At 29.1% G+C, this 253697-nt stretch overlaps 13 protein-coding genes, 1 long non-coding RNA gene and 6 pseudogenes across 14 annotated transcripts; 7 read left to right on the forward strand and 13 right to left on the reverse strand.

The window, feature by feature from the left end:
* Positions 1 to 3811: 3811 nt before the first annotated feature.
* LOC149061326 (uncharacterized) lies at positions 3812 to 4984 on the reverse strand. The gene is made up of 3 exons (XR_016189758.1): positions 4838 to 4984; positions 4455 to 4527; positions 3812 to 3889 (listed from the first exon to the last, which is right to left on the reverse strand). It is a non-coding gene; the product is annotated as an uncharacterized LOC149061326 (long non-coding RNA).
* A 2859-nt stretch (positions 4985 to 7843) lies between these two features.
* On the reverse strand, positions 7844 to 12636 carry LOC149061327 (uncharacterized). The gene is made up of 2 exons (XM_089214941.1): positions 12379 to 12636; positions 7844 to 12322 (listed from the first exon to the last, which is right to left on the reverse strand). Exons 1-2 carry the CDS (start codon positions 12634 to 12636, stop codon positions 7844 to 7846), a joined length of 4737 nt encoding a protein of 1578 aa, XP_089071067.1.
* A 26747-nt stretch (positions 12637 to 39383) lies between these two features.
* Positions 39384 to 50553, forward strand: LOC107169276 (S-adenosylmethionine synthase-like). The gene is made up of 9 exons (XM_089215890.1): positions 39384 to 39615; positions 41115 to 41192; positions 42098 to 42220; positions 42393 to 42505; positions 45352 to 45495; positions 46178 to 46396; positions 46486 to 46668; positions 46732 to 46865; positions 50443 to 50553. Exons 1-9 carry the CDS (start codon positions 39480 to 39482, stop codon positions 50543 to 50545), a joined length of 1233 nt encoding a protein of 410 aa, XP_089072016.1. The 5' UTR covers positions 39384 to 39479; the 3' UTR covers positions 50546 to 50553.
* A 3586-nt stretch (positions 50554 to 54139) lies between these two features.
* LOC149061328 (uncharacterized) lies at positions 54140 to 54709 on the reverse strand (annotated as a pseudogene).
* A 5450-nt stretch (positions 54710 to 60159) lies between these two features.
* On the reverse strand, positions 60160 to 60729 carry LOC149061329 (uncharacterized; annotated as a pseudogene).
* A 7033-nt stretch (positions 60730 to 67762) lies between these two features.
* LOC149061330 (uncharacterized) lies at positions 67763 to 69869 on the forward strand. Its single transcript, XM_089217582.1, has one exon. It carries the CDS (start codon positions 68333 to 68335, stop codon positions 69803 to 69805), a length of 1473 nt encoding a protein of 490 aa, XP_089073708.1. The 5' UTR covers positions 67763 to 68332; the 3' UTR covers positions 69806 to 69869.
* Positions 69870 to 74233: 4364 nt separating this feature from the next.
* On the reverse strand, positions 74234 to 75601 carry LOC149061331 (uncharacterized). The gene has a single exon (XM_089214942.1). The coding sequence runs from the start codon at positions 75599 to 75601 to the stop codon at positions 74234 to 74236; it is 1368 nt and encodes a 455-aa protein (XP_089071068.1).
* Positions 75602 to 77646: 2045 nt separating this feature from the next.
* Positions 77647 to 79161, reverse strand: LOC149061332 (uncharacterized). Its single transcript, XM_089214944.1, has one exon. The coding sequence runs from the start codon at positions 79159 to 79161 to the stop codon at positions 77647 to 77649; it is 1515 nt and encodes a 504-aa protein (XP_089071070.1).
* A 2103-nt stretch (positions 79162 to 81264) lies between these two features.
* LOC107169271 (uncharacterized) lies at positions 81265 to 84651 on the reverse strand (annotated as a pseudogene).
* A 16782-nt stretch (positions 84652 to 101433) lies between these two features.
* LOC149061333 (zinc finger BED domain-containing protein 4-like) lies at positions 101434 to 102942 on the forward strand. The gene is made up of 2 exons (XM_089214945.1): positions 101434 to 102429; positions 102703 to 102942. The coding sequence occupies exons 1-2, from the start codon at positions 101434 to 101436 to the stop codon at positions 102940 to 102942; spliced, it is 1236 nt and encodes a 411-aa protein (XP_089071071.1).
* A 5606-nt stretch (positions 102943 to 108548) lies between these two features.
* On the forward strand, positions 108549 to 114084 carry LOC149061334 (zinc finger MYM-type protein 1-like). Its single transcript, XM_089214946.1, has 2 exons — positions 108549 to 108647; positions 113083 to 114084. The coding sequence occupies exons 1-2, from the start codon at positions 108549 to 108551 to the stop codon at positions 114082 to 114084; spliced, it is 1101 nt and encodes a 366-aa protein (XP_089071072.1).
* Positions 114085 to 120890: 6806 nt separating this feature from the next.
* Positions 120891 to 165676, reverse strand: Spt-I (serine palmitoyltransferase subunit I). Its single transcript, XM_015518966.2, has 10 exons — positions 165135 to 165676; positions 151204 to 151317; positions 139340 to 139441; positions 138829 to 138991; positions 135993 to 136125; positions 135773 to 135893; positions 129872 to 130063; positions 128627 to 128738; positions 127876 to 128138; positions 120891 to 121301 (listed from the first exon to the last, which is right to left on the reverse strand). The coding sequence occupies exons 1-10, from the start codon at positions 165165 to 165167 to the stop codon at positions 121134 to 121136; spliced, it is 1401 nt and encodes a 466-aa protein (XP_015374452.1). The 5' UTR covers positions 165168 to 165676; the 3' UTR covers positions 120891 to 121133.
* LOC149061335 (uncharacterized) lies at positions 131807 to 134661 on the reverse strand. The gene is made up of 2 exons (XM_089216499.1): positions 134310 to 134661; positions 131807 to 134024 (listed from the first exon to the last, which is right to left on the reverse strand). Exons 1-2 carry the CDS (start codon positions 134644 to 134646, stop codon positions 133885 to 133887), a joined length of 477 nt encoding a protein of 158 aa, XP_089072625.1. The 5' UTR covers positions 134647 to 134661; the 3' UTR covers positions 131807 to 133884.
* On the reverse strand, positions 131809 to 133206 carry LOC149061336 (uncharacterized; annotated as a pseudogene).
* A 9759-nt stretch (positions 165677 to 175435) lies between the features above and the next one.
* LOC149061337 (uncharacterized) lies at positions 175436 to 178763 on the reverse strand. The gene is made up of 2 exons (XM_089214947.1): positions 178709 to 178763; positions 175436 to 175902 (listed from the first exon to the last, which is right to left on the reverse strand). Exons 1-2 carry the CDS (start codon positions 178761 to 178763, stop codon positions 175436 to 175438), a joined length of 522 nt encoding a protein of 173 aa, XP_089071073.1.
* Positions 178764 to 179112: 349 nt separating this feature from the next.
* LOC149061338 (uncharacterized) lies at positions 179113 to 180084 on the forward strand. The gene is made up of 2 exons (XM_089216498.1): positions 179113 to 179215; positions 179305 to 180084. Exons 1-2 carry the CDS (start codon positions 179128 to 179130, stop codon positions 179979 to 179981), a joined length of 765 nt encoding a protein of 254 aa, XP_089072624.1. The 5' UTR covers positions 179113 to 179127; the 3' UTR covers positions 179982 to 180084.
* An 8416-nt stretch (positions 180085 to 188500) lies between these two features.
* Positions 188501 to 191741, reverse strand: LOC149061339 (uncharacterized; annotated as a pseudogene).
* Positions 191742 to 193517: 1776 nt separating this feature from the next.
* On the forward strand, positions 193518 to 194534 carry LOC107170527 (uncharacterized). The gene has a single exon (XM_015520663.2). It carries the CDS (start codon positions 193518 to 193520, stop codon positions 194532 to 194534), a length of 1017 nt encoding a protein of 338 aa, XP_015376149.1.
* Positions 194535 to 200143: 5609 nt separating this feature from the next.
* LOC107170526 (52 kDa repressor of the inhibitor of the protein kinase-like) lies at positions 200144 to 203114 on the reverse strand (annotated as a pseudogene).
* A 13884-nt stretch (positions 203115 to 216998) lies between these two features.
* On the forward strand, positions 216999 to 238974 carry LOC107170528 (solute carrier family 25 member 3-like). The gene is made up of 7 exons (XM_015520664.2): positions 216999 to 217265; positions 223278 to 223438; positions 223515 to 223589; positions 223659 to 223820; positions 235740 to 235918; positions 236291 to 236478; positions 238725 to 238974. Exons 1-7 carry the CDS (start codon positions 217169 to 217171, stop codon positions 238880 to 238882), a joined length of 1020 nt encoding a protein of 339 aa, XP_015376150.1. The 5' UTR covers positions 216999 to 217168; the 3' UTR covers positions 238883 to 238974.
* The last annotated feature ends 14723 nt before the right edge of the window (positions 238975 to 253697 follow it).

A 253697-nucleotide genomic window follows, 5' to 3' on the forward strand; every position in this document is an offset into this window, starting at 1 on the left:
ATCAAAACGTTTCCAGGTTCTATTAAAATAACTAAATAACATGTAACAACCAAACCGTTTTGAAATTAATTATTTATTTGTATTATGTATTAATTATAAATCAGACTATGCCACTGAAATCACAAACTAATAAACTATAATACCTATCTATTCTATGAACATTTCACTTTTTTACCAAAAAAAGTAACACTATAAGTTAGAACTGCACTTTTTCACATCATTCCATATTTTCATACGATAATCAATAAAATCAATCTATAAAAGCTTCTTAGTTCTGATGACATTCATATTTATACATTTTGTCATTTTATATTACATAATGGTTATGATAATTGACCCCGAAAAAAATTCAGGGGCTCTTGCCCCTAATCCCCGTTGTGTAAGCCCTGGAATATATATAATATATATGTATAATTGAATTATAGAATAAAGAGTGTAATACAGTGGTTATAAAATCCGTTCCGTTAAGTGTGAACAGTTGACGCCAACGGATAAAATTCCGACCCGGGTCCGTCCCGTCACCGTTCCGTCGTAGTGTGAATAGACCTTAAATATTATTTCTTGATTTCCCATTAATGTTTGTGATTTACGGTGTATGCTTATAGCCTATTCCTATTTCCTATAATCCTATTCCCTATTGGCTATAGCTATTAGCTGTAATACCTACTTACTCTACGTCTCTTCTACAGTACCACTACTACTACTATTTAGAACGACTATAGAATGTAAACACATTGTGCCTGTCGTCTGTGTTGTAGTTTAATGTTTATAACCACAACATTGTAATTTGTACTCGATGATATTCACTTCACATGCTAAAACATGTTGTGATGTTTCCTAACTTAAGGACACCCCACCCTAAATATACCTGGTTCAATTGAACCACCTTGACCCCCCCTTGGGCGCCACTGGTCAAACATTAGATTGTGATGTACTATACTTTGTAGATTTTACTGGTGTTATTAATCGAATTCTATTAGTTGACTCACAAAATGAGGTTGTTGATGTAGACTGTATTCTTTCAATTTCAAAAACTTGATGAAAATTTTGATGGTGCAGAATATGTTTTTATAGGTATATTAACAGGTATTTTGCATTTGTTATGCATTTTGTTATACCTAGTAAAGCTTTCGTCAAGAAAATGATGACCACAAATGTGCCGTTTGTATAATTCATCTTGGGTGAGATCTGCCAAATCACTATTACCTAAATATAATATTAAAAAAATAAATATTGTATTATTACAATATACCTAATATGAAATTGAGTCATTTTCATCTATTATTATCAGTTTTAAAAACTTTAAAGACATCTTTAATGAGAACATACTTAACATTGCAATGGGCAGGCTGGATTAACATATTACTCATTATTACATATTTAATGTTACTTTTAAAGTAACTTTCTAACTTAATTATTTGGTTTTAATTAATGATAACTGTCTAACTTAACGGGGCGAATTGAATGTGTAATATTTTGTTTTTATCTAGGGCTGCTAATTGGTACATTATACATTCAATGATATTTATTAATTATGTACTTACCACAATTTAAAATCCATTGCCTTGATAAATTTATATCTTTTGGAGAACGGTATAATTTAAGATCTGGTTCTAAACGAGCACTTTTTCCACATCGTATATAAGCACACTTATTTCCACTTCGTGACATATAGAAAAGTGATTTTATTTCAAACTTATAACTTTTAACGTTTAAGTTTTAAATGCGATGAGCGAAGTATCAACATTGATTAATTTGATATAATGATATCAATGATATTAGTAATAAGATAACAATAAATTTGAGGTTACAAATGTTTATATGACACTTCAGCGCATCCTGTTGTCAGGAATCCATTACTACTACAATTCTGGCCCCATTTAAGACATTACATGCGTTTCCAATATTTATCATTGCGTGGGCTATCTATGTATATTTAATCAATGGTATAAGTGACTATATTAATTAATTTTATTATTATTGAATACAATTTAGTGAATGATTGTAAAAAAAGGTGGAGAAATATAAGAGACTGTTTTGAATGCTAAGAACCCCTGGCTACTTATTATATGTAGAATAAATGTTATTAGTATTAGTGATATTGTACACCACCTCCGGCAAAAACGGAATGTGCTGAGCAAACCCTTTCGGCCGGACGGAGCAACGACTCGCTGTGTATAACACAAGCGAGTCAGTCTTGATTTAGAATCAGAGCCTTATGATTGTCAGAACCTCACATAACATTCGGAACATTTTATATTAATCATACTTAACCCCCTCAAGATAATCCACCAAATCCAATTCCGAAGCCAACTTTATTTACTCCATATAATTATGCTCTATATACTAAGTTCCAGAACCTCAAGAATTTACAAATTTTGCTCAATATGATGGTTCAATTTATAAATGATAATTAAAAAGTATAAAATTGTATTTCTTTTTATACATTGATTTTTTTTTTATATTTTAACAATTAGGTACATATTATAACATTATAAGTTATAACCATATGGTTCTGATTTTATATGGAATATTTTTATTTTAAATCAACTTTATTATTAGAAGTGTTTATTTAGAAGTGTTTTGTACCAGGGTGTAAAACTGGTTATGCTCTAGATGTGAAACAACAAAAATAAAATGGTTTAAAAAATCAGTTTATTTAATGCACCCAAAGAAAAAAAAAACAAAATATTTTTGAACCTTATTTATAAATAATCATTTTCCTATTTAATTATCTGTTATAATAATATAATATGCTTATATGTGTTATTTAGAATACAGAACTTTTAGCAAGATGGCATAGAGCCATAAAAGGCTAGAAAGGACAAAATGCTTACAGAAAAGTGTTATGTGTGCGAATTACATTTCGAGACAATGATATTTTGCTTTTTAACGAGACTATATTAAACGATGTTTATTATTGTGAAACCTTCAAACTTTAATGAAACTTCAAAAGAAAAAAACCAACCAAGTGTAATAGAAAATTATCAAAGCTTTAATAAATATTTATATACCAATACCTCCATACAGTGATGGAATATTAATAATTATAATTATATTGTATAGGTATTTAATAATATGTCTTAATCTCACTCTGTTCACTTTTCTTCTCTTTCTAATTGTTCATTTTTTTTTCTTTTATGTTTTGATTTAAAACTGTTACTGGGCTTTGACCGTTTGAATTAATTAAATAAATAAATTAAATTATAGTATATTATTTTGAACTTAAAACTTTTTTTTAGCCGTGCGACTTTTAGCGGGCCATATTATTTTGTATACGGAGTTTGGTCTCCTTATCTCTAGCCTTCGTGGAAAATATCATAGATTTATAAGTTATAATATTATAAGTCTATGAAAAATATATACCTAGAAGGCGAACTTCACCTATTTTTTGATACCAGTAGTTTTTCATTTATTTTTGTTCCGCTATTTTAAATTTAAATACTACCTATTTAAATTACGTAAACACAACCCTACCCTGAAGTCTGAACGCGATCCCAACTGGTTTTATTATTTTTTTCCTTAAATGTTACTGTTTATGTACCATTTTGAACATTATTATCATTATATTTACTCATATTTTGAAATTACAAAACACCTACGAATTGGTAACCTCAACTAATACACAAACACAATTATAGATACAATTATGACAAGGGAATAAAAATACATAATTCATAAAGACAATCTATTCGTTTATTTTTGTAAACTAATTTTTCTATATTGTTGTTGTTGCTGCTGTTGTTGTTACTGCTGTTGTTGCTGCTGTTGTTGTTGCTGCTGCTTTCGATGCTTTGTTGTATTTTTTAGCCAACGCAGCCGCATCTTCAGCTGGTGCTGGTGTTGGTGCTGGAAGTAGCATGCTCTCTTTTTTTGCAGTATGGGCATTCTAAAAATTCAAAAGAATTGAAATTAAAACATATCCATGATAAAATGTTGATTGTTTTTTTTTTAAATTAAAACAATTTCGGCAAGTCTAGATTTCAACTCATTTAACAGATGTCAGATTTTGAGTCATAAAATGCATTTTAAAACAAGATGTGATGTAAAGAGCAATGTAACTAGATAATAAAATAACATCACTAACTGTTATATTTTTGATAACAAGTGAAATACAAAAAAAAGCAATACTTTTTATGGAAGTATTTATTTCACAGCGAACACACCACCATCCAATCAACCTCTGAAAATCGTCACCAATTCCTTAACAATCTTAAATTAATTCTAAACCCCCTCCTAGCTACTATTACATTCCTAACAAACAAAAGCCCACTCCCCGTCACTTCCACTCCCTAATGTATACATACGCATCACATATTATCTTCAGGTCATACATAACACATATGCCATATTTAATAAATAACATTTATAACCTATACATGATATACCTGAACTCCTGAATATTATATTAATTCAACTATAAAAACAAATTAGTAAATATTTAATATACTTACTGTTTCTATTTGGAGTTGGTCCGCGGCCACGGCCACCGCCATCACCCCCATAAAATTGGTATATTACAGACATCTAGACATAAATTAAATATTATAGGCATTAAGTTTAAAAACATGTTGAACATCAGCATAGGCGTGAGCACAGGGGCAGAAAGGTGTGCTCTTGCTGTCCCTGGACGGTTAGGTTATTGGGATATATTTACATGTATGCGTATATATCATAATAGGATCGGTTCTGTTCGGTTCGGTAGAAAATATGAAAGTTAGTTCAGTTTGAGTTCGAAAAAACAAAATTTAAAGTTCGGTTCAAATTCAGTTTGATAAAAAAATCAAGGTTCGACCCATCACTAATATTAAAAGGTTGTCATCAATATAGTACTTACATCTTTTGTGGACACAACGTCTATAATTTTTGGACTAAGACTGAGACGAGTGACCGGCCGGTCGCGGTTGCTTCAAAAAGCTACGCGGTATAATCATATAAATATAAAGAAATGTACTGATAGCAGAGAGAGATGTCCAGGGTAAACGTTGTTAGAAAGAGATAGCATACAACTTAAATACAATTCAAATACATTATTAGCACGAGAGAGAGAGAGAGAGAAAATAGTACAAATTCTCCTAGCGGCGAACGATCGAACTTAATGTTGACGAATTCCGCATTCATGACATGTATCAACATATTTAATTGGATACCTACGAGTATTCTTTGATTATGTTCCTCGATTTCCGATTTTAGTTCATAGTTGTATATATCATAATTCATAATAATTAATATTAATAAGTAGATATATAATATAACAACAGCAAGACACGATCCTGAAGATCTATTATTATTATTATTATTCCGATAGAATCCGTTTTAAATAAAAAATAATAATATTATTTACTAAAATACAAAAGTTATTGGTTATTATTTATTAGTTATGAGTCATAACTAAACCTAACCTAACCTATGTTGTCATAACTTATGACCATAGATGTGCGCAGCCAATGCTTTCAGGTGGTGAATATTTTACTATTTATTTTTAAAATTCTCAGTAGTTTTCAAAAGCTCCGAGGAAAAAAAATACGATATCGATTTTAGATATTGATAATTGGTATAACTCTAAAACAACTTATCGTGGAGTACATTAAAATTGTAGTAGTAATAGTTGTATAATTATGTTTATTGTTTATGGACGAAAAAATTATAAAATATGCTTAAAAAATGTAAAATATGCAAAAAAAATTGTATTCGTTTATTAAAAGTTAATAACCTACTTATTTATTGATATAGACGAAAACAAATCTAAAAACCTATATTTAAAAAAACTGTATTATTGAAAACTTAAATATGGCGCGTAATCGTTTGACATTTGCAATTTATTGAACTGAAGAAATAAACTGTTTTCGCCACAACCGCTCCTGCCATGAGGTTGGCGTCTGCGACTTGCACCTAAATTGGAAAGCTGCTAAGGGATAGTGAACATAATATATGGTATACGATTGAAAAATAGAACAATATCTTTTTATAAGACCTCTGAATATATATATATATTAATTATGCTAATATGAAACATTTACCCACCAGTGATGGCCAATCTACTGGGAGATAATACATAAAAATATAGCAAATGCTGAGTTAATACAAATAATATAATAAAAAGGGGAAGACAACTGATCGTACAATAAATAATACATAAAAGGGGAAGGATAATCTCCGGACCGAACTGGACTGGATGCCGAGCTGCCACACACGCTGCGAGCTGCACTTGATGTAGTAAGAGGAAGATTACCACGTACCGAACTGGATTAAATAACGAACTGCCAAACAAGAAGCGAGCGGCCTTTGTCGTAATAAGAATAGAATCTTCTGATGGATAACAATATCACACGATATAAAAGGTGAATATAATATAATATTATATAATAAAAATGCTGAACTGCCATGCGCTTTTTACGAACGGTAAAAAAACCAGAATAATACAAAACTCGACGCCATGTGTCCACACACACACACACCAATACAGCGGGACCCGGCCGCTGTCCGAACTTGAACGGGGGAGAGTGGAAGTAGCGTTCTCACCCAGTATGACCAACTTCACATATGCTGAGCTAGCAGGGCGGTCTTACTTCGTGCACAAACATACTCCCCCTTGAGATACATAGGGGTGTATCTCAACATGATCTTCGAGCTGACTGGCATGAAGACGCAACGGCGATCTGCCGGAACTGGAGTTGTCTGCAGAGCTCGCGCAGAGCAACGTTGCAACGACTTCGAGGACAGAGCTGGCCTGGTTGTCTTTGACCGAACTGGAGCATCAATGACGACGATTGAGATTATCTAGTCTTCGGGACGAATACATTTTTTTTTTTTTTTTTTAAATAATAATAATAATGACCAGTTGCCAAAAAAAATAAAAATAAAAAATACAATTGATAAAGATATAACAAATAAAATAGTTATATGATTAAATTTCATACAACAACACAGAACAAAAATTAAATAATGTATCATAATAATAAAAATAATATACTAACCTTTGCAAGCCACCCCGTTAGACGAAGTCACAGAGCCACACCCAACAGCAGCAGCGGCTAGGCGGTAGCACTTCGCAGATAACGCAATGGTCATACGAGCAAGCAAGGAATATGGAATATGGATGTTAGTTAAGGCGGATCTTGCCGTGGAGATAAAATTAATGAACAGTTAATATGTCAAGCATGAAAAAAAAATAATTATAATACTAACAAATAACTAACATAATATAAAATATATAATCTTATTAGTATATTATTGCGTAGGAAGAGGAACGATCTTCACAACTGGTCTTGTGATAAGACCTTGGTTGGTGAGCAGCCTAACTACTCGCACGACCCCATCTGGGCCTGGGAGGAGCTCCTGAATCCTGCCTAACTTCCACACTAGTGGAGAGGATAAATTATCTTTAATAACAACTAAGTCACCTAGCTTAACATTTTCTTGGTCCTTTACCCAACGAGCCTTAATTTGTAGGGTATTTAAATATTCATTGGACCACCTGCGCCAAAAAGACTGAGACAACTGCTGGAGGAGCTTCCAACGATTTTTGAAGCTTAACGAACTGTCAAAGACTTTTGCCTCAGGTACCGCACATAAAGGTCTACCAATAAGAAAATGACCCGGGGTGAGACACTCCAAATCATTTGGGTCATTAGACGAAGCGGTAAGGGGTCTGGAATTTAGGACAGACTCTATCCTACAAAGAACAGACATAACCAACTTTGTGACGGGGAGAAACGAGGCTCTGACCCCGGTGGCTGTGTTTCAAGCCCTTATCCGTCTTGCACGGGCGAACTCTCTCCTCGCCTTCGTGACACGGTCTCATCCCTCCGGCGAGTTTTATGCGCGGGCGCCCGGACGCCAGTCACGCCATCCTACAAAGAACAGTGGAAAACTCCTCTAATGATAACACCTGATTGCCTAACACACGAACTAACAACGACTTGGTCGATCGGACCGCAGCCTCCCAGAGTCCGCCAAAGTGGGGTACACTCGGAGGATTGAAATGCCATTTACAAACAAACTTGGAGCTGTGCTGCTCTTGAGTTTTAGGATTGTTAACCAGATCAAACAATTTCTTGGAAGCTCCCACGAAATTGGTGCCACAATCCGAATACACAGATGAGGGCATCCCTCTCCGAGCAACAAAACGATTAAAAGCCGCTAAAAAGGCTTCAGATGTCAAATCGGAGACAAGCTCAAGGTGAACGGCCTTTACACTCATGCAAACAAATACAGATATATAGACTTTATACTGTCTTGCCTTACGCAAACTTGTTTCTCTCATAAATAATGGTCCAGCATAATCGATCCCTACCCGAGAGAAAGGGGGACATGGCTGGACTCGACAATCGGGCAAATGCGACATGATCGGCTGTGGATTGTGAGCGGACAATCTCACACACCTAGTACATTCACTAATAGCCTTACGAATAACTTGGCGCTCACCTATAATCCAGAACTGCCTACAAATCAAGGCGGAAATAAGGCGAGGACCGGCGTGGCATGCATAAGAATGCCAATGCCTAGCTATCAGTAGCGGCAAAAACGACAATTTCGACAGTAATATTGGGAACTTGCGTCGATCTGACAGCAATGAATGACGCAACCGTCCTCCGACTCGTATAATACCCGAACTGTCAATAAATGGCGACAAACGAGCTAACAGTCTAGAAGAGACAGTCTTACCAGAAGATAATTCAGACATCAATGTTTTTAGAAATAAACCCTGAGAACACTTAACTACCACAATAAGAGCATCATTATATTCCTGGTAAGACAGGAATTTAAGATTTAGTGGTCTCTTAAGGCATGCTCTAACGAAGCGACGAAGACGTATTATAATTCTTAACATACGGTTGAATGAGGAAAACCTGGAAAACCATTCCGGATGCTCCCCCGTGGTTTCCACCACGCATGCAGTGAAAGCTTTCACTTCGGGCAATTGATCCGCGGGAATTAGACTGCTTTCCTGAGACCAACCTTCATCGAGCTGACGAAGGAAGGTAGGGCCCTGCCAATAGAGCTCAAACTGAGCTAGCTCGGATGGACGAAGACCCCTGGATGCACAGTCTGCAGGATTCAAGTTTGACCTAACATGAAACCAACGGCAGGAAGGTAATAGCTGATGAATATTATGAAGTCGATTAGACACAAACACCTTATATTCCACTTGTGGGTTATTCAGCCAAGATAACACTACAGAGGAATCAGACCAAGCATAGATATTCCAAATCCTAACTTGAGAAGACAGAATATCCGACATTCGATGGAGCCAACGGGCGAGCAGCCCCGCTGCGCACAACTCAAGTCTAGGGATTGACATCGACTTGGTTGGAGCTAACTTAGTTTTACAACCTAATAATCGCACTGAGACAACATCAGAGCTGTCTGTCACTCGAAGATATACAACAGCGGCATAACCCTTGACAGAAGCATCACAAAATCCACATAATTCATAACAACAATCCGGTGTTACGCCAATAAATCTTGGAACATGGATAGACGATAACTGAGGAAGTTCAGAGACGAAAGATGACCAATTTGTCTCAATGTCTAGGGGAAGACGCTCATCCCACGAAATACCCGCCTGCCAAGCACATTGTAACTGATGCTTTGCATAAAAAATCACCGGAGACAAGAGGCCGAGCGGATCAAAAATCTGAGCGATCATTGACAACATCGCACGTTTGGAAGATATGAACTTGGTCGAACTAACATTGTAATTAAAGGTGTCTTCAGCTGGATTCCACTTCAAACCCAGAACTTGAATTTGAAGTGTCTTGTCATCATTGAAGGGAAGGGGTCCATTTGCCTGGTCTTCGAGCGGAATATTATCCAAAAGCTGAGGTATATTACTCGCCCACTTCTTCAATTCTAGTCCGAACTGACTGAGAACGTAAATAAGATCATACTGGAGGTCTTGTGCTTCCTCTGTTGTGTTCGCACCAGTACAAATATCGTCCATGTAAGTCTGGGTCAAAAGAGCTGCTTGGACTCGAGGGTACTTTTTAGCATAGACCGTAGCTATCTCCCGAAGAACCCTTAACGCCAAGAAAGGTGCAGTGCTAACACCGTAGGTAACGGTATTCAACTCGTACTCTCGTATTTTCTCTTGCGACGAGTCTCTCCACAAGATGTGCTGGAACTGGCAGTACTTGGGATCTACAAGGATTTGCCTATACATCTTGCAAATATCAGCGGTGAACACAACTCGATGACATCGAAAACGAAGTAGTATATCTACAATATCTTGTTGGAGCTTGGGACCCACAAATAACGCTTCATTGAGAGAAGTTCCACACGAAGGTCGAGCTGACGCATCGAAAACTACTCTCAACTTTATTTCATCACCCACCATCTTATGTACTGCATGATGCGGAATGAAGTAAGCACCTGGAGACTGAGCTAAAGACATATGACCGAGAGTCTCATATTCCACCATGAATTGCTTATATGCTAGGTACAACGGTTGATCCTGAGCTAGCTTGCGCTCCAGACGCTCAAAGCGTGAGACTGCCATCTGACGACAACCTTGGAACGTGGGTGGCGGCGATACGCGAAACGGTAGGGGAACAACGAACCTACCGAATTCGTCGCGATAGCTCTCCCTAGCAAAGATATCCTCACACTTCCCCTCGTCAGTGAATGATGATGGAGCTTCATCAGGTTCCTCGACTTGCCAAAACCTTTCCATCATCGACTCGATGGAAGTGGTAAGTGATGAGATAACAAAGGACTGAGGAGGTACAGCAAATAATTGTTGATCAAGTGGTCCGAGAATAATCCAACCGAAAATCGTGTCGAAAGCCGTGGGTAACCCTGGACCCAGACTTTGACGTTTATGACGTAGGACTTGCGGAAACACATCAGCACCTAATAACAACTCAATCGGAGCTGGAGAGTCGAAATTAGGGTCGGCCAACGACAGGTGGGAACATCTGTCCCGAACAGTACTAGGTAATGGGATTGACGGCATAGAACTGGTGATGGTGGGTAAGGTCCAAGCGGATAACTCCAACGACCTCTGATCTGTCGCTGAATGGATAGAGAGTTGAACCCTCCCATCTACAGATTGGACCAACTGTCCTGCCAGACCTGCCACCGGAACTGTCCATCTTTCACGATGCAAGCCTAACCGTTTAACACAATCAGACGTAATAATACTAATCTGAGAACCTGGATCAATTAACGCCCTTACTGGTTGAAGGCAACCAGCTAAGTCACGAACATTAACGGATGCTGTACCCAATAGAACCGATCTGGAACGTTGTGAGCTAACTAAGGATACAGCAGACTGCTTGACTGGATTAACCTTGGCATGCGAATTTTCTCGATGTAGCAATTGATTGTGACGACCATGACAGAGGGAGCACGAAGACTTGCATTTGTTAGCCCAGTGATTATTGGCAAAACATATCATACATAAGCGATGAGTGCTTACTAAAGCATACCTGTCATCAATGGACAGTTCTTTGAACTTGGAACATGCCGACAATTTATGACTACTACCACATTGCTCACACCTGTGAGGTTCTGTAGAGGGTTTCTGGGACACTAGCGCAACTGGAAGAACAGAAGAACTACGAGAAGATTTCGTGCTAGCAGCGACTATTTTGTTATTCCCGAACTTGGGTCTACTAATTTGGTTTTTATGCTGGGGCTTATTAACTGTGGGAGTCATGGATGTACCAGCATTCTCCAACACCTCGACCCGATCCTTGACGAAGTCTAGCAGACTATCGATCGTAGGAAAATCCAAAGTGTTGTCCTGTTCTAACAAACGGCGACTAGTGGCAGGCAAACATCGAACAGCGATTGCGAATAACAAAAAGGAACCCAGATCGGAGATGTTCAGAGATCTTAGCAAGGCTACATTTTCACCGAACTTGTTGTGAAAAGCAATTAGCGCAGTTGGAGATTCCTGTTGGTGACTATCAGCATTGAGCATCTCCGACACCAACGTAGTTGCTAATTGGCGAGGTTTGTCATAACGGTTAACCAGAGCTGACCAAGCTAGGCCATATGTAGCATCGGAAACCGTGATGCCTTTCACAACATCAGTGGGTCCTGCCTGCAAGCAGCCCAACAAATAATAGAACTTTTCAATATTAGTCAGATGGGCCTTTTGATCTACTAATGTAACAAAGCGATCTCTAAAATCGGGCCAATTCTGAAGACGCCCATCGAACGTGGGCAACGGAATTTCCGGTAATCGAATATTAGACCCAGATGGAGCGAGATTGGTAATAAGTGGACCCACCTGAGCTGACGAGTTCAACACCGACTCCACTTCGGGAGCAACCTGATCAATCGTGGACTTTTCGGGTTGGCTAACTTCACACTACCGGAACGATATTGCTGTGCTAACGACTTCGCGCTGATGACAGTACTACGTACTTCTAATTCGACGTTGTTAGAAAATTCGTTATCGGTGCCTAACTCGATCATAGCCTCTAACATCGTATCATTTTCTAAAGTGAACTTCGACCAATATTCTTCCAAGTCATTTGCAGCTATTAGAAATTTAGAAATGGATGAACTATCCGTGGAAGCGTTAAGACCCAGAGTATAAATTGCCTCGATCTGACTGGCGGCAGCGTCGCGACGAACGGAAGCTCGCTGCTTATTACGTGTGAGTCGTTCGCGATCGGCCATTTTGATGAGATAAAGGAAAACTCGACAAGGGAACGAATAGAACCACTATAAATAATAGAACCGTAATAGACGATGATAAACGAACAACAATCCTCAACTATGAGCAAAGAGAAAATTTAAATTTAGAAATATTTAAAAAAAAACTCTGTTAAAAAGGAGTGCTGAGCTGAACTCTAATTTTAAACACTACTAATTTTGCTCTTATTAAAATACAACAAGAAGAAAAATAAATAAATAAATAAAAATAAAAACTTATAAATTACCAAACAAGAACAAACTAGTTACAATATTGTAGAACAGAAATATTGAATTTGACACCAATTAATTATAATAAAGTAATAGTAAGATAAATCAAACTGATTAGAGTTAAATAAAAATAACTTACCATATACAAAACAAGATATAAAATAATTAAAATAGTATAGAAAAGGAGTATCGAGCCTAACCCCAACCTAAGCTTTAACAATAAACCATGAACTCACTGAGGTTCAAAATATGAGCTTATAAATTAATAAAGTAAAATATAAAATAATAACCAAGATATAGGATAATATGAAAAGGTAACTCTGAACTAAGGAACCAACTATTAACTAATTATAGTGAATAAAACCAAAATAAAATTATATGATTTCAATAAAGTTAATAAATATCAATTATAATAGCTTCAATAAGTAATGATCAAAATACAATTAATTAATTTAATTAACTTGAGAAAGAAAACTATCTTAATACCGTTATAACATTTATTGATCACCTAATGGCATGATAAAATATAAACTTACAATACCTAATACCATAAAAAGAACCAGTTAACAAAATAAAAATGATAAATGAATAATGAATTATCATTCATTAACATATAACCGTGGTATACTAAAGGGAACACCCAAAGGCAACACACTAGTTAAACATAGACTAAATATCATGTAAAACAAAACCCTTAAATAAGGAAACTGAACGTTAACAATGGTAATAATTAAATACACAATAAGTATAACAAAAATAATAATAGCAATAAAATATCTTATGTACTCACCACCTCATATTATTTAAATACAAAATACTTATAATGTAATAATATGTAAAATATAAACTCAGCACTTAGGAAGGTACCATAAAAGGCACGAGCTGTGCTTAAATACAATTTAAAAAATGATACCAATACTAATAATACTAACAACCCAGGCAATTAACTAATTTATATTAATAATAAAATTATAGGTGTACTACTAATATGAACTGACAGGGCACCTGACTACCTGACTTATGTTAGCTATTCCTATGGAGGGAACTAAGACTATAACAATATCATATATATAGGAATAAATCTAAAGGAAGTAGCTAAACTCGTATGACAAAATAATAATATTCACTGTACCTTCAATCCAAAGAAGATGCTGCACGTTAACTAAAAACCACGCTCTGCTACCAATGTTTTCGCCACAACCGCTCCTGCCATGAGGTTGGCGTCTGCGACTTGCACCTAAATTGGAAAGCTGCTAAGGGATAGTGAACATAATATATGGTATACGATTGAAAAATAGAACAATATCTTTTTATAAGACCTCTGAATATATATATATTAATTATGCTAATATGAAACATTTACCCACCAGTGATGGCCAATCTACTGGGAGATAATACATAAAAATATAGCAAATGCTGAGTTAATACAAATAATATAATAAAAAGGGGAAGACAACTGATCGTACAATAAATAATACATAAAAGGGGAAGGATAATCTCCGGACCGAACTGGACTGGATGCCGAGCTGCCACACACGCTGCGAGCTGCACTTGATGTAGTAAGAGGAAGATTACCACGTACCGAACTGGATTAAATAACGAACTGCCAAACAAGAAGCGAGCGGCCTTTGTCGTAATAAGAATAGAATCTTCTGATGGATAACAATATCACACGATATAAAAGGTGAATATAATATAATATTATATAATAAAAATGCTGAACTGCCATGCGCTTTTTACGAACGGTAAAAAAACCAGAATAATACAAAACTCGACGCCATGTGTCCACACACACACACACCAATACAGCGGGACCCGGCCGCTGTCCGAACTGGAACGGGGGAGAGTGGAAGTAGCGTTCTCACCCAGTATGACCAACTTCACATATGCTGAGCTAGTAGGGCGGTCTTACTTCGTGCACAAACATAAACAAAATATATATTTGTTCCCTTTTTGATCATCATTTGTCTCGACAAACATTTAACGGGACGCTTTTAATCCCGTTTTCTTAATATTAGGTATTATGTGCAAAATGAAATATATTAAGCTTATTCAACATTATTTAAATTGCAAAATAAAAAATTCATCAAAAAATGATTGCGTTTTTTATAGAGTATCTACCTAAAACTGTTTGTCCCGTTTATTTTTTTTATAAAAATGACCACCCTAACCTAACCTATTAATTATAAAGCTATTATATAATATTTAAAAAAAATGTAGTTTTCTATAAAATTAATTCCAAAATTAATCGAATCAGATTCATTATGTACACGACTCTCTCTTTTGCAACCATACTGGGTGCCACAGCAATAGATAATAAATAATATTTATATCGCTATAAAATTAAATAATGTTAAATTGGCTTTTTGAAAAAAAAAAAACAATACTTTTTTAAACTCTATGGACGTACTGATATAAAAACAACAATAAATAAATTTTGTTCGCGCAAGTTGATAAATGATAACGGGTACCCCCCTTGGTCGAGAAATCAAGCGCCGCCGTTCAGGCGTTCAGCTGGAACGTGCGACGTTCAGCAAGCCTGTGACGTTTACGACAGTCCGTGACCGTCTCTCGTGTGTCCTAGTATATTTATAGCAATGTTATCTTAGTGCTTAGTCGCGCGATTCTTTTCAGACATAAGTAGCCGGCTACAAAGTGTCTCGTCTGAAAGCGCTCTTATAGTCTTATGATCGAGCCCACGTTGCTGTCAACAACTGCGTGTTGTTACTAATGAAAACACGTGTATTTTTCATCGTTGGCTTTTTATACAACTATACAAGTTGTGTTTTATTCGCTCGAAGAAGCCTTTTACCGTGTTGTCGGCAATCATTTGTTGTTGTATCGTCAGTTCCGGTACGATCAGTCAATCCAGATTTGGACACGACCAGCCTCGGTTCGTTTGACGCTTCATATTGCCAGTTCCGCTCAGTCGAGTAAGAAGAGGTCCAGAGAGTTCCTTATCCCTTTCCTTAAGATACCTTTCTATTATAATTAATATAATTATTTCATTACTATCATTTTTGGTGTCAAAGGACAGATGGTCCGTGTTATTATAATATAATAAAATTATATTATAACGATCTATTTAATAAGTATTACCTATTTGTTATTAGAAGACCGACGGTCTGCTTATTATATTATTACTCACATGAGTTCTCATTATTTGGTTTTGTATTTATATAAATATGAACCCTTGTATATTATAATCTATATGGTGTAATTTATGTATTTATTTATATATATATATATATATATATATATATATTATTTTGTATACCCTATCCATCCCTTCAGAGCACGAGTCATCGCCGTCCACGAGCCAAGCAAGGTAAGTTCGGCGTTGGCGAAACAACATTCATCGCACCGCTCAGAATCAAAAATAATACGGTCGAAGGGTGGCGGGGGGGCATCACCTAAAACACATTTTATACTTACGGAGCAACGTTTTGAAACATTAGCAAAAAAGATGTGTTTGCATCAAAATCCCAGCCCTATTAATTATTATTATGAAAATAAAAATCTAAAAATTAAGTAGGTACATATAAGTCTGTAGGAGTATTTAAGGATTCATTATAGGTTTTACCACAACTATACAATTGTCGACATTGTCGATCAAAAGGTTGATTATTAAGCGATAAAAATACTATTATCGTAAACAGACGTACGTGCAGTTAGATACGACAGACTACGACCATCCAATTATGATTTTCCCGACAATTTTACGTTTATAAAAATATAAAATGCGAAATATGCCCAAATATGCTAAAAATTGCTCAAACATGAGCTTTTCTTTTTCTTATTAATAGAAGCCTCCGCACCTAGGGCCAATGGCTACTACAAATGTATGGGGTTACATTGGAATGTAATTGCTTAATATTGATATACAAATTATTTTACAGAAGGTTTATTAAATTAGAATTGATTATAAATCATATTGTGTTTTGAACGTTGGCTGGCTGAAGGGCTTCGGCGAGAATGGATGGTACTCCTGCTTCCCGTTTTTCTCTCTCAAATTGGCGGCATTCTGTTATGGTATGCTTGATTGCGAGCTGTGTGAGCTTTTCTTGAAATTTGATGAAATATGAAAATTTAAAGTTTGTATTTAATTAATTCGTAATTTCATAAAACATAGGCATTATTAATAAATACACTGACATAAGTTTTGGATAGTTTTGTATTATTATACATGTATTAAACAGACGTGTATGGCCATGCGTTCGACATCAAGGTATTCGCGTTCGACATCGAGGTAGTCGCGACGAGGCGCGGTAGTCGCGATAACGCACAAGTACCTAATAAGTTATAACTCACCTAACATAATCTACGACCGCTACAAATATTGCAAAAAGTCCAGAACATGCTCTTTTTAGATACCTGAATAATAATATGTACATATCACATTTCATTTAATAAAAGCATATTATTCGTTAGTTATCCAATATTCATTGTCTATTCATTTGAGTTCTCAATAGTCAATAATAACAAGCGGGTATTAAAAAATATAAAAAACGGATATCGCTCTGCTTTTATACAATGTGACATTGGTAACTAAAACAAAACAATTATAGTCACAATTTTTTTTAATAAGCATTGAAAGTTTAAATTTTGATATAAGTAATACGTAATAAGCACGAAAATTTGCAATTTATTTTGAGTTAGAAATTCATAAAAATTTATCTTTTTAAATCTAAGATTTGAAAATTCAATACAAGATTTTTCATGAGTGTCTACTTTTATCAAATAAAAAATGTCTAGCAGAAAGTTAAAATATATTTTTATGAGCATTTGAATTTGAAATTTTTACAACATTGGATATTCACTCAATTTTTCATGTACTCATATTCTTATTATGTTGTTTTTCAAAAACGAATTACTGTAGAAAATTTGTATTTAAATCATATTGTATACCTCTCACCACAGATATGTATTTAAGTATTCCATACTAATATGTATATCGGAGATTAATATCGTACGATAAGTATTTCAAGTCACTCATAAATTAATATGTACAAAGAGAAGCTTTAATTAATAGATGGGTCGCAGCTCGTGATCTAGCAACCACGTTTCGCACGTACGTCACACCAGCCCACCCCATAACGAATATTGGTATTTTCTGGTATGTCACCTTTAGTATGACATTTGTATGCATTTGTATGACCATTCCCTCCATTTGTATGCCACTTAAAATCGAGATATAAATGAAATTGAAGGGGTGGGTTGCCGAGATGTCACACCAGCCCGCCCACCACACAAATTTAAAATTTCGCAATGCCGTTCATTTGTACGTCATTTGTATGGATTTGTACGATACACTTCATCCCTTAATTTCAAAAACTACCCTTGGGCGGGCTGGCGGGATGTAACCCCAGCCCGCCCACCACTCAAATTTAAAATTTCGCAATGCCGTTCATTTGTACACGATTTGTATGGATTTGTACGATACACTTCATCCCTTAATTTCAAAAACTACCCTTGGGCGGGCTGGTGGGATGTAACCCCAGCCTGCCCACCACTCAAATTTAAAATTTCGCTATGCCATTATTCATTTGTACACGATTTGTATAGGTTTGTACTACCCTTGGGGTTTTCCGGTGTTGCACAAAGTTTATTACCTAAGGATTTTATAAATCATATTGCACTAAGTAATACGTATAATAAGTGTCAAACAATTATTTTTTAAACCAACTGTACTTACTTGTTTTTTAATCTATAATCTAAATTATATAATTGTTTCTAATCTTTTTCGTACGAATTATTTTTAATATAAAACTTACTATCCCTTCTATACTCTAGTAATATATTATCTATTAGAAATAGAAAGCTCTATTTATATTTGGATTTATCATTCGTAATTGTTCCTCATTCTACAATCCCGTCTTTTTTAAATATATATTACTGCACTGCTCTATAATTAATATATTATAGAGGTATGTCTGCAACTACATAAATATTAAATACATTTTATATATATATATTTATAACTAGCTTAATTTTATTATGTTTAGTATATTAAAAGAATAAAAATAACAAAATTACTAACAACTCCTCGTGTGTAAATAAATGATGGATCCATGATGGATCAAATACAAATTACATGTTGAATTCTTATATAATATTAATGTATATATTTTAAATTGTGTATACAATCATCTCACATGACACAATTGTATTTTCTTTGACTGATATTGATTTGCTCTTTAAATCATCATACAGTTCCCAGCATTTTGCCCCTCTTTTGCAATAAGCTGTATAATGTCCCACGGAGGTCCTTAGTCTATTATGACCCTTATGATAATTACACACTCCCCGTAGCTCATAAGTTAAATTTTTGTATTTTAAGATTTCTGGAATATCACTTAGTCGAGTCTGTACGTGCGGAGCAGCTTCTGTTGATTGATTTACATCTCCTAAGTGTTAAAAACAATTATGAGTTAGGTAGGGTTTTTTTAAATCTAAAACATATAACATTTTACTCTTACCTTCCCATTTTAATACCTCGATCATCAAATGAATTGGCGATACAGTGGTTGTAATTGTTTTTTTTCCATTGCATGGTAGCGTTGCACTTCTATTTCTTCGACCACAGATTAAATATTCTGGGTTTAATCTTTCATTCAAAAAGTCTTGCAAATCATCTATACTATTATTTGATGTATGAAAAGTTATATTTGTGATTGGAGTTTGAAACAATAAGGCATATTCACATTGACTGTTTGAACATATTATATTATCTATTGCAGTCGGTATATTTTCATATAATTTTTTTATCATTGTTGCCATTGTCATGTTACAAGAAACTAGCGTCACGTCGTAATCTACCGAGTTAATTTCTGGATTGAGATTATTTAGAAGAATTTCTGCTCTTTCTTTATATGTTACAGATGTGACTCCTTTTTTTACAATTGTTGAGACAAATGATAGAAATTTGTTTTCATTTTTCATGTTACTGACTTCTGCTGAGTATCGTCTGCTGTCGCAGTATGACACAATAAATATAGAAGCAATGGTATCGAAAGCACATGTATTACTTAAAACTACTCTACCCATACCAAATATACTTCAACTTTTTATTTCACATGCCCGCAATCACTATTACAAGAAATGGCTAGGTAAAAATTAATTTATACTTTAACAGGATTTTAGCTGATATTCATCGTTCAGTTAACCTAAAATTTAAGTTGGTTAAAAGTTACATTTATTTTTCTAAACTTTTAAAAGTGTATTGTAATTAATTATAAAATAAATGTAAATTTAGTTTTTATGAGTTATTTTTTTATATACAATTAATAACTACCTACACTTTTTATTACATTTTCAAATTTTAGTTTGGACATTTTTCACTTTTGATTTCCAAAAGTACTAACTAGATACAATTTCTTTTCAGTCTTTTTCTTTTTTTTAAAAAGTGTTATAAATTTAGGTAAATAACATAAGTAACTAATTAATAACTAATAACTAATAGGTATAATAAACATTATCTAAGCTTATATAACAATACATGTGAGATGATTGTATACACAATTTAAAATATATACATTAATATTATATAAGAATTCAACATGTAATTTGTATTTGATCCATCATGGATCCATCATTTATTTACACACGAGGAGTTGTTAGTAATTTTGTTATTTTTATTCTTTTAATATACTAAACATAATAAAATTAAGCTAGTTATAAATATATATATATATAATGTATTTAATATTTATGTAGTTGCAGACATACCTCCATAATATATTAATTATAGAGCAGTGCAGTAATATATATTTAAAAGAGACGGGATTGTAGAATGAGGAACAATTACGAATGATAAATCCAAACATAAATAGAGCTTTCTATTTCTAATAGATAATATATTACTAGAGTATAGAAGGGATAGTAAGTTTTATATTAAAAATAATTGATACCGTAAAGTGATACCGTATACCATAATTTCCCAGAACATTAAATTCCATAAGGTTTAAAGCCAAGAATTATAATCACAGAACGTAGTTTTACAGAAAGTGATACGGTAGACCATAATTTTTCAAAAAATTAAATCCCAGAATTTAAAATTCTGAAGAGGCTTTTGTGCCTACTGCTTATGCACTGGCGGATTAACCTTCTCGGCGCCTATAGGCACGCTCAGTGTTTACCACCCCCCCCCCCTTTTTTTTAATACTATCCAAAAACCGTAATTTGAATACTCTAACACGAATAGTGATATAGCCGTCCCGTGAGTGAGAAATGGTTCAAAGGTACTATGGTTGAATGGGCATAGCCGTTTTCGACCAAAAACGTACCCTTCCCTTTTCGGCCTATTCACTTTTCGACCAAATTTAAAAAAAAAACTGATTCCCTTTTCGACCAAAAACAAAATGTTTGTAAAATTATGGCAATTATATAATTATGTAATTTTGACAAATTATTAAAAGTATAAGCTGGTACTGAATAGTATCAAGAAATTTAAATTCGATTTGAAAAACCTTCAAAATTTAAATAAATGAAATAATAGGGATAAATTTTAGTGTTTGTGTAAAATTAATATCGTTTTGTAAATTATTTTGTCGCGAATTGTATTTTTATGAGTATTGTTATTTTACAACATTTTATGCAACTTTTATGTTCATATCATTTTATGATATACCAGCAATCATTTTATTTTTTTTACATATATTATATAAATTTTTGTTTTGGTCGAAAACGGTCTCGCCCGGTTGAATAATTATTAATTTACACTTTATTTCAAATATTGTATTGCATAATATAAATCTTACAAGTTGCAATCGATAATTTCGTCAAACGTAGAACATTCAAACATTTCCGTCGATAAATTAATTTATATTTACTCGTGGAATCACCAACGTCGATCAGTTTATATTAAATCGATATTAATTTTGCCTTATTCTTATTTAGCGGCTGCGTATTTCTCATGCGTATTGTGTAATAATGCAAGTTATAACAAGAAACAAGTAGCCATTAATTTCTTCAAATACCAAAAATTATGAGTACCCCATTTGAATGCCAGTATCTTTTTCTTTTTTTTTTTGTTCATAAAAATAAAATAACATGAAACAATTTACCGCCCCCTACAAATTGCCGCCTTAGGCTCGAGCCTCACGAGCCTTATGGGTAATCTGCCACTGTGCCTATGCCTTTATGGCTACCAATATAAAACTCATAAATAATGCCTGTCGTCATCCTTTTTATTTATTCCCTCCAGTTTCACAATATTTGTTTTTTACGTAATAAAATGTGGTATTTTAAGTTATTAATTCGAAATAATCGTATTGTAATTTGTAGGAAAGACCGACACTGATTAATTTATATTTTATACACATACGCCATACGGGTTGCATTTTTCATTGGTAATAATAATATAACGAGAACGGTCGATAACAATGATGTATTTTTCTACGAATGTTTACACATTTTATAAAATACCAACGAAATAATATTTATATAGTTATTTATAACTCTGTCACAGTTTCAACTCAGTCACACACTCACACATTGACACATACGAGTAATTTACGATTTATTTATCACGTGGTCATACTGTAATTAAATGTTTTGCTTATTAGGCATCGACCGAATCGACCTTATTCACAAGCAAAGTATGTTGAGACTTTGAGAGCCTCTATTCTATTTTCGATATCTCGTTTATTATTATTACTTATTACAAAATACAAATAATATACAATCTTCTTAGACCTCTATAGGAACCTAAACTTAGTACACTTGTTAATCAATTAAAATCATTTTTTAAAATTGAATACACCTCTTAAATTAATAATTTCTTATCTAGTAAAATGATTAAATCAATTTCTGATTCTATGAATAACTGTTTAATTACTTTAATTCTTTAATAACTTGGGACTTTCCTACCTAATAATAAAGGACTTCAAAACTATTTTATAACAAGTTTTATTAATTTTCATTTTTTTAGTATAAATTTAAGAAGGAGGTTCAAAAAGTTCTAATAATATCTAGATGAATATTACATTACAAATAACGTTAGTCGTTACTAACATTACACTATTTTAAATTAGAAATTATAAAATTAATTTTGCAAACTGACTTATATTAACTAAAAAGTAATAAGTATTTGTAAAAAGTATTTAAAAATTTAAATACATGCGTAGTATTTGTATTTGTTCTTAAAAGTATTTGAAATATTTTTTGAATAGATATATTTGTATCTGTATTTAAATTTTAAATACAATACAAAAGTACCTATATTTTACAAAACGTGGCCAAGTTATGATTATATGAGTAAAAAATCTATCTAATAAGCTAAAAGTATTGTTTGAAAAAACTCATTTTTAAGAACCGGATTAACCGGAACCGGAACCGGAACCCTTATTTTGTAATTTTAAGAACAGGAATTGGTACCAGAATCAATTTTTTTTTTAAGAACCGAACCGGAACCAGAACCATAAAAATCCTTAAGGTTCCAGTCCCTGATACTAATAGATTATTGTTCACTAAATATACTGTAAAAATACATGATGGGCCGCAGATGCGTGTTTAACGGGGGGCATAAGGTGCATTTGCCCCCGGCGGCAAAATTTTAAAATATTTTATAGGCGGAATTTTCAAATTCCTAGATTATACAAGTAGATTTTTTTATTTTATCATAATAAATTAATTTTTCCATCAGTGACTTGAAATATTATAAATATACTTACATATTAGGTATACATACGTACTACGTAATCTTACTACGTTAACTACGTTATCTTCAGATAACTGAGTAAAGAATTTACTCATAAATTTTTTTATATTTTCACCAGTTTTAGATTCTTCAGATGGATATTGACCGGTGTACAAAAGACGATTATTTAAAACCCAATTTTCATCTATATAATGTAGTGTTATAGACATATAATTATGCTTTTTATAGTTGTCTTTCCACATATCACAAGTTGAACTACAATAATTATTTTTAATCAAACTGTATATTTCGGAAAATAATTTTTTTCTTACATCAATTGTTGTTGTGATTATATGCCTAGAGACAGTAGTCGGATGTGGTATAATATCATTTGTATCCGAAACTCCATACTTAGCACCTATGTCCAAAAAAAATTGGCCAATTTCAAGAAAACCTTTACCTTTGATTGCCATCATAGGTCGTAAATCTAGACTACAATACTTAACACATTTCTCAATCGCTTCATCTTTTACTCGTGTTGGCAGAATTTCGGGTTTTTTGTTAGTCAATTTTCCACACACTTCAATGGTATTCTGAAATGTATTTTTTGTACATTTATGTCGTTTGAGAGTAGCTGTGCTAGATTTCTTACCATAAAGTTCTTTGCATAAAGGGCAAGCAACAAAATCAGTGGTAGTATGATTAGGAGAATTTTGATCTTCAGAGTTCGGTATATTATGTATAACTACTTTAAATTTTGTCCAAACTTCACTTTTTCCATTATGTGGAACAAGAATGAATTCATCACTGCCACTCAACAACTTACGTTTAATTGCAATTTTTGAATATTGCAAACCTGAATGATGATCTTCTATTGAATGTGAATCAATAGATGATACAGCAGAAGATGCAAATGAAATAGTTTCCGATGAATTTTCAACTAAATCATCAAATATTTGTGTACTTGTACTAGGCAGTAAAAAGTCCATTGAATGCTCAGAATTTGATATTGGTGAAACTGATCTACTGTTTGAATCAAGCATATTTCTAATGAATTGAGATTCATTCATGATCTAAAAAAAATGTATTAATTAAAAGAGTGAATTTGTGTACAATGTTAAAATACTAAGTGTACATCTGATATTATAGATGTACTTTTAAGAAAAAAAAACATAATATTATAGTACCTTTCATTTATAGCAGGGATGGGCAACTCAAAGTAACTAGCGGGCCACTTTTAAATACTTTAAAATCTAGCGGGCCGCAGGAGAAAGCAAAAAAAAATTAAAATTTTATTTTTTATTTTTATTTATTTATATTTACAATTATTATTTAATGTGATACTTGAGGATGAGGTTTTTCAATAGACAATTTAGTAAAATCCACTTCTATTTCTGTAGCGCGGGCCAGATAAAAAAGGTACGCGGGCCGCATGCGGCCCGCGGGCCGCCAGTTGCCCATCCCTGATTTATAGGATTGAAAAATTGTATAATAATTTAAACCACAAAATATACTCAGATGGGTGCTTATATATTTACATATTTGATGTGAGAATTATAAACACAATGTTTTAGAATTATTGGTGGAATGATAAGAATATAAAAAGTTTGTGTAAGACTTGTCACAATTAAAAAACAAATAGGTACATTCTACATATTACATATTATAAATTATATTTAATAAATTATTTAAATATCTATAATTCAGTTACCTTTTTCTAATATGAGTATATTACAAAATAATGAAATAAAAAATAAAGGTTCAGAAATTGGGTATCTTTGATTTAAATATAACTAAAATGAAAAAAAATGAATAATCCATGTTTGATGAGAAAGCAGGTAGTAAAATATTTTTTTCTTAATAATGTTTAAGGTAATACACTAATATTTTGCATAAATAGTTACTAAAAAATCTATTTTTTTCCTTATGAGAGCTATTGCCTGACAATATAGGTTTTAAAATGGTTTACCAAAGTGCAAATTATAATAATATAACTTAAACAATTTAGGCAAATTTATATTAAGCATACTCAGTTCTTAAAATCATTAAAGGAGTATGATAATTTATTACTATCAGTTAAGTAAAGAGAATTTTTAGGTTTTTACATATATTTACTGGCTTTATGCAGGGCAACAAAGATAAAAATATGCGGACAATTTATCTATTATAGAGTTCATAGAAAAACATTTATTTTGTATATTAAACCATATTTTAGAGATTGGAGAATATTCAGCCCATTTTCAAAATTTTGGAAAGTTATATTGTATTATTGTTCATAAAAAAGTCATATATAGGTAGGTAGTATTAATTAATTTCTCGAGTTGTGATTTTCTCATTGCAGGAAAATAATTTTATTTGATTTAGGTTATAAAATCTTTCAGTTTCTTTTTTGTAATCAAATGAGTACCTTATATATTATGTTTTAAAAACTGTTTTTCATTTAATTTTATGAAGTATGTATTAATTGTTTTATATATAGCAGAGTTCAGGGGCGTATTTATGGGGGGGGGGGGGGCTGAATGGGCTGCAGCCCCCCCCCCCCCCCCCCCCCCCGAAATTTTAAGAAAATCTAAAAAATATTTTCATGGTCTATTAAAGTCAATGCAAAATTATTAAATTCCATTTTATAGATTTTAAATTCGTATTATTTTGTTAGCATATCTTATCACTCATGGACAAAAATACCACGGGTGATAATACTGGAAATCATAGATACTAATAAGTAATTATAAACCTTTCGATAATGATCGCCGATCACTATAATAGAGCTGCACAATATAAGTTTGCCAATAGTGGACGAGCTAGACGATTAAAACTTGTTAAATAGTACCTACCTAATACCTACATTGTATTATTTGTATTTGTATACATTATGTTTTAAATCATTAAATATTATTTTTTTGTTTTACTGTATTACTATGTTTATAAATGTTCATCAGCCCCTCCCGAAATAAAATTCTGGATACGCGCCCGGCAGAGTTTAAATATTTTACTAAAGAAATTATGCATATAAATGCATATTTTAAGGTTTATGATTGATTTTTAAGTATAAGTAAATTATAAGTTTTATTTTTTATATTTTTATAACATGAGGTGCAAAGGTAACAAATAACAAATTTTAGACGTTCAAAAAATATTTAGAGAATATTTTTATGTTTTTTTCCAGAGTACCTATATTTTAAGCTTTTAAGAACCTAAAAATCCACTTTAGTTATAAGTAATATTGGAAGTTAATTGTTATCACTTAACCATGCACTTTTCTTTTTTAATACAACTTTATTATAATTTTTTTCTATCTTAATTTAAATTATAGTTAGTAAAAATATCAAAAGCATTCGTCATATGACAAGATAGTTATAGCATAGGTATAGTGATACAAATATAATTTACAATTTTAAAAATGTAATTAAAATAATATAATGCAATCATGTGTGGTCTCAATCTTAAAAACATATAACAGAAAATTTGAATTCGGTTAATCCAAATATGTGTTAGTATTAAAGATTAATATTAGAGTGAATTAATCTATTATCGCAATTAAATGTAATATTATTTAGAACATCTCAGAGGTAATCAAATGGTTGAAACTATGTGTTATTTTTATATTTTAATTTTCAAGCAAGTTATAATATAAGAATATAAAATATGAAAACTTTAAAAATATCACAAAATAAATTAAAATATCAATAATAATCTACAAAATGTACTAGATAATGTTCTTACCATTAAATTTGGTATAAAGTATAGGTATATAATACCTATTTATAGTAAGTTAATTCACTTAAAACACAAAATTGGTTCTGTTTAGGTACCTACTACCTAGTCCAAATTTGCCAAGCTGTATGCTTTCAAGACGGAACCCTTGTGATCTTATAATAATTTAATTGAAAAGTGTTCAGGTGCACTGATATCAGATGACAGACATATTTTAAACCCTATATTTTATGTATTATAGGTTATTTATTTAGTTTAAATTATGTGACCAATTAAAACAATACTAATTAAATATCACAAAATACCTAAGTAGTTAACAGACATTTTTTTAATACAAGATAAAATCATATTATTTGGTTAAATATACATAATATAATAGCCACCTAACGGCTATCAATAAACACAATATTTTAAATAATTTATTAAAATGTACCTACCTAATAGAGTAGGTAATTAGTAATTACTATTAAGTACTTACCAAAAATTTCAAAATCTTGAATAAAATTAAAAGCACTGTATCAGAATAACAGATGACAAAATAATATAACCGTAGATATCTGATATGATGTATATTCGTTTAACGTTTTAAAATAAAATGTCTGTGGTAGTCAGGGGCGGATCCAGGAATGTTTTACGGAGGGGGCGCAAAATTTTATTTATACCTACGACTAAGCTGCCTGCGTTGTAACATAATACGTAAAAGCAACAACAATTATGTTGGCCCTTAGCCTTCAGGAATATACAAAAGAATATATAAAATAAAAAAATTGAATCTAAAAAACATTTTCAAGTAATTATTTTTAAGTACTTGAAATATAAGGTATACTAAGAAAAATAAACAACAATAGTTTACAAAACAATCTTTTTTTTATTAATAATTAAGTATTTTTATAACACAAAATCGATTTTTCTTTTTTTTTCTTTAGAAAATCTATTTACTATATTTTCTATGTTATTATTATTGTCAATATTAATGTCTTTATGGATATACATAAGTGCTAATCCAGTTAATCGTTCCTCTGTCATTCTAGCCCTTAACCAAGTTTTAAGTAACCGTAAAGAGGAAAAGCTTCTTTCTGCTGTCGCAACAGAAATGGGCAGTGTAACTAATATCTTAATAAATTATGTAAATATTGGATAGTAATCTGAATCAATATTGTTCAATGTTTCATGAGCAGAATTTATATTTTTAAACTCAGGATTTAACAATAAAGAACTTTCTATGAGCTTAAGTTCTCCTTCAAGCTTTGTTGCTATTATATAAGAGGAACTGTTTAATAAGCTGCTGTATTGATTCGAAACTTTCTCAATTGCATTATTAAACAGATTGCTGTTATTTATTATCTGAGTCAGATTAGAAGGAACTAAAAAGTTCAGATTAAAACCTTGCATAGATATTGTTACCATAGAACCTTATATCAAAATCATGAATGATTTCGTCTAGTAATGGTATATAAATTGATAGACGCCAGTATGTATAAATATCATCACCAGACACATCAAAGTTGTCACGATATCTTTGTCTTTTTGTGATTCTCGGTACTTTTACTTCTATATCTAATTTTTCCATAACTTTAACGGCTTTCTCAAAAATCTGTTTAAACACATTTTGTGCATCATCACGTTTTTTACCAAGAGTAGCCCTTAATTCCTTTACTTTACTTGTTGCTACGCTAAGATCAAGTGTTTTTGTCTGTAGCATTATAGTGGTCGGGTAAGACACATTATGTCGTTTAAACAAAAAATGCTAAAAATAAATTCACAATCTGTAGTCACTTTATATAGACCTTGCGCTTTAGATGCAGTAGCCGAATCATGCCATGTTGAAATTTCTAATAAACTTTGAACTATTAGAGGTAAGTCATTAATGAACTCTAACAATGAATCGTGTCTTTCTATCCAACGTGTAGTACAATGACTACTTAGTTGGTAGCCTAAATTTTTTTTAAAAATAAAATTGCGTTTTGAAGAAGCATTAAAAAATTGTACAATTTCTTGTATTGTTCCAATTGAATTTCTCACACTTTTAACTTTAATCGATCTCGACAGAGTATTATTTAATGCATGGTTTAAGCACGGGCAAATTAAGCATTTTTCGCTACAGTTTTAATTTCGGCTGCAGCACCACACAGCACAGACAAATTCACACTACATCCGTCACAGCCTATCCCTATACAAAATAATAAATCTAATCCTAAATTTTTTAATTGTTTAACCACTGTAGAACCAAGAATTTTACCTGTAATTATTGGCTCGACTATATTTGTGTTTAATGCATTTTCACTAAAATCTAATTTAGAATCTAAGAATTCATCACTTTGTGAATAATTACTTTTATGTAAATCCACAAATCCCACAAAATCTTCTCTTACAATATTTTCAAAAATATACCTTATTGATAGGCTAAGTTGTGATGTATGTGAAACATCTGTTGTTTCATCAAAAATTACACAATAAAATTTAGCAAGTTTAATTCTTTTTAATATTATATCAAGTACTTCTTTACCACAACACTGAATTAGTTCATTAGCAGAAGTTTTACTTATATAAGTAGCATTTTTACCCGACATTTTTAAATGATTTTCTAAAATTGTATCTCCACTTTCTATACGAAATCGTAATAATGCCCGAAAATTTCCATCATTTGCTACAAGGCTATCAGATTCATTTATTTTATACAAATCCCCGTCGTCTCTATGTCCCCTTAATGCAAAGTAGTTTTGTCTACCATGAAAAATTATAGTTTTAATAATTGGAACGAGTCTTTCCCTATTATCCAATATTTGTTGTTTACGATTATTTTGCATTATATTTATAATGTCAAGAGAATGATTCTTATACGCATTAAGGAAATCTTTACATTTTTGAAATGCTAATTTATGGTAGTCCGTACGGGCATGATATTCGAGAATTCCATCTTTACCTGACAACTTGGAAAACTTAGTTAAGGGCTCTTTTACTAACTTTTTAACATGCACTGTATTATTGAAACCTACTAAATGGTTTGATATGAAAATAACACAATATTTACAAAATAAGCCTTTTTTTACATCAGAAACAATTAACCACGGATATTCAGAAAGATGATTGAAATTTGGGCGTCGCTTCTCCTCTCTTTTACACTTTACATGAACAGAAAAAGGAAATATGTAATTTTTACCGGGTTTCCAATGATTTTCAAGAATTGCATGTTTTGTAAAATCGTCGATTTCTTCAATTTGGTCAATGTAATTACCAATATCATAACCTCCAGCAAGAACAGTTTCATCAGTATTAATGCTACTTATGTGATTGCATCCGATTGAGATGAAATCGGTATAGAAGTAGTTGAGCTACTAGAACTTGAACCACTTTGGACATAACTAGAGTTTTCATTTTCTTGCAAGATTGAATTGTGTCTGATTACGAACTTATCCATAACAGCTAATTTAAACTAAAAATTAATATGTATTGTATACAGTTAAATAAAAATAAATTATTATGAATAATTACCAAAATCGTATCCTCCAGTAAAAACAGTTCTATTATATGACAGAGACACAGAGTACGTCTATTATAGTATAATATTATACAAGATATTACGCTATTACGCAGCGTACACACAATATATTCCACACATCCACACTAATGCAATACCGAATGCACAAAAATAACACTATTTACAAATCAAATGACGTGTGATGGCCGACGATTGACGATCGACGGTCGGTTTTCAATAATTATTATCTTTATCTTTATAATGTTTTTGAAGTTTTTTTTCTCCCAGAGGCGACATTAATGGTCGACGATGGCAAGTCATACCGATAATTATATTAATTTATAAATAGTTATCGACGACAACAATCTACTCGGCAACAGATAAAGATCAAGCTATACAATAACAATATACGTATGTCCTATATACACGTTGTTATTGATTTATTAATCATATTTTATTTTCATGATATTATTATAAGAAATAACCATTATAATATGTATTGGTACTTCGGAAATTGTTTATCGTTTATTATTGACGGCGATCGATGATGGAACGCAATTTAGCTATACCTAACATAGTAACACACACACTGACACACTAGTCACTACACTATAAAATGTATAAAATGATATTATTTTATTTTTCGTAATTTTATAATACTCTAGTTAGTAATTGTTATGAACCACGCAAAAAATTGAAAACCAAATATATTATTTACGAGTACATAATTCAAACCTATTTTAGGGATTTGGGGGGGGGGGGCGTGCGCCCACTTCGCCCCCCCCCATGGATCCGCGCCTGGTGGTAGTGTTCCGTGTGTTTGTCTTCAGGACACAAATTACATTATGGCACATTGGCACAACCGGCTCGCTGTCGTCACTTGTAAGTTGTCGGGAGTTGATCGTTGATCGGTCGGAAAATAAAGATAACAATAATAATTCGATAGGTAATAATTAATATTCCATACGTAAAATATTTATTTATATATTTTACTTGGAATTTCGAATAACATACTTTATCATTTATAAGTGTAGTCTGTAAGATTCTATAGATAATCGTTCGTGGGAATCGACAATATTGTACATAAGAGGTAAGTAGGTACATATTACATAACGTTATAACACGATGTTTTATTTATAGTTACTATTTATACTTTATAGCTAACAATTTCAATTATTTATTGTTGTTATAAAAGTTTAGCTCTAGCCCCTAATTATTCTGTTTTCTTGGAAAACCCGAAAAAATTATAAAATACTTGAAATACAATTCTTGCTAAATATAAAAATGTACATCTAATGTGGATCATAACGGGACCGAAGACCGGACCAATATCGGAATCGGTCTTAAACCTAGACCGGACCAAGTTGAAATTAAATAACATTATTTTTTATTCTACCGAACCGAACTGTAACACTAAATATGTTGATTGGGACTAGACCGAATATATTTTTAAATGTATTGAACTGGACTGAACCAAACCGTTACTTAATTTTATATCATAAGCCTGGACCAAATCAGACCATGGTCCGGTTCGGTCCGGACCGGACTGATATAAACCGGACCATGCAGAGCACTAATACGGTATACATCTATATATTTTTAATAATAATAAAACATTAATCCATAGGCTATAACATTATAATATACAGAGATCTAAATACTCTAGATTCGAATAAATACAATGCGTCAATGCAAACTTGATTGACGAGGATATCTTATAATATTGTAATATTGTATGTTATAAATTATAATATAATTGTAGTAATAATACGTATCTTCGGACTATCAGCAGTTCAACACTGTTCACTGTTAACTTTTAAAGTTCTCCTAATTAATATTATACCTAATATTTTTGCATATTTTAGGTTATACCTATTATAGTGCATATTCATTATTACTTATTAGTGCATATTAAGTGTTTTAAAATCCCAAGCTTGATTATTATTATACAAACAGGCAGTACTATCAGTACTCACTTCCTACATTGTAGTCTGTGGACAGTTTGTTAACGCACTACAAATTACAATCATCACTATTTGGAAATTGTCGAACCACTAGTCGTGTCTAGTATTTCATCGAAAAAAGTTAAATTAAATGGCAAAGAAATACAGAATATAAAAAAATGCCAAACACTTAAAATTTGAAGAATTCTAAAGTATTATCATAAACTATTTATATATTATACAAAAAAAAAAATGTAAACATAACTAGGTACACAATGCACCGATTAAAAATTGTTGAGTTGTTATTAAAATACCTACAATTTTATATTCTAAACGCAGTGAATAAGCTATGGATATTATAGTTTTATATTGATGTATTGATATGTGATTTTTTTTTTATGTAAAATATCTACATTGGTTCTATTTTCTAGTAGTAAAATGTATGTAAATTTGTCATTAATAATCTCTATACGAGTATAACTACCTCTGTCCTCTATAGATTACACATTCATCTACTCGGTACTTTATATACTGGGTAATTTTTCGAAATTATCATTTTGTTTTTTACACCTACCTGATAATAATATACTGTTCGCGTAATCATAAGCAAGTTTTACTGGCAACGCTATGCGCGATGGCTGAAAATTAAAATATATTATGAATTTTCTCTCATTTGCACAGCGAATTACACCCAAAATGAGTTAATTAATCATGATTTTTTACCCGGACAACGTCTGCAGGTTATTCAGCTAATATTGTATGTAATTTAATTATATTATAATATATAAATGCTAAAAATTTTCCCCATTTTTTATTTTATTAATGATTGATATTTTGGTGGGGGAGGGTTATGATGACTTATGAGGCGGCAAAATGTGTGCCCCGGCGACAACTATTCCTTGCCAGCGTGTGTTTTGCAGAAGATGCATAATGAGGTGGATGGATGAAGGGAATACAGGATGTCCGTTATGTAGAGCCCACATAAATCGTCTACAAAAGTATAAATATTTAACTATTTATTTTTTATAATAATGTTATTTAATTAGTTTGTGTGTTTTTAATAGTTAAACTCAAGAAAAATATCGAATGATCAAATTAATCAAAAACAATTTGTTATATATTAAATATATTTAAATGTTTGTACCTACATTTTAATGACAGTTAAATAAATAACAACAAACAACACATTATAATATTAGCGTTATATTGATATTATCTTTTTTAATTATTCATAAAAATTAAAATATTTATGCTTAATTTATTTTTATGTTTTACACAAGCCTTGGTTACTGATTAGTAGTTGTAATCTAGGTAATTATACTAAAAGAGTGAGGTAATTTGTTAATATTATGTGAGAGTAAGACATTTTTGTTTCTTATTTTGATACTTTTATTGTCAAGGAATTATTTTCAATAACTAATAACTATTAAATAAATAAATAATTATTATATTATTATTATTATTCAATAACTAAAAACTATTAAATAACTATTTACATTCCAATTGGAATTTAAGTAGTAGGTATTTGAATATTCACTGGACATATTTTACTAGTTTATAATAATATTTGTAGCCTTGTAACTACTTTTTTATCTGTAATAAAAAAAAATTCATAAAAAGCAATACTTTTGAAAAAAATTCAAAAATGTCTAAGACAACATAATGTTATTAATTATTACTTTTTACTTTTTAGTAGGTATAATTTTATATAAGTACCCCAGGGCCCAGGGACCAAGACACAATATGATAGGTACATCAAATTTATCATACCAAGACAGATGACAGACCTAACTATTTTTAAATAACTATTAAAAAAGCGGGTAAGTCGTGGATGTCGCTCTGCTGTACTGCAGGCACTTCATAACATTAGCCAGCAGGTACAACAAACACAAATACTATTTCATATACAATTTAAAATGACAACTTGTTTTATTAAAAAATAAAAAGCTAGAAATAAAATAATATTCATACTGGGAAAACTAATTAAATACAATGTATATTATATGATATTAAAATTACATTAAAATCAAATACAGACTTTTATGAAGAAAAAAAAGCGGGTAAGCGGATGTCGCTCTGCTCTACATTAGGTGGTGGGGTGGACCTCTGACTAGGGTAGGTTAGATTTGAATGTAATGATAGGTATCATTGTATACGAAAAACGATTCTGAACGGAGATGATTTGTCAGTCTAGGATATATTATAGATAATTAAAATTTTTCAAATCTTTGATTTAAAAAGGAAATTTTGTATAAATTTCTAGCTTAAAATAATTTGCGAATTTTCGTAATTATTACGTATTTAGGTAGTCAATATTTGAACTTCAAATGCTAATCAAAAAAATTGTGCCTACGTATTTTTATAATTTTTAATTACTATAAGAATAACTTATGAGGAACTTTGTATTCAATTTTCAAGTATTTTGATAGGGCCGAAAAAAATTTGATCAATCCTTCAAAAAAATTTTTCAGAAAAATTGAAAATTTCAGTTGTCTATTAATATCTCAAAAAAAGTCAAAATATTTTTAAAATTAAATCATGTAAAGGAAATGCCAATCTAAATAACTGATAAAATTTTCAAGTATCTACGACTTATAATTTTTGAAGTATAACAAATAATATTTAAATTCGATTGACTCGTTTGAGGATAAATCGTTATCATTACGCGATTTCATAAAAATTTAAAACTCAAACGCTCAAAACATTTTTCCTATAATGACGCTTCAAATTTTCTCTATAGCTATTTGAAGCAAAAGTTATGGAATATTTGCTGTTAAATTTTATAACCTTAGATATAAATACAAACAATATTATGAATTTTGAACTACAAAATAATTTGCAAATATTCATGGTTTTGACGAATTTCTGTCAATATTTGAAATTCAAATGCTAATAAAAATTTCATTTGAATTTCCGGTTGACATTTTTTTTGTGATAAAGATTGACAAATTTGTAAGGAATCTTGTATTAAATTTTCAAATCTTAGATTTAAAAAGACAATTTTTTATGAATTTCTAGCTTATAATAATTTGCGAATTTTAGTGATTTTTACGTATGTTGTCAAAATTAAAATTTAAATGCTTGTAAAAAAAAAAAAATGTGACTATACTTTTCTTTTATTTTTCAACTGCTATTGTAAAAATATTTTAGGAGCCTTGTATTAAATTTTCAAATCTTAGGTATAAAAGGAAAATTTTTTATGAATTTCTAGGATAAAATAATTTACGAATTTTCGTGATTTTTACGTATGTTGTCAAAATTAAAATTTAAATGCTTGTAAAAAAAAAAAATGTGACTATACATTTCTTGTATTTTTCAACTGCTATTGTAAAAATATTTTAGGAGCCTTGTATTAAATTTTCAAATCTTAGGTATAAAAAGAAAAACTTTTATGAATTTTGATCTAAGATAATTTAAACATTGCCGTAATTTTTATGTATTTAGTCAAAATTTGAACTGTAAATGCTTATAACAAAAATTTGTGACTATATATTTCTTTAATTTTTCAAATGCTGCTGTAAAAATATATTATGAGCCTTGTATTAAATTCTCAAATCTTAGAATTTAAAAAAAAAAAACTTTTATGAATTTCTATCTAAGATAATTTGAACATTGCCGTAATTTTTATGTATTTAGTCAAAATTTTAACTGTAAATTCTTATAAAAAGAATTTGAGACTATATATTTCTTTTATTTTTCAAATGCTATTGTAAAACTATTTTAGGAGCCTTGTATTAAATTTTCAAATCTTAGGTATAAAAGGAAAATGTTTTATGAATTTCTAGGGTAAAATAATTTACGAATTTTCGTGATTTTTACGTATGTTGTCAAAATTAAAATTTGAATACATGTAAAAAAAAAATTGTGGCTGTATATTTCTTTTATTTTTCAACTGCTATTGTAAAAATATAATAGGAGCCTTGTATTAAATTTTCAAATCTTTAAATTAAAAAGAAAAACTTTTATGAATTTCTATCTAAGATAATTTGAACATTGCCGTAATTTTAACGTGTTTAGTCAATATTTGAACTTCAAATGCTAATAAAAAAAAATTGTGCCTATGTATTTTTATAATTTTTTAATTATTATAAGAATATTTTATGAGGAACTTTGTATTCAATTTTCAAGTATTTTGATAGGGCCGAAAAGTTTTTATCGACACTTCAAAAAAAAATTTTCAGAAAAATTGAAAATTTCAGTTGTCAATAAATATCTCAAAAAAAGTCAAAATATTTTTAAAATTAAATCATGTAAAGATAATGCCAATCTAAATAACTGATAAAATTTTCACGTATCTACGACTTATACTTTTTGAATACTAAGAAATATTTAAAATCGTTTCAGGATAAATCGTTATCGGAACGCTATTTCGTAAAAATTTAAAATTCAAACGCATCTCAAATTTATCCTATAATGACGCTTCGAGATTTCTCTATAGCTACTTGAAGGAAAACTTATGGAAAACTTAGTGTTGTATTCTTAATCTTTAGTTATAAACACAAAAAATTTTATGATTTTTCAACTTCAAAATTACTTGCAAATTTTCGCGTTTTCGACATATTTCGTAAAAATTTGAACTATAAACGCTTATAAAAAAAAATTGTGACTAACGATTTTAATTTTTTTTTTAGCTACAATAAGAACAACTTATAAGGAACCTTGTATTAAATTTTTAAGTTTTTTTGGTCGTCCAACATTTTTTTACCGACACTTCAAAAAAATTTTTTTGAAAATTAAACTGTATATATATAACAATAACTAAAATTTCAAGTATTTACAGTGATTAGTTTTTGAATTGCAACCATATAAAAAAATCATTTTGGTGGTCATTTTTTTTTTGTTTGCCTCGATTTTTTTTGAAAACTGTTGGAAAATGTTTACTTTTGACCTCTATAATGCACCAAGGTTCTTCAATTTTACATCGGAAACCACCCCCAAAGTTTGAAATCGAAGCATTATTTCGACTAGTTATGCCGTACACAGACACAGACACAAAAAAAAAAAAACACACAGCATTGTAAAATCATTACATTCATCACTTCGTTCAGAATCTAAAAACAAATCTTGGATATATAATGAAAATATTAATAATAAAAAAGTGTATTGTATATACCTATTGTGTATTATATATTATAGTGTTAACAATTAATTATCTGGTGTTTTTTGTGTTTCTATGTTAACTAGTGGGTTAGAGTTGTAATGCATAAATGATTGCTGAGTATCGACTGAGGGACTTTGTTGAATACTTGGATAATTTGGCACCGGTTAAAAATATTGAGGATATTATTGAAGAGAAAACGACTGTCTGAAAGGAGGTCGAGGTTGTGCCTGATATCTAGTTGATGATTTAAGGGAAGCTGAAGTATCAAAATATGGTTGATTTGGGTGAATTGATAATGTATAATGACGATTTAAATTCCCGAGTTTGGCTTCATAGTACCAAGGAACATAGGTGTAAATAGTGTTTTAAATTTGGGGGGAGGGAGGCTCAAAATTGTTCATGCATAGTCGAATGTGATGTAAAATCATTAGGTTTTTTTAGGGGGGTTATTAGCTCTTCCGCAATTTGTTCCTACGCCTACTAAGTAGGTAGGTAGGTACTCGGTATAAGTGACTTGTACTCAACATTCAATAATATGTCTAATTTAAAGTTTTATTGTATTCCCTATTTAATTAGTACTATAATATATGTAGTACATAATATTATAAATAATATTAATTCAGTATTAGGTAAATTTAAAATTATTATTTTGTCCAAAACGCACAGTTATCCGTTTACACGTAGGTATAGGAGAAATGTGCAACTACTATGACTGCACAGTTTTTTTTCAGGCATCGCCTGAACTCACACAGTCCAAAATTTTGAACTGTACAGACGTACGATTTTCATTTACACATACATTTAGTTTGCGCAAACTTGAGTTCATGCAGTCCGTTTGCGCAGTTTAACTGAACGTGTAAAGTAAACCCGACTTTACAGAAACCCACTTGTAACCTACTGTACAACAGAGCGACATCCATGACTTACCCGCTTTTTTTTTTCATTGAAAATTATGCTAAAATATATAATTTACAACATGTAAAATAACTACTCAAATGGCGAGGTACAGTAAAGAATCCATCACTGATTCGTGTTAAAATATGTATAAAATATTAACGAATTTTTCCTTTTTTTTCTCGAATTCGTATAATATTATTTATAATTTCTTTGTACGATGTTTACTAACAAAGTATTGACAGTTGGTACTACCTATGTTGCATTCTTATAACACGACGCATTTTCTCTTCACCCTTCCATTCTCACCAAAGGGGGACAAATTATCAGCAAAACAACATAGTGGCGGGCAGTTGATAATTTCTGGTAACAAGGAATGATAATTTGTTAAAAACAAATTCGATTGGAGTGCCACAGTTTGCAACACTGATCACGCGTAATTCGTACTAATCTATGGCACCTGTTGTCTGTTGTATTCAGGCATTCAGCTCATTGTATTTCGTTCACGTCGGCTGCTGCACCTGCCGTTGTGCCCAACCATCTTACTTGCCCGTTTCTTTGTTTACTAAGGATTTGCAACTCTCTCAGAATCGAACACGTTAGAATTTTTGCTCAAGTATTATTATCTGTTTTATTTATTTATTGCCTATATTACTTACGTACTGTTTAGAATATAATTATAATTATTATCGTTTGTTATTTCAGTATATAGATAATAGTTTGCGTTTCTTTGTCAACAGAAACGCCTGAACTGTAACTGAAATTGCGTGTGTGACGAATGCACCATTGAACACGGTATTTTGTTGCTTTTTGTCGACAATCTTAACCATGACTGAAAAATATAAGTCACTGGTGATTGGTGGCGAGACCGCTAACAGACATGGAGATGTCGGACATCAGTCGGAGGTCCCTGACAACGTGATGTTTCTATTCACTTCGGAATCCGTGGGCGAAGGGCATCCGGGTAAGTTTGATTTAAAACTGTTTTTCGAATGAATAATGCAAATGTATTTTTCATGTCATATGGTTTATTTGAGGTGCATAGGTGTGTCTACAGCTTTTTATCTCATGTGTTTTAATATTTTGATAATTTTCAAAATTTTTATTTTTATGACTGATTAATAAATTTTTTTTATAAATTTCCTAATATGTGCATCAGAAATTTTTGAATGTGGATCCTCTTTTCGAATCATGATAATTTTATTATAGTGTATGCAATTAGATTACCCCACTACTAGTTCAATAAATGTGCCACGATGAGTGTTATGTCCTTATTACTATTTTATGTATTAGTTTAAATACATTTTTGTAAAATAAATTCGATGTAACTAATTTAGAATAAAAACTTTAACTCTCCCAACCTATACTTTTACAATTCTTATAAACGTGATATATTAAAACAAATATGTACTATTTATTTATTACAATCTGCTGTAATGAAATTGTTCATATGTGACTTAGTCAATTGTATCAGACCTATTGAATAGAAAAAACAATAAAAGTAAAAAAAAATTGCTTAACCTCTAGTGTTTATGCACCATAACTCATGTAGTAGGTATACAAATTTATTTTGTTTAATATATATGTATTTTTAAGTAAAGACTATTACTATTTATTACTCATTTTAATTCTCTCTATGAAATTCAGTATATTTTACCTATATAATATGTATAAATATGTAGTTTTAATATTTATAGATGAAGTATAAGCTTGATTTTACATAGTTTGTTCATAAATATATGTACCTTAAGAGGACTTCACATTTGCATGAGTTGTCTTCGTCTTACTAGTGCGTAAATAGCAAATTTTATGTTCAGCAGATCACTTTTACCTCCATTAATTTAAAATTTAGAGTGAATTGATCTCTTATGACAATTAAAGGTTATTTTATTATCTAGAAAATCTCATAGGAGTCTTGTTATATTTTAATTTTAAAACGAGTTACGAGTATTTTAAAATTGTAAATTGTTTGTATATCTTAAAATACTCATTACTTACTTTAAAATTAAAATATGATAAAAAGCCTATAAGATGCTCTAAATAATAATCTTGCCTTTAATTTTCGGAATAGTTCAGTTCACCCTAAATGTTAAACCAATGGAGCTAAATATGATCTGCTGATCGAAAAATGTATTATGTTACGTGCTTGTAAGACAGAGAAAATGCCTTGTATAGCATTTAAGATTTAATATTAAGTAAGCAATCAAGTTCACAAAAAGTTATAATTTGTAAAGCATAATTAAAATGTCTACCACGTCCAGTGTGATATGTGTCTAGACTCACCACCTATCTATAAAATAACTGGGTTTAATTCATTATTTCTTTTTTTATGTTATATATTCATATTATTATGTGCTCCTAATTTATGTGACTATTATGATAACTTGTGTACTTATAATAAAATCAATGATTTTTAACATAGCTTATCAAATTGAAATTTTGTGTACTTAATTTTCTTTTTAGACAAAATGTGTGATCAAATCAGTGATGCTATTTTGGACGCACATCTTAAACAAGATCCTGATGCTAAAGTTGCTTGTGGTGAGTTTTATTTTATATCAATGTTGGCATTCATTTGTAGTACCACTTTTTTTATGACTGTAGATTTTTCATATTTTACTATATGTATTAAATTAGTGTACTTTTTAAAAATGTAGCGTTATGCCATACTTTAACCAATTAACCCAAACTTAAAAAAAGTGGAACTTCTTTAATATGATAAAAATAATTTTAAGAACTAATTATATACTGACACAATTATGTAATATGTATCATAAAATATACAGGATACATATTTAATATTTGTATACTATTATACATATTAGAGATATGAAGTCTTAAGTGACATAATTATGATAAATAATACTTAAATCTTCTGAATTTTTTGAACTTAGATGACAATATATTGTTTTCTAAAAAAAAAACAAATGTGACCTTATGTATAAACATTAAAAAAAAAAAATTGTGAAATTATCCATTAAAAATAATAGAATACCAACAAACATTGGATAAAGTGAATTTTGCAATTAATAACTACATAATGTTATGTGATATGACAATTTTGAAAAAATTCATTGTTTCCAATTTATTTTTACTGTAAACATGATACATTTAGATGAGAATTAACTACCTATACTTTTCAATTCAGTTTGCTGTTGGTTTTTACACATAGATCAATACTTTGATTTTGTCAAAAATATAAAATTTACTTTTTGGAAAGGAACCTTTTAATTTCAGTTCAAAGTTTTGCTAGAGATTATTTATATTATAATTACTTTAATATATTAAGTGTTAGGAAACTTACATAACATATTTAACATTTATCATGACAACAGAAAAAAAGACCATAAGTATTATAATTTATTGATTTTAAAAGCATGCCGTTATGTTTTACCTAAATATATATATTTTGAGTTGTTTTATTTTATATAAATATAATGTTATAGAAACTGTAACCAAAACCGGAATGGTTATATTATGTGGAGAAATAACATCTAAAGCTAAAGTTGATTATCAAAGAGTGGTTCGTGACACAATACAGCACATAGGTTATGATGATTCATCAAAAGGTAAATGCAACTTATTATGATAAACACTTTTAATAGAATAATAATTATTGTTTTATTATGTAAGAGTTATTATTATTTATTATTTATAAAAAAAATTAAATTTTTAATTATATTTTTGAATCTAATAATATTATTACTTTGTTGTCTTATTACACAACCATTGGGTTAACAGGTTTTGATTATAAGACATGCTCTGTAATGCTTGCTATTGATCAACAATCTCCAAATATTGCTTCTGGTGTACATATCAATAAATCTGATGAAGAGGTTGGTGCTGGAGATCAGGTATATTGTTATTCAAATAGAAACTAAATCTTAAAACATTTAAAAGAAATTATTTAAGTTATGACTAGGGCTCGGATGTTTATGAAATTGCATATTTTTTCTATTTATCCAATTTAATGCTAACCGAGGTACAACTTTAATTCATGTTCAATTAAGTCAAATAATACTATTTTTATCTTGCATATTTTTGCATATTTAATGGTTTTATATTTTGTTGCATATTTTGAGATTTATAAAAATAAAAATTCATTTAAAAAAAAAAAACAATTTAAACTAACAAACTATACAATTAATTCCACGATTTGTATATCTATATAAGCTTAATAAATGTTAACTACAAATTACTGTGCATTGACGTAAAATATAAATGTTTCATTGTGTTTGTTCTCGACTACGGTACTTTATTAGGTACCTAACGTATATAGCATTGATAGAATTTTGTATACAGTAACAACTGGACAACGTATTAGTATGACTTAAATTGTCGTGTCAGTCGAAACGTGTATTATATGTTAATTTTAAAAATGTATTTTAAATTGTATTAGAACAAAATAATTAATGAAAATAAAATATTTATGTTTTATGAATAATAATATTTTTTTGTGTTTTTATTGGCTAAAAATGTATATTTTATAATTTTTGACACATATTTTGATTTCATATTTTGTAATTTCTAGTGCATGTATATTACAGTAGTTTTAAGTGCATAAACATTCAAACCTTAGTTATGAAATAATATTCTATAATCTATATACACTAAATTATACTAAACATTTTATAATTTTTTAGGCTTGCTGTTTTTAACTACCTATTGATAATTGATTAAATGTTTCAGCAAAGTTATAAGTAAACCAATTGCATATAAAGTTACAACCCTAGATTACAAACATTTATAATATTCATGAGAATCCATGCACATGGAATTTTGGAATATGTATTGAAATAATAGTTTGCTATCGATAAAGTTTATTGGCCAGCATTTATTAGGAATTAAAAAATAATCCATAATTGTTACATAAAATTAATTTTTTTATAAATGTTAGTTATACGAGCTGATTATCATTTACACCATATTTTAAAAGGTATGAATTTTGAACATACCTATATTACTGACATCATATTGTATACAGTTGGGAATTATATTTAATTTAAGTTTGCTTAATTCACAAATTCCCAACCTGGAGGTAATTAGTCCCCAAGGTGTCAAATAGGATTTTTAAGGCATGAAAACCTTTTTTTTTATTTAATATAACTTATCCCTATTGTAATGATTATTATAATCATGACATTATACCCTTTAAATAATTTATATAGAATACTTTTGATTATCCGTGGTCCTCTATAGAATAAACAGTGTATATGTTTACTAACAGAAAATTTAATGTTATTTTACATAAATACATCATTACAACTTCATGAATTAGTCTATTTGGGTTATGATAACTGATAACCCGATAACATATGTATGTTATATGTACACCTGGCACACATGCAGTTATATACACGTAACATATTTTTCTAGGATTTCTTAAAAACTATATTAACATATATAGCTAGTCAATCAATAAAAATAAAACAATTTAAAAATATTATTGGAGTATTATTAGGTAAAACTGACCTATCCGCTGTAAGAATTGTATGGCCATAAATATGAAATTGGGTGGGCAAAAAAGTTGAGATTTTTTAATAAACTGTTTATTGGCAGTAAACCTATTTAATAATCCATATATTTAAAATATTTTAGGACTAAATATTGAGTATTTAAACTGTGTAAATATCAGTATGAACAGTTTGACATTAATTCTATGCAGTTTATATCATGTTAGTAAAGTAGTAGTAGTAATCATATCTATTGCATACAATTTATTATTTAATAACTATTATTAAAATAAAGATTAAATTAATGATACATTTACCTTAAATATATATGACCATATGTCAAATTATGTGCGGTATAAAAATGTTTTGCTTGTTAATTTGTATAAAAAAAATATAAATAACTTAGTATACTACTTTTCTTAATGCTACTAAAAGAAGCTATATTTATTTATACTGATATTATGTTTATATTGCTGTATAGTGTTTATTATTATAGTTTAGGATTCTAATTTACCAATTATCAGCTTAACTATGACTTATATGAACTGAGAATATGGATATAAATTTCATATAAGTATTTACTATTTATAACACAATACATGGTCATTATTTTTTATTATTATTAAATATTATAATTTTAATACATGATTGAAACAATGACTTGAGAAACCTCTGTGCCTCATTACTTTTCTTGCCGAATCTTGAGTATCCGGGTTCATGATTAGTAGCTTTTATATTATTATTAAAAGAGATCATGGTTGTGTGGAGGGAATAGTAATGTAGTGGGCAGTGATGGTTTCCCTTTGCCTTATGCATCATAGTAGTAACTCTTATTTCTAAGAGGTGCTGTTCAAGCATAGATAAGTCTATGCTTAATACAAACAACACTGCTGCCCATTGTTTGGTCTATTTTGGTCGCTTTTTACGACTGGCATGGTCAACCATAAGTGTATTATAACCCCCAACCGCAGGGGTATGATTGAAACAACATAAGATAATTGAAATTCACACATCAAAACTGTAGGGCTTATAATACATTATTGAACCACAGAGACCCCGCAACTAATCCTATTGTCTTTCCTCTTGCACCGTCCGTCTTTGGTGCTGACATCTTAGCAATAGTTAATAATTACATATTCATATTTTAAATTTAGGTATCAATAGTTTTTTTCGAACAAAGTATAGTGAATTTAATTTTTTTTTTATAATTTGTCTTTACAAATGATAACATTGTTTTTAAACTGTAGGGTCTTATGTTTGGCTATGCTACTGACGAAACTGAAGAATGTATGCCTTTAACTGTTATACTGGCTCATAAGCTTAATGAGAAAATAGCTGAACTCCGAAGAAATGGAGCACTTTGGTGGGCACGCCCTGACACAAAAACACAGGTGAATAAATAATGATACAAAATTATTAGAAAAAATACTATTAGAAGTTAATTGAATTAATTTTTTTTGTTCAATTTAAGAAGTTTATGTGTTATATTATTATATTTCCTAACTGTGTTTACAGCAATATTTATTTTTGATGCCAATAAAAAAATAAACTTAAAATTTAGTTCTTTATATATATTTTTTTTTAACTTCATTTTAATTAAATCTAAATTTCTGACCTATACATTGGTTTTCAATCACCCTGATCTTAGGTAAGGTGTAGGTCTTATATACATAGCTCTTCAAAATTAAGGCAAATAGTTAATTTACTAACACTTAGTTTAAAATTATTTAATTAATAAAAAAAAAAATGGACCAATATTTACATTGTACAATGCACTGTACTCTACCGAAACAACTCAAAGTGGACCGAGTCTTCAACTCATCGCATGTAATTGTACACTTAAAGTTACTACATTCTCTCGGTAAATAGAGTATTACATAAAATACAAATTAATGTCAATGCATACTGTAAATATTGATTTTATACATGTTTATAATTGTTTGTCTCTGGTTTCATTTAATGATTTAAATTTAATACATTTTATATAAACATTTTTAAATTGTAAAAGTTATTCATGCACTTTTATATTTTTATGTAACTTATTCATCATTGTAACTTGTTCAATGTACTTAGGTAACTTGTGAATACTATTTAGTTGGTGGTGCTTGTGTTCCACAACGAGTTCACACAGTTGTAATATCTGTGCAACATTCTGAAGAAATTACTCTGGAAGACATTAGACAAGAAGTTATGTTGAAAGTTATCAAGACAGTAATACCAGCACAGTATCTCGATGACAAAACAGTTTATCATATCAATCCCTGTGGTCAATTTGTTATGGGCGGTCCTCAAGTATAAACATTATTTAACAATAACATATTTTTATTAGACATTTATCTGTAATAATAATGACTGTATGAATTTTATGAATTGGTTTTTAGTCTGATGCTGGCTTGACAGGTAGAAAGATTATTGTTGATACTTATGGAGGTTGGGGAGCTCATGGAGGTGGTGCGTTTTCAGGCAAAGACTTTACTAAAGTTGATCGTTCAGCTGCTTATGCAGCGCGTTGGGTTGCCAAATCTCTAGTTAAATCTGGACTTTGTAAACGTTGTCTTGTGCAAGTATGATGTTAAAATGTTACATAAAAACTATAAAAGTTTTTATTTATATTATTTTGGAAATAGGTATCTTATGCTATTGGAGTAGCAGAACCGATATCAATCACACTTTTTCATTATGGCACATCTACTAAAACTCAAAAAGAATTGTTGGACATTGTGCGTAATAATTTTGATTTAAAACCAGGAAAAATTGTAAAGTAAGTAAAAATACAAATTGAGAAATGTAAAAGTGAATTATAATTATAAATAACATATTTTGACTTGTAAAAGATTTTACTGATGATGTAGATGTTAAATTTAAAACAAATGTTAATTATTAGTATCAAATACCAATTAGTATAATCATGATATTTTGTTACTTAATTACAACTTAAAACTCAATTTTAAATGGTATTTTGGGACTTTAAAAATTTAAAGAATTTAGATAAATTGTTAATTGATCATTATTATCAATAATAACACAATCGTTACACTGTCAATATTGTTCCTACTGGTTTATTTTGTCATTTTTATTAGTATTTTACATTATATTATGCAATATTTTAACATTATTAGCACTTGCCTTATTGTTTTTTTTTTCTTTATCATTAATTACTCAGTAAATATAGAATATTGAAATCAATACCAAAATAATTATTTTTTAATAGCTTATAAAAAACATATGTTTAAATTTTTTTCAACAAAATACATTTAAATACAATAGATTCTCATCAAATCAATTTCAAGGGGAACAAAAAAAAGTTCTAAACATCAAGTTTCCTAGTTGTTTATATATTCGCTTGCTTTTTCAATTAAAATTGTTCTATTTGTTGGAATGTTTTTATTTTAGCACTAAGGAAAACATTTTTATAAACTTTTACCAATAGCAAACAAAGAGTCATCCTCATTTTAGATTCTGAGCGGAGCGATTCATTTTACCATGAAATGTGTTTTTATTTATTATTATTTTTTTTTTGTCTCATCACGTTTTCAGGCAGTAAAAGTGCTTCGATTTTTGACTTCAGTACCACATTCGATCAGAAACAAATCAGAAAGTGAATCTAATTGGTACCTTGGGGGGGGGGGGGGGGGTCAAAAGTAAAAAATTCTTAATATTTTTCTGAATAATTGGGATAAACAAACTAAAAATTAAGAGAAAAACGGTAAATTTTACGCACAATCAGTTTTCGACAAAATCGACTTTGGGTTTTGACGTAACTTTAAAACAAATGACCATAGATACATGACATTTTCACCGAATGTTTATATAAGTAAATTATATCCACAATAATTAATTTTCAAAAATTGTCGACTTCAGTTGATCTATTCATAGGTATTTGAAATTTTCGATCATTATTAGTTTTTTTTAAATTAATACCGATAAAAATTTAATTGTTTGGCAGAAATGCTTGAAAATGTATTACAAGGCTCTTCACATATTGTTACAATAGCAGTTGAAAAATAAAATAAATTCATAGTCAAGACTTTTTTTTATAAGCATTCAAAGTTTGAATTTTGACAAAATACGTAAAAATCACAAAAATTCACAAATTATTTTAAGCTAGAAATTCATAAGAAATTTTCTTTTTAAATCTAAGATTTGAAAATTTAATACAAGTTTGTCAATCTTTATCACAAATAAAAAGTCCACCGGAAATTCAAATTACATTTTTATTAGCATTTGAAATTTAAATTTTTACAACATTGGATTTTCACTTTTAGCGATTTTCTTATTTTGGTGTAACTCTAAAACAAATGACCGTAGATACTTGAAATTTTCACTGAATGTTTATATAAGTAAATTATATCCACAATAATTAATTTTCAAAAATTGTCGACTTCAGTTGATCTATTCATAGGTATTTGAAATTTTCGATCATTATTAGTTTTTTTTAAATTAATACCGATAAAAATTTAATTGTTTGGCAGAAATGCTTGAAAATGTATTACAAGGCTCTTCACATATTGTTACAATAGCAGTTGAAAAATAAAATAAATTCATAGTCAAGACTTTTTTTTATAAGCATTCAAAGTTTGAATTTTGACAAAATACGTAAAAATCACAAAAATTCACAAATTATTTTAAGCTAGAAATTCATAAGAAATTTTCTTTTTAAATCTAAGATTTGAAAATTTAATACAAGTTTGTCAATCTTTATCACAAATAAAAAGTCCACCGGAAATTCAAATTACATTTTTATTAGCATTTGAAATTTAAATTTTTACAACATTGGATTTTCACTTTTAGCGATTTTCTTATTTTGGTGTAACTCTAAAACAAATGACCGTAGATACTTGAAATTTTCACTGAATGTTTATATAGGAATTTGCTATATTTGATTCAATTTTCAAAATATTGCATTATTGCAAATATTTAGATTTGTTTTGAGCTGTTTACTGACATTTTAATTTTTCAACATTTAAATTTATTTTTTTTCTATAAACATCGTTAAAAATTTATTTGTGGGGTGGAAAAGCTTGGAAATGTAATACAAGGGTTCTAACATATTGTAACAATATAGGAGTTGAAAAATATTTAAAATACATAGGCATGATTTTTTTTTTCATAAGTATTTCAAGTTCAAATTTTGACTAAATACGGAAAAATTACGGCAATATTCAAATTATTTTAGATAGAAATTCATAAAAGTTTTTCTATTTAGATCTAAGATTTGAAAATTAAATACAAGGCTCCTAAAATATTTTTACAATAGCAGTTGAAAAATAAAAGAAATACAGTCACAATTTTTTTTACAAGCATTCAAATTTTAATTATGACAACATACATAAAAATCACGAAAATTCGCAAATTATTTTAAGCTAGAAAGTCATAAAAATGTTTCTTTTTAAATGTAAGATTAGTAAGATTTGAAAATTTTTAATAATCTATAATATATCCTAGACAGATAAACCGTCTCCACTCAGAATCGTTTTTCGTATACAATGATATAATATCATTGGATTCAAATTTAATTCCATCCATTACAGTAACCCACTTATAACTTACTGTGTAGCAGAGTGACATCCACGACTTACCTGCTTTTTTCATATAGAAATAATTAATAAATTCAAAATTATATCTTTCTGTTTCGAGAATGTATTTTGCGGAATATTGAATTCCTTGATGATTTCACATTTTCACTAACTATCTAACATTTTAACTGAACCATTTTCTGTTCTTATATATTATCTCTATAGTCAAGATTACGAAAAATAATTAATTTTATGTCATGTTATTAAGAGCTAAATGCTTTAAAGTGTAATAATAGTTTCAAGTGGCTTTAAATATAATTCAAGGTAACAAAAAGTTTTAGATGGAAACATTTTATATTATAAAATTTTACTGTATTAATAAAAATATTTTATCTATCTTAAATACAAATTATATTATTTTTTTTTTACTCTACATCAATTTCTATTATTTTACATGTTATAATTTTATATATTATGGCTTGGGTGGTCTGTCGTATTTCAATCATTGCCATATAATATGTTTATAAGTAGACATATTAATTGGCACTGTTAACTTAGGATATTAATAACTGCAGACCAGTGGGCGGTGATCTATCAAGAATTATTTATATAATCATGTTATTTAAAAAATATATATATTTGAATACATTTAAATTATTAATAGCCCCTGTTGATTGGATAATAAATAATAATGTATCATCAAATGGTTCTGAAAGTAATTATATTATTTACCGTTGTTCTAACTTCCCATATTTATAATAAACAAATAAACATCTATAATTTAATATTTTCTTAGTTGTTAAAATTGTTTTTATTTTATAGGGATTTGAATCTGCGAAACCCAATTTATCAACAAACGAGCTCTTATGGACATTTTGGTCGTGACATATTTCCATGGGAAAAACCAAAGATATTAGTTGAGTGATTAAAAACGGAGTCTTACCTTTTAATAAAAGGCTTAATTATTTTATTTTATCATTATTTTCTTTTATTAACAAGAATTTTCAGTGAAGAACAAATTTTTTTTAGTTTTAATAATTTAATCGATTTCCTTTTAAATAGTTCTTATATTTTTAAATTTTAAAAGCGTAATTTTTAAGTCTATGATATTAATCAGTAAAGAGAACAAAATATCTTTAGGGAAATCATAAAGCTTTTCTGGAACTGTGTTACATAGGCGCACATAGGGGGGTGCCTGGGGGTGCTTAGCACTCCCAGGTTTAAAATTAGCACCGCATAAACTATTTAAAATATTTATTACATAGTCATATCTTTTGAAATATTATTATATAAATCTGTTTATGTATATCAGGATATTTTGAAAATATCAACAGTTAGTTTATCAGCAGAAATGATGGTTTTAATCAGTGGCGTGCCCAGGAAATTTCAATGGGGAGGGATATATGTTATAAATTTTTTAGTAAAAGTAGGTACATTTAAATTAATCATGGTTATCCAAACACAAAAATTGCTTAACATAATATGTACATTCATGCATATTGAGTATCATTCTACAATTAGAATTAATTTAAATAGCCACACACTATACACTATTGTTTAAATAAAATGACAACATTAAACTAAAAACATTTATAACCTTTATTAAAATAATTAATATACAAAAGAAAAATAATTCTTAAAAAACAACTTAGTTATTCGTTATTCCAAACGAAAATTTATATTTATACTTTTAGTCTACGTGATAAGCATGATCCATCATTCTATCTTATATCTTACCACAAACATAATTAATTATTACTTAGAGGATTTATTACTCATGAACATGAATACATAATCACTCATCTATAATCAGCATAATCCGTATAGTGAATGTTTATAATAGCCAATGGGAAATAATTTATAAGCAATAACTTATTACTGATAATTTTAAAAGTAATATCCATATCCATATATAAATGTTTATATATGTCTATGGTAATATCTAATAAGTTGAAGTTAACAAAAAAAAGCCAATGGGGGGGATATAACACCTAACCTCCCCCCTTGGGCACGCCACTGGTTTTAATGAATAGTCTACCAGCCAGCTTTATATACAGGGTGATTCTTTTATCAAACAATACTTATATGTTTTTTGTGTGTAAATACCACCTAACATACACCTATAACACACAAACACCACCCAAAACCACCCAACTTTGGGAGGCTATATCTTGTAAACGGATTAACGAAAAATGAAAATTTAAACGTGAAAATTCATTGAAAAAATAGCCTTTTTAGTTTATGAAATTTTAAGTATAGGTTGTCATTTGAAAATCAAAAGTTGATAATGGTTAACCTGATAAATATAAGGGTGAATATATTTAAAAAAATATATAGTTCTAGAACAAGATGATTCTAAAATTTTGAAAAAAGTCAATAGTTTTTGAAATAATGAGTGTTGTTTGATAAAAGAATCACCCTGTATGAAGGCATGAAAAATCAATGTTATAAAAGTTCGTTTCCAAATGTCTGTAAGCTATTGGGAATAACAATTCCAATTTTTTTGTCAACGTGTGAACGCTCCTTCTCAGCTATGCGTAGATTGAAAAACTGGTTACGCACCAATATGGGCCAAGAAAGATAGACAGATTTAACAAGCTATCTACGCTTAGAATTGAGAGAGATCTTACCAATAAAATAGAGGGGGAAATTAAAATGCAAACATTTGCAATATCAAACAGAAAATTAAATTTTGTCTAACATTAATAATTAATGATTACATGTTATTATAACTTTTAATATAATTACAAAATATTTATTTTTATTTTTAATAAAATTTATAATTATTGCAATGTAATTATTATAGTATTAGGGTGGTGTAGTGGGGGGCTTCGCTCCCCACGGGTCTATGTACTATAAATTATTTCAGCGCCCCCTAAATTCACACCCTATGTGCGCCTATGACTGTGTTTAAGTTAAAATGTCCACACAATTTTTTTATTATCAGTAAACATAATATATTTTTAAATGTGTTTTATTATTTATCATCAGGGCTCGGAAGTTCTATCAAATGCATATTTTTATTGGTTGATCTTGGTCTTAGGACATTCAGAGTAAGATACAAAATTGTTTCAAACTTATCTAATGTCAAATACGAAATTTTATTTTGCTAATTTTGAGTTTTAAGTGCTATTTAAAAGCATATTTTATATAAAAAGAAAATAAACTAAATTGTATTGCCTAATGAATATTATGCTAACGAAAAAAAACAGTATATTTTAGTTACTATTGCCGATCGCACAGGTTATTCAGTTCGTTTCCAATAATTTAGTTATTTTTAAAATTTTATCAAATGTACTGCAGTTATCGAATTCGTTCAAAGGTTAGATAGAAAATGTTCCAGAGCCGGAAAAGTGCTTACTTCTCAAATATTTACTATATCATATTTTATATAAAACTTGTATAATTTAAAAAAGTCTAAAAATTAGTTTATAAAAAAATTTTTATTAATAATAAAATTTTAATTTGCATATTTTCCAATTTTAAGTGCTATTTATAGCGCTTATTGTGGTGTTTTTAAGTGCATATTAAAGCGCTAAAAATTACTATATTAGTGCTGTAACTTCCGAGCCTTGTTTATTATATTTATTTTATTTTCACACTATTTTACTAACCTCTGATAAAGATTATCATATATATTCATAAATAAATAAATATACCTATAATTAAAAATATTTTCCTTTTACTTTTTATTTATCTTAGTGATTTATTATTGATTTTATAATTTAGTTTTTAATGTTTTTCGATTCTAAAACAAATATGTGGATTTAATTAAAATTAAAATTATTATTAAAAACAATTCAATTATTTTTATTCATTATGTATATTTTTTTTGGGTGTAAAAAAATTATACCATACTTGAAATTATTTCTGTATTCATTTATAATTATTATTTTACAATGATAGTAAATATTTTTTTTTCAAAACTATTTTCAAAAAATGTTTTTAAGAGTATGTGATACCCAAAATGAAACGTAAAAACAGCTGAAGGTACGTTTTCTCTGTAGCGTTCAGTCGCGGCAACCAGACGCAATCAAACGCGGTTTCCAGACGCCGAGACTCGACCGTTTTTTCTATAGAGGTAGAGGGTCCTTATTTTTTAAATTTAAAAATTTTGATGCAGGACCCTCTCATTTTTTTAAGTGTTATGAGTAAATAATTTGTGGTTAATTTGGTTATGATGACTTATCGCCTTCCCGTAATGCAAGAGGAATGAAAAATGATCAAAGAAGGTTTTTCCGATTTAACTCAAAAACTATCGACCCTTTCGTAAAAACGTATACAACATTTATTATAGTATTAATTACTGTCTATAAAAAAGTATTTATTAAATTTTCTTGTAAATCTATTATTTTCGCACGAAAATAGCAAAATACAAATTATTTAATTTATTAGATTACATTTATATTATTACGGTTATTTTATTATGTTTTTTAATTATTAAGTATACAATTAAATGTCTTACATAAATATATACAATATATATATAATATTCATTAGAGTTATGGAAATTGAACCTTCATGGATTTTTTCGAGCATTTTGGATACGTTTTTCTGTATTTTTGTATAATCTAAAAAAAAAAATAATAATATTTTTTTTTTTTTTAGCAATTTCCATTTCTGTTCTTACATTTTTTCTTTTTTCTTTATTTGTTCATATCTACTTCTAACATGCAACCTGGACGACCGGGATTTCGCTGAGAAATTAAAAATGCTTTGTCATCCTCAATTTTCATTTATTGCACTAGAATGAGCAATGTCGAATAGTTTATTCAAATCTTCTTCAAATTCTTCTACTTTTGAATTGTAACTTCTATTTTCACGATTTTTACTCTTCAAGATTGCGCCATAATTCATATTTTTTTTTTCAATTCTTCACACAACCAGCTTTATCCTTTGTTGGAATACGGGCCTTTTTCCAGAAAATTAGACATTCATCGACTACTAAATTGGAGCTTTTGGATAAAGTCATATTTACGAATCTCATATTATAAAATAATACTTTCAAGCAGTTTCTTAATGAAGGAAGTTTGCTACCTAGAATTTGATTTTTCGTTGAACCGATCAGATGAATATTTTGTCGCCGTAATTTATATTATTTAATACTATATCGTCTACCAAAAACTAACACACTAATATTTATCGTTTACAAATAATTACATAAAATAAAACTAAGATAAACATTTTCGGTATATGTTGTGCGTCATGCGCACTCGATTGTCGATTGTAAACGAGTCATATAGCAGCTATATTATAGCTATTAATAGCTGTGGATTATTCGATAACAATATTCTGAATCACTGATTTTTTTTTTTACTATTTAGAGATAAAAATGTCTATTGGGTAATCATAATAATAACTGTAGAAAGGCGATAACAAATACAAGAGATCGTGACAGCGGTAATTGTTTGTTTTGTTTTAGGCTTTAGCTTACAATTACATAAATCCAAGTATAACATTGAATTAGTCGATCCAATAAAAACTTACAAATAACCTTTTTTTTTGAAAATTAAATTTTAAATACATTTATTTAAGATATTTAACTGTATATTTAAATAATTAACAAATATATTGAAATAACCGTAATAATATATATTTTATCTAATAAATTAAATAATTTGTATTTTACTATTTTAGTGCGAAAATAATAGATTTACAGGAAAATTTAAAAAATACTTTTTTATAGACAGTAATTAATGCTATAATAAATGTTTTATACATTTTTACGAAAGGGTCGATAGTTTTTGAGTTAAATCGGAAAACCCATAAAATTACCTTTCTGATAATTTTTCATACCTCTTGCGGCATGGGAAGGAGAAAAATCATCATAACCAAATAGGAGGGCCCTGCATAATAAAAAATAAAAACATTTTTGTTCTCCCATAAGTAAAGACCACCCTAGTGTGCAGTCGCCGCGACTTCTCATAGTTCATGTTAAAATATTAAATTATAATTTAGTTGCTACCCTGTAGATTATATACAATAAGTAGTATTGTCATACTGTACATATTAGCTATATAATTATACATTTATCAAGAAAGAAAATTGAAAATTCAGAGATGACATATTTTCAATATTATGTGTGTGTGTGTGTGTGGCAGTTGGTAATATCAGCTATAGTATGATTATGTACACAATTCTTATCTTTACAGCAGTCGAGATATGCGACCCGTTGCCGATATACGTTCATGAATAGGTACGTTGTGTTATAATATATATTTATTATTATTTATCCATTAAAAATAATAGAATACCAACAAACATTGGATAAAGTGAATTTTGCAATTAATAACTACATAATGTTATGTGATATGACAATTTTGAAAAAATTCATTGTTTCCAATTTATTTTTACTGTAAACATGATACATTTAGATGAGAATTAACTACCTATACTTTTCAATTCAGTTTGCTGTTGGTTTTTACACATAGATCAATACTTTGATTTTGTCAAAAATATAAAATTTACTTTTTGGAAAGGAACCTTTTAATTTCAGTTCAAAGTTTTGCTAGAGATTATTTATATTATAATTACTTTAATATATTAAGTGTTAGGAAACTTACATAACATATTTAACATTTATCATGACAACAGAAAAAAAGACCATAAGTATTATAATTTATTGATTTTAAAAGCATGCCGTTATGTTTTACCTAAATATATATATTTTGAGTTGTTTTATTTTATATAAATATAATGTTATAGAAACTGTAACCAAAACCGGAATGGTTATATTATGTGGAGAAATAACATCTAAAGCTAAAGTTGATTATCAAAGAGTGGTTCGTGACACAATACAGCACAATATTTTCTTAGTTGTTAAAATTGTTTTTATTTTATAGGGATTTGAATCTGCGAAACCCAATTTATCAACAAACGAGCTCTTATGGACATTTTGGTCGTGACATATTTCCATGGGAAAAACCAAAGATATTAGTTGAGTGATTAAAAACGGAGTCTTACCTTTTAATAAAAGGCTTAATTATTTTATTTTATCATTATTTTCTTTTATTAACAAGAATTTTCAGTGAAGAACAAATTTTTTTTAGTTTTAATAATTTAATCGATTTCCTTTTAAATAGTTCTTATATTTTTAAATTTTAAAAGCGTAATTTTTAAGTCTATGATATTAATCAGTAAAGAGAACAAAATATCTTTAGGGAAATCATAAAGCTTTTCTGGAACTGTGTTACATAGGCGCACATAGGGGGGTGCCTGGGGGTGCTTAGCACTCCCAGGTTTAAAATTAGCACCGCATAAACTATTTAAAATATTTATTACATAGTCATATCTTTTGAAATATTATTATATAAATCTGTTTATGTATATCAGGATATTTTGAAAATATCAACAGTTAGTTTATCAGCAGAAATGATGGTTTTAATCAGTGGCGTGCCCAGGAAATTTCAATGGGGAGGGATATATGTTATAAATTTTTTAGTAAAAGTAGGTACATTTAAATTAATCATGGTTATCCAAACACAAAAATTGCTTAACATAATATGTACATTCATGCATATTGAGTATCATTCTACAATTAGAATTAATTTAAATAGCCACACACTATACACTATTGTTTAAATAAAATGACAACATTAAACTAAAAACATTTATAACCTTTATTAAAATAATTAATATACAAAAGAAAAATAATTCTTAAAAAACAACTTAGTTATTCGTTATTCCAAACGAAAATTTATATTTATACTTTTAGTCTACGTGATAAGCATGATCCATCATTCTATCTTATATCTTACCACAAACATAATTAATTATTACTTAGAGGATTTATTACTCATGAACATGAATACATAATCACTCATCTATAATCAGCATAATCCGTATAGTGAATGTTTATAATAGCCAATGGGAAATAATTTATAAGCAATAACTTATTACTGATAATTTTAAAAGTAATATCCATATCCATATATAAATGTTTATATATGTCTATGGTAATATCTAATAAGTTGAAGTTAACAAAAAAAAGCCAATGGGGGGGATATAACACCTAACCTCCCCCCTTGGGCACGCCACTGGTTTTAATGAATAGTCTACCAGCCAGCTTTATATACAGGGTGATTCTTTTATCAAACAATACTTATATGTTTTTTGTGTGTAAATACCACCTAACATACACCTATAACACACAAACACCACCCAAAACCACCCAACTTTGGGAGGCTATATCTTGTAAACGGATTAACGAAAAATGAAAATTTAAACGTGAAAATTCATTGAAAAAATAGCCTTTTTAGTTTATGAAATTTTAAGTATAGGTTGTCATTTGAAAATCAAAAGTTGATAATGGTTAACCTGATAAATATAAGGGTGAATATATTTAAAAAAATATATAGTTCTAGAACAAGATGATTCTAAAATTTTGAAAAAAGTCAATAGTTTTTGAAATAATGAGTGTTGTTTGATAAAAGAATCACCCTGTATGAAGGCATGAAAAATCAATGTTATAAAAGTTCGTTTCCAAATGTCTGTAAGCTATTGGGAATAACAATTCCAATTTTTTTGTCAACGTGTGAACGCTCCTTCTCAGCTATGCGTAGATTGAAAAACTGGTTACGCACCAATATGGGCCAAGAAAGATAGACAGATTTAACAAGCTATCTACGCTTAGAATTGAGAGAGATCTTACCAATAAAATAGAGGGGGAAATTAAAATGCAAACATTTGCAATATCAAACAGAAAATTAAATTTTGTCTAACATTAATAATTAATGATTACATGTTATTATAACTTTTAATATAATTACAAAATATTTATTTTTATTTTTAATAAAATTTATAATTATTGCAATGTAATTATTATAGTATTAGGGTGGTGTAGTGGGGGGCTTCGCTCCCCACGGGTCTATGTACTATAAATTATTTCAGCGCCCCCTAAATTCACACCCTATGTGCGCCTATGACTGTGTTTAAGTTAAAATGTCCACACAATTTTTTTATTATCAGTAAACATAATATATTTTTAAATGTGTTTTATTATTTATCATCAGGGCTCGGAAGTTCTATCAAATGCATATTTTTATTGGTTGATCTTGGTCTTAGGACATTCAGAGTAAGATACAAAATTGTTTCAAACTTATCTAATGTCAAATACGAAATTTTATTTTGCTAATTTTGAGTTTTAAGTGCTATTTAAAAGCATATTTTATATAAAAAGAAAATAAACTAAATTGTATTGCCTAATGAATATTATGCTAACGAAAAAAAACAGTATATTTTAGTTACTATTGCCGATCGCACAGGTTATTCAGTTCGTTTCCAATAATTTAGTTATTTTTAAAATTTTATCAAATGTACTGCAGTTATCGAATTCGTTCAAAGGTTAGATAGAAAATGTTCCAGAGCCGGAAAAGTGCTTACTTCTCAAATATTTACTATATCATATTTTATATAAAACTTGTATAATTTAAAAAAGTCTAAAAATTAGTTTATAAAAAAATTTTTATTAATAATAAAATTTTAATTTGCATATTTTCCAATTTTAAGTGCTATTTATAGCGCTTATTGTGGTGTTTTTAAGTGCATATTAAAGCGCTAAAAATTACTATATTAGTGCTGTAACTTCCGAGCCTTGTTTATTATATTTATTTTATTTTCACACTATTTTACTAACCTCTGATAAAGATTATCATATATATTCATAAATAAATAAATATACCTATAATTAAAAATATTTTCCTTTTACTTTTTATTTATCTTAGTGATTTATTATTGATTTTATAATTTAGTTTTTAATGTTTTTCGATTCTAAAACAAATATGTGGATTTAATTAAAATTAAAATTATTATTAAAAACAATTCAATTATTTTTATTCATTATGTATATTTTTTTTGGGTGTAAAAAAATTATACCATACTTGAAATTATTTCTGTATTCATTTATAATTATTATTTTACAATGATAGTAAATATTTTTTTTTCAAAACTATTTTCAAAAAATGTTTTTAAGAGTATGTGATACCCAAAATGAAACGTAAAAACAGCTGAAGGTACGTTTTCTCTGTAGCGTTCAGTCGCGGCAACCAGACGCAATCAAACGCGGTTTCCAGACGCCGAGACTCGACCGTTTTTTCTATAGAGGTAGAGGGTCCTTATTTTTTAAATTTAAAAATTTTGATGCAGGACCCTCTCATTTTTTTAAGTGTTATGAGTAAATAATTTGTGGTTAATTTGGTTATGATGACTTATCGCCTTCCCGTAATGCAAGAGGAATGAAAAATGATCAAAGAAGGTTTTTCCGATTTAACTCAAAAACTATCGACCCTTTCGTAAAAACGTATACAACATTTATTATAGTATTAATTACTGTCTATAAAAAAGTATTTATTAAATTTTCTTGTAAATCTATTATTTTCGCACGAAAATAGCAAAATACAAATTATTTAATTTATTAGATTACATTTATATTATTACGGTTATTTTATTATGTTTTTTAATTATTAAGTATACAATTAAATGTCTTACATAAATATATACAATATATATATAATATTCATTAGAGTTATGGAAATTGAACCTTCATGGATTTTTTCGAGCATTTTGGATACGTTTTTCTGTATTTTTGTATAATCTAAAAAAAAAAATAATAATATTTTTTTTTTTTTTAGCAATTTCCATTTCTGTTCTTACATTTTTTCTTTTTTCTTTATTTGTTCATATCTACTTCTAACATGCAACCTGGACGACCGGGATTTCGCTGAGAAATTAAAAATGCTTTGTCATCCTCAATTTTCATTTATTGCACTAGAATGAGCAATGTCGAATAGTTTATTCAAATCTTCTTCAAATTCTTCTACTTTTGAATTGTAACTTCTATTTTCACGATTTTTACTCTTCAAGATTGCGCCATAATTCATATTTTTTTTTTCAATTCTTCACACAACCAGCTTTATCCTTTGTTGGAATACGGGCCTTTTTCCAGAAAATTAGACATTCATCGACTACTAAATTGGAGCTTTTGGATAAAGTCATATTTACGAATCTCATATTATAAAATAATACTTTCAAGCAGTTTCTTAATGAAGGAAGTTTGCTACCTAGAATTTGATTTTTCGTTGAACCGATCAGATGAATATTTTGTCGCCGTAATTTATATTATTTAATACTATATCGTCTACCAAAAACTAACACACTAATATTTATCGTTTACAAATAATTACATAAAATAAAACTAAGATAAACATTTTCGGTATATGTTGTGCGTCATGCGCACTCGATTGTCGATTGTAAACGAGTCATATAGCAGCTATATTATAGCTATTAATAGCTGTGGATTATTCGATAACAATATTCTGAATCACTGATTTTTTTTTTTACTATTTAGAGATAAAAATGTCTATTGGGTAATCATAATAATAACTGTAGAAAGGCGATAACAAATACAAGAGATCGTGACAGCGGTAATTGTTTGTTTTGTTTTAGGCTTTAGCTTACAATTACATAAATCCAAGTATAACATTGAATTAGTCGATCCAATAAAAACTTACAAATAACCTTTTTTTTGAAAATTAAATTTTAAATACATTTATTTAAGATATTTAACTGTATATTTAAATAATTAACAAATATATTGAAATAACCGTAATAATATATATTTTATCTAATAAATTAAATAATTTGTATTTTACTATTTTAGTGCGAAAATAATAGATTTACAGGAAAATTTAAAAAATACTTTTTTATAGACAGTAATTAATGCTATAATAAATGTTTTATACATTTTTACGAAAGGGTCGATAGTTTTTGAGTTAAATCGGAAAACCCATAAAATTACCTTTCTGATAATTTTTCATACCTCTTGCGGCATGGGAAGGAGAAAAATCATCATAACCAAATAGGAGGGCCCTGCATAATAAAAAATAAAAACATTTTTGTTCTCCCATAAGTAAAGACCACCCTAGTGTGCAGTCGCCGCGACTTCTCATAGTTCATGTTAAAATATTAAATTATAATTTAGTTGCTACCCTGTAGATTATATACAATAAGTAGTATTGTCATACTGTACATATTAGCTATATAATTATACATTTATCAAGAAAGAAAATTGAAAATTCAGAGATGACATATTTTCAATATTATGTGTGTGTGTGTGTGTGGCAGTTGGTAATATCAGCTATAGTATGATTATGTACACAATTCTTATCTTTACAGCAGTCGAGATATGCGACCCGTTGCCGATATACGTTCATGAATAGGTACGTTGTGTTATAATATATATTTATTATTATTTATTGTATTAAATTTTGTTTATTAATTTAACTTAAAACTTGTCTGGATTATTTTGTAAATCTATTCCTCTCAACAGTTTAACTATCGTCTTAAGCGAATGTCTTTCTCATTTTATTTTAATTTTTAATTTTTAATTTGAAAAAAAAAAATGTATCGTCAATGAAAATATGAAATAATGTTGAATAATAATAAAATTATGTTAGGGCTGTTAAGAGAGGAAGAAGAAGATGATCAATTGTTAATGCATACACGAAATAAAAGAAGGAAACCAAAATTTTAAGTTATATTACTAAAAAAGTTAACTAAATAATATCAAATTAAATTATTACAGTAGGTATACAACATAGAGATAAAGTAGTTTTTCTTATACGACATACAATTTATTATTTATCACATTATTCATTTTGTACTTTTGTTATTAAATTAAATTTAGATTACATTGTAAATATTTGTATCATATCATATTGACATTGTTCAACTTAGGCCCTCCGCACACGGAGATACGTAAATAAAACCGATTAGTAATTCTAGTTATTGATAAGTTTGTTATGCGTTGCTGCCGATTTAATCAAGTAGAGTTCCGCACACGACGCTACTTGTTAGGCCTTCTACACACGGAGCTTTAAAAAAAAAACTAAACTGTTTTGTGATTGAAATTACTAATCGGTTACTAACGCAGTGGTGACTCACTACTCAGACACGAGGCTTCTCATAATATACCTACTCGTGATCGAAACCTGTAGTTTGTTCTGGGTGACTATGGATGAAGGACGTTTTTCGTCATCTTTTTGCTACACCATGGATGTTGATAGTGATTCTAGTGATGAAGAATTAATAACAGCATACTACTATTACAGAAGAAATCAAAAAAATAGAAGGTTTTGGGTTCATCCAAAAATTTTCATCACCGATTATTCATTGCTGCAAGAGAATTGAACCTTTCCGATACTAAATTTTTATGTTTTTATCGGATGTCAAAAGAAAGTTACTTATATTTGGTGAATCTGATTTCCCCTGCCATAAACAAGCGAGATACAAACATGAGAGAGTGCGTGAATACCGAGGAACGGATACTAATTATATTCAGGTATGTAACTTACTTTTTTATCTACTTAATGCAAATTTAGACACTTTAGATTAATATTTACCTATATAATTAGCATATTAGTAATATTTTTATAGAAATAAACATATCATTTTTTTTGCTTATATATTAAAACATTTTAATAATTTTAAAAAGAACATAAAACAAAATTTTATAACTATTTATTCCTGTTTGTTTAATACGTATAAGGCTTCATTAACTGCTTCATAGTACTTTTCAGAACTATTTTGTTTATAGTTTGTAACTAGCTGACCCTGCAATGCTTTGCTATTGCTAGATTTCAGTACATTTATATATGTTTAGGAATATGTGAAAAGTTTGATATGAATTATATCAGATATTTAATTTGATTAATTTGTTTAGTATGATTTTATATATACGTGTGGAATATATTTGTTTCGTTATGATGTATGATGTATGATTTTTATTTTTTTTGTTAATTATATCAATTCGTCTTAAGCATTAAATATTTCTGGATACACCACGTTAAGTGTCTCACCTTCTGGGGCCATCACTAATAGATTTTGTTTGCATGTGACACGTGACAGAGCTACGTACAATTGACCATGGGAAAAACACTGGACGGTTAAGTCTAAACCGGCAACGTTTAATGTTTGACCTTGTGCCTTATTAATAGTCATTGCAAAGCTTAATTTCACGGGAAATTGGAGCCGTTTGAACTGGAATGGCAAATTGGTTGGTATCATTGGTATTCTAGGAACCAAGACCATTTCCCCAGCTCCGCAGCCAGTAAGGATTATACACTCAAGCAGACAGTTTTTTAAAGACTTTATTTGTAATCTTGTACCGTTGCATAATTTAGGCGGACTTAAGTTACGAAGTAAAATTATAGGAGACCCTATTTTAAAAATTAATTTGTGTGGTGGGGTCCTTGAAGGTGATAAAGAATTTAAAAATTCAGTTGGATAATGTATCGCCTTCTCTGCATCTAAAACAGTGTCAATGGAATAGTAAACTTTTGTTGGTGCGTTGAATTTTAACAGTATCATGTCATTTATTTTATTGACTTGATCGTTAGTTGGTGACAATATTGCTCTTTCTTGAAACCAACTTGGCGTTTTAGTCGAAATATTAGGTAAATCTGGGTAAACATTTTCAATTAGGTCCATCAAATTAGACATCAAAAAACAAAGCTCAGACAGATCAATTTTACAATTTCTAGTCAGTGACTGATCATTACCAACACGGAGTAAAGCATCAGCATCAGCAAATTTCTACAAACAAAACTAAGATAAGTTGAGTGAAAAGTGGGAAAAAAATGCAAAAAAAAGTGTCTGATACCGTGATTCGAACTCGAGTCGCTGTCTTTGAAATCTTATAAAAATGCCACTGCGCAAGAGAAATCTGTGCACGGGGCGATAATTTTATGCTATTTAAGTATATTCGGATGTATGGAACAAATAATTTTTTAATTTTATTAATTAAGTTATACGAATAAATTGTATATTAAAACCTTCCCTGAATCTAGACCTATTGATTAGTGAAAACTGTACTAAAATCCGTTGGGTACTTTTTGAGTTATGCGCGTACATACAAAAAAGGTGGTTCTATTTTATATAGTAGTATAGATGTGTTAGGTTGAGAGGTTTTATGAGCATTTTAATTCTGAGATATCAGTAGAATTTGTTGATCTGTTGAAGGTGTTGTAGATGAAGACGAGAATGAATGAATAGGTGTGAATGTCGAATTGTTTGACAAAATGTCATCAACTATCTGAAGTGATTTGCGCTTGAATAGCCGTACTTCTTCATCAGACATTTTCAAAAGATCAGGTAGCATACTAAGAAGAAATATTTTTAAAGATTCTGCTTTTGGATTCTGATTAGCATTGACTGAAGAGTTATCTGTTCTGGCTTTTTTTCGCCTGTAAATATTCTAGAAATGCTTTTTCCACTGATTCGTTTTTCAATCCACGTTTTTTGTTTGACACGTATGATGGCGAAGACTCAGATTGACTCGGAGTAATGTTATTCTTCTTTTGGGGCATGTCAGTAGTTGAAGGTGTGTATAATGATGTAGAAGGCAATGGCGAAGTTGGCGTAAGATGTGGTTGAAATGGCAAAGATTGCTGTGGGTCAAGTTCCGAGTTGTTAAAGTCAATTTCTTCAGATTGTTCGAAACTTTCCTTCTGTTCTGGGGGATTAGGAAAATTTCCTGAAGGCACACCTAACGCCTTAATATATGGAACTTTAACCTGCATAGCTTCTAATAAATAATATGCTTTCTTTGGTTTTGCTCCAGAACCGCTTGGGGCTGGTTTCATGTTGCTCACAAAAACAGCACGAAAGTTCTTCCACTTATCTTTGCATTCAGATACAAAAAAAAAAGATAACACTCATAGTATACATAATTTGTAATAACAATCTAGTGTTATACCGTTATTTTTACGCAAACCCGATTAACTACACCCCCCGCTTATAATCTACTGTACAGCAGAGTGACACCCACTTGACTACCTTTTTATGATTGTTTATTTCATTTTACAGATACTTGGGTACTGGTGGCACATTTGCGTCAATTGATGTTTATTTTGGTAGAGGAGAATCTACAGTTGGCGGAATTGTAACGGAAACAGTAAAGAGATTTGGGAAGTGTTGGAAAAAACATTCATGCCAATACCAAGTACAGAGCAGTGGAAAGGAATAACAAAACGTTTTGAAACACTCTGGAATCTTCCAAACTGTATAGGGGCCATCGATGGAAAACATGTAAGAATTGAAAAATTTCTAAATAGTAGTTCTTCTAATTTCAATTACAAGTCGTATCATTCTATGGTGTTAATGACTTGTTGCGACGCTGACGGGTTATTCACTATTATCGAAACGGGTTTTCCCGGAAGAAACAGCGATGGCGGTATATTCAGTGCCTCAGCAATGAAACAATTGGATCCAAAATGCAGGACTTAATATCCCTCCTCCCACACCATTAACATACAATGAAAATGATAGTCCGTTTCCTTATTACTTTGTGGCAGATGAGGCATTTACATTGTTGAAATATGTGTTGAGACCATACCCAAAAAGAATTTTAGATAATGTGAAAAGAATATGCAACTATAGATTTAGCAGAGGGAGAAAAACCATTGAGTGTATTTTGGGATGGCTTGTGAAAAATTTGCTGTTTTGAATGGTCCTATTCGTATCAGAGATCCAGAAAATGTGAATTCGATCATAAATCAGCTTGTATACTTCACAACTACGTACGAAAAAAAGAAGGACTTCAGTATACACCTACTAATTCCACAAGTTGTGAATCAAATAACCACATTGACGTAATACCTTTACCACAAAACTTGACTACAAACATAACCTCTTCTGCAGCTGCTCTTAGAAATTATATTGCAAACTATTTTCTTAAACCTCAAGCATCTTTGCCTTGGTAATGGAAAATATGATATTAATTAGTTTTTTAAAATAATTATTTTTTTGTCTAATATTGTTTAACTATTTAATCACTTATTATCTACAAATTATCTAACACCTATTATTATACCTATTTAATAATTTTAATCATAATTTTCTAGTTTGAAGTTTAAAATTTTAACTGTAATACAGCTATTTGTGATCAATAAGATGTCTATATTTAAATAATTAAAAACTGTAAAATCATAATAAAAAATAAGTTTCAATTGTAAAATACATTTATTTCTTTTTAAATAATTTATATCTAAAACACACAGGTGGAGATTTGATTGAATTTAAATTTAAACTTAAATTTAATTTGGAGGCTTAAATCTTTCTTTGCAAAATAAGCCAAAATAATAATTACAACAGTGAACAATGCAACACGAAAGACGAAACGGAAATCGGCACTATGCAGTCGGCACATTAATAATGTTTATCAAAGTCTGATCATCAGACATTTCTATTTTTGTCATTGCGATAATGCGATAACAATCCGTCGCGACGGTCGCCCGGTGTGCACCGATTACGAGTATAATATTAACAAAATTTCGGGAATAACTAATAATATAATATATAATTTAAAAATCCGCGTATATTTATTTTTAATTAAATGTATTTATTAAATTTATAATTATATTACTACATATTATTATTTATCTGACATGTTTACTGATCTTCCTACTTCACTCCAAGCTTTTTTTGTTTCATCTTTTCTGGAATATCCCGAAAGCGTGAAGTTATATAGAACGGGATGTTTTTCTATTTCTTCCACCAACTTTAAATTAATTTTTTGTTCGTTCACTTTTACTTAATAACAAATTTTTGCAATAGGTAAAACAAAAATAAGCTTCGTTGAGCAACAAAATATTGAAGTGAGAAAACTCAAAAGTGACTCGACTGTTGAATCACTCAGAAATTTTCCCTAGCGCGTTAGTAACTGGTTAGTAACTAGTAGCGCCGTCTGTTATGTTCCATTGAATAACATTGGTTGTGACTATATGGGGACTAGTTAGTGATTCGCGTCAGTATTTAGTTTAAACGCGACTTCCCAGTATTCTAGCTATTTGGTTTCTAGTTTCCTATTTTATAGTGTCACATTCCATTGGGTGGAATCTGTTTAATTGTAGACTATAATATAATATATTTTAATTTATTACACATTATATATAATATATGGTAGGGTGCCACTTATTTTCTTAAGTTAAATTTTTAACCTAATTTTGTTTTTATATATATTTTAAATACAAATCCGTAGTTTAAGCTTAATCGAACAAATTTAAAATGTGGCGACTAAAGCCGAAAGTTGAGTAATAATAAGTATTTCAGTTTTAATAGAACTATTATTATAATTAGGGCCCGGAAGTTCATGCATTTGCATGTTTTTAATGAGTGCATCAAAAAGTTGCTGGATGAGCTACAAATTTGAATCACAACCTGATGAGTTCAAAAATGAAATTTTAGTTTGCATATTTTCGCATATTTTGAGGTTTTTTACATAATATGCATATTTTAAAAAAAAATTGCATTTTATTGCATTTTACCTTTGATATTTTTTTTTTCATTAATATTTTATAGAAATTTCGGACTTTGAGTATAAAAACCTATTTAAAATTATACAGGTCGTACTTTAATTTAATATTATGTAATTACTAGGGCCCGGAAGTTCATGCGATAATTCATGATAGGCGATAACGATAAGCCAGTACTTAGCCTATACTTCTAGCTAAATTGAATTGAAACGATAATCGACAATTGTTATATTCTCAAATATCAAGTATTAATAAAATGGTTTAATGACTGTCGCGATTATCATGATAGCACGATACAAGAACGTATTATAGTGAGAGTCCGAGCACAAGGTTTAGTCCGTTAGTCGTGTGCGATCGTCCTATAGTGTTGTTTTTGTTTTACATCAGTTTCCATTAATTTTAAAATGCCAAAAGTCGGAACGAATCGAATTTGTAGTTATGTGGCCGAGTTTGGTGAAAATATATTTGCATCCGATGGAGGTGTTTTATTTTGTAAAATGTGCGAAATAAAGGTGAACAGTGACAAACGTTTTTGCGTAACTCAGCATATAAAAACTGAGAAACATGCTCGAGCTGTTAATCGCAAAGCTAAAAAAAATAGTTCAACGCAACCGCTTATTACGACACCATCATCACGAAAATCTGATTTTAACAAAGATTTATGCAAAGCATTGTTAAAATCAAATATTCCGTTGGAAAAACTAAGCAACACACATTTTCGATCATTTCTAGAAAAATATGTGGATAAGGACATTCCTTCCGTATCTACGCTAAGAAAAACCTACGTCGAAGATTGCTACCAAGAAACGATGGACGAGATAAGAAATGAGGTGAAAAATAAAAAGATTTGGGTGTCGATTGATGAGACGACAGATTCAGAAGGGCGATATGTTGCGAATGTTATAATTGGCACGTTACCAGTAGATGAACCTGGTAAACATTTTTTACTTGCCTCTGAAGTTCTGGAAAAAGCAAACCATACAACAATTAGTAAGCTTTTTGACAAAGCACTTTTTTCATTATGGCCGAAAGGAATACAACATGACGACGTTATTTTGTTTGTTAGCGATGCAGCACCGTATATGGTGAAAGCTGCAAAATCCATACAGGCCTTTTACTCCAAAATGATACATGTAACCTGTCTGGCCCACGGTCTTCACCGAGTATGTGAGAAAATTCGAGCAGAATTCCCTAAAGTCGATGAACTTATATCCAACATGAAAAAAGTATTTTTGAAAGCACCAGCTCGCATCGAATTATTTCGACGAGAAGCCGCTGATACGCCATTGCCACCTTCACCAATTATAACGCGCTGGGGTACCTGGTTGAAAGCGGCTATGTATTATTGTGAGCATTTTAAAACTATAAAAAAAGTTGTTAATATGCTTGATGCTGATGATGCCGTGGCAATTGAAAAAGTAAAACAAATAATATGTGATAAAAATGTTCAATCAAATTTAATTTTTATTCACACAAATTATGGTTTCTTAATATCAGCCATTAACAGTTTAGAAACTCGAGGAACACCCTTAGTTGAAGAAATTCAAATTGTAAATAATGTCATAAAAAAATTAAAAGAAATTAAAGTTCCAAAAGGCGTTATAATTTACAATAAATTGGAACAAGTTATTGAGAAAAACGAGGGGTTTAAGATACTGTCAACAATTTCAAAAGTCATGTCAGGAGAAGAAACAACAACAGATGGCCTTCCAGAGGATCTTCAAATTTCAGATTTCATACATTTCAAGTATGCTCCAATTTCTTCTGTTGATGTAGAACGGAGCTTTTCTCTTTACAAAAATATGTTGGCTGATAATCGCCGTTCATTTGTATTTGAAAACCTGTCAAAGTCACTGGTTGTAAATTGTAATTCCTAAAGTAAATATAACATAATATATACCATATTAATTAATAAATAAATTGTGCTTGTTTTTTCCCATATTTTAATTATTTTTTTTTTTACCAAAAACGAAAATAACTTGATGTTTTTTTTTTTTTTAAATGCATATTTAGCGCATATTTTATTGATCTTGAGCGCATATTTGCATGCATATTTTGATAGTTTTTTGTGCATGAACTTCCGGGCCCTAATTATAATTATTATTATTTATTATAAAATATAAATGATAGCGATATCTATCTGATTATCATTATAACGCAACATCATGTACTTATTGAATATTATTAATAATCTTTTATCGTACTTGGGAATATTCCGTTGTCCTATATCTATTTATTTACATTGCAGTTATCGAACCAAATAATAAAATAATAAAACATAGTGTCAGTGTGATTTGTTATGCAGTAACGGTACGTCGGTACCTACATATATATTAAATTATTACCTCAGTTATTCAAATATTTAAAATGTCATCGCGTGAAAAAATATTTATTATTGGGTATATGAATCATCAAATAACAGGCTCAAAATTGCCTTCTAGAGGTGACTGTCTTAAAGTCTTATTTTATAATATAAGAATAACAAAACTAAATTTAAACGATAGTGCTTCTCTAGTGATTGAGTAATGTATAGTGTTTTGGAAAAAAGCTAGGATTTTTTAAAAAGAAATAAATTTGAAAAATATTAGGTATTTTTATTTTATTTAAATTTAAGTTTAAAATTATTTTTTCTTACATAAATTTATCTTGTTAAGGTATTTAATTATTTAAATATTTAAATATTTCTTTTAGCTACGGTTGAATACAGTTCGGAATCTGAACCAGAATATATGGAAAAATCTTTTGAAATAGATGAACAGCAAGAAACAGGACCGTCCAAGTCCAAAAGGGCTCGTAAAGAACTATTGACCTCTAGATTAGCTGCTGCTTTTGACAAATGCAAAATTAGTGAAAGGGACGTCATACATTTGTTAGTTTCGTTTTTGGAAGCTGTATCATTAGATCCTTCTGACTATATTATCAATAGGACTTCCATACGAAATGCTAGAGCTGTCTATCGGGAGTCATATGACCAAAAATTAAAGCAATCCTTCACTAATTTAAATGTAAAGTCGGTCGTTGTTCACTGGGACACTAAAATAATGGAAAATATATCTGGAAAATGTGTCGATAGATTAGCAGTCATCGCTACAGGTACGAATTTTCAACAATTATTGGGAATACTGGAAGTGTCGGCGGAGACAAGGCTTGAAATTCCATCTGCAGTTTTCGATACTTTAGAAAGTTGGGCACTTCTAAATATAACTCAAGCATTTGTTTTTGATACGACCACGTCGAATACTGGTAGATATAATGGTGCCTGTACATTATTAGAAAATGAATTAAATAGACATATTATTTATTTTGGTTGTAGACACCATATATTTGAGATAATTCTAGCTGACATTTTTAAAATCAATTAACATTTGACAATGTAAAATCTCACCTATGACAGGTCCAGATATTCCTTTATTCAAACGATTTAAGGCAAAATCTCTAACATAGATATTAAAAATGCATTAGGAAACAACTACATTGACATTGTGGAATATGCAAAACTTAAACTTTCGACAAATTTAATCCAAGATGATTATAAAGAATTATTGGATTTAATAATTATTTTTTTGGAAGAAGTACCTCCTGGAGGAATTAAGTTTAAAAAACCAGGTGCAAGGTGGATGGCCAAAGGCATCTATTATCTAAAATGTATTTATTTCGGCAAGAGTTTAAGTTAACAAATAATGAGGTTAATTCTATTTTTCATATCAATTTGTTTTTAATTAAATGTTATGCACGCCTCTGGTTTTTTGCGCCAAATGCCAATGAAGCTCCATTAAATGATATCATGTTTTTAAGAACTTGCTACGAGTATCGTACAATTAATAAACTGATTTCTAATTCTGCTATTCAAAAGTTTCTTAGACATTTGTATTACTTAAACGAAGAATGTATCACTTTAGCACTGTTTGATAACAGAATAAATGAAGACACCAAAATGAAAATGGCCCAAAAAATGATAGCAATTGATGACGAAGAGGACTACGAAGAAGAAATAACAGAAAAAAAATTAATTTTGAATAAAGAAGAATTAATTTGTCTTTTAGAAAATGACGTTAATAATATTTTATTAAAACTCGTGAACTATAAATATAAACATTTTTTAGAACGATTTGATATTTCAATTGCATTTTTAAAATCACATCCAAATATATGGAGTGATTTATCCGAATTTATAGAAGGGAAAAAATAGTAAGTGATCTTAAAGTAGTAAACGATCCTGCAGAACGAAGTATAAAATTAAAGGAAGAGTTCAATCATAAAATTACAAAAAATGAAGACCAAAAGCAATTTCTATTAAAAGTAAATGATAAATATTAACTTTATGAAATATAGTATAATATATTAATAAACATTTTTATATTTTCAGACTGTTCAAGATTATCGTAAAAAATATTCAAAATCTGTTATATTGAAAAATCTTAAAAAACCTTTATAAAAATTTTGTCTTTTAAATAAGTAAATTTATTTTGTTATTATAATTAAAACATCTAAATGTATAGTGTATCAGAAATATAAAATATACATTTTTTTTCAAATTTCAAATTTCAAAGCAATTATACACCAAAACTAACATTTTACTCTTTTCCATAAAAATTTGAGCTTAAGTCGCCACCTGTTAATTAAGTTCGATCAAGCTCAAATTTTACAGGCATTAATTTTAGGTGTATTGTAACAAAATTCCAGCTCGCACTTTAAAAATTTGGCAAAAATTTTTTTCTTCAAATCAGTAACTGGCACCCTAATATATGTTTTGTCCATAGATAAGTATAATATACGTAATAGATAGGCAACTCCTATGTTATAAAAATGAACCGTATTCGAGCGCTCCCTGTGGTTGTACGACAATACTAAGATAGCGTTACCATCGATAATTGGGGCTAGGTAAATTGAGTCCGAGATAAGTTTGGTACATTTTTAAAGCGTTAAATTGAGTCCCGGGGAAAAATAGGTAGTAGGTAAGTTGAGTCCCTTAAAAAATAAGGCAGTAGGTAATTAGAGTCCCAGGGAAAAACGATTTATAACATGCATTTACAATTTAAAAATGTGCACTATAAAATTTTTATTTGTGATTTCTGGACATTCATTGACTGCATGTATATGATTTTGAAAATAGCAACATGCATTTTTATTGCATAAAAAATAATTATATAATTGATAAAAATTCAATTAAAATGCATGTTGCTATATTCAAAATCATATAGGTAAATGCAGTCAATGAATGTCTACAAATCACAAATAAAAATTGTATAGTGCATATTTTTAAATTTTAAATGCATATAAATCGTTATTCTGTGGGACTCAAATTACCTACTACCTATTTTTCCCCGGGACTCAATTTACCGAGTTAGGGTCATTTGGGACTCAATTTACCAACCCCGCGATAATTACTGTTATATCGATATCGATATTTTTACCTATCAATAGTTTTTTTTTTGTTATTATTTATTAATACATAAATAATACTTTAAATAACAATAAATAATATCATTAATTATACATATTAAATAACATAATTATAATACATCAATAATACTTTAAATAAAAATTAATAATAATATTATTGATTATACATAACATAATTATAATACATAAATAATACTTTAAATAATAATAAATAATATCATCAATTATACATATTACATAACATAATTATAATACATCAATAATACTTTTTTTTTTTTTTTTTTTTTTTTTATTAGCTTTCAGTTTAACTATTACAGCTCAACAATTATATGAAAGACATAACAAGATACAGTACTATAGAATACAATATTTAAACAAAAAAAAAAAAAAAATGAAAATTTATCGATGACTGATAACAATGAAATAAGAAGAAATTAAAAAGTAAATTAAATAAAGAAAATCATATTATGAAACCAGCCTCCAAAATAAAATTAATAATTATATTTGTTACTATTTCCGAATTGGAGTTGAGGATGGAGAAGAGGTCAATAGGAACTTTGATGGAGTTGAGAGAATTGAATAAAATAGCGCGCTTCACTTGCAGAGAAGGGCAATCAAAAAGAAGATGAGGGAGATCGCAGATACTTTCGTTGGGATGTAGAGTACAGAGTGGGGAGTTATTTAGACCTAATTTGTACGAGTGAGCAGGTAGTAAAGTATGACCAGAACGTAGGCGATTGAATTGTATGATACTAGATCTTGGTAAATTGAGGTTGTTAAACCATGTTTTGTTAAGGACATTTGGTACGATGTTTTTGTTTCTGGTAGCAAACTCAGCTGGGAGATTTGACCAGTATGTGGACCAGAGGTTAGATATATGACACCGTAAAATTGGAATAAAATCAGTACGAGCGAGTTGAGAGAGCAGGACATATTAAATTGGACGTTGATTTAGCCAGATTATCGGCGACTTCGTTCCCATGTATACCGATATGGCTTGGAACCCAAAGAAATTGTATGGTATAATTAGCTTGATGGAGTTTTAGGATGATTGATTTAATGATAAGGATTAGAGAAGACAGATGAGAGTCAAAAGGATTAGACATTAGTGCTTGTAAACAAGACATTGAATCAGAAGCAATTAAGTATTTATTGGACGCGAGGTTTGAAATAAGAGATAAAGCTTCAATGATTGCATAGCACTCAGCAGTGAAAGATGAAGAAGAAGGAGGTAGATTGTTTGAGAAGGAAATATGTAGTTCTGGGATATAAAAAGAATAGCCGGCAGAAAGAGGCGAAACAGAGCCATCAGTATACACCACGATGAAATGATCAAAGTTTAACTTAAGAAACTCAGAAAAAATTTTATTGACCATAGGGAAAGACATTTTTTTAAGTTCTAGAGAGGATAGAGATGAGAATTGGTTTTCGAGTCTAACGAGGGGAAAGAGTAGAAGAGATTCAAATGATTGTTCGTAAAGAGGTAATTTGGATGATTTACAGATATATTGGTGAAAATTAGACAGAGCATTAGCTGAGATAGATAGTATAGGCATAGACTTTGATACATAACGCCAAGAAAGAAAAAGAGAAAAAAACATGTCAAAAATAAAATGGTTTGAATAAGCTAGAGATTTAAGAAGAAATTTACCGGCTAGCCATTGACATCTAATATTAAAAGGTGCACAGTTAGCTTCGACTTCAATGACAGGACAAGGAGTGGATTTAACAAAACCCATAATGTTCCTCAAACAGGAAATTTGCAGTTTGTTTATTTTTTTCCAATTCGAGAAGGAAGCAGAGCCGAAAAAGAAACAACCATAGTCTAGTTTGGATCGAATGAGAGTGCGGTAAATTGTTAATAGGCAAGAGGGGTGAGAGCCCCACCAGGTATTCGACACTACCCTAAGGAAATTGGACCAACGAGAAATAGAAGCAGAGAGTGAGGTTATGTATGGTTTCCATCGTAATTTTGTGTCTAGTATGATGCCCAAATATGTGACATTGGGAACAAATGAGATGATTTGGTTATCGTAGTAAACATTAGGAGGATCTATATATCTACGTCGAGTGAAAATAACGGAATTACATTTCTCCGGAGCAACTTCAAACGATACCCTATCTAATATGGTTCTTAGGTCTTTAAGAGCTGAATTTAGATGTTCGACAGCAACACTAAGAGACTTATTTGAAGTGAAAATGACCATATCATCAGCATAAATTAGACATTGATGCCCGAGGGACCTTAGATTCTTATCGACAATGCTCATATGTATATTGAAAAGTAATGGACTAAGACAACTACCTTGCGGCAGACCTGTGAAAGTAGAACGAGTATTATGTGAGCCAAAGGGAGAGGAGAAGAAGAGATTTCTATGATTAAAGAGAGAGAGCAAAATGTTACAGAAATTAGGAGGAGCATGTAAAGAAAGGAGATGTGAAATAAGAGTGGAGATATTGACAGAGTCAAAAGCGCCGCGAATATCAACGAAAGTAGCTACAAAAAATTGCTTATTGTTAAAGGAGTGATAAATATGACCCACGAACGTTGCGAGGCATTCCGTGGTACCCAGACCTTTCCTGAAAGCAAAAATATTAGTAGATAAAATAGAGTTAGATTCAAGCCACCAATCAAGCCTTGATTTGAGCATATATTCGAATATTTTGCACAGAGAGGAAGAGATCGCTATTGGTCGGAAGGAAGTATTAGAGTTTTGTTTAGGTATAGGTATGATTTTATAGGAGTTCCACGACAACGGAATTTGTTGATTATTAAGTATGTTGTTCATTATAGAGAGGAGAGAATCTAAAGCGTTTTTGGGAAGGTGTTTAAGCATAATTGGAGAAATATTATCGAGACCAGAAGCGATAGACTTACGGGAAGAAATAGCTAGTTGTAATTCTGATATATTGAAATTGTTTATAAGAACATGATCGGGACGGACAGAAGGAGAATAACAAGGGAAAAATTCGGAATAGTTTGGGACATAACATGGCGCAATTTTAGAGCAGAAACTCTCGAACCAATCATCATTGTCTGGACGTACAGGAGAAATAACGCAGTTTTTGAAACGACGAGCTGTGGACCAGAGGTGTTGTATGGTATTGGATGGTTTTAGTCTAGATTAAAAACGCTTCCAACTATTTCTTTTTTCATTTTTTAAAGTTCGAGTTGTGAGGGCACATGCATTGCTATATAAGAGAAAGTCGGACATAGAACCTGTGCGACGAAAAGTTTTAAAAAGTGAGGATCGATTTTTCACAGAGTTGGTACAAGTAGAGTTCCACCAGGGAGGAGTGGGCGGGAAAGATTTTTTATTTGGTCTCATACTGGGAATTGTTGATATAGCTGCATTATCAATGATGTTTGTGAACGCTGTATAGAATATTAGAGGGTTTGGATCATTTGATAAAGATGAAATCGAGTTTTGGATATGGTGGGAGAAAGACGCCCAATCCGTTTTATTAAAATTGAAATGAATAGGAATATTTCGGATTGAGTCAGATCTGGGAATTGGGTATGTGAGATTAGAAAAGTTTGTTATAATGGTAATTGGGAAATGATCACTACCGTGAGCATCACATAAAGTATTCCATGATAACTTCCAAGCAAGGTCGGGAGAGCAAAAAGATAGATCGATGGCTGAATCAGTGGAGTTTAGGCGCCCCACGTGTGTAGGACTACCGTCGTTTAAAATACATAGGCCTAATGAGTTTATAGTGTCATAAATCTGGTTTCCTCTACGAGAAGTTTGAGTGGAACCCCAGGCGGGATGAAAGGCGTTGAAGTCGCCGCAAAATAGAGAGTTTTGAGTGACTAAATTAAAGATGGTCAACCAGAGATCATTAGGAACATTAGAACTACCGGGGATATAGCAAGACCATACCTTAAGTGGAAATGGGAGATCTGATTTCGAAAATTCAATACCAATAAGATCAATTTTAAACCTTATGAGACTATTTCTGGTTATATTGTCAATGGGTATAAGTTTAGATTTAAAAGAATTATGTACAGCTATGGCGACGCCACCATAGCCATCTGGCCGATCGCATCTAAATGTCCTGAAATGTGGTATTTTGATGGAGCGTGATGGGAGGAGCCATGTCTCGGAAAGAATGGCTATAGAATATTTTTGGCTAGCGAGTAAGTATTGCAGAGATGGAAGGCGAGCTGCAAGGCTCCTAACATTCCATTGCGAAATATTGAAATTTTGGAGGGAGTTTATTTTATTTTTGTGAGAGAATTGCATAGTTATTTAGTAAATTAATTGTGTATAAGTTTTGAGATGATCGTGTGATAGCTAGACAATTGTTATTATTGAACAGAAGAATTAGGAATAGGTATAGCTAGGAGGGAAGATAAAGAAGATTCTATTAGATTCTGAAGGGAGGAGGGAGAAAACGGAGAAAATAACGAAGGGGAATTAATGAGGGATTCGGAGAGTTTGAGGGATAGTGTATGTACCCAAGAGAAATCATTTGGGGTACTTTCTTGTAACAGAGGTTGATTAATATCTGATTTGTTAAAAAAACACCCATTAGGAGAAGAATACGATTGTACAACTGGTAAAGTAATATTTCCTTTAGATTGAGGAGGACAATGTTTATGTTTAATTTTTTTAGAATTGAAAAAATGGTGATTGTCATTAAGACTGGGGAAATGATCATAATTTAGAGAGTGGTTAATTTCAATAGATTTAGAAGTTGGAGACTGGTTGTTAACAATGTCAGAGTATTTGAAAGCAGAAGTATAACAATTATTTTTCTTAAAAGCTATCGCATCCTTGTAAGAAATATTTTCAGTTGCCATGATTTTTTTAATACTCTTTTGGGTAGACCATTCTTGACAACTTCGGTCCGTAGACAGGTGAGGTAGCTTGCAAAAAAGACAAACCGGATCAGTGGCTTGGGCAGAGGGACAGGTTTCGAGCGTGTGCTTGGCTTCACCACAGTGACTGCACCGTGCGTCACTACGACAGTATTTTTGAGTGTGTCCAAACCGTAAACAACGGTTACATTGAACGAGAGAACGAATACTAGGCTTAACTTCAAAAAGCATATTGAAAAGCGAGATGACAGGTGGAATTTTGGTTGCCACAAATTTCAATTCGACAGTGCGTGTGTGAATAGTATTACCATCTCTTTTTATTGAGATACGCTTAAAGTTTTCTATTGGAACAGGAGAGAGGAGACCCTCAAAAAATTCCTCTTCTGAGATGTTGTTATCAAGCTTGATAACACCATACGAAAAAATAAGCGAGACAGGTATGTTTACCTGGAAACCGTTATCACTCGGGATTTTAGAACTTAGGCATATATTGCCGTTGGTGATCGAATTGAAAGTAATTTTAACTTTTTTTGAGCCGACTGGTTTAATATTGGTAATGCCAGTGAAGTTGGTAGAAAAGAATTTTGCTATTTTAAACGGATGCAAATTCCCTAAATTTTTGTTTTGATCGGTGCATTCGGCGAGTATAACTATAGGACCATTATAATCCGGCGAAAAATATCTTAGACGAGTGTTAATGTTATTATTATCGATAGCTGGGTTTTGGTTTGTTAATGGCATAGTGATATCTGTAGATAACGTGGTGGCTGAGGCACTCATTAGAACGGTCGTAGCCGTTAATAGCATCATCGACCATAATTGGCTCGTGCGCGTTATCGGGAATATTATAATTGAAAGTAGTGTTTGATGTATCAAGAACCGGTGGATTATCCATAATTTGTTGTAAACCTGGAGAGACGGGACTGGTTGGGTTTGGTTTAGTTTTAGACTTACGTTGGTACGAGACGAGTGTAAATTCGGAGCCGAGCCCCGAACTTCCATTTTGAGAAGTCGATTTTAGTCTGTTCGTAGACGAATTCCGGCCGGCGCGAGAGCCGCCGCCCGAAGACGACGACATAGATAAAACGAACTAACTAGCAATATACGAAATATATTACACAGAGCAGGTCTTATCAGCAATGCACTAAAAACAACACACGACCGTTCACCACGGCGGGAGAACGCAGATTTGAAAATAATACTTTAAATAACAATAAGTAATATGATTAATTATACATAATAATATAATAATCAATGGTAAAGTTGATAAAAAATAAATTTACAATGCATATTATTCAGTAATACAACATTATGTAATTATAAATATTAAACATTAAGTAGTGTCAACTAAACACTTACTAATTGAATTGAATAATAAAAAAACTAAATACAAATTTTATTAAATAATAAAAAAAAATAATAGATTATACTTGGTTATACTTGCCATGAATAATTTTCTTTTTGGAGTGTTTAGTATACCATCCATGCGCAAGTTTCTTGATAGGATCACTTTCTTCTTTATTAATTGAATATTTTCCATGCAACCACAGTTCACATAAGTACACCGTACATAAGGTATATAAGTACACAATTTTTATTGTAAATAATTCATCGTGGTTTGAGCAATGTAATATTGTTAAATCATAATTAGCCATGATTTCTTTGAGCAATTTCATTCCTATTTCAGGAGAGTAACATTTAGATGGTAAAACGCTAAGATCTCGCGATTAGATATTCACGATCGTAAATATGTATTGGCGTGTATTCAAGCCCTTCTGTTTTCGGACATAATTATGGAGAATACACGCTGCTTTTATAAAATCATTCATTTTCTTAGGGTCATGACCAGTGCCGGATTAACCACTAGGCACGGTAGGCACGTGCCTACAGGCGCCGCTTTTGAAGGGACCCAAAATTTGATACATTTATTGAAAATTAGAACAATTCTAAAAAACATTTTTTTGTTGTATAAATTTTATATTAAAAAATATATCCACAATAATAATTAAAATGATAAATTAAATGTAATTTTAATGATTATATTTTATTATTACCGACAAATTGTTCTGGAGAGCGATCGTTTTCAGTATTGAAACGAATCAAAAATTATTTAAGGTCTACTACTAGTGCTGAACGCTTAAACTCTTTAGCATTACTAATCATAGAAAGTGAACTCTTAAATGAAATATCATTTATTAATATAATAAAAGAATTCTCTGAATTTATTGATTTGGATTTCATTAAGGTTGTGCAGTTACTAATGTAAAAATAACTATATAACTTTTTAAGATTGATCAAACATCTAGTTATGCCTCTATTATTTTACTAAATTTTAAATTATATTATAGATTTACAAGATTTTATTTTCTTAATATTTCAGATTTGTACAAAGAATAATTCTGTAGAATATGTTAAATGCTCATGTGCAGTTGGACTAACTAAATGTAGCCATATGATGGCATTATTAATACACGCCCATAAACACATCTCGGTTACTGACTCTGAATGCTCTTGTAGATAGAAAAGAAAAGTTAATGGTGATATTTTAAAATCTAACGATGATCTCTAGCCTGATAATTTCTCCATAGTTAAAAATACTAACTGCGATTTTAAAAAAAAAAACTATGTTTTGAAAAGCTTAAACTAAGTGACCATATGGCAGGATTTTCTTGGTTACTGAAACCCGAACATATTAACCATTTAAATGATATTGTAAATTTACCATCATTAGAGTCTGTACTATTTTCAAAAGAATTTGAATGTGCAATTGATAAAAGAGAATTTATTTCTAATTTATTTAAATTAGACCAGAATAAAATAGAAAAAATAGCTCAATACACAATCAGCCGATCGGGAAATATAAAATGGTCCCTTTATAGACAGTATAGAATTACTGCAAGTAATTTTCACAAAGTTCTGAAATGAATTAATCGAAACAAATTATTTAAATATTATATTATAATCTAATATATATATATATATATATATATATAATTTCTTACTTAATATACTATTGTAATTTTAATCATACTATACGATGTTATTAAATTCTTTTTGTTATACCTACATATATACCTACTTTATAAAATCACATTATAAAAGAAATTAATCTTCAGAAATACATAATTGGTCTATATCTTTTATTAAAGGATTTCTAAAATTAACCAATACTGAACATAATTTAAAAACAATTGAAGCTTTTACATACAAGCATTTAGGAATATGAGTAAAATATGGTACTCTTTTTAACCTTTGTATTGCACGTTCCACATGAATCCGAGCTCTTGCAATATTTTTGGTTTTTACAACTTCACTCGGAGTAAATTGAGATGAAACTAAAAATGGTGGAATATTTAATTTAACTCTACTAGGAAGAAGATCAGAAATAAGAAGCCTTTATCTGCAAAAATTAGATCACCTGGTTGAAATATATTTAAAACTCCACAAACAGCTACAATTTTTTATCTGAAATGGATTCTGGATAAAATTTACTAGCAAAAGTTATGACCCCATTGGGTGCTATACCAATTAATCCTTTGAGAGTATTTCTATGTTTATAATTACTGTAAGTCAACTTTTGTTGATCTAATTGCTTAGGTCAGGGGTTCCCAACCTTTTTATCATCGAGTACCACCAGACACTTTTATAATCAATACGCGTACCACCTCAATTCTAAAACTAAATTAGGAGTCAAATTTTTTTAACGTATATTTTTATTATTCATTCAATTCTTTACATTTTTATTATTTGATATTTATGAAAGTAAAAAAATCATAATTTTTAGTTAAATCTAAATATTTAAATTTTAAATTACAATTTTCAAATTAATAAAAAAAATAATAAATATAAATAATAATAAAATAAAATTAATGTGATATTTGTTGTTGTTTATTTTTTACAAGGTTATCAATATCAGGCTGAATGGAACTAATTTTCACTCTTAAGTCACTTTGAATATCGAGCCTACTTCTGTACTTATTTTTCAAATACAGCAATTCCGAAAATCCACTCTCACACAAATAAGTAGTGACAAATGGGGTTAAGCATTGTAATGCTTGCTTGAAAAGAGATGGGTATTCTATTTTTGTTGACATCCAAAATGAAACCAATGTTTTGTCTTTAAATGTGTCTTTCATAGATCATTTAATACGACATACAAGACGTATAGCGACACACTAAATTCTAAAATAACTCATTGATATTTCTTACGTATATTTTCCAATAATCGTTATCGCCAATTGAGTGGCCATAACCATATTATATAAAATATAATATAAATAACACAAACGTTAAAACTATAAGAATGCGCTTTATCGATAAGAACTATAATTAACTTAAGAGTTTATCATTATCTAAAATTCTAAATTGCTACGATTACAAACCCCATGTTATCGACATTAAATTTATTTTGATAAAATAATAATTTTATAAAATTAGCTAATATCAAATAAACTAAACTAAATAATATTGAATGCAAATAGTAATAAAAAAATTTCTTCGCGTACCACCTACGAGCCTTCCGCGTACCACGGGTTGGGAACCTCTGGCTTAGGTATATCACAAGGTACCTCAGTACAGTCAATAATCATACAATTTTTGAAACTTTGAAAACAATTAGATAAACAAAGTTGATTTTTAAGTTGAGATGGAACATTGTCTATGAGTGATTTGAATCATATATTATATAATAAAATTATAAAAGTTTAAGTAACATTAGATACAGTTGATGGTTAGGTCAATTAAATCTAAAAGCTAAGTCTTTATGACCTAAGTTTAATTTTAATTTTATTAGAGTCGTAAGTATTTGATCTTTTAATGAAAAGCATGTGACATTCCAACCTAAGTAATAATTAAATGTAACATTTGAACCTAGTGTGTGAATTATTTAAAACACATCTTCACTTAATCCAGTGTAATATTGAAACATATTATAATTTTTTGAAATTGAATGACGACTAAATGGATGTTTTTTTAAGATCTCAACTTCTTTTTTCAAGTCTTCGTTTTCCTCTTTCATAAAATAACATTCAACATTTTTCTCCAGAATTATATTTTGTTCAAACATTAAATCAGCACCTTCAGTATTAGGTTCTTCATTAATAATTGGATCACTTGCAGCAGTATTATCACATTGTTCTTCTACATCTGTTTTGGTTCTAAATTATAAATTAATTTAGATTATTAACTTTACTATATTATTATTACTAGCTGGCCCTATGCACTTCATTGCTCTTAAACAATGACATTCCTTTATAGTTACAATTGTTATTTTACTTCAAGGCTAAAATAAGTTTCACAATAACTATTTAGTGGTATAGTTGTCCACTGATTTGTGATTATGTTAAACAAAAGAGGAAGCTGAGAGAAATCCTTCAGTAGCGATGGCGTCACGTATGTGGATGTACTCGTCTGAAGGTAAAAATATTATCTAGGCAATCTCATAGGCATTTATTGATACTTTAATTTTGAAGTGAGTTACGAGCATTTTAAAGTTTAAATATTTTACATAGCTATAACTCATTTAAAAATTAAAACATCAATAAAAGCTTTTGAGATGTCCTAGATAATATTATTATGTTCAAGTTTGATAATAAGTAAATTTACTCTATAATTAAAGCAGTTAAAATAAAAATTAACTTTTACGTTTTTTGGGGGAAACAAAATGCATTATTTTGTTTTCATTCCAAGCAAATATAGACGGACTATTTTCTTTCAAACCATCTTTACAATGGCAACTACACAATCGACTATTATTTGATGGAATAGAATCTACTCTCCAAATAAAACAATTATAATCATATTATTATAGTAATAATGGTATAAATAAAATAATAATATAATAAACAATAAAGCATACCTAACTAAATTTGCCCAAGAATTAGTGTCACATCTGTCGAAAAACTAAAAAAAAAACACGATTCTCTGACAGAATAGTGTGAACACTGGAGTACCCAGCAGTTAGGTTAGGTAACCTTTTTTTTTTTTTGTACCTACCAGGAGGGAACTGCGTTTGCAATACTTCCTCCTGACACCCATCGTTTATTTATATAAACAAACTTCACAACAAGTTAACTTAACATATTGAATATAAAATATTGCCTATAACATAATGTAGAGAACTCTATCTCTCACAGTTTGACCAGGTTGGTCTACAACATTTTTGAACCTTAACTAGTTAATATTGTTTCTTCGCGTACTGCGACTTCGCGACCAGGTGCTCAGTACCAGCCGGTCTGGATTCCCGTTCTGTGGTTCAGGTTCCAACTCCTCCTCCGTGTTGAACCCTTCTTTCTTCCTCCTCACTGCGCATCATTATTCGTGTGAGAAGTTGTTCTATTCTGGACCATGCATTTTTTGACGACAGCATTATGCCCACCATTTTGTCTGGGCTTATCTTATCTACCCCCAGGTAGATGCATGCATCTTGTCGCCAGTGATACGAAGCGTCACATGAAAATACAGCGTGCTCGGCGCCATCAGGACTTACCCCATAGTGAGCACACGCGTCCGTCTCCCGCTTGCCAAACCTTTTTAGATATTAGTTGAAACACCCATGGTTGGTCAACACTTGGCACAGGTGAAAAGACACCTCACCGTGATTCCTCTGGAACCAGGACTTAATGTCCTTGATCAGCCTGGAGGTCCATCTGCCGTTCTCGGTTGGTGTTTCCCATCTATTTTACCAATTGATCATTAGGATCTCCCTGGCAACATTCCTATCAACTCCGTTGTACACGTTGGTTCTTTCCTCAGCCAGTAAAGCGAGTGGGGGCATGCTTGCCACTACCGCTGCTGCCGCGTAGGACGTGGTTTGGTAGCAACATGCCATCCTCAGCATGATCCTCCTGTATGCAGACTCCATGCTGCCGAGTGCTAGGTAACCTAACATAACCTAACCATAATTAAAAAGGCCTCGAGTTTCTTATGCAAAGAAACTTTAAGATCAGTTTAAAAAATGAAAAAACAATTTAAAAGAATTAAAAAACCAAATGAATCAAAAAAAAAATAAACGTGCAATGCATTTCTTATGGAATGAACCGTGATAACGGTTTGTTTGGAACCAGACGCGTTATCATTATAAATTGTGACATCACACTAATCTCTTCTATTTATCCATATTAAAATATCAGGAATAAAAATACTTGTAGTACGAACAACACTAACACACCACAAAAGTTGATATTTGACTAAGCATTTTGGTGTACCTACATATAAATATAATAAACTGGTTTTACTACATATTATCTGAAGTTTCAAAAGAAATTTAAAATATAACTGATGGTGATTATGATGTAACTACAATGAAAACATGTATTTCGTCAAAGTAAATAACTTATTGGAATTTACCAAAATAACTATTAGATGTAGTTTAATCCCATTGAAGAATGTATCATTACTCTTATAAGGTATACAAATAGGTGAAAATATAAGGAAACATTTTTAGGATAAGATGCATTTTTATATTTTTTTAAATTTTTAATATAATTAATGGGTACCTGTATTTTATTTATGCAATGTGAGACTTTTTTCTTAATATCATACTAAATAGTAAATACTTCAAGTTTATAATAATATCATATAATAATAGTATCCCATAAAATACGGCACGTAGGATTTTGACAATATTGATGCAGGCGCGTAGCGATGAATTTTTAAGGGGATGTGACTAGAAAAATAAACCTTGAATATAATTATAAAAAAAATACACCGTACCTATATTTGTCTATATTAATATTAATATTTCGAAGACTGAAATAAATGTATTGGGAAAAAATATATTAAAATAAAATTGTATAAAAAAAAATAGAAAGTACATTTTATTTAATAAATTATTACGTTAATCTGATTCAACGATTTGTTTTACTTAGTTCACGTATTATTCTCGCTACGCCATCTGTATTGTTGTACTTACAGTATATATTGTATTATATTACTAAAATTTGTACACTATTTTAAAAGAATAATGAGTACGTATAAGCATAGGCGTGCGTAGGGGGTATGCAGGGTATACAGCTGCATACCCTGAAGTTCTGTGAGGGGCGAACATCGACTATGGAAAATTGAAACATCCAGTTATCAGTTATCAACTACCAAATATTTGCAAAACACATACTTCTTGTATTATGTAATAGTATTTATTACAATATTTTTTTAATTAAACAGTAGGTTTTTTCAATATTTGTGAATTGTGTATACATATTATCAGAATTTTACGAGCTTAAAATAACTTTCAGGGCGCGCTATTGTCAGCCTACTGCATATCCTGAAAAAGAGGCCTGCGCACGCCTATGCGTATAAGTAATAATAACGATTAGCCAATGATTGGCTAATAGCCATAGGTGATTAAAGAAATTGGGTAAATATTATGATATCTATAATAATAAATAAACATTAATACTTATAAGTAAAATTTGAGTAGATAATATTTTATCAAAAAACGTAGGTACGTATAGTAAATGTGTAATTGAATCGGTCGTCATTTTGACAAAAAAAAAATTATTCGTATACGAATACTAAGATTCTACTAGATACACCACACGACTATTTCGTAGTAGAATCCCGTAATAGAATAAAACTCGTTCGTATACGAACGGCGTTCAAGAATACGTTTTTGTCAAAATAGTAGAAAAAGTACAATTATTCGTATACGAATTCCGTTCTACTACTTTCAAGAATAGGCTCCCTGGTGATGGACACTATGTCATACTTAGCTATCGTGGTTGTATTGCACAAATCCAGATGAAGAACTCGATGCAGCAGTATTGTATGAGTTGGTCGGTGATATCCACTGTGTCATATTGTTGCTATTTGAAGGCAGAATATAATCAGATAAAATTGTTGTGGTATAATTAGGAATTACATATTGTTCTTCCATTTCATTCACCAATGTCAGAATTTGAAGTTTAATTTCATCGATTACCTATGAAGGGAATTTTTTAACGGTCATAGCAATACTTTAAAAAAAAAGTCAACTTCGTCCTCTTGTTGTGAATCTAGTGATACCAAAAATTATTTTTTGCTTGGATTTTTGATATAATTTAATTTCGTTCTTTCGATCTCTTGGCTAATATTGCCGATAATTTATCATCTTTAGACCGTAATCGTTTCCCTCCAAATGATACTGCTGGCAAATTAGGTATATCTGTTTCACTACAGTTGCTTTCGATCTCTACGTCCACGATGTCAACTTCGTTTCTGAACGAATCGTTAAACAAAATATTTTGTTCTGTAATTTCTTGTATTTCAACGTTTTTGAAGTTCTAAAATAATTTTTTCAATTCAAATTTATTATAATATAGGTAATTTAAAATACATATATCTAGCTAGTTTCTACTTTGTAAATACGAGTACTTTCTTGCATATTAAATTGTGTCTAAAAACGATATATAGTAGACACAGTAGGCAATTTTTTTGCCTCATGTATGCGTCACGCATATTTTTCCACCTTTTCTTACAGTTATAAACTTTAATTTGATAAAATATAGAACATTTTAATATTGGAATGTTAGCGGTACCTATATATTATATATTATTATATTATAAATTATAAATAATGAATCTATAAAATATATTTTGTACCAGGGCTTTGCACCCGAACGAAACCCAAAACCCGAAACCCAAATTAACCCGAATAAAATTGCAAAACCCAAACCCGTATTATACAACACTCAATGAAAAAACAAACACCCGAATTAACCAGAAACCAGTATTAATATTTGGGTTAACCCAAAACCCGAATTATTATTAAATACAAAGAAATGAGTGACACGTCAATTCGTATGTATTTTACGTAAATAAGAAGATAAGAAAATAGTTGGCGTTATATTAATAAAACATAACATAATATTTCAATATGTTGGATCGACTATCGATATTGACTGCAACTGTATAATTCTCGACGATATTATCTTTAAACGCGCGCGTATATTAATTATTTGCTTGTGACCTGCGAGTAGTTGTGAGGTTGTGACTTGTGATCTATTATTTTGTCTGTGCTTGTGATCACAATAATTTACAGTGTCAAACGACTCAAACTATATGAAAATAGTTTTAAATTGTTATTATTAAATATAAACATTATAAACCAACTAAACAAAGAAGAACATTAAGTGAGTAAATTTAATTTCAATTAATATTGTATAAATGTATCATACACTATAATATTATATACCTAATATTATCAAAAAATTTCAAATGGTACCTATTTAAACTATAATAGTTTTAAATTTAAATACTTTAAAATTTAATTATATAAAAAATTATAATTCTATAGGAATGGGCAGAAAAAGAACATCTCCAGTTCATAAATATTTTAAATTTAATATTTTGTCTGGAAAATCAGTATGCCAAATAGATTCTTGTGGGCATGAACTGGTCGGTGAACATGCCAAAAATTTAGAACGCCATATAGAAAGTCTTCACTATGATATTTTTGCAAAATATTTGTCTGTGGAATCTAGAGAAATCGAAAGAAAGAAGAAATGTAAAGGATTGACAAGTATTCAGGTTGGTTAAACACAAATTTAGGACTTACACATGCTGACAAAATCATACAAATTTTTTATTTGGATTTTTAAATATAATAATTCATAGGTGCTTGAATATTAAATACCTAATAAGTTATTGACTATTATAATTTATATTCAATGATCATACTTCAATACATTTTTAAAATGTAATGAATTATAACTTATAAGTATAACACTATAAAATTAAAAAATAAGTATATTAATTAACTGTAAATCAAAATTGTAAAAATTAATTTGTTGCACCCATCTATGAATTTAAATTTTTAAGATTTAATATTCATTATTCCCTTTTTGATAACAATTATAAATATGGAAGTTAATATTACTCAAATTTTAATATAGCAAAAACCGATGACACAATCAAAACTTAATTTTGAAAATAAGAAACAGAGTATTTCTATTGAGCTTACAGCAAAAGAACTCATGAATGCTTGTACAGAATTAGTAACAGTCAATGGACGACCGTTTGAACTTTTAGAGGATAGTGGATTTCTTAAAATTTTAAATCCTTTATTAAAAGGTTTGGGTGATAGCTGTTATGTCATTAACAAAAGGAATGTAAGATCAAATGTTATAACTAAATCAAATGAAGTTGTAGCAAATATTAAAGACTCAATTAAAAATAAATTATTATGCCTTAAAATGGATTGTGCGTCAAGAAAAGATAAATCTATTTTAGGAATAAACGTTCAATATGCAGCTGCTGATACAGTAGTGACTACTTTACATACATTAGCTATGATAGAATTAACCCAACAACACACTGCAGTATATCTAAAAGAAAAGGTCAGTAAATACTAAATTATTTATAAAATAAATCTTTTTAATAAATAAATGAATATTGATTAGATATAATATCTAAACATTTAATATACCTACTATACTAATAAATAAACTAATTGTTCTCAGGTCAATGAAGTTCTTAAAATTTTTGAAATTAAAAAACAACAAATTCTTACAATCACAACAGATAATGCAAGAAATTTTGTGAAGATGGTAGACCTAATGCATAAAGAAAATGATGGTAATTAAAGAAAAAAATTATTTTAGCTTTACAATGTTAATTTTTTGTTTTTAGTGTTAATACTTCTAATAATTTATGGTAAATAATTTTATAACTTAAAAATTAAATTAAACAATAAACTGAATAAACAATAATGAAGGTATTATAGTTAAAAAATGTTTAACTTAATAATTAAAGTAGGTAACAATCACAGTATACTGACTACACTTTACACATATAACAATTAAAAAGTACCTAAAGTTAAGTATTACATTACATTTATTAGCACACAGTTATTTACCAGTAAATTATTGTTGAATAAAATAAAATTTATAATTTTTGAAAATTTGAAATATATATTTTTTAAGATGAAGAATTGTTAGAAGATAATACAAATGATAACCTAACTAACGAAGATTTAGAATTAAATCCTCTAGATGGCTTAGAAGATGATTTAGTGACTGCAATTTCAAATGAAGATAATTATCTTGAACAACGAAAAGAATATTTGAAGCCTCTAAATGTGTTGATTCGTTGCTCTGTGCATACTTTACAGCTTTGTGTAGAAGATGCACTTAAATCAACATCAGAACGTAAATGTATTTCTAAAATGAGAGAGGTAGGTAATTTATGAAAATAATTTTAAAACATCTATAATTATTAGTTTTAATTTTAAAATTGTATTAATAATTATTATGATTGTTTGTAGATAGTGAAAAAACTAAGAACTCCGACAGTATTTCGAATGATAAAAAGTCTTCATCCAAAATCGAAAAAGGCGATCATTGATGTGGAAACTCGATGGGGTAGTTCTTGTGACATGTTAAATCGTCTTTTAGAGTTAAAAGAAGTATGTAAAGATGTATCCGATACTTTTAATGAATTGAATGTAACTGATGACCAATGGCGAAAAACAGAAATTATAGTATGTACCTACATCTTGTATTATTTAATTTTTAACCTTATTTTTAAAATGTTACACTTAGTCATTTCAAAATTTTACTAGTTATAATATAGGTAAATATATTTTTATTTTTTTTTTGTAATTTTTAAATACTGATAATGTTGCAAGGTAAAATCTTTATTGCCTGCTAAACAAGCGACAATCCAACTGCAAAAAGAAGATCTTACAATTGGAGATTTTTATGGAATTTGGCTTAGATGTTACAGAGATACTAAAAAAGTAGATTCTGGCATTTCAAAGATTTTATCTGCTTCAATGGAAAAAAGAGAAAAATCATTATTGAATAATCCTGTTTTTTTAGCTGGTAAGTTTTATAAGATTAAATAATAAATAATAATTATAATTTATCAGATAATAATGTCATATATACATTTAAAATTTTTAAATAATTATTATAATTTATAATATTATATGCCCATTAAACTGTGATTTTGAATGTTTAAACTGTTTTAGGTATCTATTTAGACCCACGATTCCAGTGTCTCCTAGATAATGACTCCAGGTGTACAGCAATTAATTTTTTGGTTGATGTGTGGAAAATAATTTTATTTTTGGATAAAGATTCAATTCCAGTTTCAAATGATGAAATTATTGGTATATCACCAGAACAAGATGAAGTGGACAATCATGTTGAAGATGATGATTTGGAGGATTTTATTAAAACCAAAACATCTATTTCCATACAAGAAATAAATGAAAATGTTGAAGCAGTACCAATTCGCTTATTGTTACAATCATTTGACAATATTAATCGTTTGCATCACTCCATAAGTATTAGACAGTATTGGCAGGATTTGAAGTTGATCAAACCAGAGCTATTTAGATTAGCACAAGTGATCTTAAGTGTTCCTGTTACTCAAGTAAGTACTATACATTTTTAGATTCTTAATAGTTTTACACTTTTAGTTCCAACTTTTATTAATTAATTTATTCATTACTGTTTATATATAACCTTGTTTTGAAAATGATTATTGTTGCAAAACATAATTAATTATAGTTTATAATTTGTAATATTTGATTCTCTTACCTCGTTTTACAGTACTTAATTATCATTTATTAATTATAAGAAATAAAAATATTATAGGTGTCTGTTGAACGTTGTTTTTCTGGACTAAAATTTATATCCTCAGATTTACGTATGTCCCTTACAAGTGACATGTTAGAAAAAATTATGATTGTAAGATCCAATAATATATTTGATACAAAAAAATATTAAATTATAATTGTATATTAATATTTTGCATTTTTTAATTTTTAATGTAATCATACATTTATATTTTAAAATAATATTTCATTTATATAATTTATTTTAATATGTATTTTATTGTTAAAACTAAAAAGTGTTAAGTACCTATTTAAACATTTTGTAATATGAATATTTATTATGTATAATTATGTATAATTAAAAATTATTTAAAAAGATCTAGAATCTAGATCATTGTTTTATATTATTTCACAATATTAAATAATTTATATTTGTGTGGTCTAATCTTATAATTCAACAATACTAATAAAATTATGTTTGATCAAAATAAATAATAAACAAGGGCTTTTTTATGTAGAAAAATGACTAATTACTGGTAAGTATTAATTTAATATGTTTTTTAAATTATATTTGCTTTAAAAATAAAAAAAATTACAACATCAAATTTGCATTGAAAATCTCATGTTAATTGATAAAAAATGTTTTTTTTTTAACACCCGAATTAACCATAATTAACCCAAATAAATTTAAATTTAACCATAACCAGAAAAGTTCATTAACCCGAAACACCCAAATTCAATAACCAAAATTTTCCTTTAACACCCAAAAGCCGAAACCCGAAAAAATGCTGTTATTATGAATTTAATTCCGGTGCAAAGCCCTGTTTTGTACTTACTATTTCTGATAAGCTATATCCCTAATTCCTTCCATATGAAATCTAGTAATTTTTTGTGCTATGTTTATCATCTGAACTTTCAAAAATAACTCTATTTTTTTGTATTTATCTATTAAAATTTCGTCTTCTGCAGTGGAAAAAATAAACATTTTGAACATGTTGATGCTGGCGTTCGACACGGTATACTGGTCCGAGACTAGTGCTGTCGCTGGACGCCAGGGCCTGATTTAATAAAATTAGGGCCAAGTGCAAAATTTTTTGGCCCCTCCCAAGTCAAAAAAATGTTCTAGAAAATCCTGTTTAGAGAGGAGGAGGGAAAATGTTGATAATAAAAACAAAATATTAATATGTTAAAAGTGTTAAATACCTATTCCAAAACTCATGAAATATTTGTACATTATTTAATGTACCTACTATAAATACAGTTTAGGTACTTGGTGTAGTAAATTAAAGACAATGAAAAGATAATACTATTTAAATAACCTAATTAATTTTCAATATTCCATAAAATTATAAAAATGGCAAATAACTTGTTAATTTAACAATTTATTTTATATAATTAAAATAAAATAAAAAATCATAAATTTCTATATTTTCTATATTTATAAGCAGGTATAACATTTATCACAGAAAAAGTTTAAAATTTACAAAGATTTCTTTCTTGCTTTTTTTCTTAGGAAAAGTTTCAATAAAATTTCAAGTTTCAAAATCTAATGATGATGTAACATAACTTTCAATAGTTGACAAAGAGAAACCGTCTAAACGTTCTTGTATCATACAAGATCTCAAATGTGTTTTATTTAATTCATTTTAATGCAGAAAAAAATCTCTCACTGGAACAGTTGGTACACGGCTTTGTCAAGTAGATTTGCAATAATATTTCAATATTAGGAAATGTATGGCGTATATCCATGTTACGTAAATATTTCAATTGATTTTGAGGATCTACTATTTTGCTTGTGCATTCTGGAAAAACTATTTATAATAATAATAATAATAATTTATTGCATTTAAGAAAAACATTTTACATACATTAGGTATACAAATAAAAATTATTTAAATGATTGTCTTCAAAAGCCAAGGCTTGTGTAGGAGACAACAGTTCTTATTTTAAGGTGTGTTTACAATTTTTAAGACAACTACGTTTAATTCTTATCAAACTATTTAATTTAAGTTTATACAAATAAATAAGTAATAATTAAACAATACATTTTAAAACAGGCACAATATTTAAGTACAGCAAAAATGAATGGATAGTTTTATAAACAAGTTTTCATCTTATACTTAATATACTTTTTGTAATGTTCATAGTCATTATAAAATAATAATTGTTTAATAGGTATATCGTACTTCATGCAAAAAAAGTATACTTATATTAAAGGGGTCTTTTTTCCCAAATTCCGTATTATATTTATTTAATCTAAAAACATTATATCTATTTTGACGAGTAGAATAATTATGGTTGAAACTGACACTTTCAAATTTATAAAAATATAGATTTATACTTCTTTTGCATGAGATTTCTCCAAATTTTATATATCATAAGTATTATATAGTATATCAGTATTCGAATGATAGGGTTTTTTAAAGGCTATACTTAGTAATGAGTTTAAAGAAGTTCTGAGTAAACATAAATATTTATCGAAGGTACCACCCCATACACAAATTTCGTATGTAGTGCAGTCGCACAAAATCCATTTTCATATTGTTAGATGATAAAATATTATTTAATGCTTTAAATCTACCAAACATACTTCTTAATTTTTTAATCTCTGAGTCAATATGAAAATTCTATTTTAAAAACTTCTCAATTATGACCCCCAGATACTTCACTGATTCGGCACCTCTTACACTTACAGAGTTACAATTACAAGTACCTATCAACTTTATTTCTTGACATGAGTCATCAATTGGTTTTTAGAAAAAACATTAGATTTCTCAAGGAAATTATATAAACGTGTTTTAAGACATTTCTCAAGAACTTTTGATAGCGTATACGTTAAGGAAATTGGACGATAATTATTTGAACCTTGTTTAAAAAGTGGTACAACTAGAGTGTTCAAATAAATTTGGGAAATTTCCTAAAGAGAGAGATAAATTAAAAATATACTCTAATGTATCTAAAATATAGTGCAACGGGGTTGGGGAACCCGTTATATTTAGATAATTCAGTGAGGGTTTTCAGAGCCCTATGAATTTGATACGGTCCGTCGATTCTCGACGTTCCGCGATCGTGAATAATTATACGCACAGTTGTTTTGTGTACATTTGTTTGTTTATTGTGCGATATGGATTATATACAATAATAAATGTGAGGGAAGTTGGTTCCGGGCCGTGCGGTTAGCTTAAAGAAGCGGGCCGCGACGAGCGGTATCGGGCCTGCAGAGCCGCGATTGAATGTACAAATATTGGGACTTGCAATTTACTACTATTAACAATTATATAGGGATGAGTTAGAATCACTCTCCCACGGTCTCTTATAAGTCGTGTTTGATTTGATAATATCTCACAGTGATACATGAGCAGGCACACCGAGGGGGGTTATCAGATTGTTGGTTCTGAAAAGAACCGTTTTTTTATTGGTCGCGATGGTATATCGACTGTAAGCGTAGTAACATCTAGTGGTGGGAATTATCGTTCCTTTTGTGGAATCGTTCCAATCGGTACAGTTACAATAAAGTACCGATTCCAAAATACTCGTTACATCGGTACAATCGGTACATTTTTTTTAGTTACTATTGTACTCAGATTCGTATTGTTCTACGCTGAAAGATCAAGTATTCAAGTGTGTACTCGTTCTTGAAATATAATGGATAATGGATATTTATGAACGAATATGCTTCGACGCTTCGTACACCCATTATACAATACCTACTATTTTACTGTATTCGGAAATTATCACCGTTCTAATAATATTATATAATGCAGTTACAATTAAATAAATATATGATTCATAAAAAACAATGTTTTATATATTATTATAAAATATAATGACATAAAAGTGTTGAAACTTGAAATATACAATTTTAATACCTATTAGTTTATCACCTACTATTGTTAAATACAAACGCTAAATAAAAATAGATTTGTAAATAGTTATTTATTTATAAAAGAACACAATAAAATAAAGAAATAAACATTTCCTGTGTCTGATTTCGGTATAGTTGATAGTTGTGAAATGTGTAATGGTATTCGTATTCTATTAATAATATTTAATATTTACTTTATCAAGAATCAAAACTATAAATTACGTATAATATATCACAATACACATACGTATAAATAATAATATTGTTTTGAGTTGTTTTTATTTTATATTACTGTAATTGAATTTATTTTCATTTGGTTAACAGTCGCCATTGGGTAACCATCTTACTATCTTAGACCTTAGTTATTAAGTACTTAATTTTTATGAAGTTAAATAATTTGGTGTTTTCGAAATTTTTGAATCAACAATATTCTAAAAGGTAAGTGCTGGATTTATGTTAGATACAATCTAATAGATAGTACGCTCAGGGCCGGATTGGCAAGAAAAACCGGCCCGAGGACAACAATTAAAGCGGCCCTCGTCCTCCACTACTTAAAACTATAAAATTATCTTTAAATCATAGGCTTTATTAATATATTATATTTAAATCACAGCCCCCCCCCCCCCTATAAAACAGTATTGTAAATTACTTCAGTAAATTTTTTTTGGGGAGGGGGGGGGGCTGGAGCCCCCATAAACTTTTTCACTCACATAAAATTTAAATCATAAATTACTGCTAAATGTGGCAGTTTTAATGATTTCTGTTTTAAAATGTGTTAATTATTTGAATAGGTATATATAACATACAACAGTATGAGGATTAAATCAATTTTTTTATTGTATTTCACATTGTTTTTTTTTTATGACAACAGATTTTTCATAGTATTGCTTTTTTGACAAATTATGTCCATTATGGAAGTATTACTAACATTATTCAAAATGTCTCTTTCTACGGACATTAAAAGAAATGATTCCAACTTTTCTTGGGATAAACAATTTCGTAAACGATTTAAAATATATTTTAACTTAGAAAAAGTTCTTTCGCAATTTACTTGAGAACAAGACAATGTTAAAATATATGTGTATGCAATAAATACATTTTTGTAAGCAGATGTGTGCAAATTGTATTGCCTTAAAACATCAAAACAACATACAATACAATTTTTGCAAGTAGTTTTACACTTAAAATCCTCTTTTTTTTGTTTATAATTTTCTTCATTTTGTTGTTCTATATTTTCTAATTCATCTTCTTGGGAGAAATCTTTTATTTCATAATTTGCCAAAGATTTAATACTATCCCATTTTTGTGAAAAATCCTTCATCTCTACCATAAATTCATTCACTGAAAATTCACTGTCAATTTTTTTTAATTGAAATACAAAACTATTACTTTTGTTAATTAATTGATGCAAGTCATTAATATTAGAAAAATTATTTGGATCTAAGTACGACATACATAAATAAAGATCTTTATGTTTTTCAAACCTGTTTCTTAAACTACTTAGTATTTGATCATATATAACATTAAAAACGTGAACTGTAAATGAATTAATTGGTTTGTTTTCATGTTCTTGAAAACAGTCAAAATGTTTACTTTTTGTTTTTATTTTTTCTTCGATTTGCTGTAAACGTTTCTTCGATTGAATAATCTAGACCTCTAGTTTCAAATTGTGAGTTAACCCACATGACAAATGTTTTTGTTGATTCAAGTATGGTTTCAAAATCTCTTGACTCAGATTGTAAAGTCTTAATTGTAGTTTCAACCATTTTATAAGCTTGAATCATATTCATCCCTTGAGTTTGTAAGTACAATGATAAAGAGGTTGTCGAAGAAAAAATACGTAAATATATTTGGGCAGTGATAATTGTTTCAAATTTAAGTAAATTATCAAGTAAAGTTTTTGCTCTGAATCTAATATCCGATTGAAAGTTATTATTGTTGTAGATATGATCAAAGGTTTCAATTAAATCAACGAAGAGTGCACAGTCTGGTTTAGAAAATACTCCAAAAACTTTTGTAAGGCTTCTATCTTTTGCCCACCATCGTGTTTCACCTATTATTGAAATGAAATAGTTTTATACTTGCTTGTTTCTTCCCATTTGGCCATCCTTAAGTATGATTCTCTGATAAAGACAGCACACGAATTCAGTACACCAAATAAACTGATACTTTGTACACTTACTTTAGTGGTGTCAATCATAACTAAATTTAAAACGTGTGCGTAGCACCATACGTGAACTTGACCGAGTGCTTCTTTTTCCATCCATGCTTTAAACCCATTGTATTGCCCTCTCATGTTAGAGGCACCATCTGTCGAAGATCCAATACACTTTTTCATATCAATACCCAAATCAGTCATAACCTTACATACTGTATCACATAAATTTTTTCCAGTGTCCGAAGTACTATTAACTACAGCAATAAGACGTTCATTTACTTTATCAGTAACATAACGAACTACTATACTTAATTGATCGTGAATGTTGACATCTTGTGTAGAATCAATTTGTACACTAAAAAATTGAGCTTTTTGTAAATCTTTAACAATATGTGTCTTCATAAGCTTTCCTATGGATTCAATAATATAGTCAGCGGTGGTCTTTGATAGCAAAGTTACAAAGTTTCCTGGTCTACCAACTCCAGAATTTCGTTCATGATGTTTAGAACTTTTGATTACTACTTCGTCAATGTGAGTTTTTAAAACAGGATCGAATTTGGCAACTAATAAAAGTGCTTCAAGAAAATTTCCATGGTCTAAATTTTGGTCTCCTAACGTGTAAGCTGATTCTGCATTTTTTGAACCTCTATAGCTTAGTCCCCTTTTTCCTATAAACTTGATACACTCAATTATTCTTTCCAAAATGGCCCTTTTTCTAAGAACTTCTATCCGTTTTCTTTCAGTAAATCGGCCAAGTATATCTTTGGCCTGAGAATGCATTAAAAATGCTTCTGTACACTGATAATGATTAACAGATTTCTCATGTTCCTTAATTCTCTCATAAGGATTATTACTTATAGAAGAATCACACCCTAATACATATCGATTAATTTCTTTGGCAAAAACAATACAAAATGAACAATAAAACATTTTTGTTTCAACATTGTAAGTTAACCATTCTCTCTTATGACTCTCTGGCCCAATATTTCTGTGATAAGCAATCAAAGGGTTAAACAAAATGTTATTAAAAGGCTGGATAGGATGGCATTTAAAAAATGTGTTAATGTCTGTGCTCTTAGGTTTTGAAAACAAATCTATCGTGCTTGACACATCCTCTGCAGTGTTCAAATTATTTAACTCGATCTAATAATACAAAACAAATTTCTGTATTTTAAATTCAAATTTTTGAAAACTATAACATGTACACTGGTACACAGGCTAGACACATAACACATAGATTTTAGAACATATATGAAAAAAAAATTAAGGAAAAAAGAAAAAATAACTACTAATATCAACAACTTTCATATTCACTTTATACACAGTCAAGTAGGTACATTAAAGAATAACAAAAACTATAAACGTATAATAGGTTAAACAAATATATTTTTACATATAATTAATTTCATTAAAAAAAAAATTATCAAAAACAATAGAAAATATAATAAATTGCTTATTAATTAATAATAATAATATGTATATTACCAGTTTACAGTTGAACTAAGGGCTAACACACAAAGCAAATATTTATTTTAACAATGTTTGTTAGGTTACATTACCCTAATGCAATCACATAAATTAAATACACATACACAAAAAAAACATTTAAAAGTAAGTCATTTTTTGTTACTTTTAATTTTAAGATACCTACTTATATTGTTAATTTGTTAGTTGACATTACCCTAATGCATTCACATAAATTAATACACATACACAAATACAAACATTTAAAAGTAAGTATTTTTTTTGTTACTTTTAATTGTAAGATACTTACATTGTTCAAATTACAAAGCTCATTACTTGATTGTTTTACATGTATGACATTAACATTTTGATCATTTGCTTTATTTACATTGTTGAATCCAACATCAATTGTTTGATCTTCACCAGTGCCATCATCATCATATTGTTTACACTACATAAACATACAATATTAATATTAAATATTATATAAAGTTAATATTTTAAGTTGGTAAATGTTACCTATTCATATTTTTTAAACTTACATAATTTAAACTGTCAATTGAAATATTTTGATTTGTTGATTTTTTACTTGGATTATCTTCATCAACCTCATCCTTTAACAAAATAACAAAAACTATATCATACCAAACCGTATAACTAAAACGTTTACCTGCATATTAATAATACCTCTGACATAGTTTGATGATTAACTATTTCTTGTTGATCTTGATTAGATAATTTTGTAACTTCTGGCTAAAATAAAATAATCAATATAAATTAATAACTTTAAATTTTAAAGATTTTATTTTTTTATTTTTTTTTATTTTAAAAATTTAAAGATTTATTTTTTTTTAATGTATAAAACACTATAATATAATACAATAATATAAATGCATAAAACAAAATTAAAAACTTAAAAATATACAAAAAATAGAAGGTAACTAATAAACAATAAATTCTTACCATTGCTTTGGAAAACATATCACGAACGTCACCACACATTTTTGCATTTTCAAACAGCAGTTTTTTTTTTTTTATTCGCGTCTTTTCAGCCCCCCCCCCCTGGGCGTTTTTTTTGGGTTGGTTGTGACATAACAAAATGTATTATTAATATTATAAAACGCGAAATAAAACAAAACAAAATAGGTACGCACACATTTACGAAAATATTACGCCGAGTCTATTAAGTGAGCGCAACTTGTTATCACATCAAAAAGATATTTGAAACAGCTGTTACACATCTGCTGGACAGCCAATAAGGATATACCTGTCCCGGTTTAAGATTTTAAACCATGATATCAGTTCCGCGGTATCATTAGTTACCAAACTATTATCTTAAATTGTCATTGATTATAATCACCATGTATGCTTTGTAATGCTAGATTGTATATGATCTAAGTTTGTAATAATCACGAGGATTCTTATCACATATTTCAATATTTTTCATTTATCAACATTTTGAATTTTAAAATAACAATAATTTAACAAATTATTTTTTTTTTTTTTGAAATGCAATTTATAATCCACATTTTTGAGTAGTGGACACCGGCCCAAACTTTTCACATTTTCGCCGGCCCACCGAGTTTTGCTCGGTAACTCGGCGGCCCAATCCGGGCCTGAGTACGCTGAGACAGTATAATGTAACGTGATCGTCAAAGAAAAAAATAGTTTTAATTACATACTGCAAGTATTAATGAATTTATAAATAAATATTTTGTACTTTGCTGATTATCTTTGGAACATTCATTCAACTATTTTTTTTAATAATAAAAACAAATATTATTTTGTTATTTCATATAGAATAGACAATAGTACATACTTTTATTTTTTTAAGTTCTAGAAAATATTATTATTTTTAAATGGAGAAGAAAAGTAGTGACATCTGGAATCACTTTTCAGTGATAAATAATGAGAAGGCAAAGTGTTCATACTGTTCAAATCCAATTTCGTATAAAGGTGGTTCAACTACAAATTTAACCAATCATTTAAAAAGGAAACACTATGTACAATACGAAGCTAGAAAAATTCCACGTTTAGAAATGGTAGAGCAACATTTAGATGAACATGATGAACCTAACGAGAAAAGACCACAAACCTCACAACCTCAAACTTTAAGTTGTCAACCTTCCACAACGACCAACATAAATACAAAAAAAAACACGCCCATTACAAACTCGAGTAGATTCATATATTATGAAACCGATTTCTCTAAATAAACAAAAAATACTCGACGAACAGTTAGCAATTATGATTGCAAAAGAGTTTCAACCATTTAGTTTGGTGGAAAATGAAGAATTAAAAAAATTCGTTCATCTATTAAATCCTGGGTACAAATTACCATCTAGAAAAACATTATCAAAATCATTATTACCACAGCTATTCAATGAAACTAAAGAAAGAGTGAAAAATAATTTAAATAATGCTCAATTTATAGCGTTTACTACTGATGGTTGGACCTCAATAAATAATGATAGCTTTGTTGCCGCGACCGTTCATTTTATTGATACAACAGAATGTGTTTTAAAGTCTTTTTTACTTGGGTGTTTTAATTTTGAAAAATCTCATTCTAGTAATAATTTGTCGGTGTTTTTAAAGGATTGTTTTAATGAATGGAATATTAGTGAAAACATCAAGGTTGCTGTCACTGACAATGCGGCAAATATAACAGCAGCAATCAAAATGAATAAAAACTGGCGTCATATACCATGTTTAGCTCACACAATAAATTTAATTGCTCAAGCTGGACTAGAAGAAATAAACCACGTATACAAAAAAGTTAAGAAAGTTGTCGAGTTTTTTAAACGAAGTACACAATCATATAAAAAATTAAAAAATTCACAAACTCAAATGGGTTATCTAGAATTGAAACTGATTCAAGACGTTACTACGCGCTGGAATTCAACTTTTGACATGTTTCAAAGGTGTATACTAATTAAAGAACCACTCATTTCCACAATTGCTATAATAGGTAACGTAGACAATTTGACTAACGAAGATTTTGAAATAATGCAACACTATTGTGAAATATTTAAGCCCTTTAAAGAAGCCACTGTTGAACTTAGTTCTGAAAAAGGCGTTTCAATTTCTAAAGTCTTAATTATAACTCAAATGTTACACTCTCACATTAAAAATAATATACAGAACATTCAACTACCACATACAATTCATTTGATGCTTTCTAAAATGCTAACGAAAGCCGATAAAAAGTTTGAAGGTATTGAAAATCAACGAGTATTAACAGAGGCAACTTTATTAGATCCGCGTTTTAAAAAAAAAGCATTTGATAACCATATTATATACCAGCGTACGTACGATCAAATCGTAGAAAAAATTGCGGCAATAATTAAAAGAAATAAAAATAATGACGAACATAATATAAATACACCATTGAACAATAATGCAATAGAAAATGAAACATCTGAAATTTGGAAACACTTTGATGCACAGGTATATCGTATACTAAATTTATATATTTATAAGTGGTTGTAACTTAAATCATATTGTAATTGTATGTAGGTGTCAATACCAACATTAAGTACACCAACATCTGAAGCTATTGTGGAGATCGACAGATATATAAGTGAGCCGTTACTCGACAGAAAATCAGATCCACTTAAGTGGTGGAATAATAGAAGAAATATCTATCCAAATTTGTTTGAGATGATGTTATTAAGGTTGTGTGTGCCGTCGAGTTCTGTTCCGTGTGAACGAATCTTTTCAAAAGCCGGATATACTATTTCAGAAAGACGTACCTAGCAGGTTGTCGTTAAAAAACATTGAAATATTAATGTTTTTAAATAGTAATTATTAAAATAAGTAAAATTGTTCATCATTACTATTATTATTATTTTTAAACTTTAAAATCAATGCTTGTTATTAGTATTCATATTAAAATAATAAATTACTTTACACTTTTACAGTTTTTAAAATGTGTTATTGTAATCCGTGGTATAGACGGTATAGTATACAACTACAAATTAAAAAATGTACTGATGTAACGATTGGAACAATCAGTTAGATTAAATCAGATATTATCCGAGTGTTTACACTCCTAAGTTTACACTTCTAAGTTTTATTTTAAGAAAACCAATTGTAAAATCGACAAAAACAGCGATAACGGCCTCCGACGATCTGTTGACCGTAAGTCGTAACATGGTAGTGGGGTAACGTACTACGTACCGAAGTAGTGCGTGAGCGTGTGCGTAGAGTTTACGCGCAGAATTAGAAACGCAGTGGAACGAACAAAATACTTGTATTTCATGTCCTACTGTTAGTATAGACTAGTCGCCACTTGTCAGTCGGTACTCGGTATCGGTATCGCATAATGGTGACCATTTTGTAGTTAGAAACTTTGTACCAACGTAACGTTTGAGGAACGATCAGTTGTACTCGTTCCTACTCGTTCCACCAATGTAATCGTTACTTTGTACCTAATACAGCAGTAACGACCCACTTCTAGTAACAACGCTAGTATGTAATTCCTCAACCCAGAGACTGCCTTGTATACCGACCGTTCTCGCCGCTGCGTCGATGGTTTCGTCCGTGGTGTAATAATTAAGAACACACGTTGTGCTTGTCGGTTGCCACTTCGTATAACGAGTGTCTTCGTCACTACGCTAATGGCCTCGTCCGTGGTGTGACCGGGAACGCTGCGCTCGTCGTTTCATATAACGAGTGTTCCGCCGCTACGCCGATGGCTTCGTCCGTAGCATAAGGTGAAGATGTCGTGATCGTCGATTGCCGCCTCATACAACGAGTGTCTTCGCTGCAGTGCGTCGATGGTTTCGTCCATGATGATGAGCAGGAACACTGTGCTCGTCGGTTGCCGCCTTGCGTAACAAGTGTCTTCGCCGCTGTATCGATGACTTCGTCTGCGGTGTAGGCTGGAACGCTGCGCCGATGAATTCTTAAATTCTTGATGTGTCTTGATTCCTTCTGTAGTTCGGTGTGTGTAGGTTTGAACTGGTTGAAGGATTATTGAAAACTGTTTTGATTATGTTGAATCGTCTGGTATATAAGTCGTCTGCCGAACCGACTAGTAAACTATCTACTGCCGCCGTGTTTAGTTGTGTTTACCCGTGGTACGATACATTATGTAGTTAACTCTGTTTTGGAGTTATTGACGTGGTGAGGGTATCGCTGGATTCGTCTTACTCTCCACTATCTGCAACTCTTATTGTTTTTGGTGTGTTGTTATTTGGGGCTTTATTATTGTTCCCTAATAATAATTCCCTGTAGGGATGGTGCTGTGATACTGTGCGCTGATTGGTGGTCCTGAAAAGGACCGTTTTATATGGTGACGGCTACTCCGTTACAAATTATATCTTAACCGTAACTCGGGAGCTTCAGGAAAGATAGATTAAATATTAAGCTCTAGTTGATATGTTTTTTATTATGGCACCATACTTATTACATACATACACAATATTCATTAAACACTCAATAATATTCATAAAATACGCAATACTTAATAACTACAAAAATATCGAAAGGCTTACTCACAGTATGGTCTTCGGGAGTTCGTTGGCTTGCGGGCAGCTATACTTGACCCAGAACTAACGAACTTAACATTGTGTGTCTCTTATATATGTTAACAATTGTTTGTGTATTTGTGTACGGATAACTTTACTGTGTATATAAGCCTTTCTCCTTATTATTCTTATTTATACTCATATTTATAATTTAGTAACATGTAACAGCGTCACATATATGTGATATGTTACATTAGTCTACTATTTGTTTCAGTATATGGTTTGACAAATTACAACAGTAAAAGGAGGTGCTGTCTTTGCAGCTGAGAATATATTTTTTAATTTCATCCTTAGTAATATAGCTAAGGAAGATTGAATTTATGTTAATTTTAATTTTGGATTTATAATAATTTATAGCAGAGTTACGGGTTTTAATTTTCTTTGCAATATTTTCACCTACTGTTGGTAGCAAAAAATGTATTAAATTCACTAGCGATATCAGCATCATCAGTTATTATGTTATTTTTGGAATCGGTAACCGTAGAAATGTTTACATTTTTATTGTTGTTCGTTTTATTATACATATACATTTTGTTAATATACACATTTTTATATAGTTATCTATCTTAGAAAAGAAAAGTCCAACTGCAGTATCTACATTTGTCGTGTTTAACACGTTATCCCAATTTTCACTGCTCAGAAAAAACTTAAGTTTATCAGAAAGAATATAATCGATTTTTTTTTTTAGAATTGTACTTTAATGGTCAGTTATATTATTTTGACATACGTACCCAATTATATTATCAAAATCATTAACATTATTTAAAATAATATGATCAATACAAGTTGAAGAACCATTCATAATATTAACTCTAGTGTCTTTATTTATGCTAGATTTAAATCCATAAAAACAAAGAATATTTAGGTATCTAACTGAAACTGCATTTATTTTATTTAAATTAATATTTATGTCACCACATAATATACACGAAATATTATTATCAATACCATCCAGGGGGGCATGGTAAGAGCCTGCACGTTGCGCCCCCCTGCATAGTTTCTCTGTCTGCAAGATAAGAGTAACGAATCTTACCAACACCGGTGCGATAATACCAATACTCACCTTAAAACGGTCCTTCATAGGACCAAACCCTGCTTTAACTATAGTATCGCAAAACATCGAGGGCTTCTCAGCTAGTAAGGGGCAATTATTAGAGAAGCCTGTCTGTCTAGCGGGGTCTTCCCAGAGATCTTGAAAAAAGCGCGACTGGTACTAATGAAGAAAGGAGATAAACCGCTGGACGCCCCATCATCTTATAGACCCTTATGCCTGCTTGACTGCCTTGACAAACTATTTGAAAAAATTATTAAAAACTGAAAAATAGTTCTGAAATCATATTTATGGATTCAACTTCTAGCTGTGATGTGTCCATGGCATCTGTTACTGTTCTCTTAACAGCTACAAAGGGAGGTGCAGTTCCAATTGAGGTTTTAATTCATAAGCAACAAACAGCTATGGCCTATGAAAAGGGATTTAAAATGCTAATGGATAATTTTCCCTTATGTTTCAATGGATTAACGGTAATTAATTATTTATTATGTATTCCAAACAACATTATTAATTTTATAAATATTTATTCTAATATGTACCTATTTATACTAAATAATACCATTTATAGTTATTATACAGGATGATTCTTTTATCAAACAACACTCATTATTTCAAAAACTATTGACTTTTTTCAAAATTTTAGAACCATCTTGTTCTAGAACAATATTATATTTTTTAAATATTTTCACCCTCATATTTATCAGGTTAACTATTATCAACTTTTGATTTTCAAATGACAACCTATGTTTAAAATTTCATAAACTAAAAAGCCTATTTTTTCAATGAATTTTCACGTTTAAATTTTCATTTTTCGTTATCAATTTTTATTATCCGTTTACAAGATATAGCCTCCCAAAGTTGGGTGGTGTTTGTGTGTTATAGGTGTATGTTAGGTGGTATTTACATACTAACACCATATAAGTGTTGTTTGATAAAAGAATCACCCTGCACACTTATCTCAATTTTTTATATTTTCCACTTAATCATTTATTACATTAGGTATATAAGTTGTTACAGTGGCAAACAGGGAAGGTTTTGGAAACACCAAGCTTTATTAAAACAATATTATGATATAGAATTTCCAAATAGCCCAGTAACTGATTCAAATGAAAGGTATAAACTTGCCTTATTAGCTCTGGGAATCAAATATTGCCCCCCAAAATCATTTTTTAAATTACATATTTAAATTTATTTTAAATATTAATTTTCAAACACTACTTAATAGGAACTGAATGAGTTGCCAACACCACAAACTTCCATTATGGAAAAAGAAAATTTGAAGACAACTAGAGAAAAAACAAACTTACAGTTATGTTCTAATGATTTTTCAAATAATTTACAAGATAGTGATATTGAAAATGATCCAAATATTAGATTTTCAATATCTCAGAATAATAATCAGTCATTAAATGACAAATTCTCAGAGAAATGGGAAGATTTTACTAACTCGATTAATAGACTTGGTGAATTACTACAACAAGATGTATCTGAAACATTTATCAGTTTTTACAAAAAAAATTAAAAACATGGATACAACATCTCAAGCTGTAGATTTTACAATAAATAATTCTTCAAGGTAAGATTAATATTTTTTATGAAAAAATGTAATAGTATATTAGGTAATTGTTTGGTAAAATTATTAGTTCTAAACGAGGAAGGTTTACCCTCATGTTAACCAACATCTGTGGCTAGAAGAAGAAGATCATATAGAGGTAATCATCGGATTGGTGCTGGTAGACCACCTACAGAAAAGAGTACTGCAGGAAGAAATTCTCTTTTGAATAAAAATTTTAAAAAAAATAGTTAAACATAAACATAACTTAGCACAAAGTGTCGCTAATAATCAAGCAAACGCTAAATGTCATTAGACAAACAAATTTAATAAATATTCAATACTTATACCTATATTCCAGTTACATGTTCACCTACTTATAATTTTTTATTTGAAATATAAAATAAAATGCTAATAACAAGATTTGTATTTTTAATAATTTGTTAACAATTTATTGAACTTTTAAAGTGAGTATATAATATATTATGTATATTGTATTCCATTGTAATAATACGCCTCTTTTTCTTGGGGATAATGAGACTATATAAATTGACTATGATGTAAAAAAATTAAATGTTAGAAATAATCTTATAAAATAAAATTATTAATTAAACATTTACCATAATATATTATAATAGTATATATTGAAAAGCGAATTACAATGATTTTCAAGTTTATCAAACTAATTGGTTTAGATAAAAAATTTTAAATTCAATTATTATAATATAAGTTTGCATTATATTATTTAATATAAAATCGTAAATAATACTATAGGCTAATAATAATTGTCTTTGAAGCCGTATTCGTAAAACGTTCTTATCATTAATGGTGATAATAAAATAATAACAATAATAATAGCGGCAATTCAAATTGGACCAATCAGAGCAACCAGATTCTGAGCGTACCTACATACTTTGCAAAATACGCGTCCCGGGTACTCACCGGCTTCTAGAAACGGCAATTGAGTCGGTGGACACTTGTCCACGCCGCCGTCTCACACGCACACACACAACCACGCCACCACCAACAACGTTCGGCATTACGGACGGGGATATAAACGCGCATCGATTAACTTGGCGTCATCAGATATATCACCCGCCAAACAAAAACAATTTCAGTAAGTAGTAGGTCACCATCACCACACACAACGACCACTACTATGAAATTTACACGTGCACCCTCAGATTGTACACGTTGCATAGAGGTAACCGAAACGGACGCCCTCGTAATGGTCACCTGGGACTACACCACGAGCACAATACACTTGGGTTCATATATAGGAAAACAACGGCATGCTGAGAGCAGTAGCGCCCAAACAGGTTATCAAGTAAGTAATATCAGGAAAAAAAGTCCACAGTGGCCCAGTAAAAAAGTCTCACGGAAAGAAAGTCTCCAAATTGATATTAAATTTAAATTCAGTCTTTCATCATATTATATGTATTTATATAGGTACATGGGTCAAAGGTAATTCATGTTACATAATTTATCAAAAATAATTAACAAACAACTAAATTAAATAGGCACCTAGCTTTCTAGGATTAAAAATTATGCACATAATATATTCACGAAAGAACATAAAAACAAAATTACTATTCTCTACAATTCTACATAGTTATCTCATAGTAATTTTCCTTCAGTTTTATTGAAAGGTACTTACAAAAAATGCATATACATTATATATAATAGAAGATTTAAATTTAGTCTTTTATCGTATATATAAGTATTTATAAACATATTTGCATGTTAAATTTATTAAATTATATAAAAAAAAGCGGGTGAGTCGTAGATGTCATAAGGTTATAAGTGGGTTACTGTAATGGATGGAATTAAATTTGAATTCAATGATATCAGATATTATATCACTGTATACGAAAAACGATTCTGAGCGGAAACGGGTTTGTTTATCTGTCTAGGATATATTATACATTATTAAAAATTTTCAAATCTTAGATTTAAAAAGAAATTTTTTATGAATTTCTAGCATAAAATAATTTGCGAATTTTCGTTATTTTTACGTATGTTGTCAGAATTAAAATTTGAATGCTTGTAAAAAAAATTGTGACTATATATTTCTTTTATTATTCAACTGCTATTGTAAAAATAGGTTACCCAAGGTACCAATTAGATTCACTTTCTGATCGAATGTGGTACTGAAGTCAAAAATCGAAGCACTTTTACTGCCCCAAATCGTGATGAGAGACAAAAAAAAAATAATAATAAATAAAAACACACATCATGTTAAAATCAATACATTCATCGCTCCGCTCAGAATCTAAAATATAACATAAAATTTGTCTTAAAATATTATTAAAAAATATAAAAATGTATTTATTTTGATACATGCCCTTCGTAAAATAATTAAAAATTGAATAAAATATGTTTTACAATTTTATAATTTAAAAAAATAGGGAAACTCTTTTTCCGTTTACCGTTCTCGAGGGGGAGTGGTCGTTATATTACTTCAGGTTTTACAGGGAAGTTTATAAATGTATAACATAAACTATAGTTTTTACTATATAATAATTAATTTCCTTGAACTACAGTGAATAATAAGTGAATTGAGAGACTAACATATTTTAACTGCATGTGCTCTTAAAATTCCTCTGTGTGCCACTGGCTAGGAGGGCCGGACTACCAACCCCTGCTACACCAAATACCGATAATTTGGTAATACATGGTGACCCACACACACACGTACGAAAATCACAGAAGTAATTCGCAGCTATCCTGACGTTTTCACACACAATTACGTTTACCACAATGAATTATATAATCGTGTTCAATATTAAAAACAAAATTTAAATTGAAGAAAAAAAATTATTATATTATTATATCTACTGAAATATTTTCCTTAAAATACACGATACATGTGTACAAATATAATTGTATTATAAATCAATTGTTAAGTATAAAAATAACCACAGGCTAATGACCGGCGATGTCAAAGCCTTATTTCTAATAAATAAAAAATAAAAAATAACCAATAAATGCATTGGGTAAAAAAATGTGAATCAATGGTTTATTTGCAATCGGGTAACAATGAAAATGTCATGTATAGTGATCATGATCTGAATATGTGTATACATTTTTAGGTATATCACATTCGCATAAAGTAAGTTATTTGTACCATGTGCATAACAACTTTCTTTCGACGTCTGAAAGCCTACGAGTGACAATTACTTTTGTGACACTAATGTCCAATGTTTTTATAGATAAATCACCATTATATACTCCACGCCACGAGAGAAGGAACCCGTTTCGCGCATGCACTATGCAGTCTGACGACAGCTAGCGGTATTGGCCATTGGGTTCCGTTTCCCCCCACTTTGTCCTCTACAGTTGGCGTTGTGGCGTGCATACATGCGCGAATTCGATTGCGATTTGGTCGGGACACGGGTTCCTTCTCTCGTGGCACGGAGTATACCATTATAAATCACTATTATTACCATTATTATTTTTTTTTTTTTTACCATTTTTCAGTTTATTAAAAGGTAAATAATTGATTATTTCATGATATAAAAAATAGTATATATATTTTTTTAAATTAAATACTTGTTTTTTTGATTAAATTCGGATTAGAAAAATTCTTCCCATCCATTATACTTAATACGTCTAATACAACAACCACAAAAGCCATGATGATGTAAATTACCATGTCCACAATAACATCAAACATTAACTTCGCAAATGTTTTCGCCCGTGGGCTTTGAATACACATTTGCCATGTTTTGATTGGTCCACTGATAAATAGCTAACTCAATCAAATATAAAAACAGCTTATTTTAAATTATACTCGTTTATTTGAGACAATATCTTATTTTAATATAATATGTATAATAAGAATCCTCTAGAATCTCATGTTTTTACTAATTTAATATTAGGTATTTTAGAACCAAAATTAGGATTAGTATCAGTTATTAAATATTTTAGTTACTTGCAAGTCTCATATTAATACTAGTATTAATAGATTAATATTAGTATAGTTCATTATTGTCGAAACAACAAAATACATCAATAAAATGTCAAAAATTGAATTATTTTTGATTACTTCCATTGTTAGTTGTCACATTTAAAGCATAATGCATTCACTTGGAACATTTGATTTAATATAAAACTTTGTCTATTTGAACATTGGAAATACGAAATCCATTAACAAGGTTAGAAGAAAAAATATTGTTTCGTAAATGTAAGTCTTATGTCCTTATCGACCTCGATTTATTATTAGTCAATATTACTTATGTATCGTAATAAAAATATAATTTTTATTTATATATTCATATTTAAGAACTATATAAATTATCGTATTTTATTTTATTTCATTTTTTAATTAATACATTAAAATCTGATCCCTAATTAAGATTATTGACTTGAAACTCAAAGAAAATTGTATAGACAAGAGACTGAGGATAGCAAAAAAAAAAAATACTCTATTTAAACATACTGCTCATGTAAAAGTAATATAGGTCATATTACCATCCACACGACTTTGCATAACAGTACCAGAATGCCCATGCTGATGTCCAAGTTTGTTGTTTATGATTATATTAGATTTATTGCATAGAATTGAATTAATTAGTACATTAAAATTGGTACCTAGCAATTTGAATTGTGTTAAAATTGGTATTGTGACCTAGACAACATTATAGCAGTTTGTTTAATAGTATTATATACTATAGGTTGTCTGTTATACACATAGGTACCTCTTTTAGGCGGCCAGTGAATAATTAGTTACTTTAAAATGGAATGTGTTAGTCATATGATTAATTTTTTCATTGATAAGTGTAAAAGTATGATAATACCTATATTAAATAGGAACAGTATATTTAATAATTTTGATACAATTTCTCTTTTAATGATACTCACTGCATTTAGAAATATGATTTAAAAAATTTGTTTACATATAAGTTTTGTAATTCAATACAATACAGAATTTTAATGACTTTAATATATTTTTTATAATAATAACATATTATCATGCTTGTTTGTGGCAAAATTAAAATTTGATGATTACAAAGTCCAACAGGCAGCGTGCTAATGGATAGATTTAGCTAATGAATAGTTTTAAGCTCCCGGATAGTTGATATTATTATACCTAAAATTCAGTTAAAATGATTAATACGTATTTGACACACTAAAGTGAACTCAGCAAATATGAGTAGGTAATTATTCATCTTCTTTTATAGTTATAAAACTGTGGTAATCATTAGCCACAGTCAAATATTTGATTGTTTTTGAAGGAAATATGAAACTCTCAACATGTTACATAATTTCGTTATATTTTGATGAATAATACAACCAGTTAGTGTACAATTTTATTTTTATTAATATTTTTCACGTAGGTACCAATCTCTGCTGTTATATACCAGAGAGCTGAAAAACGCCTGGAAAATGCCATATTTGTAAAGGGAACACAGAGAACAAATTAACACTGAACAAATGTAAATTATCACTAATTATCACTGATGTGTATTATTAATATAAATAATAATGTAAACGTATTATATAGACATTTATTGTTAACAGTATAAATCGTAATGACGTACAATATATTTCTACTCGCTAATAACCGATGGACAGTCCCCACCGATCGTAATATGATAATTATGATTATTGTTAGTATAAACAGTATAGGTGTAATATATCATATAATATAAATGCTGGATTGCAGCTTCTTTAGCTGTCGCGATTTCCATTAGATTTCAATATGTAACTCCAATTTTTGAGCCTCAATGTTTAATTTATTTTGTAATATTTGTAACAAGTATGGATTGAATTGGAAATCAGATCTAATTGCTCAATCATATAACGGTGCAGCAGCTATGCAGGGGCAATATTCTGGTGTTCGCACATTGGTACAACAACATAATCCAAGAGCGATTTATGTATGGTGTTTTTCTCACGTATTGAATTTAGTTGTTGTTGATACGTGTGATAGTTGTAGAGAAACACGGAATTTTTTTGGAACTGTTCAGTCTTTAAAAGAATTTATGAGAGCTCGTAAGCGTACTGCCCTTTTTTTAGAGCATCAAAATAAGTTTTACCCTGATAAGAGACCTTTAAGTATAAAAACTTTTTCCACCACCCGCTGGACTTCACATCATCGGTCACTATTTGTAATTTTTGAGAAGTTCAAGGCTATTGTTGCAACTCTCGAAGATTTGTCAGAATCAATTGATCGATTGTGTAGTTCAACGGCTAGTAATTTACTTAAGAATATCACTTCTTTTAGCTTTGTTACTGTTATGTTTTTAATGAACAACATTTTTGATATTACTACTCCATTATTGACATATTTACAAACTCCGTTAAATGATTACATTCAAGCATTAACAATGGTTGATATTGCAGAGCAGAGATTATCAAAAATGAGAACACAAGAATCAGTTGATACTATTTTACAAGAATCAAAAGAGTTTTCAGTTGAAAATGAACTTCATGAAGTAGAATTTCCTGAAATTAGGCAAAGAAAAAGGAAGAGGATGAATGATGAGAATACTTCTGATGAAATTACAAATAGTGCAGTGGATTACTTTAGAACAAATGTATATTTTTTATGTGTTGATCAAATTAAGGCTTCTTTGACAATACGGTTTAAAGATGCTAGAGAAATTCTGAAAGATTTAGCATTTTTATCATACGAGAGATTGTTAAAACTAAGCAATGGAGATATAGTGCCTAATGATACCTTTGACTCCCTTAAAACCTGGATTCCAGAAATAAATAAAGATTCAATTGCAATAAAATATATAGAAATTTTGCTCTGAGTTTTAAGACATTACAATCAGGTATATGTCTGAAAAATTTACACGATGAAAATGATTTGATTAGTGAGAACACAAGCGATGAAGATGATCCAGATCACATAATAAATAGCGAAATGTATGACAAAGACATATCACATGATAATTTTAAGAAAATGGCATCTTCTTCACAAATATTTAAACTTTTAAACTCATTTAATTTAGCCTCATCATTTCCTAACCTATATATGGCTTACAAATCATTGTATGATTCGTGAATCACAAAAGCATTGATACAATTTGTTTGAAAAATTAATTAATGTAAAAAATTTCTTAGCTTCAAATAATCTATCATTTAGAGGTCATCGAGAATCAATTAAGTTAGATGATAGCAATAACTCTAGAAACTTTATTGATTTATTAAAATTATTGTCCGAATATTGCACCCTTGGAGCAAGACCGCCTCTTCTTTAGATTTTTTGTTTAGAGAAAAATCATTTTTAAGTTTCCAATTTTAATTGAGAACGTAATTTTAAGTTATTTCAAAGATTTAAACCTCATATTTAACATAGTTATCTGAACTTTGAACTAGTGTAGATTACGATATTAATATCTTATTACTATTAATAGAACTTAACTTTATAGTGGTTTTAAATTATATTTCTTCATACAATACTGCCACATTCTGATATAGTGCAGTAATACATTACGTTTTTAAATAAATATAAGCCATAAATATTAATATGGCAGTCTTATTTTGTGTCATTGATTCATAATAATGCCACATTTTGATTTCAGTCAGTCTTGCATTAGGTGAGGTTGCATATTATAATGTTGAGTTCCAATTTTATGTATAGAAATGGTACCTAGTTACACTAAATTTTTTGCCTTATTACTTTTAAAATGAATAAATAAATAAAATCAATTAGATGCTCACAAAATACAACCAACATAATATAACCTAATAAATAATAATGTTATGTTTATTATTATAATAATATAATAAAAAAGTATTTAAAATAAACATCTGGCATTTTATATTTTTAAAATAAAGTATTATATTTAAATAATAATAATAATCTTTTTACTTCAAAATTCAAATTGTACAACATAAACTAAAATAAAAAAATATCCGGTAACATTTACCTAATTTTAAAGTTTAAATTTATAAAAATTATGTTTTATAGGTAATGAAAAAATATATTTAACATAATACTTATTTTTTTACAAAAAAATTAAAATACTAAGTAACAAAAGAAACAAATTTAACGACTTAATTAAAATCTTCATCATCAGTAGTTACAGGTGATGTATTTGAAATTGTGTTGAACTGCTTAAAAAAATAATGATATGTATCTAGTATGAATTTAGCATCATATAAATTAACAAGATCTCTTTATTTTTCTTTAGATATACCAGGTGGCGTTTGATACAAATGACTTAGTTCCAATTCAATATTATTTTGTTTTGACTTTCTTGTTTTTCTTGAAACAATAATTTCCAAAAAATCATTTTGACCCTAGGATGTTTTGTATTGTATTCTATCTGGTAAATCTTTAGATACTTTTATTATTTTAATGTCATTCCAACTATTCCAAGTAACTTTTTGTCCATTTTTATTTTTATTAAAGTTGTTTCAAATACTCTTACACATATTTTTTAAATCAAAAAGTCTTTGTAAATTAACTCATTAACTTTAAATGGCTTCCCAGTTTTTTTTAGCAGATTGAATAACTGTAGTCCATTGTTGAGGACTAAATATTGAACCGCCTCTTAGTAATCTACATTTTTGTTTTTCAATAACAGAATGAATATTGTCCCCTTTGTTCTGAGTATGGACCACGATGAGGTATTTATGAGTTATAGATGGTATGGTCAAATGAGTGACTGCATATAAATAAAGACTAATCATAAATTTGTTCTTTTGCTGTCCACAACAATTATCTGAGTAAAATATGGTGTGTTTATTGGAACAAAATTCAGTTAAAAACTTATAAATACAGGTACTTATTTCATTCGCTCCCCTTTTGGCTTGATCTTCATTCCACAAGTAGCAGTTGGCCTCCACCTCCCCCATATTATAAACTGTTAAGTTATAAGTGGCAAATTTTCTTGAATAGTAAAAATTTGATACTTTGGCTGATGGTGTTGTTAAAACACTTTGAAGATCATAACATGCTACTATAGTACTATTTTTATTCTTTAATGCTAGCTCTTTATCATTACTTTTTCAACTCTGAATAATTCAATTTCTTGTTTACGCAATAAAAAATTTTGTTCTAGTTCACCCTTTTCATAGTCATTACTGTTATTAAATTTTTCACAAAATCCACACTGGTCCTTTTTAGGAATAAAAAATCCAATATTAAATTTAGTATTGAAAATATATGAATATGTAGAAAATTGACAAGATGATATTTTATTAACTTGATATTTTGTATCAAACAATCTCCACATCTCAGCAATAGTTAGTGATCCATCAATAAACTCCCTAGATGTTTGATTTCTCAAATAATGTGATTCAATGCGTGCAAATGAATTAATATGATCACAAATTTGATTTACTATTTCTGGTGCTAACTTTTTGTTGTTTCCATGTTTTCCTCTCAAATCACCCTCTACAAAATTAGTAACTCTACCTCCTATTAACAATGCTGTTCTTAAAAATCTGTCTCCAATATTTAAGGTTGCAATAAAAATTTTTTTACATACTCTTTTATTTACATCATAAATGGGCAAAAAAAACTGCTTTTGGATAAACGAGTAAATCCTTCTTTTTGATATTTGTATTTAGGCATTACAACAGTTGTATATTTTACAATATAAGCCCTTTGCTTAGAAACATCTGCCATTAGCCAAAATAATTCTAACAATTTTTCCTCGTGGTGTTTGTAAAATTTATCATTTTTATTAATGAAATAAATTATCAAGTTAAAATACTAATTTAATAAAATAAGAAACAAAACATAAATGTCCACGTACCACGTCCTAAATCACGAGTAACGAGTAAACACGTTATGCAGAAATGCAAAATACACTGCACGCATAGCACGCTAGCTGTAGCGTGTAAACAATGGCGCAGGTTAGATATTATATTAATAATAATAATAAATGTAAATGTTATCGTATAGATTATTTAATAATATAATGAACATTACTACTCGTACAATATTATATCGACGATTACTGTATTATTATCAAGATAAATGCGCCGAAACTAGAGAGAGTTACCAATAAACAATTTTATTAATATTATTTTATATTAATAGAAGCATAACATAACAAACAACAATTTCAGTGCAACCGCCAACCAGTTAGTATCTAAAATCATTATTGTAACGTTGTCATTGTTGATTACGAGAAAATAAAACCGTGATAAAACCACTTTATCAATAAAAATTTAATACTACACTGCCATGGTTTGAGTTATTGTATTTAAAATTATTATGATACAAATGAAAAACTGCCACATACCTAACTATGGCAGTCTTCAATATTACTTTTAAGGTCACTGGTAATAAAAATAAAAATTATAAACCACCATGAACATAATTATGGCGGTTTTGAATTTTAAAAACATGTTTAAATTTTTTTTTTAACTCAAAGTAATACACGTGTACCTATTAGAAATGTGGCAATATTACATTCATTAAAACAAAAAAAACAAAAAATGTTATACTGACACAAATCTGTGATACTGAATCTAATCATGATATCGTTTGTGGCGGTCTATCATTTTGTATTGAAAATTTTTGCGGTTCTGATATATCAGTCTAAAAATAGCCAAATTTTGAGTTATGGCAGTCTGGTTCCAAGGGTGCGATATGATCATTCATAAGACTACATTTGCAAATAAAAGGTTAACAATTAGAGTTTATTGTTTTAAAAAATTGTAAATCTTAATATTTATTAAATAACTATTATTATTTAAATGTTTACTAAAAAAATTTAAAAAAAGGGACTCTTTAAGTCTACTTCGCCTACATATAAATTTTACCTCGCGCTGCCACTGCTATTAATGCAAATGCGCTACACTGTGCGTAATATTCAGAAATTCAGATTAAATATATAGAATATATACATAAGATTTTTCTTAAGCTACCTGTTAGTAAACTACACATACAATTCACATAAAGAATAAAATAAACTAAATAACTCACGACACCCTAATAATAACAGGAATGATGATGGGTTGTTGACGGTAGATGGTTGTTTATGGTTACTTAATTAATGAATAAATTAATTTATTGTTTATTTAATTAACCTATGTTTTCGCAAAGGATTTTGTACCACCAGGCTCCTACGGGGGAAGCGGTTGGCCTAGGATGGCAATACGAAACCCCAGAGTACACGTAACCAAAGAACAGATGTACACGGAACGGGTGACCCTTTTTTATATAAATAATACTTCACAATATAATACTTGATGCGCCTAGCGCATAATACACAATATAATCAGTTCAATAATACAATAAGTGGTGCGCCTAGCGCATAATACACGATAAAATAATACAATTGATGTGTGGGCGCCTAACTAATAAATAATAACAATGATATGAAAATTAGATTGACCAAATACGCGTGATCATACAAATATAATGGTTAATGATCAATTCGATCAGTACGTAATACGTAAACAATAATCAATAATGATAATACGAATGACAAATTGACAGCAGTGAAATAATAAGTATAAATGATAATATAATTTGATATCACCCGGCACAGATATATATAATAAACTAGATTGCTAACTGGCCTATACAGCCTGTGTATTTAATTGAAGGCAACAATCCGTCATTTTAATCGAGGCCGGAACACCATATCACTTATTATTTATATTGATAACAAATGTTTTTTTTTCGATATTAGAAAAATAATTCTGTAAATCACAATTAGTTATAATTAATAATTATATAAATCAATTCAATTAAATATAATTTTAAATATTTTTAGTTTTACATATAAATAGGTATATGGTATAGGTAGCTGTTATAAACTATAGCAAGCTATTACTAATATAACGTTGATCAGTAAATTACATATTATAAAATAAAATAGTTTTTGTCAGTTTTTGTCTTTTGCTTGCCGTTTTTACAATTGACGATGTCAGTATTTTACTGTAGGAATGTAGTCGTATCTTGAGGTATGTTCTGGTTATTTGGTTTATTATACCTATTTTATTTTATTTTTAATATTATATAAAAATATTTGCTTGCAATTTTACCATTTTCAACCACTGAACAAATATTGACAAATACACATCCAATACAGAAACCAGAATAGATATCATTAGGTACTTCAACAAAAAATGTACATTAACAATTCACTAACTTTGCATAGCCAAAGTGACATACTGACATTGGAAATAAATTTATGTTATAAATAATAATGCTCATACAAAATATATCATATAGTTACCATTTATTTGTTAATTCTTGTTATAATTACATAAAATACATATGTTAGATTCTGAGAGGAGCAATGAATGAAAAACATAGCGATCAAACATTAATTTATTTTGTTTATAATTTATTAAGTAGTCAAAAACCAAAGTAGAAAAAGTAGAAAAACCAAAACGTTAACCGGACAACAGGTGGTCGTTAATCGTTGTTCCGGATTTAATAAAGTGATAATGATTGATAATAATTTCTGGCCTCAGATAAAATGGCGGAACTTTGATTCACGTCTTATCAATAGTTAGCAATCTAGTTTATTATATATATCTGTGTCACCCTGTATGAGATGGATACAATGTTGCCAATTGAATTACCAGTGTGTTTGCAATGTGCATAATCGACGGCAGTCTCCACCGATGGGGATTCCCAAGTTAACAGTTTGAAAAGGTACCACAGCCAAAATATGACATTGGAACTGGTACGGAGATAGGATACAACTTCACAGTATATCCAATAGATCACTCGGACGTAGGATAGTCGGACGCCACGTACTGCGGATTACTCGTGTCCACGAGTACACAAGTGGAGCAAAAGGCCGGAGTCGTACACGTGAAACCTGCGCACGAATACGCACACGCGTAGCATAAACGACTCGACGTAAACGGCCGGCACGGCGATATGTATAACAAAAAAAGGTCGACGGCAAGAAATACCAAAGATGGGCGCACACGGCCGGTATGGCGGCACCCCGGACGTAACGGCCGGATCGGCGGATACGAACAAAAAAAAACACAAACAAAAAGGCGTCACGAGAGAACAACGGACGCCGCTGCTCGTACGAGGTGGCTGTCCGAAGCTGTATCGTACAGACAGGAGGGGGGATGGCCGAGCCCGCCGAGTTATCAAGTCCAAAGTTCGACTACACGACAAGACGATAACTCGAGCGGTTCGTATATCTTGAACAGATTTTTTAAATTATTTTTTACGAAGGTGATCTAATTATAGATTACGAAGATTCAATCTAATTTTAATAACACTAGCAGGTACATTATTCACACCAATTTATTTTTTAATAAGTAGGTACCTAATATTTTGTATAGTTTGTACATTTTAGGTAAATATTCATATTTAATATGAGCATATTCAATATTAATGTTAGGACAATCCTAGTATGATATATTGACCCACTTATATCGTTTAACTCCAGGTATGTAACATATTGGTCTGTGTTACAAATTGCTTTTTTTTTTTTGTTATTAATTATAATGACAAATAACATTTTAAAAATAATTAATTTAGTGCACGAATTTTGTGTAAAATATAAAAAGACCAAAGGGTATCATTTAGTCCAATGCTCCCCTATGCCCACTTCAATATCTTCCACCAAAGGTCTATATGTATTTAATAATAATGAATCTCTTGAAAAACACATAATTACAATTTTTTATTTTTATTATCATTATTATAATAAGCAAAGAAATTATTTTTTAAACAATTTAAAATTGTCGTTTTAGGTATGTGGTACATTAAGAAAATTCACATAAATATTAAGTACAATTTAAAACGTACGTTTTGTAACTTGGTATTATTTCACAATATTCAAGTAGGCAGGAACTAGCAGCTATTATGTATGTTGAGCACCAAGCAACAAACCGTATTGTTTTGTTATACAATTTAAATGATCGAAACACTAACCGCATGCAACAGTGTAACTATAAGTAAGTCGATTTCTTCATCTGTTATTTTAATACTTATGAGAAGCCTGATGCTGGGAGTAGGAATCTTGTATTCACGATCACTCAAATACGCTGCCGTCGTTATTGCAACTCCATCTGATATACACTAAAATAAAATTTAAAATATTATAAATATTAAACTTTTAAACAGAAAAATGTTTTTATGGTTACCTACCATGGATTGGCTTAAATATTATTGGTTAATATTTTGAAATTTGTTAACAGAGGCAGACAAGTTACTTTTGGCACAGAATGCAAAATTAATTAGTGGCTCGTATATATATTTTTTTTAAACTTTCTAAAATAAGGACGGAATTCATACAGTGTCGTACGCAAGACTGATGAATATGATGGGGGGGGGGGGGGGGGTGGTGAAAATGTTTAATAAAAATTTTATTTTTATTTTGTCCAGTAGATTTATATCATTTAGTTGAGGTATTTTAAAGAGTAAGTAGAACTTCAACTTCTCAACTTTTCTAGAAAAAAAAATGCCTTATTATAATTTTTGATGGAGGTTTTTGGTAGAAAATTATGCCTAGTCGGTAACGCTTGGCGTCAAAATTGAAAATGTGTTATAATTGTATTATTATTATTTAAAAAAATGGTTGGTAACCTTGGTTAGACTTACTTTAACTAATATTATTTTTTTTTTAACTTCAATACAAAAAAAATATTCATATGGACAAAAAAAGTTTAAGCACTTAATAGAATCATGAAATAATACAAGTTAGTCCTCATAAGTTGCTAGTATTGCTATTTAAAAATATTAGCGACACATATGAACAATTAATGTTTATAAGGATTTAAACTTCCAATAATACAAAATCGCAATGTAGTTTGTAGTTAAAAATAAACAAAATATTCAATTTTAGGTAAGACAAGACTTGAATATACCAAGTCCCTCATAGATAGAGGATCTAGTTTACTGCTACCATAAAATCAAAGATCATTCCAAAAAAATAGGTATGCAAATACAATGTTTTTTGCTAAAAATAATTCAGAATCTTCATTCGAATTCGTTTTTCGTACATAACGATGTCTTAATAAATAGATTTATTAAATTCAAAACAAACAAATTTTTACAATTATCATGTACATCTACTGTACAGCAGATAGGTTCTCAGTGTCCCTATTTTTATTTTTCCACACACGCAAAAAAATAATTAAATTTAACATTGTAAAATCAATAAATTCAACGCTCAACTCAAAATCTAAGATTAAATTTTAATATTATTCAATCATTTGTTCATGCTAGAAAGAATAATTATACCACTATTTCTATCCGATTAGCCAAATAAACGACAAAATAAAATAAATTACGTTTTGAAATTTACATTTGTTTCTAAATTTGATAATAGTAATAATAGTACTTTTAGTTCCATTTTCCCGTTTTCAATGTGAAAGAAGAGTTACTACAATTACATATTATTATAATTAAATTTTACCTATCAATAATAAAGGAATATAATAAATTAAGGAAAGGCAAGAATTTTTACACAATATTGATTTTCAACTCAATCTATTTTGGTTTTTGGAGCAACTCTTAAAAAATTACCGTTGAATGAGCAATTTTTAACCAAAGTTTATATTCGAAATTTTTATGTATCCATAGAATTTCAAGACTATGTTGACTTTTATTGAGCAATATACCTATAGTTAAATGAATATTGCAAATTATATCAGTTTAAAACAAAAAATGTTATTGATAACATTTATTTACAAAAACTTAATGATTCTTCATAAGTTGTTAGTGAAAATTAAAAAAAAGTTGAAAGCAATATGTAAATCCATAATATTTTTTTTTTTTAACTGGTTTATTATAGCCCATTCATCTATATGGCAATAAATACATTGCATGAATATAAAATAATGAATTTATTTAATGATACGATAACAATTATAATTCAATGATAGATAATATATTGATATAATATTAAAAAAAGGCGGGTAAGTCGTGGATGTCGCTCTGCTGTACAGTAGGTTACAAGTTGGTTGCTGTAATGGATGGAATTAAATTTGAATCCAATGATATTATATCATTGTATAAGAAAAACGATTCTGAGCGAAGACGGTTTATCTGTATAGAATATATAATAGATTATTAAAAATTGTCAAATCTTAGATTTAAAAAGAAAATTTTTTATGGATTTCTAGTTTAAAATAATTTGCGAATTTTCGTGATATTTACACATGTTGTCAAAATTCAAACTTTGAATGCTTGTAAAAAAAAATTGTGTTAATATATTCCTTTTATTTTTCACCTGCTATTGTAAAAATATGTTAGGAACCTTATATAAAATTTTAAATTCTAAGATATAAAGGAACATTTTTAATGAATTTCTAGCATAAAATAATTTATGATATAGACCGCGAATTATATGCATATATCTGCATATGCATTTGCATATAATCGTATTTTTTTACCAAGTATGCATATTTCATTGATCACGATGTAAATGGCATAAAATCGTATTTTTAAACAAAAAACACACTGATCAAACTGTGTTAAAACGCATACTATATAGACATATAATACGTCATACCGACCGAACTAATTGACCGGACTAGTTCTACTGCTGTCGTTATTTATATATCTTATCGAAAACTCGATAAGATATCGTTTAATCGTTTGCACGTGCCTCGAACAAAATCAATTCGTATTTATTTTTATATTTATATATATTATAATTTTTATATTTTCACATTTCAGTCTCTCACGAATCACCAAATCGTACACGTTAAGATATTAATTTATTTTATAAGATGCCTCCTATTAAAAATACACATATTCGTGTTTGGATAAATGAATATCCAGGGACGTTTAAACGTAGTAATTACTACTGACGGAATAGTTGTGTACTGCCAGATATGTAAGAAAAAAGTGCCGTGTTCAAAAAAGTTTCAAATTGTCCAGCATATACGAACAGCAACTCATATAGCAGCCTCTGAAAAAAAAAGTAAGACAACCCATACTTCTGGTAGCCAGGCGCTTATATCACAGCCTCGTACTAACAGTATAACTCGCAAGGATAATTTCAACAATTATTTATGAGAGACATTAAAAGCGAGTAACATTCCTCTAGGGCCTAGAACCTTCTCCAGCATATCTCATTGCTTCTAAAGCACTTGAAAAAGTCAACCATTCAACTATAGCTCGATTTATAAACGACAGTATCACCGCATTTTTTGTCGATACTTCTATTGCTGAGAGAGTTTGCATTTTTATTTCTGATGCAGCTCCATATACGACGAAAGCTGGAGTAGCCCTCAAAATTTTCTATCCGAACTTGATCCACGTAACTTGCTTTGCTTATGCTATTCACCGCTTTGCTAAAGAAATTCGAAATGAGTTTTTGAGTGTGAACAAACTTATTTCTGCCGTGAAAAAAGTACGATGAAAGTATTTATGAAAGCACCATCGCGAATACAAACGTACACGGAACAATTGCCGACTTGACCACTTCCACCAGAACCTGTCATTACGCGATGGGGCACTTGGATCAAAAGTGCTTGCTTCTACAGTGAACATTTCATGGAAATAAAAGCGTTAATTAACCAAAAGTTCTGTAGCCTTATCAATCCGTGATGCCAAGGAAGCATTTGAAACCTCGTCAATACAACATATGATTTAAATCTGATTTTTACACATTTTTCTAAAATACCAGAACTAATTACAAGTCTAGAAGCAAGAAACTTGTTACTACACAATTCATTAAAAGTTATGGAGGGATTATTAACAACAGCATCTGAACTGCCTGACGTATTTTCAGAAAAAATCAAAACAAAGATTACTCGATTACTGAACAAAAATCCCGGCTACGATTCCCTTACATTAATGGCACAAGTACTGTACTGCCCAATACAATAACGAGCAACATGGCCTTTAAGTTTAAATACTGTCCTGTGACGTCCTGTGATGTTGAACGGTCATTTTCTGCATTTAAACTTATTTTGGATGACAAGCTCCATAGTTTTACAATGGACCACTTGGAGCAACATTTAGTAATATACTGCTACGAGAACTACAGTTCTAAATAAATTTACATAAATGTAATATAATAATTATTAATTATAAATTATAATAATTTTTTTTTGTTAGTAAATTTCATCATCATAATTTTTTCATATTGTTTTTAAATTTAATTCTTAGTGCATATTTTAACATAGTCTATGCATATTTCTGTATTTTATGCTGCATATTTGCATGCATAAAATAGAGTATTTTCTCTGCATATAATCCTTGGTCTATTTATGAATTTTCGTGATTTTTACTTATGTTGTCAAAACTCAAACTTAGAATGCTTATAAAAAACAATTGTGACTATGTATTTCTTTTATTTTGCAACTGCTGTTGTAAAAATATGTTAGAAGCCTTGTATTAAATTTTCAAATCTTAGATATAAAAGGAAAAATTTTTACGAATTTCTAGCTTAAAATAATTTACGAATTTTCGTGATTTTTACATAATATGTTGTCAAAATTCAAAATTTGAATGCTTATAAAAAAAAATTGTGGCTATATATTTCTTTTATTTTTCAACTGCTATTGTGAAAATATATTAGGAGCCTTGTATTAAATTTTCAAATCTTAGAACTAAAAAGAAAAACTTTTATGAATTTCTATCTAAGATAATTTGAACATTGCCGTAATTTTTACGTATTTAGTCAAAATTTGAACTTTAAATGCTTATAAAAAAATCGTGCATATGTATTTTAAATATTTTTTAACTGATATTGTTACAATGTGTTAGAAGCGTCGTATTCAATTTTCAAGCTTTTCTACCCAACAAATAAATTTTTATCGATATTTATAGAAAAAAAAAACCAAAAAAGTTGAAAAATTAAAATGTCAGTAAACAGCTCAAAACAAATTGTAATATTTTGAAAATTTTATCAAATTTAGAAAATGCCTATATAAACATTCAGTGAAAATTTCAAGTAACTGCGGTCATTTGTTTTAGAGTTACACCAAAATAAAGAAATCGCTAAAAGTGAAAATCCAGTGTTGTAAAAATTTAAATTTCAAATACTCATACAAATTTAATTTTAATTTCCGGTGGACTTTTCATTTGTGATAAAGATTGAAAAACTTTTAAGGAATCTTGTATTAAATTTTCAAATCTTAGATTTAAAAAGAAAATTTCTTATGAATTTCTAACTTAAAATATTTTATAAATTTTTGTGATTTTTACGTATTTTGTCAAAATTCAAACTTTGAATACTTATAAAAAAAAATTGTGACAATGAATTTATTTTATTTTTCAACTGCAATGCTATTGTAACAATATGATAAGAGCCTTGTATTAAATGTTCAAGCTTCTCTGCCTAACATATACATTTTTATCGATATTAATTTTAAAAAAACTAATAATGTTCAAAAATTTCAAATGCCTATGAATAGTTCAACTTAAGTCAAATTTTTTTGAAAATTATATGGTAGATAGTATATACTTATATAAACATTCGGTAAAAATTTCATGGTCATTTGTTTTAAAGTTACATCAAAAACCAAAATCGATTTTGTCGAAAAATGAGTGTGCGTAAAATTTCCCGTTTTTCCCTTAATTTTTAGTTTGTTTTTCTCGATTATTTAGAAAAGTGTTAAGAATTTTTCACTTTTGAACTCCCAAAGTACCAACTAGATTCACTTTCTGATCGAACGAGGTTCTGAAGTCAAAAATCGAAGCACTTTTACTGCCCAAAAACGTGATGACAGTTACAAAAATAAAATAAAATAAATACACATCATGGTAAAATCAATACATTCATCGCTCCGTTCAGAATCTAAAATATAATAATGAATATATTTGATATAAATTAATTATGCGAAGAGTGGTCACTCTGAAAAATTGTTTTTCTTGCCTAATGGTCATGTGAGAGCAGTGTTTCCTTTTTTTTTTTGTTAGTATTCAACTGGCAGCGTAAGTACGCAGAACGCTAATTCGTTAGTGTTATTTTCTTTTTGTTGTTGTTTATAATTTTACTTTGTTGTCACTGTATTTTAATAAAGTGTTTACGGACTAATTAAATTGTCGTGTTATGTCTAATATATTAAAGGCAAACAATAGTCATTAACATATGGTATATCTATAAATCAATGATAAATTAAAATATTTATAGAAATGTTTATGGTTTCTGTGATTTCGTGATTTCTAAATGCTGCTATATATTTTAAGATGATTTAAAATGGATCACTTTTGTTTAGTCTTGATTTCCCCATAAATTCTGCTATGTCAGAATGTTAAAGATTTCTATCAGTCCTCTTCGTGTTTTGTTACCCCATTCGACCGATCCCTACATTGTCTCAAAATTAGTAAAAAACAAAAAAAGTAATAACGGAATAAAATAAAATAAAAATAAAAGTGATAACGGATTAATATAAATAAATAAGATAAATAAACAATATACTATGTAACAACTATAAAATGCTATAAGCGTATTTTAAATTTTATGGACATTAATAAGTCATATTTTACATACGTTTTGCATAAAAATCCAGCCACAACTTATTTACCTATACTGTCCACTGTAGGTTTACACCTGGTGCAATTACCATTTATCACACTAAACATAAGTTTTTATTAATGTCAAAATAGTTTATCTGATCATATTATGTAGAAAGACGATAAAAATTTAATCATATGAGTATCTTCTAAATTAGGTCCAACATCCATGACTTACGTAATCAACAATTTTTTTCAATATTTTCTGTTGTTCTGCGTGCAATAGAGACTTATCTATTAGGTACAAATGTTTGAGTGGACTAAATTCATCAGAACCAAGAGTAAGATATTTGGTCAGTTGACTATTGTAAAATCTGTTATGTAGACTTGAGCTTATTTCTCGAAGTTTTAACAACATTTCGGGATGTTTTTCAATCTGATCCAAAGCATTGATGGCGGCCGCTGATAGTAGTGGTGGTAGCGATGCAGAAAAACAGTAACCTGAAAATGTAATACCTACATTAAACATCATATTCTACCTTAAAGTACCTTCAAATGTAAAATTAACTAATAAAGTATTTTATGCTTTTATAAAAATATTCAGTGGCAAATTAACGAGGAGTCCAGGTGGTCTGGACAAGTGGAGGGGCCCTTCAAACGCTGATATATGTCGTAGGCCATTTGGAAAATTGATCTTTTAGAAACATAAAGGCTTAAAGTCAAATTGATTGAACATTGCTTTGATAAAAAATTGTACATGCTTGGAGAAAGAAATATAAAAAATGATAATAAAAAAATGTACTTAGTACTAATCAAGTATCTACCTAACACAAAATGTTGTAAAAATGTCGATTTTTTAGTTCTTAAAAAGGAAATTTGTTCCATATCCCTGGCATTACAACATTTGATTTGTATTTTTAATCATCTATGACATATTTTTATTATAAAAACAAACTTATAAAAATAATTATATAAAATGTATTCATTACCAAGACCAGACAGCCTCTGATGTTCGACAACAAATGTTGAACCTACACAAAAACCACCAACTGACGACAACGCTGTTTCTAAACTTCCAATGATCAAGTCAACTTCGTCTTTCTACAAAAAAGTAAATAAAAAATAATATACTTTATCATTCACATCAATATTTTGTAAATTTATCATTTCATAGAAAACTAAGCCGTAATATATAGGTCAATAGGCACCTATTAATATTTATGAAGTGCCAAATATGAAATCTTGAAATTGTTAATGGGCCATCAAAATTGTAGACGTTGGTAAAAACAAATGAAGAAAATCGATAAATTACAAACCAGAATGTAAAAAATTATCGGTTTTTACTTTTTTTTTCTTGTCTGCGGGCCAGATAAGATTTGTCCACAATTTACCATTTGGTGACCCCTTTTCTAGGTTAGTAATTTATTATAGTATTGTGCTTGCATACACACACGGTTTTTTTAATCTTAAATAGCATCAAAAGTATAAAAAAAAATATATATATAATTCCTCAATTTTCCCTATAGAAAAATAAATCTAATATCATACAATAATTTTTTATTTATTAACTAATTAATTTATCCAAATGTTAAAATATAAAAACAAGTAACAACAGGTTATTTTATTTCATAGTTGAAAAAATCCATTTCCTTTTGAAAACTAAATAGAATTTTTAATATTCTTAGCGGCAGTTTTGTTAAATACCTAGGTACATAAATAAAATTATTCTAATACATATTTTAATCATTTTTGAAAAATGTAAGTGGAAAGTTGGACAAGGTATTTTTAATATTTGTTGAAGTATCTATCTGTATTTAAAAATACATATCCTTTTTGGTTTCCTTTTTATAATAATATAATATCCTTTTTATTTTTATTTTAAATCGGAATTGGAGAATTTATAATAATATTGTATTTTTCTACTGTAAATTATACTCAAGCGAAAATTTGGTGAGTACCAACTGCTTTAACAGTTACCTACACATAATGTAATATATTGCATAACAACCAATTCAATTTTCTTACATAAAACATGAAAATCTTTTCAGTTGATTAATAAGGTAAAACAAAATATGTATTTATAAAAAAAATTGATAGTATTTATAAATAGTTCTAAAATAATAAATTTTATATTTTATATTCTTTTTGAAATATGTATCTGTATCTGTACTTGAATACTTTTAAAATATAAGTAGCCTACTTAAAGTAGGTATATTTTACAAAATTGCAATTACCGGGATATTGAAGTGTTCAGTAATCCCTCGACCTTTTTCGCCAAGAATGCCGAATGATATGGTTTCATCAATGAATATACGGATTTTATGTTTTATTCGAATTTCAATAAATTTTGGCAAGTTGCAAATATTCCCGGTGTTCATATAAATTCCTTCAACAATTAGAAATGCTCTTCTGTTTCTTCTTCTCTTCTGTAAATTATACCAGAATTTAAAATTTATATAACACAGAATAGTTACAAAAAAATTTAAAAGAGTATTCAAGTTTAATTTGTACAACTACGTTATCAGGACATAATGATGAACGCATGCATAGGCGTAATCTAAAGTAAAATGTTGGAGAGGGGAGTGGAATCTTGTGGTAAAACTAAAAATCTATAAGGTAAGTATCAAAAATAAAAAAATAGCTTTGTCCCTTTCAATAATAAATCAGCGACTATTAAATTTATTAGTTAGTTTTAGACAATATTCAAATATAAAAACAAAAAGTATATAATTACAGTTCAAAAACTTATACGTACTAACATAGAAAACGCATATAAAACAGATAACCGTCTTATTAGAATTCATTAAAATTGTGATAGTAAACATTTTATACATTAATATTAATATTTTATTCCAATAAAATTCGTCGACTACAAATTGATGCGCCTTTGTCAAATTCATCTATTACTTGATCAAAATTAACTTCTCTATCCCTTTCAGTATAGAAAGCTGCAATACTACTCAGTTTTTTTTGGCACCTAGTAAATCATAGATATGTTTTTAGTTTCTTTAACGAAGTAAAACTTCTTTAATTTGAAGCTGTATTTGCCGGAATCGACAAAATTATAATTAAACATTTGTTATAATCTTCAAATCCACCTTTCAATTGTTTTTTTTTTAATCTGTTCTATTTTCAAATGAATCTTTTATCTCACTGTTTTTTAAAAATTTTATATTAAAGACAGCTCTTCTTTTAATTCTTTTTTATCTAAACTAAATGTTTTACAACCAATGATTTTTAATTTAAAAATGTTAATTATTTGATATTAATAGACAATTTATTATTATATTATTAAATGATAAATATGATATCACAGATTATAATATTAAACCCTTAGTATCACTGGTGCTATTATAACTATATGATATAGGATAAAGCCAGATGGTGCACAGTTCTGCATTTGGTGATAACTATGAGTGGTCATACTGATTAAAAAAAACAGTATGAAGTTAAGATTAACACAGATTAATATTTATATACTATGAAGCCAGCCTCCAGTATAAAGGTGATCATTTTAATAGCTGGTTCAGATTTGGTGTTTAAGATGGAGTAAAGATTGAGAGGAATTTTTAAGGGATTTAAGAGTGTTTAATAGAATTTGTCGTTTAAGCCGGAGGGCAGAACAGTTGAATAAAATATGAGAGAGGTCACAGATACACTTATATAAATGAAGTGTACAAAATGGCGAGTCATTTAGTCCAAGTTTGAAAGAGTGACTAGGTAATGAGGAATGTCCTATATGTAAACGATTAAAGTGGACTATATGTAATCTTTGTAACTTAAGATTATTAAACCAAGTTTTTTTAATGATGTCAGGTGTTGTATATTTATATCTCAAAGCGAACTCAGTCGATGAGTTATACCAATAAGAAGACCATAGACTAGATAGGTAGCGTTTTAAAATGGAATAAAGTCAGATTGTAGTAGATGTATAAGAGAGGGACAATTTAGATAGAAGGTGGATTTAGCTAAATTATCGGCGATCTCGTTACCACGTATTCCAATGAGACTGAGAATCCAAAGGAAGTGAATAATGTAGTTTGATTAATTTAGATTGAAAACCGAAGAACAAGAGGGGAAAGGTGAGAGTTGAAAGTGTTGGAAACTAAAGGTTGTAGGCAAGACATAGCGTCAATGGCTACTAAATATTTATTCAGGGAAAAACTTAGAATTATGTCACGACCTCAATGATGGCATAGCACTCAGCTGAGAAAGAGGAAGACAATGGTGGGAGGTTATTTGTGAAAGATATATATAATTCTGAAATGAAAAATGCATAGCCAGCAGAAATGGGTGATACTGAACCATCAGTATAAATAATAATAAAGTCAGGAAAGTTTATACTAAGATAGTTTGAAAAAGCTGCATTGACCATGGAATAAGACATTGATTTAAGTTATTAGAGGAAAGGTCAGAAAACTGATGACCCAATCGAACATGAGGGGAGCATAGTAAAGAGTCATAAGGAAGCTCATAAAGAGAAAGTTTAACTGAGTTGATGGTGAATTGGTGGAAACACGAAACTGCATTTGTGATAATAGATAAGACTGAAGTGGATTTGGAGACATAGCACCAATTCAGATACAATGAATAAAAAATGTCAACAATCGAGTGATTACTATGAGATAAAGATTTCAAAATAAATTTACCAGTAAGCCAGCGAAATCTGATGTCGAAAGGAGGGTACAACAGATTCAACTTCAATGACCGGGCATGGAGTGGAAATTAAATATCCCATAATGGTTATAAGGCAGGAGATCTGAAGTTTGTTAAGTTCTTCCAATTAGAGAAAGAAACAGATCCAAAAACGAAGCAACCATAGTCAAGTTTAGAGCGTATAATTGAGAAGTAAATGGATAATTAACATGAGGGATGAATGTCCCACCAGGTATCAGTTTATATTTATCTAAGGAGTTAGGCCAAATAGAAGCGAATGCTGTGAGTGAAATAATATGTGATCACCAACGAAGTTTGGGGTCAAGGATGATGCCTAAATAAGTAATGTTAGGAACAAAAGGTATAATATTGTTATCAAAATATATATTAAGATGGTTTAATTTTCCATAGCGAGTGAATATGACTGATTTTCATTTTTTAGGAGCAACTTCAAATGACCATTTAATTAGGATAGTCCTTAGATCCTTTAGGGCAGAATTGATGTTCTCGATGGGAATATTGTTGAACTTATTTGAAGAGAAAATGACTAGATCATCAGCATAAATAAGGCATTTATGACCGAGTGATAGAGATGCTTATCAACAATGCTCATATAAACGTTAAATAGTTTTGGGCTGAGAAAGCTACCCTGGGGGAGACCAGTAAAAGTATAACGAGAAGTCCATCGACTTCCATCCAAAAGGAGAAGAGAAAGTACGTTTTCTAAAATTAATAAATAAAATTAAATATTACAAAATATATAAGGGACATTCAATGAGAGAAGGTGGGAGATGAGGGCAGGAACATTAACAGAATCGAAGGCGCCACGAATATCGATGAAAGTGGCAACGAGAAATTCTCTATTATTAAAGGAATGGTAAATATTACCAATAAGTGTTGATAGGCATTCCATGGTACCCATACCTTTCCTAAATGCAAACAGGTTTGCCGATAAGATAAAGTTGGATTCCAACCACTAATCCAGCCTGGATTTCAGCAAATATTCAAAACCTCTACATAGAGAAGATGAGAGTGTGATTGGACGAAAAGAAGTGTTGGAGTTTGATTTAGTAATGTGCATAACACAATAAATGATCCAAGAGGTAAGTATCTACTGAATTGTCAGAATATTGCTAAGGGGATTCCACCCGGGGAGGGGAAGGTTAGCAAAAATTGTATTTGATCTGTTCCTTGGTACAGTAGATTCGGCAGACTTGCTAATGATACTGGTGAGGGTAGAATATGAAAGTGAGTGCAAGAAATCAGTAAGAGAGGATATTAAGTTCTGAATTTGTAGAGGGAAAGATGACCAGTTAGTCTTATAATAGTTGAAGGGTCTGGTATTGATTGGGATGTCATCAAAATTGATGTTTGATGACGTATGGAGGGTGGTTGGATTGAAGTTCACTGTTAAAATAATAGGAATATGATCGCTACCATGAGGCTCATTTAGAGTTTGCCATCATAGATTCCAGATAAGATCAAGGGAATAAAATGATAAATCCCTGCTAGTTGAGTCAAGACGACCGACATGTGTGGAGCTGCCATCATTCAGTATACAAAGTCCTAATGAGTTAATAGTACCATAAATCTAGTTACCACGGCGTAATACCGAACCAGAGCCCCAGGCAAGATGAAAGGCATTGAAATTATCACCGAGAAATGTGTTATGGGAGACAAGGTTGAATACGTCCAGCCACAAGTCGGTAGAAACGTTAGAACTATTGGGGACATAGCGAGACCAAACTTTTAAGGGAGAAGATGAGTTCACTGAGAAAATCTCGACGCAATGATGTCAATTTTGTGACTAATGTATTTGTTTCTAGTAGCAATGTCAATAGAGATCAGTTTAGATTTAAAGGCATTGTGTATAACTATGGCTCCGCCACCATACCCATCCGGTCGATCAGACCTATAGGTTTTGAACAGTGGAATTGTTAGGGAACGTGAAGGTAAATCTGGGTATATTTTCTTCATGAAGAAAGGTATAAGGCTTTAAGATTTCAGAAATAAGAGGCTGGCAATTTAATGAAAAAGCAGTATAACAACAATTATTTTTCTTAAAAATGATTGCGTCTTTATAAGAAATATTTTCGTGGGCCATATTTTTTTTAATTTCTTTTTTGGTTGACCATTCTTGGCAGCTGCGACCCGTGGCAAGATGAGGTTGTTTGCAGAAAAGACATACTGGATCGGTGGCTTGAGAGTAGGAACAGGATTCGATCGATTGCTTGGTTTCACCGCAATGGCTGCATCTGGGAACACTGCGACAACATTTTTGAGTACGGCCGAAACGTAGGCAGCGGTTGCGTTGGACGGGGGACCGGATGCTAGGCTTAACTTCGAAAACCATGTTGAAAACAGAGATAACCGATGGAATTTTTGGAGCAACAAATTTTAACTCAACAATGCGAGTCTATACGATATTTTCATCTTTTTTGATGTTGACACGCTTGAAAGCATCAATAGTAACATGAGACTTGACACTTTTGAATAATTTAATTCCCGAGACAGTGTTGTCTAATTTAATTATTCCGTACGAAAAAAATAAGCGTAGAATATATGCATGCATTGTAATTGTTTTCTTTTAAAATATTAGAATTTATACAGAGGTTACCATCTATGATAGTATCAAAAGTAATTTTAATTTTTTTAGAGCCCACGGGCTTAATGTTAATAAAATTGTTCGAAAAGAATTTAGCGACCCAAAAGGATGCCAGTTTCCTAAATTTGTATTTTCATCGGAGCTCTCAATTAAAACATTTACAGGCCCAATATAGTCTGATGAAAATGATTGTTGTAGAATATTGACATATTTATTATTATTAAAGGTATCATTGTATTTTTTTGTAGAGAAAAGCTAGGCGGTGTTGGAGACGAGGAACCGGTAACGATCTCATTAGAGAGGCCGTTATCGTTGTCGTTCACGTCCATGACCATTGACCCAGTCGAATTATCGGCTTGCGTTGAAATATTATTATAATTGAAAGCCGTGCTAGACACATTAGATACGTTTAGAGATGGAAGATTGTCAATTAGCTGGAGGCTTAGTGAGGCCGGGATGGACAAATTGTTTAGTGGCTTACCGTTATTACCGACTAACTGAAAACCAGGACCTGTGATAGAATATTTAACTTTATCAGCAAAACGCGAGACACATGACTGTACACAACGACTGCGTGAGAAAAACTGTGAGGTTTATTTTTAATTATACTATATTTAGCCAAGATTAATATATGAAGCATTGTGCTGTAGTATATTTTTTGTTAAAATAAAATAGATTTACAAGCGTTATAAATATTTTTCCAAACTACACTTATAATTTATATAATTAACTGTCAATTGAATGTGGTGATTAGCATTAAGTCCCACACAAATAATTTTCGATTGTATCGTTCAAAGATCAGATAGGCCTTTTCGTTTTATGAATGATGATGAATTTATCTTATCATTTTCCACAGTTTTGGAAGATTACTTACTGTTGAATTGTTCTCCATGATTAATCGTTCCAAGTCTTCTGGGCAATTGTGTTTGAAGTACACCAGTTCAGCTTTAGAAGATTGTAGACCTTTTTGTATTGCAAAGTTCACTTCTTCATCCCTAAAAACGTTCCAATCTTATTAACAATAGAAAAACAGTCACTACAGGTGATTCTAGTGTCATATTGGCTATGTCATATAGTGTCTATTTACTACATACACGTATACAATGTCCCTAGACTTAACGTATGCTTGAATAGCGCTGGTCACTGTGGAGAACCCGTACGAGTATATAACGGCTTCTTCCATTCCCATAAATTTAGCGATCTTTTCTTCCAGTTCAATGTGTATATCTAAAAAAAATTTCTAATTACTATTAAATTTTTTATAACTTTAATTTACGTATTGTATACCAAAAAATACATGTACTCGTTCCTTAGCTCTCCAATCAACATAACAATTTAAAATTATTGTACGCCACTATGCTATGTAATTAAAATCATATCAATCACAATTACCCTTTTTCAGTATATAAGAATTGAACCATCAAAGTATCTAACTAAAGAATAATTAATAATATAATTATTTATAATCAATGGTATTATATTTTTAAGATTTTGGTCCAGACATTTTTCTTGTATCAAAATTTATAGAAAACAATTGTTTCAGTAATCATAAAAATAAATAATTGATGCTAATATCAAAGTTATTTGAGTGTAGTTGTGGGCTGTACTTCGGGGTGCACTAGCAATAAATAAAAATATTATAAAATTTGTGCTCCCAAAGAGCTTGATCTTAGAAAAAAATGGTAGATGAAGATTCCGAGAAAATATTTTATTCTCACTGAAAAATCATATGTCTGCGAAAAGCATTTTAAAGAGGATAATATTTTGAAGTTTTGGGAATCTTGCACAATTAAGGTACGTAGGTACCTACTTGAAATATAATGCCTACAGAGTACAGACTATGATTTAAGATATACCTTATATCTTAAACAGTGCAACAGACTATAACTATTGATTATTTTTTCCTGTGTACCTACTTACAGAAATTAATTTTAATTTAAAAAAAAAATGTATATTCAATAATATTGGCTTATTTTAGATTCGTACAATTAGTGGCGACTAAAAGAAGGAATAGTCCAATCAGGCCCAATTTATCTAGAAAATATTAAAAAATCACGAAAGCCACCATGTGTATGTGTTAGCACGAGTAATACTTCTAATTCTAATACTATTTTAAATCTAAAAGTGGATTCATTCAATAATCCAGAAATATTGAATATAGTAGAAAACTTTATTGAGGACATTGAAGGAATTACAAATCAATTCTTAACTAAACACCATACTATTATACGTACTATATCTTATGCTAGTCTAAAATATTTTATGTTATTATGATATACCTATCTATTTTTATTAAAAAACATATATTTAATTGAAATATTAAAAATATTAATTGTTGAGTTAAAGTCTACTTAACAATTAATTATATATTAAAAGTCTTATAAGAGCATGTATAATCTCATTAATATTTATAGTTATCCTACAATCATATTTAAATTATTGCCAATACATTGATTAATTAAAATGTTACGTTTATTTTAAATATTAAGTACAAAATGTCGTCTATATTCACAAAGTAATAAAAACTAAAATTGAATTATGTGCCTTATAATTTTATGATAAACCATTAACTATTGAGTTTTGAGTATGGTAAAAGTTGAAATTTTATTTTATTTCATTTTTTATTAAGATATTCACAATTTACTATTATTTTAGGTATTACTATCGTATAAGTGAAGAGCATCAAATTATAAACATGTATTTAGGTATACAAGTTGCCAATCATATTGATCGCCCAGACATATTATGCAAAGATAATATTCGAAAAATGATTTTTATAACGGTAAAATTGTTATTTAAAAACATTAATACTTAATTAAAGAATTGTGTTTAAATTATGGGTGTAAAGAGTTTTTTCTAAAAGCATCAACAGAAATTAAAAATAGATACAACATGAAAGATCCAGTTTTATCAAAACTTTATATTTTGAAACCAGATAATGCAATATCTAACCTTTAGAAAGAGAAATTCCTTCATAGTAGCCACTAATCAAGGTTCTCACTAAAATAGTGTTCCTACCCTGTAAATATAATACTTATGCAAATTATTGATGAACTAGATCCGTTTAGTACATCACCTTCAAATTCACACATTTGCCTAAAAAGATTTTTTATTGCTCTTAAAGATAATGATAGACACAAAAATAAAAACATACATAATTATAAAATATGTATTGTTGAACAATTACTACGTTTATACTATAGCATTAATTCGGTTTGAAATTAAATTGATTTTTAATTCTTAAACTACATAATGCAAGCGTTTTAACTTTTAAAACGGTTTAAATTTTTTAAGCCGTTTAAACGACATCTTCAAAACACCCCTTCTTTTCTAAATGCTTAGCTTTGTCATTGTTAAAAAATAGATCTCTACTCCTCTCTCTCTCTAATGTCAGAGTCTTCATATGCGAATATCCGTTACATACAGCCCATTCATATAAACATAGTAAAGGTTTATCTTTTAAATCGTTTTAAACATCATAAATTTGATAAAAATTAAATAGTAGTGTACTTTATAATACTTAATAATAATTTATTATTTTTGATCTAATCTATTACATTTACAGATAATTTAAATGTAAAAATTACATTTTTCTATTTTTAGATATCCAGAGTAATAATCTAATTACTATAAATCTAATTTATAAGATATATTTTCATCGTGAAAGTACAATGAAAACGATTTTCAGGAATTTATAACAATATTTTTTTAACGGTTGCTTCTCATTACCTAACTATAAGATAATAATTATGTAAAATAATGTAATTATTAATTAACAATTCATTATTCGTTGATTCTCATTTTATTGAAAAATTAATTTAAGAGAGAGTAAACGTCATTATGTATGGTGATATTGCTAATAAAAATAAGGTGTCTATGATGAAAAAGAAAAAAATGAAAACTATAATTCGACGCAACAGTTTTACTTACCAAATGTGCCGTAAAATGCCCTGGGTCCACAAGAACCAATACCATATTTGTTCACCGCATCTACTACATTGTTTTCAATAAACTTTTCGCTAATAAAATTAAAATAGTTGTGGGTGGCGAAATTTATACACGATCTGCCATTAATTGTGATATAATGTTCAGTCTAATACCAACAATTGAAAAAAAAAAAACAAATACTCAATTACATACATTTATGCATACACATATTATAGTAATGGTTATTATTTCGAACAAGACACTAGCATATTACATATGTTGACTCCATCTTACAAATGTACAACACGGCAAATTTAATTTTATATACCTACAAAATAATACTTGCTTTAAAATCAAAATATCGTAGAAGCCATAATGTACAAATATACACATACTTGGCGTTTTTAGTTTTTTATCTTTGAATTCGATTATAGTAGATATTAAATATGCCATTTGTAAGTTTGTAAGTTGATGACAACACATGCAAGTGTAGCATCTTCTTAATTATATTTACCTTTCCATCAATGATATAATTTTCCATTGGCAATGCAGATGGGGAAGTTGTATTTACCATGGGTTTTGGAGTCCACAATTGTATCTTTTGTTCAATATCCGGCTTGAAAAGTAATCACATTTCACATTATTAGACACCAGGAAATAATGATGTTGTTAACATATTTTATTTTATTTTATTAGTGACAGCATTTATTTCATTTTTGAGAGAAAAAATATTTTCACTTCAGTCAACCACCAATTTAATATAAATAAGATTTATAATATTGATATATAAATAGGTTTTTTTTCTTTAAAAAAAAGATAATTAGAAACAAAATTTTTTCGTTGGTAGGTACCTATTTTCCGTATTAATATTATTATTACAATTATATAAGAATAGTTTGGTAGATCAACTCAGCAACGCTGTACTGGGGTCACCTTAGTTGCGTTCCGTAAAAAAGGTATACACGAATATTCACTTAGAACTAATCAAAATCAATATAGGTAGTCTAATAAATAAATAGCAATTACAATTAATATAATCACAAGTCAATCAAAAAATTGTTTATAAAATGTAATACGTAAAAAAGTAAATAAATGTTAAATCACTTAGATCTAATCAAAATTAATATAATAATAACACAATAATGATACAATTTTGGTAACAGCAGTTAAAGATTTAAAAGAGGAAAACAAAAAAATAAAAGAACCAAATCTGAAATTAGGAAACGAATTATATATAGTTAATAAACGAATCAACATATTAGAACAATAACAACTAGGGAATACGTTGAAATAATTGGAGTACCCCCATACAAGAACATGAAAACTGTAGAAAAATTGTAGAATCTATTACATCAGCACTGGGCGTTCAATTAACTACAGTAAATGCATGTCATGTAAGATCCAAAACTATGAACAATATTACAATAAGTCTGGGAAAATAGTGGCGGAAATGAAGTCAAAATAAGATGAAGCAACTTTAATCGATTTAGTAAGAAAGAAAAGACCATCTGCAAAAAATGTAAATGACAAATGGGATAATAATGGTATTTATATAAATAATTATCTAACTCAAACGAACAGAAATCTTTTTTATAAAACTCGTATGTTAGCCAAAGAACACAGTTACAAGTTTGTGTGGTTTAAAAACAATAAACTATTTATCAGAAAACTCCAATACAATCTATATAAATGATGAAAACATCCTAGATAAAATTAAAAGTTAATTGTTTAAAATAATCTAGAGGTAAAAATATAAAATAAAATAATTTTGTTACATTATGGACAGTATCAGCACAATAAATAGCTTTTTTGAATACAAAACAAATTATTTTCAGAGTTTAAAATTAAATATAATATTGTACAAGAACGATTCCCAAATATTTTGAGTTGTAATATTAGAAGTATAAATGCAAATGTAGATGAATTATTACTTTTACTTGAAAGTGAAAAAAATATTTGTAAACCAGATATTATAGTATTAACTGAAACCTGACATGATACAAATTCCTGTAATATAATTTTACCTGATTATGACATGTTTTTTTCAAAAAAAAAGAAACCAAAATTATGGTGTTATAATTTTATACAAAAATAATTTATGTTTAGATTGTATTGAGTTTGATGTAACAGAGACAAATATTGTAAAAATAACTTTAAACATTGTAAATAGTAGTATAATTTTTTTCTGTATCTATAGATCACCGGCTATGGATAGCTATGACTTTTTGACAACTTTTAAAAATATATTATTAAATGAAAAAAAGCGGGTAAGTCGTGGATGTCGCTCTGCTGTACAGTAGGTTACTGTAATGGATGGGATTAAATTTGAATTTGAATGCAATGATAGGTATCATTGTATACGAAAAACGGTTCTGAACGGAGATGATTTGTCAGTCTAGGATATATTATATTTTAATATTGCCATATTATATTATATTTTGAAATAAATATTTTATTTTTCAATTATGTCGCATTTTGCATAAGGCATGGTTAATCAATTAGTGTAGTTATCATGTAGTTATCATAATTCATAATACCTTATATAGTTATATTATCATAGATATAAGAATACCTGGTTTGAGGATAAATCGTAATCATTACGCGATTTCATAAAAATTTAAAACTCAAACAATCAAAACATTTTTCCTATAATAACACTTCAAATTTTCTCTATAGCTATTTGAAGCAAAACTTATGGAAAACTTGGTGTTAAATTTTATAACCTTAGATATAAATACAAACAATATTATGAATTTTGAACTACAAAATAATCTGCAAATATTCATGGTTTTGACGAATTTTTGTCAATATTTGAAATTCAAATGCTAATAAAAATTTAATTTGAATTTCCGGTGGACATTTTTTTTGTGATAAAGATTGACAAATTTCTAAGGAATCTTGTATTAAATTTTCAAATCTTAGATTTTAAAAGAAAATTTTTTATGAATTTCTAGCTTATAATAATTTGCGAATTTTCGTGATTTTTACGTATGTTGTCAACATAGGCGTATCTAGGGGGGGCTTAGACCCCCCCAGAATTATTTGTATTATTTTTGATTATTTCGTCGAGTTAAAATAGTTAAATATAAATTATTGTGCTTATTATATTGAACTTGTGACGAATAAATGAATGATAATACTAAAATGATCACTCTTGTAATTATTTATCGGCGATAATACTTAACATAATATTTTGTGAGTTTATTGTTATCAAGAGTTATAAAATGATATCATTTTAATCATTTTTATAATATTTATCTTCACTTGTACAACCAGCCGTTTCACTGGCAATACTAAATATTGAAAGAGATATTTCAAATAATATTGATTCTAATGAACGTACGTTTCCCCAGCCCCCCACATATCACTTTTCCAAAATTTTCTTTTGCCAACATTTAGTACGTCATTTGTTTGTATTTGTTTGACCAAATTCAGAATTTGTTTGATGTCGGTTCACCTCGGAAAATCGGTTTTCCGTGCGGGGGGCTGTGGAAACGTTTCCATAGCCCCCCACCCCGTTAATTATTGACTTTTCCCAAATTTTCTTTTGCCAACATTTAGTACGTCATTTGTTCGTATATGTTTGACCAAATTCAGAATTTGTTTGATGTCGGTTCACCTCGGAAAATCGGTTTTCCGTGCGGGGGGCTGTGGAAACGTTTCCATAGCCCCCCACCTCGTTAATTATTGACTTTTCCCAAATTTTCTTTTGCCAACATTTAGTACGTCATTTGTTTGTATTTGTTTGACCAAATTCAGAATTTGTTTGATGTCGGTTCACCTCGGAAAATCGGTTTTCCGTGCGGGGGGCTGTGGAAACGTTTCCATAGCCCCCCCACCCCGTTAATTATTGACTTTTCCCAAATTTTCTTTTGCCAACATTTAGTACGTCATTTGTTTGTATTTGTTTGTATTTGTTTGACCAAATTCAGAATTTGTTTGATGTCGGCACGCCCCGGAAAATCAATTTTTAACAACAGTATTTATTATTATATATTATCTATCTATAAGTATATAATATATTATGTTGTTGAAACCTGATAAAAATTAATACAATTCTTATTTTTATAATATACCTACTGATTTGTGTTTATTTAATGTAATATATACATTATAATTACATTGACACCAAAAAAATTACTTAACATTATATGTATCGGGAACATTTTTAGTTCGAAACGTTTGACATGTTATTATTTTTTGCTGTTCATACATTTTTTGAGTACGAACTATTTTAATTTTCGAACTTTTTTGTTCGAGTTCGGTTCGGTTCAGATTTTTTAAGACTTGGTTCGAATTTCGAACCTCGAACAGTTCGGCCCTCGTATTGATTTTACCATGATGTGTGTTTTTATTTTTATTTTTTTGTCTGTCATCACATTTTAGGGCAGTAAAAGTGCTTCGACTTTTGACTTCAGTACCTCGTTCGATGCAGAAAGTGAATCTAGTTGGTACTTTGAGGGGTTCTTAATATTATTATATAATTCATAGTCACAATTTTTATAAGCTTTCAAAGTTTGAATTAACGATTTATCCTCAAACGAATTTAAATATTTGTAATTATTCAAAAGGATATTCTATCCGCCATGCAGATTTCAAAAATTTTCGAATTAAGTTGAACTATTCATAGGTATTTGCAATTTTCGATCATTATTAGTTTTTTTTAAATTAATATCGATAAAAATTTACTTGTTAGGTATAAAAGCTTAAAAATTTAATTCAAGGCTCTTAACATATTGTTACAATGACAGTTGAAAAATAAAAGAAATTCATAGTCACAATTTTTTTTTTATAAGCATTCAAAATTTGAATTTTGACAAAATACGTAAAAATCACAAAAATTCACAAATTATTTTAAGCTATAAATTCATAAAAAATGTACTTTTTAAATCTAAGATTTAAAAATTTAATACATCATTCCTTACAAGTTTTTCAATCTCTATCACAAATAAAAATTCCACCGGAAATTCAAATTAAATTTCTATGAGCATTTAAATTTTTACAACATTGGATTTTCACTGGATTTCACATTTAGCGATTTTTTTTTTTTATTTTGGTGTAACTCTAAAAAAAATGACCGCAGATACTTGAAATTTTCACTGAATGTATATATAGGCATATTATATATTTTATAAAATTTTCAAAATATGTTGATTTGTTTTGAGCGTTTTACTGACATATTAATTTTTTTTCTATAAATATCGATAAAAATGTATTTGTTGGGTAGAAAATCTTGAAAATTTAATACAAGGCTCTTAACATATTGTTACAATAGCAGTTGAAAAATTAAAGAAATTCATAGTCACTATTTTTTTTTATAAGCTTTCAAAGTTTGAATTAACGATTTATCCTCAAACGAATTTCAATATTTGTAATTATTCAAAAAGTATAAGTCGTAGATACTTGAAAATTTTACAAATTATTTAGATTTTTTTTTGGCCCTATAAAAATACTTGAAAATTTAATACAAAGTTCCTCATAGGTTATTCTTATAGTAATTAAAAAATTATAAAAATACATAGGAACAATTTTTTTCATACAAGGCTCCTAACATATATTTATAATAGCAGTTGAAAAATAAAAGAAATTCATAGTCACAATTTTTTTTTATAAGCTTTCAAAGCTAATAAAAAAAATTGTGCTCATGTATTTTTATAATTTTTTAATTACTATAAGAATAACCTATGAGGAACTTTGTATTAAATTTTCAAGTATTTTTATAGGGCCAAAAAAAATTTATCGACAATTCAAAAGACAATTTTCAGTGGTCAAAAAATATCTCAAAAAAAGTCAAAATATTTTGAAAATTGAATCATGTAAAGAAAATGCCAATCTAAATAACTTTTTCTTTTAACTTTTAACTAAAATTGACTATGAATTATATAATAATATTAAGAACCCCTCAAAGTACCAACTAGATTCACTTTCTGCATCGAACGAGGTACTGAAGTCAAAAGTCGAAGCACTTTTACTGCCCTAAAATGTGATGACAGACAAAAAAATAAAAATAAAAACACACATCATGGTAAAATCAATACGAGGGCCGAACTGTTCGAGGTTCGAAATTCGAACCAAGTCTTAAAAAATCTGAACCGAACCGAACTCGAACAAAAAAGTTCGAAAATTAAAATAGTTCGTACTCAAAAAATGTATGAACAGCAAAAAATAATAACATGTCAAACGTTTCGAACTAAAAATGTTCCCGATACATATAATGTTAAGTAATTTTTTTGGTGTCAATGTAATTATAATGTATATATTACATTAAATAAACACAAATCAGTAGGTATATTATAAAAATAAGAATTGTATTAATTTTTATCAGGTTTCAACAACATAATATATTATATACTTATAGATAGATAATATATAATAATAAATACTGTTGTTAAAAATTGATTTTCCGGGGCGTGCCGACATCAAACAAATTCTGAATTTGGTCAAACAAATACAAACAAATACAAACAAATGACGTACTAAATGTTGGCAAAAGAAAATTTGGGAAAAGTCAATAATTAACGGGGTGGGGGGGCTATGGAAACGTTTCCACAGCCCCCCGCACGGAAAACCGATTTTCCGAGGTGAACCGACATCAAACAAATTCTGAATTTGGTCAAACAAATACAAACAAATGACGTACTAAATGTTGGCAAAAGAAAATTTTGGAAAACTAATAGACGCTTGGAATTATAGTTGAAAACAAATAAATGTCTTATTTTCATTCAGTTTAGTTTTTTTTTTCTTATTAAGTATTATTATTTTTGCAGCCCCCCCCCCCCCCCCCGATATATTTGATCACCCTACGCATATGGTTGTCAAAATTAAAATTTAAATGCTTGTAAAAAAAAAATTTGTGACTATATTATATTTCTTTAATTTTTCAAATGCTGCTGTAAAAATATATTATGAGCCTTGTATTAAATTCTCAAATCTTAGAATTTAAAAAAAAAAAACTTTTATGAATTTCTATCTAAGATAATTTGAACATTGCCGTAATTTTTATGTATTTAGTCAAAATTTTAACTGTAAATTCTTATAAAAAGAATTTGAGACTATATATTTCTTTTATTTTTCAAATGCTATTGTAAAACTATTTTAGGAGCCTTGTATTAAATTTTCAAATCTTAGGTATAAAAGGAAAATGTTTTATGAATTTCTAGGGTAAAATAATTTACGAATTTTTGTGATTTTTACGTATGTTGTCAAAATTAAAATTTGAATACATGTAAAAAAAAAATTGTGGCTGTATATTTCTTTTATTTTTCAACTGCTATTGTAAAAATATAATAGGAGCCTTGTATTAAATTTTCAAATCTTTAAATTAAAAAGAAAAACTTTTATGAATTTCTATCTAAGATAATTTGAACATTGCCGTAATTTTAACGTGTTTAGTCAATATTTGAACTTTAAATGCTAATAAAAAAAAATTGTGACTATGTATTTTTATAATTTTTTAATTATTATAAGAATATTTTATGAGGAACTTTGTATTCAATTTTCAAGTATTTTGATAGGGCCGAAAAGTTTTTATCGACACTTCAAAAAAAAATTTTCAGAAAAATTGAAAATTTCAGTTGTCAATAAATATCTCAAAAAAAGTCAAAATATTTTTAAAATTAAATCATGTAAAGATAATGCCAATCTAAATAACTGATAAAATTTTCACGTATCTACGACTTATACTTTTTGAATACTAACAAATATTTAAAATCGTTTCAGGATAAATCGTTATCGGAACGCTATTTCGTAAAAATTTAAAATTCAAACGCATCTCAAATTTATCCTATAATGACGCTTCGAGATTTCTCTATAGCTACTTGAAGGAAAACTTATGGAAAACTTAGTGTTGTATTCTTAATCTTTAGTTATAAACACAAAAAATTTTATGATTTTTCAGCTTCATAATTACTTGCAAATTTTTGCATTTTTGACAGATTTCGTAAAAATTTGAACTATAAACGCTTATAAAAAAAAATGTGCCTATGTATTCTTATAATTTTTTAATCACTATAAGAATAACTTATGGGGAACTTTGTATTAAATTTTCAAGTATTTTGATTAGGCCAAAAATTTTTTATCGACACTTAAAAAAAAAATTCTCAAAAAAATTGAAAATTTCAGTGGTCTATAAATAACTCAAAAAAGAAAATTAAACTGTGTATAGATAACACTAACATAAACATTTGGTGAAAATTTCAAGTATTTACAGTTATTAGTTATTGAATTACAACCATATAAAAAAATCGATTTGGTCGAAAACTGATTTTGCGTAAAAATTCCCGTTTTCTGTCATTTTTTTTTTTGTTTTTCTCGATTTTTTTGAAAACTGTTGGAAAATGTTTACTATTGACCTCTATAATGCCACTCTATAACCACCCCCAAAGTTTGAAATCGAAGCATTATTTCGACTAGTTATGCTGTACACAGACACAAAAAAAACAAAAAAAAAAAAAAACACACACACACATCATTGTAAAATCAATACATTCATCACTTCGTTTAGAATCTAAAAATGTAAATAGTTCATCTACAGTAGTTCTGGGTGATATGAATATAAATATGGTGGGAACACATTCAGTAGATAATAATTACTTGGATATGTTATCTATATGTGGTTTCAAATCTTATATTAATGTATACACAAGGACTCCTTTAAATTCTAGGCATTCATATTTAGATCATATTTTTGTACAAAATAACAATTTAGTAGGAAATATTGATGCTGGTGTAATTCAAACAATTATTACTGATCATTACTTTACGTTACTAGCAATTCTATTAGTAAAACAAAATAATTTTAAATCCCAATATAATCTTGATCAATTAATTTTGATAAAATAGTTAAAAATTTGAAAACTGAACTATGGATAGATCTATACAACAGCAAGAATGTAAATAAATGTTGTGATATTTTTTATAACAAATTAAATTATATAGAATATCCCTGGCAACGGAAGTTAAAAATATAAGTGCTAAGTACAAAAGAATAAAACAATGGATGACTGCAGGGCTACTGTGTTCAGCACGAAATAAACAGAAAATCGCATTGAAAGTTAAAAAACATCCAAATAATACAAATTTACTAAAGTATTATATCAATTATAAAAATAACTTTACAAACATTTTAAGACTCACCAAAATAAATTTTTTTTAAACAAAATTTAAAAATGTTGCATAAAGTCCAAAATTGACATGGAAATTAATTAAGGAAATTACAAACACTGAAGTAAACTCATTGAACGAAATAAAATCTATATTAATAGATAACAAAGTTATAAATGTCTTAGATGAGCCACACGCTGTTTCAAATTTTTTTCTGAAATAGGGAAAAATACATTAGAGAATAACACAAATTTTAAAGATAATAAAAGTGATCTCTCATTTGATGATATTTTTAGTACAAAAATTACAGAATAAGAAGTCTCAAATATAATTAAGGACGAAACAGCTGCTGGAATCGATAAAGTAACGGTAAAATTAATTAAGTACATTGAATAAATTATTATAGGACCACTAACTTATTTATATAACTTAAGTATTGAAAAATGTATTTTTGTTGATAATTTCAAAATTGCAGTAGTAACTCCTTTATACAAAGGTGGTGATCATAAATACGTAAATAATCATAGGCCGATATCAATGTTAAATCACTTTTCGAAAATTCTTGAAAAAATAATTAAAAATCGACTCATTAATTACTTAGAAAAATATAAACTAGGTACTGTCTAAAAATCAATATGGTTTTAGTCCTGGCTTAAGGACAGTAAATGAACTTTATAGCGCCACGAGTCACGTATATAATGCTCTTGATCGTGGTAAAAAAACCTTAGCTGTTTTCTTAGACCTAGCAAAGGAATTTGACATGGTTAATCACGAAGAACTAATAAAGACTCTACCTAGTTTTGGCATAAAAACAACTAGTTTAAATTGGTTTAGAAATTATCTAAAAGATAGGCAACAAATAGTTAAAATAAACAAAACATTAGGTCAAAAAAGGAAAATCATATGCGGAGTTCCACAAGGTAGTGTTCTTGGTTCTTTATTTTTCATTTTATATAATAACTGTATATGTAATATAAATATAGATGGTAAAGTTGTAACATATGCGGATGACACTTGACTACTTTTCACAGATAGCCTTCTGTGCAACTTAAAGCAATATCTGAGCTCAAAAAAGTAGTAAATCTTTTTAACTCAAAGAAATTATCTTTGAATATAAAAATTCCTATTTTATGACATTCAGTATTTACAATTCGGTTATTCCTTTTAAGGAACTAACAGTACATTGTTGTAAAAATGTCGCTGATTGTAATGATGATTTGTGTAAAAAATTTCAAGGGTCCAGTCTACCAGATATCTAGGTATAACATTTGAAAGTAATTTTAAGTGGAATTTGCATATAAATAATATAGTAATGAGGCTACAGTCTTCACTCCACAAATTTTATAAACTAAAAAATATCTTGCCTGTAAATATATTACGCAATATATATTTAGATCTATATCAATCAGTGTTCCAATATGGATGTTTAGTGTGGGGTGGACTGTCCGAAATTGATTTAAAACCATTACAACTTCAATAAAACAAAATGATAAGAATCTGTTTAGATAAAAAAACAATGGTAGGCTCAACGAATCAAAAATTATAAAGAGCTAAGGTTTTGCCTATTAGATCGGTTTACAAAAAAATTGTGATATTTTGGTTAGATACTAACAGAAAAACATGGTTCAATACAGAGTTATACAAAAATAAATGAATAACAAATAAACAAATAAATTATGTAAAAACAATGTGTGGTCAAAAATGTATAGACTTCCTTGGGCCTACTACATTCAATGCATTGGATTATGATATAAAACAGAAATTACAATGCAATACAAAAAACAAAATCAAAAAAAAAAAAAAATTAATTAATGGTTATTGTGCAATTTACCTTAAATCAAGTTCTTTTTATATTTTAAGCTATGTAAATAATTTTAATCTATATTTGTTTTATTCGTGTATGTTTGAATATAATGTTATTTTATAGTTTTGTTTTTATCATGTACAGTTTCTAAAAAAAAATATTATATTGATATTTGTTTATTTAGTTTTATATGTATTTAAAATTTTAATTTAGTATAATTTCTTTTATTAATAATTATATTACATAATTTAATAACTCTCTATCTCCAACACAAGCTTTGCTTAAAGGAGATAAAATAATAGTCAAATAAAAATAAATATATAAATCAAATTGTAATAGTTTAAAATACATAAAATATTGTTTTTGAAATAATTTTAAAATTGTTCTAAAATAATAAGTATTAATAGGTAATACAATTAATACATTAATAATTATAATTAACATAGGTACCTATTATTATGTTTTATTTTCCATATACATGGTCAAACTGTGAATCCATAATATATGGACGTAAGGAGTCCCATCTTTTTCGTTCAAGTCATCTATAATTTGTTTTTAACATTTAATGTTGGTTTATTTAACCCTTGTTCTTCCGGTAATTTTAAACGAAGTGTTTTAGTAGAAAAAAATCGCAACTGTTTTTGAACATTTTTATTTAATGGTTCTTGATTTGCATTTTCTTTTAATGAAACAGAAACAATCGATTTTTGCTCATATAACATTTTTAAATTTGAGTCTAGGGATAAATTAATTTTATGCAGCTGTTCATCATTTAATTTACCCCCTTGTGATACAAACATGCTATGGAATTGCTGAATTTTGTTTGCAATACTAACTACAGATGGAGCAATAACTTGTTGCATATCAGACATTTTCATACAAATTTCATCAGTAGGTATCTATTGGGTTAGTGTAATAATTTTTAGCTTTTAGATCATTGTCATCTGACATATTCATTTTTACCATATGAATATGTTTACACATTTTAATTTTTATTGTTAGGTATGTCAATTAAGTATTAAATACAATTAAAATATATTAAGTCAAGTCAATACGAAAAATAAATATACTTATATATATATATTGATATTCAAATCTCAAATTTCTATTTGTAATAATTGAATAATATGATATTAGGTTATTTGATAAGAAATTACGATATAATAATTAATAAGAAATTTGCTCGTGGGCTGTCTCTAGACGCTCGTGTTGTAAACATGGGCCGATTCCCAACCTGTACATTATCTTTAATCATACTTATCACAATACACAGAAATGTTTGCAATTTCCGAAGTGGGATAAAGTTACCCCGGGTTACGGTAGTACATTTGTTGAGAAAGAATTGTAAACAATTAGAATCAAAATTGGACAGATTATTTTAAAAAAAAAATTAAGATTGTTTGAGCCAATAATTCATTATAAAAAATTTTAAATTAATGTTTTGATTATGATGTGTATGTATAATTACTTACGTTTTCTGATGGTTCGGTCTTTTTTGCATTTGAAGAACTTGCCGTTTTTTTAAATAATATCCACAAAAGTACAAGGAGTATACTGCCCTCCACGTAAATGTGGTTGAATTGAACCTAAAATGTTCCATAAATATAAGTTTAATATTAGTTATTAATAGCAACGATCTGATGATTTTAATCAGTGATATTGTAATGAAAGCCACTTAAAACTAATTATGAGACCAGCAAAGGCTGTAAATATAAAAATAATAATAAATGTATGTGATAGGTACCATAATCTGTCAAATACAGAAATCTAAAATCTAAAATTTTGAAGTACCAACCGATAGATATATAAATATAACACATCCATTACAACGACTACAAGACGTGCATGAACTTGACCCACCCACTTTCTATGATACGACCCGTACCAATATTATAAGTTAGCAAATAGTTAGCAACGAATAGCAAATTTACTGTCAAAGTTAGCAAATCATTATTGAGGAAGTTATAAGTAATTTTTATTTGGGTGGGCTAAGTTCAGGTAGGTAACCCACCCACTTTGTCCGATTGTCACCAAACAAACACCGGTAGTTAGCAAATCATAGCATATCTATTTTTGAAGTTAGCAAATCAAAATTCTATTTTGGCCGATTTAAAAAAAAATTTCATCCCACCCACTTTATCCGATAGTCTTGGTATTTTTTTTATAAGTTTTTCAAGTTGATTCTTCGTATGCCTACAGGAACTCAATATGGTAATCTACTATTCTTCTAGCAAACACCTTACAAAATTTATTTTATTTTAAACTCTTTAACACATATTATCCTATGTTATGAATAATTAAATGTTTGTTTTGTGTATAAACACCTCTACGTATAATTGGTATAAAAATAACATTAAATATATTTTTTTTTGTAGTTAGAAAACACTAAAATTTATAATATTGTTTTATTTTATTCTTACATCAATACAATTAATATACTTATGAAAAATAATTTTTTAATCAATTTAAATTTACTTAAATTCTAGGTATTTTTAACTTTTTATATTTGAATTGTATATATTATAATACTAAAAACATAATAATAATATAACATACTTATAGTCAATTAACCTAACCTAACCTATTTACCTTTATCTGGTTTATCTAATAATTATATTAATACATTTATTTTTAAAACGATGATGTTTTTTCTATAAACTAGATTAATATCAATATGCATAATTTAAATTAATTAAACTCATCAAATTATTAAATTATAATTTTGACCAAATACCTACTGAAGTAACCACACATTAGTATATTACATATTCACATAGTTACAAATTAATAACCAATGCATTTAAAGTACCTTTTTGTAGTTCATACTATACCAATAAATTAGGTACCTACATAATATTAGTAAATTGCATATTTTTTTAATGGTTCTATAACACAAATGTGTCACTCCCAAATGATTTATTGACAATAAGAAGCCATGTTATTTATTTAAATTATTCTATTCAAATCATGAATATTAATCAATTATTCAATTTTAAATTAGATAATGTTTTCTATAATAACAATGTCTGTTTTTAATGATTTTACAACTATTGTACTGGGTAAGATACCTTTGTTTCGTGTATAAAAATTTCAGAACACGAATGTCACATTTCAAAATATTAATATTATTATTCATAAGGTACCCGGAATTGTGTATGTTTAAATGGGTTTTTTACATACAATTTTTTTAAATACCTTAAATAAAATAAAAATAAACACAATTGTGTATGAAATTGTATGCAACATTGTTAAATTTACTAATATCACAATTTTCACCATATGCCTAATAAATATCCATTATCTACTAAATGCATACATTTTTATAATAACAAGTACAAAAAATTAAAATTAATGATACTACTTATCTTTAATATCAATTTAATAATTTAATAGTAATTTATTTAAATTGAATTATATATTGCGTTATACCTATGTATATTCAATTTTGTCAAAGTTTAAAATTTAACTTCTATAATATATGATTGATATTTTTATGTACAGTACTGTACATTGTAGTGGTATCGATCAATGGCAGTGGCAGTTATAGCATAATAAAGAGGTCACAATTTTACCGCCACCACTGCTGTGTGTGGCGACCTTAACTGTTTAATAAGTTTGAAGTGTAAGTTATAACTCATAAATTGAATAGACCACTTAATTTTCAATCCTCTGTATTCAATAATAAAAGACTGCAAATCAATGAAAAACAATTTTCACTGTAAACAGGATGCCACCTCTATTTTTCAGGATAATGTAAAGTATTTAAAAATGTTGTACCCCAAACGAATTTTTTATTTACATTTTTCAAATCTCAGTTTCCAAGTTAATGAAAAATCAAAATTATAATTCCCAAATGCGACTTTTACCGATATTTTGTATTCATTGTGTACCTTTTTGTAGCATCAAAAAAAAAATTTTGTACTACAGATGGTTTTCATGTATCTACTCGGAAAAATAATAAAATCAAATTTTTAGTTGATACCTTTTAGATTCTGAACGAAGTGATGAATGTATTGATTTTATAATAATGTGTGTGTTTTTTTATTGTGTGTCTGTGTACAGCATAACTAGCGAAATAATGCTTCTATTTCAAACTTTGGGGGTGGTTTCCGATGTAAAAGTGAATATCCTTGGTGCATTATAAAGGTCAAAAGTAAACATTTTCCAACAGTTTTCAAAAAAATCGAGAAAAACAAAAAAAAAATGACAGAAAAACAGGAATTTTTACGCAAAACCAGTTTTCGACCAAATCGATTTTTTTATATGGTTGTAATTCAAAAACTAATCATTATAAATTCTTGAAATTTTCACCAAATGTTTATGTTAGTGGTATCTATATACAGTTTAATTTTCAAAAAATGTTGACTTTTTTTGAGTTATTTATAGACCGCTGAAATTTTCAATTTTTTTTTTGAAGTGCCGGTAAAAAAATATTAGACGACCAAAAAAACTTGAAAATTTAATGCAATATTCCTTATGAGTTGTTCTTATTGTAGCTAAAAAAAATTAAAAATCGTTAGTCACAATTTTTTTTTTATAAGCGTTTATAGTTCAAATTTTTACGAAATCTGTCGAAAACGCGAAAATTTGCAAGTAATTTTGAAGTTGAAAAATCATAAAATTTTTTTTGTTTATAACTAAGGATTAAAAATACAACGCTAAGTTTCCATAAGTTTTCCTTCAAGTAGTTATAGAGAAAACTCGAAGCATCATTATAGGAAAAATTTTATGTGTGTTTGAATTTTAAATTTTTACGAAATAGCGTAACGATAACGATTTATCCTGAAACGATTTTAAATATTTATAATTATTCAAAAAGTATAAGTTGTAGATACTTGAAATTTTCACAAGTTAGTAAGATTGGAATTTTCTTTACATGATTTAATTTTCAAAATATTTTGACATTTTTTGAGATATTTATAGACAACTGAAATTTTCAATTTTTCTGAAAATTTTCATTTGAAGTGTCGTTAAAATTTTTTTGGTCCTATCAAAATACTTGAAAATTTAATACAAAGTTCCTCATAAAATATTCTTATAGTAATTAAAAAATTATAAAAATACATAGGCACGATTTTTTTTTATTAGCATTTGAAGTTCAAATATTGACTTAATACGTAAAAATTACGACAATTTTCAAATTATCTTAGATAGAAATTCATAAAAGTTTTTCTTTTTAGATCTAAGATTTGAAAATTTAATACAAGGCTCCTAACATATTTTCACTATAGCAGTTGAAAAATAAAAGAAATATATAGCTATATAGTTAAATACCAACAAAATTACACAAATCGCACAGTAATCAATTGCACAAAAACACCGTTATTTAACTAAGGAATAAACCCAAATCTCACGGTTAAAAATAGAACAAATCTACGGACATTTAACCGACAACAGCACTGTAAATGCACTGTTTTCTATGTGCCTAGTTTGAACAGTAAAAACGGTGTTTAAACCGACCATTGCATTTACAAGGCACGGTTAAAACATCGGTATTCATTTTTCGAAAAACACGGTGCTCTGAACCAGTTTTGTCGATGGTTCAAAGTACGGTTACTTTGAACCATCGACTTAATGTACTTTAAACGCTGTCTGCACTCAAAATGCTACTCGGTATATATTTTAACACAAGTTATATAATAATTAATAATTATTATTTAACAGTATTATACATATTATATTATATTTTGACACAAGTTTAACCACGTAATTTAAACATAAGTATCAACATTTTTAACCATACCTACACAATAAATAATAGTGTAGACAGTCCTAAGTCTGTTATCTTTTCGATATAAATGGGAAGGAAAATGTTGATTAGTACATTTTTCTAAATTAAATAAATAAACGAAATATTAATTTCATATTTAATTATTATATAAACTATATAATATAATATTATTTAGTATACTTCGTTATTATTATTTGAGTGACCGCAACTAGTACACACCGATCTCTTTTATTTTTCAACTGCTATTGTAACAATATGTCAAGAGCCTTGTAATAAATTTCCAAGCATTTCTGCCTAAACTTTTATCGATATTAATTTTTAAAAAACTAATAATGATCGAAAATTTCAAATACCTATGAATAGTTCAACTTAAGTCGAAAATTTTTGAAAATTGCATGGTGGATATAATTTACTTATGTAAACATTCGGTGAAAATGTCATATATCTGTGGTCATTTGTTTTAAAGTTACATCAAAAACCAAAATCAATTTTGTCGAAAACTGATTGTGCGTAAAATTTGCCGTTTTCCCTTAATTTTTAGTTTGTTTATCTCGATTATTTAGAAAAATATTGAGAATTTTTTACTTTTGATCCCCCAAAGTACCAACTAGATGATTCACTTTCTGATCGAACGAGGTACTGAAGTCAAAAATCGAAGCACTTTTACTGCCCCAAAACGTGATGACAGACACAAAAAAATAAAAATAAAAATAAAAACACACATCATGGTAAAATCAATACACCCATCGTTCCACTCAGAATTTAAAATTTAAAAGTTATACCATTATACAATTAATTGTATTTAACAATAAAATGAATGATAAAATGTAGCAATTAAAAAAAAATAAATGTTATTTCCGTTCTTATTGAATGTTAATAAACCACCTCCGCTCAATAGAATCGTTTTTCGTATACAGTGATATATCATTGGATACAAATTTAATTCCATCCACTATGGTTATCCCTAGACCCTAACCCACTTGTTAACTACTGTACAGCAGAGCAACATCCACTTTTTTTTGTTTTTTTGTTAAAGGTAGAAACAGACTTATGAAGAATCTTGTATTCAATCTCCAAAAATATAAATTAAAACCAATCACAAATTGGCAAATTATTTAATATGAAAAAAAAAATTTAAATGTTGATTTTGTTCACTCATGATGTCCTCGTGGAAGGACATATTCAAATTCTAAGTAAAAAAAAATCATAAAATTTTGAAATTTAATTTTATGTGCTACTTAGAATTTAGATACATCTAAATAATATTCAAATAAAAAAAAAATGTTTTGAGGAAAAAAATAATTCTGAGAGTGAAAGTGTTAAATAATAAACATATTCTAATAAAATAAATGGTAAAATTAAGAAATATGATTTTCAAACCAAAAAACCACATTATTTGCAAAAAATATAAATAATATGCACTTTACAGTTTTAATTTTATTTTTTTCTAAAACTGATTTCAAGTTAGCTTTATAACAATTTATTTCATTAGTTCAATCGAAAACAAATAAGTTCATTAGCAGTTATTTTACGTTAAACCAAAAATGGAAAAATATTGCTCTGTATTACATATGGGCACCACCGCGGCGAAATAATCGTGACGTCACGCGCTATTGCGTAACTAGCGAACGGATAGTTACAAACGAATTTTAGTTGTATAATTTTTTTCGTCATGATGTGTACAATAATTTAAGCCGAAAAAAATTTTACAAGTTGGATGATTTGTAAATTTTTTTTTTACTTTGTATAAAGGTTTGAAAACTTAACAGGTTAACTTATTAACTTCTCATAAAATAATTTAATGGTAATTCAAACAAAATTCATCAAAATTCCAAAAATGTTAAAATTATTTTCAATTAGAAATTCCTACAAAATTTTCTTTTTATAACTAATATTAAAAGTTTTAATAGAAGAAACCTCACAACTTTTTCTATCTCCAATAAAAAAAAAGATTACAAAAGAGTAACATGCATTTTTTACGAGCGTTCGAATTAAACGTTTTTATGATATTTGACATTCAGCGGTAAATAACAAATGAACTAATAAAAAAAATTGTTTTCTATTTTTTTTAAATTATAAACATATGATAGGTACACCATTATATTTGACAATGGAAACATAATATTTTTATTGGCAATACAAAAGATACGTGTATTTATTTATTTGCCTAGCTATAACTAAAATCATTATTCTTGGCGTTAATATAAGTAATTATTGTAATTTCGTACAAATATGAACTTAAAATATCTGTAAAAATAACTATGTTTAAATATTTTTTTAATTTTCGGTCCTTAGCCATAAAAAAACTCGTACCAACAAATCTTTAATATTTCTAAAATACTATTATAACTAATTATGAGGAACCTTCTATTAAATGTTCAAGATTTTGACCCAACGAATAAAATGTTATAGAACAAAACAGTAAAAAAATTCAAATTTCAAATGTTAATAAATAACTTAAACAGTATTAATAAATAAATAAAGAGTTCAAAAACTAAAAACAAAAATATTGAATAAAGAAAATGACGAAATAAATATATGATAAAAATGTTAGTTAATTATGGTTAATAGTTCTTGATACACATCAAAATAAGAAAACCGTTGTATGAAAATTTGTTAATTTTCAGGTGAATATTCAATGCCCAACTTCAAACACTTAGAAAAAAAATTAATTTAATTTTAAAGTAAATTTTTTTGTTTAATGTAGGTAAACTAAAGAATAATCTTAATTTTGCAAAATTTAGATATAAATAAAAAAACTGAAAAAACTGTTATGAATTTCTATTTCGAAATAATTTTCCAATTTTCGTGATTTTCAGATACTCATAAAATTTATTGTTGATTAATTTTCAACTTTTTAATTAATTTCCATTAACAACAACTTATGACTTATGAGGTACGATGCATTATATTTTCAAGAGAATTTTTCATCAACATCGTTAAGAAAAATAAATAAATCTAAAATTTTTCTTATGCCTATATTAATAGATCAAAATGCATCACACTATTTCAAAAATGTTTTGTCGCTTAGAAATTTATTTTATTATACATTCAATGAAATTATATAGGTTGCTTTTTTAGAAGTACACTAAACAACAAAATTGTTTTTTTCAAAAACTAATTTTGTGTAAAAATCTCAGTTTTTTCTTAAATTTATGGTTGTTTCCCAGTATAAAATTATTGAAATTGTTTACTTTTGACTCCCCAAAGAACTAACTAGATTTACTTTCTTATCAGAAAATATGGTATTGAAGAAAATCAATGTATTTTATCTACCCCAAAAGGTAATAGCAGATATCAAAAAAAAATTTTATTTTATATTTTAATTTCTTAAAATATTAAAGCTTATTTGTTAGGGTATTACCATATATGTTTATGGGTATATATTACTATCAAAACATTTAAAGTCAACTGCATACATCGCTCATCAATCTAGTGTACTTAAAAACAAAATTGAATCAACTTTTTAAATTTGTTCCAATAATACAAAATTGTTATTAATTTTAAAGACACAAAATAGGAAGATTACCGAGATTTTACATTACTTATATTTGTACTTTTTTCTCAGTATAAAAATATTTAATTCAAAATATGCCTAAGTTATTTAAAATGGTAACTGTTAAGTAATTTGTTATTCTGTATAATTTGGAATAGATTATAAATAAATTGTATTGGGTTAATGATGTAACTATTATTGTACCTACATACACATCAGCCATCTGTAAATAATACAGATATATCTAAAATATAATCATTGAATTATTTATTTGATACTAATTTTTGAATTGATCCTTATGTACCAAATACTAATAATTATCAAAAAATTTAGCTACAAATTATACAGTAAGGTCAATTTAATACCATATTATTCAATACCATGCATATCATACTATACCTACTACAATATAGTCAATATAGACATTGTACATGTCTTTAATATAATCTATTCAATTATGTTCAATTACCTATTCAGAAAAAAATTGACATAAACATTATTGTACCACCATACACAGCTTGTAAGTACCTTTGAAAAAGTAATTTAATACTTATTCAAACGCATTTTAAACAAAGGACTTTTACAACATCTACGACTGTGTGTCGAAATATTGATTACTCGGATTTTCCATTTTTGCACGAAAAAATTTAATTCCATCATAGATATTTCTCAAGCAGTCAAGCAGTGTACTTATAAGTAATAAAACACATTTTCTAAGAAAAGCTGTAAAAAACCAACTGCTTTTAGGTGTGAACAGAAAACGCGTTACTATACTCGGGGAATTACGTACCTACGTTATCATTATCATTTATCATTGAAATTACATTAGGTATAATGGTATATTTAATATTTATAATAAAGTTGTAATTGGTGTTGTACGCTGGTGAGCTGATATTGAATCAAAGTTAAGAGGACGCTACACAATCTTTTGTTGTCTCAGTATTACTACACGACATTGTAAAAATACGCTCAGCAGATCTCGTCTAGCTCCGTTAGTTTAAAAATTAGAGTGAATCGAGTATCGACCTATTATAAAACTTGATGTTAAGAACATTATCTGTATTTGTATGTGGGGTTTTTAAGATAGTACAATTTCGTAGAAAGTTATGCTTACATAAAAAGCTTACATTAATACTCATAACTCACTTAAAAAATAAGTTATCGTAAAAAACCTACATATACAAACACCGATAATGTTCTTACCATCAAGTTTCATAAAAGGTCAATTTACTCTAATTTTTAAACTAACAGAATTAAACATTATTAAAGCATACATTTGCTACGTTACACACTTGTAAAACGGAGACAACAAATACAGTAGAATCCGCTTATTTGGGACACCACATAAAGGGGACAACCGCTTAATGGGGAAAAATTGGCATAGTCCCGAACGGATGTATAAACTTAATGCAATTTAACTTCGTTTATCCGGGACAAACCATCGGTTATAACTTATAAGGGACAAAAATAAAAGCGTTTAACTAGATATTCTGACCTAAATTATCTACTTTCTTATCAAAACTGTAATTATCAAATCTTTATGGCTATATTATATTTTATATACGCAAGTATATGTATAATGTATATACAGGTAATGTACGTATATCTTACGTCAATTATGTCAATCGTTTTTTTTCTACTACCATGATAACAGTCAACTATAGCCTACGTACAAAATTGGAAACAGAAAAGTGCATTGATCAGCTTAGACTATATTTTAGGCAAAATGAAAACGGAAATGCACCAACAACTTCGCAACTTCGCTAGACGTTTGTGCAGATTTTATTAATAAGCAAAGTTTTAATAAATTACAGCAAAAAACAATGGACGATTTTCTACAGCCTAAAAAAATATAAATTAAGTATGTAAATCAATTAATGTATAATAAAATAATAATCTAATTAATTTACGATATAGTAATACTAAATAGTAAATATGTATAGGTACACATTATTATTAAGTTATATTATAACTTTAAGTGACGATTATTCATACGAAATGACGAATATTATATTTTGATTGGCCGAGAGGTACCTATATTCTTATTTTTAATATAAAATAATATAACATACTTTTAATGTTGTAATGTAAAAAATGTTATTCGAATTTTTTTCTCAGTATGATTATTATTATTTTTAAATTTTGGTATATTAGTAAAGACTAAAGAGACTAACGAAATAATATTTAGTTTCATGTAAATATATATATATATATATATATATATACGAGTATATACATTTTAATGAGTAGTTGTAAAATTTGTGTATTATGTATAATATTTTTAAAGTAATTTGTGTAGTTATTTTATATTTATTTTTACTTAATTAGTAAAATTAATTCTTATATGTTAAACAACTCTTAGGTAATTTAAAAAATCTAAGGATACAACTCGTGAAACCTATTAAAAACCTGTAGACTAAATTTAATATTTCAGACACCTCGTTTCAGTGCCGTATCTAGGCATTGGCAAGGTGGGCGGTGGCCAAGGGCGCAGTTTCAAATGATCGCAATTTTTATACCATTTAAATACTAAAAATGCATTATAAATTTATAACATTGGTTGCCAAGGGCGCACATAAAGCTAGTTACGGCACTGCGCCACTGCCTCGTTTGCAACCTTATGAACAAAAATCGATGATACAGATCGGTTGTAATTAGGATCATCAGATGGCAGAGCCAAGATCGTTGATATATTTACGAACGATATCAAATAATTCTAACAGTCTAACCTTTATCATTATGGATTCAGAGATACATTAATAATATTGGTATAAATGTATAATTTACTACCTACAATTAAAATTTACTATATATAACCAATAGGTACCTACTAATAATAACAAATAATAATGATCACAAAAAAAATTGAAGAAATGTCTGTGCATGCTAATTTAAATATTTCCGTTGCATTTTTAATTAGATATTTAAATATAGGTAAGGTCATGTAGGGTTGTTTGTCTGCCAGAGTCGGTAAATTGCGCCCCCCAAATAAGGTCATAGTCATATACCTACTATGTAAATTGAGGCCCGTGTTCTTTTACAACATATGTAAATTGCGTCTCAGCTATATTTGAAATGTACGTAAATTATGGCCTAGGATATTCAAATCTCCGGTAGGCTGTGCAATTTAAGATAAGTATTAATAGTATCAATTGATGTAAATAATATGTTCACTTACCTATATAATATTACTAGTAGACAGTAGTCAGTGTGCAATTGATCGAAGGTCTTACTCACGAATTGTTACGTTATACTTTGTAGCTTACGAATGTATTTATTTTTTTCATTTTAATTAAATAACGTAATGAATACTAAAGGAACAAAACTCTGAAAGTAGTAGATGGTTTTAAATTTCGATTTCACAAATGACTAAAAAATTATACTCAATGTTGGTGTTACATACACAGTTAAAATGTATACATGTTTTTTGAAATTTAATGTTAGTAATATTTTGTATAGAGTTTTTATGATCAAAATCATTTAAATATTTCGGAACAAATAATAAATCGATAGAAACTTGAAAAAGAAAAGCCATAAACGATATAGGCCATCTAAAATATTGTTCATTCTGAATTAAAAAATGCTGATGTAGTATTCTAGGTAGTTTATTGTATCCTGCCAAAATTGCCAGTCACTTTTTTGGATTTAAACAATATTTTTTACAACATGGAATTTAAAGTAAACATAAATCAATAAATGAAAATGTTTTGTTAGTAAATAGTTAAGAAACAAATATAGTAGGTTTCTCCACATTAATTAATTTAAAAGTGGTATGCAATTCGGGTACTATATTTGTAGATGGTACATTAACATTATAACACATAACATTTTACCATAAACTATTTACCATTAATTGTACCTACAATGAAACAGTCTTATATTACACTCGTTTATATTTTACTACCTTTAAAGACTACACACAGGCATGGATCCAGTTATGGGAGGGGGGTGACCCCCCGTTGGCTGTATCTCAAAAAATATTATTTAAATTTAATATTTTATATTATCCTATCTAAATGTATTGTTATATTATTCAGTCACAAATGGTCGTATTTTATTTTAATAACACACATTTATAAATTGTTGATAACAATATTATGACCGACTCATCTATATTAATTATTGGTTATCTGTTTATTGCTACCCACATAATACCAAAACTGCTGTGGTGACTGACGAATGATAAAATAATGTGAAATTTTTAAATTTTTAAAAGAATGAAAGAAGGGAAATTTTAAATTGTAAATAATTCAATAAAGACATTCAATTCAGTTAAGGAAAAAAGTGTTCATTATAATCAATAAGCAATTATTGTATATTTATAATATATATACCTAATCGTATTTATCAGTAAGTAAATATATTTAGATATTTTTAATATGGCCCACCCGTTATAATGTAGACTAGATGATCCGAGCCTGACTATACACAATGTTATGTACAGGCATTTTAACATTTAGTTATAGAATACAAAAAAAATAACTAACAGTTCAGTTAAATTCGGTTGTTTTGCTGATTTTGAAAAGGGCTATTCAATGTTGCAAGACAATGCTACTTTATATTGAAATAAGAGGGTGGTGATTTTACGGGCGTTGACCAGTTGCCCCTCACGGCAGTTATCGAGATTTTAAAAATATACCAGTTGCCCCCAATCGAATGTAACAGTTCCCCTCACATGTTATGTTTCGTATGTATATATACGCTTACAATATAGCTCGTAAAATAGGGAATGTAAATATGCAATATTTTTATTTTGCATGTTTTTGTATATTTTTACATATTTAGTATGAACGAATTTATTGTATTTAAGTCGATAATAATTAAACTGATCAAAGAATATAACTTGGTTTTTTAGTCATGACTAAAATTTATGTTTGCAAACATAAATTTTATTTTTATAAATACAACCCTATGGAACAATAATATCATGCACGTTAGCCGATCATTTATATTTGAAAATTTAAAAAATATGTAGTCGTAGCATATAAAACACATATTTCTGCTATCGATTGAGACTTATACATTTTTATTTTTATTAATAAAATAATAATTAATCACTGATTTATTTCTTGAAATAAATATATTTTTTGTAACTATATTTTTATGTGTATCATTTAAAAATTAAAATACATATTTTTCAATTTTTTATTGCATACAAATCCTAGCCCTGGTAATAACTAGTGTTGACCTCTACGGTTAGTTGGTACAAAGAAAATACAGCAGCTGGGATTAAGTAACGATTACGAAAACAATAAACGGAAAAGAATTTTTTTTTGGATTTCCTTTTTTTCAGTTATGATATGCTTAAAGATTATTTTACGTGTAACATAATGACACCGCAACCACAAGATAATAGGATTGTACAATTTACTGATAACATATTAAAAACATATATAAGAAGCCAGAAGGCATTATAACGACACTGAGTTTTCACTACATGGACTAAATTTATATTCTTATCGATGCGCACAACAAATAATAGTGAATCATAAAAAATTAAATAGTTCTTCAAATAGTCACACCAAAAATATTTAGTTTCATAGACATTTAAAAAACGCGCAATATGATATGTATATCACTTTGAGAAGTCAGGGAACAAAAAAAAAAAAAAGATACTAACAAATAAACATTTATACATGACAACATGTTTGAATTGCAAGCAAAAAATAATCACACAGTTAGACTATGTGCGGGAATAGTCATACACATTGTTACCAGTTTAACAATTCATTTTTTTACCATACAAATTTTTACAGATAAATTATTAGTTATTACCTAATAATAATAATTTAATAGTGTAGAAGGCAGATCCAAGTGATAACGTAGCGGCGGCGTACAGATGATTTGATATGGATGGCGGTATCTATTCATGATTAAAACAAATGACGGGCCAGATAACTGATAAGTCAAGCTGGATGATCCAGTGGTGCAAATCATATTCAAAGTCGGATTATAATTTTAAACCCTATAACCTACTTCTAAAAATGTCAACAAAAATATTCTTGACACGATTAAAGGCTGATTAACGTTTTAAAAAAATAGTACAAGCATTTCCGATGTATAAGTAGGTGAAGAATACACATTCTATACATTGAAGAGTTCCCCCTCCACCAAACGCCACTGTACCGATCATTCCATGCTAGGGATTATAATATCTGAACGACACTGTCACTTACCTGACTGAATAGTGTGTTGATTTGCGAGTACATGGCTGCAAAGATCAATGCCCAAAATTGTAAAATTAGTAATGATTGTTGAAATAAAAGTAGATGTTGTAGTGGCTGTGGCAGTAACGGCGACAAGTGGATTTTACAACAGTCGCAGAGCACAATGATGTGCCGCCGACACAACAATGGACAATGACATACAGTACGACAAAAAATGAAAAAAAAAAAACGGCGGGAAGCGCACACGCAACGGAAGTGGTCAAGAGTCAAGGATGGAGTACAAATAACCCGAGGGCAACGTTCATTAATGTATCTCGATAATTATTATTTTTTTACGTACATACTCAAACGTAACACTCGATTAGACACGCGTTAAAGAAAACATTATAAATTCGAAACCGAATAATATTATTTTTTTTTTTTTAATTTTTATCCTCCAACAAGCAACAATAATAAATTAATAACATACACACACACGCTATAATATCCTTTCACTCGTTATGACGTACAAAAAAAGACGGCGAGCAATCGAACCCGACCATGCGACAGCTGTCGAATATATGTTTTCTTTTGCAAAATGCGTTCCTACGCATAGCGTTCGACGTGGCGGCGACGGCCGTTACATATTTGACGTATCGTGTACGCCCGTCTCCCTCCAGCAGCATTCGATTATAAAGGGAGGAACCCTACGGCGGGTATACGGATAACAGACGGCAATATGTACTCGTATAATGCAGCACTATGCTAGTAGACTACCACCATAATCGGTCAATTTCGTCATAATCGTGTGTGCCACTGTACTACTACTATACGTTTATACAGAATACAACCTCTCCACAACCTAAGATAGTCGAAATATATTTCGTGTGGCGCAGTACGTTATTCATATATATATATATAAAATGAGGGAAAATATTGTGACCCATTACGTGACTATACAAACATGTGTATTTATAATATAACACGTCCAAAACGTTTGCATTGTTTGTACAATTTTTTGCAGATAATGTTGAAAAATTATCTATTTTTCAAGACAGGTAAATTAAATTAAACATTTTTTACCTATTCCCATTGTAAATATATAAATTTATAAAATTACGAGTTTTAAGGCGCGTCCAGACGGAGTAGCTTTTGATGCGCGGCAAATATGCATCCACACGGTGCGACATTCTTGATAACCTTCCAGTAGACAATAATTTCACTGATTATGATTAAATCTGTTAGTGCCAAAATGTCATCGGAGGAGGATGTCGTTTGAACGCTTACGTTGTAGTATGCGTACAAAAATTATACAAAAGCGCGGAAAAAAATGGTGCGTTCGCCCAAGTTTGCAGAGCAAAAAAGTCGCAGATGGATCAAGATAATTAAATGAATTAAATTTTGAATTACGAGGTTCATTTCATATTTTTTTTAATAATGTCAAGTTCAGATTTTGAATACATATTGTGCAAAATAGAACCAATAATAAAAAATCTGATACTTTTATGACGTAAGCTATATCAGAGCAAGAAAGGCTCTCAGAAAGGCTAAGATTTTTAGCTACCGGTGACTTATATATAATAAGCTCATGCTTATCATATTTATTTAAAATGTTTAAACAGTTAATTTTTCCCGAAGTTTGTACTGCTATCATTGGTGTAGGTACTAAAAGAATTTATTAAAGTAAAGTCATATATATTATTAATTGTATTTTTATAAATAATCAGATACTAAACAAGAGCAAACTCTGCAGTGTACACGTACTATATTACCAATTACCATGAAAACATAATCCATAGGTACTTTATATTTTATTATTGTCTAAATAACAATTTTAAAAGGTAAACTTTAACCATAACTACCAGTTATATCTATTATGAGCTATGAGAGTTGAATAATATACATTTTAGATTCTGATGTATTGATTTTATAATGGTGTGTGTTTTTTTATTTATGTCTCATTACTTTTTAGGAGAGTAAAAATGCTTGGAAAAATTAAATATTTAAAAATGAATTTTTAGTTAATAATTTTTAAAATATTCAACTCCTATAGCTAAGAATTAAAAATTTAAACAAGGTTCCATATGAGTAGGTTCTATAACCAAAAAATCTAAAAAATCTAAACAATTTTGTGTTTAATTATTTTATGTTCAAATTTGGACGAAGTTATGCATTAAATTAGCAAGATTTTAGTTATTTTGTTGTAATTGTATAAAATTAATTCAAATTACCGGTTACCATATTAATAATAATTAATAAGTATTATATGATATTATATCCAGGGCCGGCGTTATCTAATATTTGTGAGGGGTCGTAGTTACGATAGTGACGACTGAAATTCATGCATAATTATAAAACCCTAAAAAAAAATTTTTGCGACACTCAAAATTTCAAGTTTTTGTTTCAACAATTCCATACTATGTTGGAACAAAAACTTAACATAAATTCTTGATAAATGCATGTTTTTATAATATTTTTCAATATTCACTATTAATGATATGATATTGTTCCAGAGTAAGAATTCGTCAAACCGTTTATAAATAAAACAATAAAACTATAATAATGTTTTTGTAACATATGATAAAGAATAAACTAATTACTTAAATCACTATTTACCAACAATATTGCCTTTTTACTTAAGAGTTTTTGATCGAAGCTGATGTTTTAGCATCTCTATCTATTTTGATTTCAAATGAGCATCATAAAACAATAACTATTTTTTATAAGAAATAAGTATTATAATATATTACATTTTACAAAATATCATTTAACATTGACAGAATGTGCATTCCAAAAAAAAAAAACAAAAATTATAAGAATTAATATATATGTATATATATTACACCGAAATTCTTTTTTCTTTTAACGATGCCCATATTTGTATCATATTTGTCATTTCAATATTATCTTAAAATGTCTTTCCAAGGCTGGGCATTAACGCGTTAATAAGTTAAAGTAAGTTAATTTAACTTTTTAACTTAATAAGTTATTTTTTTTTTATGTTTACTAACTTAATTAATAACTTTAGGAGCTTTTGAATTAACTTTTAATTAACTTGAGTTAATTTTACATTTAAACAAGTTAAGTTAATTTAATTTAATTTTGTGAACTATTGTAGGAATACAAATTGCTGGTAGGTACACATTTTATAAGGTTATAAGTATATGCTAACAAAATGTGTACTGTTAGCTTTTGCACACATAAAATAGTAATAGTTCTTTGGTCTAATAACATGAAAAATTTTAGGTACCGATTATTTTAATTTTATCTATAAGCAAACAAGAAATTTTTTTTAACTTAACTTGAGTTAAAAAGTTAATATTAAATTTTGGTTAACTCTTAACTTAATTCAATTGATGGAACATTTTGAATTAACTTTTAACAATTAACTTGATTTAGATTTTAATTTAACTTAACTTAACTGAGTTAAAAAAAATCATTAACTGCCCACCCTTGTGTCTTTCTCAGAATCGAGTATAATCAAATCATTTAATCGGGAACTGGTCATAGTAGTTCTTAAATGGTTTTTGATTAATTTTAGCTTGCTGAAACATCATTCATTTGAAGCTGTGGTAACTGGTGATGTTAATGCCAAACGACAAAGTTCATTAGCCATAGGAATTTTTGTCTTTAATTTGTTGGCTACATCCATGACGTTAGCCAATGATTTAGCATTTTCAGTTTGTAGCCTTAATATATTTATCTCACATAATGCGCTATTGAAATCTGTTACATTAAACATTAGACATGTCACAGTTTTTTGGAAACAAGGAAAATGCTTTTTCTACATATTTTACAGTTATATTTGAACTTATAGGCGCCGATAATACTTTAAAAAGTGGTTGAATACAAACCAGACAAGATTTCAAATTTTCTTCCACATGACAAACATTCGACCTTAGTGCATTTGCGTTTTCTTTTATTATTGTCACACATATTTAAAAACGTAGTACTATTGTACTAATATTTTAAAATGTAAACATATAAATGATTAAGACAAGAGCACTTTCTAACGAGACGACGTATGAAGGAGGCACTGTACGTAAGAATAGAAGATAACTATGGTCTATGATTATAAATTGTTTCATGATAATAATAATTATTACAATATGTTCAGCAAGCTGTTCATCAAAAATATCACTATGTCTATTTTTATCGTCAGTATTGCGATAACTGTGAGTGGTAAATACGTCCTGCAACTGCCAAACGGCGACCGTTTGCTATCCGGGTTCCAGGAAATACGTTTATTTAGCCCGTATACATGACGTATTTAATACAATAAATGTAAAATATCGATATTAATTTTAGCTGCGGAGACACGGAAAAAAATCATCACATTGACCCATTAAGTTTGAAATAGAACATTTTTCCACCTTGGTTTATTATCATATTTTTTATTTGTATTTTTATATTTTATACATATTTTTGTTGTATTTGACAATGTGTAATGTGCCGACTGCAATATTAGGTTAAATGAGTGAGGGGTAGTGACGACCCCTTAAACCCCCCCCCTCGCTCCGGCCCTGATTATATCATTGAATTAAAATTTAATACCATTATACAGTGACCAACTTGTAACCTACTAACTACTGTAACTTACTCGCTTTTTTATTTTATTTTACCAATATTAAAATATGAAATAAAATATTTTTATATTTATATATTTTATTTATTAAATAAATTATTTTCAAACCAAATAAGGGCACTGAAATATAATTGAAATTATGAAAAAATGTATGTACTTCAATATAACATATTTTTAAATTTTATTTCTCATTTAAAAATTATTCATAAAGACAAGTGATTGGTGTGATATTTGTATATTTTTACATTATTATTTTATGTACGGCACTGCTTATCGCTTATCGATATAATGACAAGTGCCGTGGCCGACCGAGGTAATTTTGCGTATACGATATAGTATAATATGTTAGTTAAAAAGCGGGTTATTCGTGGATGTCATTCTGCTGTACAGTAGGTTACAAATGGGTTACTGTAATGGATGGAATTAAATTTGAATCAAATTATATTATATCATTGTATACGTAAAACGCTTCTGAGCGGAGACGGTTTATCTGTCTAGAATATATTATCGATTATTAAAATTTTTCAAACCTTAGATTTAAAAATAAAATTTTTTATGAATTTCTAGCTTAAAATAATTTGCGAATTTTCGTGATTTGTACTATGTTGTTAAAATTCAAACATTGAATGCTTATAAAAAAAAAAAAACTGTGACTATAAATTATTTTTAATTTTCAACTACTATTGTAACAATATGTTTTTGGAGCTTGTATTATATTTTCAAGCTTTTCTACCCAACAAATAAATTTTTATCGATATTAATTTAAAAAAAAAAAATAATAATAATGATCGAAAAATTCAGTTCACAATAATTTTTAAGCTAACGGAGCTACACGTGTTCTGCTGAACGTATAATTTACTATATAATGCACTTGTAAGACGGAGACAACACATGCAGATATCACGTCTCCAAGTCAACATTTTTTGAAATGCAGTTTTCATATATGGATAGAATATACATATATAAACATTTGGTGAAAATGTCATGTATCTATCAACCTAACCTAACCTAATCGATTTGGTCGAAAACTGGTATTGCGTAAAAATTCCCGTTTTTCAGTCATTTTTTTGTTGTTTTTCTCAATTTTTTTGAAAACTATTGGAAAATGTTTACTTTTGACGTTTGACCTCTATAATGCACCAAGGATATTCACTTTTACATCGGAAACCACCCCCAAAGTTTGAAATTGAAGCATTATTTCGACTAGTTATACAGTACACAAACACAAAAAAAAAAAACACAAATCATTGTGAAGTCAATACATTCATCACTTCGTTCAGAATCTAAAATGACAGAAAAACGGGAATTTTTACGCAAAACCAGTTTTCGACCAAATCGATTTTTTTATATGGTTGTAATTCAAAAATTAATCATTATAAATATTTGAAATTTTCACCAAATGTTTATGTTAGTGGTATCTATATACAGTTTAATTTTCAAAAAATGTTGACTTTTTTTGAGTTATTTATAGACCACTGAAATTTTCAATTTTTTTTTTTGAAGTACCGGTAAAAAAATGATGGACGACCAAAAAACTTGAAAATTTAATACAAGGTTCCTTATAAGTTTTTCTTATTGTAGCTAGAAAAAATTGAAAATCGTTAGTCACAATTTATTTTTTTATAAGCGTTTATAGTTCAAATTTTTACGAAATATGTCGAAAACGCGAAAATTTGCAAGTAATTTTGAAGTTTAAAAATCATAAACATTTTTCTGTTTATAACTAAGGATTAAAAATATAACACTAAGTTTTCCATAAGTTTTCCTTCAAATAGCAATAGAGAAAACTCGAAGCGTCGTTATAGGAAAAATTTTAAGTGCGTTTGAATTTTAAATTTTTCGAAATAGCGTAACGATAACGATATATCCTCAAACGATTTTAAACATTTGTTATTATTCAAAAAGTATAAGTCGTAGATACCTGAAAATCTTACCAGTTATTTAGATTGGCATTTTCTTTACATGATTTAATTTTCAAAATATTTTGACTTTTTTTGAGGTATTTAGAGACAACTGAAATTTTCAATTTTTCTGAAAAATTTTTTTTGAAGTGTTGATAAAATTTTTTTGGCTTTATCAAAATACTTGAAAATTTAATACAAAGTTCCTCATAAGTTATTCTTATAGTGATTAAAAAATTATAAAAATACATAGACACGATTGTTTTTTTATTAACATTTGAAGTTCAAATTTTGACGAAATACATAAAAATTACGGAAATGTTCAAATTATCTTAGATCGAAATTCATAAAAGTTTTTCTTTTTAATTCTAAGATTTGAGAATTTAATACAAGGCTCATAATATATTTTTTCAATAGCAGTTGAAAAATAAAAGAAATATATAGCCACAATTTTTTTTTATAAGCATTCAAATTTTTAATTTTGACAACATATTATGTAAAAATCACGAAAATTCGTAAATTATTTTATGCTAGAAATTCGTAAAAATTTTTCCTTTTATATCTAAGATTTGAAAATTTAATACAAGGCTTCTAACATATTTCTACAATAGCAGTTGAAAAATAAAAGAAATGCATACATACATTTTTTTTTTATTAGCATTTGAAGTTCAAATACTGACTAAATACGTAAAAATTACGAAAATTCGCAAATTATTTTAAGCTAGAAATTTATACAAAATTTTCTTTTTAAATCAAAGATTTGAAAATTTTTAATTATCTATAATATATCCTAGACTGACAAATCATCTCCGTTCAGAATTGTTTTTCGTATACAATGATACCTATCATTGCATTCAAATCTAACCTACCCTAGTCAGAGGTCCACCCCACCACCTAATGTACAGCATAGCGGCTTCCACTTACCCCCCTTTTTTTTATTAATTAATTAGGATGGTTAGGTTCGAGGGGTAACTTTTCAAATTCAAATGGAAACCTATATTTTTAAAATATGATTCGTGTTTAGATTAATTTTTAATGAATTTTGACGGGTCGTTTACATTAATTTGTTAATAATTTAAGGAGCTATGGACATCTGAATATTGGCGTTAATTTATTAAATGTCAACAGTAAATAATATTATAAGTGCTACCGTTGTACGACCTTAATAATCTGGGTATCGAATTATCAATTTATTACAGTATACAGTAGTCAGTACGAAACGTATATCCGTTTATAACTTATAAACCAATTACAGATTATTTTTATTTATGATGTCCTATTGTCCTAATTGCATTTCTTAATCTAAGAATTTTAGATATCTGATAGTAATAATAATAATAATAATAATAATAATAATAATAATAATCTAAGACCGTGATAATAGTGTTTTCTACCATGGTATCTAATTATTTTACTCGTGATATAAGATATTATCACAGAATTATTTAAGGTTATCTAGTCTTTACCAAAATTGAAAATACCAAAAAGCAATAGCCGTTGAAAAATTAATTTTAAGAGTGACAACTGACAAGAACTGAAAAACGTCTAGTGTGACTAGTACGGATACTGGAAATTGTCTAGTAGTTTTCCAGTTTTCCTACCATTCACAAGACGTGGGAAAATTCTTATTGTATCCCGTTCAATCATATTACAATAAATTCCAAACAATCGCAACCTCAATAAGCTTTTATCCCAATTATGATGTTTACCTAAAGAAGTAGGTATGAAGATCTTTATATGTATGATTAATTAAATAAAATGTACTCATTAGATTATTTATTGTTTATTATCTACATATAGGTTCAACATTATCACTGAAGCATCTTACTAAAATACACCGAATTTGTAGTATATTATTGCATTGTATGTTCAAATCGATGCCCAGCTTATTGAATGCAGTTTTCAAAACGTTCCATTAACTTCCTTCCTGTGACATTTGATAATATTTTTTTGGAGAATTCAAAACATGCAGATTTTATTTTTCCTTCATATCATTGATGTATACAGATTCAGTTGCATCACTTTATCTATAAGATAACCCCATAAAAAAAGTCTGGACATGTCAATCAAATCTGGAAACCTAGGAGGCCAGGAAATTGATGATTGCGTTGATGCTTCAGGTGTAGTAAAGGCCTTGTCAAACAGAACGCGTTATAACGCGCGTTAAAGCGTTATTAACGTCGCGTTATAGACCGTCGCGTTGTATTCAATTACAAATCATATCGACCGTCAAACATGGCTCATCAGCGTGACTAAGGGTGGTGTCACACTACGACGGTTACGCCGCACGGCGAGAACCGTATGGCATTACCGTTCACCAAGAATGCATACTTATTAACGTGTAATGTCACACTTATACGGTTACACCGTCGATGACCGTCCGACAAGCCTGGAAACCGTTGTGAGTCACGGTTTCACGGAGCTACCGCCACGCTGTCGGTAAATGTAAACACATTGTTTCATATCAGGGTTGTCACACTACAACAGCAACGACGTCCGGTAATGGACTTAAACATATTTTATCCATAGACTAGCCCTCCGTGCTAGCTGAGGGAGACCCCCAGACCACCCTGGGTCGGCGAAACGTGGATACCAAAGGCGGAAACTGAGTCGTTGGAATTATTAAAGTCAAGGCTGTAGGTAGGTACTCGTTGGTCAAAACTCAAAAGTCGTGGGAGGTGATAAGGATTTCTGATAAGTCGTGGAGGTATCGTTTCCAAGACGGCAACGTTCGAAATTCGAGTTTCATGGTCCACAAGACCACAAATCTCTCATGTCCCTAGACAGAATAGCATCGATAATCTATATACGGCCCAGTCTTGTCCTTTCATCAAAGTATAAACGCAAAGCGTAAATATTTTTAAGTGTTTAGCAAGTCAGTCACGTCAAAGAACAAATCGATAAACGTTCCACTTGGATATATTTTTACACCATGAACAAATCGTTTTTTATTTTAAAAAAAAAATTGAATTAATAATTATTGTACATATTATACCCTCGGGGCCTCGGCAACATGGGCCATTGGGCTTAAAGTGAAATAATTACCTAATTGCATATTTAGGTATTGTACATTTATATTTGTCAGTATTATACAAATTTAAAATTTTTAAATAATCCAATGATTCACAATTTAAACAGCAAATAATATTTATTTGATAACAATTATTAGTACGTATATAGTGATAATGTGATGATAAGAAATTGGTACTACTTTAACAATGGTATATCTGCTTTCTGGAGCATAGGTATATTTTCTATAATTATATCTTCTTCAAAATACTGCATTACTGAGTAGTAATTATTAATTTAAAAAAAATAGGTTAGGTTGGGTCGTTAGGTGCTGTTTATAGTAGCAACAACGTAGCGTAGAGCCGTAGACTCGTAGTAGCTATCTAGTTTTTTCTAGTTCTTTTAATAAATATTCAAATTTATTTAACCTGTCTGTATCCTAAAATGAGCATGTTTGACACCGAAATGTTCATTAATGAAATTGAAAAACATGAATGCATTTGGAAAACGGATGCTAAAGAGTATTCCAATAGGAATGTTAAGGCTGCAGCATGGAATGAGATTAGTGAGACCATGTACGATGACTGGAAAGAGCTCAACTATGATGAACAAAGAATTAAAAGTGAGTCACTCTGTAGATTTTATGCCCACTCTCAGTTTTTCAGTTTTGCAATAGCTAAATTAATACCAATTAACTATTAAGATTTAAGATTGAATAAAAACATATAATATTACATACATTGCTATAATTTAATAATTTATACCTACCTTATGAATTATGATATTATATCTATCATACATTTTTTATTCTGTTTTATTTTGTACTCATTTTTTTTTTACAAGTAGCGTTGTTGAAAATGAATGGATCCAGCGTTGAAAAAATAATCAGCAAAATATTCACGCACTATAATTCCTTCTTGTCGAGCTCCTGCAGTTCCATTCATCTGAAATTCGTCCAAATTATTGGAAAGCGTATCTTCAAATTTATACCCGTCCCGTCTTCGAACGAAATTATGTAGTACACAACAAGCCTTAATAATATCATCAGTAAATTCTGGGTGTACTAAAATGGCTGTGTGTAGCACTCTCCACTTGTTAGCTAATATTCCGAAGGCGCACTCAACAAGTCTCCTGGCCCTGGATAGTCTATAATTAAAAGTCCTTCTTTTCTCAGTTAGTCCGCGACCTGGGAATGATCTTAGCAAATTTTTATGAAGCCCAAACGCTTCATCAGCCACAAAAACAAACGATTGAGGAGTGTCAGTTGTGTTAGGAAGGCAAACTGGTGTAGGGAGGTCTAACTCTTCAGAATATAATTAAAAAATGTTATATATAATTTATATATTATATTATGTTAAATATAAAATAATATGTATGAGTATGAAATGTGTTTTATTTACCAATATAATAATTATTAATTGAATTGTATTAATTATAATAATTATTTTATTATAAAGCTATTACAATAGTTATTACAATGTGCAGTGGCGTACGCAGGGGTAGGGTTATAGGGTTTTAACCCCCCCGAAATTTCTTTCTCATCTTAAAATTTATTTATTTGTCAAACACTTAAGGTGGTTCTAGTCAGATTGGATTTTTCATGCATTTAGACCAATAAGCTGGCGAAAAATACACATACTTTTAGTAGTCAAATTTTAATTTTGAATACTTATTTGAATTCGTTAGCCTCTTTTCTATGATCTGTAGGAAAAACTTTTTCATCTTTTTGTCTTGTTAGCACTTAAAAGTGCAAGTTAAATTTGAGAAATCAAGCAGTCATTTGAAACCGTAGTATACGTAAATTATCCAAAATATCCAAAATCGGTTTCCTACAAATCATAGAAAAGAGGCTGACGAATTCAAATAATTTTTCAAAATTGAAATTGGACCACTATAAGTATGTGTATTTTTCGCCAGCTTATTAGCATTTTTCACTGTTACGAGTGTACAAAAATATTTTTCCAGAGTGATTACGTTGACTTGTGCATGCGCGTACGTGTGCTATTGAACCGTGTACCCGCAGCTGGGCGATATAAAGTCTATTGTTATCGAGTTCGAATTTCTTCGAAATTAAAATTATATATTTTACTTATTAATACCATTGATTAAAATACTTTAGTAGTAATGCTAATAGGTACTACTAATAATAATACTATAATATTTATAATCAATGAAAATAGTAAGTTGTTACCGTCAGTTGCCATCACGTGTTTCACTACGTTTAACGTTTGTGTTCATTTTATGCATTTGCAAATAATAATACATTTATAAAAATGAGTGATTGGCGATTCAGTAATAAAACTCGTCCAAAATTATCTGCACCACGGAAAAAATCGAGGCATAATTTGAAAAATCTGCAATCCAAAATTACTAAAACCTTAGAGAACAACGATATTCAGGTATCTATGTGTTTATTTTGTATAATAAATTAAAATAATACCTTGTAATGTTATAGATATAAATAACTAGAGGCAGGTTTTTTACCGTTATATGGTATAGGCATTTATTACAATTTTCAACATATTTTAAAATACGCATACGCTGTAAAAAATAAGTGTTATAATAAATTTTCCGCCCTAGGTAGTGCCTCCCTACAATGCCTTATGGTAAATCCGTCTCTGATTATATTTTACATTACATAAGTAAATATAATAATAATTATGGTGTATTATTCATTGATGTTTGTGATAGATTTTGGATCATTCTAATAATTCAAATGAAAATAATGACAAAAACATTGATTGGTCTGATAGCAGGTAATTTGTATTTTATTGTTCTATTATTATTATTAATTTTTAATTTTCTATTATTTTTTAAAAGAAATACAAACGATGACACAATGACTCATACTATAAATAATAACATATTTCAACCCACATACAGATTAGTAGTATCAGACAGACATAAAATAAACGCAGAAGTGATTAATGTTTATTAGTATAACTACAATATTATACATTATAGGTGCAATGTGTTTAGTTTTTATAAATTGGTTTCTTTATATTTTTGTTATAATTAAAAAACAAACAACCTCAGAAAATTCAATTTTTATCAAGTGTTTATTTTATCTTTTCGGCCGATCAAATAAAATTGTATTGATTTTTATTGAAAAAAAAAACTAAAAATATAAAATGAAATTGTCCATAAACAGCTCAAAATTGGTCAAAATATTTTCAAAATTTTATCGTGTCTAGAAAATGAGAATATCAATATTCAGTGAAATTTTCATGCATTTACAGTTATTTGTTTTTGAATTAAAACAAAATAAGAAAATTGTTACCTGAGAAATTGAGTGAATATCCAATGTTGTAAAAATAAGATCTTCAAACGCTCATAAAAATTTATTTTGAATTGATTTTATACATTTTTTTTTTTTTGATAAAGGTAGACAAACTTATGGTGGTTCTAGCCAGTTGAAAAATTATCGCTTTTAGACCTTTGGCTGTGACAAGATTGTGAGATTATGGTTGGTCCGATTTGATGTATTGATTTTACAATGATGAGTGTTTTTTTATTTTTTTTTGTGTCTGTTATCACGTTTTGGGGCAGTAAAAGTGCTCAGATTTTTTCGACCAGCAACTTTTCTGATGGGAAAATGAATCTAATTGGTACTTTGGGGGGGGGTCAAAATTAAAAATTTCGAAAAGTTTTTAAACGCGGCGGGAAAAACAAACAAAAAATCGACAAAAATACGGGAATTTTTACGCAACGCAAAAATCAAGTTTTATTTTTGGTGTAAAACAAAAAACAATAATCGTAGATACATGAAATTTTCACAAAATGTTTATATTTGCAATCTCAATAAACTATCAAATTTTCAAAAAATCCACTTACCCGCTTTTTTTTAGAGTCATAAATTCTGATGACACTATGCGTGAATATTCCTGGTAATATTAGACAAACAATAAAAGACAGAATTTTGCGTCTGAGGTATGCAATCACTGAAGCTGTGAAGTATTGGAAAAATAAAAAAGACATTTCGTTTGAAGAAAAATTGATGAATTTAAAAAAAGATTTAATAAATGGCCATAGTCATATTTTTGGTGAGCATACAAACTGTAGAGTTTATTTTTGCAAAGGGACAAAAGATGGTGAAATAAATGTAGTACCAGAAATGATGTCCTTAGGGATTTGGGATGAACTAGTGGCAGCTAAAAGTCTCATTTTATTTCACGCAGAAAGTTTATTATATAAAGTAAATAACAATGCAGCTGAGTCGTATAACTCCATTTTGGCAAAATTTATCGGCGGTAAACGGGTAAATTTTTCAATGCGTGGATCATATAGTTTACGATGTAATGCCGCGGTGACATCGTACAATGAAGGCCCTAAACGTTTGTACTCATTACATAAAAAAATTTCTAAGCGTAGTCCTGGAATATTTACTAAAAAGTACATATCAAAATCTATTTTAAAAAGTGAATCCAGAAGTAAACGACGACTCTTTCAACCTCCTGTCTATAATAAAACAGTACATGTACCAGATGAACATTACGGAGCTACGGCGGATTTAACTACTTCTCCAGATATGTCTAAAGAAGAATTTGAAATTAAAAAAGATATTTTTTTATCTCGTTTGAAACTTACCGGAGAACAAATAGAGCAAATTGAAAAAGGTATATGATTCATGATTGAACCTTACATATTTTTGTAAATAAAATATTTTTAAAATAAAATTATTTCATAATATTAATTTTGATTTTAGATACACGGCGACAAAATGAATGCACAGAGTGGCATCTGCACAGGAAAAAAAGATTAACTGCTTCTTATTTCGGTAAAATATGCAAACTTAGAGTTAAAACATCACGAGCTAAAACTGTTTCGAATATTTTGTACGGTTCATTTAATGGAAATAATGCAACAAAATATGGAACACAAAACGAAGAAAACGCTAAATGTGCATTATCTGGCATTTTAAATAAAACTATTGTACCGTCGGGATTAATTATTGATAAAGATTTGCCGTTTTTAGCTGCTTCTCCAGATGGTCTGATTGATGGAGATTCACTGGTTGAAATCAAGTGTCCAATAACTTCTAAAGATCTAACTCCTGAAGAAGGTATAACAAGAAAAAAAATTACAAGTTGTGAAATTGTGAATGGGAAGCTTCGATTGAAACGTACGGATACGTTTTATTACCAAGTACAAGGTCAACTTCATATTTCAAAGAGACAATTTTGTTATTTTTGTATTTGGACACCTCGAGGTATGCTGCATGAAAAAATTAAAAGAGACGACAATTTTTGGTCCGAAAAAATGTTACAACAATTAACTAACTTCTACTATCGCTGTTTATTGCCAGAAATGGTTGATTCTCTGTTTGATAGAAATTTACCTATTAGGGATGGACTTGCATCAGAAAATGAAGATAGTTCCTAGTTGGTAAATTATTACATTTATAATTATTATTTCATTTATTTAACTATCATTTAATTTGTATTTTTAATTTTACGTGATGCAACATATTTTATTCAGTTCAAAATAAAATAATGTATATTGTATTTGTAATTTGTATATTATGAACAAAAGGCATACCTATTATATTAATTTTTAATTTTTATTTCAAATTGTAATACACCTAGCTGATATTATAGCTAATTATTGTTTTAATGTATCCAAACTAAGAGGTATAAGAACAATCAAACTGAAAATATGATTTCACGGAAAAACTAAAAAAATCGCTGACGTGAAAATAAGCCAAACGCGTAGTTAGTATGTATAATAAACTAATTAATTGGTGACTTAATAGTGTAGAATGCATAATGTATTATAAAACTACGTAATATAATATATAGACATATAGTCACAAAAAACATCAAATGATGACACAGAATTGAAAAAATAAAAATAAGTAAAAAAATGTATTTTAGGTTGAATTTTAACCATCTACGTAAATATTAACGAAACTGTATGGACTATAATATTCTAATTATTGCTTTTATAAAACTTTTTTCCAAGCCACGGCAACATAGGTAATTCGATGTATTATTAGAGATGACACGTAACTGAAAAACAGAGTGGTCTCCCATCTAAGAACTATAAACAAATCATATTTGCAAAAGCATTTTCCTTGTTATGTGTCACCCGCCAATAAATAATAATAATAAGATCATTGACCCTTCATTGTATATTATATTGATTGTAGTTTATTTTGTTAGATAAGATAAAATTAAAAATAGCAGTCCGTAATGACACGGTACGCGCCACGCGGCTTGACATATATATATAGGGGTACTGATACGGGTCGCGGGCGCGATAAAATATAACGCACACATACTAATGTAATTTTACTTTTCACACACTAACAAGTCATATCGCAAGGGTCTAATGTATTGCCTATACAACATTCCTTAGAATATGACTGACTAGAACCACCTTAAATAATATGTCTATTATCTATAGACTATGGTTTTTAATCTTTAATCATGTCTTTAATAAACAACTAGCCGAATCGAAATTATCACTGTAGTATAAAATCGAGAAAGCATAGCTGCAGTGTTTATTAAGGTTTTCATCTGAAGTGCGGGACGTTATGAAACGTTCTATTTAGAACGGTTCTAAATAGTGTTATCACTTATCACTAATTTTATCGTAGGTACTAGGTAGTAGTGGTAGCACAGAATAAAGTGGTAGTACGAATAATAATCAATTATCAAATCAACCAACGGTTTCTTGGTGTTCTTTCTCGTGTAGTTTGGTGTTCAGGATCTACCCATGACAAAATAGATAGGTATGTCAGCAACTTTTTGATACGCATCGTGTTCGCCAACCACTCCACCCCCCGTCTCTTAGCTGGTTCGCCTCTTCTCATTGGTGAATATAATATTCTAGGTCGTTTCATGTTATCACATGTTATCAATAAATATTAAATTCCGTATGGTCGGGTACTGGTAAATACTATTTAAAAAACTTACTTCAAAGGAATAGCATTTGGTTTTAATATTTTTCTACACTTTACTCCGGAAGACATGACATAACTATCATTTGCAAAATGCAAAGAACAAACAACCGCTAAATATAATTATTTAATGTTGAATAAATATGGAAGTCAAGTAGGATACTAAAGTAAATATTATTACTAAAAATTATTTGTTTTTACAAGAATTAAAATTTATGGATTTCCTATCTGCATCTGTTTGGCCATATTGGTGTATTTGTTTTTCCCAGCAATCCCTTAAAATTGGGTCTTTTGGGAATCGATGTAACATAATTTTAGGATTTTTCACCAAACTTTTTCTTTTGCTACCATTATCACATCCAAAAAACTCACAAATTGGCATTTTGTGTGTAAAAATGTAAATATTATATGTATATATATATATATATATATATATAGGAGTATTTTACTTATTCTATGTAAATCGTTTTATGCAGAATAAAATAAACACAATCAACTTATATAATCTAATATAAACAATTAACAACAAATAATTCGCAAATTGATTGTATTTGTTTATATTAAAATATCATAATACATTGATATCGACGAATAACATAAAAAGAAATTACGTCAGACGTCATACAAGAAAATGATAAAATGTAATTTGTCATAGTAAAAAGCTCGTATTATTCATAAATCATAATTATTATCTCGTCATGATTTTAATATTACAAAATTGTATTTTTGGCGGGTAATTTAACGGCCAATGAAATGAGGCGAACCACGACTATGGCTGGGAACTATATGGGACTATGGTGGGATGCGCTAACAGGACCAAAACTCGTATCGTTGCTGACATACCTATCTATTTTGTCATGGATCCACCCACAATTTATAAAAAAAATGAGTGCTAAACGAAAAAATACCTCAATATTGAGTTTTTTTTAAAAAAAAACCAAACCATCTACTAATACTTTAGAATCAAATAGTGACCCATCATCTTTACCACAAAGTGAGACTATAGAGTCACAAAACCTAATTTTGGTAAGTACCTACTGGCTACTCGAACACAAATTTTAAAATACTAATTTTCACTTAATATTTAGTAGGTACATTGTACATAGGTAAATTCAGAAATATAAGTATTACAATTACAAATATCTTTTTAAGTTATTTGTTTAGAAAATATGTGTAAAAACTTAATCAATAATCAACTGTCAAAAAGGCGTTTGTGAGTTTATGTTTTAAAAATTATCATTAACTATGACTAAGGTCCAAATCATCTATGATGGTAAGATTAGCATAGCTGCATGGGTTTTTAAAATATTTTATAAAATAAAAATTAACTAAGTAAATAAATAAGCTGCTTTGTAATGCAATTTAAGTATACCTATAGCTATTTTAATGCTTGCTTTTCAAAACTTTTGAAAATACCTAAAAAGTATTTTTAGTTTAGGTTGAATGGGTAATATAATAATTAATAAGTAATAAATAATATACTTTTTGCCAATAAATATTAAAATTCAATTCTTATTTCTTTATATCTAAACATTTTTAAATATTGGTGATAAAAATGTTAAAAATATAAGTATTAAATAATATTATTTTTTATGATTATATATAGATTATAGATATCTATAGTCTAAAGTATATTTTATGAATTTGTAGTAACTAAATATTTAAATATTTGATAACAATTAAAAATATGTTTTTTTTAATACTTATAATTTATAAACACTTATGAAGAAGTATAATAGTAGTTAAATATGTTATAATTATTGTATATGATATATGCTTGTTTTTTTGTAATATACTGTTCTAATGTTTTTCTTATTACCTTAATTTCAATTGAATCATTTGAATGATTTTATCTTAGTTATTTATTATTGCTAATTTCCTAATTGCTTATTAATCCTAATTTTTAGGAAAATGTTGAAGAAGTAAAAATTCAAAATAAAAATTCAAAAACACTGCTTAGTAAATGTGTTAGAAATGATGTATCATGTTATGTTGGAAAAACAGTAGTTGATACTTATTGACATTTAAACTCTTGTAGCTGTATATTTGGTGTATTCATATTAGTATCAAACACGAATACTTGAAATAAATTAACTTCATTGGCACTTAAGTTAAATTTAAAAAAATAAGAAGTTGAACTACCAATATTTTCGTCTTAAATTGTAATTTAAAGGTTATCATAAAATACATAAATTAGATGTGACATTTATTCTAGGTATCAATGTCAAATGATGAAAAACTTGACATTTTGGATCATTTATGGATACCTAATGTAAGCTACAACTTCCCAAAATCTGGTAAAAGAAATTTGAAATTTCAACACTGCTGGTTGTATGAATTCAAATGGTTGGCTTACTCTGACATTGAAGATGGTGCTTATTGTAAAATTTGTATTTTTTTTCCTTCTCCTAATATATGTGTAGGTAAGGGATCACACGAAGCTACTGGTCGCTTGGTTTTGGATAAATATGACCACTGGAAAAATGCTAAAGAAGATTTTAAAAAACATGAAAAAACCGACTATCACAAGTTTAATCAGTTACAAGAAAAAAATGTCCTATCTATAAAAGAAAAAAAAACCATATCTATAGATCTGCAGTTAAATGAAGCCAAAAAAAAAAGAAGTTTTGGAAAATCGTAAAAAAATACTTCCAATTATAAAAACTGTATTATTATGTGGGCGACAAGGACTGGCTTTGAGAGGGCATTTTGATCATGGTCTTAAATCTTTACAAACTAAAGTTGATTATTCAAATGAAGATGATAAAACACTAAATGAAGGTAATTTTCGTGCTCTTTTGAAGTTTAGAATTGATGCAGGTGATTGCGATTTGGAAAACCATCTAAATACTGCTTCCAAAAATGCTACTTACATTAGTCCTAGAGTACAGAATGAAATAATATCAAGTTGTAACAATATTATTCTAAAAAAATTAGTGGACCAAATTAATAATGCTGAATGTTTTGCTTTATTAGCAGACGAAACAATGGATGTATCTACAAAGGAACAACTTTCAATTTGTATAAGATATTTTGATGATGGTGAAAAAAAGATAAGAGAAGACTTTCTTCAATTTGTACAAGTTAATGATGTCAGTGGTAAAGGTCTTGCTGATACTATTTTAGAAAGTATCTCAAGTTTTGGTATAAACCCCAAATTTATGATCGGCCAAGGTTACGACGGAGCTGCTGCTATGAGCGGACAGTTTAAAGGTGTACAAACTAGAATTCGTGAAATTTATCCACTAGCTTATTACATCCATTGTAGCGCTCATTGCCTGAATTTGGTAATTTCTGATTCTTGTAATATCCCGGAAATTCGTAATACGATAGGTACCATACAATCAATTTGTAATTTTTTTGGATACCCAAAACGACTTGAGGTGCTTCAAAGATGTATTAAAGATTTGTTTCCTAGTTCTAAAGCTAGCAGGTTGAAACAAATGTGTCCAACGCGTTGGGTACAGCGCCACGATGCTGTTATTTTATATGAAGAGATGCAGCTCGCTGTAGTCAGTGTGTTAGAAATATCTAATAATTCAAGTACTGGATCTATTGAAGAATATTCTTGGATTTCTAGTAATATATCATCTCAGGCAGATCAATTATTATGTGCTATTAAAAAATTACAATTTCAAGTTTCTCTTTACGTTTTAACTAAAGTCCTATCTATTAGTGTTGGTTTGAGTCGTAGTTTGCAACTAGAAAATTCAGATTTAAAAACTACATTAGATGCTGCTTCATCTGTTGAGAATTTAATTGAACAACTTCGTATTAACAGTGAAAATGAATTTATGAAATTATTTGAAACTGTTAAGAAAACTTGTGAACAAATTGGTATTTCTGATTTTTCACTTCCAAAAAAATTAATCGCCAAAAAACTAGGAATAATGTTCCAGCTGAAAATGTTGAGCAGCATTTTTTACGGTCAATTTTTATACCATTTCTCGACACATTTTTGCTCCAGCTTCGTGAAAGACTCACATCACATAATACTATTCTAAAAAACTTTTCCTGTTTGATTCCTAAAACAAAAAACCCATCAAAAGAACAAGAAAAAAGTTTTATCGATCTTCATGAAACGTATTCATCTTTTATTAATAAAAGTAAATTAATGACTGCTGAAGAATTCAAATTATGGTATACATTTGTGGAACAAAATTAAATGAATCCAAAAAGTCCTATAGATGCTCTTATTACATGTGATAAAATATTATTTCCAACTATTTATTTATTGTTAAAAATATTAGTAACATTGCCCATTACTACATCATCTGCAGAAAGATCTTTCTCTACATTACGTCGCTTAAAAACATATCTCCGTAATACAATAAGTGAGTCGCGATTAAATGGGTTAGCGTTACTAAACATCCATACAGATATAAGTGTATTACCTGAAGAGGTTCTAAATCACTTGGTTAAATATTCTAATCGTAGATTAAATTTAAGACTGAATCTATAATTTATTATAAATAAATATAATTCATGAATATATTGTTCACTTATTTAATTATTTTGTTTATAGTATATAATATTTTAATATTTTATAAATACTAATTAATAATTATTATCTAATGTTTTATATCATTTTAAGAATTTAGATGATTAAATACATAAATAGGAATTTATTTTGAAAGAATTATTATGTGTTATATAATGTTGGTTATATTTATTAGTTTAGCAATATAGTGGGGGGTGTGGGGGGCGAAGCCCCCCACGAGTCACTGATCAACATATATTGAAAACCCTTACCGAACTAAAATCCTGCGTACGCCACTGACAATGTGCATTTTATTGGTTAAAGTAATTTACAAATTTTTCTCGAACTTCGAATGCAGCAGTTGATGATCTGCGATTTGTTGGTCTTGCTGAAGTAAGCCCGTGAATGTCATGTGGGGTTTCAATGTCGTTGACAACAGTTGTACTTTGTTTCATTTTAATAAAATTTTGCAAGCAACATGTGGCTTTCACTACATGTACGGTCGTTTGTACGTCACTTTCAATAGGTCTTAAAAAAATTCTTCATTTTTGTGTTAGTATACCAAACACATTTTCTACTACACGTCTTGCTCTACATGGCCTTGTATTAAATGTTCGTTTTCTTTCATCATGAAGGACTGCCGATCTCGGAAAAGGACGCAAGAGATAAGTTTGCAATCCAAAACCCTCATCGCCTATTAATACATGTGGAACTAATTCAGTCGTACCAGGTAGTGCCTTAGGAGGTAACAAAGATTTCCCTTTTATGTATTCATTATAAAATAATAAATTTTCAAATATACCACTATCACTGTGGCGCCCGTAACTGCCAATATCTACCATGATAAATTTATAAAATGGATCCACAATTGCGAGGAGTACAATAGAAAAAAACTGTTTGTAGCAAAAGAAATCTGATCCACTATTAGGAGGACACTTTATAGATATATGTTTGCGGTCGATGCTGCCTACACAATTTGGAAAATTCCATACTTCTATGTAACCGATCTCGGAGTTTCTCCAAGTTTCTTCCGTAGGTTTATGCATATATGTGGGTTGTAAGACATTCCAAATTTCTGTACAGACTTCCTTCACTATTATGCCTACAGTTGTACGTCCGACACGAAATGAAAATCCTATAGTCTGATAGGAGTCACCTGAGGCCAAGTACCTAAAAAAAATTACTTTATATCTAACACCGTTTTATATTAAATCATTATTTTACGCGTGCATTTTTACTATTGATTATCGTAAAATCAATTTATTCATCACTACATTCAGATTCTTAAATAATTAAAAATTATATTGTTTTATTACCAGACGAAATTATAAAAAAAAAATGGAAAAGCCAAAGAGACAACTATTTACGATACAAAAAATACATAAAAGGTACAACAGGACAAGCCTCTAGAAAGTATCAAAATTGGCCGTGGGCAAGTCAGTTACAATTTTTAGACAAAACTTTAGCTCCAAGACAAACGACATCCAATATTGCAACTGACATTCCATTAGAGATACAGACACAAGAATTAACATCTCCTTCACAGATAACTTCTCCACAGGCATCAACATCATTTTTAGATGTCGAAGAATCGGATGATCCAGAATTACACTCGCGTACTGATTCTACATTACTAGCACCGAAGAAAATCAAAACAAATAGTAAAGAACCTAACGATCAGCATGTTGGTGTAAACAAAGTCATTAGTTATCTGGAGAATAAAAAGAAACCTACACATGATAGTGTCGACCACTTATTTCTCAGTTATGCAGGAACCTTCAAAAAGTTTTCAGAGAGAAATCAAATACAGATTAAACTAGAACTTGCTAAATTATTCGGTGACATGGAATTAAAAGAACTAGATGAACGCGGCCCTTCAAGTTCACTTTCCATGCATTCTTCAATCAGCAATTATTCAACCGACTGTGATTTTCTTCAACCAAAATCAAATGCATTTAAAAACGTAATGTCATCATCAGAAAACTGTTCTAAAGGGTATACTTATGATGAGTACAACTACCAACACTTATAATTTATAGCTATTAATTTAAAGTATAATAAACAATAATTTGGTTAATTAAAAATGTAATTTGTTTATTTTTTCATTTTTTTATGTATTTTTAATTGCATACCTGAGACAAATTGCAAGTCTTTCTCTTGCGGATATTGGTTTCCTCCAGTTTGTAGTTATTTTTTCAATACTTGGTAAAATCAGTTGGTACAATTCTTCAAAACTATCCTGGGACATCCAGAAGTACAAATAAAAACGGTCTTCATGTGACTCCAGTTCACGACATAAACGGTGGTATTCGCCATAATTTTCTCTTTTTTTATTTATTTCATGAACCCAAATTCGCTTCCTCTTTTGTTGACTTCCAGCTATTGCATATGAAAGTAAAAGTTCTTCTTCGTCTGAACTACTGAACATATTTTTAATGTAAACTATACCGTCTATAACTATACGTCTATACCTTGCAAACGTACTAACAACACTGCTATAAATTATAATATCAACTACTATCAACCTATCAAACTACCTATTTTAACGCGACGCTTTGGTTTCTGTCTGACGTATGTAACGTCAGCGGTAGCGTTAATAACGCGACGTGAATAACGCGCTCTGTTTGACAAGGCCTTAAATGTATGAGTAGAAACTGTAGGTTCAACTGCCGTAATTGCGTTGTATAAAACTTCTTGCAATTTAAGTTTTGTTCTTATTTTTTGTGCTCTTGGTAGAGATTTTAAATCCGGTAGTAGGCTTTTTAAGAACATTAAGTCTTCATCGCATTTATCTTCATTTTCCAATAATTTAATTTTTTTTGCCTTTAAGTCTAACAATTCTTGTCTAAAATTTTTCATCGCTGCCTTACGGGTTTTTTGCGTATTGTTATTGGTTGGATTTGTTATGACGTTATTATCTGGTCGAATACTTGCACCAACACCCGAAACTGTTTCTCCACCACTATTTTCATCGACGTCAAATTGAGAAAAATTGTCAGTGGCATCAATTGATTCTACTTCGACAGAATCATTTTCGTAAGTCGTACTCATTGCTGAATTAAATGTTAAATTTGTAACTCTAGGGCGAGTTTGCATCGCGTCTTTCAAATAGCTTAAACATGTGAATAGTGGCCAAGAGGAAGACGTAACGTCATCAGCACCGTCACCCAAACGTCCAGGAGGATTCTTCTTAAGTTCTACTCGATAATAATCCCTCATATTTTTCCATTTATTTTTTAATAAATCAACTGAAATGTATTCATATAAATAGCATAAATTCCAGAATATCATATTTTATAGTAAGAATTATTTCTACTAATATACTACAATAAAATTACTAGGTATTATATATTACCTAAATTGTACCTTAGTAAATTTCAGTTAGTATAAATATTTTTTGAACATAAGTTGCAATCGGTTATGTTCAATTAAACTAAATTATTTAATAAGATTTCGACCAACTTAGAACTTAATTTTTATTTTAAATAATTATGTATAAAACTATTATATGACTATATATAAATTATGTATACAGCAGTATACGGCTTTATATTTTTTGCTATTAATATTAATATTTTATTATTATTATAGATATTTATCAACCGGGTGCAGCTTTAGAAGCTTGGCTTTTACTTTTCGCATGGGTAAAACAAGTGTTGCAAGAATCGTGATAGAAACGTGTAATGCAATTTGGAATATATTATCTAAAGTTTATATACCCGTACCCACTAATGAAATGTGGAAAACAAATGCAAAAGTTTTTATAATAAATGGAACTTTCCCAATTGTCTTGGCAGTATCGATGGAAAACATGTACGAATCGATCAACCTGAACATTCCGGCTCAATGTACTATAATTATAAACATTTTTTATCTATAAATTTATTTGCAATTTCTGATGCCAACTACAAATTTATATTAGTCGATATTGGAGCATATGGTAGAGAGAGTGATGGTGGAGTTTTGAAAAATTCAGTATTTTTCAATAAATTACAAAAAAAAGAACTTTCTATACCAGATTATATAGAACTGCCCAATACTAACATTATAGCGCCATATAAATTTATAGGAGTCGAAGCGTTCCCACTTTTAACTAATATACTAAGGCCGTATATCCCGGAAAGCAACTTATAAATGATAAAAAAAAAAGGCATTCAACTATAGGCTTTCACGAGCCAGGCGCACTGTTGAAAATGCATTTGGGATTTTATCCTCAAAATGGAGAATATTGAATAAGGCAATAGAAACTTATGTTGAACATGCCATCGTTGTAACAAAAGCCATATGTGTATTGCACAATATAGTTTTGACATATGATCAGCAGAGCAGCCAAGTTGATAACTTGGAAGGAAATACGTCAGGATTTTGTAATATTGGAGGAAGACAAAATAATAGATTTGGTAGGGCAGCAAGAGATTCCAGAGAAATTTTTACCGAATATTTCAGTAGTGAGGCTGGATCAGTTCCATGACAAATGGACTGTATATAAATTAGATTATTTATTTAATCATTATGTATAATATTATAAGTATTATTAAGATTTTTATTATTTTTAACCCTACTTTTTATATTAATATTGAAGTTATATTATATTAATTCTAATTTCTAAAATACAAATAAACTAGGGAAAAAATATTGATGTTTTCGTGTAAATTTTAAACTATTTATTTTAAATGTTAAAATATTATGTTCATCGATATTAAAATATACAAACAATGATGTGTAATTTTATTTGTATCTTATCGATCTATTTTATGATAATTTACTGTTACAAAATTATTAACAAACAAATCAGCACTACAAAAAAAAAAAAAAAAAAAAAAAAAAATGAAACACTAAGATAAGATGAAAAACATATTATTATTTTCTATAAAATATCTAGACACAAAACAAAATATACACGGTTAGACTACAAAAAAAAAATAAAAACACGAACGCCCACTATCGCTGTCGTTGGTATTTTACTATTTTGTTATCCCTCAACGAGACATATTAAAAATAAGTCTATAAATAGTTTACGTAATACTATTACTAGATAATATTGCTGCTACTATTACTATTACTATTTAATATGCTAGTACGATATTCCAAATGCGATAAGATAACAAAATAAATACAAATATAATATGTTGACTGCAGTGTGTAAAAAATGATTCTTTTTAAATTATATTCTATTGATTCTTGTTAGTAATAATAATTAATAATACGTCGATATTTAAAATGGTTTATTATGCATTTAAAAATGTGTGAAACTGTGAATGTATGTTAGGTAGATACTTAAGTAATCATACTCTAATAATAAATCAAATCAAAAGTATTTAGCAACTGGAGAATCATTCAGATCGTTAGTTTTTTCATTCGAAATTTCACACAGCTACAATTTTGGTTCCAGACTCTTGAGTAACAATAGCTATTATAAAATTGAATGACAATAAGTCTGTGGACAAGACGGTGCGAAAATAGCTATTGTACAGTCTATAAGTATAGGACCGATCAAATCATATCGTTTGTCTGGTGTCACCACAGAATAGATTAAATTGAATAGATATTTAATTTTCTTTTATATATTTTGTTGGACTTATTAGTAGATAACTACTATTTTAATTAACTTACTTTCAACATTTAAATCTTTTGAGATATTGGACCAACATCTTTGGATAGTAGTCCTATTTCCGTGGCCTTTGTGTTTCGGATTCCAGATAGGTTCCTGGAGAAACACAGCGGATGCAATTTGTTCTGCTAGAACCGTCACTTATGACATCTTGATCGCGATTAATCGCAGAATATCAAACTATTTTGATATTAAGCGTTTCACCCAAAACGCAAAACGCATCATGCGTTAGATGGGGCCATTCTTATCTATTTTTCATAGTTTTGATAAAATCGCTAAAACGCTTAAAATGCTATCGCAAACGCAAAAACGCAAATCGCTCCTAGTGGGTCCGCAGCTTAAGTAACCTATAAACTAATTAGTTGATAGGTCTATGTAAGTGACTATGCAATGTAGTCACATGAATTGACTGACAGTGTTAGTGCCATCTAGCGTTGACTTCTATATGTTTTACTAAATCGTGCTAAAAACAGTAATTTTTTTTTTGGGTATCTCAAATCTCAATTATTCACTGGCTTTTTCACTTTACTTCTTTGCACATTGTCAACCATTTACTATTCTATGGACTACAATGTTGTCGTTGTTTAATTTTAATACTTACTATTACACTAGGTACATATTTACAACACATTTTTATAGTAGGTAAATCGAGCAAATAAATTCCTAATATATTTAATATACACTGAAATACAAGTTATAAGTTATAAGTGCAATAGTAATTATTAAACATTTTGATAAATAATTTAAATATAATATACACTGTGAAATATATAGTCAATCTATAACCATTGACTTTATAATATAAAATATATAGTCAATCTATAACCATTGATTTTATAATATAAAATATATTATAAAATCAATGCTATAACTCAATAATACAATTTAAATTAATTAATTAAATAGGTACCAAGTAGCTAGTCATGAGAACAGTTTAAGCTAAATTATAATCAACTAATCAAGGTTTATTTTATAATATTTTGATAATTAAAAATTAAAAAATTATTTAGGCCAATAAAAAAATCTTGGTGTACATTCCGAGCAGAAAATAAGCATTATAAATAATAATAATATACTATAGTTTATAAATATAAATGACCGCTAGATCGCGTTAAGAGGTAGTCAATTGATGTAAGCAATTTCTCTTGCCACTATTTTTCGGTCGACGCGCAACCATTCTATCTAAAGCCGTGATGTGCACCATTATAATAAATTGAAAGTATATTATGTTAAATAAAATGTCGAATAGAACAATATTAAAAATATTATGGAGGTACGTGACAAAAGTTAAATAATTAAATTTGAATATTCAAATTAAAAAAGGCACGAAAATTTGAATGATTGATAAACAAAAAATGATCAGTGATAACCGTTGAAACACATTGGACCATAATACTACCACCCTGGTTTCTTGGGTGCTCTCTCGGCTCGCGAATATTTGTTTAATGGCCTATCCTCTGTATATTATATATGGATCGTTCTATCACAGAATAGATTAAATGGTTAAAATTAAATGGTTCTACCATACACACGGTCTTAGAAGATACCAGCATACATCATACCATGGTAGGTTATAGCTTTTTTTTTTATCATGCATCGTATATAAGGTTTTCTTGATACTATTAATTATTAAATACATTCAACTATTAAGTTAATACTTTAATAAGTCTATGATTAATTCAGCAAAGAAGTAGAGAACACACTATCATAAATTTAAGTTTGAGGAGCGTCGTCGACTCGTCGTGTGATGGTCCACCGCAAGGCACAAAGACAGTACCATGTGTCCGTTTATTAGTGAAGATGGAGTAATTTTGGTTGGAGGGCGGTCTTGGGAAATCCGATATTGCTGAGAGCCAAAAGCACCCAATAGTATTACCTTCAAGGCACAAAGTAACAAGACTAATATTTGAGGAGCAACATAGAGCCATGCATCACTGTGGTCCACAGGCTCTCTTGGCCGCTGTCCGGCAACGTTATTGGCCACTACGAGGTAGAGTAATGGCACGGTCGGTGACATTTCGCTGCTTCACCTGTATTCGCTCAAGGCCACAATTCGAGAACCCAGTAATGGCACCCCTGCCTAAGAATCGCGTGCAATTTTCAAGACCATTCACAATAACAGGTGTTGATTTCGCAGGACCCCTACTCATCCGAAGTGGCATACGTAGAATAACAGCAATAAAAACTTGGATAGTAGTATTTGTATGTTTTGCAACCAGAGCAATTCATCTAGAGGCGGTAGTTTGGCTCACAAGCGACGCATTCATGGCATCATTGCGACGCTTCATGTCCAGACGTGGGAAATGTAAGAAGATATTTAGTGATAACGGAACAAACTTCGTAGGAGCACAAAAAGAGTTATCCAACTACATGAAGAACACTGAAGATCTCATGGCACGGGAAGGAGTAGAATGGCATTTCAATCCACCATCCGCCCCTCATTTCGGTGGTTTATGGGAAAGCGCCGTAAAGAGCGTAAAAACTCATTTAGTTCGTGTCGTCAAGGATACCCGGCTCAATCTCGAAGAGCTACAAACTCTACTATGCCAAGTCGAAGCATGTGTCAATTCTCGACCTATGACTCCATTGAATAGTGACCCATGTGAACCAAATGCCCTGACACCAGCCCACTTCCTAATGGGTGGTCCGTTACTATTGCCAGCCGAACCCGAGATACCACAAAATGAAGTAGCGCACTTGAAGCGTTGGAAATTTGTACAAGGCCTAATGCAGATGTTTTGGAGAAGATGGTATAGCGAGTATTTGCCGCAGCTTCAAGTCAGAGGACGGTGGTTGACCTCAAAAAGGGAAATCTCCATAAATGACGTGGTAATAATAAAAGAAGATTGTACTCAACCGACCAAATGGAAGTTGGGAAGAATAATCAAGGTACATCCAGGAGGCGATTTGTGTAGTGACCCTACGTACCATGACTGGAGCTGAAATGCAAAGACCTGTCGGTAAATTGTGTCGGCTCCCACTAGAACAAGAAGTTGAAACTTTATAATTTTCAACGGGGGGAGGATGTCGCCGCCGTATCACTATATATCTCGCCACCGACCGGCACACACACACACTCACACGCACATTACTGTTTTATGTATATTGTTTTATTTTCGTTTTAATTGTTATGTGAATTATATAATAGTAAGATTACGTATGAGGAAGCGCAATCAGCCGCGCCAAACCACAACGAAAAATAACACAGCCTCCGCATTTTTATGTCTTCCCGTCCGTCCTCGTCGTCTGTATAATATTATAATAATTTTAGTCTCTTCTCCAGCATTAACAAAACAACGCCTCTTACGTGCGCTAATCGGACAATTTTTATTGTTTTAAATTGTATTTTGTGTGCGCTAATCGCCACTTATACTTCCAAATAGTGAGCGCGAATCGCCACTGTGTTTTTTAGAAGTATATCGCCACTGTATCATATTACTATATTATATCGTGTGTACAAATCTCCATTGATTTATAGTGTTTTATTATATTTTGGGGGCACTAATTGTCCCTAAGTCTGTTATTTTTTATTAATTATTGTTACTTATATATTGTGAGCGCTAATCGCTCGCCGCATCTATTGTTTTATATATATTTTGTATACTTGTCACAAATTGGCGTATTTATTTAATTTATTTTTCGTGTATTATATTTTTCAATTATTTTGTGTTTGTGTATTGCTATGTACTGACGTCCCGCTGAGACATCTAAACACGCATATACACGTAGATATGTATAAGTGACCCTGGGGCGTATGATTTCGCCAACCAATTCTATTGTGTAGGACCTCAATAGTTATATCGAAGGCCAAACTTCTAGCCTTTCCAAAATATTACCATAATTGGAATTAAATATACGAAATATTAAATATGAAATCGTAGTCTTGGCAGGCGTATCTAGAGATATGATTAATGTCGTCGGGTTATTGAGATTACGTATCGCGAATAACCAGGATGTGGCCGACCGGTCGCATGGGCGTGGGAAGCTGCGATATTAAAATAATACACGCGTACGCTTTTGCACGACTCGGCCATGGACACATACGTATCTTATCGATAGGAGAGGAAATGCAGAGAGTAGGACTATCTGGACTATATAGGAGAGCCCCGATTAGACCCAATTCAGACGTGAGCCACCAGAGTCAGAACAAGCACCTTCACGCCAGACACCAGTCCAATTTAATTATTCGGACTTAGAATATTTTGCAACCAAATCATTTTGTGCAGTAAAAGTGTTTTATTTACATAGTAATCAAATAAATATCTAATAAATTAATCACAAATTAAGTTGTTATACTTATTACACCCAATCCATCTACCTCAACACCAGTCGTTTGTCCTCATGTATGCTGGGACGCTACAGTATGTGCAATTATTTATATAGGCTTTTAGGTAGCTGCAGCTGGCCAGCCGAGCGCCAACAAATTGTGAGTAATTTTATATTATTGTTTTTATTTATTTATTAATTATTCTACTGAGCCAAAGGAGCTATAATATTTCATTTATATCATTAATAATGATTCATTATTATATTATATCCGTAGTGCCAGAAGGGCCGTAGATTTTGTATATTATTCTGTTGGGTCAGAAGGGCCATATGTTATTATATCTTTTTATACCTTTTCTGTTGCTGTGATTTTTATATTATATTGTGGATTTTAAATTATTTGTATATTACAGCAACTTAGTTACCAAAACCTGTGTTACCCTTTATTTTAGTTTTAAGTCTACTCACCACACATACGTACACACCTACACACACCACCACACACTAGCACTCTTTAGTTTTGATCGGCGATCCCGTCCACTTCTATTGAGTCGCTATACAGACATATACACACATACACAGGTCGGTCGGTGTGTGAGAGTAGCGCGCGAAGTAGTCCGGGCGCACGGCTTATTATTGTTCGTTCCCGGCCCGTACAAATGCGAAACCTAAAACTCAAAACTCTTTAAAAACGTTGATCAAGGTTGAAAAGTGGATCCGTTGGGTGACAAAGTAAAAAATGTAGATTCACTATTGTCCAGTTATGTAGCAGCTTACGATATGCCTTGTGCCGGTATGGATCATTTAACTCCAGTTTTGACCCGTTGCTTCCCGGATTCTAAAATAACGCAAACACTTTCGTTAAAGCGTACTAAAACAAAGTGTATCGTCAAGAATGTTATTGCTGTCCACAAAAAATAAAATCTTACTAAAAAACTTCAATGTACTACATTTTCTATTCTAATGGATGAATCAACAGACATTTCTAGTGTAAAAACCACTTGTATAATGGTTCGGTTTTATGACGTAAAAGCTCTGGCATTGTTAGTAATTTCTGGGAACTTTGCCAAATTTTTAGTCAACATGATGTTCAAGGAGCCGAAGCAGGAGTTATTGATGAACAATTATTTAATGTGGTAATTCGAAAATTCCAGAAAAGAAATATAAATATAGAAAATATTGTTGGTTTTGGATCTGATGGTTGCAGTACCATGATGGGTAAACATAACTCTGTAGCCTCACGATTTTTAGTTTTATGTCCAAATATTTTCATAATGAAATGTTTTTGCCACTCCTTGCTCTAATCTAACGTTATCGGAAATTCAGCATTGTTTATTCTACTGAAGAGTGAATTTGATTTTTCATTGTTAGAAATTGATTGTAAACTTTCTCTGATGCGATTTGCTAGTGTTGAAGATATATGTTGTGCACTAGCTTTAACATTTAACCTATGTGTTAGTTTTTTACTTCTTCGTCGTTGTTATATCTAAATCTACATTTTAATGCCGTATGTTTAGTTTTTTTGCAAATTTGACAAGCGCCCCTCTGAAAGCATTTATCAGCCGTGTGAAATGGTTTTTCGCATATTTGACATACTATATTCTCCCTTATGTTGATATTTTTTTCTATGTTAGTATTATCTACGGTTTACATTTTACGATAGTATATATGCAACAGCGAAAGCTACTATTACCTAATCAAATAGATATATTGTATTACTAACAACATATGTCTTTTTGTTGTATTTACACAATGGTGCTATATTCCCATTTAAAATGACCGTTGTTAAATGAGATCGCATTCGGGATCTATTTAGTATACGATAAATTTCAGGACATGTATCTGTAAATTTTGTTTGCCCTTTTTATATTTTTTTCCATATTGATCGCATTACTATCAAAGTGCATTGCTCATGTAGCCATCCTTTACTTCATTATTATTATTATTAGTATTATATTCTTCGAGTTGACAACTACGCGCAATTTTCATCGAACCGTCAATACTCATAAGATGAGTGATTTTGAAACGATCAACTGCCATTGACAAACGGAATTTGTGTTAAACAAAAACCACCTAGCGTGCCCCGTAAATACCGGCGTATCCGAATCGGAATTGGTATAGGTATTATCGCCGGACTAACGCGCGACACGTTCCGTACGCACATTCGTTTATATCGGCCACTAACGTTCAGTGAGCTTCGACGCATCGCAGGTGTTTTATACCCAATAATGGATGACAACAAACCCCAAACAAAACAGTGGACCCCGAATCCCGATTGAAAAGGCACTGACACCCCACGTACAGCCAGGTCGTCAAAAGACCAACCGCCGGGGCCATGCAAATATTGTGGGGAACATCATTGGCACAGCGAGTGCCCACACAAGCCGTCCACATCGGATAACGGCCGGTTAGTCGACGAGGACTAGTCCCCCCACATCAACTCAGCACCAACTCCCCACTCAACATTACCTACTATCGGTAGTACATACGGGAAAAATAGACGTAATCGAAAAGTGCCAATTTTTTCCATCACCTCACCTAGCAACACCCGTTCACAGTCCTTGTAGGACACGACTTTCTTGTCGACAATGAAGTTTCTTAGGATTACGCCGCATGCACAATTCGCATGAATAGGCAAATTCGTATGTCAACATGCTGGGAAGGGAAATCACAACCAACCGCCACTAGTCTCGACTTATCACAATTAGAATTTGGTAACGACACCAAAATGCGCGCGAAACTAACTGAGATATTGAATAAATACGCGGTAGTGTTCAGTGACAAAGTAGGTCCTAGAAAATTAATTGAACACGAAATTTTGCTTAAAGACCCGACTCTAATGGCACTCAAACCATACCCGTACCCACAACAAAAGCAAACCGCTATCCACGACATGGTGCGCGACATGGAATCTCAGGGCTTCATAAAACCAAGCACCTCACCGTGGGCCGCACCAGTAGTATTGGCAAAGTAAAAAGACGGAAAATTTCGTCTCTGTGTCGACTACAGGTGGCTAAACGACGTAACGGAATCCGACGCGTACCCTATTCCAGATTTCAACAAAATGATTAGGCAAATGCAGGGCGAGAACATTTTCAGCATTTTCAACCTTAGGTCAGGGTATTGGTAAGTGGCATTACACGAAAATGCGCGAAAATACACGGCTTTCCGAACACGTAGATGTCTATTTCAGTTTAGATTCCTTGATCCAAAAAAGGTTAGGGACGTACGTACATTTTTGGGCGTGTGATACTGGTACACAGAGCCGGTTGCCCGGGGCGTTACTTTTTTAGGGGTGCTTTTAATATATGAATATTTTATAAATTTTAGCGTAATATTTATTCAAATTGACAATAATATAGCTAAATGACTAAATTATCTATGACGGAATATTCTGTTATGTATTTTTTTTTTATAGATTTGACTCCACTTTCCAGTTTTTATTATAATTTTACAAATAATTAAAATATAATATACAATGATATATGTATAATCATTAACTCGGGAAAACCAAAAAAGTATGTGTTACAGCCGATACGTCTATAAATTGTATCCAGGCATATAAGTTTTGCAATCCTTTATCTATCCATAAATATAAGAATTTTAAACAAAATATGTAGGTAAGTATAAAAAGTATTAAATGTATTATGGAGAATTTGATTAAGGGTTTATTTCAAAAAATTGACCGGAGCGTCAAAATACATTGGACCAGCCCTGCTGGCACAACCAGTTCGTAGACAATTACGTGGATACCATAGCACCTCTCACTAATTTATTAAAACATGGGGTACGTTGGAAATGGACAGATGTAGAACAACGCGCGTTCAAATCAATAAAAAAACGCGATAGTCACATCATCAAAATTGTCACCACCCGATTAAAGCAAACCGTTTTGTCTAAACCGATACAAGCGAAATAGAAGCCGGTGCGGTACTTTTCCAACGGGGTGACAGACCGGAGAAAAGACGCATAGTGTCCTACGCAAGCAAAAAGTTTAGAGAAACGTAAACAAGGTACGCCACGGTTAAAAGCGAATACCTAGCAAGGGCGTATTTGAGTTGAGACCATGGGGGGGCGAAACTAATTTTTCTTCTATGCAAACTAAAAATTAATTTACAGTCGATTACCTATAGCTTTGTAATTTGTTCCTGTTAATCATTCGCGTTTCGCGTAAATAAATAAAAATAAAAGTAATAAAGTATCAAATTGAATTGAATTAAATATTTATTTAACATTATATATATAAATACAAAATATATACCAACATAAGGTTGATAGTCAAATACTTAAATAACAAAATCTATATTTCTCTTTTTCATTTTAGAAAATTTTTCGATTATATCATCAATGGATATGATAATATGCCTGTGAACATGCAGCAAAGCCAAACCCGTTAATCGATTTTGGCCTATTCTCGATCTTAACCAAGTTTTCAATCTACAAAAATATGTTTTAGGCCAATATTAGCAAGTAATAGAAAAATGGAAACAAATATGCATGCATTTATTGCATTAGTGCACAAAATAGTAAAACAATTAAAGAACTCTAATAAATATTCAAATAAGCAAAAAAAAAAAAAAAATAAGCAATAATACATACATGCATACATGCAAAATTAATTTAAAAAAATTAATTAATTAATTAAATTAAATAGGTGGTAAAAATGAAAAATGTCCCTTTCTGCTTTATTAATTGATTCTATATCCAAAATTTGTTTCCCTTGAAAAGTTTAAACATAAGTCTGCGGATGTCTATAAAGTGTAAAATGTTAAGCATTTTCTTAAATTACCTTCGTAAAGTGGAAAACGACCTTTCAGCAGAAGCAACACTAACAGGCAAGCAAGAAATAATGAAAAGCAATTCTCTAATAGTAGGATATACAACTTCACTACACGCCTAAGCACTAGTGATAACATCAGTATGAATTTCACCACCTTAAACAAAAATAAATTCAATAAATATTATTTATAAAATTAAAAGCCAACTTGTACATTTTACCTTCATTTTGGATTCTTGTCCATTTTAATTTCCACAAATCAATTTCAGTTTTTAACTCTATCTCTTCTATATTCATCCATTTTGCATCATCAAATTTAAAATGGTTTATGATATTTTGTACAATTTTTGTAATTTCTTCATTAGTTGTGTTGACTATGTTTTTTGGAATAAGTTTAGATAAAAATATAAATGCTTGATTTTTTGCACAGTAGAAACGTGCCTTCATATCACTTAATATATTTTCAACTAGTGGTATATACACAGATACTCTATAGTAATCTTCTATTGAATCAACAGCGTGATTAGCTCTTTTAGTCTGATGGCTTGTTAATCGTGGCAACTTTTCTTCAATGTCCAGGTCTAACATCATTTTTTTTATTTCAATATATAGTTCATGGAAGCCAGTCGTAGCATTTTTTCTCTTCTTTTCAAGACTTAAAATTACATTTGAGATAATTTCATTTGCTTTACAAATATCTTGCCACTTACTCTGAAGTAGCTTACTCACCATTGTTGTCACACATAGAAAACTTGATAAAGAAAATATTCCAACAACAAATTCACATTTACATAGTGATGTCAATAACATTTTTGCCTTTGAGGATGAGTTGTGTTCTTGCCAATTGGAAATTAATGTTAGAGCTTTTATAATATAGGGAAAAATGACTTAAACAGCATAACACTATCGTGACGTTCAACCCATCTTGTTTCGCACAAGCTTATTAAACGTGGATTTCCATTTAAAATTTTCTTCAAAACAAAATTTCGTTTAGATGACATATTAAAAAATAATATAACTTCCATCATTACTCCAACACAGTTTCTTATTGTTTGTATAGATGATGACTTTGATATTGCAAAATTCAATGCGTGGTTAGAACACGGACAATGAATGGCATTTGGAGCATGTGATTGTATTTTTGTGACAGCTCCTCGTACTGTAGAAACCATGACACTACATCCGTCAGTGCCTATGCCAACACAGTTAGTAAGATTAAGTGAAAAACTTTTTAACATATTAAGTACAATTTCACCTAATATATCACCAGTTAATTTAGGTTCAAATGTAATAGGGTCTTTTTCCATTAAATCCTCGTCTTCAATTTCTGTTTCATTATAAATATTATGACAATTAATGAAACAAATAAAATTTTCTTTTATCATACCGTTGTAAGTATATCTTAATACTAAACTCATTTGTGAAACATGAACTATGTCAGTTGTTTCATCGAAAATTATACTATAATATTTACTCTCTTGAACTTCTTTGAGAATTTGTTCAGTTATATAAGCTTTACAGCATTCGATAATATCATTTTGTATTATAGGGCTTATATAAGTAGCTTTGGAATGAGTCGACATTAAATGATTTTCTAGATTGGAATCCCCACATAAAATTCTAAATTTTAAAGTCTCTCGAAAATTACCTTTATTAACAGTAGATTCTGTTGTCGATACTGAATCATTTACTTTTTGAAAAAAATCACCAGAATCATGGTGACCTCTTAGTGGTATATTTTGTCTCCCAAGAAAAATTATAGTTTCAATAATCGGTTTCAATCTATTACGGTTTTCATTAATTTGGTTTATTCTTTCTGTATTCATAATATTTATTATATCTTTATCTGGATTTTGATATCTATGTTTAAAGTCTTCTGCAATTAATAGACATTCAATATGATATTGCAATTTGCAATGTACTTCTAAATCACCATCTTTCCCCCACAACTTTGCATACTTTTTTAAAGGTTCATTGACAAATTTTTTTAACGGTGTAGCCCTATCTTTTCCACCTTTATCAGAAAATAACACGCAATATTTACAAAACAATTCGTTCTTATTTTCAGAATAAGTAAGCCACTTATGTTTTTCAAAATGCAATCGTTTTAGGAATCTCTTTTCTTCTTTATTTTTTTTATGTGTACCGAAAGTGGGTAGACAAAATGATCACTAGGAATATAACTCTAACAATTTATATTTCATAGTATCAGTAATTTTATTTGAATTTTTTGGTACAAAGTAACCAATGTCGGTAGTAAATTCATTACACACATTCATTGATGTACTTACAATAGGTGGTTGACTATTCTGATCTTTAATTGCTTGCAGACACTGAGGTAGAACTGGAGAATTTGATAATTTTTCGATATCGACATTTGATTTACTCGTATTCGGAGAAATATCATTAGTAATTTCATTTTTCGGGCGTTTGTCCAGCCATTTTGATAATAAACTTTGTGTAGCATTGCGTTTACTCATATTAACATTAATAGTTAAGTTTTTATTAAAATGAAATACAATATATAAATTCAAAACAAAATGCAAAATACAATAAAGTTTTGTAATAAATAATAATACAATTTACATTAGTACATTAGTCATTAATCATTATCAATAACTACTATATCACGGTAATACCACAGAATAATTTCTGTGGTAATACGGTTCTGTAGCACGATTAAAGATAGTACTATCTTTAATCGTGTGGCGTTAGAGGAGGTATACCGTCTCAACTCTAACGACCAACGTGTCTGACAAAATCAGTAGGTTAAAGAAATCAACAGGACAAGTTTAAATAATTAAATTTTATTGCACGGCAAAAAAAAAAGTACTACATAGAAAAATGATTATCCACGTGAGTCGTAACGATAGCCGCGGGTCGGTGAGAGCACGGATTTGAGGGAACGACGGTTACGAAAAGAGTAACTCGACACGGCGAGCGATGATGGCTTCGAGCCCGTAACGGCGAAAAAGCTATCGCGCGCGGCGGGAGAAAAAGTGTACGAAAAGTCGTCGCGGGCGACGTAACAAAGAGAATAAATATACAAATACAATAAGTTAAAATAATTCACACAGTGAATAATACAAGGAACATAGCAAAAAATACAATAATAAAAACGTTTACAATGTGATACATAAATACAAAGTTAGGAACAAAATGGTAACGACAATAATAAAACGAACGCGCTAGCGTAAGTGGTGATAACACGTCGTAATCACCACAATCGTGCTCTGTTGTAATACCACAGATTATATAAAACCAGATGGTGCACTCCCTATTCGGCCCATGTAATTCTCAAAAATGCGAAAAATCAAAACCTACCTCAAATCAGTGTCACCACGGATAGGGAAAATAAGGCTTTATAAGAAATTATTGTTTATTAACTACACATCACTGACTTTTTTGACACTGTTCAGCCGTTGTACCCATAGACATATAAATATATATTTAAATATATAGTAATATAATATATTTAAATATATAGTACCGAATTACTGTTAATTGTTATTGTTTTGCTGCTCATTGCTCAACGCACGCGGTATGCCGAGTGTGAATTTTTTTATTTATTAAACTTTTTTATTTCATCTTCATAATTTATTTTTGCACCAATTATTTTATATTAATTTAATAATAAAGAAAATATTTTTCATATCTGATTCTGTAAGATACCCGATTTTTTATATCTGTAAAACTTAATATAATTTTTCATGTTAAACCGGCCCCATTTAGTTAGCTTTTCGAATTATTTTTTGGATGTAAAATTTAAAAATTAAAAATCGGGTTTCTTTTACGGAATCTGATTTTAATCTTCTCTACCTATAATTTTTTTTATTTATTTATCTTTTGTGTATTGAACTTGTGATGAACATTATAATAAATGAGCTAATACTCCTGCCACAGACCAAAATTTGTTTTTATTTTAAAAATAATGTATTTCCTCCTTGTCTTTGTGATGTACACAGTAAAATATTTTTAAATTGTGTAACAGAGTCACTATTTCTTGAAGTGTAAATAAAAATATCGAAAAAGAGAAAACAAATTTAGTATTCTGGAATAATATGCACAAGAAAATATTTTAAATATTTAAAAAACACTTCTCAAAAAATGTTGGGGAAGTATTTGTGTGCTTAACATGAATATCTGTTAAAAGTTTTAAAAAATACAAGTAGATTTGATAAACATAAGCCCCAAGATTATAACAGACTAATCCATATATTGAATTAAAGCTACGCAAAATTTTATTAGCATTGAGCCATTGACGCTCAAAGTACATATCAATTATATATGATATAATATAATATTATTATGTATTAAATATTATTTGATACAATAATTAAAAATTATGGTAAAAGTTGTTGTACATTAATTTATTTCTCTTATGTGACCCTACTGATTTGAGGTAGGTTCGTGTTATCAGTAAATCGAAGAAGTGCACCATCTGGTTTTATATAATCTGTGGTAATACGGTATAGAAGATTATAAATTATAATATTATCACCACGACTAAATCAGTGTAACCACAGTGCAGGAATAAAATTCTTATTAAGTATGATATCATTACGATTTACGATCTTTATCAAACGGACAATTTTTTTAATAAATTATTAATTAATGTATTATTTAGAAAAAAATACGAGCTATGGGGGGGCGAATGCCCCCTTCGCCCCCCCCCCCCACAAATACGCCCTTGGTGCCTAGCAATAATCTGGGCGACAAACAAATTCCGTCCATACCTAGAAACTTGACGTTTTGAACTCCTAACCGACAACACGGCACTAACATGGTTACACAGGGCTAAAGACAAAAATTCAAAATTAACACGTTGGTCACTACAACTAGCTAATTTAGATTTTAGTACGGTACACGTCCCAGGAATACAAAACGAAGCACCCGATTTGTTATCCCGTGACCTTGCACCGGGCTCACACGTAGACGAAGAGCGACTTGAGGAGAAATTGGTAGGGGCGCCAACAACGCCGAAAAACAACATTGACCTCGAGTCCGACCGTAGCTTCTGTTACGTACTTTATCAATATTCAAAACATAGTGTATGTCTCTACTATGAGTGTTGACTACTGACTATGTAGGCAATTAATATAAAATAACATGCCGAGGTCATTGTAAAAAGCGTAGTTAACACCAGATTACCTAGATAATTAAACTATAAAAGCATTGTCACACGTCTCTTAACGGAAAAAGTCTCTGTTACTAAGAAAGGATGTGAATCGACCAGAATAACCAATTACGTCAGGAGACTCAAACTCTGCTTTGTGCCAGATTTCACTACCACGTACGACTACCTACTCCTACGGACACGAGCATATATAAGGGAGACCGCGACAAGAGCTCGTTAGACGGTTTCTAAAATGTGAGCCAGACGGTTCTTAAATTTGAACTAGACGGTTAGAGACGTTTAATACACTTAGGCCGATCGCACACCAAAAGAGCAAAACTGCGTTAGACAGTGTTAGTCAGCCTAACACAGTTTTGTTAAAAATAGAACATAGGAAATTACGTTGCATACGCACATTAATAAGACATAGTCAAAACAAAACGTTTTTGCTTTAAATCACAATTAGTCATGACTGATACTGTCTGATAGTCCACATTTTTCGTTAGTCGCAACTAGACAAGAAAGAATATTATTCGTGTGTATTTTGTATTTTGTATATATTTTTAATAATATACTTATCACATAATGGCTTGTGATGGAGAAATACTAGTAAGTTTAGTGGAAATGAGACCATCAATTTATGATTTTGGAGACAAGGACCATAGCAATCGTATTGTGCAAGACAAGGTATGGAAAGAAATAAGCAAAGAAATGAATGTTGATGGTAATTTGAATATATTAGTTATAAAGTATTAAGTTAAGTTATTGAATCATTATTATTGCATACGAAATTCTAATTTGTATAGGTACTTAACAACATTACTTATTTAAAACAACATTACTGTCGTTAAAAATGTGTACTATCAACGTTTTATAACACAGCTGTATTTTTTTTTATTAAAAAAAATTTATTATTTAAAACAAACAAATTTAGCTTAGGTATTTAAACAGTACATACATTTTGCCACGGAACTGATCCTTTTTCAGAGTTGAAATATTTCATAAACTTTTCACGAATATCTATAGCTTCTCTTGGTGGTCTGCGATTTGTAGGTTTGTTGATTATGTCTTCTTGGTTTACCCGTGATGAGGTTGTTTCCATTTCATTATGAATGTCAGTTAAATTATGTTCTTTGTCCATAATTAAATTGTGAAGTACACAAGCAGCTTGAGTTATGATTGTAGCTTTCTCCGGATTAACTAACATTTTATTTTCAAATACGTTAAATCGTTTTGTTAGAATACCAAAAGCACATTCTACTATTCTTCTCGCTCGTGATTGACGATAGTTATAAATTCGCTTCGGATTTGTCAATTGTTTTCTTGTAAATGGCTTCATCAAATTTTTTTTTAAGGGATACGCTTCATCCGCAACAAATACAAATGGGAATTCATCTTCGACTTCTTCATGAATTTTTCTCGGTGGAGGTAAAAGTAGTTTATTATTATCCAATAGTTTTCCAAAATTTGATTCTTTTAAAATTCCTCCATCACTGTTACGACCGAAATCACCTACATCTATGAATATAAGGGGATATCCCGTTTTTAATTATTACCTTTTTTATAGCCCGAGTTCGTCCGCAGTCTTATCGACAAATTATATTACAGTGCCCGAGTGCGTCCGCCGTCTTATTGACAAATTATGATGAATAGCCCGAGTGCGTCTTCGGTCCATTTAAGATAAAATAATCGAACTTTTAAGATACCTACATGTTTGACGATCGATATGGTGGTTAAAAGGCACAACTATAATACTTTCATTTGTACATTTATGACTGAGTAAAGATTATCGCGACCAAACGGAAATAGGTTTATTTTTGAAAAATATATTTGGTTTACCATTATTGAATCAAGAAGATGTAGAAAACTGTATTATTGAAGATTTTATATCTATAATGCCGAAACATGAAAAACTCAACGAATTTATGGATTATATTATAGAAAATTATATAGATTCTGGAGCAAAATTTCCTATTTCCATGTGGGCCGAAATGAATAGTAGTTCTGAAAGAACAACAAATGCCTGTGAAAGCTTTCATTCCAAGTACAATTCATTATTTTATACACATAACCCAGACATATTATATACATTTTTGGAAATATTAAAAAAAATTCAAATTGATACTAAAATAGCAATCCGAACGGCCACACAAACAACAAAAAAACCAAAAGGAAGTACGTGCAAGAAAATTACATACATCGAAAACAATATAAAACAATTTAAAAATAATAAAATATCAAGATTCGATTTTGTCAAAAGAATGGCATTTAAACACCAGCCTATATAAATATATAATAATTTTTTAATAAATTATATGCTCACCTAAACTTAACGGTGTAAGCTTAAATAAATAAATAATAATAAAAATAAATAAATAATAATAATAATAAAAATAATATTTTTGGGGTGTAAGCCAGTTAACCTCCTCGTGGTGCACCCTGGGTAATTCTAAATGAACTGGGACGCATTCAGGCTATGTAAAAAATATTACCTTTTTTTCTTGGGACGCACTCGGATGATACCTTACTCTGGACGCACTTGGAACATTAAAAAGGGTCATTTCGGGACGCACTCGGGAAACCCCGGTTTTGGCAACAATTTTCTGAGGAGGCGATAAATAATTTCACCTAAGTGTCACGTGGGGGGCTTCGTCCCCCACACCCCCTGACACTATTTAAAAAGAATAAAATCAAGAGTAGGCAAATAATCGGTGATCTGTATACTATAAACTATAAAGTAATACATTTAATTGATAAAATCGTATTGATACATAGTTTTGTGTAATAATAACTAGTACTTTCTAGTAAGTATAGTTAAATATAAAACAACAAGTTAATAATAGGTAATTTAAATTTTAAAAAAAAAATGATTCAATAAATCTCATCATACAATAAAATATTTTTAATTATTAAAATCCAATAGACAAAATTTAGTAAGTATAACAAATAAATCAAGTGACTTTCTTGTTTTATGTAATAAATTAATAAATTAATACATAAATCCTATAGATAAAATATTTTATCATCAATTTCTTTACTGACTAGATAAGTTGTGAGATTTCATGATTTTCTAAGTCACAAACACCACCCACGAGGAAAGGGGAACACTTTCCTCGTGACCTGTGAGCCGCACCACGTGAGACCCGAGGGTCAAGTCGGCGGAACTCACAGGCTTTGATACACGCAGTGGCGAATGAACGCCAAAGATTTATTTAAAACGGGGAAAACAAACAAAAAAATTTATATTAATAAAATAATAAGCGTAAAGTCTTAGGATAACTATGGGGATATATTTTACACGGTTGTAATAAATAATATTATATAAGTTAAGTATGATAATAATAGTGGCTCTCGCTCACAGCAACACAAGGTAGTAGTATATTATACAATTTGACACGGTTTTGAGAACAGGGTGTGTTTTAAACAACATGAATAAAAAATATATAATATTTGGCACATGGCAAAGTGCCTAAAATACAGGGAAAAATATATAACATAATGCACATGGCAAAATGCACAAAATACAGGGAAAGATATATAATATCATGCTACGGTCCCGACAAGCGGTTACCGGCACGGAATAATCATCATACGTCGATATGACACATTATACTATTACATGTGTTAAAGGAAAATACCCACGGCTCCGCATGACGGTTACCGGGGCACCTATGAGGAAAAATGGAGCATAAATAGAAATACGTTGTAGTGATACATAATCAAAATGAAAAGGGGGGAATGTTGGGGGAAATGGTTTCGTACGTTACACAAATGATGATGATGATGATGACTTGAGTTGTGGCTGGATGACGAAAGTGTGGATGACCGACGGCTGTGATAGGCTGGCCAGTTGGCCGTCGACCCCCAAGACACGTGGTCGACATGGCCCATCGGCGTCGGTCACTGGAAAAAACGGACATTTCTCCAGCCCCCCCAACACCAATAATGTTTATCAAAACATAACTTAAGGTTTGTAAGTCGTTTGTAAAGTTTTGTAAAAACAAAATTTTCGTTTGTAAAGAAAACCGAAAAAAGTTATGACCATTTCAGGGTGGGGGGGCTGGAGAAATGGGTGAAAACCACGGGATTTGGAAAAACCAAACTTTTTTCGGCTCAGTCGTTTGTAAGTCGTTTGTAAAGTACTGTAAAAACAAAATTTTCGATTGTAAAGAAAACCGGAAAAAGATATGACCGTTTCAGGGTGGGGCAAACTTTTTTCGGCTCAAACGTTTTTTCTAGATTGGTAATTATTTATATAGGTAGTACAAATTATTTTTACCAATAAAAATATATACTTAAACATAGGCAAATTAAAATGGACAAACTCTTTTATTTTTTTGAGTCCCTTAGTTTCACCAAATGTCTATATATCGTCAACGGTTTATTATAAAAACATAAATTTAACATAAAATTATTTTTAAATAAATACAATTTTTGAAACTTCATATATAGCTTGCTATTTGAAAATCAAAAGTCGATAATGTTTTATCCAACAAGGGAGGTAGATAAAAATGTAAAAATTATAAAAATAATGTAAAATTGTAGAAACTTATGTTTTAAAATAAATTATATAAAACCAATACAGTTCCTGTTAAATTTAAAAACGTATAGAAACGTTAAGAAACTTAACACAATTAATAAATATAATAAATTATTAGACTTATGAGTTAGGTACCTATTTAATATTTTATAATATTCAATATAATATAATATTGTAATAAAAAAATTCAATCGTACCCGTGCGTTTTTTTAGGAAAATTTAGTGAGGGAGCTATAGTAAAGGAGTCCTATAAATGTATAATAATTTAAAAAAATAAACTATTTCTCTTTGCAAATATTTATTGAAATTTCTGTATTATCATGGAAAAAAATCATATACCTTGTTAACAAATAAAAATATTATAGTAAAATATTAAACTATTGTAAAACAAAATTAAGTTCTTCTTTGTAAAAATATTATTTTTAATGCTTTCAAATTAAATTATGTACATTTTTTAAAAAGTTTACTTGCTTCCAATTGTATAATTACAATTATTAAGTACCTATGAGTATTGCATGATATTTTCAGAACTTTTTCTTACAAAATATCGTCTAACAAATAAGACTAGTAAAGTAGTAAGTAGTTGCCACCTCCAAACTCAATGCTACATAATGTATGTAAACCTTTAGGTACCGGTATTCCGGGGTAAATCTAAGTATTATATATTATTAATTTTTCTGTAATTTATAAGCATTTTCAAGTTAACTAGTAATATTTTAAATGCTCGTAACTTACATAAAAATTAAAATATCGTAAAACAACCAATGTAACAACACAAGTGTTGTTCTTAACTTTAGGTTTAAAAAAAGACGAATTCAATGCCTATACTAATATTATATTGTAAAGAATTATAAGCCATGCCTATGTAGATTATCATGATTAGAGCGTGGATTTCTATGCAATTGCATATTTCTTTCCTTTTAATATATTTGGATTTTTATCAGTTATCTCCACGAATCATCATAATTTGAAGCTAATGGCGAAATTTTTTTTTGCATATTTCTGCATGTTTAAAGATTATTGCATATTATTGCATATTTTGACAAAATTTAAAATGAATTGCATATTGAAGCGAAAATTTAAAAAATATTTTATCATGTAGAAAAATTAAAACTAAATTTCGAGAACGTTCAGATCGAAGATCTTTATCAAGACCCGAAAATACTAAGTTGCTTCAAATATGCCCCAATAACTTCAGTTTTCACGTCGAACGTTCGTTCTCTGCAGTCTTTAAAAATATGTTAACCAATAAATGACACAGCTTCACAGAAGAAAAACTTGAAAAGCATAGGTACCTATGATTATTCATTTTAATCATAAATAAAATTTCAAAAAAAAATCAAGTTCAGAAAATTCCCAAAATTTTTTTTTTTGTAAATTTTAAATAAATAAAAATTTCTTGCATATATTTTACATATTTTCATAATTTTGACTGCATATTTTTTTACATATTTTCATTATTTTGACTGCATATTTGTTGCATATTTTCATGATTATTACTGCATATTATATGGCATATTTTCATGATTATTACTGCATATTATATGGCATATTTCGATACTTTTAAGCAATATTTTTATCGTAATACAATTAAAAAAAAAAGTATCAGCATAATCAGATGTATCAGACTTACATAGACGAAAAACAATAAACCACAAATAAGCCATTGAAGTTCAATAATTATTGAAGAATACATAGTAAGTATCACTTCTTTAGATTTTATGAATAAAAAAACAGATTGTAACCGACTTGGACCCAATTTCCCCAGCCCCCCACCCTGAAATGGTCATAACTTTTTTCGGTTTTCTTTACGAACGAAAATTTTGTTTTTACAAAACTTTACAAACGACTTACAAACCACTGAGCCGAAAAAAGTTTGGTTTTTCCAAATCCCGTGGTTTTCACCCATTTCTCCAGCCCCCCCACCCTGAAATGGTCATAACTTTTTTCGGTTTTCTTTACAAACGAAAATTTTGTTTTTACAAAACTTTACAAACGACTTACAAACCTTAAGTTATGTTTTGATAAACATTATTGGTGTTGGGGGGGCTGGAGAAATGTCCGTCTGGAAAAAACGGAGGCTTCGCCCGACATTGGGCCCGACGTCGTCGCTTAGCCCATCATTTCGTACATTACGAGTATGGATGACAATACAAAAATTTACATTAAATATATACATTTAATATATCAAAAAAAAAAATAATAATATATTATTATGTATTAGAAAATTGTGTTTAAAATATACTTGACTAAATATACAAATCAGAAAAATATTAAATGGATATATTATAATATAGTCATAGCGGAACAATATAAATATTATAATATTATAAAATCAATATATCATTTTAAATTTATTGTAATAAAAAAAAAACTATAAATAATTATACCATACTATATAAGTAGGTAGGTATAACAATTAAAATAATCTTACCTGCAATCTGATTATCTGAATCACAGTGAATACTTGATGATAACAATGTTAAAAGTATTATTTAAATAAAACGTATCGTCGGTATGTAGATACTAAGTATAGTGATTCATGACCGGCGACCGTGATGCATGAAAAATAAGGATTAACAAGATAAGGAATTGTTTAAAAATAATAACCAATACTTGAAACCAAAATTGCTCCAAAAATTAAAAACGAAATACCTGGTTATAGTAGGAAATAATAGGTTATTATACGCATTTATACACATATGCAGTATGTCCTTTAATTTAATAAAATAAAAATAGGTAAGAATGGTAAGATACATAAAGAAGATTTAAGTCAAGAATGACAAGAATTAAATAACATAAATTAAATAAATTATATTATACTATATATTTATATAGAATATAGATATTACACATTACATAACAGTAAATATCAATTTAAAAAATACCTACCTCCTGCATATTGTTATTTGAAGTTGAAAAAAATGATAGGTCAGTACAAGTTAATAATTATGGTATTGCACCTTTTTTTAACTGCTTCCTTTTATAACATACCTGTAAACATTTTATTTTGACAAACATTTGTTCATTTGTTTTTCAGGTATAAATAGGTATATTTGCAGATTTACTTTACATTGTTATTAATGTTCTTAGACTCTTAGTAACTTTTGAATACCTACTTACCGAATAATTATTCAAACCAGAATTCCAACAGCTTATTATGTCGCATTCATTAAAATGAGAAGCACATACACAATGGCTTTTTTTTTAATTTCATGCCTAAAGCCTCCTCCCATTTATTTTTTTCCAACTCATTCTTTGGTACTCCAAAAGTGGTGTTTGCCACAGAACGTGGTGAGCGAATACAACAAGACATTTTTAGGGTAGTACTGGTAGTAGTCATTAATATAAATAATATATCACAATTTTGTATATTAGAACGAGATATTATGCCAATAATGTGTAAAATGCTGTAGTAAATCACAGGTGGTATAAAAAACAAATTCCCGAATCCCGATCCTTATTACTTTACTATAGCTAAAGAAATATATAATAATATATTTATACACAATAACATTGTGGTCTACCGCCATGCTATCTATGATCGAAATCAAAAACATATAAACTAGTTCTTGTGAATTTATTGAGCGATAGAGAGCACTACCATGCACTCAGATTGACTGTAAGCATATTTGTGGCTGCTTCTTGCTTATACATTATCATACGTCGTCATGCAACCATACTATCTTTAATCGTGTACTAACCTATATAATATTTTAGTACAATAATATAGAAGCGAAACTCGATCAGCTGATTAGGCTTACGTTTACAATAGATATTATAAGAATAGATAGGATACGCCTATACCCACGATGTAGATAAGATAAGATGACGCCACTTGTAAATATACCGGTTGCAATTAATGTTCTCAGTAGTTTGGTAGTACAAATGTCTCGTGCAGGTAGCGCCACCGAAGGCCGGTTTTTATATTATGAATACATGGTTTTTAATGTAAAATATCAAAAATTATATACATTTTTGTCGTTTTTCATACCATTACTTCAAAATTTAAAATATTAATCACGTAAGAATTATTTTAAGTAATACATTATTCTTTTCAATTAGATAACATATAAAATAATTTCAATTAAGGAAGTTTTATTAGACAATTACTATAATTTTAACAACTTTATGTTTTATGTACATGGTTATAAAACGAGTTTAGACTGCTTCGTTAAATTGTTTGTTATTTATATACATATTATATAATCTATCATACAATTATATTTACTACATATTTTAATAAAATAAAATCAGGTTTGTAGATAATTAAGTTATATATTGATCTGAAATTATAATTAATTACAATTTTATAAATAGTTTACTTTATTAAACACATTCAAATATGTATCATTAATAACATGCTCTTTTGGAAGTACTTATAGGTGGTAAAGAAAATTGTACAAATGTTTCCATCAAATAAATCTCTATAGTAGATATTTAAAAAAGTAGGTATAGGTATTCTATTATATTTATTAAATCTTCTCTACACCATGCTTAGTATTTAATTTTTTTTATTATTATTTATCATATATCAAGTTATTTTAAGTATTATTTGGTATACAAAAATGTTAAGTTAAGGGTGAGTTATGGTTTACGCAGCAATCTCACATTGAAAAATTCGTTAAAAATCGGAGTTTGCTGTATTAACGCGCAAAGTCGGGAGGTCATAACAATTTTTTGTTGGATTAAAATGTCTTTATCAAATTTGATTTGTTATTGAATTTATATTATTTAAACAAAATCAATTTTTTATTCATGGTACAATTTTTATTAAATATTTTTTATCAAATTCGTTTTTTTACCGAACTCATTTTATTATCAATTCGATTTTTTTTTTATTCTAATTCAATTTTTTTAATCAAATTACAATTGTTTTATTGAATATTTTTTTATCAAATACGTTTTTTATCACTCATTTTTTTTTACCAAAATAGATTTTTTTTTTATAAAATTCGAGTTTGTTATATTACATTTATTTAATCAAAATAGATTTTTTATCAAATGAGATTTTTTTTATACATATTAATTTTTTTATTGAATTAATATTTTTTAATGAAAACATATTTTTTTATCAAATTTAATTTTTAATGCAACCTGAATAAAACGAAAAACCTAGCACAAACGAATGGCGTTATAAAAAGTTGAAAGTTCCCAGGTGGGGGTGCAGTCGTTTCCGCGGCACCACCACCTTGAAAATTTCGTTAAAAATCAGGGTTTGCCGCACAAACTCTCAAAGTCGGGCACAAAGCTGCACAAACCTAGCACAAAAAAAGGCTCCTAATTTGGTTCCGAAATTCCGAGGTGGGGGTGCCAGGGAAATGCACCTCAAAAAATCTATGATTATACAAAATACTATTAGGAACCCGCTTTCTAGCCACCAAGTATTTAACCAATGTCATGAATACACGGTAACACTATATTTAATATTATAATATGATCAGAAAATGCATAAATTACTTGAATCCCGAAAAAGTACATAGTTATTTTAAGCTTTTAACTTACCCTGTTGTTTGTTGTTATTTTTTTTTTTTATTTGATTCAATTGAGGATGGTCGTCTTTTGCATTTTGAAAAATGTAAAACCATTCTAGTAACGTTTTCTTTATAAATGTTTTCACAATACAAGCATTGAAAACGTTTGCCTTCAATCGGTACAAAATATCGTTTTTTTATTTCTTGAGGCTTCATCTTGTTACCTATATTTAAATATTTTTAAGGTGTTTTTGTCTTTTTGACAACTGGAAATTGGTAAAAATATTTTTGTTGATACACAATAGACTATAGAGTCTACAGACTAGAAACTCGAAAATGTGTCTTAAAATAGAAATATCAAATAGTCATAACTCATAACAACACAGGTCGACAGCTGATAACATGATAACGATTGACGATCGACCGTATACCGAACAAATAGAAAATATGATTAGTACCACGGTTTAAGATTTATCTTAAACCGTGATTAGTACTTTATTCATTATTGCATTGTTATCATTTGATAAAAAATATCTCTTTACAATAATTAAGACTAGGCGTTTTCGATTTCATTTGATTAAAGGGGTCACACAACATTTTTTTTGGTAAAAAATAATTTATCGGTAAAAAAAATTGGTAAAATTTGGGTAAATTTTTTTACCGGTTAAAATTTACCCTGTAAATTTACACCACTCACATCTCTAATTCTTTACATATAAAAAATAAAAATAATTAAAGAATTTTATAAAAATTATGTACCAACAAGTTATCACTCGTCATTCGGAAAATTACCGAGAAACTCGAAGTGTTTTGGTATCAAAAAATACTCGTTAAATACAATTTTTTGAAACGGCCAAATGGCTCATCGGGAAAGTGCCATTCTTAAAGCCAGAAGTATGCGAGTTTTTGATTTTAATCCATCACTGTGGACGAGGCTATAAAAATGCTAAGTGCCACCTACCCCACACGCATTTTCAATAGCATATTGGCAAGTGTACAAGTGTACCGAGTGGCCAACACATCAGAGGTTATGACAGACCGCCTCGCCGCCACAGAGCTAATAATAATACCTACACATCGCTAGGCGTGTTTGCGAAACAGCCGCCGCCGCCCGCTAAGTCAGTGCCAGTGATTGTCTATTACTGTACCTTACTCGTATTTAGCTAATTTTTTTTGTTTGTTGTCACAATATTGGCATTGACATTAGGATTATTTGGGTCAGCGATTTCCGCCGTATTTCGACACACGCGGCTCTACAAGATCGACGATCCGATCGTCGTCGCCGCCAGTGTGTGTGTGTGTGTCACGCAGTCCGCCCAACAACCGCCGCCGCCTCGTCCGCGAGTTTAATATTATATTATATACATTTTTTCTTATTCTAATAAATCGTCGAATCAAACTGTCATGCGGTCTTCACAGGAAATCGTCCAAGCGGGACGGCAAGCGTTCCCGTCACCTGACTTCAGTTCCAAAGGCGCCATGGCCGCCGCTGTTGTCGAAGGTATAATACATAAGCATGATATTTTGTCCGCAAAATCAGAATTTGTCGGCTTACTCTCAATTGGGAACATTTGAGATGCATTCATATTTTGCGCCATTACACGAGCATAACGTAATTTTCTAGCTAGGTGAAATTTGATACACAGTCTTGAACTTTTTTTTGAAAATATTAGGTAGGTACGTACGTACGTATTCTTTCTTAGTTTCCTTACATATCTAACCCAAGAATGATACATTTCAACACTTTAACGCCAAACAAAGATCATTTTCATGATTTATAACTGCAGAAGCTATTTTCAAAGGATGGTGGAGGGGCATTTTTATTAAAGGTGTCACCAAAAAAATTCAATTTCTTTGAACAAGTTCATAATACTATAGGTACTTCATCAAATTTTATAATACAATTATAAAAAATAATAAATATGGTAAATATTACCATAGAACAAACCCTATGATTATTTTGTGTAATTCTCTATTCGTAAGTTTTAGATTATAATGCCAAAATAGTCTTTAAATACCCCGCGATGGAAGGGGGGCGCCAAAAACGTTAAAACTTTCTTTAAAGCGAACTGTTGATGGCTCAAATAACCGCTAATCTATTTTAATAGACAATTTACTACGCGGTCACTTCTGGATAATGCCCAATAAAGGTACCTATATCGATATTTTGGTATAAACGTGTGCGCAAGCCCGGATTTCGTTTCGTTGATAATCTTGCCCGGCTTTGCATCAACGCACTTAATAAAAGTTACAAAGATAACAAATAAGTGTTTGTTTTCACTATTACCATAAACACAGTACATAATATAGATGTATATTATAAACACAATTCTAACAGCATTTTTTTCATTATTTTGTCACCATCTATCTAGATATGTTTTTATTTAAATCACAATTTCATTACTTTTTTTTATAATAATAATTTTTTTTTTCAAATTTCAAACATGAATATTAACGAAATCAGGAGAATTGCTCAATAGTATATTAATTATTGTAATTACTTGTTAATAACAGAGTCTTAGAACTTTTGATAAAGACATAAATCTGATTTCATTAATTAATACACTAGAGTAATGCAAATAATGCATATATCCATGTTAAAAATTGTACCTATAAGCATAGCTTTTTTTTTGTATGATTTTATGAGCAATAATGGTAGCCAAACGTTAAGTAAATTTCCAAAACACTTGATCAACGAATAAAGTTCCTAAGACATAAATTTTAAAACAATTTATATTTAGTCGAGTATATAAATATTAATAGGTAGGCTTTTTATGAATATTTTTAGTCATATTTTAATAGATATTTTAGTATTGCAATATTTATCAACTTGAATAATATTTTTCTTTTTGAGAAATATATGAGTTTTTTATTAAGTACCTCACCAAATATTATTAAAATATAGGTTACCTATATATACCTACTTACAACTTACCTAATCATTATATTGATAAATATTATATATCTGATTGATAAAGATTATAGCACTGTTAGAAGGCAATTAATCTCTTTTCGTATGTTTGGTGATAATATATAACTTTTTATATTAGTCCTTAATGTATAGAATTCCACCAAGTTCCTACTAAATCTTGCCCTAAATAGATCAGAGGTATAATTTATTACATAGATGATATCTGCAGAATGTCATGTAAATTATCATTAGAAATAAATTAGTACCTAAATGAATAAATGATCCGTATAATAATTGTATTATAATTATAATATAAAATAATTATTAATTCATAAAAATAAGTATATCGTAAACCAAATTATTATTGTAGATAAACTTTAGTGATGATAATCTTATAACAGTTATATCGCTTTAGATAATATTCAACACGGCCCATCTAAGCATTATTTTAATTATAATGACTTCTTGATAATAAACTTGCCTAATTTAACGTAACAAAAACAAAAGAATTTGGTTAGCTAAGGTACTTTGTGTAATATTCTACAATAATTAATTACTTTCGGAATGTGGTCCAAAGATTAATATTATAGTATCAGAGTGTGGATTTGTTTTGAAAGTTTACAACTATTTTCAAACAAAATGTTTATAAATTAGTAGATTCAACGCATTAAAAGTATATTTCTATTTCTAATTGACCTGGTATATTGTAGTGATTAACAATATGTAAGAACATAAAAGAACCATATTCATGAATAAGTATTTATTTATTTAGGTGTATGACATACTTTAATTTGGGAAATTGATCGAAAAAATTTAATAATTTATCGATATAAATAAAAATATAATATATGAATAATAAAATCAAATAAAAAACCTGATTTTATAGCAAAAGTACATTATTTTTTTATTACTTATCTATTATTTGAATTTAAAATCACTGATAAGCTCTTAAAATGATTGCCAAAGGACTTGAATTAACAATAATTGTAAATACCTATAATTATTGTTCGTTAATAAATTTAAAATTTAAATGTCATACTATACTTTATACTCTTTGAATTGAATTGCTACCCATAGATAGAATTTAAATTTAACATTATATTTGGTCTAAAATGTAAGATTACTGACGGTCAAATTTAATTTCAAACCTAATTAGAGTATAGCATTTGCCAATTTTATTTTTAAAAAACCTTGTGAAAACTCTGTAAAAACATTGCATATACATAATCAAGGCAAAATCATATTAAACTATTTCAGTTTATAATAATATTGATTAACCTTTACGTGTAAATGATGAAAGGATTATGTGTCCAATGCGTGACAAAGTAGGAAAGTAATGCAGTGGTGATATGTATATTTTGGCAGTTAATTTGTCTACTTTGTTTAGAAGTATAAAATGCAATTTATGTATTATTTGTTTTTCCAACATTCATAAATCGTTACACATATATATATATATATAATTTTGCAAGACTGAGGAAGTAAACTATTTTTTTTTTTTTTTTTTGTTAAGTGCATACAGAAAAAGCGGGTAAGTAGATGTTGAGTATAGGCATCAACTTCATAATTGAGAAGGTCATTGTAATATGTTATATTTTAATTCAATGATATGCATACAATAAATGATTGGAATTGGTAAAGGTCTGTAAGCCTATATTACAAAGTAAATTTCATTATACATTCATATTGCTATTAAAGAATTTATTTCACTATTAGTAATACTTACTATAGATTGAATACGATTTAACATATAACATCTATATGTTTTTGTATTATTTATCATTATAATAATACACAATAGAGTATAAGTTACGGGCAAAAGTCGAAATCGAGCAAACCTCAGAAATGCCCGGTCAAAACGCGAACTGCCCACAATCCTTGGACACTATGTCATATTTCGGCTTTTTACCGGGCAAACCTAGTTATGACAAACCTCATTTGGGCAAAACTGTAGTTATACTGATTTTTATCGTAACGGCAAAACCAAATAATCATAAAATAAATATTATGGTACAAAATATATAATTAAATACACTTAAATAATAATAAAAATATAATGATATTAAGTACTCGTATAAAAATTAACAAATAATAATATTAAGGTACTCTTATAATGTTAAAATAAAGAATTAAAAAAATTAATACATTTAAATATTAAACTTCATTTGAGCAAACCCGTAGCGCCTTAAATAACTTCACTAATATTAAATACAAATAAATAATTATCATAAAATTTAGTAAAAATATAATTGAATACACATAAATAATAATAAAAAATAATATTTTTGTTTATTTGTTGCTACACATGATAGACGCAATTATAATCTTAATAAAATCGTACGATAAAAATCACTATTAGCGAAGGTATATTATAAAACACTACAGTTTTGCCCTTACGATAAAAGTCAGTATATAGTTTTGCCCAAATGAGGTTGGTCATAACCAGGTTTGCCCGGTCAAAAGCCGAAATATGACATTTTGCCCAAGCATTGTGGGCAGTTCGCGTTTTGACCGGGCATTTCTGAGGTTTGCCCGATTTCGACTTTTGCCCGTAATAACATATATATTTTATGTCATGTACCTACTTTTTTAATTTTTATTAGCCATTAGCACAACACTATTACCTACGGCTCGACAATTAATGTGCATATACAAGATAAGACGATACAGATGATTGAGATAATATACATGTTCTAAATGTGTGCTGTGTAGTATGCATTAAAGTGTATATATAGTCATATAATATATAATTATATGGATAAGTTAATGATAAAGAAGACTATAAAGTAATAAAATAGATAATACTAATTAGTTAATGTATTAACGAATGAAAAATGAAATGATGTATGCGTATGAAGTAACGCTGGTGTGACTAGGATAAATTAATTTTATTTAGGACAGTAGAAAGTAAAACTTTCATGTTCCATAAAGATATTTTATTCGTTACTCTCCATTAAAATTACTTAATTTCGTCTAAATTTGAATTTCAAAGTTCAAATGCCTATAACAAAAATAAAATCAGGATTCAGTTATAATAAATTTTGATAAATTTTTATTGAGTTTTCAAACCTTAACCTTAAATAATGTTTAAAATGTTGTAATTTTTCTAAGTTTTATCGAAATTTAATATTTAGTTACTATTATTAAAAATTATGTGTTTTGTGATTTTAGATCATGTGAGATAATAATTTTTTATTGAAATTTATAAATCTATGTCAATTTATCGTTCATATTATGAAAACAAATTAACTTAGTGTATCATAATATACAGTGCTCTACTTGGCAAAATTAAATTAGAGGGACTCTGTTAACTTTAAAAAAAAAGCGTTCCCATTACTTGTAAAACGTTACTAAATCGTAGGCCCCTACATCTTCTAAATACCCCTCTTTAAATCATATACACAATATTTATCAATAACCAAATTCAAAAAAATACTGCAAATATTAGGTGTAGTTATAACTTATAAAATATAATAACAAACTCAAAAATAAGTAAGTAAACACACTATTCATTTTAACTATTTATTTAAATAGTTTCATAATTTATCATAATTCATAGGTATATTATTCATATATTACATAGTATAATATGTTCTTTCTTATTTTCCAATTTATCCTTTTTGGATAACGGTTTTCTTTTGCATCTCTTTTACCAATTAATATCCAAAATTTTGCATACAAAATATCACGTGCACTTTGATGAAACTGCAGACTGATGCAGCCACGAATCCGGATAATCGAAACATATTCATACCATTTTCAGCATATATACTTGATGAAATAATTTTTTTAGATAAGATAAAAAAAATAACAAAATTAAAAATATTTTATTAAGCATGACAACCGATAAATTTTTTACAAAATAACGAACGCAAACCAATGTGTCCCAATAAATCGAAATCCACTGTAATATTGTAAATAATAAAATTAAATATAAATTAATAAATATTATAACTTGATAACATTGTCATAGGTAAACTTAAATTTATATTAGAATCGGTCTTGACAATAGGAAAGTGAGCTATATTTTTTTTTCTGTATCAAACTTCATTATCGTTATTATGTACCTACCTAACTTAAATATTTTTGCTCAATAACTTTTTTTACTGACTATGCAAATTATACGTACCTATTTTAAATACTTATCAAAATAAGTATCTATATTTGAATACTTTTAAATATTATTTATACAATCTTTACAAGCCTGGCTGGATACAATGTACAATTTTTAATAAATTTCAACATAGTAACCAAAAGTGGTTTAAATCCATTTATTTATTATTTATCAGTTTATTTTATTACAAATTTCACTGAACATGTGGGTGTCTATAGTCTACTGTTCTCTTGCATTACTAAACATAATACTTTCTTATCACGTTAATAAAATATATTTAAGAATTTACAAACTATTTTATTATCATCTTACGTTTAGACTAAAATTTACAGGCCACGCTGGGATGTATAAAAAAATACATTCTTGAATTAGATATACTTTTTATAGAACCTGCAGGGTACCGTTCCCTATTAACATTTCAATAATTTGTTTTGTGTATTTTATATATAGGGAATCGTTATAACAAAATTAATTGTATATATTTAAAGACAGCTGTGCGTTTGGATCGACAAAATACTTTTTGCTTTGCGGGCTAGGCGGCTTTTTGTCGTGCGGAATAACTCACGCAATGGTCACACCGCTGGACTTAGTTAAATGTCGCTTGCAAGTCGACCAAGCAAAATACAAGAACGTTGTTCATGGTTTCAAAGTATGTAAAAATAAGATATTCATATAAGTTACGAAGAAAAAATATAAAAACCACTTTTTTTACAATTCATGCATAGCTAACACTGAAAGAAGACGGTTTCAAGGGGTTGGCTAAAGGATGGGCGCCGACTTTCCTAGGATATGCCGCTCAAGTAATTCAAATTTAAAATAATAGCTCGTACCTACTTATACATGTATCTATAACCGGTGATACATATTAGGGCATGTGCAAGTTTGGTTTGTATGAAGTTTTCAAAGTCCGCTATTCGGAGATGATAGGTGAAGAGAACTCATACGTGTACAGAACCGCGTTGTACTTGGCTGCGTCTGCATCTGCTGAATTTTTCGCTGACATCGCACTCAGTCCTATGGAATCTGCAAAAGTAAGTTACATAATATTACTTAGATGAAATTATCAACTAATAAATTGATCAATTTGAATCAATTTAATCAACATAAATCGAAAAAATAAATTGAAAAGTTGAAAAATTCTAAGTTGTATAATCAAAAGATAAGAATAATAGAAGGATATCCAACTACTTTTTAAAATTACCTATCATATGTGACTTCAATATTCCAGCGAATGTATAATGTAAATTTTAAAATCATTAATTAACCTATCTACGGTTAGCGAAATTCCGGACGCAATATTATAGTTCAGCGCGGTAAATGGGGCTGGGTGAATGTATGTTCCCACACGAGATAAAGCAGGTAAAAATCACACAAGAGTATGCATACGTAAGTTCCCACAAGAAAAAAATTATACCGAAAACAAACTTCCTTCCCACTTTATTTACACTTAAGACTGACAACTTAAACGTAGTTGGTGTGTTTAAAATTTGTTTGTTTTTGTGTTTTTTTATTGAAAATAAAAAAAGTTATATCAATTTTTTAATTGAATCTAGTACAAATTTATAATGAAAATTAATAATATAATGACGTGTAGGTCCACAAATTATTTTTATATAGGTATAAAATAATAAAAGTTGTAATAATAGCATTGTTTCTAAAATCAATGATAATAGTAGTATAAAAAAATTAAATGAAATTCGGCTTATTGCGAAAGCTCAAATACTTTACATAGTTAGTTCTGACACAAGTCTTACTATAAACGCTTGCGAAAGTACAAATAATATCTGTAACATATACCTTCACATTATACAATTAATTTTTTTTATATATTTGGACAATATTAAAAAAATTTATTGGACTTTACAAAAGACTTTACTTATACAAAAACAATCAAATTCTAACTACATAATACATTTATGTTGTCAGTCCTAAGTCTAAATTTATTTAATTTTCGTGTGGGAACTTACATATGTACCCGCTTACCAGCTATGTTTCGTGTGGGAACTTACTAAACCCTGTGGGACTAAACCGAAATTACAAATCTTACGCCAGTTCAGCGCTCTGCGTTGAATCATAGTAGGGTTTGTAGTAGATATAATTTGTAGTACAATAATTAAAGAATCCATAAAATTTTTTTAATTATTATTATAAAGTATTACTGACATACATGATCATCAAACTTATTGATAATATAATAGAAAATATAACATATATAATTGGTAGGTAAGCGTAAATTAATTACGATATTTACAACAAATTATAGTAATTTATATCGATAAATAAATAAATAAATAATGATACAAGAAAAAGAATAATTAATTAAACTACGTGTAGTATTTTCCTTTTTTTTATCCATCAAATAAATTATATGTTATTAATAACATATCATTTATAATTTATGTTATTTTATGTTTTTAATAATACATCATAATATATTGTATTAATTTTCTCGGAAACTGAATAATCCAATTAATAACTTATAAATATATCAATTTCAGTATTAAATGCAGTTCGTAGGATTGTATCGAAATTTTCATTATTTTGAAAATGTAATTTTTTTTTTTAAATTTTAATTGCACATACACAATCTATACATTTTGCACAATAAGCGTATAAGATAACAGTTAAAAAAAAACATGGATTGCTTGAAGAAGAAGCCACCCATTAGTGGCACTTCCTTACTTGACGTTATATTTAGGGTAATTGCGGGATATTTTATTTAAATGGTCACGACACCATTTCCTTTTGAGTCAACGTGGTGGATTTCCAGGGAGTGATAAGGTATGTAGCCTCTTTTATTAATGGGTTAGCGTGATTTTTAAGTCTGTCGAAAAAACGTTTGTAAAATAGTTTCATTTCGGTACAACAGGTAGAATACCTAGATCTTAGTGAAGAGTTAAGTTAGAGACGTAGAAGGGAGCGTTAGCGATTTTTCTAAGAATAATATTCTGAAATACTTGAATTTTGTTTAATTTAGATTTTTTGGCCGATCCCCAGAGTTGTAACCCGTATGTCCATATTGGCTTAAGGAGAGTTTTGTATACAAGTAGTTTTGTTTTTAGACTCGTAAATTAATTTTTTGATAATATTGTTTTTAGTGGTCTAGATAGAGCGTTAAGGTCTTAAGGATCAATCTTTTAGCTCTTATATGTTTGTTCCAAGTTAATTTAAAACCAAACAACCCACGTCAATTATAAAAAGATTATTAATTTCCACATTGTTTTATATTTTTTCGAATTTATATATATATATATATGTAAGTAAAAAGTAACTGTAAATACGAAATTGGAGTTTACAGTAAAAATGTTTCAATTATATATCAGAAGTTCACAATTCTGTTAAACACACTCAATAACTGGCCAAAATAACTTTAAACGGCTACCTCACGTAATACACGATTACATAGGTTAGGTAAGTACTAGTTCTACCTATAGAGGCTAAAATGATGATACTCGGAATATTGGTACGGTCCATAGAATTCATAACATAAGAAATCAAAAACGTGGAATACTGGTACTCTTCAAAATTTAATTTTCAGGGGTCCTAAGATTTTTTAAAAATTTTTGCAATTTTACAATGTTTATTTATAGTTTTGATAAATTACCATCGTCAACAAGTTAAATTTAAATAATACGTTGAAAACAAAAAAATAATGTTAGAAATAAAAATGAACAAAGAACACAATTAAGTTCATACAAAATAGTTGATAAATAAAATAATAGTTAATAGATATAAACGACTATTTCGTACACTTAGCTATATTATTTAAATATTTTCCTAAATTAATCTCTTTATTCAAATAGCTTTCACATTCATTATCTTTCAATCCGCGTTGTCGCTTCATCTTGTTAGATACATTTAACTACTAACCAAAAAGATGGATTATTTACAACCTTATTCAAATAGCTATTCCAACCTACACAAACATTATTTGTTCTGTTGCCATTATTTAAAGTAATTTCGTGCACATTCCAAACAATGGCGTTCTCAGGAATTTTCAATGGGGGGGGGGGGCTCTGAAAATTTACTAGAATACGGAAATGGGGGTCTCTTCCCCCCCACACCACCGTAGTTATAATAATTACAAATTTTACACTATTTAAAAAAATTATATATATTTTAACACATTTAGCATTATAATATAAAGTCTAATTTTCTTGGCTTTTTTGCCAGATCGTCCACTACTTCCTCAGCTGTTAGTGGCACATCCCCATGGATTGCCAACATTGTGAGTCCATTAAGTCGGGTCTAAAATATTTTAACAGATACACTATACTTATAAATTTAACCAAACATTATGTTTGTAAATAAAAGTTAATACCTCTGTCATTGCACTACGTAAATAGTTTTTAAGTCTTTTAAGACAAGAAAAAGTCCTCTCTGGCGTTGCTGTAGATACTGGTATATTACACAGAATTTTTATCAGGCGAAAGCTATTAGGAAATATTTCGTTGTTACACAGTCTTAACGCCTCTAATGCATTTTTTGTTTACCTATAGTTTTTGTTGTATAGATACAAAATGCGTAGTAGTTTTGTGCTTAGTAAAATAGTACCGAATAATATTATTATACTTACCGTTGATGGCGTTCCCACACAAACTTTTTTTTTAAGTTGTTGAAGTATGATAACAATGTACTCTTTCTTTTATCTTCCATTGTATGAATTATAGTTAGACTTAGGTAGTAACTAGTTATTTTAGTTAAATAAATATAAAACTACTAGAACTAAGAAGAAAACTAGTAAATACTAACACAGAAACGAAAGATTTTTAATTAAGCATACATGAGTACGAAATCTGTACGTTAACGTTATCATCACATATTCACATTATCACTAATCACAATACACAATAAAACCAAATTATTAATTTAAAATGTGTGTTGATAATCGTGGTAGTTACTGGTAACTAATGAGGTATTAACCACTATATTATAATCAGTAAAATCAATAATCAATTATTATTTTTATTTTATTTATTATATTAATTTAATAACTTAATCAATAACCGTGTTATTGTTGGTAAAAAAATATTGTATTGTGATACCCATATGAAATATAAAAAATACGGCTAATGGGGGGGGGGGGAGGGTCAAACCCCATTAACCCCCCCCCCCCCCCCCCGTGAGTACGCCACTGATTCCAAAAGTGGGGACAAAATATTGAACTCCTAGGCTTCACACTAACATAAGTTTCGTCAAAATAATTTAGTAATGGTAACAATTGTACAGGTGTCGATTTATATAAATAAACCATTCTATCTATTACTTCAATAAGGGGTAAAAATACTAAAGCGTTAATCATACCATAACTTATTCTAAAATCTAAGTTTGGGAAACCTTGAATATTGTGGATCGTACCAGTATTCCGCGTTTATAAATACCGTACCAGTTTTCCGTTTACCAAAATGATACGATATATTACTATTATATTACAGCATATTTATAGTGCATCTATCATTTAAAAGCCGTTCATAATATTAATACAATTTTATATTTATCATTTAAGAAGAATAAATAGGTATTATAATGTATTATATATAGGTACGATTCATGAAAACTTATTATCCATTTATACCTACTTAATTGTACCTACATTTCTTTTTAGACTACTTATATGTAAATATATTTTATATATTATATAAAATGATATACTGATGTTATTTTTAACATATAATTTATTTGATGGCGTAGGATTTGTAATTTCGGTTTAGCCCTGCCTACCTGAACTGTACTAGGGTCCAGATTTACGCCTATGATTATTCATTTTTAAAATCTATCAACGTAACTTATCGAATTTTCAATAACTGCATTGGTTTTGGATGAATATTAATCATTTTTTCTATCTGGTGACAAAAATATTAAAAATAATTATAATAAGCCATAAACCAAAAAAAAAATAAGTTTGTTTAGTATTAAAATATTTTAGTAATTACCTATAGGTAATCAATAAATTACCTTGTTATTTTTACCGACGTTCAAGTTACAAATCAAACTGATTATACCTATAATAGGTAACTATTTACTACTCATTGATTGTTTTGCATAAAAATAAACCTATAATACATTTATATAGTAATATTTACTATTGGTAGTAATAATATTCATATTACATTTGATTGCATTCTATAGAAGAAAAAAATTAATTTTGGTACTGGTCTAGTTGACCCCCGCCCAGAAGGCAATTCCCCCGCCACTCAGGTTTAGTTGACGCCCACCTCTCGTTATTCGTATTTTCGATGTTATAATCAATAATCAATAGTTTATTTAAAAATGTACGAATAACAATACATTATTCATTTATGATTATACAGAACAATTCAGGCGATCAAAATAAAAATATACAAAAAAATATTATAATATAATATTAATAAATAAATCATACGAAGAAGCACTCATTGATCTCACGACACATATGCCACTAAATAACCATTGGTGTGGTAGTATTTGACCTGCATTATTTTTACATCTGACAAATAAACTCTCATCGATCTCTAAAATGCAACCATCACCTCCTAATTTGGAATCACCTAGAGAAAGTTTCCATACACATACTTCCCTCATTAAGTTATTCAAATATAAGGTGTACATATATACATAAGGTGTACCTACACATTTCCTATACGGTAGATTTGCTCATTCCAAATTCGCGTTTACAAAAGTCCACTGATGTCATTTTATGTGCCCAGCCGTAAATGAAGTGAACAATAGTTGGTAACTTTACTTTGGCACTTTGTATCCAATTATTCGTCTTAAGACCTTTTTCTGGTCGACATGATCTGAAATGACATCGCCACCGACCCATTTGTTATCTAAAAACATTTCGTGTCTACTGTCACAAGTCCAAGTCTTATGGGTTATGGACAGTGGCGTACGCAAGGGTAGGGTTCTAGGGTTATAACCCCCCCCTCACCCCTCCTGAAATTTCTAGTTCACTTATAGTCTAGGGGGTATGGGGGGCGAAGCATCCATGAGTCTCTGATCAACCTATACTGAAAACCATAGCCTAACTAAAATCCTACGTACGCTACTGGTTATGGATAATATTTTTGTTTTGCAAAAAAATTATTGCCGATGAAACCTCATGCATATCACTATAAATTTGTCAGAAATTCATTTTAGATTCTGAGCGGAGCGATGAATGTATTGATTTTACCATGATATGTGTGTTTTTTTTTGTTTTTTTGTGTCTGTCATCACGTTTTGAGGCAGTAAAAGTGCTTCGATTTTTGACTTAAGTACCTCGTTCGATCAGAAAGTGAATCTAGTTGGTACGTTGGGGATCAAAAGTGAAAAATTCTTAATACTTTCCTAAATAATCGAGAAAAACAAACTAAAAATTAAGGGGAATACGGGAAATTTTACGCACACTAATTTTTCGACAAAATCGATTTTGGTTTTTGATATAATTTTAAAACCAATGACCATAGATACATGAAATTTTCACCGAATGTTTATATAAGTATATTCTATCCACCATGCAATTTTCAAAAATTTTCGACTTAAGTTGAACTATTCATAGGCATTTGAAATTTTCGATCATTGTTAGTTTTTTTTTAAAATTAATATCGATAAAAATGTATTTGTTCGGCAGAAAAGCTTAAAAAATTAATACAAGGCTCTTAACATATTGTTACAATAGCAGTTGAAAAATAAAAGAAATTCATAGTCACAATTCTTTTTTATAAGCATTCAAAGTTTGAATTTTGACAAAATACGTAAAAATCACGAAAATTCACAAATTATTTTAAGCTAGAAATTCATAAAAAATTTCCTTTTTAAATCTAAGATTTAAAAATTTAATACAAGATTCCTTACAAGTTTTTCAATCTTTATCAAAAATAAAAAGTACACCGGAAATTCAAATTAAATTTTTATGAGCATTTTAAATTTAAATTTTTACAACATTGGATTTTCACTTTTAGCGATTTCCTTATTTTGGTGTAACTCTAAAACAAATGACCGCAGATACTTGAAATTTTGACTGAATGTTTAGGTAGGCATTTTATATATTTGATAAAATTTTCAAAATATTTAGATTTGTTTTGAGCTGTTAACTGACATTTTAATTTTTCAACTGTATTAGTTTTTTTTTCTATAAATATTGATAAAAAATTATTTGTTCGGTAAAAAAGCTTGAAAATTTAATACAAGGCTTCTAACAACACATTGTAACAATAGCAGTAAAAAAATATTAAAAATACGTATGCACGAATTTTTTTTATAAGCATTAAAGTTCAAATTTTGACTAAATACGTAAAAATTACGGCAATGTTCAAATTATCTTAGGTAGAAATTCATAAAAGTTTTTCTTTTTAATTCTAAGATTTGAAAATTTAATACAAGGCTCCTAACATATTTTTACAATAGCAGTTGAAAAATAAAAGAAATATATAGTCATAATTTTTTTAACAAGCATTCAAGGTTTGAATTTTGACAACATATGTAAAAATCACGAAAATTCGTAAATTATTTCAAACTAGTAATTCATAAAAATTTTCTTTTTAAATCTAAGATTTGAAAATTTTTAATAATCTATAATATATCCTAGACAGATAACCGTCTTCGCTCAGAATCGTTTTTCGTATACAATGATATAATATCATTGGATTCAAATTTAATTCCATCCACTACAGTAACCGAGTAACCCACTTGTAAACTATACTGTACAGCATAGCGACATCCACGACTTACCGCCTTTTTTTCTTCAGATGACGATTGAATAACTGAGGAAGGTACTCCATAATGTTATATAAGGCACCGCTGCTATTATGCCTATCTTCTATCATTAATTTAACTGCACGGATTTTACCAAACATTATTCTTAAAATATCTAATTAGATAATTTCACACAAATACCTAACGTATATGATCTCGTACCTTTTTATCTGCACACTGCAGTTTATCAGTATACTATACATTTTTTTAATATAGAAAATACGAGAGATGTAAGTGGTGGGCGTCAACTAAACCAAATGGCGGGGGAATTGCCTTCTGGGCGGTGGTCAAATAGACCAGTACCGTTTGTTTGTTTTAGTTATTAAATTAAATTAAACTATAAAAAGCGGGTAAGTGGACGACGCATTTCTGTACAGTAGGTTACAAGTGAGTTACTGTAATGGATGGTATTAAATTTTAATTCAATGATATAATATCATTGTATGTGAAAAATGATTCTGAGTGGAGACGGTTTATCAGTCTAGGATATTATGTTATGCTATATTAATTATATTGTTATTATTTAAAAAAAAAATTTTGGTACCTTCAAAATAAATTCCAAATTAATCAAATCAGAATCATTATGCACTGCACGATTCGTGCAGCACGACTCACTCAGTCATTCATAGAAGGCATATACAGTTTATTTAAAGTATTAATATAATAATATAAGTCATTAAAGACATTAACTATTAATATTAGAATATAAAGTATAGAAATTTAAGTACTCACAAATTAAATTTTTAAATTACAACAATATAATTAAAACTGTTATTCTTAGTTATTTAATATGTAATTTTATCCAAATATTTAAATTTAAAATCACTAGGTATAAAAAAACTGTGTTTGTTCAGTTTTTAGAATTTTTGAAGCAGAATTAACTACTTACTTGAAACCTTCTTTTAAATTTTCAATCCTTAGATATACAATTTAAACGTTTTATAAATTTTTAACAACTAAAGAATTTGTAAATTTTCAATTGAATACATTTTGTCAAAATTTTAACTTAAAATGGTTATAAAAAAAAGTGGCTGTGTATTTTTAATATTTTTCTACTGCTATTATATAAAGTTATGGGAACCTTGTATTAAATTTTCAAGTCTTTTGACCCAATAAATTAAATTAAATCGATATTTATCGAATAAAAAACGAAAAAACAAACGTTTCAAAGGTTAGGTTAGGTAAGGTTACAAAATGTTTATTAACAACTTAAACATTTTTGAACATTTTATCAAGTATAAATATATCGTGTAAATTTCAAGTTTTTACAGTTATTCGTTTTTGAATAACAACAAAATCAAAATATCGGTAGGTACAAGAGAAATTGAGTGAATATCCAATGTTGTAATACAAATGCTAATAATTCATAAACATTTAATTTGACTTTCAGGTAGACATTTCTTATTTTATAAAAGTAGACAAACTCATGAAGAATCTTGTATTGAATTTTCAAATCTTAGATCTAAAAAAATATGAACTTTTATGCATTTTTAACTCAAAAGAAATTGCAAATTTTCGTGATTTTCGTGATTTTTATGAATTTTGTAAAAATTCGAAATTTCATTGCTTATTAATAAAAATTGTAACCATGTATTTTTGATATTTTTTTTACTACTGTTGTAACAATATATTAGAAGTTTTGTATTAAATTTTAAAATTTTTTTACCTAATTAATAAAATTGCATTATCATTTATAAAAAATATAACTAAAAATATTGAAAATTTCAAATGTCTATAATTAACTTTAAAAGATTTGAAATATTTTGAAAATTGTATCAAGTAGGTATAGAAAATGCCAGTATTAGCATTCAGTGAAAATGTTATGTGACTACGGTAATTTTTTTAGAGTTACACCAATATCTAAAATCGAATTTCTCAAAACTTGATTCTACGTAAAAATTCTAGTTTTTCCATAATTTTTTTTTTGTGTTTCCCGTCTACTAGGAATTTCAATATTTGTCCTCCTCGCTCAATACACCAACTACATTCACTTTTCAACCGGAAAAGCTACTGAAGTTAAAAATCGAAGCACCATTTTGACAACTTATCGTGTCCAATAAAAAAAAAACACACATCATTGTAAAATCAATGCATTCATCACTCCGCTCAGAATCTAAAATGTATGAAGTAATAAAAATAAAAATTGTTACTATTAAAGAGATTAAAAGCAGTGCATGGCTAAACCTAGTAAATCTAACCGCTGGGCATAAACCACAGAACCATATACTTAAAAAAGAAATATTCGTTTTTTTCTCACTTTGGCAATATCTATAGGTACACTACACTTCTATTTATCGTTTTATTTTGCTTAGGTGGTATTGTAAATGTTCAAAATTACTATCCTTGTTTTCATTGTACTTATACATCGGGTTCATTATAGTATAAAATTCTCTTCGCGTATGTTTTTAAAAATCTCTTTTAAAATGTGATTATTTCACTTTGTGAGAAAAAATAACATGTGTGTTGTATCAATGATATTATATGGTATTGCCACTCATTTTACTTCACAAGTATAACACTGCTTTCTGTCAAATTTCCCATCACTATTTGTGTTTCTAAACAAACTCGTCGTTACTCGTTAAAATAAATAATGGATCCTTAAGATGGTCTTTTTTATTAAATTCTTTGTTAAAGATATTTAAAACACTAATCATAAAGTCGTATTTAACAAAGAAATGTTATTAATTGAGCTTTATGGTAATAGGACAATAATAATATTATATACTTGGTACTACGAAAAAGTAATAATATAATAATCGTTTTCACCCGTAAATTGATCTAGAAAAATATTTTCTCTTTGAAATCTTAAACTGTTTTATTTTAACGTAAATTATAGAAGTTTGTATAAATATTTTTTTTTATCAAACATAAAGTACCGATACATAAAATATTTGTCTTTCTAATTACTTTTGTCATGGTTTGGGATTTTGCATGAAGAGATGTTTATTATATTATGTATTACCGGTGTTGTAAGTATTTGAGTACTTATTTCCGTATTGAATACTTTTTTTAATTCTCTTAATTCTTAATTTTTTTTTCATTAATAATCCTTGTTAAATAAAAATATCGTGCCATTGTCATCATGCTTCAACGTTCTATCAATAATCATACCTATTATATTAATCAATATTCATTTATTAACAATTTGATATCGCCATGTCGGTTTCGGGTTTCAAGTATTTATAACTTAATTAAATATGTTTTGCTAGGAAACAGTTTATCATCGACATCGGTACCAATTTATATTATACCAAAAGTTATTGACTAAATATATTATATACACTGTGTGTCTGTATATGATTACTAATTTTGCTATACAAAAATATTATTACTTATTATTAGGTACTGCCTATTTACTTAGAAAATGGTTATCGTTTATCGTGGAAGATACGGAACGAACAATCATGAATTCATGACAGATCGGAATTTTGAACAAATATTGTTTTTAAAATGCAACAACCCATTTTTAATTAATATATGTAAATACCTAAAAATAAATTGATTTTTTTGAAAATTACAATCCGGATGGCTTGCGCAGGTGTTTGGTGGAAGGGGTGGGGCGGGGGGTAGGCTGAAGAAATTAGTACAATACGGTATTGTCTGTTTCTAAATAATTGTGCTAGATTTCGAATACGTGTTGTTTGAGGCCATTGGTGTTTCAGGAAAAAATAGTACCCCCCCATTTTCCACCAATTGATATTCCCGAATAGTTCCCGAAAGTCCGAAAACTCGAAACATTATTATAATATTACTATTGCTTGTATACACGTAAATCGTTGTAATTGTTGTAATCATAAAGTTTCGTTATTCGCGTAGTATCGGTTGTCGTTGTACTTTCATTTTCTATAAAATTAGTACTTTTTATTGTAATTTATATAGTAAACTTATTTTAGTTTAATTTTACTCAACCATCATGGCATAAAATAAAATTTTGGGCAAAAACATATATTTTTTTACGTATTTTTAATTTAATTATTTTAAAATATTTAACTGTTAAAGTACAACATTTATTATGTTATTATTAATTGCATTAATTAATTTTTATTTTGATATGTATTTGGTATAATTATAATATATACTTTGATATCGATTCAGGTAAAATGTATTCGGGAAAAATACAAGTAACCACTAAATATTTCTCATGAATATTAATTATACAATTTTTTGTTAAGTTTACATTCAAGATTCAATGTACATAATATTATAATATTACAATTGTATGTTTGTGGCTGTAGGTCCGTATACAAACTCAACCAGGATTCGCTAACACGTTGAGAGAAGCATTACCAAAAATTCACCAATCTGAAGGATTAAATGGGTTTTACAAAAGTTTAGTGCCCCTATGGATGAGACAAATCCCTTACACGATGATGAAATTCGCATGTTTTGAAAAGACTATTGAATTGCTGTACAAGTATGTAGTTATTTTTTTCGAGTTGAATATATTAGTCATATATTTCACAATATAGTCTACTATGTAAATCAAAACAAACCTATGTACTATTCTCAAAAAAAAAATCTACTTCATTAAGAAGTTAGATTGGTTAAAATAAGTTATTCACCATTTGGTCTTAGCAGTTTTATAGTTTTAATTGTAACTGGACTAACAAACACTAATTATTAAGCTATTTACTTAGGATGATACTGACTTCAAGTAGTTGTTGATATTAGTTACCTATACTTATATTAAATGTTTTAATGATTTATGAGATTTTTGTAATTAGTAAATGGATTTTTATGTTAAAAATAATTTAGTATTTACAGTTATATGTGTGTCTGTTTTTAGATATGTAGTGCCTAAGCCTAGAGCAGATTGCACCAAGGGTGAACAATTAATTGTGACATTTGGAGCTGGTTACATTGCTGGTGTTTTCTGCGCTGTCGTTTCCCATCCGGCAGACACGTTGGTGTCTAAATTGAACCAAGCTAAGGGTGCCTCTGTTGGAGATATTGTTAAAAAAATTGGATTCATGGGTGAGTATAGTCAATCGAAGTGCATTACACATTACACATTAAACAAAGTTTAAAAGTATACAAAAAAAAAAACATGAACTTTAAGAAATTATGATAAATATTATATTGTATGACCGATAGTTTGAAAAACTCTGATGTTTTTTATACTTGCTTTTTTGTTTATGTTTATACAATGCACGTTTAAATAGAATTACAGTCACTCGATAATTTGAAATTCATGGAACCGACTTAAAAATTCGATTTATAGAGGTTTTTGATTTACCGAGTGTTCAAGGGAAAAAAATTAATTCGAATTAAAGAGCGGTAAAAATTGTATGTATATGTCACCACCAATATGGGCATTTCAGGTATTTGGAAAAATCCCTAGGCATTATATATAGTGTATACTGCCGACCCATTTTAGGCAATGTAAATAAAACAAATGATTTTCAATATTATTTTATTTATAACCTAGGTATTTTATAAAATTTCTAGGCATTTTGTAAAATGCCAATTTTTATTTAGGATAAGTCAATTTATCATAATATGTTATAATATTATATTAAGACTCTTATAATTATTATACATGATTACTCATATCACAAAATTTTATTTTTATCTATTATTATATTTTTATACATAGGTATTGCTATATTATTGATATTATTGTTATATTAAGTACTAAGTAGGTACTATTATTCATACATTTTACATAAACTACTAGCTACTTATTATAACATGATGTAGAAAAATGGCATTTTAAAATGCACGAAACATTATTTTTAAGGCAAATGCACTTTTTATTTTGACACTTGGTCTTACAAACACATTTTATAAATCCTTGGCCTGTTCCGGTCGACTGTTCGTAACGCCACTTCTGGGTCTGTTGGAACTTCGTCAATTCGTAGTACCTAGGTAGCTTTTTCTGACATAGTGTGAACTTAGTTCTGGCGTATAACTGCTTCAGAACTCTATCTCGAGTTCTTAATCGATAAAAAGCATCACTTGTCACCTAAAAAATATAAAATATCTTACTTATTAATATTTAACACATCATTTTTAAACTTATTTATTACCTATAAAACACTACAATGAGACACGAAAATGACGATAATGTAATAATAATATACGCACTTCAATATAGTTCCTCAGAATTATTATTATTATGGGAAAACAATATTAATCTTTATTGCGTCAAATCGTGCACACACGAACACGGTACGCGCATTTACGATAAACGACATGTAAAGTCGTTGGTAATAAGCGATACCCAATATTTTGTTTCTTTTTATCATATTTCCTACTCCACGTTGGGCATTCTACATAATACCTAGGCAAAGCTCGTATTACCTATGTATATTTCCGAGTGATTTTTGGCATTTCATATAATGCCTAGCCATACGAAATAAAAAAAAAAAATATATATATAATGCCTAGGTTTTTGCAAACCACAGGATTATCCATATTACCGGTAACATATATAATATATATATTATAAAATTTATTTTAAAATTATTAATTGCTATCGATTTATCATACATATTATTATATTGGAGTAAGCCAAGCCATAAGAAATACTTTCGGGGTACTCATATTTTTTTGTGTGATCCGCGATAAATAAGGTGTAAATGTTGTAAGATAGTCATTTTGTTTAAATATTGTTTAAAGCGTAGAAGCTGGAATATCAAAACGTAGAGCAACATCTTTTTTTTTCACCTGCTTTAACTGCCGCGACTTTTTTGTCAGCTATCGACAAAACTTGTACTTTACGGTCTTTACGGTACCCGTAATTGACTACGTTTTATCAAATTTCAATAAAGGTTTACCCATTGCAGAAGTTTATTTTGGTAAAATGATACGATTAAAGTTTAGATTAAGTAGGTAAGATACGATAACATTTATAAACTAAGATGATATTTAACATGTTTAATGTCATTAATTTCATTAAGAGCACATTAAATAGATTGTACACGACAACCTTTATACACTTGAAATTACATATAATCGCGCTTAAAGAAATTCGAATTATAGAGGTTTGTGGAAAAAAAATCAAATTTTAGAGTGTGCCTCACCGAGAGACATTTCGAATTATCGAGGGGACCTGAATACATGTATTTTTTTCTAATTATAGAGGTTTTCTCAGGGGACTTAGCGTTTAGTTCGATTTATGGAGTTTTTGGAATTATCGAGTGACTACTGTATATGAAATAACACAATTTGTTTAATTTATTTCGAAATATTATCAATGGTGCATTTTCACTACTTAGGATTATGGCAAGGATTGGGACCAAGGATTGTAATGGTGGGAACGTTGACGGCCGCTCAATGGTTTATCTATGATGCAGTTAAAGTCATATTCAGGTTACCCAGACCACCACCACCAGAAATGCCAGAGTCTTTAAAGAAGAAATTAGCATTACAATAATAATTTAATTTAGAAACAACACTGGTGGTTGTAGAAAATGTTATATTATTTAAAAAATATATTATATATAAATGTAGTTATTCTAAAGTAAATGTGTATAATTGTATTATGGTAGAGTGGTACTTAAACGTGAATGTATTATTGCAAAAGAAAACAGTTTAGTAATTTTGAAATTTTGAATTGGTTACATAAGTATATAACGAGTTGTATTCATAAATTAAACTACTCGCAATCAATCAATTTTGTAACATATGCATAGGTATTAAATTAATTTTCCGAAATTGATAAAAATACATTTTTTTATTTACTGTGCATTTCTATGTACAAAATATAAATCTACTAGACTATTCAGTAGTATAACAGGAGCTATTTAGGTACGGTGAAATTCTGTCGTTGAAAACCAATAGGTTTAAATCAAGTTGGCCGTCATTTTCGCCACGATTTTTTTTTAAATCACTTAATCTATAAAGGTACGTCAACCTCTATTGCTTTTATGATAACGATTTTACGGGTATTTTGATTTAATGAATTTTAAGTCGATTTTTATAATAACACGATATTTTAATGAGATGATATTGTAAATGGCATTGTTATAAAATTGTAAACATCGTAAACACCTTAAACTATCGTTCATTTTTACTGGGTTCAAAAAAGTATTAATTATATAAAATTGTAAAACCAAATTATTATTATTGTCTCACGTATTTTTTCATCAATATAGCTAATTTTGAAATCGAGAGACATAAGTATATGGAAATTTATTTGAAGTCGTGTATTTGGGACACTCCTAAGGTAAGAATACAAAAATAAGGATAAAAAACTTCAAGACTGGAAAGATGCAGTTGTTGCTTTGAGCGGTAATTGGGATGAACTAAGTAAAACTCAAAAAGATGACTTTGTAACGTACTTAAACACTCAAACCGTTATATTTAAAACTTAATAATTAATTTTTACACCACAGTTTACACACCTTATTTTTACCAAAGTTTAAATTTTATGTATTTTGATTTAAATATTAAGTTTATTGTAATTTATTCTATCGATATAAATGTGCTAAAATAATATGCTAGGTAATTTTCGCAAATGTAGTTTAACTTAATTTAGTAACCATAATAAATTTTAATTTGATCAACGGTTTATGACACAAGTAAAAAACTTAAACAATTTTAAAAGTTCAAACTTTTGGCTCAAATAGGCACGGGTTAACTTTGTTATATTAATTCAATATTTCGTGAAGTTAATTTTTGTATATATATTGTATATACACTGTTTTAGGGAGTGGGATAAAAAACATTTTGATTCTTTTTTAATCTATATGTTTAAGGACCACCCTAGCCGCCCCTAAAATTCCAAAAAAATTTGCCACTCTGTTCAGTCACACGGGTCGCACGTGCCTTCTGCCGGTTCTCTGGTTATGACTTTATGAGAGCATGTGCTCAACACATTACTGTGTCATATTATTATTTAAATAAACTATTGTTACTTTGCCAATCATACGTTTTTAAACTATTGTCAATAATAAATAAAAAATTTCACAAGCAAGAATAAAAGAACGTATTATAATTTGTAATGCATGTCATAATATGAGTACATTTTTCTACAAAAACTATTTATTAAATATTTCGTCTGCGTATGAAAAGTTTGACAATATAAAGATTTATGTTCGAAGTGAATTTATTGTAGAACCTTAAATTAACAGATATTATTATGCATTATAATACGTTAGTATCTAAACACCACTATACGTGTGCCTTGGTCTACATATAATGCGATGATTATACTTGTATACATAGAGAGGGTTGCTGAGGCGCTTGCATCTTGTCGTTTTGGCATGTTCGGTGTCATTAACATATTTTTCCGTGTGAAATTTTACGATTTAGAATCCCGTATCGATCGCTTACCCGCCCATACTTACTATACACAGTCTACGTAGTTTATATACATACTTCGATTGCTCTTGTCGTAAGTATATATAATATATATATATATATATATATATATATGCCTGTGTGTATTGTTGTATAATATACCATATATGTATATACAGTTATTGCCTTGTTTATGGTGTATATAGTGTACACTCACCCTCGACGAGCGACAGTGCGGAAAATAAACCTGTCAGTACTCTATACGAGTTTTTAGAGAACACGATTCCCCAGAGATGTTCCACATCAACTCCGGTCTAAATCGGACTTGTGCAGATATAGTTCATTTCTAGGTATCTTGGGGGGAGAAGGGGTATAGGAGTTTGTACAGGATTTTTTTCATCCTTGGGGTTGGATTGTGTAGCGCAAGGCGACTAGGTTGTTGGTATGGATGTGTACGGACATGGTTACAATGCATGGGATCGGAAATATATTTGGTGGTGGAAGGGATGAAAGCGGATATACAGTGAGGGATACGTAGAGAGATCGTGTATGCGTGTGAGAGATATTCCGGAGGTATAAAGAGTAAAGAAAAGTGACCTATGACCCTTTTACCGCCGTCGTGTCGTGCTACCATGGTTACCGGAAAACGACCCTAAACGTGTCACGTATTCGAAACGACGGTTCTTCTGGCACCGGACTTGTCGTTGCACACAATTGCAAATAATATACATGTATATAAATATATTTCATTTGACACGTTTATCGTTTCCCCTAGTCCGTCGTTGCTTTGCTCAGTGAGGTATGCACTATAGAGCTATTATTTTTGAAAAAAACTATCCATTCCTCCATGTTATTACTATATTATAATACAACTTTAAACTAACACCGTTAGATAATTGATTGAGTAACATAATATACATACATATTAAATATTATAATACTCAGAGCTTACATAGGTGGAGATTTATGCATGTTTTAGTGAGTTTTTTTTTAAACAAAATTTGCATTTAAATAAGAAAACAAAATATTCACATATCCATACATCTGGAATACCTAAATTTTCTTACAGAATAATGCAGCGTTATTACAGTCAATAAGTTATATGTCAAACTATAAATCGTCTCTGAAAAATTGCGGCAGCTAGAAGCAATTTCGGTTCTTTGATTTAGAGTGCAACATGAGTCAGAAATAGACTAATTTTTAAATTAAAAAATACACTAAGTGCAATTTATTAAGAAATATTCCAAAGTATTTACCGTGGTGTTTCCATAAATAATGTCATCAACGTCTCAGTTTAAATAAAAGATAGGTACTAAATATTTAACCTTAATCATAATTCATAACAAATAAGATTTTAAAGTTATAATAAAAGCAAAATGCTATTCGTGTATAATAAACAATCTATATATATATATATATTTTTAGAATCTAAACTTAACAAATGAATTATTTTATTGTATTTACAAAAAAATCGTTTTTTTATTTAAAACAATTAACCATACATAGTTATAGTTGTATTTTCCATGAAAGGTTAAATTTTCAAAATAATTTGCTTTTTGTGTTGCCCTGCTGTTTATGTACCTATATAGCCATCAGAAAATGTTCTATTTTTCTAAATTATTTTTCTGTTCAAAATTAATAAAAGTTTTTCTTTTCATAGCTTTCGTTAGACTTTTAATAGACGATTCTCAAAAAATTGTTCTACCTTAATCAATAAAAAAGCGGATAAGTCGTGGATGTCGCTTTGCTGTACTGTAGGTTACTGTAATGGATGGGATTAGATTTGAATGCAATGATAGGTATCATTGTATACGAAAAACGATTCTGAACGGAGATGATTTGTCAGTCTAGGATATATTATATTTAAATATTGTCATATATTCTATTTTGAAACAAATATTTTATTTTTCAACTAAGACGCATTTTGCATAAGGCATGGTTAATCAATTAGTGTAGTTATCATGTAGTTATCATAATTCATAATACCTTATATTATCATAGATATACATATCATATATACATATACCTGGTTTGAGGATAAATCGTTATCATTACGCGATTTCATAAAAATTTAAAACTCAAACGCTCAAAACATTTTTCCTATAATGACGCTTCAAATTTTCTCTATAGCTATTTTGAAGCAAAACTTATGGAAAACTTGGTGTTGAATTTTATAACCTTAGATAAAAATACAAACAATATTATGAATTTTGAACTACAAAATAATTCGCAAATATTCATGGTTTTAACGAATTTTTGTCAATATCTGAAATTCAAATGCTTATAAAAATTTAATTTGCATTTCCGGTGAACATTTTTTTGTCATAAAGATTGAAAAACTTGTAAGGAATCTTATATTAAATTTTTAAATCTTAGTTTAAAAAAGAAAATTTTTTATTAATTTCTAGCTTAAAATAATTTGTGAATTTTTGTGATTTTTACGTATTTTGTCAAAATTTAAACTTTGAATGCTTATAAAAAAAAATCGTAAATATGAATTTATTTTATTTTTCAACTGCTATTGTAATAATATGTTAATAGCAATTTTATTAACATTCGGTGAAAATTTCATGTATCAATGGTCATTCGTTTTAAAGTTACATCAAAAATCAAAATCGATTTTGTCGAAAACTGATTGTACGTAAAATTTCCTGTTTCTCCGTTAATTTTTAGTTTGTTTAACCCGATTATTTAGAAAAATATTAAGAATTTTTTACTTTTGATCTCCCAAAGTATCAACTAGATTCACTTTCTGATTTAACAAGGTACTGAAGTTAAAAGTCGAAGCATTTTTACTGCCCCAAAACGTAATGACAAACACAAAAAAAAATATTCATGGTTTTGACGAATTTTTGTCAATATTTGAACTTCAAATGCTAATAAAAAAAAATTGTGCCTATGTATTCTTATAATTTTTCATTCACTATAAGAATAACTTATGAGGAACTTTGTATTCAATTTTCAATTATTTTGATAGGGCCAAAAATTTTTATCGACACTTCAAAAAAAAATTTTCAGACAAATTGAAAATTTCAGTCGTCTATAAATATCTTAAAAAAAGTCAAAATATTTTGAAAATTATATCATGTAAAGAAAATGCCAATCTAAATAACTGATAAAATTTTCAAGTATCTACGACTTATACTTTTGAATAATAACAAATATTTAAAATTGTTTCAGGATAAATCGTTATCGTTACGCTATTTCGTAAAAGTTTAAAATTCAAACGCACTTAAAATTTTTCCTATAATGATGCTTCGAGTTTTCTCTATAGCTACTTGAAGGAAAACTTATCTAAAACTTAGTGTTGTATTTTTTAATCCTTAGTTATAAAAGCAAAAAATTTTATGATTTTTCAACTTCAAAATTACTTGCAAATTTTCGCATTTTCGACAGATTTCGTAAAATTTTGAACTATAAACGCTTATTAAAAAAAATTGTGACTTACGATTTTTAATTTTTTTTAGCTACAATAAGAACAACTCATAAGGAACCTTGTATTAAATTTTCAAGTTTTTTTGGTCGTCCAACATTTTTTTACCGACACTTCAAAAAAAAATTCTCAAAAATATTGAAAATTTCAGTGGCCTATAAATAACTCAAAAAAAGTCAAAAAATTTTGAAAATTAAACTGTATATAGATAATACTAGCATAAACATTTGGTGAAAATTTCAAGTATTTACAGTGATTAGTTTTTGAATGACAACCAAATAAAAAAATCGATTTGGTCGAAAACTGGTTTGCGTAAAAATTCCCGTTTTTCTGTCATTTATTTTTTGATTTTCTCTATTTTTTTGAAAACTATTGGAAAATGTTTACGTTTGACCTCTATAATGCACCAAGGATCTTCAATTTTACATCGGAAACCACTTCGTTCAGAATCTTAAACGTTCACCTGAAAGTTAAGAGGTATATCTGTTTTTTATTAATTTGTTTTAAATTATTAAATTAGATTATTTATACAAGTATGTTAGAAATCTAGTATTATAGCACAACATCTCCGCTCCGAATCGTTAATACTTTATTGTATGCAATTCTTTATAACTGAATTCAAATACAACAGTTCCATTACAATAACATGCTCAAAAATTACAGTACCTACAACAGAACTGTACAAACTTGTTGATCTTTTTTATATACTTTTTATGTTTATCTTTATTTAATCATTATTATTTATTATATTACATATCAAATTATTAACTGTTATATAGTTCCTATACTTAAATAAATTGTTTATAGCAAGGACATATAGTAATAAAATATTATACACTAAAGCATTTCAATGTTAATACTTGAATTTAAAATTTAAATAACAATTTTCGAGGTATTTTATCAGCGGGACAATGTTTTACAGTCTGATTGTTGATAATATACAGTATCAACAATCAACATAGGTAGGATTTTAATGACTAATATGAAAAAATAATTGTATAACATTTTAAAAAGTAGTAGTGACCAATATTTAAAATGTAGGTACTACATTATACATTGTTAATTATTATTATAAATTACTAAAAAATTAACTTTATTAATTAATCATTATAAACTTTTATGACAGTATAAAATACATAGTTTGTTTCCTGTTCAACTAGTACAATAATGACCATGCATATATTTTGTTTTATAATGGCCAAAGTAATGATATTTATTTATTTATTTATTTATTTATACATTATAAGCGAGTAGGTACCCTTTGGTATTAATAGTACAGGAAGTATAAAGTTTCAATAATATGACAATATAAGAGTTAACAATAATTAGGATAATAATAATAATAGAATATGAATACAATGAAATAAAATAGGTAGTAATAATAGTGAATAATAATTAATAAATAATTTATGACATGAATTAATTTATAAAATTTAATATTATAAAATTTGGTTGACAGATAATAACACATTTCAACTTTAATATTTACCTTAATCTTAATAATAATAATAAACTTGGTATTTAATTTATTGCTAGATTTACCTAAACCTAAAAATACATTTTGTTTAAATAAATCACGCGACATAAAGAAGAAATCTTCGTGGTCGGCTAAAACATTACATTCCGGGGTATCAATAATATAAACATAATATCTGCAACATTCCTTCTTAGATTATAACTTGTAAATCTGAAAACCGAGTTTTACAAACTGGTTGTAATAGGTATATTCAATTTATAACATATACGTTTTAAACATTTATACTAAATTTTATCAGTCACCTCTTTATATGAAGAATAACTTGGAACTCAAGATGAGATTTGACAAGAGAAAAAAAGAATGTTTTAAATGTATAAAGCTTTTTAACATTTTTCGATCTTCTATTAATGAACCCTATTATTTTAAAGGCTTTTTTAATTATTGTATTAATATGTATTGAAAAAGACATATTGCTTTCAATAACAATTCCTAGGTCTCTTACAAAATTGACACGCGTTATGACACAGTTATCAATTTTATAATTATAAGAAATTGCATTATCTAACTGAGAAAAAGTAATAACACTACCTACAGTTAATTATGATTAAGGGTGTGTGATTATGACGGCTCCAAATTGCAAACTTATCCATATATTAGATTGTAAATTTAAAGTATCTTCAGGAGATCTAACTATTGGGAATATCTTTGCATCATCATCAAAATAAGAAAACTTTCACTGAGCTATCAAATATGAAAGGTAGATCATTTATAAATAATATAAATAAGAGAGGGCCCAGGTGAGAACCTTAGGGCACTTCAGAAGTAACTAGAAATTCATTCGAAATATTAAAAGATATTTTTGCTGCTTGAGTACGAGAGCTAATATAAGATTTTATCCAATCTAAACAACTACCATGGATTAGTTTTTCACTAATTTATTTAGAAGTAGGCCGTGGTTAACTTTATCAAATGTGGTGGTCACTGTATCCTGTTAGTATAAAAAAATATTGGTTTCCCTTTAGAGTCAGCACTCACAAAATGAATACAAGCAATCTATATTAACGACCAACTATTCCGATTTCTGACACTAATCTAATGAGGCGTACTATTGGTACCCTTATATACCACAGATATTTTGTGCTCGGTAAAGCAAGTGCACGAGCTTACATTCCTAAAGCCCTTATGATTCCCGTAATATTTAGGATAGTAAAAACATTTCAAAATTGGGATTATGTAATGAAAATTTTAAAAATAAATTTAATACTTTAGTGTCACAAAAACAAATAGCAGATTGTTGTAATATCAGATAGTTTAAAAACAAATTTACTGTGAACAAATCATTTTTCAGTCAAATTAAATCTATTTTAAAAACCTTAAATTGTTTTAAAAATTTTATTTTTAAATAAAAATAAAAATATTTTCATTAATTATTTCAAATTTTAGGCAATTTAATATTGTTTACAACAATTTAATTTTTTTATCTCTGCAATTTTAACATAATTTAAAAACGGTTATAATCTATGGTTATTACTACCTCAAAGTAAAAGTAAAACAATTTTTCTAGCAACATCATGTGCTTAAGAAAAGTTACCAAAATATATTCAAATATATACATATAATGTATGTTATACATTTTATAATGCAGTTTAAATTGTCATGATAACATTTTCTTTTATAACTGTTTTAATTATCATATAAACCAGTTTCAATCTAGATGCATCATTTAACGAGTTAAACTTTTTAGTAGTCAAGCACCCAAAGATCCCTGTCATTGATCTTCAAGAATTTTGCTTAGACTTAAAAGTACGTAACAGTGGAATTTGTTGTCTCCGTCTTACCAGTGCGTAACATAGCAAATATACGCTCAGCAGAACACTTGTAGCTCCTTTAGTTTAAAAATTACAGTGAATCGACCTATTATGAAACTTGATGATAAAAACATTATCTGTGTTTTTACGCTGGTTTTTTACGTTTTTACATGATCAAGTTTAATGAGTTAGGTCGATTTAATGTATTTTTTAAACTATAGGCCATGCTAAAAGTGTTCTGCTGAGCGTATATTTGTATAGTTACGCACTGGTAAGACGAAGACAACAAATACAACTATTACGTACTCTTAATACTGGTTAGTGGTTTTGTTACTACCGTTCTAGTTTCAGGTATTATCATAGGAATCGCGTTTGAAAAAGATTGGGATACACTCTAAAGTTCTATTAACTGATTTAGAACTTGATCATTGATTTTACAATTTGATAAATAAATTTCAAATTTTATATGAATTCCTAGAGGCAAATGTTTCAAAAATTTTTCACATTGAGCTGATGTTATAAAACTCAAACATTCCAAATCAATCATCGAGTCTAAACATTTTTTAAATTTGTGATATTAACAAGAAATTTTTATTATATTCATTGTTATTTTACCAATACCTACCTACATGTTTTATGTAAATAGCCCAAATTCAAATCATTTAGCAATAACCACAATATGCAAGAACCTTTTTCTGTAATATTTGAATACTTATTGTTAACAACATTTTGAGGTTCTTTTATAATATTTGGCAAATCAAAAATGTTTTCGACATCAAATGCATTAAATAACTCAGATGTAAAGTTATTTGATACTCTATATGCTTCATCACCATTTTGATCTATTTTGTCTAAGAAACATATTATAAGCAAATAATTATTAAATTTAATGTTTCAACATATAAACATTTTAAAATATGTTAATAAGTAAAACAAACAAATAAAAAATATATTCATTAATATGGATGCAGTTAATATACAGAATGATTCTTTTATCAAACAAAACTCATTATTTCAAAAACTATTGACTTTTTTCAAAACGTAGATCTATCTTTTTCTAGAACTATATAATTTTTAAATATTTTTCACCCTTGTATTTATCAAGTAAAACACTATCAACTTTTGATTTTAAAATGACAACCTATACTTAAAATTTCATAAACTAATAAGCATAATTTATTTATGAATTTACATTTTTCAGTAGACATCATTTAGGAAAACCCAGACGATTACGTATAACAGATAGTTAACACGCACACACACACACACACACACACACACACACACACACACACACACACACACACACACACACACACACACACACACACACACACACACACACACACACACACACACACACACACACACACACACACACACACACACACACACACACACACACACACACACACACACACACACACACACACACACACACACACACACACACACACACACACACACACACACACACACACACACACACACACACACACACACACACACACACACACACACACACACACACACACACACACACACACACACACACACACACACACACACACACACACACACACACACACACACACACACACACACACACACACACACACACACACACACACACACACACACACACACACACACACACACACACACACACACACACACACACACACACACACACACACACACACACACACACACACACACACACACACACACACACACACACACACACACACACACACACACACACACACACACACACACACACACACACACACACACACACACACACACACACACACACACACACACACACACACACACACACACACACACACACACACACACACACACACACACACACACACACATTAAAAAATCAATATATTCATCGCTTCACCTGGAATTTAAAGCATTCATCAAATATTCTGAATATAAATTGGACGATAAATACAGTCATTAAATCATATACTTATACCAAGTCTTTAGGCCGCGAGATCAACGAGATGACACGTAAAGCGTGACTAGTAGTCATAAATTCAGATTACTGTGATTGATTTTTGTACAACACCAAAGACACATAATAAACTCAATTCTTAACGAATTCAATTTCATTTTTAGTTCAACTTAATTCAATATAACCTATTATTATGTTAGTATATAAAAATATAACGTACCTATAGAAAGAACTATAATTTCAAGAGTACGTCGTACGCATGTAACTCAATATATCGTGTAAAAAGTTATATCATCCTAATCATTTCTAACAAATAATAATAATAATAATAATAATACCTATTCATTTGCTATAGAAAAATTAATTTGTATTAAATATAGGTACATAAAAATAATTATGCGACAATGTCGCCTATGATTCGGTGTTTTACTTTTTTGAAATAATTAAATTAAATTATAGTGAACATTTATATATGATTTTTATTTAACTAAGTATATAGGTACAACTTTTGTGTAAGTTATCAACTAAATAAAAATCCTAAATTCACAAAAAAAAAAAATGTCTGGGTACTCTATAGGTACATATTTTTAATTTAATGTAAATTAATTAAATTATTTACACAAAATAGTTTAGTAGCTAGATGAATGTGTAAGTTGTACAATGTGTCATAGTCTCTACCAAAAACTTGAAATTCTAAAACAAGGTTCTTCATACATTTTTATTACTGTAAACCAAAAATTTCGATTTTCACAGAATTTTTATTTTTTAGGTGAAAACGGAGATCGTTTAATAACGTACAGTATTTAAAAGTACCTACCTAAATTAAATTAATAATATAAACTATAATAATAAATTACTATAGGCACCTATATATAGAATAATATATGTTCGTTATTATAGTTAATAATTTTGTAAATGGACATTGAGTGATTATGTTTGTTATTAAGTGTTCTGTTTCTTCTGTTTCCTTCTCTTCTTTTTATATTCCTCGTATAAATCTGAATAGACCTTAAATATAATTAATTTCAACTATGTTATAATATAGGATTAGAATTAGAAATTTAGAAAGATTTAAGTTACTAGGGTGAGTTGAGTTGTAAAAAGACGGTGAATTTAATTATGCTATCCTTTTGTAAGAGTTGAAGTTCTTGGAGTCCCAGTTAATGTTCTTTATGAACAGACCACATTTCAGGAGGGAAAATAGGTTCATGTATTTTTGGTGAAATACTAAAGTCGGTATTTAACAAACAAGAAGATTCGGTAGGTACTTATTCCTAAGACCAACGTTTCGGATGTTCCAGTAAATTGATTGCGTAAAATTAAAAAAATAAATATATGCTCAACGTGTTAATTGAAAAAATGTACAAGAAATTGAACACTTCATTAAGTGTATTTATTGATGAATATTACTATATTAAAAACAAATTATTGTCTAATGCACAAGGCTGGGCATTAACGAGTTAAAAAGTTAAAGTTAAGTTACTTTTAACTAAGTTATTTAACGAGTTACTTTTATTTTCAAAAGTAACTTCCAGCTTAACAAGTTTCTTTTTTTTTTAAACAACTTCTAACTTAACGAGTTAATTTATTAATTTGTCCTAATATAAATTTCATATATCTAAAATTATATTTTGATTTTTATAACTTATTGATATTATATATACATATATGTATATTATATATATAAAAATAATAATTGTGGGAATAACCAAATACTTAATTATTTCTATATTTGAAATTTCAATAGATATTAGAATAACGTGTATAAGTACAACTATCTACCTATATAAAATTTGGGAAACGATTTACGAGTAATAATAATAGTATTAGATAATAATATTTTATTTTATCCTGCTTATTCGCAGAAAATATGTATATAATATATAATATATTATTATAAAACAAAAATGTTATATATGTGTAATTTATCTAATTAAATCCTAATAAAAAATTTAATAATTACAATTTACAAATTTAATGGGTATCAACAAGAAAAAAAATTTTTAAGTTAAGCCATCATTTTGGAAAACGTGTAGGTAAAAAAAATTCATTGAAATAATTTATTTGTTTTGTTAGATTTTATAATTGATTGAAGTATGTAAATAGTACTTACTAAGTACCTACTGTAATTAATACAATTACATATGTTTATTGAAAATAGTTAGACTTCCATTATATTGTGTTATTTGTTAAGCTTTGACAAAAATGGATGATAATTTATTGTACATGAAAAAAGAAAATTAACTTATTTTTAACTAAGTTAAGTTACTTTTTTTTCAAATTAACTTTTAACTTTTATCGAGTTAAATAAATAAGAAAAATAACTTTTAACTTTAAACTTAACTTACATTTTTCTGTATTAACTTAACTTAACGAGTTAAAATAATTAGTTAACTTTCCCAGCCTTGCTAATGCATGTATAATTTTTTGGGAATAATAATTTCAGAAATTAATTTTGGCTCTATGCACTCCTCGCCCATTCTTCGTTGTTTAACTAAACATCTAATCAAGTTTTTGAAAATGAGTAAAGGAGTTGTCACAGACATCATCGATTCTTGATAAATAATTTATGTAGTGTAATTAGTTTCATCGGCTTTTCGATTGATCCCTTGTTTAGCTTTTTTAATTTGTAAATATTGTGCGTTTGGTCTGGCCCATTGAGAATGTTCATTAATTGAAAAAAGCTAGTGATGTTAGAATATGATGTATGTTTTTTTATTTTTTGTGTGTGTCTGTCATTACGTTTTGGGGCAGTAAAAGTGCTTCGATTTTTGACTTCAGTACCTCGTTCGATCAGAAAGTGAATCTAGTTGAAACAAAAAATTTAAAATTTTAGTGGTCTATAAATAACTCAAAAAAAGTCAATATTTTTTGAAAATTAAACTGTATATATATATCACTAACATAAACAATTGGTGAAAATTTCAAGTATTTACAGTGATTAGGTTTTGAATTACAACCATATAAATAAATCGATTTGGTCGAAAACTGGTTTTGCGAAAAAATTTCCGTTTTTCTGTCATTTTAGATTCTGAACGAAGTGATGAATGTATTGATTTTACAATGATGTGTTTTTTTTTTTTGTGTGTCTGTGTACAGCATAACTAGTCGAAATAATGCTTCGATTTCAAACTTTGGGGGTGGTTTCCGATATGAATATCCTTGGTGCATTATAGAGGTCAAAACTAAACATTTTCCAACAGTTTTCAAAAAAATCGAGAAAAAAAAAAAAAAAAAGCGGGTAAGTCGTGGATATCGCTCTGCTGTACAGTAGGTTACTGTAATGGATGGGATTAAATTTGAATGCAATGATAGGTATCTTTGTATAGGAAAAACGATTCTGAACGGAGATGATTTGTCAGTCTAGGATATATTATATTTAAATATTGTCATATAATATTATTCTATTTTGAAACAAATATTTTATTTTTCAATTAAGACGCATTTTGCATATGGCATGGTTAATCAATTAGTGTAGTTATCATGTAGTTATCATAATTCATAATGCCTTATATATACGAATACCGGGTTTGAGGATAAATCGTTATCATTACGGGATATCATAAAAATTTAAAACTCAAACGCTCAAAACATTTTTCCTATAATGACACTTCAAATTTTCTCTATAGCTATTTGAAGTAAAACTTATGGAAAACTTGGTGTTAAATTTTATAACCTTAGATATAAATACAAACAATATTATGAATTTTGAACTACAAAATAATTTGCAAATATTCATGGTTTTGACGAATTTATGTCAATACTTGAAATTCAAATGTTAATAAAAATTTAATTTGGATTTCCGGTGGACATTTTTTTTTGTGATAAAGATTGAAAAACTTGTAAGGAGCCTTGTATTAAATTTTCAAATCTTAGGTATAAAAGGAAAATTTTTTATGAATTTCTAGGGTAAAATAATTTACGAATTTTTGTGATTTTTACGTATGTTGTCAAAATTAAAATTTGAATACATGTAAAAAAAAAATTGTGGCTATACATTTATTTTATTTTTCAACTGCTATTGTAAAAATATATTATGAGCCTTGTATTAAATTCTCAAATCTTAGAATCTTAGAATTAAAAAGAAAAACTTTTATGAATTTCGATCTAAGATAATTTGAAAATTGCCGTAATTTTTACGTATTAAGTCAATATTTGAACTTCAAATACTAATAAAAAAAAAATTATGCCCATGTATTCTTATAATTTTTTAATCACTATAAGAATAACTTATGAGGAACTTTGTATTAAATTTTC

Source organism: Diuraphis noxia, unplaced genomic scaffold, assembly GCF_037042655.1.
Source record: "Diuraphis noxia isolate RWA-SAM2 unplaced genomic scaffold, SU_Dnox_SAM2 contig0001, whole genome shotgun sequence".
Classification (NCBI taxonomy): domain Eukaryota; kingdom Metazoa; phylum Arthropoda; class Insecta; order Hemiptera; family Aphididae; genus Diuraphis; species Diuraphis noxia.

Bases quoted from the DNA above. Each gene is read 5' to 3' on its own strand.
- LOC149061327 (XM_089214941.1), bottom strand. From the start codon at position 12,636: ATGGCCGATCGCGAACGACTCACACGTAATAAGCAGCGAGCTTCCGTT. The intron at 12,323-12,378 runs GTACGTAGTACT...TCGTTCCGGTAG, and splicing joins CTAACAACGTCGAATTAGAA to TGTGAAGTTAGCCAACCCGA.
- LOC107169276 (XM_089215890.1), top strand. From the start codon at position 39,480: ATGACTGAAAAATATAAGTCACTGGTGATTGGTGGCGAGACCGCTAAC. The intron at 42,221-42,392 runs GTAAATGCAACT...TTGGGTTAACAG, and splicing joins TTATGATGATTCATCAAAAG to GTTTTGATTATAAGACATGC. The intron at 46,669-46,731 runs GTATGATGTTAA...TTTTGGAAATAG, and splicing joins GTAAACGTTGTCTTGTGCAA to GTATCTTATGCTATTGGAGT.
- LOC149061330 (XM_089217582.1), top strand. From the start codon at position 68,333: ATGCCAAAAGTCGGAACGAATCGAATTTGTAGTTATGTGGCCGAGTTT.
- LOC149061331 (XM_089214942.1), bottom strand. From the start codon at position 75,601: ATGAGCATTGTCGATAAGAATCTAAGGTCCCTCGGGCATCAATGTCTA.
- LOC149061332 (XM_089214944.1), bottom strand. From the start codon at position 79,161: ATGGAAGTTCGGGGCTCGGCTCCGAATTTACACTCGTCTCGTACCAAC.
- LOC149061333 (XM_089214945.1), top strand. From the start codon at position 101,434: ATGATTGCAAAAGAGTTTCAACCATTTAGTTTGGTGGAAAATGAAGAA. The intron at 102,430-102,702 runs GCAACTTTATTA...AATTGTATGTAG, and splicing joins ATCAACGAGTATTAACAGAG to GTGTCAATACCAACATTAAG.
- LOC149061334 (XM_089214946.1), top strand. From the start codon at position 108,549: ATGGTCACCTGGGACTACACCACGAGCACAATACACTTGGGTTCATAT. The intron at 108,648-113,082 runs GTAAGTAATATC...ATTTGTAACAAG, and splicing joins GCGCCCAAACAGGTTATCAA to TATGGATTGAATTGGAAATC.
- LOC149061335 (XM_089216499.1), bottom strand. From the start codon at position 134,646: ATGGTTTTCGAAGTTAAGCCTAGCATCCGGTCCCCCGTCCAACGCAAC. The intron at 134,025-134,309 runs CTCTTATTTCTG...GGTCTCGCTATG, and splicing joins TTTTTCATTAAATTGCCAGC to TCCCCAATAGTTCTAACGTT.
- Spt-I (XM_015518966.2), bottom strand. From the start codon at position 165,167: ATGTACTCGCAAATCAACACACTATTCAGTCAG. The intron at 135,894-135,992 runs GTATGTAGTAAA...GAACGTTTTTAG, and splicing joins TCTAGGGACATTGTATACGT to GGATGAAGAAGTGAACTTTG. The intron at 121,302-127,875 runs GTAAGTCATGGA...ATTTTATTTTAG, and splicing joins TGAAAAAAATTGTTGATTAC to TGTATATCAGATGGAGTTGC.
- LOC149061337 (XM_089214947.1), bottom strand. From the start codon at position 178,763: ATGAGACTTTTAGCTGCCACTAGTTCATCCCAAATCCCTAAGGACATC. The intron at 175,903-178,708 runs GTACTACATTTA...TATATTCTGAAG, and splicing joins CCCTAAGGACATCATTTCTG to AGTTAGACCTCCCTACACCA.
- LOC149061338 (XM_089216498.1), top strand. From the start codon at position 179,128: ATGTCTAAAGAAGAATTTGAAATTAAAAAAGATATTTTTTTATCTCGT. The intron at 179,216-179,304 runs GTATATGATTCA...TTTTGATTTTAG, and splicing joins AATAGAGCAAATTGAAAAAG to ATACACGGCGACAAAATGAA.
- LOC107170527 (XM_015520663.2), top strand. From the start codon at position 193,518: ATGCATCACTGTGGTCCACAGGCTCTCTTGGCCGCTGTCCGGCAACGT.
- LOC107170528 (XM_015520664.2), top strand. From the start codon at position 217,169: ATGCGGTCTTCACAGGAAATCGTCCAAGCGGGACGGCAAGCGTTCCCG. The intron at 223,439-223,514 runs GTATGTAAAAAT...ATTCATGCATAG, and splicing joins ACGTTGTTCATGGTTTCAAA to CTAACACTGAAAGAAGACGG. The intron at 223,821-235,739 runs GTAAGTTACATA...TTGTGGCTGTAG, and splicing joins GTCCTATGGAATCTGCAAAA to GTCCGTATACAAACTCAACC.